The following is a 202,734-nucleotide window of genomic DNA, read 5'->3' on the forward strand; positions in this document are numbered from 1 at the left end:
CATGCTTCCTTATTTTAAAAAAGGAAATAAATCTAAGTTCTCATTACTCGGACCAGTCTGTCTTTCAACTGACAATAGAAGGAGAAATTACTTGAAAATGGAGAGGAAAAGAAACAGTGATTTCAACTTTTTCCAAAAAAAAAAAAAGAAGAAAGAAAAAGAAAAAAAAGAGTGGAAGTTACTTAGGAGGGAGACTTGCAGGTTGTATTCAAGCATCAATCATGCTGAGTCTTTCCCCTAGCTCTGCCTTTCCCTCTGTGCAGGGACAGACCTTTGTCTCCCACTTTTTCTCCTAAGTGCTGTTCCTAGTGTTCCCCAGCCAGAGCACTCTTCTTGTTCACCGATGTACAGAAAGAACCACAGACAGCTGGAGAGATGAGACCCTCACTCTCCAAAGCTCTTCAGAGCTGGTACACTGGCTTGCAGACAATCATTTGTCTATTGCATTAGTCTGACTACAAGCGTCTGTGATGCGAGAGGCCCCAGAGCACGGGTTTTACACTAACCAGCGTGCCTCTGCCGGCTCCTTTCTCTCTGTGTGTAGTTTTTGCAAGTAGAACAGCTTTTTGCTAGTGCAACAGAGAAACTAACTGTGGAGAAAGAGATTTAGAAAATTGTGAACCTGGAGTAGCCATTGTTAAGGTGACCTTTAAAACACCAGCTCATTCAAATCCATCATCGCTCAGGGCTTGTCTACACTGGCAATTTACAGCACTGCAATTTTCTCACTCGGGTGTGAAAAAACACTACCTGAGCTCAGCAAGTTTCAGCGCTGTAAAGCGCCAGTGTAGACAGTGCACCTAAGTGTGATGGATTTGAATGAGGCCATGGCTACACTTACAGCTGTGCAGCGCTGGGAGTTACAGCTGTCTTTGTACAGCTGTGCAGGGAAAGCGCTGCAGTGTGGCCACACTGACAGTTACCAGCGCTGCAGTATGGCCACATTTGCAGCATCTGCAGCGGCATTGGGGGTGGTGCATTGTGGGCAGCTATCCCAGTGTTCAAGTGGCTGCAACGTGCTTTTCAAAAGAGGGGAATGGGGTGGAGTGTGACAGGGAGCGTGGGGGAGAGAGAGTGAGTGGATTTTTGGAGCTGACACTGTGTCAGCTCCCTGCCTTGCAAGTTCTAAGGACTGGAGGATACACAGCACCAACCTTCAATCATTTTAAAAGTTTCGACCCCTTCCCCCACCCCTCTCTTATTCACTAAATGCAAATAGCCTTCAGACTAGATAAGCAGCTGCTCCAAAACAGACTCCGCCCTCCCCCTCCCCGCTGTGTTGCTTCTCTCCTCAAGCAAACACTATCAAGCTGTGACATTCCAAAGAAATTCCCCTGCCTGCCTCTGGTCGAGCAAACGAGCTGTGTTTGTTTTTTAGATAAGCAGCTCCTGGAGCCCGGAGTTCACAACAAAACAGCAGAGTGGCTGAACAGGCATTCTGGAATACCTCCTAATACCCTGGAGGCCAATTACAGTGCTTTTGGTGGCCACATCTGCGGAGCAGCGCTACATCACCAGCGCTGCAATCCTTATACCCGAGGCAGAGCAGGAGTACAGCCAGCGCTGCAGCCAGGGAGATGCATCGCTGTATGTGCCTTGCAAGTGTGGACGGTGAGTAAGTTGCAGCGCTGTAAACCCACCACCAGCGCTGCAACTCTCCAGTGTAGCCAAGGCCTAAGAGAGCTACCAGCGCTGGTAGCTATGCCCTCATGGAGGTGTAGACTAGCCCTCAGTCTGGTGAAAGGAATTAATATATTGCTTCCCTTTTTATTTAGTTAGTAGAACCGGAATTGCCACAAAACTCTGTGGTGCATTTGTAGTAGGAGGCAGAAATCAGATATGCCCTTAATAATCTCCCGGCAATTTAGGCTAATAAAGTGCTTCACTGCTAATAAAGTGAAGGGTTTAGAGTGTGATAACTAATACACAATAGCTATCTTGCTGCAAAATCCTAGTAGAGACAAGCTCCCTTTAGTTTTAACTGCAAGGTAGCTATAGCGTGTAAGGCCAGAAGAGACCATTAGATCATCTAGTCCAGGAGTGGGCAAACTTTCTGGCCCAGGGGCCACATTGGGGACTAGAAGTTGTATGGTGGGCCATGAATGCTCACAAAATTGGGGTTGGGGTGTAGGAGGGGGTACAGGCTCTGCGGTGGGGCTGGGGATGAGGAGTTTGGGCTGTAGGAGGGGGATCTGGACTGGGACCGAGCGGGGCAGGGCAGGAGGGGGATCATCGGGGCTGGGGTAGGGGTGCGGGAAGGGGTGCTGGTTCCGGCTGGGGGTGCAGGCTCTGGAGTGGGGCTGGGATGAGAGCTTTGGGGTGCAGGAGGGTGCTCCGAGCTGAGATCAAGGGGTTTGGAGAGTGGGCGGAGGGTTGGGGTTGGGGCATGGGGAGAGACTCAGGGGTGCAGGCTCCAAGCAGCACTTACCTCAAGCAGCTCCTGGAAGCAGTGGTATGTCCCTTCTCCGGCTCTGCACGCTGCCCCAGCCGCAGGAACTGCCCCTGCAGCTCCCATTGGAGCACTTAGGACCCAAAGTGAGGCCATGCCATGGCTTCCAGGAGCCACATGGTGCGGCCCCCGACCCAGCGCCCCAGCCAGAGTGGGGTCGAGCCGCATGGTGCTGGTGGAGAACAGGAGAAACCAAGCTGCCACCAGTGCCCATTGGGGAAAATCTTCCTCTGCAAGTGAGGACAATACTATAGCCACACTCGTGATTAGCTGTGGTTGGTGGGATTACATTTGGGGAATGTTTGAAAGTTTTTATTTTTTTAGTAGTCTAAAAAAAATTATAACATATTACTTTGTATTTCTTCTTCAGTCCTACTTCAGACTATGTGTCCAGAATGTGTCTGAATTTTCAGGACCTGTTTCAACTTCCCAGTTGGTTGTATTAATTAAAAAAAAAGTATCTTGTCTTCTTGTAAATCTTTTCAGACGCTGACCACTTGATGAAGTTGCTGGTGAAGTGGACAGTAAGTCAGATAAGCACAGGCCACTGTAGACAGTGCACCTGAGTGATGATGGATTTGAATGAGATGGTGTTTGTGACAAACTGCCTGCTTCTTCCACCCCAAATCCAGGAGGAAAGGAAGAAATGAAACAAGAAATAAGCGAGGTCTCTGAACAGGGATGATATCAGATCAGTTTTTTCAGATTTTTTTTCATAGTGGAAATTGAGAAATTTTGGCTTTCTGTTCCAATTCGAAACTTTTTTTTAAAAATTCAGAATTTCCCTCAGACAGAAATTCTGGTTTCTGACCTGCTGTGATTGTTACTTTGTGCTTCTCCTCCCTGCACCATCTGTTGTCTCTTATATTTTACTTAGATTGTAAACTCTTTGAAGCCGAGACCATCCTTTTGCTAGTTGTAGTTGTACAGACCCTATCACAGTGGAACCCTAGCTCTGATCAGAGGATCCGGCAGTAATGTAATACAAATAATATATAATACAATCTGCTTTTGGTTGAGGGTATTAAGCCTGAATTTTATTTGTATTGAGGTAACATTCAGAGGCCTCAAGTATGAGTTTGGGACCCCTTTGTGCTGAACATTGTAGTAAAGACTCTCCCTGCCCCAAAGAGCTTACAGTCTAAGCATATGAAAACATGTGGGGGAAGAAGGCAGGGCACTGTAACAGGCACAGCTGTGTTTGATATATTAGGTATGCTGAGACTGCTGCTTATGACCTTGCCATTGCTGAATGCTCTGTAGATGCATTAGCAGTAAAGCACAAATTGGATAAATTTTTAAATTGCTCTTCTGCTGTACAACCATTGCAAATCCTGCAGTGCTGTAAACTGAGCAAGATTAAATTCTGTGTACATCAAATGCCCACAAGATGGCACTTGTCATCTTTTTACCTTTGTGTTTCAAATGTACTTTTACACTTGCAGCAGCCATTTTTAAAAATGATTTTTAGAGATTTAGAAAACATGATATTCAAAAATAGTTGGACAGCTCTGTTTTTATGTGCAGTGTTTTCATTGCAGCTGCATAGCAGGGGGGGAGAGAGGACCCTAATCTCCATAAAATCCAGTTCGTACTAGACTGGAAATAAAATTAATTCTAATTTTTGTGGTACTGAGACTGTCAATATAATAAATATTTCAACCTTTTTTTCCACATATCAAATACTCCAGTAATCAGCTGTCATATATCTAGTGTTAGGAAGGGAAAGCATCATTATCTACAAAATAGTTCGTCATAGCTTGATTCTCTGTTCCCTTTGTCTTGCTGAAATCAAGAAATGAAAATCTGGAAATAAACGACTGCAATCTGGTCTATTAATGTACAAGGTGAATTCATTTCCTGCAGTGCTGATTGTGGTAAGTCAGAAAGTATTAGGGATTTCATCTCTCCGTTATTCACTGGACAAATAGTAATGTAGCCTGACCCTAGGAGGAGCTGTATGCCGCCTCTCCAGTTTTCTTTGGTGGGAGTTGAGCACATTCAACAGCCCACAGAATCAGGATCCACCTTAAACCCAGTGGAAGGCTTTCCATTGCAATCACTGGTCTTGGATCAGGCCTATATAGAAGCTGAGATTGGAGTAACGTTTTGTTTTTGATTTTTCCCCTAAAGCTTGATTCAATTACGTAATGCACAGCCTTCCTTAAGCCACCTCATTTCTGTCCTGTGTATGTAAAAGCTGTTTCTCTTCTCTTTCAATCAGTGCAACCCCTTGTGCATATTAGTGGGGAAATGGAACTAGCCCTTTTAGCCTTCATGCCTTTAGCTCACCGTTGCTTTTTGTTACTCATTTTTACTGCAGTATTCCATCATAGAAAGCTAACAACATTTGTTCAGAAAAGTAATAACTAGGGTACACTTGTGAAGATGTAAACTATGCCACTGAAGAAAAATAAGTGAGGTTTGATCCTTCTAAAAACATGTTAAGGTGCAGTATATATGATTTAGTGCCATGTTACAGCTGGAAGTCCACTTTTAATCTAAGATCCTGTTTTTACTGGCTCATAACTTTCCCCAAAATTGCATTATATCCTTATGCTCATCGCATATGTGAATTTCTCTGAGACATTTGACAAGAATCCATTCAGCTGGTTTTAGTTTGTTGCTCAGATAACTGCAACATGGTTTAATTGTAAAAGTTCATGTCTGGCATAGATGTACAGGTACAGTATTTATAAAAGATGCTGTACACGTGCAAAGTGTTGCTAACTAGGGCCAAGACTGGAGGCAAAAGCTATTTGAATGTGGAGAGTCATAGGTGACCATATCCTCCCCCTGCAGCTATGAGCAGGCGCTCAAATGTGTAAGAGATGCAGAACTACAGAACTGGAGATGAGGGCACGAATCTTTCCTTTCTCTCCCTCCTTCTCCTTCTCCTCCTCCCATCACTGCTGAGACGAGGTGCCTGCTATTGGACTTTCTGGAAAGACTTGAGCTCAGTAGCTTGACACGCTTCAGCCAAGGCTTTAGGGAAACGAACCATGCAGACTGCTAGTGACTGACGAGAGCTTGTCCTCTCCCCTACAATATGCGTGTGTATGTAGCAGTATGGTTGGTCGATCAGCACAGTCATATGCTTACTGGCTATACCGTATCATTTCCCAGCTTATACCAGAAATGCCCTCCCCACCTCCACGATCTGCTGTAGTGGTGTGTTTTGCAGGCACAGGAGTGAGAGGCCTTGGTTGTAGCCTCTCTGCATTCTGCCTCCCCCTGCTCTTTTACTGGAGCAGAACAATTTAGCCTTCCATGCATGTCTAAGATTGTATTCACATACTTACTCTTGCTCTTCGATATTTAGACATTAAAATGATTGCATGACTGGTTTCATACGCAGGACCGGCACTAGAGTTTTTCGCACCCTAGGCGCACGGCCATTTCACCACTCCTGCGTCTCCGGTGGAGCTGCCGCAGCCATTTCTGCAGAGGGTCCGTTGGTCCGTGGCTCCGGTGGAGCTGCTGCAGCCGTGCCTGCTGGAGGTCCACCGGAGCCATGTGGGATGAGCGGACCGTCCGCAGGCACAACTGCGGCAGCTCCACCGGAGCCGCAGACCAACGGACCCTCCACAGGCACGACTGCGGCAGCTCCACCGGAGCCGCCTGCCGCCCCTCGCCCCCCGCAGCAAAATGCCGCCCCCCGAAAATCCTGGCGCCCTAGGCGATTGCCTAGTTCGCCTCAATGCAAGCGCCGGCCCTGTTCATACATATGTGGGATGTTCAAACAAATATTTGCTTCTGTTTGGAGATGCACTGAGAAGCATGTTGCTTTGAGGCTCTTCTTGGTTTATCTAGGGGACTTGGATACTTGAGGAGTTGTGTTGATGCTTCAGCAAGCCTTTTAAATGTGTGATCCCCCTGCCTTTGTGCCTATTTTTTTTTAACACAAGGAAATTATGTTCAAAGAACTATGTTAAAGGAATGTTAAGAGTTAGCTACTAATTGAAGGAAATCCAGAAAAATTAGCTATGACTCCTGAGCAACTACAGCACTGTGACATTATACGTACTGGTTATACTCGTGGACGCCATTATAAACTCAACATTCACTGCCCTACATATCTGCAGAACCCAAGATACCTTCCTATAGAAAAGGAGATACCATGGTACCGCAGCCACTGTAGTGATAACAATTACTGCATGTGCCAACAGGGACCCCAATGATTAATATCCTTGCTTTCATGAATTAAAATACCAATGCTAATTTCATATTAAGAATGTGTTTAATGTATTTCAGATTCTAAATAAAATGGAAATGCCATAATTAACAAAGCCATATAGTAACTTCAGAGATAAATGGGAATATACAACGAATAATCTTAAGGTTCTTACCCTGTGTTTCTCACAGAATTAATTTGCCATATCTGTGCTATTGGAAGGCAAAGATCTGGTATTACTGAGTCAAAGGACCATTTCCCTCTTCATTTCATGTGCTCCTGTGAAGAGCAATGATGGTAGAGAGACCTAATGCCAGAGAGATCCTTGCTCCTTGGAAAAAATTGATGTCAGGAAAATTGAAAAATATTTTCACTTTTGTTAGCCAAGCATAAGCTACACTGAAATGAACTTCTTAAACCTCTTGATTCCAGAATTAGCTGGAGTATGATCAGCAGACTCCTGGAGAGCTGATGATCTTTCTTGGTTTAGGTGGGTCTTCATGCTAGGCTTATTACCCTTTGTGTCAAGACCCTGTCTCCATCTATCACCTCCTACAGACAGGATACCTTATTTTAACTTATCAGTTCTCCCAGAATTGCTAAGAGATCACATACTATTCACACAAGCCAGAGATAAACTTTTTCATGTCTGTCTGGAAAGTAGAGGTCATAGACCTCTTTGCTTTATTAATGTTTCCTGTGTACAGTCTTTAATTAACTTACTTTTTTTTGTCTGGGAATTTAGAGGCCCTGGCTGCTTATCTCTGCCTGGCTGCAATTGAAAATATTTTCTGGTGGGTTGAGTTTCATCTTTGAGATGCTGTTGGCACTCTTACTCTAAAAACAGAGAAGAAATAACATATCCTGTCTGACTTGGCTGTCTTGGTTTGAGAATGTCATCATTAAATAATTGCTTGCTGTGTAACAATAGATCAGGTAATTTCTTGAGAATATCCCATGAACATCTTGGAGATGCTAACCAACAGACCCTCAAGGCTGAAGAGGAGTGTTTTAGAGATTGTTTCTGAAGAAATGGCATACACCTAAACTGGCCATGGTGCTTTGTCATAATCCTTCTAGCCACTACTCTCCAATGAAGATTTGTTCTGTTCTACTTTTCAAAAGAGACTAGAGACTGTGTACTTCAATGATGGGGGTGCTCCCCCTCTGAAAAATCATGCCCCTTTAAGGTGTGTCAAGCTCATCAACCAAAAATTGAGGCACCCAAACTTACTAGTCAGTTTTGAAAATTTAGGTCTAAATACCCAATCATTGATGTGCTAATAGGAATGTTGCCAGAGTAAAGCCAATCTATAACCTGAAATGTTAATGCTGTTGAATTTCTGAAGCCCACCTTGAAACAAATGTGGTCTTCTAGTTAATGTGCCTCTTCCATATGCCTTCTGAAATAATAGTTAGTGATGCCTCAAATGCAAGGTCTTTCTCTTCTCAAGGGAGTACTTGTTCATGCAGAGGTTATCAGCATTAACGTAGAAGTGCCCCGTTAGCCTGTTGCATGGCTGTCCCTGGCTCTAGACAATAGTGTGTATACAAATAATAGGCAAGGAAAATCCTTTGCCCTTTTCTGCTTGTAAACCTAATATTTTTCTGAAGGCACATCGAGTTCCATGATAACCATTACATGGGTGAATAAATTAGACCAGCTTTATCTAAAGAGATAAAAAGAACATGCAACTAAAGGAAGAAAGAAGGAAAAGAACAAAGGAAATTCTACGCTTAAATGTCAGAATTAGCCATTTATGTGCCCAAGAACCTGAAATGTTCTTGTGCCGTTTTGTGATCTATATATGAATTTCTCATAAATAGCTGCCTCTAACTGAAGTCCATTCTCTCAGTTCTAGCATGTTTTTCAGATTTCACTGTCGGCCTATCATTTCTTGGCTACTATTTGACTTCTAATGACCTGTGATATTTTTGTTCGATGCCTTCCTCAGCTCTATCACATTATGAAATGAATTCTTCCTTATTAAGGAGGCAAAATTGTCCTCTGGCCCTGGAGAGAACACATCAAGTTTTCTTCACATACCCCTTTCCCCGTGTGAATATTCTGCCCTTGCCAATTATGTGCCTATCAGCCTACTATAGACTGGCAAATCTTCCACCCATATCTCCAAGTCAAAGAGTAAAAAGAGGACAGCTGGACCTCTGAGAGACTTGAGAATGAGTTCAGCTAGGTAATGAGGGATGGTTGAGGAGAGATGAGAAGGTGGGATTTACATGCTGAACATGTTGGGTATGGAGGTAGGCAGATTGCAGTGGAGCTGGGATGGGCTAAAATGGGGAGCAGAACCAGCAGTTAGCATGGGGTGAGGGTGGGCTTCTGCTTTGAGAGTGGAAACTGTTTTGCTCAGAAGAAAGCCAGAAGCTGGAGAAGAAGAGTACAGACTGTTGTTTGTGAGGAAACAAGTGAGTGCTAAGGAAGGATTGGGAATTGTCTGGAGGGCCCAACGTTTCCTTGCCCAGCAAAGGGAGATGAGTAGGCAAATGCTGGTGGCTTTGCCCCTGCCACTGAGAAGGCTAAGGTATGGTCTGTCACAGTGTTATGACTTCATGATGTGTGGGGTGGAGCCTGTGCTGCTGCTCTTCAGGGCACTGTGCTCCTCCAGTTCTGACTTGAGTTGTGGGTAGAAATTGCACTCACTTTTGAACTAGTGTGTGGAGCCAGGACCACTCCCCTCTCTCATGGCATATACACTTCTGCTGGTCTGTTCCAAAACACTCCTCTCAGGGACAGATCTGATTCTGCTCTTTGTCCAACATAGCAGAAATCCGCTGCAGGATATGACAACTGTGGACAGTAGCCTCCTCATGCTGTCCATGCTTTTAATATGTGGAAATATCCTGAACTGTTTTCCCCTTACTTTATAAATGTCTTTGAGTCTCAGTGGGAGGAAAAGTGCTATATCAACATAAAATGATGTTGATCATTTTACCTTATTAATATGTGTGACAGGGATCTTTAGGAGCTAAGAAGTTAGTGCAGGTTTTGAAAAAACAGCTGTTTCTTACTGTACTGTTCTAAATTATTTTTATTACTTAGTTTGTAAAAACCCTACCCAAATAAGTTACAGTGATTGGTATACATGTATATGCATATCTATTTTGTTTTTCTTAAAGTTAATTAAGTACTTTAGGAAAAAGTGTCAGCGCGGCCACCAGCAAGAGTTAGTGGCCGCAGTCTGAGGCCACCAAAAATTTTGTTGTGTGAACCCCTGCTTTAGGCTAGGATGCTTTCACAGATCCCAGTATTGTATTTCAATAGCCTTTCCTTCATACATCCCTTTTTCTTTTTCTTCCTTCCTTATCAGAGCAAGATGTTTGTAGACTTCAAAAATTGCCTGAGGGAGGGAAATTTATCCGTTTTTTCCTGATGCATTGCTATTTTAAAAAAAAGACTTCTTGCTCCTTATGTTACAGTAACTGTGCCTGTAAAGTTATCCTAGCTCTGGTTGAAGTGGCAAATTTACTAAAATGGGCTATGAGCATGATCCTAAAAACTCTTACTAATGAGTGTAGCACATTGAGTACTCAAATTGTCATCTGTAGGACTACATCCAGTAGTAAGCGTTTGCAGCACCAGGTTCAATATTCAGGTTAATTAAATATAAATTAACTAAAAAATACTGTAGAGGAAAAACATGATGCACAACTTGCAGAAAATGGTTTGATCTTATTATGAGAATTTCAGAGCAGAGCTCAGTCATTGCACTGGCAGGTGCTACAGAAAAACCTGAGAGAGATTGACAGAGTAGAGTTTATATCATTAATTAAACACTGTTGTGTTGGTGGGAACTTCATATTTTGGTTCAGTTTTGCAGCACATTGTATCTGTCTATCTCTGAATTGTGACTTAAAGAAACAGGCCGGTGACCTGGGTATCTTAATTTTTGGATGCCCAACTGGACACCTTAAAGAAAAAGCATCTACCCTCTGGAAATCAGGCCTTTTCACAAAGTATGCTCCCAAAAATACTGTTCATTTTTGAAAATTTGGTCCGTGTTGATAATTTTTTTTAAAACAGATTTTAATAGTTCCATGTGGTGTTTAGACTTGTTTTTTATCGGTGGGTAGCAGAGTAATGTTTATCGATTGCTAACAGCAACAGCACTCTGTTACAGACAGAAGTGGACACTATAAAGCCTCTCCTTCATTATTGTCGTGCTGTGCTTGCTGCTACATATTGTATATCGGAGAACATTTTTAAAAATTACAATAGAAATGACTTTTTGTTTTCATTCCCGAATGTGGAATGTTCTCTGGGAACTCTTAACAGTGTTAAGGTAGTAAAGTATGCTGACAGATTTCTAAACAAAATACTTGTGCACAGCTGCAGAACATAAATCATTCCTTCCAGTTCTGAATTTTATAAATTGTTACGTGAAAGTTACCTCTGTTCTTGTTTGACTTTAACGAGATTTTTTTTGTTCAGGCAGAAATATTGTTGCTTCTCAGTTTTGCAAATATAATGCCCTTAGTTGTAATGACATAGCTGTAGTTCCTTCAAAAATGGTTTAAACTGCCAAGATATTTGGGTTTTCGTAATAGTCAGCTCACATTGTACAAAATTTGGAGATGATGTCCTTTACCTATCATTTATTTGTAAATCAAATGGATGCAAATATTGTTTATAAAGTAGCAACAGTAGACCAAAAGCCAGCTAATAGTGTAGTCATATTCTCCTGAGAATAAGGGCCCATTATTTTTAGACACAGTGAAGCAGGGTGAGCACTGCTCCAGCCCTGAAGCTGGGGCTGGGGAAGAGAGCAAAACCCCAGCTGATTGGGGGAAGTGGCTGCAGCTGGGGCCACACCCCAAACAGACCAACTGGCCCTTGTAAGAAGGCTAGGGCAGCCAGAAGCTCAACAGTCTCTCTCTCTCTGCTTGTAGAGAGAGAATGGCCTGGCTGCTAGGGAACTGAGCAGGGTACTGGGAGTGGAGCAGGGCTAGGGGAAGGCTAGAAGGGCTGAGAGCTCTAGCCTGGAAAACCCCCAGGCTGTGGGCCTAGCTGAGGGCCTAAGAACAGTACTGGGGCTGCAGAGGGGCAGCCCAGCTAGAGAGAGAGGCAGCAGGTCCAACCCAACCTTGCCTGTGATGAGTGGTGTATACTGCAGTCTGCCCCAGGGAGTGGGGCTAGATGGTGACTGGTAGTAGCCTTACACTGAGGCGAGGTGGGGTTAGTGAGTGGGGGTTCCCCTGAGTGGGGAGACCCAGAGTGTGGGGGTAATGCCAGGGGGGCAGCAACCCGGAGAAAGGGGCACCGGGGTCCTGGGAGGGCCACAGAGGCCAGTGGTAAGGCAGATCACCAGCCTGCAGGGGGTGCTCCCAGATGCTGGAAGAGCTAATTCCCATGGACGACCAGCAGGAGGCGCCGCAGGAGTGAGTCCACATCCTTACACATAGGTTTTGCCTTTTTCCACATGATATACAGTACAGTGCTGAGGAATCTCATGTTCCAGTGCTCCTACCATGCACTTCCCAGAACTGCTTTAACTTGAAATAAAATAAAAATTAGAAATGGATAGTCCTTAATGTGTCTACTGATGATGATCTTTCAACGACAGAGCATAGAGTGGAAAGCTGAAAACCTCCATGCTGTTGTGAGACATTTGGCAGGCAACCATGAGATGGTAGCATGTCTGCATGATCTCTTGGGGATTTAGATAAATGGATTCCCAAAATTCCATTATCTGACCCAGATGTTCACTTATTAATAACAATATAATATTTATAAAAGGGCCTAATACCAAGGCACTTGAGGCACTCTATAAGCAATTAATATATGATAATCATATATAGTAGCTAAAATGTGTCACACAAGACAGATGATAAAAAGCTAGACAAAATGACAGCTATACAAATATGGTGGAAAGTGCAAGGTGAAGGAGTTACTATCCATAGCTGATAGCAATTCAGATAAAAAACATTCCTGAATTAGAAGTGTTTACAAATGTTTCTGAATGGGGAGGTGATGGGTTAAGGTAAATATCCACAGGAAGTAAGTTCCTTACCCTAAGGCAGGGGTGGGCAAACTTTTTGGCCTGAGGGCCACATTGGGGAATAGAAATTGTATGGCGAGCTATGAATGCTCACAAAATTGGGGTTGGCAGGTGGGAGGGGTTGGGGCTGGGAATGAGAGGTTTGGGGTGCACGAAGGTGCTCCGGGCTGGGATCAAGGGGTTTGGAGAGCAGGAGGGGGTCAGGGCTGGGGCAGGGAGTTGGGGCATGGGGAGAGGTTCAGGCTCTGAGCGGCGCTTACCTCAAGTGGCTCCCAGAAGCAGTAGCATGTTCCTTCTCCAGCTCCTTTGCGGAGACACGGCCGGGCGGCTCTGCACGCTGCCCCATCTGCAGGCACCGCCCCTGCAGCTCCATCCGACAGCATCAGTGCCAGCAGATATTTGCCTACCAAAAGCTGTGGTGTAGCAGAAGACACTGTCATCTGCTCTCAAATGTGATTGTTTCATAGATCCTGCAACATGTAGAGTGCCACTGACTCCCATCAACTGCAATGGGAGGTGAGAGAGCTCATCATCTTGTAGGATCAGTAGCTCATGGGATCAAAACCAAAGTTAGGGGGTATCTGATAGGAGTAGAGGAACCAGTGAACTGACACAAAGCAGCTGCAATGAGGGCCAGAATCTAGCCCAACTGGTAAATTGTCAGCAAGTCACAAGACAGACAGAACCTAGAAAACCAATTTATTTTTATGACAAACTCCAAAGTACATGACAATAATTAAAGTTTGAGGTTTGCAAGATTTGGAGAGACGCTCATGGTATTCTTACGGCATCTGGTAGTTTTTACTATGTGGAGCTTGTACTCAGTATAAAAGGAATGCAAGTTTTTTGAAACTTCTTCAGTATTATTTATATGCTGTGAAGTGTATCAGATTGCAAATCAAGGATTAGCTGGATCAGTGTAAATAGAAGATTTGAAAAAGGAGAGAGATCTCAGTGGAATAAAGTTGCAACATTGCTTCTTATACAGATTGATATCTTCCAGTTCTCTTGCGTTCACAAATCTAGGGCCTGATCCTGCAAGCATTGAAGTCTATAGGAGTTTGGCCTCTGATTTCAGTGGAAGAATGTAGTGTCCCTTTACATAATTTGTGAGCCCTCTTGTGACACTGTCTTCTAAAACAAACCCAGAATACAGTGAACTCCACTAGGGAGCTCACAAACTATGTAAAGGGATACACTCAATTCCAAAAAACTTTAGAGAAGGACTGGGTCATTAATAGGTGAAATGAAAGTTGATTGATTCGACCTTAAGTTAAATATCTTTAAGGAAACATTATTTTCTAATACAAACTTTTTTAAAAAGGCATATTTAAAGAAAGCATTATTCTTTTTCTTCCCAGTTTTGCACGTCTATTTATAGAAGCATTAGAGTTCCATGTAAATTGGCCATCTTGCCAATCTTGGTATTCTATTGCTCTTCTTCCACCTTGTTTTGAAAAATAACTTTACAAACTTCCAAGTAAAGAAGAGAAAACTCTTGTGTTCATTTTTTACACCTCCCTTTTTGTAGCTTTTAAAATGCCAATAATATTAGCATATACTCCAGCTAGATTTTTGTACAGTTATCTTGCTAAATTTAACAATGCTTCTGCCGGAATGTGTTTACCTTGTTTTTAATAGTGTATTTAGATAAGTGTCATTATTCTTTCAGATACTGATGAATACCAACCACCTGTTTGGAAATCTTACTGTAAGTATTCAAACAGATTTTTAAAAAATATTGTAACAAAAGACTTTCATTTCCAGTGCTTTTAAAACAATTGAAATACCATTTTTATCAAGATGTGAGTTCAAGAGACATTGTGCATTAATATGAAGAGTAGTAGGAAATGTCATTTGGAGACACTTGCCCTCCGTGATGCCAAAGGCCAAGTGCATCTGTACAGTCCCTGGAGTTGGATTCTGTAAACCTTGTTCACATGAGTGTTCTCATTAATGTCAATGAGACTACTTGCACAGGTATGGCCTGCTGGCATAGTGCCTAAGGGCGTTAGTGACCCGGTTCTTGCATGGGAGAAAGAATCAGCCTTTATTTAACAGCAGATTTTCAGTGTGTGTGTGTGTATTTGGCCACACAACTACTGTAAAATGCCTCTAACTCTACATGTTCTGACATATTTTTGAGGCTAGATGCCCTTCTGAGACAGGGGCGGGCAAACTTTTTGATCTGAGGGCTGCATTGGGTTTCTGAAGTTATTTGGAGGGCCGGTTACGGGAGGCTGTGCCTCCCGAAGCAGCCAGGCAGGGCTGGCCCCCGCCCGCTATCCGACCTGTCCTGCTTCTCACCCCCTGGGACTCCTGCACCATCCAACCCCTCCTGTTCCCTGACAGCCCCTGGAACCCCTGCCCCTGATTACTCCCCGCCACCCCCATCTAACTCCTCCTCATTTCTGACTGCCTCATCCGACCACCCCCGGAACCTCTGCCCCTGATTGCTCCCTGCCGCCCCATCCAACCCCCCCTCATTCCTGACGGTCTGCCCCTCAGCCCGTGTGACCTCTGCCCCATCCAAACACCCTTTCTCCCTGTCCTCTGACCGCGCCTAGAACTCCTGCCCTTGACTGCCTCCCACTGTGCCATCTAACCTTCCCTCTCCTTTCTAACTGCTCCCTGGGGATCCCTGCCTCCATTCAACCCCCTTGTTCCCCACCCTTTGACCACCCAGACCCCTATCCACACCCCCGCACCCGATCACCACCTGAGCTCCCCTGCCCTCTATCCAACCCCTCCCCTGCTCTCTGCCCCCTTACCACGCTGCCTGGAGCACCAGTGGCTGGCAGTGCTACAGCTGCGCCGCCCAGATCACCAGGAAAGGCAGCCGTGCCACCTGGCTGGAGCCAGTCACGCCACCGCGCAACACAGAGCACCAGGTCAGGCCCCAGCTCTGCAGCTGCGCTGTCCCAGGAGCTCGCAGCCCCACTGCCCAGAGCATTGCTCTGGCGGCGGGGTGAGCTGAAGCTGCAGAGTAGGGGGAACAGCAAGGAAGGGGCCAGGGGCGAGCCTCCTGGGGCAGGAGCTCAGGAGCCAGGCAGGAGGGTCCCACGGGCTGTAGTTTGCCCACCTCTGTTTTGAGACCATGTCCAAAGACTAGAGCAGGAGTAGGCAACCTGTGGCACACATGCTGAAGGTGGCACATAAGCTGATTTTCAGTGACACTCGCACTGCCCAGGTCCTGGCCACCGGTCCGGGGGGCTTTGCATTTTAATTTAATTTTAAATGTAGCTTCTTGAACATTTTAAAAACCTTGTTTACTTTACATGCAACAATAGTTTAGTTATATGTTATAGACTTATAGAAAGAGACATTCTAAAAACGTTAAACTCTAAAAATCACTTAGAAAAGTTAGATGCCTGCAAGTCACCAGGGCCTGATGAAATGCATCCAAGAATACTCAAGGAGTTAATAGAAGAGGTATCTGAGCCTCTAGCTATTATCTTTGGGAAATCATGGGAGACGGGGGAGATTCCAGAAGACTGGAAGGGGGCAAATATAGTGCCCATCTGTAAAAAGGGAAATAAAAACAACCCAGGAAACTACAGACCTGTTAGTTTAACTTCTGTGCCAGGGAAGATAATGGAGCAGGTAATCAAAGAAATCATCTGCAAACACTTGGAAGGTGGTAAGGTGATAGGGAATAGCCAGCATGGATTTGTAAAGAACAAATCGTGTCAAACTAATCTGATAGCGTTCTTTGATAGGATAACGAGCCTTGTGGATAAGGGAGAAGCAGTGGATGTGATATACCTAGACTTTAGTAAGGCATTTGATACGGTCTCGCATGATATTCTTATAGATAAACTAGGAAAGTACAATTTAGATGGGGCTACTATAAGGTGGGTGCATAACTGGCTGGATAACCGTACTCAGAGAGTAGTTGTTAATGGCTCCCAATCCTGCTGGAAAGGTATAACAAGTGGGGTTCCGCAGGGGTCTGTTTTGGGACCGGTTCTGTTCAATATCTTCATCAACGATTTAGATGTTGGCATAGAAAGTACGCTTATTAAGTTTGCGGACGATACCAAACTGGGAGGGATTGCAACTGCTTTGGAGGACAGGGTCAAAATTCAAAATGATCTGGACAAATTGGAGAAATGGTCTGAGGTAAACAGGATGAAGTTCAATAAAGATAAATGCAAAGTGCTCCACTTAGGAAGGAACAATCAGTTTCACACAGAATGGGAAGAGACTGTCTAGGAAGGAGTATGGCAGAAAGAGATCTAGGGGTCATAGTAGACCACAAGCTTAATATGAGTCAACGGTGTGATACTGTTGCAAAAAAAGCAAACATGATTCTGGGATGCATTAACAGGTGTGTTGTAAACAAGACACGAGAAGTCATTCTTCCGCTTTACTCTGCGCTGGTCAGGCCTCAGCTGGAGTATTGTGTCCAGTTCTGGGCACCGCATTTCAAGAAAGATGTGGAGAAATTGGAGAGGGTCCAGAGAAGAGCAACAAGAATGATTAAAGGTCTTGAGAACATGACCTATGAAGGAAGGCTGAAGGAATTGGGTTTGTTTAATTTGGAAAAGAGAAGACTGAGAGGGGACATGATAGCAGTTTTCAGGTATCTAAAAGGGTGTCATCAGGAGGAGGGAGAAAACTTGTTCACCTTAGCCTCCAATGATAGAACAAGAAGCAATGGGCTTAAACTGCAGCAAGGGAGATTTAGGTTGGACATTAGGAAAAAGTTCCTAATTGTCAGGGTAGTTAAACACTGGAATAGATTGCCTAGGGAAGTTGTGGAATCTCCATCTCTGGAGATATTTAAGAGTAGGTTAGATAAATGTCTATTAGGCATGGTCTAGACAATATTTGGTCCTGCCATGAGGGCAGGGGACTGGACTCGATGACCTCTCGAGGTCCCTTCCAGTCCTGGAGTCTATGAGTCTATTACTGGCACGCGAAACCTTAAATTAGAGGGAATAAATGAAGACTCGGCACACCACTTCTGAAAGGTTGCCAACCCCTGGACTAGAGCCAGCGCTAGGCATAAGCAGATTAAGCAATTGCTTAGGGCCCCAAGCAGCGCAGGGAGCCCCCTATTAATTATTGTATTTGTAGCTCCCCCCGCCCCGAAAATATTCCTGCTTCAGGCCCCGAATGGGCTAGTAACAGCACTGCCAAAGACACATGAAAGCAGCACTTAACATAATGAAAGAATTCACCTGTGTAAGCTGGGACTTATGATCCAGCGTCCCAAAAAATGGATTTATTTCCAAATGACAGCACATCATGGAATCTGTTCTACTGAGTTCAAGGTTTTAAGTTTGTTAAACCTTTGACAAAAAATGTATAAGCATATTTTTGAAGTGTAAGATTTTGTTAAAGTTTATAGAGAATGGATTACAATAATTTTTATCAACTGAAAATATATAATAGAAATGAGAGGGGAAAAAGACCTTTTGAATCATTTAGTTCATGCCTTTGCTAATGCAGGATTATTTTCTACAGCAGGGGTTCTCAAACTGGGGGTCGGGACTTCTCGGGGTTATTACATAGGGGGGCACGAGCTGTCAGCCTCCACCCCAAACCCTGCTTTGCCTCCAACATTTATAATGGTGTTAAATTAAAAACACTTGTTTATATATGTATATTGGGGGGGGGGTCGCACTCAGAGGCTTGCTATGTGAAAGGGGTCACCAGTACAATAGTTTGAGAACCGCTGCTCTACAGTATATATTCTAGGTCTAAATGCACAGAACTTCCAACTCTTCTGAAACATTCACTTTCAGTTTCCATGAGTCCTGCAGATATTGGATGTTTCTGTTCCAACAGGCACTTTGTACACAGCATTGCCAACCCCAAACATTCAAAAATCATGAGTCATGCCTCAAAAAACCCAAAACATTAGTGTTGGGGCTTTTTTTATTTGCCATCTGGTGTCTGAGCATTTAAGATGAACTCAAGTAATAGCTTCAAACTTTTCTCTGCTGCCACGAAGACTAGAAACAATCCCAAAAGCTGAGATTCTCATATAATCTCTAGTTTCCAGGCACTGGGCCTTTAACTAAAACACTTAATACTGTGAGACTCATGATAAATTCAAGAGAGTTGGCAACACTGCATAGGCCTTAAAATTTTAGCAACTCCAGAACCTTTTAAAACTTATTTTAAATTAATTGAAATGAATGAAAAATAAGCAGCGAGGATGGGGGAAAATGCTAAAGATTTTCCTCCAGCTGTCTTTGGTGTTCTCTTCAGATGGTTGAATGTAAAGGAACTGAATGCGCGTAACAGTCTCCAACCCATTCAACTGCTGTTGCATAACTGCGGTGGTTGGAACCTCAGTCTGCATGTGAACGTAGAAGCAATCTCTGTGTGGTTTTGAATCATAACTTATTACATCAGGGGCTTGCCCTATGTCAAGCCAGTCACTTAAAATAAAGGCACTTACACATGAAGTGACTTAAAGCAGGCTTTTGCCTTGTAGATGATGGTTAAAGAATAAAATTGGAGCACATTGTAACTTTATTATTAAACATCATTAATCATAACAGCCGTTCATCCAGTGTTTGTCACCAAGTTCTGTGTGTTTTGCTTTCAGTTGCAAATAATAATAAATCACAACACTCTACCTTCTGTGAACTCCGTGAACTCTGCCTTTTCGTTCATTTTATTTCACACCGTGATCTATAATGAGGTGTCCAACCTTTACCATGCCAAGCCTCACTGGCAGCTGGCCCAGTAGCTAAAGCAACACACATCATTTGTAGATGTAACTTATGTTTTTCATAATTTTCCAAAATTAGAAGTAAGTGCACACAGTCATATTATTTGCTTGTGTTGCTGTCTCTCTTGATGAATGAATAGGAATGTCTTATTCCAGTTCACTAGCAATAGTAGCAGCAAGGAAACAGCAGCTGATAGCTTGGTTCTCATGCAGCAGTAATAGGAAAAGGATAGAGAGCACATTTCACAGACCACACAGTGTATTCCTGACTAAAGAATAAAAGGCACAGTCTTTGAGCAGAAGGTCATCTTCAGAAAAGCTTTCTAATGTTGCTGTAAGGCAAGAAATGATTAGCTTAAATTTTTTTAGTGCTCTACAAAGCGTGTCACTTGCGACTATCCATCATCACATTTTCAGATCTAAAATTATCCATTTTCTCTGAATTGTTTCTTATATAACCTGAGCTAGTTCTCCACAAGTATCAGATTTGGATCAGGGAATAATTTCTTCATTTATGGCAGAAAAAATATTTTTATAGTGGAAACTGGGGAAAATAAATGTTCATGCTGTACTTCCAATGAAAAGTTGCAAATTTTACATTATTTTCCTATTTTTCATCACTTTCAAAATCACCCTTTTCATATCTGTGCAAAACAATTTTTAAAAGTGGTGAAGTAGGTTTTAAATAAAATTAAGATAAAGATAAAAATGTTGCTTTCCCCATCCCCTTTGGAACAAGGATCTCTATCTAGTGTGAATATTTACTTGTCATCTAACACTCTGCCATTTTCTCCTTTGTGATTCTTATATTCTTAGCATCTTAATGCAGCATGAGTGTCAAAAAATAGTTATGATCAAATGCCAAACATAATGAAATAAAATCTCATTGAATAAACTAATTTATGTTCTTGTTACATGAAAGAAGCGACAGCACATGTTATCAGAGTTGTTTGCTAGTAATATTGTTGGAAAGATAATTTAATTTTAAGGGATTACATCTCTCAGTGTCTATTTCAGAAAGAAATCTAATCAGAACCAAATTTTTGTAAAGATAAAAAAAAGTATTGACAGCTTCATTTTTAAGATGATTTGCCAAATCAAACTACTTTAGGAGGAGCTGAATGTCCCTCCTTTATAGCTTGTTACTATCATAAATTTACAACTTACTTTTGAAGATGCCTTGATCTCAATGAGGCTCAATTTTTAAAAGATAACAAAAATAGATATTTTGGTATTTGTACCCATTTTAAAATAGGTTATATTTTAGGCCTTAACTATGGAAAACTGCCCACTGAATGACCATAGGTGCACAGCCATAAATGACATTTTGTTTGCTCAGAAAGGTTAGTGAACAATCATAAAGACTGAGGGCCTGATTCTACAATGCTCTGAATTTCTTCTGCAAGGTCCTGAATAGCTTCAGTCCCTAGTGAAATCAATGGGAGTTGAAGGTGAGCAGTGCCTTGCAGGGCGTGGTCAGTGCCTTACAGCACTGACTGTGAATCCTGTTGCTGAAGAACAGAGTTGTAGAACCAACATGTTTTTGATGTATTGTAAAGTGAAGTTTGCATTGATCACAACGTCTGTTCTTTTCTGCCTGTGTCTAGCTTTTTTTCCCACCTTGCCCAGGTATCACACAGTAATTAATTAGATACATGAATTCTAATAGCGAGTGGTTTCTGATTAGTTGTGAATCAATTATATCTTGGCCTGTGTATCCCTCTGCACAAAATCTTGCAGCAAGTATTTTTTTAAATCAAAATTTAATGTTTTCAAATTCCTAATTTAACAAAAACAATGCTGTGTTAAGCAGAAAACTGAAATATATTTAACTTCTGCCTTCTCTCAGTGTATCAGTTGCAACAGGAAGCTCCCCATCCTAGAAGGATTACCTGCACTTTTGAGGTGGGTATCGTGATGATCCAAAGCTTTACATTCTCCACAAACTCCAGTTCCATCCACACACTGTACATTCAACAACTGCTACATGGGAGACATGGAAGTATTATGGAGAGGGCAACTTGAATACATTGCTTTTTCTGATGTTAAAGGGGCACCATCAAGTGGAAATCTGGTTAATTTAAAATAAGAGTTAAAAAGACTTTCAGGTACTACATCTGTCCCCTGCAATCACCTGGTAACTTTAGCAGTATTTTTTTCTTTACACTTACACTTTTTTGTTATTTTTAGAAAACATTTCTCTGTCCTCTCTTTTGTGTGAAAGATCCACACAAACAGGGGAAACTGACTGTACAGGGCAAATACCAAGACTGTCCCTACGTTATTAAATGCACACAATAAATGCAATGAAAGAACAGTGAATTCTTCTGCCCATCCCAATCTTTCAGTTATAGACAGAAAGTGTGGGCCCTGATGCTTCAGTTGTGGAATCCTGTTGAAGCATAGGGAATACCCATGTATGCAGAGGGTCAGCTCATATGGCTCGGATTGTAGGATCAGGACCTAAAGTGATACTGTCTTTTTTTAATGCTATTTGACAGGACTAGCACTCTTTCATATCTATTTTGAAATTGTAGATTAAAATATTGTTGTGTTTTAATTGATATTAAATATCCATGTCAGTAAGTTTTTATGAATAACTCTCTATCCCATCACTACCTCTAGGAACTTGGAAAACATCAGTGTCAATTTTAAGAATGCTGAAATGTTGAGTTTGACTCATTAAATGATATTACAAAACACTGCTCATACTAAACCATTGCAAGTTATTGAATTGTTCAAATTTTATTGCAACATTTTTATCATGCAACAAGAGAGAGGAAATTAATCTCTGGAATGTGTTTGGCCATGTTGACATAGCATTAAATATAGTGGAGCATAGTACTGTCAGGGGCATTAATAGCTTATAGCTTAGATCACAAAGAAGATTACTTTACTGACTTAAACAGGGATTTCTCTATTCTCTCTTTCAAATGCCCAATTGCAGTTCTTCCAAATAGTCTATCAACTTCTCGATAAAATATAGAGATTTAATGGGAGTCAAACGCTTCATTTTAATGGAAACACCCTGATCTTCCATGATTAACTTGGCAGGTTTGCATATTTGCAATAGGTAGGTGAGTAGCTATAGTTGATTGGTCTTTCATGTAGCTATATCTTGATCAAGCATGACAGACTAATTTTTTATGGAACATATCTCAGCAAGAAAAAATAGTTTTTAAATGTTTTGTGTTGTTAATGAGTTTGCTAATAAGGAAACAACATCTAAGCTGTTATTGTTTCTGTGCAAAAACCTTACACATTAATATTGAAGTTGAGATTTTAATCACATGTAATTATTTCCATTGACAGTTTTTGTTTCCACTTCAACCTTTCTATTTTTCCTTTCCATGTATTCAGCATAATAGGATTTTTTGTGATATCACTCAAAATGACACACATTTATTTGGGTATAGTGCTTTTTTACTCCCTGCCTGTGGGGGGGGGGGGACAGCTGCCCCACACAGGCAGGAGAAGGGTTAAGGCAGCCTTGGAGAGGCTTTGCAGAACCCAGCCAATCAGGAAAAGGCTCATGGGGAGAGCCAATCAAGAGAAGGCTTGCTGGAGCAGCCCATATATAAAGGGCTGCTCAACAGAGGAAAGACAGTTTCTTCCTGGAAGACAAAGGGGAAGAACTGTCTGCTGAGGAGCACCGGAGATATTGCAGTGCTGGGCAGGGTAGCGGAGCAATAGAGGAGCTCTTGGCTGACCATGGCCAGACTGAGGCCCTAAAGCGAGGGGAAGGGAAGATGCTAGGGCTACAGGGGAAGAGGCCCAGGGAATGTAGTCAGCAGGAATAGGAGGAGGGACAGTAAGTGGCTGCCAGCTATGTGGCTGGCCGGGACCTAGAGTAGTGGGTGGGCCGGGGTCTCTCCCACTGTTTACTCCTACTTGCCAATGAGGAGAGTGGCCTAAATACAGACTTCAGTTTGCCCCTGAAGCCAGGGATTAGACTAGAAACTTCACTTGGCCGTTGAGGCTAGTGGAAGGACCAAGGACTGCCTGTCCCCCAAAAGAGGGGAGACAGCGGGCTGGGGCACAGCTGGAGGACTGTCCTGAAGAGGACAGTGCGGTCCAGGAGTGACACGGGTCCACATGGTGGCGATGGAGGAGGAAGTGGAAGGGATAGTGCGTGAAGCACTGCTAGTAAAAGGTGCCTTGGTGGTCCGAGAGAGCAAATTCCCAGCACAACCAGCAGGAGGTGCCACGGTGGTGGGTCTGCACTGCTACACTGCCCTAAACTGTTGTGTACTGTTGCTAGGTGTCAAGAAATAACTGCTGCTTTCCGCCCCCAAAAGTTTCTGAGTTTCAGTGGTGGGTGAAATGCATCCAGTGTATATACATTTTAAGACTGTAACGCACTCTTGGCAGGCTAGTAGCCTAGACTGTTAACATTTATTTTTTTGATGAGCTGTATCTTACCTTTCCTGGCATTGTCTGTTGATGTAACAAAAGACCATATCGTAATGCATATAGATACTGTGGTAATGGGTGCCACTCAGGTACCTTGACAGTATGGGAACCTGATCTATACATGTCCTAATTTTTGTGAATTCAGAGTCTCAACTTTACTATTGATATGTATAGCTTTCAGGATAAGCTTTCCTTCTCAAATAAACAGAGAAATACAAAGTATGCAGGAATAGTGCAACCAGAACTGCATGGAGAGGCCTTATAGTAAATAAAATAATGACTGCAGTTTGGTGCACAACATGTATGCTTCATGGACTTTTTCCCCCCACAGTGGAGAGTTACCTATAATAATACAGAGGAGTCCTAGGCTTGTTTAGCTTAATAGATCTGTCAGGAGCACAGCCATGCCAATTTATCTGCAGGCTGGTGTTTGTGTTAATCATTAATGTCCTGGGAAATGAGAGATCATGAGCAGGAGTCATGCAAAGATCTCCTCCTTTATAATATTAGCAATACCACTAGACTGCCAAGGCAAGACATAAAAGATGTAAAGTCATATACTATAGATAAACATTTTGAGCATCTGTTTCAATTGCAGTAATGGAACAAGCCTACAACACCAGCTGGTCATTCATTCAAATTCAAATCAGATCCACACTTGCATTATTTTAAAAATTAGACAAGATCAGGCCAATTCATACTGGGGAGATCTTCAGGCATCCAGATGCTGCCACTTCAATTACAATTTACCTTTACTTAATTTTGTCATCCGAAGATGAATGTGTATCACCGCAGTATCATTGAGTTTACACATTAGTTTTAAATTTTTATAAGCTTTTGTACAGATGGCAAATTGCAATTCGTGATTATTTTAGGAAGAAATAGGCTGGAACTGAGCAGTACTCACCCTGAATTAGTGATCCAAGCTCTAGAGGGTATGTAGGTTTACTACATAGTACCTAGAAAGGTCTCCAGGTTTAATCCTGTCAGGCTCAACAGAGACGCGTGTTTGTACCTTCACTTGTGAACATTCATAACACCAAACTTGACTAAGTACTTCACTCAGGAGGGACAAAGAAGCTAGTGTAACTCTAGAATGGTTTTGTCCCAAAATGTAAACTGTAGAGTAGAACATGGTCTTGATTTTAATATGGGATAAGAAATGCATATCTGCAATTTTTAGGTATCATGAAAATTGAGAGTTGAACAAAGCAGATTTGTGCAGGATACAATTTGTTGCACATAGATAGCTGCTGAGTGTAAAGTTTAAGGTATTTTTAGGGCCCTTCATTTTTAGTTTTTATTTTATTTAATTTTTCCTGGGAATTTATCAGTATTTATTACCACAACAAAAACAGGTGAAAATCAGTGCAAAAAACTATTTAATAATTTTTCTGGGTGAATATCGGGGTTTATTTTGGTGGCTGGAAAGATGGAAATATTCAGTAGATTAATGCTCTGAATTCCGTTAATCAATGTGGTTTGGTGTAGAACGAAAGCAGAACTCAAAGCACAGTGCCAGCTCTGAGTTTAAGAAAACAATACATCTCTAATCCCCAAATAAAACTTTTCATTTGAAAAAAACAGTTCACTGTTGTACACTTAGAACTATTAGCCCATAAGCATTTATGTTTAATAATTGGGCCACACCATTTGCAGCGCATACACTCAAGTCTATCCTTTTCTCCTGTTCGTTTTTTTAAACTTTCGAATACTTCCTTATGATCTGAAACATATTCTGATACAGATTTTCATTTTCTTCCAATTTTAGTGTGTCAAATCTTTAATCCATCATCTGCTAACAGTTTGAAATGCGTGCATGGTGGGCGTGAGATTCATCAGTATGTTCCGAGGTGCAACGCACTTCAGAGCTTGCCTGCGTGCCTTTTGTTTATTGTGTATCTTCTAGACTAACACAGCCTTATTTCAGCAGGCAACTTTGCATATACACAGAGACAATAATGTATTATCGTAATACCTATTTCTCATGCAATGATTGTATTTTCCTAATAAAACAAGTTATTTTTATGTATTTGAATGATACAAAAGTAGGGGGAGAATTGGGGAAAAAAAAGGAATAATACTCTTTGTAAAACCTGGGAATTTTTCAGTAAAAATTGGTTTAAACTGAAAATGAAAGGGCTTAGGTATTTTTTAAAAATGGAAATTTTCCATTTTAAAAATCCTATTTCTCAAGGTCAAAACTATGACCATTTTGAAGGATATTTTTACATCATAAAAGTAAAATTGAAATAATTATAATGTAGCATCAATGTATATTATTTGCCTTTTTTGGAGGCGGGGGAGTTGATTTCAATGTCTTGCCCATAACAATGTTTTTCATTACAAGTACTGAACATACTGTGCAGCTGAAACAAAGTTGAAGTGAAAATATATTCAGTGAGTAGAAACGTGTTTAACCTTTCTCTGTGTTCTAAGCTCTTCCTGCTAGTGCTGAGCTTTGATCTGCTCTTTCTCAGCTGGGTTTCTGTTAGCAGCCATGAGTGAGGCAGTGAGGAGCAGAATCTTCTAAGTAATTGAATAGTTCTGCTGTATACCTAATTTTATAAGTATTAGGAAGAGAATCCCAGTCCAAAGAATATCAGAGGTTAGGGGGAGGGAGTAATACGTAATTTGGTATGGTATTAATTATGTTGTTCCTCTTGTTGAAATAAGCAGGACAATTAAAGAAAAAAGTACTTGGCAAAGAGTAATTGGAAATCACACCATAAATAATGTTTATTCGAGGTGCGAAGGCACATGCTGCTACAAGAGATAATGTGGAGAGACATTACCAGCAAATAACTCAATAACTTGAAAATGGTTCTAAAATACTTTGACTGTCCATTCTAACTCTGCTGAGGTCAATGGGGTTACACTGAGGTAATGCCAGGATAAAGAACTGGAGAATCAGCCTTTGTTTTTTGGTCACGTGATGGTGCAGCACAGCTGAGGTATTTTGAGTGAAAAATAGCATTGTGGGTTAGTGCTGTAAATACTTAAGGATCTTTGAATTCTACATCAGATTCATACCGTGATCATAATATGAAATGTGGGTGCATTGTCCAAAGCATATTGTGGTTGCCTCTCTGGGCTGTGTGTGCATGCATGTGTGTGTGCATGAATATATATGTATAGTTAGAATCTGTCTTCAGGGCACCCCTTGCTGTCACAGCAGGGCACCTCACAATGAATTTAAAATAATCATATGTGAAAGGATATCAGGCCAACCAAATGATTGAGTTAATTAAAATTATTACCCTTTTTTGCCTCATAACAAGACTCCATCCTAATCTTGTGCTAATTGCTCACAAGCCTGATTGAGCAGCATCTCTAAATACCCTTGTCAAAGCAGCCTCTGTGGGTAGCTACGGAGCATTTGATCACGCTCAATGGGGGTATTTAATGTAACTTGTTAAATTTGATCTCAAAGACGAGTTCATATGAACGAGATTCATCCTGGGTGACTTCCCTAGGCACCAAGGAGATTTCAGAATGACACAGTCAAGTGTGAGGCGCATGCCAAGTCTACACCATTTATCCATTCACCCACTTCAGTTTTATTAGCCATAAACCAAAGTTTAGGAGGGAAAATAGAAACAAAACCAAAGCAGGACTATAGTGACTTCTGTGTTCAGTGCCTAGCACAGTGGGGCCTGGATCCTTCCTGGGCTCTCTGGGCACTGCTACAGTACAAACAATAGTAACTGATGACAAATACCACATGGGTACCACTGTTATTTTCTATTGTAAGTACAGGGGAAAGTGAGCTATCTCTCATACCACAAAGTAGTAACTGTGGGTATATGCTAACTTTTTTTTTTAAGGTACTAATTAGAACTGTGTGAATAACTGATTTTCCAGATCACTGGCAGTTCTAAAAAATAAAATAAAATATGTTCTGTTTGGGTCAAACAAGGGGAAAAAAAAAGTCCAGAATTTCCAGCACATTGAAAAAGGCATTTCATTTCAGGCATAGAACCTATCATGTCATTCACATTCTCTTTCTGGCCCAATGACTATTTGAGTATTTTATAGAAAGTGGAACAGCTTCAGTAGGAGAGACTGGGAGAGATCTATCCCAGAATTCCCTGTAGCCTAGTGGTTAGGCCACTCACCTTGGTGGGGGACACCTAGATTCCAGTCCCTGCTTCAGTGAATATTTAATTAGTTATACAAAGTGGGACACCTTCAACAGAAGACATTGAGAAACCCCCAACCCTGGCATACCCCATCACCCAGGACATTCATCTCAGATGCAGGAGACCTTGGTTAAAGTCTCTGCTCCAGAGCATCCCCATCCCACCTCATTCTTGTGCATCATGCTGAAATCCTCTTGGTAATATAGTCTAAGACACTGAAATGTTTCTTTTTGATTGTATGATGCATTTAAACATTTCTGAAGTTTTCTTTTTTTTTCATTTTTTGACTAAAACAAATTGTCAAAATGGACATGTATTCGCAGAATGTTTGTCTTCCGAAAGCTGCATTTTTCGGAGGAAAACAAAAATTGGCTGGAAATTTTTGCATAGATATAGAACGGACATAAGTCTTTGCTAATACAAGAATCAACTTTTATGACCCCTGTACAGACCATCACTATGATTATTGAAATAATAAGGCAATTTACAAACTACTCTCAAAAATTTCTGAAACTCAAGGAAATTTACTGACATTTATTTGAATGCAAGAAAAAATGAAGCAGCTGGGGACACATCTTATGCCTCATGTTAAATAAAATTTTCGATTTTAGTGGCCCCCAAATACTGCAAAAAGCAAAAGACATTATGTGGAGATGGGGCACAGCTGAACTGACCTTTCCAGCAAGAATAGATTTAATTAAAATGATAATTCTCCCTCAGCTGCTTCATTTTATTATGGCAATATCCATATTTCATCTCAGACAGTAAGCGGCTCCAATCTTGGAAGGCATGATTTTGCTCCTTTACATGAGGGTTGAGAAGAGTGAGAATATGAAACTCCGTCATGGAAAGCAAAAAGGAGGGTTAAACTTACCAAATCTGTATAGTTATTTTGACAGCTAATTTTAGCTCTCTCTGGATCTGTATTGACCAGGATGACATATGTGGTGACTCAGAGAAAATAGTGTTACAGGAACTTTGTGGTATCAAAAGATCATGGCAAGGTCAAACAGTGCTTCCAGTTCTGATGCACTTAATGGCAATAAAAACAACTAAATTATGAAAAATGCTAGGTGCTGACTACAGAGAGATGCCTATGGGGAAACCTTTATGATAATACTCATAGAAAACATTGCAGAAAATAAGAGGCATATAATATCCTGATCTATGTTATATACTTGGCCTACAGTAATGCATACAAATCAACTCTATTCTAAAGGCACAATCCAGGTGCTGCTAAAGTCAATGGAAAGACTCCCTTTGATTTCAGTGGGAGCTGGGTCAGGCCCTATGTAAATACATTCAAAATAAACAACAAAAAATACAATAGAATGGGGTAATGAGGTAACATGGGAGGTTATAAAGAGACAGGCATGTAAATTAGGTGGGCTCAGTTTATCTCCAATCCTAAATAGGTTCTCATTGTGCTAGATGCTGTACAAACACACAGTAAAAGGTAGCCCCTGTCTGAAGAGCTTACAGTCTAATTGAAGAAAAGTGGATGTAACAGTCTGAAGGAGTGAGGACTGCCAGGTTCAGAGAAATGGTAATTTCTCCTTTTAATTTATCATCCAGAAAAGTTAAGTCCCACACCCATTGTGAGTGCCTGTAGTTACTTTCCAGCTGAGTTTTTCTTTGACAGTTTGCTCTAATCTTCTGCCACTTCACATTCTCATCTTGTTTGCACACTCAGATTTTATTGTGATTTGGACATTTTCTTGGAGTGCCATGTTGGCCATTAATACCGTGACAGGCATCTAAGTTTTTTGAAGTTACTTATACACAGTTTTTATGCACAGTATTGCAGTCTGTGTGTTTAATGCTTTCATCTTGTCTACTTTCATATTGTTTCTAATTTATAAAATGAAGTGGTTTGCTTGGCAGGAGGAGGGAAATTAGGACCCGAAACCTACAAAGTTTTATGCATGTGTTTGCCTTTAGGCATGTGAGTAGTCCAACTCAGAACAATGGGACTACTTGCATGATTAAAGTCAAGCATGTCTTTGCAGAGTAGGGGCTTAATTTTGCTTCTCTGGTAATATAGGCTTTCTGTTGTAATCTAGTCAGAAGTATAAAGCAAGTTGCAAGGGTGTGGTTACATAAGTCAACTCTTGTTTCTTCTATTATAAGTTGTATTCTACATCTAAATTAATAATATATACACCAATGATTGTAAAGGAAAATGCACACTTTAAAACATTATTGATCACTTCAATAATGGATACTGATTTTCTAAACTGATCAACCATCAGACTAGCTCTTTATTTCTTGTGACTATGGAAGGATTGTTGTTGCTAGACTCTGTATCATATTTAATTTTTGACATCTCGGACTTTTAAAGATCCCATTTAAATGCCATCTCAACAACAAGGGTGAAATATTTATTTTAGTTTGACGTTTTCCTGAAAAGATGTGAGGATGAAACTGAAGCAGAAATAAAGTGTGAATGTTTTACGCTTGATTATAGCTGGATCATCAATGACTGCAATGGTTAAGGTTGCATAACTGTTGAATTCAAAGCGCAAAAGATTTCCCAGTTCCATAGTCAGAGAAATGATGGAGATTAAGGCACTGCATTGGGATGGGAGAGAGCTGGATTCAATTTCCCAACTCTGCAATAGGCATCGCGGGTAAATTGCTTTTCTCAGTGCCCTATCTGTAAAATACTCCTTTTCTGCCACCCTTTGTCTGTGTGCACATTTAGATTGTCAACTGTTTGGGGCAGGGACTGTTTCGTACTATTTGCAACTAGTACAAAAGGGTCTTGATACTAGTGGGGTCTCTAGGTGCTATTTTAATACACAAATATGAAAGTTTTAGGTGCACAAGAAATGCAAGACTTGTATAATAACATTTCATTTACCACTGAAATGTAGCCACCTCTCAGATGAAATATGGCAGTGGTTTAACAGTACACAGCAACACTTCTAGCAACTTTAGCAGAGGAAGGTGACTTGTAAATTGAAGATTTTTTAAAAATGTGTTTCTAGATTATCACACATATTTGTACCAAGAAAAAAATGTCATGTATCATTTAAAAAAAAATCCAGTTTGGGCCTATAGTAGTTGGACAACATTACTAATGTGGCTTAGAAAAGCACCAACATGCACGTGATTTCAAGAGACACTCTCCATTTCAGCATTTAAATAGGCTGCTTCCTCAGCTTGTATTTAGATTGTTGGACCTTTCAGTGTGTCTTCTTACACTATACCCACTGGAAAAGTACTGTAGTGCTGAGTGATTCTTGTCCTTTCCCATCAGATATGCTGTATGTTCTCTCCTATTTTTTAAAAAGTTGTTATATACAAGATGTTTATTATGTGCCATCTTTTCTGAAAGTAAAATATTTAAAATGTTTGTTTTTTCAATAGGTAGAGAACAGACCCAAATATTATGGAAGAGAGTAAGTAATGTGCTGCTGTGAATCACTGAGTCTAATGTGAGTGGGTTCAGTTCAAGTTAAATGTTGAGTAAAGGTGCTGCAAGTGCACCTCATGGCCTTTTCATCGCCTCTGTGTGTTTAACCACAGAATGTGGGGCTGGCTGTGCTAACACTTTTAATTTGCAAAGTGGGGACACTGCAGTTGCCTGCCCTCTTGGCTGTTCAGCATGCTGTGTGTGAGACTTGTAAAGGTCATACATTACATTTTGATGGGTACATCTTGAGTGATCACTGTGAAATTGTGCTCTGCCCTGTTTCTGCCAGTCTGCTCATTGGGCATGTACAGCAAAGAACTTTCCTCCACTTAATCACACTACTTCCCTGCAAACTCTAATTTCGATATGGCATTTTACCCACCTCACATCACCCCTGCAGTTTCAGATGGATACAGTATTCTTCAGTTCTGCATTATCTAGGAAAATATAGTGCTGCTGTGCTTCATGTGGTTGGTTGGTTCACCCCAAAGGTGAAGGTGCTGCAATGAGTATATGTGTGTGTAAAAATCTCTTTGGAGCCATTTGAAATGTCACATGCTATAAAAATGCACATTATCATTTGTATTTACTTGTCCTCCATTTCATTGAATTAAGCAAAGATTGTTCTGTTTAGCACGGAGAATGAAAGCAAATTTTATGTTTGTGTTTATTTTGGTATCAGTGTCTGTAAATTTGCACTTTGTTATGCAGATTAATAGTCAGATTAAATGGATCCCTTGAGCCCCTGGCAAACTAGCAGACTGTCCCTCAGTATTGGCAAGTGTGAGTACCCCTAGCATAGAATATTAAGCTAATGGGTAACATGGGCACTTGTCTATTAAACTAATGTAAGATACCCATGTTATGAAAAGAATGCTCTTGTTCTGTAATGAGAGTGTTCTTCCCATGCTGTCTGCTAAGTGATTTTGACAGCTAAAACCTACCAGCCGCAAATAATCATGCTGGCCAAATGCCAAGCAGAGAGAGAAATTAACATAATAAATAGGTTCCTGCTAATTACTGTAGTTCTTATGGAAACTTCTTTTTAAAAGCCACTTTTTTGTTTTTCTTTTTCCTTAAAAACAAAGAAAGATGTGGTCTAAGATTGAAAAACAGTGTGTTTTGAAACAGCTTTGATTACTAATAAAAATGAGTTATGTTTGTTAGATTCCATGGTATGATCTCAAGAGAAGAAGCTGACCAGTTATTAAGTGTTGCAGAGGGAAGTTATCTCATTCGTGAGAGCCAACGGCAACCAGGAACCTACACATTGGCATTAAGGTTGGTAATTACTATTTTATTTAAAAAGTTATTGAATGTTTGTTAATATCTCATTATGGTGTTAAGATGAACTACTATTTAATTCCTTTATAGAATTTTTTGTAATAGTGACCATTTAATGACATTGTATTTTTGTGGCCTGGTTACTGTTCAGTATCTTCAGAGTACAGTACTTTAAATCTTTCAGTGAGAGATTAATGTCTTGGATTTGAAATACTGAGATAACTGTCTATGGACGATTGGTTTTATTTTACTATAGATTTTCCCTCCTCCTGTCTTTTCCCACCGCCCTTCAGTTGTGTTCGTAGATGCCACATCTGGATATTGAAAATGGAGATGGAGAAGAATTTGAAAGTTCCTCTGTGATCTCATGTGACTAAACCCAACCTTGTATCAAGGTTGGTGACCTGTTGTAGGAGAGGAACTGGCTGTCCTCCGGTGACTCATGATACTACTCATGCCACCTGTGTGCCAGCCTAATCTAGCCTGTGAACTAGTGTCTGTCCTTGAACAGTTATGTGCCAACTGGGTGTGAATGCATGCCACCACCTCTATATAGCTATGAAAACTCAATCGGATTGTTTCCTAACTGAAATAGTTACAGATTGACTTTATAGTATCTTTTACAATTTTTTAACTTTGTCATTTTATTGTTCTCAGAGATAGTATGTGAAATGAATTGACTCTTCAGTTCTACATAGTTTAACTGAGTATGGCCCAGATCCAGGAAAACGTTTAAGCATATGCTTAACTTTAAGCACACGAGTAATCCTTCAGTAAGACTGCTCATATTAAAAGCAGGCCTGTGCGTTCCCAGATCAGCACCAGCTTTTCCATATCAGTGGTCACACATGGTTTTTCTCATTATGACTGTACAGCTGAAAAGATTCTGAATTGGATAAGAGAAAGCAAATCTTGCAAATCTGAGTTTTAATTAATTTCACTCTAAGGTACTGTAAAGTATTCTCCCTTTATTTCTTTAGTAGCTTTGGATCCAGTACTGTAAACTGTAATCACACTGAGGCTGATAGTAAGCACTACTCAGTGGGACTGGTCATGTGAGCAAGCGCTATACAGTGTGAGGAAGGGTTGCAGAATTAGGCCCTTAGTTATGTTGATTCCTGCATCCCATGTTTCACAGAGGGGAATAGAGAGCAACACGGATTATGGGCTTACATTTTCCAGGATACTAGCTGTATTGATGGTAAATGGTCTGCCAGTCTGACCTGGAGGAACATGCCGTCCTCACCCCAAATATAGCAGTCAGATAAGAAGCATGTCAGTGAGACCCATCAGCCAGACCTGAATATTATTAGCAATGGAGCCTCTGTTTCTGCCCTTGCATTACTTCCAACCACTCTGAACAGACACAGTGTATAGGAAGCCTCGACAAAGCTAGGTTATGCATTTACCACATGGTCTTTCCAAACCTGACTCCTGTCACTCCATGGAGCCAAATGTCACTATTTCTATTGAAAAAGAGCCCTCCAAACCTACAAAGGAAGAGACAAGATTTCCCCTTAATTCTGACCTGTATATCTGATGATACACCTGACATGCAGATCTTCCAAGTACTGTACATATTTAAAGGGACACTGAGAGATTGTGAGAGTCCTAAAATTTGATCCTCTGTTGTTTTTTTAATCTGTCCCACTTCGTGTTGTGGATGTTTTTTTAGCATCACCATTCTATAACTAGAACTGTAACCATTTCATAATCTCAGCTCTTCAGTGAGACAAGCCAACAAATAATGCTGTTTGCTGCTGTGCATAAGCACGCATACAGCAAAAGCATACAATGTACAGGTTGCTCCATCCTTCCCTGTCCTTGTCATGTTTGTTCTTGCAAACAAACTGATAATAGATTCAAGTTGATGAGACTCCTGCTCTCTAAAGAACAGGATACTTTTGGATTGCAATCTCTGCCTACCCATGTTCTTATGAGCTCATAAGAATAAAATAATACACACAGTGGAAAACAGTATGATGTATGAGTTATCACATCACAAACAAACTCCTGGCCCAAAAAACTCTGTCTCTTTGGCTAGTCATTCTTGCATTGTACCCCTCCAAAAAGGAGGAATTTTAAGAGAGTTATTTGGACACGTTAACTAGTGAGTTGGTTAGTGGGTATTTAAAACAAACACACACAAAAACTGTTCTCCAGGCATTCCATCTTCTCATACCAGATTTCTAAATATTCTAACAAGAAACAGAGAGATACTTTGCTTCCAAAATTTGTAACCTACTGTTGTTCTCTACAAAAGTTAAACTGATGAATTGCAGTTCCTCTGGAGCAAATATAGGATACCAAACTGAAAAAAATATGATGAAATATCAGTAAATATCCGCAGGTCTCACAAAGAAACTTATCCAGCAAATATTTATCTTTAGGATGTGCTGGACATCTGGACGAACAATAGCAATTAATGAACGTATTGTACAACAAAAATAGAAATATGGCTGAAATATTGATATCTTGGAATAATACACGGGGGTGAATGCATTTTCTTAGAAAAAATTACTGTATTTATATTTAAAAAATAGACTGCAGTAAGATACTTGTCTTTGCAGTAATATTCTAACAGGAACATGAATTGACATTTATATTGATTCACATGTGTGAATACAGCGGTATTATTATTTTTCATGGTCTAATGACTCCTTCGAGCCACTGCTCTGTAATAAAAATAAATTCAAAACGGAACAAACTGATGCAGGCCTTGTTTGAATGGCTGATCTAAAGAGAGAGAGAGATTCTGTCACTGAATTTTGTTCCTGCTCCTGCAAAATGCACAGTGCCTTTGACCAGCAGGTGCTCAGGTTGTTGGGCACCTTGCATGATGATTCCTGGTGTGGCTTCTTTTATTTGAAAATGAGTAATTTTTTCCCAGGGTGACAGGTTGTACCTATATTTTAGAATGAGGGAAAAACATGATCCGGGTAATTACAGATCTGTTAGTCTGACGTCAGTAGTATGCAAGGTTTTAGCACAAATTGTGAAGGAAAGAATAATTAAATTCATAGAGGTAAAGGGGATGTAATGTAATATGGATTTACCAAAGGTAGATCATAACAGCCTAACATGTTTTTCTTCTTTGAGAAAATAACTGATTTTTGAGATAAGGGAAGTACAGTAGATCTAGTACACTTGAACTTCAGTAAAGCATCTGCTATGGAACCACATGGGAAATTATTGGTTAAATTAGGGAAGATGTGGATAAGGAATTGGCTGAAGTGGAGAAGGCAATGGGTTGGACTGAAAGCTGAATTATCAGACTTGGGGAGGTTACTAGTGAAGTTCCTCAAGGATTGGTCTCTGAACCAATCTTTGTCAACATTTTTGTTAATGACCTTGAGACAAAAAGTAGGAGTGTGCTAAAGAAGTTTCTTGATGATACCAAGTTGCGAGGCATCATCGATACAGAGGAGGATTGGATGACGTTGAAGACTGGAGTAATAGGAATGAGATGAAATTCAGTAGTATCAACTGCAAAGTCTTGCTCTTAGGAGTAACAATAAGAATTTCTGCTACAAACTGGGGGATCATCAGTTGGATGAGTCAGAGGAGGAGAGAGACCTGGGTGTGTGTCTCGATCACAGGATGACTATGAGCCACCAATGTGATGCGGCTGTGAAAAAAGGCAAAAGTGATCTTGGGAGGTATCAGGCAAGGCATTTCCAGTAAAGATAAAGAATTAATTCCATTGTACAAGGCACTGGGAAGACCTCGTCTGGAATACTGTGTACGATTCTGGTCACCTGTGTTCAAGAAAGATTTAATTTAAATTGTAACAGGTGCAAAGAAGAGCGACTAGGATGATGAGGGGAATGGAGTGTCTGTTTTATGAGTGAAGATGGAAGAGCTTAGCTTGCTTAATCTAGCAAAAAGAAGGCTGACCAAGATTGTGATTGCTGTCTGTAAATACCGTATGGGAAGTAAATACCAGGGAGCATGAAGAGCTATTTAAGCTAATGGATAATGTTGGCATAAGAACAAATGGATGTAAACTAACCATGAACAAATTCAAGGTGGAAATGAGAAGGTTTCTAACCATCACAGAGGTGAGGTTCTGGAACAGCCTCCCAAAAGCAGTTGTGGAGCGAACTACTTAACTGGTTTTAAGAAAGAGCTGGACAGAGTTATGGGTATGATTGTATGACAGGATTGCTTGTGATGGTAAGGGATAGTACTCAACAGTCTGGGGGCTCACTTCCAGTTTCTGTCTTATATTCCTAAAGCTCATGCCACAAGGTTTCAGCTGGTCACTGTCAGGGGTTAGGAGGGTTCCCCCCCGAATGTATTCGGTGAAGTTTTTTCAATTTCCTTCCTTTGAGGCATCAGGGATGGCCATGGCTGGAGATGGGATGTTGGGGGCGGTGGCAGGGCTGTGAGCGTTCTCTCTCGGGTGCTTGACTGGCTGGTTCTGGCTCACATTCTCAGGATCTAACTGCATACCATGTGAGGGTTGAAAATGAATTTTCCCCCAGGACAGATTGGCAGTGACCTTTGTAGTTTTTTGCATTTCTCTGCAGCATGTGGATGCAGGTCACTTGCCAGAATTATCTGAATATATCTCACTTAATCATTTGGATGTAGAATCATAGAATATCAGGGTTGGAAGGGACCTCAGGAGGTCATCTAGTCCAACCCCCTGCTCAAAGCAGGACCAATCCCAAAATGAGCCCCTCAAGGATTGAACTCACAACTCCGGGTTTAGCAGGCCAATGCTCAAACCACTGAACTATCCTTCCCTGCCATTATTGGAGTGCACCTCAGTCCCTCCTGTTCTCTGCCAGTGGCGCACAATAATCTAGACTCCTATGGACTGTAATACTTTGATCTCATTTTGGCTGTTGGATTTAGTGTGTGGGTGGTGTAGGTGACCTATGATACAGAGGAGGCCAGACTAGATGATCTAATGGTACCTTCTGTCCTTAAACTCTCTGACTCTAGGGGAAAGGTTAGTGTCTTCAAACTTCAACATTATCTTTTTCAAAGTAGAAAATCCCGTTGAAAGCAACTTTTGCGGACAGTAAAGTATACATAGTGATGGATTTTACTACAGAAAAGAGCATAAGGCAGCTCTCCCTCTGAAATTTCATTTTTCTGCTGTATTCGGAAAACGTTTAATATACCAGTTATAAAGAATGTTTTCAAATTATGGCCAGGCTATATTTATGTAAGAGGTAATGTCAGTTGGATATAACATGGCAGGAAAATGCTCTTAGACCTCTTTAAATGCAGTGTTTGTGCAGTTAACCTTAGTTTAATTTAAAGAAAATAGGATTTGAAATTATGCATTGAAATCTAAACATTGTACATGCAGATGTCATTTTACTGTGATTAAGCATTAGCTTGACCGTCCTGGTTTTATCAAGGAAAATAGCCTGTGATGTTGCTTTCCATTAGAGAAGCAAGTGATACCATATTATCCTGTTCGTTGCTCTCACTTTAAAATGTGTGAAAGTGAATGCGCACACTCTGCTATCTCATATGCCATAGCTGAATATGAGTGCTTCAGACCTTTTTGGCAGCACTGCGTTTCCTGCCCCTGGAGTTCCTAACACTGCCAACATTTATTTTCCTTCCTAGAAGGAAGGAAGCAGCAGGCATATTCTTTCCATCAGCTGCAGGCAAGAGTTTTGTTCATTGTTTCAGTTTTTTTCTGTCTCTGTTAGAAGATATTCAGAGTATACCCATGTCTCCACTAAGTGTGGTGTTGGCTTTGCTTACTAGTGTTTAACCCAGTCCTTACCCTGTCACTGTGGTTACTATTACTGTTACTACTGTATTCTACTCTTATTTCAGCTTTGGGAATTTTGCTGTGCATACCTTGGTAGGTAAAGATAATTTTGCCTGTAAACTGTCAGATTTTTTTATGGAACCACTTAATTTTTTGGCCATTGCTACAATGTGAGCATGAATGGTCAGTGTCATCTGCAGCCTGGAGGTGACTTTGATAGCTGTTGATCTATATTATGAATATTATTTCCCAGACCAGAAATGAGGAATGCCAGTGACATGTCTTTGCACAAAATCCTGCCCCCTTTGACAAGACTCCCATTGATTTCAGTGAACTAGGATTTCGCCTTCTATGTCTAACTCCATGATTCAGTTTGATCTTTTCCTACTAGTATCACAGGTGGACCTAATCCCTTTAAGGGCTGGTCCACACTAGGGGGGGGGAATCGATCTTAGATACGCAACTTCAGCTACGTGAATAACGTAGCTGAAGTAGAATATCTAAGATCGGATTACTCACCCGTCCACACCGCGCGGGATCAATGTTCGTGGCTCTCCGTGTCGATTCCGGAACTCCGTTGGGGTTGATGGAGTTCCGGAATCGATATAAGTGCGCTCGGGGATCGATATATCGCGTCTAGATTAGACACGATATATTGACCCTCGAGCAATCGATTTTAACCCGCCAATACGGCGGGTAGTCTGGACGTGGCCTAAGGGACAGTTGTCCAGCCCACCTGTAATTAATTAGGCAGTGTCCTCTTGAGCCTCATGAGCATGGATCCTCGAAATCTGTTTGCAATGAAAAAATGTGGAAAAACATGAAATTTGCATTTTTATAGAGAATCTTTAGTTTTTACATTTTGTGAAAAAATGAAAACATATATTAACTATTAAATACATTTTACTGAAAGTGCCAGTGTCATGTATTCAGTGCATGCAACCTTCCCCTCTTGTGGTTGATTTTTGAATGCGCTTAAAATTTACATAGCTAAACATACTCAAGTAAACTGCTTCCAGCGTATAGAGGTTACTCAAAGGCGTATAGTGCTTGGGTTTTAATGGATCTCAAATTTCACTTCAGCCTCCAGATGTGAGTAATTAAAGTTATGAAAAGACAGTGAAAACTTCCCTAAAGATGGTGTCACTGTGTTTGGCAAGGAAAAAATTCCTTGTTGATGGCAATGTGCTGTTTTGTACTGTATGCAGAGTGGCTTTAGATTATGTTCGAAGGCAGACAGTTGTAGAACACATGGAAAGCGCTGAACATAAACTGAATGAAAAGACATGAAAACAAGAGGCTGAATCAGCAGGGCCATCGACAATAATAAAGAAATAGTGCACTGTGACTGGATCATTCCAGTGCATTAGAAAAAAATTTTTTTCTGAAAATCTAGAAAACAAACAGAAGTAAGAAATACAAATTGCAATTCTATTAATTTTATTATAATGATTGATGGCACTGGTAGGCTTCGAACTTGCTTAAAAATAGTAAATATACCAATAAAACATTATGTTCAACTAATACCTATATATATTGTGGCTAGGGAAACTTAAGTTCAGTGTTTCATTTTAAACGTGGAAAAACACTTTGTTTTTTATCAGAGAATTTTGGTTTTTTAATCACAAAAAGCTAGGTCCCTGCCGATGAGCGATAGCTGACTCCTATAAAGATCAATGAACAAGTGAGGGAAAGCTGCTCAAGAGTCCAGAAAGGCTCTGAAAGGAACCCAGGATGGCTGGGCAGACGGCCTGGGAAGGAGAGTGAAGGCTTCCATGGGTTCCCTGGACAAGAACAATGCTGAAAAACTGATTCAGATAACGCTGGGTAACACCGTAGCAAGCTCTTAGAGAGGCAGATGTCAGCATTAAGACCCAGAGTTTAAGGAACTGGGAAGAGATGCAGCAATAATGCAGAAACTAACATGGAGTCAATGGGGACCTTGTTTGAAGGGAGGGACAATGTGGGGGGGTCGGCATGAGAGGAAAGATAGTACGTGGTTTAGGATATGGAACTCAGGAGACCTGAATTCAATTCCCTGTTTCAATTCACAAGTTTCTTTGTGACCTTGGGGAAGTCACTTAGTGTCTCTGTGCCTCAGTTCCATCTGTAAAATGGGGATCACAGCACTTTCCTACCTCACCAGGATGTTGTGAGGATAAACACGTTAAAAATTGTGAGATGCTCAGATACTATGATGGTGGGGAACCATTTTTTTTATTCATGGATGTGGGGTTTTTTTGGGGGGACAGACCTGAAGCCCCCAACATCCCTCACTGCACAGCTCTCACTCCCTTTTCACCCCACTCTTTTCTATACTGTTCCAACTCACACATTCCCTCCAACTGCTTAGACTCCCTTACTACTGCTCTGACCATGCTCCATCTCCTCCAAAATTCCTTCCATCAACCCCAATGCTTTGAGACTCCTGCAACATTCAGATCCCTATTGCTCCGAGCCCCACACCCACATCCTCTGCTTCTTGGAGCTCTCCTCCTTGCCGCAGGAATGCATGGAGGAGTAGTGGGGAGGTGGTGGGTCTGTAAGGCATGCATGTACCAGCTGGGTGCAGAGACGGTGAGGAGCGTGGAGATGCATAGTCCCTAGTCCAGATCTGGGCCTAATGTATGGAGGCTCTTCACATCTATCTGTAGCATAGGAGGCACAGGAAGGTGTGAAGTGACACAGTGATCTCAATAAAATGTTCTCAGCCAAACCAGAACAATCCGTGGGGATAGATTCAGCATGAAACAATAGCTCTGAGATGTGTGAATTGCTCTATTAATTTAGGTGACCCTTAAATATGGGAAAAAGATAATTATGACTTGCTGCTGCCACTTAGAGTGTTCTTTCCTCCCACAAATTCTAAAGATAAGAATAAAAGTGAATGAAAGAAAACAAGAATCATATAGAAACAATCCTGAAATCAAATCTGTTACATTTGAGTAATGTTACGGGGTTGTCTCCTGAGCACCTCCTCCTGGCTGCTGGCCCACTCCTTTCCCAAGCAGTGTACAATGCTTTCTTCCCTGTCTTCCCAACTTTGCCATTTTATTTTCTATGACAGAGTTATTAGATACAGAACGTTCTCTGCCCCAACCAGGCTTCGTAAAGCTTTATACCATGTTCTCACAGAGTCTTTTGCCTACCAGAGCTTGCTGCAGTGTTATCCAATGTTGTCTCAATCAGTTTTCCAGCATTGTTATTGTCCAGGGAACCCATGGGAGCCTCCATGAATTTATCTAGTTCTTTTTTGAACCTGGTTGTAGTCTTGGTCTTCACAACATTCTCTGGCAAGGAGTTCCACAGGTTGACTGTGCGTTGTGTGAAAAAAAAACTTCCTTTTGTTTGTTTTAAAGCTGCTCCTATTAATTTCATTTGGTGACCACTAGTTCTTGTGTTATGAGGAGTAAATAACACTTCCTTATTTACTTTTTCCATATCAGTCATGATTTTATAGACCTCTGTCATATCCCCCCCACCTTAGTCGTCTCTTTTCCAAACTGAAAAGTCCCAGTCTTATTAATCTCTCCTCATATGGCAGCCATTCCATACCCCTTTTGTTTCCTATCTTTTAACCAGTTACCAATCTAGGACCTTCCCTCTTATCCCCTAGTAGCTGACTTTGCTTAAGAGCCTTTGATGAGGGACCTTATCAAAGGCTTTCTGAAAATCTAACTACATCAATGGATGTTAACAAGGGGATGATGCAAAGGTAGTGAAGAGACTAACATTCAGCCAGTACATTTTGTGACTGATGTAATCATACCTAAGGAGCCCAAGGCAATGGAGCGGGAGAGCTGGGCTGTAGTACGTGGAGGTGCTAAGAAATTGGGTTTTGTTTGTTTGTTTTTGCCTGTTTTTTTTAAATAAATGCTTCAAAACTTTAAGGCAGCATGAAGGTTGCCCAGTCATGCCTCATGCTCTTCTACAATGCAGGGTGTGGTTAAACTCAAACCTCTGAAAACCAGGAAATTCATTAAGGTAACACCGCTTTAAACTGCTGAAAAACAGGCAATACAAAATTAAGGTGCATGCCACCCCCACAATGCAACATTAACACTGTCCTCTTTGGAGCCAGCAATAGTCACTGGGAATGGTTCAGTAAGGATAATGGAAAGGTTAACAAACTACCAAGGGAAGTGGTAGATTCTCCATCTCTTGAAGGCTTCAAGTCAAGACTTATTAAGCTCAATACATCAGTGTCTGGGGTAAATTCTATAGCCTGTGTTATATAGGTCAGACTGTATGATCTGGTTCCTTATAGACCTAAAATCTATGAATCTACAATAAGAACATATGAAGACGGACTAAGAGAACATGCCATTATTTGTCTTGTATTCCACAGATAAGAATTCCAGCATTTACCTGTGTCCACTCCAGCTGTGTTAACTGTACCCGCACTGAATGGAGGAGGGATTAGCAGGAGCAGCTTGGCAGAGCTGTGACTGTGATGTGAAGAGAAGTGCATGTGCGCTTTGAAGGATCAAATATGTCTCATTTTTGCACTGAATTTTGTAGCTTGTGGCAGTAGAGGTACACAAGGCTGTCGTCTTGCTATGAGGATTGTCAGCCATGTTGTGGCAGGGTGAGTGAAGACTGTCTCAGAAGGAGTGCTCAGGACAAGAGTGAAGGTGTGGAGTAAGCTCAGTGTTTGAGTGTAGGTGAGGTGTAGGTAGCTCCTGTTTGCTACGCTTGATCTGAACCTGTGGTTTGCCTTGGAAAAGAGACAATGTTAGACTTTATCCTGTAGTGCTCATGTGCTCTATTCCCAATGTGTTCTGTGGCACAGTGGTTCTCAACCAGGGGTCCATAAGCCCTTGGGGGAGGGGGAGGCATGGAGCCCCACGGCTGAAACCTGGTGCCCCAAACCCCAGTGCTGAAGCTGGGAGCGGCACAGCGCTAAAGCCGTCATTCCCCCCCTCGCCCCCCAGCTCAGCCAGGAGCAGTGCAGGGCTGAGGCTGGCACCCTCGCCCCGAAGCTGAGAGCAACGTGGGGCTAAAGTCAGTGCCCCTGCCCCAAAGCCATGAGCAGTGTGACCCTGATACCAACACCACCTCAAGCCCCAAAGCCAGGAGCGGTGTGGAACTGAAGCTAGCAAACCTCCCCTCTCCAAGCCTGGAGTCCCAGGGCCCCCCCAAAGCTGGGAGCTGCACTGAGAATCCCCCTTCACCCTAGCTACCCCTCTGCCTGCACCTTGAGCTACTCCCTGCCTGCAAACAGTCCCCTAGCTACCCACTTCCTGCACTCTGAGCAGCTTTCAGACTTTTTGAACTGAGTCCCCCTTTGAGTTATATGTTTGGTTGCATCCCCCCACAGGCTGGGTGGCCTCCTGAGTGAGTCAGGGACAGGGCCGGCTCCAGGCACCAGACGAGAAAGCACATACCTGGGGCGGCAGATTGTAAGGGGTGGCATTCCGGCCAATCTTGGGACAACACATTCTGGTCTCTCTGCTGGGGGCAGGAACTAACAATCCCCACCGCTCACCGTGCCGCCGGGCTCCCCGGGATGCGCCACTCCCCACCACCTGCACCAGCCTCCACCTCCCACGCTGCTCTGAGCCCAGCCCGGTCAAGCTGCCTTTAAAGGAGCGGCTGAGCCAGCACCTCCTGCAGCCCCCGGGGGCTCTGCCTGCCCGGCCAGGAGAAATACCCCAAGGTTGGAGAAGGGAGCCCCTCTCACCTGGCTGCAAGTGGCCTGCAGCGCCGCCCTTTACCCTCCTGCGAGCCACCTTGACTGCCCTACACGCGCTCCCTGCCTGTTTTTTTTTTTTTTTTTTTTTTTCCCCTTCGGCAATCCTGCAGGCGGAAGGAGGTGTTGTTTTTTTTCTTTCTTTTTTGCTTGGGGCAGCAAAAAAGCTAGAGCCGGCCCTGGTCAGGGATGGGATGGAGGTGATGCTCTCTCTCCGGACCCTGCTGTCCGGAGTTGGCTCGAGTCCCACCAGTTCTTCCCCCACCCCCCAATGGAAGTAAAATTATGCCTGTGCCCAAGGGTCCCCCCCCAGCCCAGAACCCCGAGTTCCCCCCTCCTAATCTCCTTGGGCCCTGGAGTTTTTATAGCATGTTGAGGGAGGCCTCAGCAAGAAAAACATTGAGAACCCCTGCTGTAGCATCTGTGAGGGTAGAGTCTTAATACATGTGTTATCGTCATGTGTTGCAGGTTTCGCGTTTATCTTCACGCTTTCTTTCTGGTTTTCAGAGGTTTAAAATTAACTACTCTCCACATTCTGGAAGGGCATAAAACACCATTGGGGCGTTTAATACATAATTACTCTTGTAGAGTTGGTCTAAAATTTTTAAAGATCATGATAAAAATTGAAAATTCAAAGTTGTTTCTGTTTCACAGGATTCAAAACACATTTTTATTTTTTAAAAAGTTTTCTGGGGAAATATTTTTAATCAGAATCAAAATTTTAACCGAAATAAAAGCCATGGCCTTGGCCCTCTCATGGCTGCTTTGTACCTCTCCCATGCTGCAAAGCTGCTAAAGCACCATAGAATCTAGCCAGTCAGAAAATTATTCTTGTGTACGGAGAATCCCAAGATGTCCCCTGGTGACATAGGCCCAGCATAAGTCAAATTCAAGGGGTGTTCCTATGGAGAAAGTGGACATCTGGTGATTCACAATTGTCAGTAGAGCAGCTGGATATAAATAAGAGCAGCTTGAAGGGCCTCAATCACATTAGTGTAAAATTTGGTGTAACATTCCCTGGCCCACTCCAGGGTTGGAGGAATGTGGAGAAGGCTCAACACCACATTGGCCACATTCTTTCCAGGATCCTGCACCAAGTGTCACTCAGGTGAACCAAAGAATCTCGCTCCTTGTATGTAGAAATTCTTCCAGTTTCTTTTAGCCTGACTGGTGGACACTTGACCATCTGTGTTAATCTGAGTCATTGCCTTCCTTCTAAATTTGTGAAGCAAGATTCCCCTAGAGAGAAAGAGAGAGAGAGTATGTAGGAACAAGAGACCACCCACATCCCTTCTCATTCTGTTTCTAACTCCTCTGCTTATTCACACCTTGTCAGACTCTCATGACATGAGATGTTCAGATTCACTTCACTTCACACTAAAGATTTTTATTCATGGAACCCAGTGTAAAGAAATGGAGTATACTGTAAGCATTACAAATCTAGAGCAACCTTCCAAATCACTAGATAAGTAGACTTAAGACACGGGACTGTGTCCTCGAGTCCCAGTCCACTACTATTGCAGGCAACATCCTTATATAACCCCATGCATACATTTATCAAGGCAGTTGAGTTACACCAGGAATCAGTTTACCCCCATGTAGCCCAAATAAATCCATGCCAGATTCACAGTGTAGCAAAGGTGTTTCTTTGGGAACAGAGTGAACAGTAATAGCCTTGTGTACGACCAAAATGCATAGAATGCCAACTGGGTGGTACGCAAAGGCTCTTCTTTGCACTGTCCTAATTCCAATGTTGCTTTCTTCTTGTTATTCCTTTTGAGCTCTCAGCATAGTCTGAGGAGTACTCTAACTTAGTCTGGCCTGTAACAATGTGGGCTAAAAATATTAGACAACGATCAGTATTGCATAGTCGCATCCTGGTATGTCCCCTTTTTCTCTTGTATGCCAGCAGCAGAGTGGGTGTTTGGTTTATGAGCCCCGTGTAGACATTCCAGTCAGGCTGGAGCTCAGGCTCTGAGACCCATACCTTCCCTGAGCGTCAGAGCCTTAGTTCCAGCCCTAGCTGGAATGTCTGCATGATGCTTTTTAGCACCATAGCACAAGACCAAGTCTGTAGACCTGGTCTCTGATACTCACTGCTGCAGGGTTTTGTAGTTTGTTGTGCACAAGTACCCTGTGTGAGCCTGTCATAAACAGATAGTTAAGGGTTAATGCCTCTTTTACCTGTAGAGGGTTAAGAAGTTCACCTAGCCTAGCTGACACCTGACCAGAGGAACCAATGGGAGAACAAGATGTTTCAAAAGGAAAAAGGAAGTTTCCTTTGTTTAGTCAGTTTTTCAGTTTCAGCCAGAGTGAAAAAGATCAAGGAACCAGCCTCTAGTGATCTCAGTAGTGTCTTTCAGCCAAGAACCACAGAGCCCATCATAGTTAATTAAACCTCACAACTCCTGTGAGATAAATAAAACAAGACAAGATGAAATATGGGATTTTAGGTTTTCTAACAAATATTTATTTCCTGTTCTAATAAGAGAGTGGACCAACAGTTTTCTCCCAAATAACCTTTACCCATGAAGTTTCTCAGTTAGCTAGGTTATCTATAGGCTGTACTGAAATATGCTTTCCATTTTCATGGGGAGCTGTGTTTTGATTAGTCTTGATGGTTACTTTCCTTCTTTGTTATTAGTTAGTTTGCATCTTTACTATTTTTGTTCCAGCTCAAGTACCCTTTTACATCCATACATGACGAAAATGCACGTCTGTTTAAAACCTTTACTAAGGAAAACAAATATGTCATAGTTTGTCTCAAGGGTAGAAATGAATTCACAGGACAGAAGAAAATGATTAAGTAAATGCGTTTTTGCCCATGTTTTACAAATATTACTATCAGGAGCAAATCGTTCCTGTATATTGGAGTCTGTATGCAAGAATAAAAGTGTTATAACAGACATTGTAATGGAAATAAGATATTCCTAATGGATGAAAAGACCTGGAAATTCCTAATTAATTCCTAGAGGCTTTAGATTTGCTTTTAAATGTCAGCAAACCAGTAGGTCCATGCTTAATGCCAAGACCTAGAGCAAACGATGATAACAATAAGACATCACTCACAATGTAGGTTTTTGTGATTGAAAGCTTGTTTAATAATTAGGATGAGGATAAAAGAAATGGGGAGAGAATGTACTTGTGGTAGGCGTTGAAGTGCGATCACACTGTATGTTCTTTTGCACTATCTGCTGCAGCAGGTTTAGTTGGTTACCATGGTTTCCTTTCCTGCAAATCCTATTGTTTCAATATTGTGAATAAATGGAAATAGGTTCTGCAGTCTGATTAAAAAAAGGTAATTCTCTTATTTGTGATTATTAATTGCAAGTTTTGTGTACAAATGGGTATATTCAGTGGAGGTGACATTGGGATATAATTCTTGAGAGAAGTTAAATGTCCAAAAACTTACTGATTCTTAGTTTATTTTGCCGATTTTATGTACTATGCAGTAATTAGAAGTATATTTTAATAGACTGCGCAGTAAAAAAACACTGAAATTTTGAGGTATATGTAAAGAAATTTGCAATTAATATTAATTATAGAATTAATTTTTACTTTAAAGATACATAATCGGGGTTCAGGCTCCAGGCGGCATTTATCTCAAGCAGCTCCTGAAAGAAGCAGCATGTTCCTCCTCCGGCTCCTTCATGGAGATGTGGCGTGGTGCCGGCCAGAGGGCTCTGCACACTGCCCGATCTGCAGACGCTGCCTCTGCAGCGCCCATTGGCTGTGGTTCCCGGACAATGGGAGCTGCAGGGCTGGTGCTTGGGGTGGGGGCAGTGTGTGAAGCCCCATGGCTGCCCCTCAGCGTAGGAGCTGGAGAGGGGACATGCTGCTGCTTCCAGGAGCCATGCAGAGCCAGGTAAGCCTCCAACCCCACTCCCCAGCTGGAACTCGAGGCTAGTTTAAAAGATCTGATGGGCCAGATGTGGCTCACAGGCCATGGTTTGCCCACCCTGAGGCAGAATATCTCTGGCCTAATCCATGGATATCCAGGAATTGCCTTAGATAGATACGCATGTGATTTCAAGCATCTCTATTTTTAATTCATGGCCTATTCTCTTCTCCTAGGCCATGATTGATTGTTCATTTCTCGTATGTGTGATTGAGGAGGGGTTTGAAGGATGGGATGGCTTCATGTTTCTCTCTGTTTAGTGACACATCTGCACTCAGCTGTGCCAAGCCAATCTGTGTGTTGCTGTGCTCAGCCTCCTTTTGGTGGTCTGTGGCATGGTAGAGTTCTCTCTGTTCCTGGTGCATGCCTATTTGAGTGCTTTATTACCTAACTGTGGTGCTTGTTTTCTCTATGGTTTTATAAACACTAACGTTGTGGGGACGTCATCCTGTTTGCGTCACCCTCCTCTTACTCCTATGGTATTGTCCTGTTCCCTAAAAGGCTCTTGCTACAGTGCATTTTACATTTTTACATTTTTCAGAGAAACTGGCCTAGAAATCTCTAGTCACTCCTGTATTTTCTTGGTTGTGATATGGGTGAGTTAAAATTACTGGAGGACTAAAATTAGGGTTTCATTTTATGTATTCGTCCAGGGTGCATAAATCCAGAGCTAGATGCTTGCTGTTATATTTGCATAAATATAAATAAATTAGGCCTGTCAATTAATCGCAGCTAACTCGTGCGATTAATTACAAAAATTAATCACACTTTGTATTGCACTGTTAAACAATAGAATATCAATTGAAATTTACTAAATATTTTTGGATTTTTTCTACTTTTTCAAATATATTGATTTCATTTACATCACAGAATACAAAGTGTACAGTGCTCACTTTATATTATTTTTATTACAAATATTTGCACTGTAAAAATGATAAAGAAATAGTATTTTTCAATTTGCCTCATACAAGTACTGAAGTGCAATCTCTTCATCATGAAAGTGTAACTTTCAAATGTACATTTTTTTCGTTCTATAACTGCACTTAAAAATGAGAACAATGTAGAAACTTTCTTGTCTACAAGTCCACTCAGCCCTACTTCTTGTTCAGCCAATTGCTAGGACAAACAAGATTATTTACATTTACATGACATAATGCCGCTCACTTCTTATTTATAATCTCATCTGAAAGTGAAAACAGGCGTTCCCATGGCACTTTTGTAGCCTACATTGCAGGGTGTTTACGTACCAGATATGCTAAACATTTGTATGCCCCTTCGTGCTTCGGCCACCATTCCAGAGGAAGTGCTTCCATGCTGATAGCACTCGTTAAAAAAAAAAGTGCTGTTTAAATTTGTGACTGAACTCTTTGGGGGAGAATTGTATGTCTCCTGTTCTGTTTTACCTCCATTCTGCCATTTATTTCATGTTACAGCAATCTCGGATGATGACCCAGCACATGTTCATTTTAAGAACTCTCACTGCAGTTTTGACAAAACACAAAGAAGGTACCAATGTGAGATTTCTAAAGATAGCTACAGCACTCAACCCAAGATTTAAGAATCTGAAGTGCCTTCAAAAATCTGAGCAGGATAAGTTATGGAACATGCTTTCAGAAGTCAGAAAAGAGCAACACTCTGATGCAGAAACTACAGAACTGAACCACCAAAAAAGAAAACCAGCCTTCTGCTGGTCTCATCTGACTCAGGTGATGAAAATAAATATGTCAGTCCACACTGCTTTGGATCGCTATCGAGCAGAACCCATCATCGGCATGGACGCATGTCCTCTGGAATGGTGGTTGAAAAATGAAGGGACATATGACTCTTTAGTGTATCTGGCACATAAATATCTTGCAGTGCTGGCTACAAAAGCACCATGCGAATATCTGTTCTTACTTTCAGGTGACATTGTAAACAGGAAGCGGGCAGCATTGTCTCCTGCACATGTAAACAAACGTATTTGTTTGAGTGATTGGCTGAACAAGAAGTAGGACTGAGTGGACTTGTAGGCTCTAAAGTTTTAACATCGTTTTATTTTTGAGTGCAGTTATTCTTTTTTGTACGTAACTCTACATTTGTAAGTTCAACTTTCATGATAAAGAGATTGCATTACATTATTTGTATTAGGTGAATTGAAAAATACTATTTCTTTTGTTTTTTACTGTTCAAATATATGTAATAATAATGTAAAAAAAGTGAGCACTGTACATTTTGTATTCTGTGTTGTAATTGAAATTAATATATTTGAAAATGTAGAAAACATCCAAAAATATTAAAATAAATGGTATTCTATTATTCTTTAATAGTGCGATTAATCACGATTAATTTTTTTTAATCGCTTGATAGCCCTAAAATAAATGCAGACTTCTGACAGATCCTGGATTCACTGACACTTGCAGTGACCAGAAACCTGCTTTCCACCTTCTGCTGGCTGCATGACTGCGTCATTACCTCTCAGATGGCGATATCGCCACACTCCTTTGTTGTCTCCATGAGACACTAATTTAGTGTACATTGCTACTTGGAATCTCCAACTGATGCAAATTGCAGCTGTCTGCCATTTAGATTGCTGAGAGTATGTTACACCTCCGCTTTGCTCTTTGCATATATTGCCAATTTTCTGCCAGATGAAATGCAATATGATTACTGTCTTCAGAACAGTTCTTTGCCTGGGTTCCAGTTATCTCAGAAAATGTCCTCCTCTCTCTCTCCTCTCCCCACTACCTATTTTCCACCCACTACTTGTATTGGTTGGCAGGAATGCTTTGGATGACTATCCCAAGGATGAGCTCATAGGAGCTGGCTGTTGTCTGGGTTAGGTTGTGTCCTCTGGAATTTGCTCCTATTAGAAATATTTCTGAGCTTAAACCTGGCCCATAGAAGAATGCTTTGTACAACTTATCTCTTTGTTCCAGGTTTCCATTAAATTCTGCTGTTGAACCCCCATTTCTGGCACTGTTATGGAAGTAAATTTGGGATTATTTGAGGGTTTTGGCCTGTATGTTCAAGATTTGGGGGAAATGGTTGTTTTGTACTTGATCTATCTTATGTAAATGCATCTGGGGACTACTGAGACGGACTAATTATAAGTGTATGGAATGATGATTATCCTTTCCTAACCTTAATGAGTAATTAACTGGCTACTTGTGGCCTCCCACAGGCTGGAATGCTTTTTTTCCTTATGGTTCATGTCTTCTTGCTGTGTTCCTGTTCTCCTTCCCTCCTCTTCCCATCTGTTGTTGTTGTCAGTTCTGTTTTTCTTTTGGCTAGAACTTCAAAGTTATCCTTGGCTGTTCTGTAAATTGCCGACTTTTTCCTACTATTATAACTTCAGCACTTTCTGGAGGTTTGTTCATTGCTTTAGTAGGTTTTGTTTTCTAGATAACCAATGTCCAAGACTGGGTTCAGTATGTCTAGCGTTTGTCAAAGCTTCTTGCTGAGCACATAGTTCATGTTTCACTACAGTCACTACTATACTATTATCTACTCATTCCACAGCAAGGGAGGATGATCTTGTGATCAAGGCACTGGACAGGAACTCGAGATCTTCCTTCATTTTCTGGCTCTGACAGACTTCCTGTCTTACTTTGGGCAAGTGAATTAATCTCTCTGTGCCTCAGTTCTGCAGCTGTAACATGGAGTAACAATACTTCCTTCCTAGGATGACCAGATATCCTGATTTTATAGGGACAGCCATGATTTTTGGGTCTTTTTCTTATATAGGTTCCTATTACCCCGCAACCCACATCCCGATTTTTCACACTTGCTGTCTGGTCACCCTATTCCTTTCTCTCACTATTTGTCTGTCTTGTCTATTTCATATGGAAGACTGGAATTTTGGAAAAGAGACCTAAAGGAGTCAGTAGGAGTTGGTCACCTAACTTTCTTAGGTCTCTTTCAAAATCCCATCCGAATCTCTTTGGGGCAGGACCTGTATTTCACTGTGTTTATACAGTGCCTTGCACAATGGGGCCCCGATCTTGGTGGAGGATTCTAGGCACTATTGTAATTAAAATAATAAATAAAAATAAAAATCCAGGAGCTCAAGTGTCAGAAGAAGTGTTACTCATATTCTATGTTGTGTTCTCTTCCTGAAGAAGGCCACGACTCTAATTCCTTTCTGGCTCCCACCAGTAATGTTGCTCCCTCCTCCACCTCGCATCTTGAGGGCTGCAATTTAAACACATATCTTCCAGCCAGTCCTTTAGTTGCCTTTCTTCTATTATCTGCCTTAGCAAATGGGCTGCTTTATAAATATGCATTTGAGGAACCATTTTAAAGCTTATTACTTATGCATAAAAAAAAGAAATCCTTCAGCGATAAATACCTTGGCCTTTTAAAGCTTCCTCCCCCCCAGAAAAGAGCAAGGTCCATAATGTTGTTTTATCTCATTGTTTTTATCAAAAACACTTTTTTAATTATTCAAGCACATAAAGCACTGTAAATAGTAAATGTATTAGTGCCAAATTTCTCCCTCAGTTATACTTGTTTTATACTTAAGGTAATTCGACTGAGTTAAATGGCAGTACTCCTGCTTTATGCCAGTGCTAGTGAGAGGAGAATCAGGGCCATTTCTTTTAACATTCGTAAACTACCAAATGGAGTTTAATACATTTGGTAACAAATATTTGTGTGTGTATATGTGCCACATATACAGTGCACACGTTTAGGGTGCCAGTTGGATGAAATGTTTTAAATTTACTCTGTTTCACTGAGTCCTACTAAAATGAAAATCACTCGTAGGATAGGTCATTTTAATGGGCGTATTACTTTATAATGAGTGTTTATCATCTGTTCTCTCCCATTTGTTAATGCAGCAAGCATTTTAATGGCAGATCAGACATCACACTAAGAGAATTAAATTTTTATAGATGATGGAGCACCACAGAACAGCAATTAAACTATTCCTCCACAATTTATTTATGTAACCATGATCAAGAGAACTTAAGGTGGAGGTACATAAAAACAGTAGTTTATCTGTTTTGATTATGAGCATAGCACCCATTTTGACCTACTCAAATACGTTTCCCTGAATATTATAATTATTACATTTAGTTAGTAATTTAAAGGAAAATTAATTCAAAAAGACTTCATAGTACAGAGCTTTTTCTTTGCTAACTCCTAGTAGGTTTTGCCAAGGGAACAGTGGGAAAGACTCTAGACTCTTTCAAACAGTAATGTTTTGCTAAATAACAGTTGACAGATGTATATAAAACATGGCACCTTTCATCCAAAGTGCTCACCAGTATAAACAAACTACTATGTGTAGCTTTCACCTCATAAATCACTGAAATGTGGCCATGTCTTGTAAGGAAAGCAGCAGCTTTCAAACAGCACACAGCAATATTAAACAACAGTTCAAGACAGAAAAATAAGAATTCCTTTTTCAGTTAAAACTACAGGATGGCTTTGGAATTTAGAATTAGAATTTAGCTAGAACATGAGGGCAAACACCTCATCTCTCATAAGTATCATCATAGGAGCTTTAATGATTACAGATAATTAGAACCTTTGTTTTAAATTTCGTCAAGACTACAGAACCAGAAGCATTTTACCACCTTTATTCAAAAGTAACTACAAGAATAGCAGCAGATGCTAGTGGTCTAATGGGGGCAGCGTACTACAGCTCATGGGACATTGGACTGGGAGTTGATTGCTACTCCCTGCTCTGAAACTGGCCTGCAGTGTAACCCTGGACAAATCACTTAACAATTCATTTTCTTCATCTGTAAAATGGAAGCAAAGCACTTTGAGATCTCCGAATGAAAAGTGCTACGTAAGTACTACTCTATCATTATTATTACTCTATTACTCAGACGTAGCCTAAACCCTTTTGAATTTTATCCTCTAGCCAAGCACTATAAGTCTTACTCACAAAGATTTTGGGCTTTGTGCACCATCAGTACTAAAGCAAATATCAGTAAAAGCACCTCAGGGCAGGTTTTGAATCTTAAAATGTTTGTTTGTTTGTCTTTTACCTGCCACACTACTTGACTCTCTGTTCACCTATATGTAACAGTAATTTGCCTTAGATATCCCCAGCATCCCCTGGTTAATATAAATACTAATATTTTGTTAATTCCATTATTTGTTGCAATAAGAAGTCTTTACTTGCTATTAATTCCCTTTTTTAAAAAATTGGTAATCAGTTTTAACAAATGTGTATTACTATTGTTTATTAAATGTTACGGTTGTCAGGCAATGAAACTTTATGGAGAACAAAATCAAGACAGCATGATCAGTAAATTGTATTGTGTGGTATACTGTTTACCAAAGAAATGAGTTCAGGCTGCAGGAATTTCAGAGGTCAAACTTGTATTGGAAAAAGTAACTGTAAAATGCAATCACAGCCTGTAATTGGTCTTTAGCGAAGCTGCAAACTCAATTTTGTCTTAACAGTTGAGTTTGGTAAAAACAACTTTAACAAAATTTAAGACTCATAGAAATCTTTCCATGATGATTTTTAATCCAATGGGAGCTTTTAACCAAGTATTTGACTGCAATGTTTGCAACTTAAATGCTGAGAACCTGAAAATGAAATAGCCTATTCAATAAAAACGTACTTAAACAATTTGTATTATCCTGGTAGGAAAAGAATAAGCGAATAACATTAATAGTGAAAAGCACATTGCACTTTTAAAATTCTTTCAATTTTAAATTATACAAAGGGTATTAGGTGAGGAAATTTCTTGACTTTTATAACTTAATACTGACCATCAAGCCATATGTTTTCTTACATTCACAATTTAAATATTTATGTGGGCATTGAGAACTAATTTAAGAACAAGCTGTTTTTAATATGAGAAAACTATGTAGGCAAAGATATGGATTATAAACATGGTATGAAAACTGCTTAAATGAAACCAGTGGGAATCACACTAGTATAAACGAAGGTGCAATGTGGACCATATTCTTACAGAATGTTATAGAATGGTGATCATCTCTCAGTGATAACGATTGCTATGAAGTTTCCATTTCAAGCCTGATTTTGCCCCCACCCTTCTACAGTTTACCAGGAAAAAATCAGTTCATAGAGGACTCAAAATTAGAAGTCTAAATCTGAGATTGAGGGCTGGTCTACACTACGGGGGAAAATCGATCTTAGATACGCAACTTCAGCTACGTGAATAACGTAGGTGAAGTCGAAGTATCTAAGATCGAATTACTCACCGTCCTCACGGCGCGGGATCGATGTCCACGGCTCCCCCTGTCGATTCTGCAACTCCGGGTTGGTGGAGTTACGGAATCGATATAAGCGCGTTCGGGGATCGATATATCGCGTCTAGATGAGACGCGATATATCGATCCCCGAGCAATTGATTGCTACCTGCCGATATGGCGGGTAGTGAAGACGTACCCTAAGGTTGACTCTTTATGCAAATATTGAAATTTGGTGGACACTAGGTTCCTAAATTATGACACTCTCACTATAGAAGTGTTAAAACATAATTCCAACTTTTTGACCCTTAGCAAAAAATCAGAAGGTAAAACAAGTTTTACTAGATATCCGCAGCTGAGATGTTTTTCTCAGACCCAAAGTTTTGTTGATTAATTTGAATTTTCAGAAATTATTGATATTGTATTTAGTAACATTTCTAGAAAATTTCTGCTCCAGGTATGTTACTATAGGACATCAGAGGCCTGCTGGAGACCTAAGCTTTCCTTTAAGAAAAAAGTAAGGCTTCTAGCCCTTTCCCCAGCGGCAATAGACCTCGGAGTGTAACCTGACCACTCGGGAGCTGCCAGGTCCAGGTGAGGCATTAGCCCTTCCTTTCCATGGGATATATTGAGGAGAGGGGAACTAGTGCTCCTTTACCTTCACCACCCAATCAGCCACATGAAGGTCAGCAAATAGAGAAAGTGGTGACTAGTTAGTGCATTCCCTGACTGCTCCTGAGTCAGAGCTAACCGTTCACCTAGACCCTCTGCTCCTGGCAGCTCCTACCCTAGCATTAGGTTTCTGGTGGGACTTTCCTGAGGGGGCATAGGAGTAAGCATCCCTCAATGACTATATATTAAAAACTGAGGAAGTTCAACCCAAATAACTTTGCTAAGATTTGCTTGAGAACAGCAATCTTAACTCTTGGTTTTCTGTGTTTTAACATTTGAGAGATTTTTAAAGTCTGCATCTCCTGAAAGGTAATTTACTCAGCTCGTTGATCTGCACCTACTACTTTAATTTCACCTTAACAAATCTCTCTGATATATATATATTATATATATAATATAAAGCACACTGGGACTTTCATGTTATTGTCTCTGATTCACCACTGTTACTCCTGTTAGTGTAAAGCCAATGAAATCAATGAAGTAACATGGACATAAAACAGGAGTAACATAGTGAAATTAGAGCCAGTGAACTTTTCATGTTCATAAAGTACTAAGCTAAATAAAAGCTAGTTATATTATTTTCATGGTATCTATTAGCAAACAGGAACAATGTTAGGGAAAATACTACTACACATTAATAACACAATTTTTGCCTAATAAATTGTTTCTAACATTTGTATAAGATGACAAGTGAGAAAAAAAAAAGAAACTCGGTTAAAGATAAAACAAAACATAATGTACTCCATTGTTTGTTATTTTATTACATGTATTTGTAAAGCACTCATCATATGTAGTATCAGCTAGGTACCGCCTCTGCTCTTGAGTCTTGCTACAGCAATTAAGATCAGCTGCTGACACGATGGAGTGTACAGTCTTCAGATTCAACTGGGAGGGGCTGCTGGGAGGCAGTGAATGGCCCCTTCATTTTCAGTGAATGGTCATCGCTAGCAGACTCTGTTGCCCATCCTGATGAGACTGAGTCCAAGTTTGCTAACCTTCAGGGCACGCTACAAATCCTGTATGTTTTCCCAGACGCTGTGAATGAGGAGGGTTAGAGATGTGAGAGGGATGGGTGGCAGTTGGTGGTGGCCCTAATTCTGAACGCAGGGTTGTCATTGTATATATTTTGTAAACACACAAGTGCATGTGCCTGGAGCAGTGCATAGGTACATATTTTAAAGAGCAAAATATATTAAGTAGGGGCAGTGAAGCATACTACAGAGGTGGATGACTGGTGATATGTTATACAATTGGTTTCACACTGTTGCATTCGTACTTTTAAAATCCATATTCATAGAATATTCTCAAATCTGGATGGTTTTGCAGTTATTAAACGTTCTCCCTATGTTTCATCAATGACTGCTGCATAAAGTGCAGATAGCTGAGAGTCTGCATTACATCTTTTTAGGACTAAGGGACCTAATTGGTCTCTCCACTCCTTTATTTCTGGCCACTATTGCCCCTACACTTCAATCCACTTTCCCAGATTGTGTTATCCTCTCTGCCCCACTGGCAGCCAAATGGGCTAGATAGAGCAGTCGCCTTTCAAACAACTTTGAATTAAAAAAACCCTTTATCTTTAGGTCAGCGACTTACAAACAAATGTGCAATAGATACACTAAGAATGTTTTGATGACATGTCATAGTTCTTGGCAAAGCTTCCGGTATTCCACTGTTAACTGAAAGAGAGCGTACATTGTATATATCTTGTTTTCTGTTTATTAAACAAAAAACAGCTGTTGCTGAAGGAGAATGTTAGGAAGTTCAAGCATAAAATCTGTAACCTACTTAGTTCAATAGCCATGTAGAAATGAACAAGGTGTAGTAATGTTATAGATATGGTAAAAATACCAAAAAACAAGTCCTGATGGAAAAATTGAAACCAACATATCGATGTAGGTAAAACAAGATCGAAAGGATTGAAACACAAGTTTTTTTAACAGAGAGCTTGCAGCTGCACCAATAAGATACATGTTGTAATTCATCAGGATAGTAATTATAATTATAGAGCAATAAAGAGATTAAAAAAGGGCACAGGGAAGCAAAACCTGGAATTGTTTGTTAGCCTCTAAGGCCCTTTATTCTCAGGGTCCTGAGTATATCTGAAACTTACTTAGTTCTGACATCCTTTCCTGGAAAATCCTGAAGCCATAAAGGATATGCTGTGTGTGTCATTTCCATTTACTTTAATGGGAGTGTGTGATGGTTACACACATGGGCTCCAATGTCCTAAGCGTCCTTACCCCCTGTTCACGTCACTGGGAAGTGATGGTATTCAGGATTTCACTTATGGAATTAATCTCATGATCAGGTGTAGGTTACTACCGCTGTGCTCAGCAATAATTTAACAAATAAGGTGCAGAGCATGTTTTCAGTGCAGGAGTCTGACTGTGTCTCTGTTATTTTGGTTTTCATAAAATCTTTCAAAACTCTTCATTCACACAGTAAAAACAAGTTTATGAAAAAGCTAGTGCGTTGCCCTAAATATATACATGTATAATGGAAAAACTGACCACATCACTTGCCAAAATGTGGTGAGATGCTGCAATTGCTTACTGTACTTTAACTTGCCTGTTATCTCATTGTATCCAGTTTGAATCATTCACTTGTTGCATTTTGTCACACCCTAGATTGTGAGCTCTCTGGGGTAGGAATTGTTTTTTACACTGAGTTTGTACAGTTCTTAGTACACTGTAGCTCTGATTGTAGAATGGTGCCCCTGTACTCTGTTGTAAAACAAATAACGATAAACAATTGAACATTGGAATTTCCAGATAAGTCCAATGGATGCTGTAGATCAGTATCCTGCCTCTGACAGTGAATACTATCAGTGCACTAGAGAAAGAAGGAAGAAACTCAGTAATGGAATAATCTTCCCACAGAAGAAGTTTCTTCCTAAAATCTGTCAGATATTGGTTGGCATATGCCATGAAGCCTGATGCTCTATATACCGAAACGTTTTTATATCCAATTTAATGTAACTGTGGCTGTTCTCATTATCTGTATAAATGGCTAAGCACTTGCCCTCAGTAATGCCTTGTAGCAATAAGTTCTGCAGGATAATCTTGTGTTGTCTAAAAATGTTTCCCTATATCATTTTTTAATTTGTTGCCTTTCAGTTTCGCTCTGTGAACTCTTCCTTTATTATACAAAAATGTAAATAGACACATCTTGTGTACACGTCACCCACTAATTTGTATACATGTTTCATATCCCATCTTATTAGTAAACAGGATGTGAACGCCCCTGAAAGCTACTTGAAAAGAACCTGAACTTTTATTTTTAAAGCAGTTCTTGAATTTACAGTTTGTGTTGGTTTATCTTTTTTTCCAGTTAAATTGAAAACCAGAATGCTTGATTTTAATTGAGAATCAATTATTTTACCTGTGTTCTGTTATTAAAATACATACCTTTTCAAGAACCTTAATTACTTCTTTTGAAAAATACGTATGTTTCAACCTAATACTAATCATACAATTTCGTGCTTTCATCTGTTTAGATAGGCTCCATTCAAAAGACATACTTATGGAAGAGCACCTCTGTTTTGTGTGTGTTTGTTTTTTAAACAGCAATATGCAGCTTTCATTTCAGAAATTAAATCGGAAGGAGGAGGTATTTTGGTTTTAGGATTGATTTGGCCAGTTAGATAGCATAAAGCAGTCTAATACCCCAAACAGCAGCACTTACTGCTGTCTGGCCAAGGAGTGACATTGGAGTCAGAGGTGAAAGCAGCTTCTTGTTTCCATCCTCTCTGCAGGACAAGCATTGGTAGTTCCCAGGTGCACACACTGATATCTGTTCATGCATGTGCAGATGGATTCAGAGAGCAAATTGTTACGGGCTTTCAGTAAGATTTTTGAAAAGGTGCTGGAAGTCAGGTGGAGTCAGTACACTCATTTATGGTTATTAAAAGGTTACATCAAAATGCTATTCAAACCATGCTGCAGAATTACTAGCATCAGATAGCCTATGGCTTAAATATCCTGTATATTACGAAGATTTGCTTGAAGCACAGCACAGAGGCCTTCTGTAAAAAGCTTGAAGAGTTAGTCCTTGGCATTTGGCCAGCGATAAAGAAAGCTTCCCCCTGTGCCATTCTGTCCTCCGCTGCTCAGATTCTGGCAGCAGTTTGACTACAGTGTAATTGTTGGCACTAAAGCTAAACTGTATCCTGAATGGCCTCTTCCTACAAAAAGACAGGAGTACAGAGGTCTAACACTGCATCAAATCTGTGTATTGGTCTACTGTAATAGAGAACTCTGTTATGAGAACTTTTCATATCAGAGAGGCAAGCAATAGACTATAGAGCAGAAATCCCTTAAACAGAGTGTGAAATATTTTTCATTTTTTCCACAGGATAATGAAGTGTCCAGACAGAATAAGAGAACAAATAGCTCGTTCTAGGACAGGCTTTAGTTTGGCTCTCTATCCACAGTTGTTGTTGTTCTACTCTTCTAATTGTGTATAGTAGTTTAATTTTATATTCCACATGCATAGTCACAGATTTAAATGATGGGGTATTTTTATTGTTTGCAAGGCTTCACTTGCTTAATCTCTCTTTAAAAATATATATATATATATACTTTCCCATTTCATTGAGGCAGATTTGGAAATCAAACCAGAAACTTCAGACTCTACTACGATGGAAAACACTTTGTTGGGGAGAAACGTTTTGAGTCCATCCATGACCTGGTGACAGATGGATTGATTACTCTTTATATTGAAACCAAGGCAGCAGAATATATTGCCAAGATGACAATAAATCCAATTTATGAACACATAGGATATACAACCTTAAACAGAGAGCCAGCACACAAAAAACATATGCCAACCCTGAGAGATACATATGATGGCAAAGAGTCTACAGGAGAAGATGAGGTAGCAGAGAAAAGGGTAAGCAACTGTTAAAACATGCTTTTTTTTATTAGACTTTTATTTTATACTCTTAACTCTACTCCACTGAAGAATATTAAATATGTTTATAGGTGTTTCATCTAAATGATTACATCAGATATTTTTGATGAATAGTAAGTTATATGTTAAGATGTTTTAATAATCTTTCCAAGTTTTTAAATGGAAATTTTTGCATATTGCAAGTACCTCTGATTCATAAACTTTTATCATAAGGATCTTTGTTTTTTTTAAAGAAATTATTGTTATTACAAATGTCAATCCTCTGATATTCCAGGTAGGCTAAAGATATTTAAACTTAGTAATTTACTGCGCAAAAAGACAATTGCCCTTTAATACAGAAATGTATTCTATAATCTATTCAGCATTCCCCATACAATGATAATAAAGTTGTCCACTTTATAAATAAGTCTGTTCATTAACAAGATAAAATGTTTTAACATTTCACATGACTAGGTTCAGCCTGTCAGAAACTGTCAGAACTATTTTTGGCCTCAGCCAGGCTTATGAAGAAGGATATCTCTCTTCAGAGAATTGCGTTATCAACTGAGAACTAACTGGATGGATAGTGGGGTTTAAAATAAATAAATTAGAACCAATGCAGGATACATTTCAGACTTTGTACTCTTGCAGAACATCTTTAATGTAATGTAGAAGACCCCCAAAACAGTTGCCATGTAGCTTTGTTAACATGACAGATATAAAACATGTTTTAAAAGTCACATTAATACATTTTTTAAATAATGATAGGTGTTAAAATAACTAGAGGAAAAATTGTTTGCGTCTGTTTATTTAAAAGCCCATAAATGGCAATCTTTTTAAGTGTATGTTTAAAAATATTACTTAAAATATCTTATATTCACACACATATGTGCTGTAGACTCTCCTGTTACAATGTAATTAAGAGGTTTTTGCAAATTACTGTAAATCACAAAAGAAAATACTACATTTAGGTTTGATTACACATTCATCTTCCCAGTCAGAGATCAGGAACACATTTGGTGTAATCCTTACATGTATTGACATTCTGTGTCTACGCTGCAGTGACTGAACCTTTTTTAATGTAGTAAATCATAGAACATTAGGGTTGGAAGAGACCTCAGGAGGCCATCAAGTCCGAATCCCTGCTCAAAACAGGACCAACCCCAACTAAATCATCCCAGCCAGGGCTCTGTCAAGCCAGGCCTTAAAAATCTCTAAGGATGGAGATTCCACCTCCTCCCTAGGTCACTGATTCCAGTGCTTCACCACTCTCCTAGTGAAATAGTGTTTCCTAATATCCAGCCTAGACCTCTCACTCTGCAACTTGAGACCATTGCTCCTTGTTCTGTCATCTGCCATCACTGAGAACAGCCTTGCTCCATCCTCTTTGGAACCCCCCCTTCAGGTTAGCTCAAAAGCTGCTATCAAATCCCCCTTCACTCTTCTCTTCTTCAGACTGAACAAGCCCAGTTCCTCAGCCTCTCCTCATAAGTCAGGTGTCCCAGGCCCCTGATCATTTTTGTTGCCCTCAATATATTCGAAAATATATTGATTCTAGCTGTCCATTTTAATCACCTGATTTCTTGCCTGAAACTAGCAGTGGTATAGGTCTGATTTACCTGGGTTCTGTTCCCTGGTGCCATTGACTGGCTGTGTGATGTTGAGCAAATCACTCAACCATTCTATGCCTCCGTTTCCCCATTTGTAAAATTGATACTAATTCTTATCTGCTTTTGTAAAGTGCTTGGCATGACCTACAGTTGAAAAGAACTGTGAAAGTAGTACTGTGTGACTACCTCTGACTGCCAAAGTTCACTCACCAATGTGAAAGAGAAACAATATGCATTAGAACTTGTCTCCAGAATCTATCTCTAGTGCCAAATGAAGCCTATTCCATTAAAAATAGGTTTATCTTATTTACAGACTTCATTTATTGGGAACAAGAAAACTGTTTCAAATCAATAGGTTGGATCAACATTCTGAAATATCAGTTTGCCCCTATAAATGACAGCTGTAAGTAAAATATCTTTTTTAAATAGCATAGACCAGAGGTTCTCAAACTGTGGTCCGCAAGCTCCATTCAGGTGGTCCGCAGATAGTTCCTGCTAAGGTGCGTGCCTGGGCAGCCACGCACAAGAGAATGAAGGGTCACCCACCTAATTAGTGGAGCCGCACAGGCGTGATTCCACTAATTAGGTTCTTGGACCCTGGAAAAGATGTACATGTAAGGTTAGGTGGTGGCCTTGTGAGGAGGGGGCAGTGGGGTGAGAAGACAGAGTGGTGGGAATTTGGGGCGTGCAGGGCTGCGGCGACCAGAGAAAGAGACAACTTTCCCTAGCTCCAGGGCTGTGGCAACTGGGGAAGAGATGGCCCTCCTTCCGAGTCTCAGTTCTGTGGCTGCTCTGGAGAGGGAGATACCCTCCTCCTTCCCAGCCCCAGTTCGAGGGCTGCCGTGGCAGGGGACAGAGGGCACATCCATTGCACTAGAAAGGTAAGACTGCTGATATTAAAATATGAGTTGTGTGCTTTTATTTGTAGAACAAAAAAACTTTTTCTTTTATATAGTGCTTTTATCCAAAGCGCTTTACAATAGTTAGCTAACAGTACAAACAACATTTGGAAAGATCATTAAGTGGTCCGCCAAGACCCTCAGCAATTTTCAAGTGGTCTGCGAAAAAAAAGTTTGAGAATCACTGGCACAGGTTGTCCAGATGGCCTTATATGCTTTTTCTTCAGTACTTAAGAGGCTTTCTCCACTCCCAATGAACTCAGAGGGACTCAAGGGGACTCAGAACCTCACAAATTGGTTGGTACTGAATTCTATAGATCCTAACAATGAGGGATGTAAAATATTAGTAGAAAATGTCACCTGTTAATTACAGGTAAAGTTCAATCCAGTGCAGAAGGCTGACACAAGGTCCTCCACACCACTTACACCACCTAATAAGGGTTTACATCCTGTTGGAGGGTCTTGAGTGGGCTTTCTGCATGAGGTTTCTTTCATTCTACAAGGGTTCGATTTAAGGCAAAACCTTGAACAGAAGTTCTGGAAATCACCAGATCATGTGGGTGGTGGTGATTGTGTGGTTTTTTGGTAAATTCCACTCTTATCGCATTTATCATACTTCACATACTCACCACTATTCAAAGCGAGTGCTATCATTGGAGTCATTCTGTGAAGAGATAATAGAATTTTGTTGTTCAGTGTTATAACATTTTCTGCACTGCTGGAAAAGTTTGTACAGTGTAAGGATTGCAAAGAAGGTTATTATGGAAGGACACAATTGTTGTTTTTTTCTTAGGTGGATGCTGTCAAATCAGACTTCTATCAGTAAAAATGTACATATCTTTTCTCATGGAATAGATCAAGAACTATTGAGTAGTTCTCCCAAATTGAAATTTTAGATGAAAAGCCTTAGAGACATTAGTCATGTAATTGCCACATCCCACACCCTTTGTTTGGAAGTTATAAGCAGCCAAACTTGCTTTGTCTCCAAAATGTATAACAGTCTGGATTGGCCCGAAGCCCAGTTTTTATGAGTCTGGTCTCATTATTTGGTTTGGAACCGTATTGATGTGGGCACAGAAACAATGAATCAGTCTAAACTGCCAAAAAAAAAAAAAGATCACAGCAGCGAGACTCAGAGCCAGGGTCAACTGACTTGGGCTTGCGCTACAAGACTAAAAATAACAGTGTAGATGTTCCCACTTACCCTCAGAGCCCAGACTCCAGTGCATGTCTACACTGCAATAAAATATCAATGGCTGGCCCATGTCAGCTGGCTGGAGCCTGGGTTCTGGGACCTTGTGAGGGAGAGGGGTCCTAGAGTCCAGCATCCCATTTGTGGGAAGCGTTCCAGAGCCTGGGCTCCAGCTCGACCCTGACATCTACACTACAGCATTATAGCCCTGCAGCCTGAGCCCCACAAGCATGAGTCGGCCAACACAGGTCATCTGTGGGTGTTTTATTGTAGGTAGATATACCCTGATATCCTTCCTCCTCACTGGTGTGAGCCCTAGTCAGTTGACCTGGGCTCTGAGACACTCTGCCATGGAGGTGAATTTTGCAGTGTAGATGTAACTAGTGAGACATACACACCATGGCATGGATAAATGCAGAGGCTGCAACTTCATTTAAAACTATTACCAAACTGGAGTAATGCCCCAAATTACCCAGCAGAGTTATTCTAGTGTGGACTTCAACTGGCACCCTTGGCCCCAGGTACTACAAACCTGAGGGTGGGTGTGTAGGCCATGTCCTCTCTATATCCTTAGGCCTGCTCCAGGACCCTCACTGGAAACTGAACCAGGAAACCCAAAATGGCTGTTCACCTATGCAGTTGTTCTGAGTTGGCTGAAACCTTGTTATAAGGTTTTTTAACTCGTCCTATGAGGTTGCTAGGTGTGAACACACCCTTCAATTAGCATAGATGTATGGCTAAATTAATCACAACCCCGCACCTAAGACAAAAGGGCTAAGATCTGGGTGAACTCACCCAGGAGTTCTATATAGGATGGGTAGAGGGACTTTTGCTGAGTATTATTTTAGGTAAATACGTGTGTTTGTGTGTATGTGAGGGAAAAGAGAAGAGCGAGAGACACAGAGAGCAGCAAAAAACGAGAAAGCCAAGTAGCAGCTTGTGAGTATGGTGTATGACCCTGGACAAAGCCAGAAAGAGAGTTTTGGGGGTCTGATGTTGGCTAAAGAGGCTCGTGGCTGTAAGATAAGAAACTATTCTTCTTCGAGTGCTTGCTCATATCCATTCCAGTTAGGTGTGCGCGTGCCGCATGCACGTTCGTCGGAAGATTTTTACCCTAGCAACACTCAGCGGGTCAGCTGGGCACAACCTGGAGTGGCGCCGCCATGGCGCCGGATATATACCCCTGCAAACCCAACCGCCCTTTCATTCCTTCTTACCACCCGTGTCGGTCGTTGGAACAGTGGAGTGCGGTTTTACTGACCTCCACCTGCCTAGCTACTCATAGTTCTCTAGTTATTTTTTGTGTATATAGCTCAAAGTTATATAGTTATAGTTAATTTTTATTGTTCATAGTTAGTGTATAGTCAAGAGGGGTTCAGGGATTAGCCCCTTCCCCGCACCAGGTGCTGGGGCCCATGCCCGGTTCACCGGGTTTCAAACCGTGCTCGGCCTGTCATAAGCTGATGCCAACAGGAGATCCACACGACTCCTGCCTTAAGTGCCTCGGAGAATCTCACCTGACAGATAAGTGTCACATTTGCAAGGCTTTTAAGCCGAGAACAAAAAAGGAGCGGGACTTTCGGCTAAAGCAACTCCTCATGGAGGCAGCTCTTACCCCTCCGTCTTCGGCACTGAGTGCTGGTCTGTCGGTGGGCAGAAGCACCTCCTTGGCTCCGGACTAACTGTTAAGGCCAAAAAGTGTCAAATAGGCCAAAACAGAGTGACTTACCTGGGGCACCAGGTTCGAGGAACCATAAACCCCCTACAGGCCAAGGTGGATGCTATCCAAAAGTGGCCTGTCCCACGGTCCAAGAAGCAGGTCCAATCCTTCTTAGGCTTGGCCGGATACTACAGGCGATTTGTACCACACTACAGCCAAATCGCTGCCCCATTGACCGACCTGACCAAAAAGACCCAGCCAAATGCCGTGACTCCCGTAGCCACTCCCAACGTCAAGCCTCAAAATCTCGGTCGACCTCCCGGCACCGCTCCGGTCGCAGGTCCCGATCTCGTTCCCAGTACCGGTATGCCTCCCGGTACCGGTCCCCGGTGCTGAGTAGGGCAAGGTCCGCTAGAGACAGAGACTCTGCCCAGGGCTTTTCAGCACCTCCATGGCCATCCAGACACGCATCAGTGTCGTCCCACGCGGACAGCTCTTACGCTCAGGACCGCGATTTTGATGGGCCCACCAGAGTCTTCCAAGAGACCCAGGACCAAAGACCCCATCAGTGGTCTTTCTGGACACCTTGGGCGTACCACCAGGCCCAATGCATACCAGTAGTTCCGTCCCGCTCTGTCTCATCAGAGCACCGAGTGCCAGAGGCGACCGTTAGCCGTCCCCTCCAACTGCTGCAGAGGAAGCCCCAGTTCACCCACCGGAGTCCCAGGTTCCTCTGGAGCAGGACGTCGCCGAAGAGCAAGAGGCCACCCAGGACCCGCTCGTCGCCGGCATCTCCTCTTCCTCTTCTCCAGATGAGGTGGTGGCAGGAACATCCTCCTCGGGCCCTCCTCCAATCGACCTGAGAGCCCATCAGGACCTCCTAAGGAGGGTAGCACTCAATATGAACCTCCAGGTAGAGGAGGTCCCGGAGGTAGAGGACCTGCTAGCGGACATTCTGTCGGCGGATGCCCCCACTAGAGTGGCCCTACCGTTTATTTGGACCATCCAGGCGAATGCCGATACTATATGGCAGTCCCCAGCCTCTATTCCTTCTGCCGCCAGGGGAGTCGAGCGTAAATATATGGTGCCCTCTAAAGGGTACGAGTACTTGTATGTCCATCTTCCTCCCTGCTCACTAGTCATCCAATCCGTTAATGAGAGGGAATGCCATGGCCAGCAGAGGCCAGCCCCAAAATCGAAGGAGGCTAGGCGAATGGACCTACTCAGCCGCAAGGTGTACACGGCAGGGACCCTACAGCTCCGGGTGGCAAATCAACAATCCTTGCTTAGCCACTATAATTATAACACCTGGGTGGTGGTGGGTAAGTTTATGGAGCTTCTCCCTCAAGACTCCCACCAAGAGTTCGCTGCCCTCTTGGAGGAAGGGAAGAAGGTGGCCAGAACTTCCCTCCAGGCCTCGTTGGATGCAACAGACAGCAGCTAGGACTCTGGCCTCGGGTGCTGCCATGAGGCGCATCTCAATGACTTCAGGTTTCAAACCTCCCACTGGAGCTGCAGTATACCATTCAGGACTTGCCATTTGATGGTAAAGGCCTCTTCTCGGAAAAGACTGACCCCAGGCTGCAAAACCTGAAGGACAACAGGGTCATAATGCGCTCTCTCGGCATGCATATGCCGGTGACCCAACGCAGGCCTTTCCGTCCCCAGCCTCACTGCCCATACTCTGTGCCTAGACAAAGACAGGACTTTGGCAGGCAGTGCGGCCGAGGTGGTCGCAGACGACCGTCAGGACCCCAAGGGGGCCAAAATCAAGGTCCCTCGCAACCACCACTGGGACCAAAGATGAACTTTTGAAGGTGCGCCCGAGGGCGGCATACCAGTTACAGGCCAGGACCCCTCTCCTCCCTTCTCCAACCGTCTCTCCTACTTCCTCCCGCCGTGGTCCCAGTTAACTTCAGATTGCTGGGTCCTATGCACGGTGGAGTATGGGTACCACCTCCAATTTATTTCAACCCCACCCTCCAACCCTGTCCCTCTTCAGGGACCCCTCTCACGAGCAATTCCTCTTACAAGAGGTGCAGACACTCCTCGCCATAGGAGCTGTAGAGGAGATACCAATGGACAAAAGGGGCAAGGGGTTTTACACTCGTTATTTCCTAATCTCCAAGTCGAAGGGAGGTCTCAGACCTATCCTAGACCTACGAGGACTCAACCAGTTTATGACAAAGTTGAAGTTCCGCATGGTATCCCTGGGGACCATTATCCCGTCCTTGGATCCTGGAGACTGGTATGCCACCCTCGATATGAAGGACGTGTACTTTCACATCGCCATCTTTCCTCCGCACAGGAGATACCTCCGCTTTGTAGCCAACCGTCAGCACTTCCAGTTTACGGTCCTGCCGTTCGGCCTTTCTACAGCCCCAAGGGTATTTACAAAGTGTATGGCCGTAGTCACCGCCTACCTCTGCCAACGTCTGATACACGTTTTTCCATATCTGGATGATTGGCTCATCCAAGGGGCCTCCTAGAGACAAGTCACTCAGCATGTGGACCTATTCACACCTATTCACACGTCTAGGCCTGATGATCAATATAGAAAAATCCACTCTGGTTCCCACGCAGAGGTTAGACTTCATAGGAGCTATCCTGGACTCCAGTCTAGCCAGAGCCTGCTTAGCACAGCCGTGGTTTCAGGCGATGGCAACAATCATCCGAGGTCTACAGAATTTCCTGACGACCTCGGCTCGCACTTGTCTCGGTCTCCTGGGTCACATGGCTGCCTGCACGTTGTGTCTCAGTGTTTACAGACAACACAACGGCCATGTACTACATAAACAAACAGGGAGGGACACAGTCATCCCCCCTTTGTCAGGAGGCCATCCAACTCTGGGACTTTTGCATAGCCCACTCGATAGGACACTACCAGATCTTTCTCCCAGGCGTTCGGAACACCCTGGCGGATCGACTCAGCAGGTCTTTCCTGTCTCACGAGTGGTCAATCCGCCCAGACGTTATGCATTCTGTTTTCCAGAAGTGGGGATTTCCCCACATAGACCTGTTCGCTTCCAGTGAGAACAGGAAATGCCAGATGTTGTGCTCCTTCCAAGGTCTCTCCCCGGGATCGATCTTGAACGCTTTCCTGATGCCGTGGAAGAGCCAGCTCCTTTATGCCTTCCCACCGTTCCTGCTGGTTCACAAGGTCCTGCTGAAACTCCACAGGGACAGAGCGCGCATTGTCATGATCATGCTCCAGCGTGGCCCAGGCAGCGCTGGTACACCACATTGCTCGACCTGTCGATAGCCAACCCAATTACCCTGCCACTCCACCCAGACCTCATAACTCAGGACCACGGCAGGCTTCGCCACCCGGACCTGCAGGCTCTTCACCTCACGGCATGGCTGCTGCGTGGCGAAACCAGTCAGAGTTACGTTGCTCTGAATCAGTACGACAAGTTCTCCTGGGTAGCAGGAAGCCTTCCACCCGGTCAATGTACCTTGCCAAGTGGAAGCGTTTCTCCTGCCGGTGCGAAACGCTTAATCTTACTCCCACTGAGGTCTCGATCCCCTCTATTCTGGAGTACCTCTGGTCTCTCAAACAGCAGGGCCTAGCAGTATCATCACTGAGGGTGCACTTGGCAGCCATCTCTATCTTCCACCCAGGCAAAGGTGGTCGTTCCGTGTTCTCACACCCTATGGTTTCGAGGTTCCTCAAGTGCTTGGAGCGCTTATACCCTCAAGTACGCCGCCCAGCCCCGACCTGGGACCTCAACCTGGTTTTAACCAGACTTATGTCTCCCCCATTCCAGCTGTTAGCAACCTGCTTGCTGCTATACCTATCTTGGAAGACAGCTTTCCTCATAGCCATTACATCAGCCAGACGAGTCTCTGAGCTTAGGGCTCTTACGGTGGATCCGCCGTACACTGTGTTCCACAAAGACAAGGTGCAGTTACGATCACACCCGGCTTTCCTCCCTAAGGTGGTTTCAGCCTTTCATGTTAACCAGGACATCTTTCTCCCAGTCTTCTTCCCGAAGCCACACTCAACGTGACGGGAGCAACAGTTGCACTCCCTGGACGTCCATAGAGCGCTCGCATTTTATATTGAGCGGACAAAACTGTTTCGTAAAACGCCCCAACTCTTTGTCGCGGTAGCAGACCGAAGGAAAGACCTACCTGTTTCCTCTCAGAGGACCTCATCTTGGGTGATGGCGTGCATCTGCACTTGTTATGATTTGGCTCATATTTCCCCAAGCCACATCACCGCGCATTCTACCAGGGCTCAGGCTCCATCTGCTGCCTTCCTGGCTCGTGTACCTATCCAGGAGATATGTCGCACAGCTACCTGGTCCTCAGTCCACACCTTTGCTTCGCATTATGCTCTGTTTCAACAGTCAAGAGATGATGCAGCCTTTGGCTCAGCAGTTTTGCATTCTGCCACATCTCAGTCCGACCCCACCGCCTAGGTAAGGCTTGGGAATCACCTAACTGGAATGGATATGAGCAAGCACTCGAAGAAGAAAAGACGGTTACTCACCTTTGTAACTGTTGTTCTTCGAGATGTGTTGCTCATATCCATTCCAAACCCGCCCTCCTTCCCCACTGTCAGAGTAGCCGGCAAGAAGGAACTGAGGGGCGGTTGGGTCGGCAGGGGTATATATCCGGTGGCACTCCAACCTACCGAGTGTTGCTAGGGTAAAAATCTTCCGACGACCGTGCACACAGTGCGTGCACACCTAACTGGAATGGATATGAGCAACACATCTCGAAGAACAACAGTTACAAAGGTGAGTAACCGTCTTTTACTTTGTTTCTGATTTCTCCTGTGTTTGGGGAAGCAGGACCTTGTACAGCCCTTCTAAATAAGCAAGATTAGATCAAGGAAAATACTGGATTCCTTCAATTACTACCCCCAGGTGGAACACGCCCATCTCCCCAAACTCTGACTAGCTGCTTGGGTCAGAAAGGGGCAACACAGCATATCCTGCCTTCCTCCCCATCCACTTCCTCCAGGGATGAGCCAATCAGCCACCCCCAGCACCCTATGGCAGCAGCTGTGGGAGGGACAGACTTCAGTGCCCAGATGTAGCATGCAATACTCTTCCTTCTTTCCTTCCTTCACGGCAGCACAAGGAAGTGAGGGAAGGGGAAAGAAAGAATCAACCCTCTCTCCCCGCCCCGCACATACACATGCTGAAGGCAAGTGAGAGAGGGAAGCCAAAAAAGGACACGGAGCACTGCCCTAGCTGCTCCTGGTTAAGATCCTTCACCCCCGCACCCAGATATCTACACTACTCCCAGCCCCATCAGAGTCACACCTCAGCTAACAAGGTGAGCATTTGAACGGTTTGTGGTTCATGTGGTCAATATAGACCACACTTGTGGCTTCATGCAACGCATTATGAGAATTTACCACTTTCAGCTAAGTTTTATAAAGAACATTAAAATTGTGTGATACACAATATGCATTTTTATATAAATGCTGTGTCACTTGTGTAAAATATAATGTGTGTTTCAGAAATGCTTAGTGGAGAGTGACCCAAAACACTAGATAATAGGAAATATTTCCTTGCCCTTTTAAAAAACTGCCTGCTATATAACGTATGCAGTGTTGTTATAGCCCTGTTGGTCCCAGGATATGAGAGAGACAAGGTTGGTGAGGTAATTGCTTTTATCGGACCAACTTCAGTATGGGAAAGGTACTGAAAGTGGTACAGCTAAATACAAGATTAAGCAGATAGTACCTTTTCCCGATCTGAAGAAGAGCTTGTGTAGCTCAGAAGCTTGTCTCTTTCACCAACAGAAGTTGGTCCAATAAAAGATAATGCCTCACCCACCTTGTCTCTGCTATATAAAGATATTTTATGGATAGTGATAGCACACAAGACAAAGTACCTGTTGTCACAGAGTCCCCGGGCTATGCTCTGGAACAGCTCCCCACAAAGCCAGTCAGGACTTTGTGGAGCCTCCTCTCCATTGGAGCAGACTTGTTCAGGGCAAGAAGCTCACACGTCTTCATCACCTGGGTCTCTCCTTGGAGCATTCAGCATCCTCTGCCCCTCTGTGCGCTTCCCACAGCGAGCCCACCCAGGCAGGGTCCTGGGGAAGCCACAGGGTCCTGCACACCCTGTCACAAACAGATAGTTAAGGGTTAATGTCTCTTTTACCTGTAAAGGGTTAACAAACCGGGAACCAAACAGCTGACCAGGGGACCAATCAGGGACAAGATACTTTCAAATCTCGGTGGAGGGAAGCCTTTGTTTGTGTTTTTTGGGTTTTGCTTTGTTCTCTCTGGGTCCTGGAAGGGACTAGACGGGCAACCAGTTTTCTTGCCAATCTCCCTGCTACAGTCTTTTATAGTGAGTATTTTAGTAAGAAAGGCGGTTATAGTCTTTTGTTTCTGTATTTGCAAATGTGTAGTTTGCTGGAAGTATTTTAAATTGTATTTCTGTTGGAGGAGGCTTTTTCTTCAGTTTCTAGAACTTACAGACCCTGTAATATTCCATCTTGAATTTACAGTGATTTTCTTTATTCTTTTTTTCTTTTATTAAAAGTTTTGCTTTTAAGACCTGTCTGATTTTTCCCCTTGTTGAGGCTCAAGGGAATTGAGTCTGTACTTAACAGGGAAGGAGAAGGGAGGGGGAGAGAAAGGGGGGGAACCCACCTGATTTCTCTGTGTTGTGATTCAAGGAGTTTGAATCACGGTGATCTCCTAGTGTACCCAGGGCGGGAAAGAGCTGGGAGGAAGAAAGGAGAAGGGGAAATCCCTTTGTTTAGATTCAGGGAGCTTGAATCTGTATATCTCTCCACGAGCCGAGGGAGGGAACACCTGGAAGGGAGGAGGGGGAAGGAAAATGGTTTATTCCCCTTTGTTGTGAGACTCAAGGAATTTGGGTCTTGGGGATCCCCAGGGAAGGTTTTGGGGGAGAGCAGAGTTTATCAGGCACTCTACTCTAAGTCCTGATTGGTGGCAGCACTACAGGATCTAAGCTGGTAATTAAGCTTAGAGGAATTCATACTAGTACCCATATTTTGGACGCTAAGGTTCAGAATTGGGAATTATACTATGACACCCCCACTTTGCAGTCAGACGTGACTCTCAGCCAGCCAGTAAAACAGAGGTTTATTCGATGACAGGAACAGGGTTTAAAACAGAGCTTGTAGATACAGCAAACCGGACCCCTCGGCCGGGTCCATTCTGGGGGCAGTGAGCCAGACCCCCATGTCTGCCCTCAGCCAGCTCCAGCCTAACAACTCCTTCCAGCCCCTCCTCTCTGCTCAGCTCCTCTCCCGGGCCAGGAGGTCACCTGATCCCTTTGTCTGCAGCACCTTCAATTGGTACCTTTGCAGAGGAGGGGCCCAGGCCATCAGTTGCTAGGAGACAGAGTGCCAGGCATTTAGGGCACTGGCCCTTTGCTCTGCAGCAATCACACACCCTTATCCCACCACCTAGATATTAAGAACTGCATGGGGGACTCTGAGGCACCAACACAGTATTCAGAGCAACATTAAGAACATTCCCAGTTCATCACACCTGTATCTGCTGTTAAGCTGCAGACCGTAGCCTTCTCCAGCAAACTAGACATTTATTGTCTGCAATAGAAACTTCCAGAGCCCCTTAAAAATATGTGCTGTACAAAAGTGAATACACTGTTTTATTTTTATGGTATACTGATACTCGTCGCTGTTTGTTTAAAGGCTGTATTTATAAAAAAAATAGGGATGTCAAGTGACTAAAAAAATTAATTGCGATTAATTGCATGATTAAACAATAATAGAACACCATTTATTTAAATATTTTGGATGTTTCCTATATTTTCAAATATATTGATTTCAGTTACAACACAGAATACGAAGTGTACAGTGCTCACTTACACTTACTTATTTATTTCTGATTAAAAATACTAGTGCTGTAAAAAACAAAAGAAATACTATTTTTCTGTTCACCTAATAAGTACTGTAGTGCAATCTCTTTATCATGAAAGTTGAACTTAGAAATGTAGAACTATGTACAAAAAATAACTGCATTCAAAAATAAAACAATGTAAAACTTTAGAGCCTACAAGTCCACTCAGTCCTATTTCAGCCAATTGCTCCGACAAACAAGTTTGTTTACATTTCCAGAAGATAATGCTGCCTGTGTCTTGTTCACTGTGTCACCTGAAAGTGAGAACAGGCGTTCACATGGCACTGTTGTAGCTGGCGTTGCAAGATATTTACATGCCAGATGCACTAAAGATTTATATGTCACTTCATGCTTCAACCACCATTCCTGAGGACATGTGTCCATGCTGAGGACGGGTTCTGCTCCATAACAATCTAAAGCAGTGCAGACTGAGGCATGTTCATTTTCATCATCTGAGTCAGATGCCACTAGCAGAAGGTTGATTTTCTTTTTTTATGGTTTGGGTTCTGTAGTTTCTGCTTCAGAGTGCTGCTCTTTTAAGATTTCTGAAAGCATGTTCAACGCCTCGTCCCTCTCAGATTTTGGAAGGCACTTCAGATTCTTAAACTGTGGGTCGAGTGCTGTAGCTATCTTTAGAAATCTCACATTGGTACCTTCTTTGCGTTTTGTCAAATCTGCAGCGAAAGTGTTCTTAAAATGAACAACATGTGCTGAGTCATCATGCAAGACTACTATAACATGAAATATATGGCAGAATGCAGGTAAAACAGAGCTGGAGACATACAGTCCTCTCAAATTTAATTAACGTATAATTTTTTTAATGAGCATCATCTGCATGGAAGCACGTCCTCTGGAATGGTGGCCAAAGCATGAAGGGTATACAAATCTTTAGCATATCTGGCATGTAAATACCCAATGCCAGCTACAAAAGTCCCATGTGAACACCTGTTTTCACTTTCAGATGACATTGTAAATAAGAAGCGGGCAGCATTATGTCCCGTAAATGTAAACAAACTTGTTTGTCTTGGCAATTGGCTGAACAAGAAGTAGAACTGAGTGGACTTGTAGGCTCTTTGCATTGTTTTGTTTTTTGAATGCAGTTATTTTTTATACATAATTCTACATTTGTAACTTTAACTTTCATGATAGAGTTTGCACTACAGTACTTGTATGAGGGGAATTGAAAAATACTATTTCTTTTGTTTATAATTTTTACAGTGGAAAGATTTGTAATAAAAATAATAATATAAAGTGAGCACTATAACTTTATATTCTGTGTTGTAATAGAAATCAATATATTTGAAAATGTAGAAAAACATCCAAAATATTTAATAAATTTCAATTGGTATTCTATTGTTTAACCATGCGATTAAAACTGATTAATAAACAGCCCTAATAAAAAACTGATATTTCTCCATTGTTTACATTAATATAAATAACTAGAATGATTTAACCTCCATATAAAGCAGCCCTATACACATTCTATAGTGTGTTTATACATAGATTGAGAGGTTTTTCTTTGTCTTCAATGATAAAAAGGGGAGTATTAAATCCCTGTTGCTCAGATTGAAATATATAAGCAAACTGGAATTGGACAAGTCTAACAGCAAATGCAAAGAAAATTGTAGAAAGTTAAACATGACAGAAGATGCTGTTTTATTATATGAATGGTACTCGTAATAATATTCACTAAAGGGAATTATTCCAGTAGATGGAGAAGAAAATAATTTCGCGGAGCTCTGTATTTTATGAATGTGCCTCTTCATAAGCCTTATCCTGCAGCTTCATAGCAACTCCTAGGTATAAAGTCTTATGTTTTCTCCAAGGCACCAGGGAGGAAAAAGCTTCTCTGTCTAAAGTAGGGATGAGCTTGTACCCAAACCACATGCTGCACACCTGCAGACCTGTGGACATTGTGATCAGGGTATAATACAGGCATTGTGATACAGGCCTGCCTGCCTGTCGTCATGAGTGAGACAAATGGTGATGTGTAAAAATAATTTCTGGAGAACAACAAACAGAGCACAAGGACACGCAGGGCTTGATTGGGGAATAGCCGCTGGGGTTGTAATTTCACATTCTGTCATCAAAGCACAGAGGAAATAGGGCAGCCACAAAGCACACTTCAAACATCAAAATAAAATATTAGAGTCCTAGGCCTAGTAGTAAATTTGACAAGTGCCAATGTCTGGGAATCCAAGGGTACATGAGATGTCTCTTTATGGAAATTAACTTTAATTTAGAGCAGTAGAAATATTTTGGGTGAATTTAAAAAAATTATTGTGGTTGATGGGAGAGCCTTACTAGCTGGCTTTAGCAAAGGAGAAAGATTTAAAGACCATGAAAGATGCAAAGTTGACAAACTATGCAATATTTGGATGAGGATTGCAAAACACAAACCGTCATGATGAGCAGAAGCATTGAGTCCTGTAAGGGGTGTACCAATATATTGTTGTGTGACTTAAGATAGTTTTTAATGGAAAAAACATGAGACTCTAATTGACCACTTGTTATGTGATTACCTGAAGGCCTTTGATTACCATATGATTACCTGAAGGCTTTTGACTGCTTGTCATATACAATACAATACAATGTAAATAGAAAATCAAAAATGTTTTAGTTTACTGATTTCTGACTTTCATGACCTCTGACAGAATTAAATAGTTAGAGAACTGGTGGGTTTGAGATTTGAAAAAGGGAGTGGATTTGACATGACTGAATGCCCTGAACATTGGGACTATAACAATATTTAAAAGGGAACTGGATAAATTCATAGTGGCTAAGTCCATAAATGGCTATTAGCCAGGAAGGGTAAAAATGGTGTCCCTAGCCTCTGTTCATCAGAGGATAGAAATGGATGGCAGGAGAGAGATCACTCGATCATTGCCTGTTAGCTTCACTCCCTCTGGGGCACCTGGCATTGGCTACTGTTGGTAGACAGATACTGGGCTAGAGGGACCTTTGGTCTGACCTGGTACGGCCGTTCTTATGTTCTTATGAACATATAATTCAGCACAGCAGCTAAAAATGTAATGATAGTTCCTCAAATAATCTGTGGGCTGTTCAGAAAGCAAAGTTATGCTGCCATTATGGTCCTTTGAGCTAGGGAGACAAGTCTAAAGACTCAATTGAAAGTGTATTCCACCTGAAGTGGCCTAATGCAGAAATGGTGATAGTTCCTAGTACCCCAGAGCCAGAGCTGCTTCTGTATTTCACTCCTTGAATAGTTGACAAATCATTTCAACTTCACCTCCTTCAGAAGGTAATTATCACAGTAGAGTTAGTGGCCCGCAAGCAGATCAATTGATTCAGTTAAATACTTCATGTAAGATGATAGCTCTATTGAATTAATAAATATATAGATACTTACCTCTTTGCCAAGGTTATTATCAATTATCTGGCACTGATTTAAATTACCATAATTTTTTTACTTCACTAAGATATTGGCATTTTAAAATATTACAAAAGTGAAGTCTATCCAAGGTTTAGCTGTGCTTCTACATATCCTCTGTCTCTAAGAATGAAGTGCCTAGTTTAAACAGTTGCAGATTAATTGTATGGTAAGATCAATGCAAGTTACATTTAATAGTCATTGTTATTTACATAAGAAATGACTGACACTTCTGCAAGAAAAGTTACAATAAAAGCAATTACACTGGCTATGAACAAGGACCTTCTAGTGCCTTGTGCCAACATATTGCCTGATGTGGAAAGAGTTAAGTAAAGTCTTGGAGAAGCAATCCTCCAACAACAATATTTTTGTAATATTGATAATAGTGACAGCCATTCTTACCTTTCCATGATAAATTGGATTCTGCATACAATGCTGATCAAAGAGATCTAGAACAGTAAATCTTTATAATGTTCCCAATATGCCTTAATTGAAAACAAGCTCTTCATGCCAGCTCCTGAGTCTAGTTAGTACTAAGAGCCTAGAGGTAGTGTAAATCTCTATATGCATTTCTAATACACCCATCACCATTGTATCCAGGAGCCATAAACAAGGTTAAAGTCACAGTTATATATGTCCAAAGGTAGACCTAGCTTCCTTCCCTAATTTAGGCTGCCATCTCAAGTGACGATATTGAGAAACATACCCGAGTCTTTATGCCCGCCCGGTGTTGAGGAAAAGTCTGCTTAAAGAGCTTCCAGTGGGCCTTAAATGACAAAGATCAGGCTCAGGCAGATCTGCAGTGGTAGTGTTTTATGTAATAGTCCTCTACAGGAAGAACATTCTGCCTCTGACCATTTCACCCTTTGGTCAAAATTTCTGTGACATAGTATGGGGGGAAGAGATGGACCCTGACAACATTTAACTCTTTATCATTGAGAGCTTTAAAGCTGAGGACCAAAAACTTGATTCTGATCTGGAATCTGAATTGGAATCAGTGAAGAGCATGATGTATCCTTGTTGTTCAGTCTTGCTTAGCAGACAAAGCATGTTGGACTAGTTGTAGTTTCCATGTGGCCTTCAAGTTGATCCCAGTTAGATTGTATTGCAGTCATTTGCCCTGGAGATTGTGAAAGCATAGATGGATGAAGACATTCTGGGGCACTTGTTTTTTGGGTGTCCAGAAGCAGTGATGCGCCCAGTAGGGGCTGAGACAGCACATCATTTTAACAATCAAGGGCAGAATGTGCCCTCAGGAGGTGGCAAAGTAATAGCTGTTGCAGATTGTTTGAAATACTTTTATCCTTGATAACTCAAAGTGGGTGCTCAGATGGCCACTGTTTATTCCTGTACTTTATTTAAGAGGATATGTACTAAAAGACCGTCACCCAGCTGATTCCAATTAACCCTTCAGGTCCTATGTAAGAGTTTGCATGTCCAACGAATGTTAATATAATGCTCACACAATAATGTCATTAAGGTGAAGTAAAAGTTGGTGGCACCTCTCAGGGGTTCACCTGCATTATTGCCTATCAAGAACATGAGTTAAAATACATACATACATTACACAAGATATTAAAAATCTAGGAAATGCCCAGTTACAGTTGTATTTCTAACACAAGGCACCTTTGCTTTATAATACTGTGCCCCTGTAGAGAAGCCAGTCTACCATCTTCCCTTCCTTGTAGGTATACTATTAAGAATGTGAACCACAGAGCAGTAATTTAATTATTTGTCTCCTAAATATATGTCTCTGACACTTAAGGAAATGATTTCTCACCACACAAACTTGCTCTTATCACATAAGTGCTCTAATACTGCAGGGCAAATTAGGTTAATCTACAGAGGCGCTTTAGCTCTCTGTCTAATTATACTTGGATAATTGACTGCCATTTGGAATCACAGGGCCCAACCTGTCAGGCCCTGAATGTTCTCCTTGGTTCACAGAATCAGACCCTCAGCAAAGACTGGAGAATGGTTGCTTTCAATATACCCTTTTTTTTTGGGGTCAGGAATTTGGAAAAGTTCTGTATGAGTACTGTGAATGACTGGTAAGACTGTAAAGCAGCCCCACTGATATAAAATTAAGATTGGAGAATTCTGTTTCTGTGGTCACTAATCAAATGAATCTGTTAGATGAAATAAGATATCATTCCTTTTTATGCTTGTCAGATAATTGGTATGGACACAGAACTAAGGTAGATTGAGTGCCTTATTTGTAAAGTACAGCCATTTCTAGAGTTCCTAATACTGTAGGTTTGGGATGGAAGGTTGTTTGTTTTTGTTTCTTAAACTTAAGCATTCAGACCATTGCAACCTAAACTTGACCTTTGAAATTTCCTTCATTTTTTAAGTAGTCATAGCATAGGATGGGAAATGAAGGAAGGTTGGTGGGGGGGGGGCTTCCCTCTTATTTCCTGATACCAGAAGAGGATCGCCTCACTAACGCACGTCTGCTAAGACCTTCGCAGAGGTGCATATCCCCTGTGGATTTCAGGCAGTGCACAGAAGTAGGGCTCCACTAAGGTAAGTGCATCAACCCCTAATGAGCATTAGGAGGGTTGTTGTGGCACCACAATCCTGACAAGCTGTAGGAACTTGTTGCTTCTCTTCCCTTGTGGGTCTTGGGGTAGGTGTGGGCCATAACAAGCCCTTGCAGCTATAGGGTGGGTACATTAGAGTAAACTTTTGGTGGAGGCCCCAAGGAGCTGCTCAAAGCAAAGAGGGTTTGGTGAGAGAGCTGAGGAACAGGTATTCACTGCAGAAAAAGGCAAGGAGGGAGGCATTAGCACTTTCCTGCCTTCTTCAGCAGACCAAATTCATGTGGCTCACACTAGCCTAATTGTCCTTCATCACAGAGGAGAAAGTTAATTGTCAGGTGGAGCAGGGAAGGAAGTGTTGCTTTTTTCTCCTGTCTTGTCCTGCTTTACCAGAGAGCTGCTCTTGAGGCCCTCCCAAATCATTGGGTCTGTGGAAAGAGAATGAGGGATCAGGAGAACAGCCCTATCCTGTGTCTTGCTCAGAGATATGAAGAGGCTGCCTGGAACAGAGGGGTACAGAGAACGATGCTTAAGATAAGCTCATGGTGCAGCAAGAGAAGGCAAGGAGAAGGATTAATTACCCCATATAATAGCTGATCTGGAAAATCAGCTCCAGTGTACAGTTTATAGGATAATATAGCAGTCTGCTCTGGAGAGATGGGCTTCCTGATACCCACGAAGAAATCTCCCATCCTGCAGACCCAAGCATGCCCAAAAAAAGGATCAGATCTCTCTTCCAAGCATAGTTCACCCTAACATCTCCACCAAAGGACAAACCTATTGTAGTCTATGAAGGAAATTTTTATCACTGCAAAAACGCAGAGAAGTGGAGGAGGGCACAGAGATGTCAGAATCAGTGAGAACTGTGCTGGTGGGTAAAGAGATCAGATCACTCCTGTGGATCTCCTGAGATGTGAAGGAGAGAAGGTCCTTCAGGAGGCTCATCACTCCATAATGCAATGTTGTGTTATCTTTATAAACTGTGCACAGGAGCTCATCTTCCATTTTAATCACTGGTTACAAAGAGGGATCTTCAGGGAAAATCATTTCAGCAGGCTCTCCTTGGTTATTTGAGGAAATGGTGAGGGGATTTTAAGAGAAGTATATTGTGATTTCCAATAGTCATACCTAGGATAAAGTGTGACTCTTGGTCATTGTTTCTAAAGGTGGCATTTAATGGTAATTTTTACTTGTGCAATAGGCCTGCTTACATAAAATACTCTCAAACTGTGGTGCTCTGTAGCTGGTTTGCTGACTGTCAATTCCATCACTTGTCAGGTTGTTTCCTGGGCTGTATATGTTGTTTTCGTTTTGCCCTCCTTCTTCCATCTGCCTTGTTCTAATTATTTTCTATTACTAATCACTTCTACAGGAAACAGGCTGGAATTTTTGAATTAGGAGAATTGTAAAGGGATAATTTTGTTATTTACAAGTTTTTCTTATCTTGCTTTGATTTTATATTGTAACATTATATAGCTGGTGATAATCACCTGGAGTTATGACTGTGTCTAATCTCATAAACTAAGCAGAGTCAGGTTGGGTCAGTACTTATGTATGAGACTCCCAAGGAAAACCCATGGACGGCAGGAAGTGATGGTGTTCATGGCTCTTTTCACTCTGAAACAGTTGTGAACCAAAGCCCAAAATTCTAATGCTTTGTATTTTAAGGATTAACATCAGACCCTTCTTCAGCTGTATAGTGAGAGATACCTCATACATATATTTTACCACCTTAATAGGCTATCCCTTTTTATACACAAAGCTCTCAGCCATTTTCTCCTTCCTACTTAAAGTAAGGAAATCTTTTCCCATTTAATGAATAACTAATTTTATACCAGTTATCTTTAGATCATCCTGCATAGGAATCCACATCATCAGGCTTTTATGTAGAGCTCAAATCGGTTGGTCATCCTACACCTTTCAATCCATGATAGGCAGACACATCCAGTGCAATTATCATTGTCCATTAATAAGTGGTTACCCCAACCTTGCAGACCTATGGAGAGTAAAATACTTGGGTAGAAGTGACAGAAGAAAGCAAATAAAGCTATCACATTTGTTAGAGATCTGGACAGAAATGGTTAAATGAATTTTTTAGCTGTATTGGGGTGTAAAAGAAAACTGGAGCTATGATGTACCCCATAGTTAAAGCTGTAATGGCCATCCTGTTCTGACCCCTATTTTTATTCTTTTTGAACTGTCACAACTGGTCCTTTTTAAATTAAATTCTCAATGCTTGGTATAAGCTCATAGTTGAAAATTTTCTTTTGAGTTTGAATAAAGTCAAGAGAGCAATTTAGTTACCTAGGTAGACAGAAATGCTTGCTTTTATTATTGCCCGCTTGTCACACTTAGTCCTCAGCAACTGCAGGGATACCAGACTTTTCAAAAATTTGAGTTAGAATTAGAAAGTTATAAACTCTTACAAACCTAGCTTCTTTTAAAAAATATTAGCACCAATTATTTAGAGCTGTGCAACTTTTAATGTTCTGCAATGTGCGTCTCCTAATGTTTGTGAGCCCTGTAGGAACCATCAGATTCACAAATCTGACACTTGCTGGCTGGCTTATTTTAGCATTGACCCCTCAGCATCAGTATTCTTGGCTTTTAGTGGGGCTAGTCATGTGCATAAAGTTAACCACAAGCTAACATTTTCAGGCCCAGATGATCAAATTATACTAGATATACTCAGGGCCGGGCCACAACATTTTGGCACCTGAGGCGGGGAGCTCAAATGTCACCCCCATGCCCCCTCACTTGGGCCAAAACTTTGAAAGGTCTCAATTCTGCCTTCTTCATCTTCTACTCCTCTCATGGTACTGCTCTGCTACCCAGGAGCGGCGTGAGGATTTTTGGCGCCCTAGGCGCAGGGCCGACTCCCCGGTCCCACGGCTCCGGTGGACCTGCCGCAGGCATGCCTGCGGATGCTCCACCGGAGCCGCAGGACCAGCGGACCGTCCGCAGGCATGCCTGCGGGAGGTCCACCAGAGCAGTCTGCCGCCCTCCCAAATCCTGGTGCCCTTCGCGGTCGCCTAAATGGAAGTGCCGGCCCTGCTGCTACCTACCCCAGTAAAGGAGAACTAACAATTTAAAATGCCTTGTTCAAAAATTTTAAGTAACATTTAACTTTCAAATGCCTGAACAGCAAATGTAACTTTTCTTGTCTGCATAGTAAACGCTGGCATTTTTATCTGTTCGAATAATCAAAAGTGGTGCTTTCCTTGGCTTCTTGGTTGCAAAGATTTGAACTGCTTCTGGATAAAGGTCCACAGTCTGGGCCAGCTCATGCTCTATTGAGATGGTTGCAAGGCCGGCCTACCTCCTCTGTGTTATTGTGGAGTGTAGATGTGTCTTTATTAACTTCAGCTTGGAGAAGCTATGTTCTCCACTGGCAACTGTTACAGGAAGTGTTAGAAGTATGCACAGAGCAACAAAAGGATTTGAAAAGAAGGTGGTCATCTTATTTGTGCACATATATTCCAGAACAGCCTTTGGAGTTGATCCTGCTAAAATGTATCTTGAGAGGGCTTTCAGTTCATCACCTAAATCACTTGCATCAATAGCGCACATGCCATCATGTGTCAACACTGTCTCTAGTGCCCTGCATTGCTGATGTAGGTCTTCTTCAGGTATGATATTCCAAAATTCCTCACTATACAACATCCCAAATATACTGCTGTGTTCCTTGGGGTCTCTTATGGGATTATCCCATGCCTTGTAATCAAAATGTCGTCTTCTTCAGTGACTCTTGTATTCTTGAATGGGTGGGAAAATAGCTTCAGTGTGAAATTCCTCTGCCAACTTCTGTGCACTCTGCAGAACGTTTTGAAATCCCTCATCTGACCAGTAAAACTGTAGGTATGACTTTACTTTGTCCAGTTGTTCCATTGCTCCAGATATATCAAGGTCAACACCTTGGAGTCTCTTGCTTACAACATTTCTTTCAAACAGTATGTCATGCCACAACATAAGCCACACAGAAATTTGAAGTTATGTATATTTCTGGAGATTCCATTTCTCTCTGCCACTGTTCTCCCATGAACAGTTCCTGTCATAGCATTATCCTCCATAATGGCAACTATGGCATCATCTGTCTTCCCAGTTTGGTGTTTGATAGGCTTTATCGCCTCCACTCAACTTTCCTATCATGTGGCACTCAGTGGTTTCAGTGTCAGAGAGAAGTTCCCAGATGTTGCTTCAAAATCTGCCATCGATGAGTTGATGTAGAGAAAAATAAATAGATGCATTGAATTACATTAAAAAATTCAGCAGCCTCACTAGAAGCTGATGCTGCATCACTAATCACCAAGTTCAATGAATGAGAACTGCATAGGACAAAAAAAGCTCGAGAGCTTAACTTTTGGATCCGTGTCTGCACTCCTCTGTTCTTTCCTCTCATGTTGGCACCATTATCATAGCCCTGACCTCTCATGTCAGCTATCACAATTACCATATCTTCCAGCTTTTTAAAAAGCATATTTGTCATACCAGCTCCTATAGTATCATCAATGTCAATAAATTCTAGAAAATGCTCTTTGACAGTCACCATTGCAGGGACATTTTCACTAGGTTCTGTTGTTGTTACAAAATGCATCATTAAAGTCATTTGTTCTGTATTGCTGATGTCAGGTGTACAGTCCAGAATAACCAAGTAATAGCTTGCTGACTTTAGATCTGCCACAATCTTCTGTTTTACTTTAGTTGCTGGTAACTGTATGATCTCATTTTGAATTGTTTTCCCAAGGAGGTGGTGTATGTACATTTCTTGGGTGGTGACTCTTCTTAGATGCTCCTGGAGTACAGCATCAGACTCAGCCATCAGCTCCACAATTTTAAGGAAGTTTCCATTGTTTGGCACATACAGCTGATCTGAAGTGCCACGCAGTGCTAGGTTTTTGGGTAGCAAGCATTATTACAATGGCAGTGAGCCTTTTCAGAACATTTTGCCAGTAAAGAAACTCTGGTACAATCTTCTCTTGATGCTGATCATCTATGGTGGCCTTTAACCTTAGTCTCACTTCAAGCTTTCCACCTATGAAATGCTCTCTGGTGATTTGCTGCCTTCTCACGGCATGCCAGATTTCTAGCCAGATTTTTCCAGTCCTTTGTTTCTGTAGAACCCAATGTATCTGGAACATTAGACTGGAAGAGTTTGCAACAAAAACAGTATGCAGCATTCTGGATTTTTGAGTACATAAGCCATGGCCTCTCCACTTTGTCACCGTTGGGGATTTCACGCCAGTAATGTGTTGGATGGAAACTTCTATTTTCATTTTGTTTGGGGGAAAATGAAGTTTTTTACTTGCTGTGGCCCATGCAGTACAAGGAAGTCCCTCAGGCTGCTGCTCAAGTGGGTCCACAGTCCTGGATCATCTAGACTTAAGGAACTAAACTCAACAGCAGCTGTTTCTTGCCCTTCCACCACAGTCTTCTGTGATCTACACTTTTCTTCAGGAATGTGCATGGTTACACCATTTGAGATGGAGGTATGGATGCTGCAGTAGCTGCCAGATCACCTGCACTCTAACTGGAAGTTCAGGCATCTCCTCACCACTCACATCCTCACGGGGGCTGGAAGACTCACCGTGAACATTTGTGTCTATGTATCTCAGGAGATCTCCTTCCTGCTTAGATAGAACAGCTTCCTTTGCTTGCTTTCTTTTTTTTTAATTCTGCCCCAGAGGTCGTTTTCTTCTTTCAGCCATAACTGCTGTTCTGTGCAAGCTATAGTGGCTCTCAACACTCAATTGAAGGGGACAAATAAGGAGGCTGGTAGCAGGGAGTGAGTGAGGGAAGATATCAGTATTTGAAGGGCCTAACTGGCTCCTACTACTTCAGTTGACTGCCTGTTCTCCTCAAGTGGGTTCAGGGAAGCAGCAGGAAACAGGAAGCTCCCTGAGAAGCTGGTGTTAATCAGTCCAGGCTCCTGGAGGTGCTAGAGAAGTATATAAGAGGCTCCTCCTCCTCTTCTCTCTCCCTGCAGCTCCTGCTGCTTTCTGTTATTCCCTCTCACCTTTTCTCCTACCTGCCTCTTATGTCTCTTGTGTCCTCCTTCCTCCAGCACAGCACTCCACCATCTCTGTGCATCTAGAACAGAGAGAATACATATGCCCCAGCAGCAGACACAATTTTCTATCCTCTGGGTTCTAGTGGCGCCCCCACTCCCGCTCCCTAGTCTGGCACCTGAGGCGGCCGCCTCAGTTCGCCTCATGGTAAGGCCAGCCCTGGATATACTTGTATACTGCATTCAGTTCATGATAGTTATATCAATTATTAGATGAATATTGTGTCAAAGTAAAAATAAGAAATTGGTGTGTCTATAGGATTTGGGTGTTTATTGCCAAGTATAATGTCCAACATTAAACCTTATTACTGGGTGTATGTCCTTAGTTTTCAGTGTGTGAATCGGGTAGTAGCATTTAAAGAGCAAGCAGCTTTGCCCTTTCCTAGGCAGGAGTAAATGAATATGGAGATGAAAGGTTATATTGTCTGTTTCTATACTAAACATGGTTGAGAGGTGTTTAATAAGTGTTATGCATTATATAACGTCTCCAGTGTTATTGGGTGAGGAGTATTTTGGGTGATTTTACAGTGCAGAAAAAGTTATCATGAAGCAGTTACCAAAGCCTATATGGAAGTGAGGTACATTTGCATTCAAACATTGCTGTGACTCACAGTCAGCTTAAAGTAGCAATATGTTTAATACAAATGCATGAAAATTGAAAGTAACATCATGTATATTTGTATTTTTCATAGAGCTGAAATTTTTCAAATCCCAAATGACAACTTTTCATTCAGTTCAAATTCCAAATGCTGTTAGCATTCAAACCTGCAGCTTGGTGCTTTGAAACTGACAAAAGACCTCTGAACTGACAGCCACCTTTGCAATAAACAGAAGGTTTTAAGACAGATGCATTGCTCAGCAGGTTGATATGCTAGCAGCTACTGAATAACTTATGTTGGGGCTATGGGTTAATTCTCTTAAGCTATTTTTATAGCTAAGAATCAAAACAATAATAAGCTTATCTATTTTATATGGTTTCAACCACTTAAAATGTTGATTGATATTAGTAGTATGAAAACAAGAGAAGAGTGGGGCTTTGTGGGGTTTTTTTTGTTTTTACAGCTAGTCTTTAAAAAGAGCCTGGATAAGCTAAAAAGGGGAAATAACTTGGCTGAATAAGCAGAAGAAAACACATCTGTTGGCTCAGTATTTAGTTTAATCCCAATGGATGAGTTGTAAAAATAAAATGATACTTTAAGCATGGATTTTTAACATCAATGTTTCTTGCTGTTCAGAAGAACAAAATATTCTTTCCAAAGGTGTTTTACCTCAAATTCCAAATGAAATGCCAGATATTTGTATTGGCAATAGGGGCTTAGGAGTGGTAGTTTCCTGGGCTTCATCTGAAAGTCATGTTTTAAGAAAGACTTGTGCCAATTAATTAAAAAATAAAAATAAAAAACATCATTGGGATAGAAACGATCTACTCTGGCTGCACACTGACTTTTTTTTCCTAAGCCAAATAGGTAATATAACAAAAACCTTTGATGGAGAAATGGGTTGGTGGCAGCCCGTTTTCAAAATGATACCATTTTAAAATGAAGAAGCTATTTAAATTTGTTTCAGAACTGTTGTTTTTCCCCTTTTGAGATGATAGTTTCTTCATCCCTGGAATTGCTGACTCTCAGAGTGAGAATTCCTCGTGGCAATCACTTCAACCAGCAACATAGGTGAGTTTGCTGCCCTCTCACATAAACTCTCACATGGCAGGAAAATTTAATAGAGTAACACAGGAGACAGAGGTAGTAAATGGGAAAGAAGACTAATATATACAGGGATGAAGAGGAATTGAACCATTCAAATAGGATATAGACTGACTGGTTTCTAGTCTAGGATATTAGTTGCTCTACTTTTAGACTCACTAGTGCCTGCTAATCTAGTTTGAAACCAAGAAACCACAAAGTAATGTCCAAAAGAACCCAGTTGTCCAAGTTACCAAAGCCAGCAAGATTGTTTTATGGGAGCAGCAACTAGAAGAGAACAAAAAGCATCTGAACAGCGTTATAAAACCTGACTCCCATTAGAAGTTACAGGCATGAGAAGGTTTTTCCATCTTTTCATTTATTTTCTAATTTTCTTTGTATGGGAGAAACTTTTTATTTTGTCTTTGCTTTATTTTCCATACTTTACAATTTTAACAATATGATAAATATTGTATTTCACTGTGGTGTTGTAGAAGCTCCCTGCAATTAGTAATTCTCTTCAATCCTCCTCCTCTTTTATCTTACCATTTTCTTCTTGTATCTCAGATAGGGCCTAAATTTAACAAGAGACCTAAGTACCTGCCTAATGTTCAGTACCTGAATAGTCTCTGGGCAGGTCTACACTACGTGGTTAAATCAACCTAAGTTACGCAACTCTAGCTATGTGAATAACGTAGCTGGAATCAACTGAGCTTAGGTTGACTTATTGTGGTTTCTACGCTGTGCTGGGTCGATGGGAGAAACTCTCTTGTCGACTTACCTTATGCTTCTCATTCCGGTGAAGTACCGGAGTTGATGGGAGAGCAATAAGTGGTCGATTTAGTGGGTCTTCACTAGACCCACTAAGTCGACCCCCTGTGGATCGATCGCTGCAGTGTCAATCCATGGTAAGTGTAGACACAGGAGCGGCGCCAGGGTTTTTGGCGCCCTAGGCGGGAGTCCTTCCGCGCTCCCGGTCGGCAGCAATTCAGCAGCGGGGGGGTCCTTCCGCACTCCCGGTCTTCGGGGCACTTCAGCGGCGGGTCCCGGAGCAAATGAAGGACCCGCCTCCGAATTGCGGCCGAAGACCAGAAGCGCGGAAGGACCCCCCGCCACCGAATTGCTGCCCCCGCCCCCCAATTCTGGCACCCTAGGCAACCGCCTCGGTCGCATAAATGGAAGCACCAGTCCTGTGTAGACATGCCTTCTCTGAGCTCAGTTTGGGCACATGTTTATACCTCTTGGTGAATTAGAGATTACAAGACTTTACTGGTGATAATAACCTAAGGGCTTTATTTCTGAGACTTTTTTAGAATGTAGTTCCACTGCTGGAGATCTTGGAATCAAGCTCTGATTTCATTTACTCTAGATTTAAATTAGAAGTAACATGGTTACAGTCAGTTGTTATTCCTGAGTTACATGAGTGTAACCGAGAGCATATGTAAGGCAAATAAGATTTGATGCTTGAGCGGAATCTAATCCATTTTTTTAATTCTGCACTCTAGCCTTGTCTGAAAGTCAATCTTGAGCCTGATCTAGCAGTTCACTGAATGTAGGTGCAGCTGCACCCTTGCAGAATCCTGCACTCAGGAAATGCAGGATCAGGGCCTGGGGAAGTGCTAGTAGACACTTTGGACCACCACAGTTCTGAGCTCTTTTCAGTGTTGAATGATCAACAAGGGACTTCAGAATGATGATGAAATCACATTATGATCTGCAGGAATGTTACCTGCAAATGTTACAACTCAAAAAAAAATTGTAATAAAATATTTTAAAATTATCAACTCATCTTGATTACTGGGGTTATATCCAGGATTATTTTAGCAAGGATTAGTGGGTTTAGCACTTTTCAGTCTTAATTATGCTAAACAAGTATGATCACGAACTGAAAGTATGTTGGAGGGGAAAACTGTGACAACACATGTATCTTAGCAACATAGCTTATTCTGAAGGATATGGATGAATTCAGAATACTGGCTGTGCCAAAAGAACAGGTGTAGTATGAAATACAAAGAATGTTTAGAAATTAATGAGCTGCAGTTTTCAATTACAAAGTGTATTGAATCATTCTAGATTGAATTATTACACAGAACAAAAAAAGGCTAATATAAGGGGCAGAGTGCAGACTGCCATGAGAAAACTGATGTGGATGTGAAATATTATGCATGAGGTAAGAAAATATTAACAAGAGATAAAAAGAAACGTACATAATGCCTGTATACATTATATCCAACTCTGAGCCTCCTATTCCTTGAATACTGCAGATTAACTCAAATCAAAGAGAGCTTTGTGGACCAAACAATTATTATCCTCAAATTTAATTTCTTTAATTAAAAAATATGTAGGGTTTTCATGCAAAAACTGCTTATGAGCACATGGCTCTGGAGTAGATCAGATAAAGAACTGTGTTATAAATTAATTTTTCCATAAAAATTTGTCACTATCAGAAATTTTACTTCCTGTAAATAGTTGAGAATTATTGGAGTTCTTAACAAAAGGAACTGTGTAAACTCTTTTAAGGTGCAGGAATTGTGACTTCTTTTATACTTGGAAAGTGTTCAGCATATTATGGGACACTCCAGAAATAAATCATAATTTTCCTCTAAGGTTTTTAGAAGTAAATATAATTAAGGTGGAATTTGAATATTTGTTTTATAGCCTTTATTTTCTTTGATTATCGAATGTGGTATATAACTGATAATGGACATTTGATGAGATTACTGTTAATCCAGTTTCTGCTTTTCATTATATTATGACTGTTATCCGTATGCTAGAGCATGTTTTGTTGTGGGGGTTGTAAATGGCTTAAAAGTACATTCTGGGATAAAATTTGCCATGAGGAATCACAGCTCAAGAAATTTTTATGTGAGGGGTAATACCTCACTGAAATGAATGTCAGTTGTCTGTTGGTCACAGTAATGCAGATCCCCACAGACAGGAGAAGGCAGGGGGTTAAGAGAAGGAAATAAAAGAAAAAGATAGATAAATGTAATGCCATTAGCTGAAAAAAAGAGAATAAGTTGACAAAATGGAAAGTGAGGGTAGAGGAGCTGCCAATATGCTCAGTCAAGGCAGTTAATTAGGGTCACGTGGCTACCATGACTCTCTTCAGGATGCTGTTGCCCAGGCAAGAACTTTCCAGAATAGTATCTGTAGGTGGTAGGTATTTACTGTTTGTATAATACTAGCACCTGTAAGCCTCAGTCAGGAGCCCATTGTGCTAGGAACTATGCAGGCATGAAGTAAAAAGACAGTCCCTGACCCAGACATCTCATAGTCCTGGTTTGTGATAAGGTGAATGACACGTGTGTGGGAATGGGAGGATGAGGTAATAGTGAAACAAGCAAATGTGTGCAGTAAGCAACAGTCCTAGCTCAGTGCCTGCTAGTCATGTTCTACTATGGGTGAAATCAACTCAGTAATACTCATCTGTGCTGGAGACAGAGCTTTCTTACAGACCATTCCAAGACTGAAATGAACCCTGTGCACCCTCCCCCCAAGCTAAGGCCATCACAAACATCACCACCTTCTGCTCCAAGTGCAAGGTGCAGTTCCTTGACCTTGCCTTTGCTAGCATTAAACGTGCAGGAGGAAGAGGATGAGAGAACAAACATTGCTTAATGCACTACTTACTGGAAGGTGCTCAGGTAATACGGTGGTCACCACAGTGTAAGAATCTGTATAATAGTCTTGGGCTCTGGCGAGCATTAAAATATGTGCTTCCTCCATATAGCAGCCATTCCAGATTATGAAGAATCAATATAGGACCCTTGGTTATTCACCCAATAAAAATTGCTCCATTTTGCAGGCTGTATATTTTTATTTGAGTGGTGTTTAAGGGAATGCTTATGTACCTATTTATAAAGACTGTTTAATTACTTATCAGAGGGGTAGCCGTGTAAGTCTGGATCTGTAAAAGCAGCAAAGAGTCCTGTGGCACCTTATAGACTAACAGACGTTTTGGAGCATGAGCTTTCGTGGGTGAATACCCACTTCGTCATGCATCCAACGAAGTGGGTATTCACCCACGAAAGCTCATGCTCCAAAACGTCTGTTAGTCTATAAGGTGCCACAGGACTCGTTGCTGCTTTTAATTACTTAGTTATTCAAGTGACTGGTGTCTCAGATCACTAGATTTGTGGAGTAGTGAAAAGTGTCATGCTTTGGGTGCAAATGGTTGTAAATTCACTGTCGCTTGATAAGCTGGGTTCAAGCAAACAATGTGTTTCAATACAGCCAAATGTAAGATCAGACATCCATGGGCAAACAATGGAGGCCATACTTAAAGGATATCACAATGTCATCTGTGAAGTAGTCACTCTGCAAAAAATTTGGGGGTTATACTGGATACATGTGATCCTAGTGCAACACTGTGGTCAAATAGGCTACTGCAATCATTGGATGTGTAAACGGGACTACTGAGTAGGAGTAAGGAGATTATATCACCTCTGTGTTTGGCATTTGTGCAACTGCTACAGGAATACTGTGTCCAGTTCTGGTGTCCCCATTCAAGAAGGATGTTGTTAAATTGGAGAAGGATCAAAGAAGAGCCATGAGAATGACTGAAGGATTGGAAAAGATGCCTTGTAGTGTGATTCCCAAACTTTTTACTGCAGCTACCCACCAACTGCATTTTGTCTTTTGGGTTTTGTTTTGGTTTTTTAGACCCACTATTACGTATACTGGGGTGTATGTGTGTAGAGAAACTACTATTTACTATTTTTTAAATTCTGTAACTATGCAACAACAATATTGATTTTGTATTATCTTCATAAAATCATGACTGTATTAAGGAAAAGTAGTCTGTGCTGTATTGAGTATTGCTATCATATCCTGGAACTCATTTTAAAAAAAATCCGGAGATGTGGCCGGAGCTGGATTAACACATAGACAAACCGGTCACATAGCTAAAGCCCAAATTCTTGGGAGGAGCCCAAAATCATAGACCAGCACTGCCGCTGCCTTGCTCTGTAGAGGGGGCACTGACCACCCATAGCACTACCCTCTGCCCTGACACTGCAACCCTGATGTTGGCCTGGTGGCCGAGAGGCCCAGGCAGAGTCATTATGTTTGGAGAGAGCCTGTCCCATTCTTTTTCCATCCATAGTGCCAAAGAGTATCTGTATGAACCAAAGACCCCCATGTACTCTGTCAATCTCTGGCTTGACTGCTGGCCATGCTGGCTCTGTCTGAACTAATTGGTGGTTGTACAATATCCTCTTCTAGGGCTCTGTCCTGCAAGGTGCTGAGTACCTTAGCCCTGATCCAGCAAAGCACATTAGCATGTGCTTAATTTTTGAAGTATATGAGTAGCCCCACTGAAGCATACGGTCCCTGTCACTCTAGTGCGGGAAGAAGGCCATAAGTGCTGTGTTGTGATGTGCTTCAGGCCCCATATTGCCTTAATATTCATCTTGTGCTCAGCATCTTCCGGGATCAAGCTCTTGATGGAGGCACTGTAGAAGTTATTGATAGAAAATGAATGTTGCAAGAGGCAGCATTAATTCTGGGGGGGTTTCCTCTGGAAAATCCCACCATTTTGCAGAGGACTGCACCCCCTTGATGCACCCCAAATGTGCTTCCCCAACAGCTGGCAACAGCGTGTCCCTCAAAAAAAAATCCACTGAGCCCTGGCTACATGTCTTTCACACAGAGTGGTTTTTGCTATCTGAAGGGAAGGAAGAGAGTATGTCTGTCATGCTCCATTTTCCTCTGCCCCTCCCGCCTGCAGTTATTTGCCATGTTTGGCTGGTATTTGCCCCCATTTGCTCTCCCTCTGTGCCCCTGAGTAAGTGATAGTGATTATATGAGCTGTCAGGAGTGAGGAAACTAAGTGTGCAGGCTGATGTTTTAGTTTTAACTCTCAGTGCTGCACTTCTCTCCTCACAGCAGTATGAGTTAAGAGTGAGGTGACAGTCTTAATTCTGACCTTCCTGACTATCCTTTTAATATGGTGAGTGTTTGTGATTTATCTTGTCTTACTCACATACAGCTTGGTAACAACTCTGCATTTGTTCTGCTGTCACAGCTTGCTTTGTGCCTCTTGATTGGTAGTCGTTGCCTATAAGGAAAGGATTGGAGTAGATGATTTAACTAATTAAATACACCCATAGTGGGGGAGGCATCCCATTACAAGAGTAACCTGTAAGTTAAGGCTATTTTCCAGGGACACAGGGGACATCAGTGGGTTAGACCAGTTTCATACAAGACAAAGAGGATCAGTCACACAGTGGAGGTGCCAGTCTCCTGGTGCATAGAACATGGTGTTTGAGAACACCAGGCCTTGGGTTCTCAATAGGGGAATGGGCCCGCAGTGCTGCCCCACTCAAGGGCATAGGAGTATTCTGTGTTGGGGTTCTGCAGAAGATATATTGACGGGATAGTGTCTAATGTTGCATGCCTAGTGTCTTGGTTATTCAGTATGAATAAAGTTGTGGTGATTACTTTCAAAATGAAGCCACTGCTGCATAAGGTGACCAGGTAGCAAATGTGAAAAATCGGGACGGGGGTGGGAAGTAATAGGTCCTATATAAGAGAAAGCCCTGAATATCGGGACTGCCCCCATATAATCAGGACATCTGGTCACCCTATTGCAGCATGGGATTTACCACTGAAATGGCAGCAACGTTCATTCTAAAACTTTATGGAAAAGTTCTTTGGAAATACTTACACTTGGAAAAAAAACTTTAGGGAAATCCCTAGAATTCCCCCTCCCTCTGTTTCTAAAGATTCAGTGGGACAGTTTCTGACTTCACTAAATGCTGAGTATCTCCATTGAAGTTAATGGGGTCATGCAGGTCCAGAACCATTGGCTTTATTGGAACTACTCTGGATTTACACCATTGTTGGACCCAAGCATCTATATCAACATAATTTAAAAAAAAAAAGAGCAAATGTATGGGTTTTTTTGTTTGGCAGTTGAAAAAGTATCTTGCTTTGATCAGTCATGTATTTGTACTTAAAAATAAAGCTGAATTTCTTCTAAATTGAAAATAATAGAGTCATAGGAATGTAGGACTAGAAGGGACCTTGAGAGGTCATCCTAGTCCAGTCCCCTGCACTCAAGGCAGGAGTAGTACTAACTAGACCATTCCTGAAAGACGTTTGGAGGTTTTTAAGAACAGGTTAGACAATGATGGAGATTCCATAACCTCCCTAGGCAATTTGTTCCAGTGCTTAACTACCCTGACAGAAGTTTTTCGTAAGGTCCAGCCCAAATCTCCTTTGCTACAATTTAAACCCATTGCTTATTCTCCTAATCTCAGATGTTAGCAAGAACAGTTTTCTCCCTCCTCCTTGTAACAACCTTTTATGTACTTGACAACTGTTATCTTGTGCCCCCTCCATCTTCTCTTCTGCAGACTAAACAAACCCAGTTCTAGATCTTAAATCATTTTTTTTGTTCTCCTCTGGACTTTCTCCAATTTGTCCACATCTTCCCTGAAATGTGGTGCCCAGAACTGGACACAGTACCATACTCCAGTTGAGGCCTTATCAGCACAGAGTAGAATGAAAAAATTACTTCTCGTGTCTTGCTTACAACATTCCTGCTAATATATCTCAGAATGATGTTCTTTTTTTTTTCAACAGCAGTATACTGTTGACTCATATTTAGTTTGTGGTCCACTATAACCCCCAAATCTCTTTCCGCAGTACTCCTTCCTAGGCATTTCCCATTTTGTATGTGTCATTGATTGTTCCTTCCTATGTGGAGTACTTTGCATTTGTCCTTATTGAATTTTATCCATTTTACTTCAGACCATTTCTCGAGTTTGTCCAGATCATTTTAAATTTTAATCTTATCTTCCAAAGCACTTGCAATCCTTCTCAGCTTGGTATTGTCTGCAGACTTTATAAGTGTACTCTATATGTCATTATCTAAATCATTGATGAAGATATTGAACAGAACTGGATCGAGGACCAGTCCCTGGACTCCACTCTATAGGCCCTTACAGCTTGTCTGTGAATCACTGATAACTACTTTCTGGGAACGATTTTTCAACCAGTTATGCACCTAGTTCCATCTAGGCTATATTTCCCTAGTTTGTTTATGAGAAAGTCATGCGAGACAGTATCAAAAGTCTTTCTAAAGTAAAGATATATCACATCTGCTTTCCCCCCATTCACTAGGCTTGTCACTCTGTCAAAGAAAGCTATTTGGTTGGTTTGACATGAGTTCATGACAAATCCATGCCGACTGTTACTTGTCATTTTATCTTCTAGGTGTTTGCAAATTGATTGCTTGATTATTTGTTCCATTGTCTTTCTGGAAACTGAAGTTAAGCTGAGTGGTCTGTAATTCCCCAGTTGTCCTTATTCCCCTTTTTATGGGTTGGCACTATGTTTGTCCTCTTCCAGTCCTTTGGAATCTCTCCTATCTTCCATGAATTTTTGAAGATAATCACTAATGGCTCAGATATCTCCTCAGTCAGCTTCTTGTGTATTCTAGGATGCATTTCATCAGGTCCTGCCGACTTGAAGACATCTAACTTGTCTAAGTAATTTTTAACTCATTATTTCCCTATTTTAGCCTCAGATCCTACCTCATTTTCACTGAGATTCACTATGTTAGACGTTCAATCACTACTACATTTTTTGGTGAAAACTGAAACAAAAACGTCATTTAGCACTTCTGCCATTTCCACATTTTCTGTTGTTATCTTTCCCCCCTCATTGAGTAAAGGGCCTATTCTGTGTTTAGTCGTCTTCTTGCCTCTAATGTATTTGTATTTCTTGCTTCTAATGTATCATGTAATCTAATGATGCATGAATGAAATTGTTTGCAGTATTGTGCTTAGGGGAATACTTCTCAGTATCATTTACTGTTCAGTATAGTATAAGGTGTACTTGGTCCTGCCTCAGTGTAGGGGGCTGGACTTGATGACTTCTTGACATCCCTTCCAGCCCTTCATTTCTATGATTCTGTTGTTCTCCAGCACAGAAAATATTAGCTGTTTTTAGCTTAGAGTTAGTAATAGAGAGAAACAGTCACGGTGGACTGTTTTTGACAGTCTGCATTTTCCACTTGTCATTTCCAAAAGGCCAGTTTTGATAACTGCATCTAAGTAAACTTAAAACAAACCATGTTTGTAGTAACAAAATAAACCAGACTTTCCCAAGACTGAAATCAGCGATAGTGATTGGAGAGTTAGTTTGTTTGCAGAATAACAACTTCAAGTTGACCGTGTGAAGATCTTTTTGATTTTAGAAGTGTGTTTATTTGTGTATGAGAACTGTGTTTAAGTAAAACTTATAGCATTATATTTAATATTTCTAATCTTACCATCTTTTATACTAGCATGAATCTAAAATTCTTACAAAAGTATAATATTAATATTCTCCAGCTGCAATGCATAAAATAGAAACACAAAACACAATTCATGCTTTATGCACAGGGACTACACAACAAATGTTAATAGCTTATCTCTTATTTTTATCTTAATTTGGGGTTTGTTTATTAATTTTTCAATTAAAGGATTACATGTGAAAGATATAATTAAGGTTGAATTTTACAGCACAAATAGAGCCGGATGAATGTTTTTAAGAACTTTTTTTTTATTTTAAAGGCCTATTTTTAAAAAAAAAAATTTTGTGGAAAAATATTGACATTGTCAAAACTTTCATGAAAAGTTGCATGTTTTTTGGATTTTGTCAGAATTTTTATGGAAAACATCAAAATGTACATGATTTATCTACATTTATGACATGAAAAATGTTAACCATTTCAATAACTTTTTTGATAGAAGTTTTACAAAAAAATTGAAAACAAATTTCACAATAAATCTTTTAAAAACTAACATTGGGTCCATTTTGATCATTTCAGAATGAAAATACCAGGCATTCCAAAATTTGTCTCACTGATAGGTTTTCATTTTTCAGCCAGCTGTAAAAGCAAATTCATCTCTGGGTAGCTGTTAACTCAAACTGAGTTACACACAGAATAAATATATTTCAGTATCTTCAGAGTATGGCTGCATCAGTTGCACAGTATAACTGGAAATATTTTATTTTTCTTGAAGATATCTTTCTGCAGAAATACATTGTATTTAGAGATATATTCCTTATTTATACGAGAGGTTGGGACTCTGTTTATTTTTATAAAGCAAAATTCTGTGTTGGAGCTGTGTTCAGATGTGATATTATAGCAGGATAAACGGCAACCACAATCTTAGTTGTTGAGATTGCATGATGCTTTCCATTCTAATCTCCTGTTTTCAGTTGCTTATAAGTTTCGAAATATTTTGCCTTCCAGGCTGAAATTTTCTATGCATCATCTCTATCTGTAGGTAAATTGTGTCTGGAAATCCTGAGCTTAAAAAAAAAAGAAATCGCATTCAAGGATGGTGGAAAAAAAAAACTGGTCACAGATTCCAAACACTCGAAACTGTGTGACCTTTTTGGAACAAGCCTATAGCTGAAATACCTGGGAAAATGAGATTTGAAATGGAGATAGCTTTCAGTAAGGAGAAATGCCTAGTATTGTACTAGAAAAAATTGGGGCTTGGTTTAGCAATTTGACCGATTTATTACCCTTTGAAAATTGTGTACTGAGCCATAAAATACACTCATAAAGTGTGCAGGCAAGGAAAGATTTTCTGCACATATGTGCATGTCTAACTTAGCTATTTAGTGAGAACACTAGAAGGTGGCTGAGTGCATAGCAAATCAGGTTTCTTTTAAAATCTCATTCCCTGACACACTGTCCCTGCTGATTGTAAAGAAAATGTATATAATATAGCTGCTATTATTAAAGTACATTCCTTAGAGTACAGAGAATTTATTATATACAAAGTCTAAATCAAGAAAAATATATTGAATTATTACAAGAGTAAAAATGCGAATGAGTGACAAAAACTGCAAGATATTACAAATGTGTATCTAAGGTTGAAAGAAATAGTATGATATTGTATTTGAAAAAGGACCCAGGTGGTCCTAATACTGAACACTCTATTATAATGAATATGCACAAGGAGCGAGAGGAAAGGTTGCCCACACAAGCTTAACTTTGGCATTTTCTGATTTTAGAGAGCTTATCTATGCATCTGGAACGGTCTATTATCATAATTTCCCACTGGGTAGTTTTGTTTTATTATTTAACACATACTGAATATGTTGGCTTACAATTTTAGAAAAATATCATGTATGATACCTATTTTATTATGTGGTGACTGAGTTAAGCTTTGTAACATGACTGTTGCTAGCTGCTCAGAAAGTGGCACATTAGAGTGCGTCGTAAGCCATGGAACACTGTACAAAACATTTCTGGAGATGATACATAGTAAAATAAGATCTCACTGGTTCTGAGACTGGCAAAAATAAGTGTATATCCTAATTAAATCTTATTTAGAAAAACCAGGTCACAAGAAAAACCAGAGTAGCAAATTCTGCAACAGTACAAAGGACTTCACAAATAAAAGAAAAAAGAGCACAACGGTCCTTTTTATTAGGTAGTGGTTATAGATGCTTGTATGTTGCTAAGTGATGCACTGTGATAAGAGGTCATGGTTGCAGGAGCAAAGAAGGGGCCACACTGGTGGACGGAGCCAAGAACCAGAGGATGGGAGTTAGGGTAGGAGCATTGCAGGAGCTGTGGGAGGTGGGAGAGGGGTGCAGGAGCTATGGGAGGAGAGGGAGGGCAAGGGCCAATGGGTGGAGGGGCTGAAAGGAGGAGAGGGAGGCAGGGTGCCGGGGGCAAGGGTTAGAGTAGGAACAGAAGGGAAGACAGAGCAGGAGCTGGGGTGGGGTGGCTAGGAGCCGAGGGGACAAACAGGCCAAGGGGACAGGAGCAGTAGGATTTGTAACCACTAAACCACATTTCCATACAGCAAATACCTGTGAAACCCACTGGCAAAGAGTGTATCTCATCTAGTCACTCTAGTGGCTGGTCCACAGAGAGGATAACAGCCTTGTCAAGGTTTATTCCCCACTTTGAACTTTAGGGTTCAAGAAGTGGTGACCTGCATGATCACTTTTAGGCTTAATTACCAGCTTAAATTTGGTACGCTGCCACCAGCCAGAAGTCTGTGTCTGGCACACTTTGTTCCCCCAAAACCTTCCCTGGGGAACGAACCCAAGACCCAAACCCCTTGGGTCTTAAAACAAGGAGAATTTAACCATCCCCCTCCTTTTCCCCCCACCAATCCCTGGTGAGTTTAGACTTAATCCCTTGGATTCTAAAACAAGGAAAAATCAATCAGGTTCTTAAAAAGAAAGCTTTTAATTAGAGAAAGAAAAGGTAAAAATTATCTCTGTAAAATCAGGATGGAAAATGCTTTACAGGGTACTCAGATTCATATAGACTAGAGGGACTCCCCACCCTCCCCCCCAGCCTGAGATTCAAAGTTACAGCAAACAGCAAACAGCTGTACAGAGGTACAGCAAAGTTACAGCAAACAGAGGTAAAAATCCTTCCAGCAAAAAGACACATTTACCAGTTGAGAAAACAAACATAAGACTAATCCACCTTGCCTGCTATTAATTACTATTTGGAAACATGAAAGACTGATTCAGAAAGATTGGAGAACCTGGAATGATGTCCCATTCCTCTCAGTCCCGAGAGCGAACAACGAACCAACCAAAAAGCACAAACAAAGACTTCCCTCCACCAAGATTTGAAAGTATCTTGTCCCCCAATTGGTCCTCTGGTCAGGTGTCAGTCAGGTTCACTGAGCTTCTTAACCCTTTACAGGTAAAAGAGACATTAACCCTTAACCATCTGTTTATGACAAGCCTACTAATAGTTACTCAGTCTTTTAACCCATATAGTAGAGAACTGTAGGTCTGAATCCTGCTAATGACCTAAGCTGTAGGTCAATATGGCTTCGCACAATAGAATTTTTGTTTTTTCAGTTTTCTTAAAAGTAGGAAATAACATACAAAAAACTGCAATAAAAGAACATTAAGGTTGCAAATCCAAGTACTCAGTTAGGAACTGCCAGAATGAAGGTTTCCTGTGCAATCTTAATTTTGACATCTTATGCGTATACATAGGAGTCTTTAATTGCATGATCACATACTATTTTTCCTAATTTTTTAATGCCTGATTTTGCAACTTTGTTTAACATAGTTTGATTGGATTACACCATATACAATATAAAAATACCTGTATAAGGTGTGTGCAGTATTTGTATCTATATATAGTGTGTATATATATGTGTGTAATCATCAGAAAATACCTTGTAATAAACAGTGTGAAGCTACTTTATGCAAGACTAATAACCAGTTGTAGGTAGATTTTTCTAACAATCCATTTTAATTCTAACACTACTTTATCTTAAAGCTACTTTTTAGATTACAAACCTTTTTCATAATTACAGCAGTGAGAGCGTGACCTTTCCCTGTTAGGTAGCTTTGTTTACCTTTTTATTGGTGTTCTCTAGATTTAATTTTCTAGAACCCAGAAATCATTTTCTACTAATGTGATTCTAAAGAGTAATTGAAAATAAATCAGTCTTTTAGAAATAGAAAAAAGGAAATTGACAACTAAGAAAAAAGTATGTCAGACTTTGCCAGAGGATGAAAAGGAAAAATCAGAATGATTTATATTACTTCTTAAGTAATATAATTTATTTATAATGTGGTAAGAACTAACAGTGGTATGTTCTGATAATTGTCTGAGTGCAAATTTACCATTAAAGAATGGCTGGCTTGTTTCTTCTAGTAATGGAACTGGAAAATATACTATTTTCTTGCTAGTTCAGTGCATCTTCAGAGCAGTGTCAGTGATTTTATTTTTTTTAAAGGGGTGAGTGAAGTGAAGAGGAAGTTGGGGGCTAGTTGGCTGGCCTACTGGCATTAGTATTCCACAATGTCATCTGAGACGGATCTTTGGTTCCCAGGACCAGTCTCTTCTTTGCTGAGCTGGCTGTCACTGGGAGCCTTTTGGAACAGATGTACTCCATGGTTGTGGATTTACCTGTACATTATTTAATAGTGAATGCTGCCAGATATGGTAGGCTAGGGGTGAAATTTTGATGTGTCATCTTAGCCAGAAATTTGTGGGTGGGATAAGCCCTAGAATTTCAGCACCCTGAAGAAGTGTATGAGTTGAATGGCCCATCCAGCTTCCACCTCACCTGTGTGAGCATCTCCTTCCCCACCTGCTTCCACATAGGTGCTATGGTAGCCTTTCCCAACCACTGCTACCTGCCTGGGACCATTCCCTCCCCACCACATCCATTCCGCTATGTGTGGCTCAACAAACCAGGACAGAGATAAGAGAGAACAATAAATGGACACTGATTCATATTAGGTATGTCAAAACTAAGGCCAGATACTTCTGCGGAGAGAAGTGGTTAAAACCGATAGATCCTGGCAGCAGTTGGACAGTTATTTTTCAATAGAGTAATGGCAGGAACAGATTCCCAACAAGAAATCTGGGCAACAGTATTCAGAGTTTGGCTAACCAGTCCCCTGTCTGAGTTGAATTGAACTGCTTATGTGGCCAGTCTAGGAACCACCACTGCATTTCAGCTGCAGCCTGCAGCCAACATGCTGGCTCGTGGCTATTCAGTAGCAATATCCTAGCAGTAGCATTGGGCAAAGCATCTGTATTGCATCTAAACCAACCTGGATTTGAGGTTCAGAATATTTTGCAAACCTGACGAAAGATATTGGCCAAGAAGGAAAATCAGCAAATCCTGCTCAAGCACCTTGATTCTCAAAGCTCACATCATTTGGCTCCACACAGCTTCTGCCCTTCAGCCTTCACATCCCTGTTTGTCTTAGGCATCACACATAGACTGGTGGGTATAAAAACTGGTCATCTCTCTCCCCTACTGCAGGGGGTGAGTGCTTGTGGTGTTGGAGTTTAGATGGAGGATGAAGAGTAGATGGGAATTGCACCCTGGCTAGTTGGTCAAGTCTGTGCATGCAGGGCCACAGCTGTAGCAACCAGCTCCTCCAGTGCCCTTAGCATTCTATAATTGTTTACACCAGTGCTAAATGGGTGTGAAACCCTACCCTTCTGACCTGGTAGCATTTTACACCCACTTTGCACTCATTTTGTGCTGATGTGCACAACTACGCAATGTGCAAGGGAACAGCGAATCTAATCCCAGATCTTTTGGTGGAAAAGGTGGTTTAAAGAGGTGAGATCTTGGTGGGATACATTTTAAGTGCTGAGATCTCCACTGGAGAGAAGAAAAAGCTGACACTTCCACTCAGTAGAATTAGTTTATTACACAGGTTTTTAAACACATGTAACAAACACAAGGATAGTGTTGTTATAAATGAAAAACAATCTGCACTGACTGCTATGCTCAGCATTAATACAGTTTGGTTCCAGTTGCCAGCATCACTTCGTAGTTAGCAAAAAAAATGGGGCTGTTTCCTTAGTCTCTCCTGGATTATCTTTTCACAGTATTTTTAAGCATGAAAATATATTACCATCTCCTCAGCTTTTAAATGGCAAAAGATGCCATTTTGTAATGATGTATGACTCATTCATTGCTCATTATCTTCCTGCTGATATTTTTCCTTGAGCCAGCAAGTAAGTCTTACATGGGAGGAGGGAGAGTGAGTGAGTTAAGGAATACAGTACTTAAATACTATTGCTGTTTTTTCATTGGCTATCTGCCTTTGTAATGTGACCAGTCTAATCCATCCCTCACTGCTAAACCCCCTCCTTGCTAGACTGAGGTTAGCAGAGTGTCTGTTGCTAGAAACTGATTATATGCAGTATGTGAGCATCTTTCATTCAAAATGGGCATCAGTGTATTGAGTAGGAATGAGAGCTTTTAGAAATGCATTATTTGACTAAATAACATGGTTTTTTAAATGGATGAAGAGACGCTGGGCTTTCTTACATTAATAGTAACTCCAATTTTATTGGTATCTAGACCTTTAAGTTTTTCAAGCTCATATTAGAGCCCTTTAAAAACAGAAGCAAGAAGAATCTGCCTAGTTACGTCAGCCTTTTTATAAGAAGTGCATCATTATCATCACTATGAACATGTCTTTCTCCAGAACAGTTTAGGTTTCTGAAATGTTTGTTTCTGTTTTTTGAATTCAGATTGAGCTACAGAGAGCACAGATCAATACAGCTTTTTATTTTTATTTCCTGTCAATTCTAAAATGCCATCCAAAGAGTCTTGGTCAGGGCAAAAAGCTAATAGATCTGCAGTTCACAACTCAAAACAAGAGAGCCGTCAACAAGATTTATTGATAACAGCCTTGGGAATGAAACTGGGTTCTCAGAAGTCATCTGTGACAATTTGGCAACCTCTTAAACTCTTTGCTTATTCACAGTTGACATCACTTGTCAGAAGAGCAACTCTGAAAGAAAATGAACATATTCCAAAATATGAAAAGGTTCACAATTTCAAGGTAAGAATTACCCTACTTTTTTCAACTTATAACTACAGAAAATGTTTTTTAGTTCTAGAATAGCTTCAAGACTGCAAGTAAATACATGCAATGTGGCTTTTTAAAAACTTAAACACTTCAGCTAAAATATTCTTGCTAGTTAAAGGAATTAGACATTTAAAAATATAAATTAGCAGCAAAAATATTGTGGAATGCTTAAATACATTTAATTGTTGTGATCCTACTTACTGTACCTGGGGTATCTATGTTAATTAAAATTGTTTCTATATATATAGAGAGAAAAAAGTTAACAGTGAAATGCAGTGAGAAAGTTATCTTTTAATTATAATTATTTTAGTTTAATTTTTATTTGTGAAACAGATGTCAAAAGACCTTTGTTCAATCTTTGATTAGAGGATTAAACAGATCTTATCTCTGTTTGTTGCTGGTAAATAGCATTGAATATCGAAGCATGTTCTATTGCATCTGGATTGAGCAGATGGTCTGCATTTCCCTTAGTTTCCGGCTTTTCTCCTGTGTTAATGAATTGACTCTGATGAAAGGAGTATGGTTTACCAGGAGACTATTGAAGCTGCTGACACTAGCACCTACTCTTCATTTTAATGTAATTTGCTTTTACTTTTATGTAGCTTCTAATTATTCTAATGTGTTTTTATAAATATATTCCTCTTTTATCCATTAAGAGATACGCATGACAGTATATCTGCTCTATGTACATGATTGTTGTAACTATCGTGTAAAGTCTTAGAAATTCAGCTTTTTGCAACCAAATTTATGATATAATAGGTAAGCTGTATATGCAAAACTGTATAAGTGAACTGAGTGATTATATCAACTTTACACTGAGTGCCTAGAACAGATTTTTGGTGGTGGTGGTTTTTTCCCTTACAGATTTTTTTTAAATGTTAGAGTGGGGGGGGAAATCCTGAATATTTTAGCAAGAAATCTGATAACATTCACTTACTTTCTGTTTCAATTTCCATCTGATATTTTACTTTTTCTCACAGTTCCAGTACTCAACACTCATTTGATTTTTTATTTTTTTTTAAATATGGCTTCTAGCTCTCAAGTTCATACCATCACTAGAATTGGAAACCTTTATTATCACAATGTTTTTCTGGACAGGACTCCTCCAATAAGTATAAATTTGAAAAATGTATACAAAATTATATAAAAATAGAAAATTAGCATTTAATATGAACATATGGCACAGAATAATCCTGCTGGCTGTTAATTAAATCCAGAGTATATTTTTACAAGAACCTGGGTTGTACAGGTGATTTAAAATGTTGCCTTGCAACTGAGACCTTTGCCTTAGATTTTGAGGATAATCGTAAGTGCTAATAGATACTGATTTCCCATGAACACCCATATATATAAAATACTTTTTATGTTTCATTTTGTATACCGCGTTCTTTCTTAGCTGCTGTATGAAATAGCATATATTTCTGTTCTGTTCTGGAAATACTCTGATGGTCTGATTCTTGTTAGTCTGCTTCTTTTCTGAAATAGATTTTCTATAGCACTGTCCTTTTACATTTGAATTTGTTATGCTAGCTGCTTAAACATACTGTCTGATCTTAAGAAGTAAATACTGCACAAACAATATTATTATTATTATTATTATCATCACTGTTGTACTGCTCTTCCCTTAAATGTATTCCTGTTAGAAAAATACACCTATTAAAAGTACACCATTTCTTCCACGAAGCCATTAAAATGAAGTCAGTGTAAACAGATTCCTTTTGTTAAATAATTTTTTTAAAATCTGCTAATTCTTCACAAGAACAGAAACTTGTGTGCCAGTGGGCATATGACAGTAAATTTACCTGTTAAAGGGATGTTGTCCTGAATGATAGGCTTAAAGTCTGGCCGTCACCTCCATTTACAATGGCTTTAAAAATCCTTATTTTTGTTTCTTTTTTTTTAAACTATAAACCCTCCAAATTTATTGTGCCATAGATCTGAAACCAACAGCAAGCAGCAGATTATGTGGCTCCCTGCATTGTTGCTCAGTATGACAGTCAGATTGTCATCCTAAAAGTATAGCTATACTCATTTTAAATCACCTAACTAAATATCTCAGGTCACTAGCAGGGTGCTGGACTGTTTTACCAGCTCAGTAAAGGAAGCAAACACCCTGTCCAAGTCATTGTGAAGGTCCTTGCCTCAGGACACAATTTATTGTTTGAACACAAAATAAAGCAACTCGATGGACCAACCTGGATGTAGTCCCCACAGGCCTTTTGCTTTGCATCCACCAACCAGAGGAAGAGAGGATACACGGTTCAGCTTCCTCTTCCTTGCCAGCTATGTGATAGGCAGGAATCTCTTAACTCTTTCCAGGCTGATGCTCTGCCTTACCCCATCACTTTTTGCAAGGATAGGGGTGGCCTGGGAGACTTTCAACCTGGGAATGTCCTGTTTTTTCCCTAGATTCCTTCTGCATCTTGCACTTGAAAATGGGAGGCTTCTTTACTTCCTGTCTGAACTGCTGCATAGCGTTGTGTATGTACATTCAATAACATGCTTTTGATTCCTTTGGGGTAAAAGGGAGGTATACATATATGAGGTGGTGTTAATTTATTTTATTAATTAGACTGTCTCACCAAGCACTTGAAGTAAGTGCCTCACTAGCACAGTTGGGGGAGAGGAAATGGAGAATTATTTTTGTTGCATGTGCTATTACAACCATGCCATCATCTTGGAAAGCAATGTGGAGGCTTGTTGCATTCTTCTGCTGGCTCCTGGGTGCATGCAAAATGGCAGAAGACTTGGCTGCTGCCTCTAGCAAACTTTAAAATATTTCTGCTACTGCATTACAATATTTCTAAGTAATCTTTTGTTGAATAATGAGGTGAAAAAATTGTAAATACCAGTGGTGATGGGACTATATCACAAACACAACAGCTGTCCCCTTCAAATCACCAATAAATCTGCTAACTCTGATTTTGTTTGATGTGGAATTAGAAAAAGGGGTTAAACTCTGTGTTGACATAATTGTTTTTAGACGCACAGTGTTGTTTAAGTCACCTGAAAGTCCAGTTATCATCCCAAAGCTATTTTCTGCCCTAAGTGGGCAGCCACTGTGGATGATTCTGAGCTCTGTAAGTAGGACCATGTTCGCACAGTTAATGATCACCATTTGCAAATACTATAGTATTTTCTAGATTGTGCAGTTATGATGTGATGTTTACACTTCTCAAATGCAAATTCATTGTGGCTGAATTCTGTTTAATTTCTCTCTATAAGTAAAAAAGAGGGATGACAACTTATAAATGGCAAGCCAGAGTGAGTTTTTAATATATAACCTCAAGGTAAGAGGTAACTGTTGAATATATTTATAATGATAAAATATAAGCACATCTACTTTTCTGTTTTTTTACATAAACTTTATTATTAAAAGCAAAATAAGTAATTCCAAACATAGCAATTACAAGGAATTTGCTTAAAATGACACTTTATTTAACAGTAATTAAACAGTGAGACTTGAGAGTGAACTGAGATGATAAATGTGGCTTAAAGTAGATCTGGCCATATTGATTATTTTGGTGTATTTTACTTTCAGTCACTTATCCTGCTTGTGTAGTCCAGCATACTGTATAATATTTCAATTGTCAAAACAAACCAGGGCCATCTGTTGAATCATCTTTATGATTCCAACCTGCCATCAACCATATCAAGGCCTCCCTATATTTAGATTTATTTCCCATTATGGACATGACCGAACAGGTACTGAAATCTTGCTATCAGTTTTGTGCTGCAACCCAATACTATAGAGTGAATGTCTTCCCTTTGGGGGCTAAAGACAGGCCTGGTCTGAGTGTTCGTTTTTTTCTTTGGTTTTTGAATCAGGGAAGAGAGGAATAGTTGAAGCTGCAGATGTTGTTCTGGTTATGGGGGGAAAGCTTTGCCAAACAGGAAGGTTTTGCAGCATTTCCTAAAGTGATCAGACTGGATTTGTCTAATCTCCTCCTGAGGTTCATTCCACAGTTGGGTACCTCAACTGCTACTTCTTTGTCTCTACCTGTTACGTGTTCTCTTCTAGTGTCTGTAAACTATGTTGTCTCAGGAGAGCTCAATTGTTTTGGTAGTTTGTAGCTGGAGATGACGTTTCTAATGTAGCTGAGACCTTATCAATTAAATAATGTTAAGATTAAGACCAAGGATTTGAACTGTCTGCAAAATCAGACTACCAACCAGTATTGGGACAGGGGCAGTAGAAATTGGATTATGCTCCTGGACAATATGATCTCGCAGCCACATACTTATTCCAAACAAATTTTGAAGACCAGATCAGACAAGTGATCTATAGAGCCATGCCCACAGTGAGGGACTTGAGGCTAGTCTTGGGTCCCTGAGCATGCACAATAAAGAAATGGGAAACATTCTTTTTCAAACTGAATGTATTAAGTTTGGGGGAATATGCAACTTCTTTCCATGGGAATGCCTGCTTGATTCCACAGCCCTGAGAATCCCTCCACATTTTCCTCAGTTGAACCACCCCCAGTCCTAAAATGCTACAGTGATACAGAGTTTTCCTTCTCTTTCTTCTCCCCACCCCATATCTTGTCATGGTAATATTTGTATCCCTCTGCCCTATCCCGCCGTCTCCCTGCTGCTGAGGCCGAACATGCTGTTTCTATTGAGGTTGGGGAAGAATGATAATTTATAATAATTGTTGAAGGACATAAACACCAAGGCAGGGGAAGGAGAGATTATTTAGGGTCATAGAAAGGGAATATAATCAGGAGGTATGAGAGGAAAGAAAGAGAAGAAAAATTTTAAGATGAACGTCAGGAAAACCTTCCTGTCAGGGAGATATATTAAGCCTGTGGAATACTCTCCCTATGGGGATGTAGTGGAAGGCCCATCACTCGGCAGATTTAAAACAAGACTGGACAAAACAGTAGCAAATATACTGTAGGGAACAATTTTACGGTGTTAGGGAGTTGGGCTAGATAATCTAGGAGGTCTTTTCCTTCTCTGGATTGTATGATTCACGGGCCTTGGGGAACTGATCATTTTGATCTCCCTTGACTTGTTTGTGGGTATACCACCAGTATCTTGATTCTTGCGGAATGTGAATCTTGCTAGGAGAAGAACTCTGCAGATATTTCATAAATGTCCGTATTTCAAGGTGCAAAAATACTTTTCTACCTAGATTAGTCCTGTACTGCTTCACTGAAGCAAGGAGATATTCACGTCTGTCGAAGCAGGGTTGGAATCGTATGTTACAATATATACATTTTCCTGTGTTTTTTCCCTAGGATGTCATCTTACTTACTTTGTGATGGATAAAAAGGAAATATGTTTCCAGAAGAACATTTATCTAACCTTTTTGTGCAGCATTTGCAATTGCCATGCTGTTGTCTTTGTTGCTGTGCTACTTAGTGTCTGTCAGAACATGACTGGTTAATTTAACACGCTTGTATTACTGGTTGCAAGACTACTATGGTAAATTACTGATGCACATGCTAACTTAATCTCTTTAAAACCAAAACTTGGTTCCATTGAGACGCATTTTTCCATTTAATTTGTCAGCAGAGATGCTGATAAACCCTTCTTTTTTGGTTCCCTAGCATGTATCTAATATTTATGGTTCATCATAACACAGAACTCAACAAAAGGGCAAAATACTGTTCTCTATTACACTGAAGGCAAAGGGCTTGCACCATGTCACTGAAGGCAGAATATAGCCTTAAAAGTGTTACACAAGTGGAGATTGAAGTGAGGGCAGTTCTGTGTTAGAAAGGATTTTGTCATATAGCTATACCAACAGACCCCCTCTAGTGAAGAGACAGCTTATACCAGCAAAAGAGAGCTTTTGCCAGGATAGTTTATATCCGTTCCCTGAGCAAAATAAGCTACACCAGCAAAAGCACTTGTTTGCCAGTATAACTGTATCCACGCTCAGGCTTTCTGTTGGTATAAGAATGTAGTGAAAAATCGCTGTCCTGACATTATCATCCTGGCAAAAATTTCCAGTGTAGACTTGATGTAAGACTTATTACAGTTGAAAGATGAAATACAGTGCATATGTTAGAGAAAAAAACCACCATGTGGCAAACCCTTCAAATGTTCATTGGATGCATTTTTTTCATAGCTTTTCATACTAATCTATATGGTTTCATATCTGATTGTTTGGAAACTATGGGCCAGATCCTAGTTGGTGTAATTTGGCCTGGTTCCATTGAAATAAATAGAGCTATACTAATTTACAACAACTTTGGATCCGGATCTACGCTTCTTAAATTATTTCAGAATATCTTTAAAGGAGTCACTACACACAAATTGACATTCCGATAACTGAGTGTCTCTCTAGTTTTTAAAAAACGTAGCCTGTCTCTTTACACGTTCTCAGAGATAAGAGAACCCTGAGAAATTTGAGGTTTCTTTTAGACATTTAGAACTTTAAAAATCATTCAAAGGTGAAAAAAGCTCTTCTTCACATAAATCCAGAGTGAAGAAAACTTTTTAAAAGTTCCTCAAGGCTTCAAGAAAGCTTTCAGAGATTCTGTATCTCTGCTTTTGAAACTAATAATAGACCATAAGATAACTTCATACCATGAAGGTTTAGGCTTTGGTGCATTCTCTCCAACAGAAGTATTCAATTACTGTTACATTTGCCCTAGCTGTTCCAAGGCAATGTCTTTATGCAGCACAAAACTAGTTTACCACTTCTTTTTACATGCCAGTCCTCAATTTCAAGCTTTCCTCCTTTGTTTAAAAAATAAAATAGCATTTTCTTCAAATCCTTGTTTTACTCAAACTACTGTGTACAGACACAAGGAGCTTTACACATCTCTATTTCTAGGTCTCATGCCCTTGCACGTGCATGGCCCTGAGAGCTGACTAGCTCACTTACATGGTGAAGTTTAGAAAGGCTGTAATGAGGCAGTCAAGGCATTTGCCTCAAGGAGCTTACATAATGTGTCATAGCTTCTTATCAGTTGCTTTTCTCCAAATTAGCGGCAGCACATAGCAAAGTGAAGTCCCTTTATCATCTGCCCTTTCAGAGGAATATTTTACATTTCTTTTGCTCAATAGCTTTAAATCTAAGAACTCTATTTGGTTTTCAACTCCAGTTTCTAACTGTTGTATTTTACATGGACATGGTATCAAGTGATGTAGACCCTCTGTTAAAATGGGGCATGTGATTCAGAGTCTAAATATCAATTTAAAGAAAAATCCATTATTCCATTGCTCAAAGAAATGTCGTCATTTTTATTAAATTTGCAAAAAATTATTCTCTCTCTCTCTCTCTTTTCTTCTGCTTCCTGCATTGGTCCTGCTATAGCATACTACTTCAGTATAATTCCCAGTTGTTCACATTCCTGCTGACATGATCAGCACAAAGCAGGAAGTAAAAAGACTTGACAGCGCTCCTGGCTTGGTATGAGTGAGGACCTGGAGGAATGTTTGCCTGCTCAACATTCAAGACAATGAGCTCTTTCCTGATAAAGGTCCTATTTATACTCGATTCTCTGAATGATGGTGCACTCCGTGCAGCGTGGCCCTTCCTCTCAAGATGTGCTGAACAAAGTTGTTGACACAATTCAAGACTAGCTCTGGGAAGTTGACACCATTGTTGATACAAATACAGTCAGCGCACTTTCAAGAGAGAGTGTACCATAGCCTTCATTTCTATTATATCTTCAAATAAAAGCAACTATACGGTATATTAATCACAGTTCTTCCATTGATTTGCTGTGTGGCCTTTTAACTTCTCTTTGCTTTTAACAACAAAGCATTTATTTTAAAGATTGTATAGGAATTTTGGCCAAATTGATATTTGAGTTGATTCATTTCTTGTTGGCATCTGTTTCCTTCACCCTTTGCATCTGTGTGACTTCATTGTCAGACCAGATATGGATATAGAGTACTTTTCTTATAGAAATTATGGCTGCTTGAGTGGCACGTTTATTCCAGTGCTTGGTAAAATCCATGGTGGCAGTGAGCATACTGCAGATTGAGTTAATCATTCAAGCTGACATACTTTAAAATGCCATAGAATAAATTTACATATAAAAAAATAGAAGAATGTTGTATTCACTATTAACTGCATGGGGAATTTAAACAGGCAGAATTTAGTTGCTGACACTGGAATTCAGCTAGGTCCTATGAGCTAATAACACCCTAGGGTTTGCCTTTGCAGGGCTTTAGTCAGCACCACAGGAGTGTAGATTTTAGCCTGCACTAGCATGTCGCACATTAACTGGTTGTGGTATCCCTTCTGGCACATACTAAACATTCCGTAGTGCATGTTAATGTAGTAGGACTTAATTGTATTAATCACACTAGGGAACTTTTAGTGCATATCAGCAGGGTCCTCGCAGGCCAGTTAGTGCACAATACACTAGTGTGGACTAAAATTTGCAGATGCAAACTAAAGCCCTGTGTAGACAAGCCCTTAGTCTTGTCTACATAAAAGTGGCATCAGACTACAAGTTATTAGAAACTCAGTTTTATGCCTTGCCTGAAAGACAGCATCTCCGTCAGCATCTCCTGAATACCACATTACATTATCAATTCAGTCTTGACACAAAAAGTATCACTTATTCAGCCCCCAACACTATTTCCTGCAACACTCTTCCCTTGCAGGTCTCCCCTCCAACCACTGGCCAGGCCTCAGTCTACTTAGCTTAACCCCAGGAGGTACCCTTGCAGTGTTGTTCTGTTATTTTTTTAGATTAATACATGACATATTTGCTAAATGTATGGATTTGTCAGAAACTGTTATTCTGACTGACACCTATATGAGATGTGCATAAAATAAGCTACATTGTAATATAAAAAGTATGGGTGTCGTCTGACACAGATGAAGAAAAAAGCTGATGCCCTCAGGGACTAGCATAGTGGATACTGGCTTTAGTTTATAAATTGTGAAGACCTTTTTTTGTCTCAAGGCACAGTCATTAGGACTATGGTTTGTATGCTTCAGTGGTAAACTATACATACCTCACATGTCACATCCAACCTTCCGTACTTTTCATTGCTGGCTTTGATGAGGCTTTCCAAATTAGTCTTTTTCTATCACATCACATTTCTGAAGCATTTTTATTGCATTCCTTCATAAACTCTAGTTTTTTCTAAATGTTCGTTAGAATAACTGCTAGGTAAAATAAGAAAACTAGAGTTTCTAAATTTGTTTAATTTTGAGTGTAACATAAGTCTACCTGTTTTATTCTATTAATGATTATGAATTTTATTTATTTGCTTGGTCATTCTTGTCTCTCATATTACAGTCAAGCTATCCTAAGAGCAGCCTAATAATTTCAAAAGGCCAAAGATAATATGCAGAAAGATGGACCCCAGAAAGATATAGATAGCTAACTCTTATGGCTGGTATGTCACTGACCTATTTTACCAAGGCCTCAAATATCACTGCGAGTGAGAACTGCTGGAGGATGTCATGCTTGTGGTATATGCTGTCATCAGAGCCCTCAGTGAAATTATTTATTGGGACTCTTTAAATGTCTGACCTTGGACATATAAGCACTACCTAATGCTCTAATTAAACACAGTACAAAAAGAGATATGATTATAAATCACTGGAGTGTAGCAGTTTTTTCTATGTGTAGAAAAATGGCTTTCAGTAAAAGAATTAAGAATTCTGCAAACCTCAGAGACAAGCTGTCTTTCCATATGCCATCCCAGTAGTTCTTTCGCTCTAATGTACCCCATTTATACTGTGGAGAATTCAGAATAAAAGTGCCTAGAGTTAAACATTTAAATACAAATGGAGGACACTCAACTCTGAAACTTGTTTTCCTGTTTGATCTGACAGAGATACTCTGTTGTACTTTAAGCCACAATATGAGACACTCCTATTTTCTCAGGCTTTGGGGAGGGAGCTGTGGTCGAATTCAGTGTGTTTTTGAGGCAGGTTTGTTCTTTTAAAACTGGTCAGTTAAGTCAAATTTTATATATTAGCATTAAATTTTATAAATTAAAAATAGATCTTGATAAATTGGTTGTTCCCTCTCTTCCAAGAACTTCCTGGATGAAAGATCATGGAAAAAGTATGACAAAAATAAGAATTTTTTTGGAGTGTGAAGCTACAAATTGGCAATTCCGCTTTCACATCTTTATAAGGAAGTAAAATTTGCATATGGCAGTTGCTTTTTGTACGGGAGAAAAAAGGTATAACTTAAATTAGGACTTCTGGTATACTACTATTTTTCAGCGGGTCAGGGAAGGTAAAGGTTAATAGATCACAGTATTCAACATTCACATTCAACTTTGTCGATAAAAAGAGCTCATTTTTTAGAATTGTTATACAAAAAGTGGTGACAGGATTTGGATACAGTCTGGATGTGTGGGATAAGAGAGTGTGAGGAGTCTAAGACAATCCCAAGGTATTGGGCCTGAGTAGCAAAGTAGATTTTGTTATTGTCAACAGTGACCAAGAATTGGGGGAAGTAGGAAGGGATTGAGAGGATGTATCCTGAGAAGTTCACTTTTAGCCATGTATGTTTGATTTGACAATGAGTAATGCAGGAGATGTCAGAAAGACAGCCCTCAGCCTGGATTGTGTGGCAGGAGAAAGGGCTGCAGTAGACAGGTAGATTTGAGAGTCATCAATAGAAGGATGGATATTGTGTAAAGGTAGAAAGGGAGGTGACGAGGCTGGGTTTTGTTCCATTCCCACATGGAGTGAGAGAGGAAAAGAGGAGGGCCCACCAAAAAAGATGTTGAAGGAGAACCAGAGTAAAATGCGGTCATGAAAGCAAGATGTCAAGAAGTAGGATATGATTGGCCGAAGCAGCAGACAGGTCAAGAGGGATTAGAATGGAGGAGAAGCCCAGGCATTTGGCCAGCATGAGGTTACTAGAGATATTGGTAAGGGCAGTTTCAATGGAGAGGAGAAAACAGAACAGAGTTATAGGAAGGGTTGTACGTGGCCCATTCAATGATTTTGCGGGTGAAGTGAGAGAGAGACCACTAACTGGAGGGGAACGTGGCATTAGATCCGTTTGGAAAACAAAATTTTCATCCTGTGTGGAATTTAGTTTCCACTCTGAATTGGAATGAAAAGTCAAAATATGAAACCATTTCAGGGAACAAAAAATTCTGAAAAGTTTATAACTGCTAATGCTAAAATGAATTTTTGAGGAAAAGGAAAAGGATCAGAATTTCAAAATACCATTTTTGTTTCATTTTTCAAAACCAGAAAATCAAAAACATTAATCAAAATCAACATTTTTCCCTGGAAAATTTTGATGTCAACAAAATCATATTTTCTGGTAGAAATTTTTTTCATGCAAAAAAATTCAGTTAGCTCTGTGTGGCATCAAGGTATAACATTTTGGATGGGCGATACCAGAGCATGCGTTTATTGTAAGGAAAAATAGATGCTCAGGAAGAAATCAAAGAGGTCATGATGGATTAGAGGAGGAGACCATATGAAAAATCTCAGTGATGATGGTCATGGGGAATGGTGATTACAGCTACTGATCATGTCATGCTTGGCTCTGCAGAAGTCAGCCAGATCCTATAGGGAGGCCATGGAGTATAATTCAGCGAGGTTGGCAAAGTACGGTTCCCTGGCAAATTACATAGTAGAGCTGAAGGAAAAGAGAGTGCATTTGTGCCAGTAGTGGAGAAAATCCAAAGGACTTCCTTCAGAGGTGTTTGACAGCAAAGGGCAGGAATAGAGGAAGCAGATGCTGAGGGTCAGCCAGGCAAGAGGTTAGTGGGATGGATTACACAGTGTAAACAATATTTTTTAGTTACATATCAAGGTTGGACAGTGATACTTCACAAGCAGCCCATTGACTTCAGTGGAACGACTCAAGGTGCAGGGTATTGCTAAATATGAGTACTGGTATCACAGTCTAATCCTAATATAGTTACAAATACTCTATGGTTAAAAATACCAAAGAAGGTACCACGAAAACCTGATTGTCATAGCATTAAAAGCCTGACTCTATATAAAAATCACAATGACATTCAGGAGTAAGTTTCCATACTGACTCTTAGATTTACCTTAATACCTGTCATATAGCAGTTACATCTTTCTCTTTATTGGTACCAATTTCTAGAGGACTTAATGATACCCAAATGTTTACCAAAATTTCCATGAACTGCTTTGAATACTCATTTTGTATGAGATAAGTGTCATTTTGACCTGTTCCTGCCCCACTGGAGTCAATGGCGCTGTGGATGCTCGACACCTCTGAAAATCAGGCCACTTCAGATCCATTACTTATATCTACTAAATACTGTATGAATTTAGATTCTTAACTTAAGGCACCCAATTTTTAAAAGGTTCACCTTTCTCTTTGCTACACCCACTTACGATTAGGTATTGCATATGTATGTGCAAGATGACCCTCTGTCAATATCTAACCAGAACTGAATGAGTTAAGGCGAAAATATTCTTAACTATGAATTTCATTACTTAATGAGCATCAGTTACTGATTTCATTTAAGTTCATCATCTATTACAAGTAACTACTCAAAGTCCTTTACATTGGTTAACAAAATAATGATTTTTTCTGCTAAGAATCTTGTGGTTTTCTAAACAGGAAACCTAAAACAAATCAGAGGCAGCTCATTGTGACTAAAGGACTGGAACAAGCAGGCAAGACTGGACTGAGACTAGCATTGGCTTCTTCCTTAGCTTTGAATTTGTTCTTGCTTAATTGGATTCCTATTCATTTTCCGCTTACTAAATTCACGCATATAGGTTTTCAATATGTAACGTTATTCTGAAAAAAAGGCTAATCCTTTATAGTAAACCAAGGAACCTCTGAGTGTGTATTCAGCATTGCTATGTAAACTCTTGGGGGAATTCTGTGCTACTGCACATGCACATAATTAATGAGCTGCACATATTTTTTGCTCAGAAAAAAAGCTTCTGCTGAAATTGTGCTGCGTTTCCACATGTTGCCCACCAGAGGGTGCTGTGGTGATAGAACACAGCAGCTGCTCCAAGACAGCAAAGGGAGAGAAAGAGCCTGCCTTCTTTGCAGCACCTGTCAGGCCAGGTCAGAAGACAGGGGCTATGGGGAGACAGACAGTGTTGGGTTGCTGGGGGTTCAGACTAGCTCAAAAGGGCTACTGGGAGAGGACAGATTGGGGCATGGGCTGAGTGGGAGTGGAGGCACGGGGCCATAGAGGGGAGAGAGGTGCAGGGCCACATGGTGATGGGGGAGGGAGTGCAGAGCTACATAAGGAAAGAGGAGTGGCTGAGTGCGGGAATAGAGACATGGGGACAAGAGAGGGGGTACAGAGCCACATAGAGACGGAGGGAGGGGTGCAGGGCCACATGGGGATGGGGCGGAGTGGGTGTCTGAGTGGGGTGAAATGACATGTGGACAGAGGGTGCAAGGACACATGGGGAGAGGGCAGATGTGCCTGACTGAATGGGAGAGGCTAAGGGTGAGCTAGGATCTGCATGGGGGAAGCACCCTAACAACCCCGCCCCGCTTCCCGAAAAAACCTGTTCCATACTTTTCCCATCCATATCCAACAACCCTCCAAGTTCACACCCAGGCTCCTTCCCAGCAATCTACTTCCCTCTCCCTCAGCATCTCCATTAGCCCTGCTTTCCTCCAAGCCTTTGCACTGCTTCTGATGGGTGCGGGAAATACGGTTACATATTGTAGTTTAAATGAATTACTCAGATTCCTTACTAGGCATATTAATACAGAACTCTATTTAGCAAAAAAAAATTGCTGAATTTTTTGTTGTCTGTATTGTTACAGACATACTTGCTGACAAGTATTTTGAAATAAATGACCAAAAATAATTAAAACTGGTGTGATTATATTGTGGTGTTTTGACAAATAAAATTTGCAGAATTTTAAAATATTGTGCACAGAATTTTTAATCTTTTGTTTCAGAATTCCCCCAGGAGTATATGTTGTACCAATACATTTGCCTAGCAGGGCTCTTTCTGATTTAGGCACAAGCCCTGCAGCGTCACTACATATATCATGCAAGACCGTTTGTAGGGGACAGGCAGCATAAATCCCAAATGTGGGGACCCTAGTTCCCTTACATACTCTTCTCTGTGTTGGAAAGCAGTTGCCGTTTAGTTCCATTTACAGCACTAATGCACAGTGCTGAAATCCCATCCCTGGTGGTGGTCAAGGGAGGAGAAGCATAGCAAACTGGCTGTCTGCTAGTTTACATATCCTGGCTTACTGAGCCTAGACCAGCTGCACCGATCTAGGTCAGGTGGGGCTGACAATTCCATCACTTCACCCTACAGATCTATTAGTGTGAAGCAAAGCCATTTCCTGAGGACTGGACTCCTTTGTTCAGGATGGCAAGCTCACCTTTTTCCATCAGGCTGTAAGAATCTTGGCAGTTAAATCTTTCTCTTAGATTGTGTCATCTTTTCCTTCAGTGGTAAGCCCCAAACCAGGATGAAAGGAAATGAATGCAGATATTACTGTAGTAAAAAGGGAACTGTGGCCCATTTATGCGCATGAATATTTTGCCTGTGAAATAATCTAGTCTGTCCTTTCTGTTACTGTTTTCTAGGTTCACACGTTCAGGGGTCCACACTGGTGTGAATACTGTGCCAACTTCATGTGGGGCCTCATTGCTCAGGGAGTAAAATGTGCAGGTAACTGGTTTATTCTTTGCTTCTTAAGACAACCCTGATGCTGTCAAGCCTTAGACATACTGTCTATTTCATAATAAATGGTGCACCTAGGCTCTGATCCTCCTGTTAAAATCACTGGAAAGATGCCCTTTAATTTCAGTGATAGTTATATCAGGTGCTTCTATTGACCGTTGAACCTTACATCTAAATGCCTTCCAAACATTCAGAGATGGAAATAATAATCTATCTTTCCTTTCTTTCAGTATGTGGGAGACGTAGCTTGAATGAGTTTTATTTATTTTATATGGATGAGTCTGTGTGTGGGCATGAAAAACTTATTGGGGATCTTAATGAAGCTTGTAGACAATAATCAAACCTCACAACACCTGTGTGAGGTAGATATTTACATTTATTTTACAGATGAATAAACTGAGTCAGAGCAGTAAAGTGCCAGAGTTAGAAAAGGAGCTGGGTACAGAACCCAGGAGTCCTGACTCTGTCTTATTTGTGTGTGTGCTCTAACCACTACACTACATTCTCTCTCTAATTTGAAAAAATAAATTAATGGATTGAGAAGAATTGACATAAAGATGATTAAAATGGGTGTATACATAAATTTATAAAAGCACTCAGAAGCTATGTTATAAATGCCTAGACAGACAGATACTGCATGCATTTGGGAATTTAGTCTCTCTGTTGTAGCTGAAGAACTTAGGTAAAATAATTCAGCAATATTATTGATAATCTCTGAAAAGAGAGAGAAACCAATTATTTTGTGTAGGAGAAAAATATCAAAGTAATTGGAAAAACAAGTTACTTTATTTAAAATGTGCCTTACGATTTTCCAGTAACTAATTTTATAAAGAATATGTTGATGCAGAGAACTGCATTTGTTGCCCTGGAAACTGAATTTTCAAGCTAATTTAAGAATTTTTTCCCTGTCTAAAGCTTTCTGAAATATTGTCTTAAGCAAATAATAAGATTTTTATAGCATCAATGCAAAATGGTAGAAATTTCAACATAAACAAATGAGTTTATAGAAAATCTATGACTGAAAAATCTTGAAAATATTCCACAAGAAATGTTTGATGTGTAATGTTTTTTATTGTGTCATTGATGCAATTTTTTTTGTCAGCATAGTCTCTAGTCTCCATAAAGTTTTAGCTTATTAGTTTTAGAAATAACTGAAAGAAATGAAAGAACATTCATGTGCAGTTATATTCTGTGAAAATGGCACTTCCTTACTTAGTAGTCCTACCCCATGTTTATTCAGAGTTCTAGCTACATACTGTATTCATTAATTTAATGTTTTACCACATTTTGCACTCGTTAAATCTGCACAGCCAATGTAGCTCTGGGAAAGGGAGCTTGATTTTATTCTGCTTCGTGCATCAGCAACAGAGATGTCAGCTTAATTTTCAGAGTAGACACTTTATAGTTGATGACACATGAGCCAGAAAATACACAGCTCTTTGTTTCTGATCTCATGTTGAATTTGCAATGCTGACAGTTAGGAAAAATAACAGGCTTTTTAGTTTACATTAAGTAGCTTTGATCTGGAAGTTCAATAAATAAATATGAAAGTCTACAGTTTCACTTTTCAGAGTAGTTGCATGCTTTTGTAGAATGAGCAAAAAAGATCAGTTTTATAATTAAACTGACAGTACTTTTCTTTTTACTATTTTTATTTATAACTACTCTAGACAACATTGTTGTCTTATTTTATATTTTAGTGCAGATTTTTCTCCAAAAGATCCTAATGGTTTCCTTTTCTTAGCTTGTATTATGGAAGTGAGAAATAACTAGTGCTTTCTCTTTTTCTCTCTTTGGCTCTGTACAAAGGTGATTGTAATAAGAAAGGAACAAAAAGGGGAAAAATGTAAACTAGATGGCTTTAGAATTTCAGACATAATTGGACTTTTCTGTTTGTCTAAGGTTGTCATACCCATGTCAATAACACCCAATAAATACAGCAATTTTTTAAAAAAATTTTCAATCCATTTCATACTACCAATAAAGTGTACTACAGGGTAAAGCCCACTAAGAGATTACTGCACTTCTTGAATGCTCAAGGCCACTTAGCCTGTGATCATAATCTTTATGATGGCTGTCATACCTTATCTGAGGAATGACAGGATGTGCGATGGTAAGATACTCACAGGCTTCACATAACTCTCTTTGCTTCCTCAACCCCCTGGCAAGCCACTTGTACTCACCCCCTGGTGGATGGAGGAGAGAAAGTGCCACATGTTAATAAACAGCAAACCCTCTCACCAGGAGAAATGAGTTCTGAATGGAGAAATTAGTTCTGTCATTTTCAGCAAAATGGATGGTGGCCAGGAAATGGACCCTCAAGGACAGAGGTGTTATGTGGAGGGAATGGGAACCATTAAGGGCTCTGGCAGTGATGTTGAACGTGTCTGGTGGATGGGTAGGGAAAGATTACTTAACATTCCATGAAAAAGTTCAATTCAGTAAATGTGGTTCTCCTCTGAAAATTGGCTATGTAAAAAATGTCATCTTCTAAACTCAGAAGATCTGCTCCCCATGTGTGTTCAAAGTTGCATCTTGCTTACTTGCTTGCTTCGTGTGCATCATCAAAAGATTTGTTTACTTCTTCCAGTGAGCTAGAACTGTGCAGTTGAGAGGCTGCACTGGTGTAACTGAGGGCATAAACGAAAGAAAGTGTGGGTACAACAAGTGTAAACGGGGGCTTAATTTTCCCTGTGAAATTGTTTGTTCTTCTAACCTGAACACCTTTCATATGGAAATTGAGAGTCAATAAATGATGAACCCTGGGACTCCCGTCACTTTTCTGAGTAGACAGGGCCAGCTCCAGGGGTTTTGCCGCCCCAAGCAGCCAAAAAAAAAAAGCCGCAATCGCGATCTGCGGCAATTCACCAGGAGGTCCTTTGCTCCGAGCGGGAGTGAGGGACCCTCTACCGAATTGCCACCAAATAGCTGGACGTGCCGCCCCTCTCCGGAGTGGCCGCCCAAAGCACGTGCTTGCTAAGCTGATGCTTGGAGCTGGCCTTGCGAGTAGAAATCCACATTAAAAATTACAGGATTGAGCAGGATGCAGCCTGCTAACACTCAAACTGGGCTCTGCATCACTCTGGGAAACTCCAGAAAGTCTGACTTGTGATCTGTGTGATAAGTTTATTGAAAATGCTTTAGGAACAAAACTGTGCTGATTATAATATTCTGTACTTTTTACTCAGTTTACTTTTTTAAAGCAAACAATTACAGATCATAAGATGAATCTATTAGCTGTACAAAAGCATTATTTATTACAACTGTAAATGAATACTGCAGGGAACACTCAATCATTTTGAGTCCTGCTCTTAGCAAGATACATTGGAATAAAAATGCAGAGCATTCTTGGATTCCCTTTAGAAGGATAAAAGTCACCCATTTCAGAAAGTAGGAGGAGGAATGGAAAGAAAAAGTAACTTAAGGAGATTGTTACCATTGGCATATAGATTAATTTATGGCACAAGAGTACAAGTATTACTTAAAAAAAATAAACTAGAACCAGGAGAGTCCCAACAACACATATTATGCCATATCAGCTAACTCGTGTGTCATAGCAACTAAAACTGTACTTATTCATTCTTTATTACAACTCAGCATCTCCAGCCAGAACAGAGCCTGGGTAACTTCTGTGTTCTATGCCCCAAATACAATATAATTATCTCTCCAAGGCAGTTTGTTCCTACCCCTTGTGTTGATTGCCGGGGAAAGAAGAGTGATTGTAGGCATCCTCCTGCATGAGCTCCAGGGATAATCACAGAGTCAGTACCTCTCTGCTGAGATTGCCAAATGGGGAGGGTGGTGGTGCTGGTGGTTTTTGTGATGTGAACAATAGTCCAGTAGGAACTTGTCTCACATAGACCAAAAAACCTGTGAGAGAGAATTGTGAAGAGCAGATGGCTGCCATTTTGACTGATAAGGTTTCATGATTAATCTGTTGCTCCTCTGCACTTCTTGAAACAAGATGATTTTTTATTTCCAAAGTTAAGACTCAGTTTTATGTCCAGTTAAGCCTCCATTCCTCCACTAACTCAGAACTGTGCCTTAAAGATACAGTCAATCCCCTCTTCTTTCTCCGTCTACTTTCCCCTGGATGCACAAGCAACTTCTGTCTGTCTTTGTTTTGTTTTTCCCTCTCTACCTTCCCCCTCTCCCACAACCCTATAATATGTGAAATCAAGGGTACATTCATCTTGCAGCACATTGCTTTTGCTCCTGCACTGTACACTTAACATTTAAAAGCACAGGCTATCAGCATTAAAGGACAGCATGCGGAAGGAACGTGAGCAAAGACAGGCTCATGCAGATACCATTTGTGGTCTGAAGCCATCACAGGTGGGAGGTGGTTTTCTGACAGACAGTCTGCTCAGAGAACCATGGAGTAGGGAAGGCAGTTTGGGAGCATATCATGTATGCTTGAGACCTCTTTTTGTCCTGGGGCCACTTAGAAGAGCAGCCCAGATCCATAGTTGCACTAAGGCTCCTGTCAGATCAATACAGTATGTCAACAAATGGTGTTTGTTATGGGTATCATGGCACTTACAAGTAATGCTAGTTGTCAATGCCCGTAAAACTAAAGAACAGTAAATGATTACGTGCACTGCAGAGAGAGTAAACTTTAATTTTTATATTAAAGAAAAGAGAATTCAACTACCATAAAAGGAAAGCTACTATTTGATGAATGATTTATTGGAGCAAATTCCTTTATATCTGTTTACCCTCATTAAAGCAATACCAATAGTTAGCTCTTACGTAGCATTCATCACCTGCAGATCTCAAAGTGCTTTACAAAGGTGGGTAGTGGTTTTATTCCCTTGTGTCAAATGGGGAAACTGAGGAACAAGTCTTAAGTGACTTTCCCAAGGTAACACAGTGATTTAATGCCAGGCTCAAGAATAGAACCCAGGCCTCCTGCCCCTTTCCCACACCACTCTGCCATTACACTGCTCTACAGTCAAAATGCTTCTGAAATAAATGTAGTCCAACTTTACTAATTCTGGGTCACTGAGAACGAAAATGATGCTTAAAATTGTTGATTGGCTCTAGTTTTCAAAATATGCTATTGGGTCAGTATATACGACCCTTGACTTGGGAATGGTGGAGGATAAGTGAGTTATAAAGGGAAGGGATCTCAATTTAAACCAGAAATGACTAAAATACATCTTTGACTGGATCTATGAATAAATCTATGACTGGGTTTGGACAGTACTTGCTTTTGAGGCAAAACAATGAATGATGCAATCTGAAGCTGGTATTGCGTCATACATGATATGAATTGCATCATGTTATTCCTCTACGTCATGGATGATGCAATCATAACGAAGCTTACATCACTCTGTTGAACAAATTGCCCTATATCAGCTCTAGAAACCATACAATGTCGTGCTCCCTTATTTGTCAGTGTTTGATTTTGCAAAGGGACACATTTCTGTTTAGCCAAAATGAGCAGAGATGCCTCGTACTTGTGTGAACAGTGCAGATAACTTCTGCTATGTTTGTGGTGAAGTGACTTTTGCATCACAAAAGCGCATTATAACCACTATGGTTAAGAAAGCCTATCACCTTTCTTTTGGCTGCAAAATTGGAGATCAGGACAAGAGGTGGGCCCCACACATATGCTGCAACACTTGTGCAACAAATCTTGGTCCGTGGTTAAACAGGAAAAGGAAATCTATGCCTTTTGCAGTGCCAATGATTTGGAGAGAGCCAACAGATCATACCAGCAATTGTTACTTCTGCATGGTGCCTCCAGTTGGGAAAGGTGTGTCAAAGAAGAAAAAGTGGACTGTGCATTATCCAAACATTCCATCAGCTATACGCCCAGTACCCCATGGAGAAGGACTGCCGGTTCCTGATGCACCAGAATCATTCTCACTTGAGTCAGACGAGGAAAAGGAAGAGGATGAAACTTCTGGTCCTGAACCATCAATGTCACAGGACCCAGATTTTCTCCCATCCTCCTCCTCTGAACCACACCTCATAACACAAGGTGAACTGAATGACCTTGTCAGGGATTTGGAACTACCCAAGAGTAAGGCAGAGCTGTTGGGCTCCAGACTACAGCAGTGGAATCTCCTGGCAGGCTGTCAGGGCAAATGGAGCCCATCAATGCTTGCAGATTATTGCTGGACAGTGACAAGAGATGCCCCATTTAATGAATACAAGAGACAAGCCAAGAAGCGCCAAGTAGACACTGAATAGGACTAAACTATGTACAGAATAGTTTTTTGCCTTTTGTTTCATAATAAATTTTAGTTATATAACCCTTTTGCTGATTTTTAAAGTGTTACATAAACAGGACAGGTGAAATATTATCATGTAAAGCAACCATAAACACATGAAAAGACCTAGGTTTACAATTTATGATTAAAACTCTACTATCTACACAATATACATAGACATAAAATGTAAAAACTGAAATATCTTAGAAACAGTAGCCAATCAGTTGTTTTAATTGTCATATTTGAATTCAGCACATCAAAATACATAATAAATATCACATTTTATCTCTGAAGCAGACGACTTCTCAAAAATTGTAGACCAGTGTTATCATAAGTCTATGGAGAATCTCTTAGAACTCTTAGAGGAAAATGTAAATCTATCTTTCAGTACCTTAAACCGTCCCCTCAGAAAGACAAAATACATAAATGTCTTTCAGCTTAATTTATAAATATAATTACAAAGTATATTACATGTGATATAATTTCAATAGAGCATGCTCAGCAGCCACATTTACGAGTAAATCATAAGCAAAAGGAAATCTAAAACTGACAAATCAAATCAACAGTATAGCTATGCGTATTTTATTCTCAGCAAATATTTGTAATGTGTACTCATAGGGCAGTATTAATATGCATATATTTTTTGGGCTCTGCTCATGCATTAATATGATCACATTATTTCTTCTTTCAGCTCAATGGACTAAAGTCAATATTCGTTGCTTCAGAAAAGTTGTGAAATCTTTTTCTGAGCTTCCTAGAAAAGCATTGGCTATGTCAGGCTCTTTTTCTAAAGGCAATATCCCTCATAAAAGTAATACCACAGCCTATCCAAACTCCTAGAGTAAGATCAATATGCTATTAAAAATAGTATAGCTTACCTGAAACTTTTTCTAAAACATCGATAAAGGCTGCTTTATTTTGAAATTTGTAAACTTGTCTATCTGCTCATGAATTTCTAAATGTACATTTTGGTGAAGGATAACTGCAGCTTGATGATAACATACAAAAGAAACCTATACTCAACTACAAATCCAGCCAATGAAATGATCCACTTGTATGATGACCTTATTGAAGTCAATGGGAGTTTTGCCATTGACCTCTGTGGGGCCTTGATTTCACCCATGGTCTTTTAAATCTTTCCTTTATTCTGGACTTTATTGGACAATATGATACTTTATGTAATTTGTGTGGTTTTAACAAATAAGGGTCAAATTTTTCTTTTAGGGCCTGACCCAACTCCCATGGAAGTCAAAGGAAAGACACTGATGGACCTCCACAGGAGTTGGATGAGACCCTTTGGTGTAAATCAGCATTAAATCCGCTGAAGTAAACTGAGTTACTCAGAATTTACTTCATTGTAACTGAAAGTAGAAATCGGCCGTAAGCATGAAATAAAACAAACTCTTGGGTCTAAACCCTGCTAATCTTATTCACGCAAGTAGCCCAACTGAAATCAGAGGGACTACTTGAATGAGTATGGAAATGGGTTTTAGAGCCTGATCCCTAGAGGTGCTGAGCATTTGAAGCCAGTGGAAGTAGTGAGTGCTCGATACAACTCAGGATTCGGTTCTCTTGGCCCTCCTAAAAATGCAGGACTCTAAGATGTTGCAAAGCAGATGTGCTGCACTCTGGGATTTAAAAAAAAAAGACAATTTGTTTTAATTGTTTGTAATTTGTCTTACAATACGCTGTGTTCCAGCCTCCCAAATTTAGGCTGAATATCACTACTGTAGAAAATTTGAACAATGGATTGCTCTGGGATTTTGCAGTACTCTGTTGGAAAGCAGCCTATCATGTTACTCATGCACTTTTTATCTTGCTTGAATAAGCAAACAGTCATTCTTATATTGGTGTGTAACAATCACCAACTTAAATTCTCATCAAGTCCTGAAAATGAAAGTCTACTGACTAAAACAATACCATTCTGCTTCCACTGAGTATTGTGAACTCAGAGAAAGGACCCTCCTTATGACAAAAGCATAACAAAATGGCTATGTTTCAATGTCTTTATTTAAAAAGCAACATTATTCTTGTTTTAAATGATGCAATTAAATCTTACAAAAATATTAATTTTGACTTGTCAAAGGCCTTCAGTCTCAAATAAGGACCAAAAATGTAGCTTTTGTTATTTTTTTAATTAAAAAAAAAGCCTGCAAAGCATAATAATAATGGTAATAAAAATGTGCTCTGCCTTTTATAAACTTCTGTTAAAGCATGGTATATTCCTCGGGAGTGTTTATAATCCTTGTAGCAGTGTTTTGGTGTATGAGAACCAATGAAGTATAAAAAATGAGCATAAAGATGGAAAAGCAATGTTGATTTTTAAAACGTTTCTGGTGTTAGTGAGACCTGATCCAAAGCCCCTTCAAATCAATGGGAATCTTTTCATGGACTTAATTGGACTTTGAAGTGGGCATCAAAAGGATTAGCAGTAACACAGGTAATTAAATTTGTTTTTTTAGAAATATGAATTTCAGCTTGAAAATGTCCCTGCAAGCTAAACATTTTAATAAAATAGCATTATGCTGTATGCAAATATTCTTAAGATGACCATGGGAAATGTAAATATTGTTTTAATTCAAGCATAGGACATTTGTAAATACATGTTTTTCATTCTTATATACTTTAAAATGAATTATCCTTGTTGTCACAATACTGTAGCTCTAAGATATCTCTTCTCCCATCAGCGTGGGTAGATGTGTGCTCACAAGACCAACCCAATTCCATAAATGAGGGTTAGCCTTTCGGCTTCCTCACACATCAGTTGAGACAGACCTTTAAGAATATAAACGTTGTTTCTGTAAAATGGTTTGCTCCCTTTTTAATATTTAAATCTTTAAAGATAAACGACTTGTAGTAGGCTGTATTGAGTGGCTCTTGCAGCAATTTTAGTACATGTGATAATTACGCATAGAAAAACAGCATTAAAAACATTTATGAAGTGTAAAGTCAATCACTCAAAAGTTAGGAAATGCCAGAATTAAGGTTGCTTGTGCACTCTTAGTTCAGCCCCCTTGTGTGTTTGCATTATCATTGTTTTTAATTACACACTCACCTACTGTTTTTCCCCAAGACCCAGGCCTCATTCTGGGCATAGAATGGATGGTGCTCACTTAGCAAACGGCTGTTCTGTATTTTGTTTTCTCCTAGTTACTCATTGTTGTGGCCCCAGGCCTTACTTACTACACATTATTCATGTCTGCTCGGAAGACTGAATTTTTAATTTCTTCATGGGCTTTTCCACTGCGATTTTCACTATAGTATCTGAATGCTTCACAAACATTTAATGAATTTATTTTTAAATACCCCTGTGAGATGGGGCAGTGATATTATCCCCATTGTACAGATAAGGAGCCAAGGCACAAAGAGATTAAGGTCAAAAGTGTTCACTAAATTTGGGTACCCAATTTGAAACACCTAGGATCTGATTTTTTTCAGAGTATTTAGCAATATATAGCACTTCATATTTTCAAAGCAAAATTCCCAGTTTCTCTCAGATGCAACTGAAATCAGTTGCATATGAGAGCACAGCACTTCTGGAAATCAGCCCAGAGTCTCAAGTTGGGCAACTATCAGATAAGGAGCATGCAACTTTCCTGCCACCACACAGGAACTCTGTAGCAGAGGCAGGGATAGAATCCAGTTCTTCAGGCAGCATTCAACTGCCTTAATCAGGAGACTGTCCTTTCTCTTTCTGCAATCCCCTCCCTCACTACGCACCTTCCATCTTCTGCAACAAATGAAGCTGAGGTCCTACAAACAACAGCCTTCACTAGACAACCCTGATGATTCAGCCTCAGAGCAGATCCATCATGTGCACTGAATGAGACAGTGGAAAAAACAGTATGTGGTCATGTAATTGAAGACTGTTGTCATAATGCTAATGCACAAGGGTACATCCAGACTTGATCCCTTGTGCCCTATCCACTCCAACTTGTGCTGCCCTAGTCTTTTCCTCACCCTCGTCTCCTTGTCCCAGTCCCATTCTCCTCACCTAGCCATTTCCTATCTCCATTCCTTAAACTTCTCATCTCAGTCCCAATACTCTTGCCCAGACAATCTACTACCCTCCCTCACAGCTCCTCGTCCAGTCAGTCTCTTGTCCCTCTCTGCCCAAATTCCTTGCCCCTCCATTTTACAGAGGGAGAAACTGAAACACAGGATGATTAAGGACCAAATCCTAAAAGCATGCAAGGGACCAGGCTGTGCTCTGGAGTTCTTCACAACCTGAATGAAGAAGGAGTAGGCCCCTAACCTCCTGCCATAGAGTGGTCCTGTGCCACAAACACTGTGAAGTCTCAGAAGCACAACACTTTCTGTATAGGTTCTATTCCCCTCCAGGAAAGAGAGTGGCTGGTGGATCTGTCCTCACCCTCAATAATTTTTCCAACCCCCACCACGTGTTGGGGTGGAGGGAAGCCAACAGAACAGAACTCTGCAGTGTGCAGGGGGCCATCCTCCTTGCACTGGGCCAGTTCTGCTAGCTCAGGGTCTTCTGTGTAGGAGGAGGCTGTCCTCTACATTATTTGCCTAGGGCCACACAGGAAGTTTATGGCATTAGTAGGCGCAGAACCCAGAATTCCTGGGTCCTCATCCTGTGCCTGAATCACAAGACCACTTTCTTTTCTTCATGGAAGGGAGCTATTCTTACACTAAGTGAAATAGAATTGTAAACAGTCATTTTGTCTGGAACAGGGTTTATAAATTTTGACTTATTGAATGTGACACGTTGAACTTTTATTGTTACCAAGAGATTGAGCACTTTACAATAAATTCTAAGTGACAAAACTCATTAGCTTTACAAACCTATTAAGAAAACAAAGTGCTTTTTGTAATAGCATGTGAATGACTGAGCTGGAATTAAACTAAGATACAAACATTGGCTTTTGCTGTTGTATAAAGGAGAACCACACCATCTGTGAACTATTTACTGTAAATTAAAATATCAACAAAACCAATGATAATCAGATACGAAGGTGACTCCTCTATAGACACTAGATATTTGGCGGGGGGGGGGGGGGCAGAGGGAAGGGAAGGGATACTGTAAATCTTCACCAAGGCTCCAAACTCTAACATGTTAACTTTAATCCTATGAGTAGTCCCCTTGAGATCAATTAATAATTGAAATCAATGGGACTACTCATGGTAGGAAGGTTAAGTACACTGGAAATCTTTGCTGGATCAAGGCCTAAGCGAGTGAACACTGTAGGCTCTGTGCTGTTATGGCAATTCAGCATGTCACTTTGTAGGTTTGGGCTCTGGGTGACATTTGCATTGCCAGTTACCAATGAAAGTTCAAGATACTCAGCATCTTGCAAGACAAGAGACCCTACTGCAAGACAGCAGAGACCTGATAAAACTCCCAGTGAGGTCAAAAGGAACTAGATTGGGCTTTAGACAAGGCAAAATGCTGCTCATCCATTATCGCACAAGACTTACAGACTCAAATCATGGATCTGAACATTCCGTTAACCTAGAAGGAACTACATTGCTCAGCCTGTCTTCACTATGCTTTCTTGTAGTATTATTGCTGATTTCCCTACTTTTCCCTATGGATGGAGCATTAGTGTTGATAGATATGCTTGCCCATTTTTGTACAGAATGAATGTTCTTTCTGCATATCTGATTTCAGTTGAATTGTACTCTAAAATGAACCAAACCTTCATTTGTAAAATGTTTATAATGAAACTATGGAACTGTTCTTTAAGTAAATTCTTCCCAAATTCATTTTAATTTAAATTTAAATAGAATTATTTGGAATTGCCAGCTTTCTGGGCTTTCTCTTTCAGAAACCCAGTCTATGAAACAGCATTGGGAGTAATACCTCCTCCCCTACCCTGCTCAGGGTTAAGAGTAAATGTCACAATCTAACCCTAAGGGTGTATCTGCGCTGCAGGATTCTTTTGGCAGTGTGTAGTGTACATACATGCATAGCCCTCATAGTACATGTATAAACAGCAGCATAGATAGTGAAACATGGATTAAGCCAGTCAAGATACTCTGGGTTTACACCCACATCCTTCAGGTGTATGTACCTAGACCTCCTCTACTGGCCCAATCCATGCCTTCTCTATTTTTAGCTGTGTAGTGTCCTGTTGCCTCTCACTGCTGGTCCCCTTCTCCTTTGCAGGGAAAGACTCCAACAGTGGACGGGGGGGTCAGGGGTGGGAGGGGAAGGCTGCCAGATCCCAACAGCTGGAGCCTTTCTCCTATGCAGGGGAAGACTCCAGCAACTCCCCACTGGTGGAGCCATTCCCTGCCACAAGCAAAGGCTCCAGCAGCTGTGAAAGGCTCTGCCAGCTCCCCCACTGTTGAAGCCCTTCCTCTGGAAGGGAGTAAGCAGCAGGGAAAGAAAGGCTCTGGAAGTGGGGAGATAGCAGGCAAAGGCTCTGGCAGCGGGGAAACAGCTGAAGCCTTTGCCTGCTGCATCCCATCTGCCAGAGCCTTTCACTGCCACGTGTAGCTATGCACCACAGTGTGGATGCAGTGTGCGTTTGACTGCAGTACGTAGCTATACATATACTGCATGCCGCCGAAAGTGGTTTGTAGTGTAAACTTAGCCTAATATAAATATAAAGACCAGACGAAGAGAAATAGTCACATATAAAATATAAGAAGAGAAAAACATTACAGAGTAATAGATCTCTTCCCCTATGGAAAAGTCCTACAGAATGTAATGGGGATTAAACCAATAGGGTTCTGTTGAAATTACTGTAAAAACCTATGCGATTTGATGGAGAATTATAGACTTCGACAATTTGATTTTCTATTGGTTGATTTCTGTTAAATCCTGTAGTAGAGGAAATGTCTGGTTTTGCATCTTAGAATGGAATGTATTCAGCTACTAAGTGTTCTTTAAAATCTGCACCAGTCCTTTTCAGCTTACTCACATAAGCGGTCCTTACAGGAATGAAGTCTGCGGGGTCAGACTCTGTAGAAGTAATACATACTTTATTATATTAATATTACAGCACATTTTCACCCAACATTGGGTTAATTGTCTTTTCATTTTTTCTCCCAGATTGTGGTTTAAATGTTCACAAGCAGTGTTCCAAGATGGTCCCAAATGACTGCAAGCCAGATCTGAAGCATGTCAAAAAAGTGTACAGCTGTGACCTTACAACGCTAGTAAAAGCACACATCACTAAAAGGCCAATGGTAGTAGACATGTGTATTAGAGAAATTGAATCTAGAGGTAAGACATCGTTAATGGGCTTTGGTTACTTTAATGATAATCCCTTTAGATTGATCTGGGTCATCTGGGTTTTCGCTGAATTCATGATTGCTCAAAACAGTTTCAAACGGGGCATTTTATGACTGCCAATTATCCTACACAGTTCGTATCATACTTGGTGTTGGTTCACAAATATCTGTGATTTTTTTAAAAAGCTCTGCTGAAATTACTTAATGTCTTACAAGGACTTCTCTAATTAATATACAAGAGATGGACAGATGCATGTTTTATATAGTACTGTTTTGACATAGATACATGCTTGCTAAACTCCAGTCTTGGATGATCTCCTATCTTATTGATGTACATGTGCATCTTCCTCTTCTTTATACTTCCCATGGTATTTTAATCAGAAAGATTAACACAGTAAAAATTAGACTAGTCGGTATTTACATATTTCATCTTCCTTGTTCTCCCAGCCCACATTTAATATTCTTTACTAGAATATATGGTTTGCATCTAAAATATTTACTGTACATCTAATATGTTAATCTCAATTAGCTGGTTAAAAAGAATTAGCTTGTAATTGGTCTAATCTGTTTGTTCACCCCGGGAATCATTATCATAAACATGATTACACAAAATGTTTGGGAGCTGAGCTGAACAATGTGGTTGATGCAAGGGTCAGAGTTAAAGGGATGGGGGTGAAATTATATTCCAAATGAAAAACCTGGTAAAGCTTTTAAAGCCTAACTAACCTTGTTGCCTCGTTGCCTTAAGTGAAGAACCTGACCAGGGACAAGCCAGTTTTAAGGGAGATGCAAAGTTAATACTAATTTTAAAAATGTTCTCTCCTAACAGGTCTTAATTCTGAAGGACTATACAGAGTTTCAGGCTTTAGTGACCTAATTGAAGACGTCAAAATGGCATTTGACAGAGGTATCTGCTGCAACTTTTATGCTAGCACATTGTGAAGGATTCTGTTCAGCCCAGGGATTCCTCAACACAGGCTCCATCTGCCTGTTGGGCTCTGCAGATGCAGAGGCTGGTCATTATGCTGAGTGGAGGGGTACTCTCCCCTTGGAAAGACACATAAATCCCATTTTGGCCTGGGTTGCTAAAAGCTGCCCTTTTCCCTTCGGCAGAGTTTGTGTCGCCACAGTGCCTGACTATGAGAGTCAGGCTCTTGGCAATGATGTCATTGGGTCAGAAAGTACTGAACGTTCTCAGTTATTGCCCTGATTTACTAGGGAACCCCCAAGCTCCTCTTTTAGTGGGACCATGAGTCAGCTGGAGAAGAATCTTAAAGGAGCAATGCAACTCGAAGCCCTCTCCCTGGATGATAGCTCCAAAATAATAAGGAACCCCTGGGCTAAACATCCTTCCTCTTCCACCAAAGGCAATGAGAGAAGTAAGGAGTTCCCACCCTCAGTACCCCATGGTAGCAGTCGGTGGTGGAGAGGTGTGCTCCCTCCTCATATGTTTTTTTTTACTGAGCCAAAAATTCCATCCCTCTTTGCCTCTCCAGGCTACTGGGGCTACACAAAGAAAGCTCAAATAATACCTGCCTTCTGTATGGTCCTAGCTGGGCTTGAGGTGCTGAACAAATTCAGGCCCTTACCCAGTGCCCACTGAACTCAAGAATAAATAGCACCACTGCTCTGAGAGGGTGAGTGCATGCCTGGCCTAGCACCGAGTACTAAAAACATTTTCATTTTTGCAAACGTTCCTCATTTCCCATTCAGTGCCGACAGATGTGTTTTTGGCAAAGTGATATGTTCAGATTAGTTGATCTGCAACACATTTTTACAACACAGCCAGTCACCATTAAAACAGTCACACAGGTTTCTGCATAAAATTTTTTTCTTAACCTGAGATTGAAAAAAGAACTGGTATCTGTATAAAAGGCATTAGGCTTTATCCTGAAAAAGTAAAATTCCCAGTCAAGCAACAGTTTTTATTGGTTAGTTTACATACTCCAGAATCAGTGGCTGTGCTGATCTTAATAATTGCTAAACAGTATAGATTTTTTCATTGAATATTAGTCTAGATCTATTTATATTTTTAAAACATTAATGTCAGCTGTTTTCTGTACACAGATGGGGAAAAAGCAGATATTTCTGTGAATATGTATGAAGATATCAATATTATCACGGGTGCACTTAAATTGTACTTCAGGGATTTGCCAATTCCGCTTATCACATATGATGCCTACCCAAAATTTATAGATTCTGCAAGTAAGTGTAAAATAACATTTTTCCTGTTTTTCTTTCTGCGCCTTTTTCTCTCTTTTTTTTGTTTTTTAACATGTGTTATTAATTAAGTACTACTTATGCTCTTCACATGGGTGCTATAAATTGAGATGAAAGCAGGACTAAGTATGTGTCATAGATTATAAGAATGTGGTACTAAGTGATCTTTGTTTCAGTTTCTCCTCCATTTTTCTCAAATGTTTCCTTTTCACTACACATACTGGAAAGATATGTTCTTCTTCAAGTAGTGTCCCGATGAGTGCTCTACCCTTGGTGTGCATGCATGCCACTCTCAATAGGAGATTTTCATTAACAGTGTCCGTTCAGCCCACACACGTGCTGTTGATGTTCTTGTACTCTGTACCAAGGCTATATCAGACTGCGCAAGCAAACCACCCTCTCGGTTCCTTCTCAACTGCCTGAGCTGGAGACGGAGCTAGTGTGTCCGCTTCTTGTCTACCACGGTAGTTTTGGAGCGTCTTGTTAGTTAGTGTAGTTAGTTCAGTATTTGTTTAGCATTTGTGTAAAAAATTAAATTAAAAAAAAAACTTTTCTGGTTATAGAGACTCCCTCTGGGGAAATTCTCCTTGAGATGGACATGCCCAGTTCACCAGAGTATGTATATATATATATTTCTTACTATATATTCCATTCTGTGCATCTGATGGAGTGGGCTGTAGCCCACAAAAGCTTATGCTCAAATAAATTTGTTAGTCTCTAAGGTGTCACAAGTAATCCTGTTCTTCCTAGGAAGATAAATCCTTAGAACCCTCCTCCAAAGCCTCTCCAAAAAGGAAATACAGTTCCTCTCTCAGCCAGTCCCCCTCATAAAGGCCTCTGTCCCCAGCTAGATATATGGCCTCCGAGAGGTCTTCCTCAGGGCTAGGTACCATAGGTGGGAAAGGCTTCTCCATTATGGGGGATGCGGGAAAATACCACAGCTCTAAAACTAAACAGGGATCCATGAAGACACTGGTATTGTCATCTGGGGACGGTACCAAACATATAAGATCATTACCGTCACCTCAGACGCCACTCTGTGTGTCCTTCCCACATGGTACAATATAAGTCTTCAACCTCATCAGGGCCAACCTCAAAGCATTCTACAGCTCTGGTACCGTCGGATAAGGACAAACACTCAACACCACAGGATTTCAGATACCAGAAGGAACTGGCGAAGACTGCTGAACCAGAATCTTCATTGTTAGCATGTACTGAGCGTCTCCCGGTACTGGAAACTTCTTAGTCTCCAGATCCCTTTACCGCTCTGGTGCCTTCGCCTCACCCCGCCCCATTCTCTGAGAGCTCCTCCATTCAAAGAAGAAGAGAATGATGATGATGATGACTCGTCCTCCGTTTCTTCCATTTCAGTGCAGGGTTCTCTGGTACACACTTACACTAACCCTGTCTCCTGAAGGGGTATGAAAGGTGCTCCGGAAGCTCATCACTCCTGGTTTTAATAATCCTGGATGCCACCCCTTCCCCTGTATGCACCTCAAAGGCAATATTAGGATCCCCGGGAAGCCTATTGTTGGCAGTTTTCTAGGGCCCTGACCCTATTCCATCGGAATGATAGGGAGACCCAAGCTTCCCCACCCCAGCATCAGGAAGAAACATTTGAGGAGCAGGAGTCCAGGGCAACTAAAGAAGCCACAAGTCAGACCACCATCTCAGCCTCTTTGCCAGATGAGGCCCTGATACTTCTCCCCTGCCCCCCATGTGCAGCCAATTATTTTTGCCAGTTCCAGGACCTTGTTAAGTGGGTGACAGACTCTCTGCAGATACCCTGAGGAGGTCAGGGAACCCCAGCACGAGCTATTGGACATTCTGCACTCTGCCTTCCCCATTATCAAGTTGCCTTCCCCATTATCAAGGCTCTACTGGAACACATAGGAAATGCCAGCTACAGTGACATCCACTTGTAAAAGGGCTGACAAAAAATATTATGTCCCCTCCAAGGACTCTGAATTCCTTGTGACAAAATTCCTTATCTATCTTAGTGGCTCCTGCACTTATTGGTGGATTTGTTCGCCTCAGAGATTCACCATGTGGGTCAAGGAACAGCCCAGAGACCACCTCCTCTGGTAGAACCCACAATCCAAGTCAATTCCTCCTGTGTCTGATCAAGAGTTGGGAGGTTTGAGGGGAACCCGGGCCCGCTCTCTACTCCGGGTTCCAGCCCAGAGCCCTCTGGACTACAGCTATCTAGAGTGCCTCCTGGAACAGCTGCGTGACAGCTACAACTTCCTGGGCTACTTCCCCATGGCCTCCTCCTAACACCTTTATCCTTACCACAGGACCTTTCTCCTGGTGTCTGATAATGCTTGTACTCTTCAATCCTCCAGCAATACGCCTTCCCACTCTTATCTCCTAGTGCCTCTTGCTCCCAGCATCTCGCATGCACGCTACAAACAGAAGTGAGGTTCTTTTTAAACTCGGGTGCCCTGATTAGTCAGCCTGTCCTAATTTATTCTAGCAGTTTCTTTTTAATTGGCTCCCAGTGTCCTAATTAGCCTGCCAGCCTTAATTGGTTCCAGCAAGTTCCTGCTTGTTCTGGAACTGCCCCTGTTGCTTTACCCAGGGAAAAGGGATCTATTTAATCTGGGACTAATATATCTGCCTCTAACACTCTCCTGTAGCCATCTTGCCTGACCCTGTCACATCCTGTTCTCCCACCTACCTCCCAATTCTCTGGTCATTGATGCAGTGAATGAGTGGGGCAAACAACACCGAAATAAGTCCACCCCATAAAATAGAAACCAAAATCATCTGGACCTCTGACTATGCAGCAGTTTTGTATTGCAAATTACCAAGCATTGATGGCCAAGTACAACTTGACAAAATTTGAGTTGTTTATTGAGTACCTTCCCCCCGATCAAAGAGAACTCTATTGCTGAGGGACAATTGCTGGCAAGAACATCTTTGCAGGCAGCACTCGATGCTACAGACACTGCAGCCCATTCCATCTCTATGGTGGTGGTGATGCATAGTGCTTCCTGGCTGCAGTTGTCTGGCTTCCCCAGCAATTTCAAAATATGGCCAAGGATTTCCCATTTAATGGATGGAAGTTGTTTGCAGCGAATGCTGATGAATTGTTACATACTCTTAAAGATTCCAGGGCCACATTACACTCATTGGGCACTATACTCCTGCAAATAAATAGAAGTTCAGCAGATTGCAAATGCAGTTCAGAGATCCTGCCCTATAAAATTCTCTGGATTTCAGAGACCCATGGAATCCACCAGGAAGAGACACAGGCTCCAGAGAAGGCGATCATTTCTAAACCCATCTGATGTGGCTCCACAACAGGCATCATCAAAGCGCCAGTTTTTGATGGAACAGTCAAGGGTCTGAATTTCCAATCTTCATTAGTCTGCCAGCTTCAGTGTTTTACCTACCTTCTCCCATTTGGCAACAGGCTCTTCCACTTCCAGAATGCAGGGGAGTGTATCATCTCAGACAAATGGGTCCTGGGAGTAATATCATCGGGCTACGCCATCCACTGTACCTCCCTCCCTCCTCATTCCTCTTCCCCGCCCCTCTTCAGAGATCCCTCTCACGGAGTCCCTAATAAGGTACAAAGTAAACACCTTTCTTCGTTTAGGAGCAATAGAACCAGTACCTCCTCAGTACAAGGGAAAGGGCTTCTATTATAATTATTTCCTCATACCAAAGAAGAACAGAGGGTGGAGACCAATTCTAGAATAAGACTCCTAAACAGATTCATGAGTCCCCAGAAATTCAGGGTGGTGACCCTAGCAACCATAATTCCTTGTCTAGATTCAGGGGATTAGTTTCAGCTCTCAACCTCCAGGATGTGTACTTCTATGTAGCGGTGCACCTGTCTCACAAGAGATTCCTCTGATCTATGTTAGGCTAGAATCATTTCCAGTATCAAGTGCTCCCCTTCAGCCTCTCTGCTCCGAGAGTATTCTCAAAGGTTCTGTCAATATTGGCTGCTTACCTGCTTCACCAGACTATAGTGGTATTTCCCTGGCATCCAGGGCACTTCTTCCCGTGGACAGGTTCCAGATATTATCAAGCCTTGTCAAAACAATTCTTGACAGTCTCCAGACCTCAGTCAGAAACTGCCTTCAACTTCTGGGTCATGTGGCCACTTGCACTTTTGTGACAAAGCATGCAAAATTACACCTCCGCTGTTTTCAGGGGTGGCTCAGAATGGTTTACTCACCAAACAGATACAGTCTAGGCAAGCAGGCATCAGTATCCCAGTGGGTGAAGCATTCCCTAGACTGGTTGAAGATTCATCACTATGTAGGGGGTCTCCTTCCTCCAAATTGCACCAACAGTGACTAACCACAGACACATCTCTCTTGGGTTGGGGGGTGCACTTGGGCTCCCTGACAGCACAGGGCCAATGGTCACCTCAAGAGACCACCCTCCATATCAACCTCCTAGAGCTCAGAACGATAAGAAATGCCTGTATGCATTTCCTACCTGTCATCAGACACAGACACATGACTATCAAAGCCATGACAGACAATGTAGCCTGCATGTTTTATATCAATCAACTAGGAGGGACAAGATCCCCTTCCCTCTGCACCAAAGCCATGAAGTTGTGGAACTGGTGCATAAAGCATCACATAAGGATTTCAGCAATGTATCTGCCTGATGTACAGAATGTCACTGCTGACACACTCAGCACGTGCTTCTCCCAAGAATACAAATGGGAGTTGGATTATGAGGTTCTACACAGAAGCTTTCAGACTTGGGAGTTTCCAGAAGACGACCTTTTCGGCACAACCACAAACAAAAAATTCCACCTATTTTGCCCAAGGGAGGTGGGAGGGTTAGGTCACAACTGACTGGGAGACGTCTCCTCTTGCCTTGGACAGACAGACTGTTTTATGCCTTCCAGCGCCTCTCATCCTCAAGATGATAAATAAGATCAAGCAGGAAAAGGCCAGAGCCACAGTGTGGTTGAGGCAACCGTGGTTCTCTTACCCATTTCACCTCACTCTCTATCCTCCAGAAGATCTTCCAGCTATCCTTCAACTCCTCTCTCAGGACACCAGACACCTGATGCATCACAACCTGGGCATTCTTCACCTTAAGGCATGGTTCCAGGATGGTTTGTGGGGCTAGAATCATGCTGCTCTACAGAGGCAAAACACATATTGTTAAATAGTAGAAAAGTTTCCACCAGAGCTACTTACCTCCAGAAGTGAACAAGATTCAGCCACTGTTGAAACTCCACAATGCTGCTCCTGATTCTGCCCCACATCCTCTCATTCTGGAGTACCTGCTACAGCTTAAGAAATAGAGATTGTTCCTCAGTTCCATCAAAGTTCACCTGGCGGCCCTAACAGCTTTCATATTACCATTGAAGGTTTCTCTGGTTGCTCATTTCACAACCACAAGATTTATGAAAGGCTTGGGGAATCTCTTCCCAGAGATAAAGGTTCCTGCGCTGGCTTGGGATCTGAATTTGGTTCTCAAAAGCCTCACAGACCCCCTGTTGGAACCAATGGCCACCTGCTCCTTATTGAATTTATCAAGGAAAACTGTCTTCCTAGTGGCAGCTACCTCAGCCTATAGTCGGAGAGATTGGGGCTTTAATGGCAGACTTCTCCTTACACAACATTTCACAAGGATAAGGTGTCCTTGTGGCCCCAGGTTTCTCCCTCAAGTAATTTCCAAATTTCACCTAAATCAGACCATATATCTGCCCGTTTTCTTCCCAAAACCACATACTTCAAGTGGGAGATTGTTCTCCACACTCTAGATATCAGGAGGGTGTTATCCTTCTATCTGGAAAGAACTAAATCGTTTTGTAAATCCAACAGACTATTTCTTTTGATTGCAAACAGATGTAAGGGTTTCCCCATTTCTACCCAGGGACTCTCTAAATGGATTTCTGAGTATATTATAACTTGCTACCAGGCTGTCAACGTTCCACCCCCTATCAGCATTTCAGCACACTCAACTAGATCACATTACATCTATGGCTTTCCTTGAAAATGTTTCCATTCCGGAAATGTGCAAAGCCAGTACATGGTCTTTGGTACATACCTTCCCTAGATACTATGCCTTGGTTGATGCCTCCAGGTCTGGTGTTGCAGTTGGCAATGCAGTTCTCTCTCCTGTGCAGGACTCCATTCTGAAGCCCGTTTCTCCTATTGGGGATACTGCTCAGGAGTCACCAAGAGTGGAGCACCTATAGGGACACTACTCAGAGATGAAGAGGAGGTTACTCACCTTGTGCAGTAAGTGTGGTTCTTTGAGATGTGTCCCCCATGGGTGCTCCACTCTCCTTCACCTCTGCTTCAGAGTTTCTCCTGAGACTCGGCGATGCAGAAATAACCGAGGGGGCAGTTCATCCAGGCAGCCTGATATAGCCTGGGTACAGGGCCTGAGGATACCAACAGCACATCTGAGGGCTGAATGGACAGTACTAATAAAAATCTCAGATTGAGGGTGCCTGAGGCACGCACACACCAAGAGAGCGCTCATAGTATCTCAAAGAACCACAGTTACTGCGCAGGATGAGTACCTCTTCTCCTGTCACCATGTAGTGAATGATCCTGTTTACCTGACAATGTCATCATTCAAAGTAGCCTTAATTTTATTTTACTGGAAATGAGGTAATCAGTTAGAGTGATTGGTAATGAGATAAAGGACCCCTAGGGATGACGTCTCAGACCCATTGAAGTCAATGACAAAACTCGAATAGACTTGAGTAGGCCCAGAATTTCACCTCTTGGTCACTTGTGCAAAACAAGTCCAAGTACCTATGAGGAATATCTTGGTGGACTCAGTCCAGTTACTAGTGGACAGGAATTCACATGTCACAACTTATCACAGCTCTTCTCCTCTAACATTGTTCTTGACAGTGCATTGGGGAGCCATGGAAACTGTTGTGAGAGAGTCATTCCAGAAGAGACCTTTCAGAAAAAGAGGAAGGCACATTGATTAAAGCAAAACCGAAGCTCGTTGACATAATCTGGAGATAAACAGTTAGATTTAATCATGAGGGCTCCTTTCAGACCTGTCACTCCCCAAACCTACTGTGTCTCTACTTCTCTGCTTAAAGTCTAGCATTGTCTGCACTGATATTCAGGGCCGCCCAGAGGATTCCGGGGGCCTGGGGCCATTGGCGGCAGGTGGCTCCGGTGGACCTCCCGCAGGCGTGCCTGCGGAGGGTCCGCTGGTCCAGCGGCTCCGGTGGAGCAGCCACAGGCACGCCTGCAGGAGGTCCACCAGAGCCGCGGGACTGGCAAGCAGCAGGGCGCCACCCGCGCAGCAGAATGTCTAGAGTCGGCCCTGTTCGGCGGCGGGGGGCCCTTCCGTTCCGGGACCCACTGCCGAAGTGCCCCAAAGGCCTGCGGCGGGGGCCCCCTGCCGGCAATTTACTGCCGAAGCAGAACCCGCCGCCGAAGTACAGCCCGCTCTTCGGCGGTAATTTAGTGGCAGAGGGCCCCTGCTGTGGGTCTTTGGGGCACTTCGGCGGCGGGTCCCGGAACGGAAGGGCCCCCCGCTGCCGAATTACCGCCGAAGACCAGGTTGCACTTTGGTGGCAGGTCGCGCTTCGGCGGTAATTCGCTGGAGGAAGGACCCCCTCCACCGGCGAAGACCGGGAGCGGAAGAAGCTCCAGGGCCCAGCCCCGCAAGAGTTTTCCGGGCCCCCCGGAGCAAGTGAAGGACCCCGCTGCAGGGACCCTGAAAAACTCTCGTGGGGGCCCCTGCGGAGCCCGGGGCCTGGGGCAAATTGCCCCTCTTGCCCCCCCCCCCCGGGCGGCCCTGCTGATATTTAAATGTTTCTTTTCAGAAACCATGGATCCTGATGAACAGTTGGAAACACTTCATGAAGCATTGAAACTACTGCCACCTGCTCACTGTGAAACCTTAAGGTATCTCATGGCACATTTAAAGAGGTATGTGGTTTATTTTAAAATAAATTAGATGAATTCATCTGAAACAAAGGCCAATCTGTAGCCTCTACACGAGTCTGTGTAAGCCCCACAGATGTATTTGGGGCCTTGTACAAGCTTTTATAAAGCAAATTCTGAGTTGTTTTTGTAAATTTAACACAGCACTACAATCTCTCCAGTGTCATTTGTTATAGCAGAATGAACAAACAAACTTAAATACAGTAATTCCTCACTTAAAGTCCTCCCATTTAATGTTGTTTCATTGTTATGTTGCTGATCAGTTAGAGAACATGCTCCCTTACAATGTCCTTTGGCAGCTGCCTGCTTTGTCCACTGCTTGCAGGAAGAACAGCCCATTGCAGTTAGCTGGTGGGGGCTTAGAACCATGGCTGGTGGGGGCTTGGAACCAAGGTGGACCAGCAGCCCCCCTATCAGCTCCCTGCTCCTAAGTTCTCTGTGTGGCAGCTGCCCAGCAGGCCATCAATTGCTGGCAGTTCAGCTGTCCCTCCTCCCACTGCCATGTGCTGATTCTGCCCTCTGTCTTGGAGCTGCTCCCCGGAGGGGGGCTGTCAGGGTGTCCCCCTTCCCTCCTGCTCCTGCACCCCGCTTATCCCATCTTCCATAGAGCAGGGGGGACACACGACAGGGCTCAGGATGAAGGGAGCTTGCTGATCTACTTAACAAAGCAGTGTACTTAGAGTGGGGTCAGCATACTTAAAGGGGCAGTGTGCATCTCTCTGTGAGAGTCTCTGTCTCTGTCTGCTATGCTGTCTCCCCTCCCTGTATTTGTGCTGCCTTGTAGAGTGTGAGGCTACATTAACAACGAGTTAACCCTTGAGGGCTCAGCCAATTGCTAGTTCATCATTTAGCAGTAAGGCATTCCCTGGGAAATATCCCACCCTCTGACTTCACCACCTCAACCAAGCTTCACAATCATCATCGCTGTGTACAGTATTAAATTGTTTAAAACTTTAAACTCGGGGTGTGTGTGTGTATAGATATATATACACACACCTCTACCTCAATATAATGTGGTCCTCGGGAGCCAAAAAATCGTACCACATTATAGGTGAAAGCGCATTATATCGGGTAGGGAAGACTGTGCCTCCCCAAACAGCCTGGCCTCGCCCCCATCCAACCCCCACCTACTTCCCGCACCCTGACTGACTCCTCAGAACTTCCGACCCATCAAACACCCCTCCCACACTCCTTGTCTCCTAACCACCCCCCGAGACCCTCTGCCCCTTATCCAACCCCTCGGCGTGTTGGAGTCATCCCTAGATGGGTGCGGGGCCCGAGACAAATCAGCCTCCCCGCTAGTCTCCTCACTGTCCACCCAGCGCTCCTGCCCGCACAGCTGCCATTCGCCTCCTCACCCCATCTACCTGCCCACGGCTCGCCTTCCCACTTGTCTGCCCAGCACTCCTGCCCGCCCAGCCGCCACTCACCGCTTGTCTTCCCACTAGTCTCCTCACTGTCTGTCCAGTGCGCCTCTCCCTGTCTGCCCAACCGCTGCTCTCCTGCTTGTTATCTGCCCGCCTGCCTCCTCACCCCCACTCCTGCCTGCCGCTCACCTCCCCATTTGCCTCCTCACCCTGCTTGCCCTCCTGCCTGCCTCTCACCCTTAACATGCCACTCAGAGCAGTGTTGGAGACTGATGCACTGATCCACCGGTGTGCACAGCCCCACCCCCGAGAGCTTTAGTGCGTTGTATGTGAACCTGAGTTATATCGGGTTACGTTACATTGGGGTAGAGGTGTAATGGTCTTTTGTCTGGTGAAAAAAATTCCCTGCAACCTAATTCTTATGGGAAAATTGGATTCGCTTAACATCGTTTCGCTTAAAGTCACATTTTTCAGGAACTAACTACTATGTTAAGCGAGGAGTTACTGTGTGTCTTAAAAGAACAGAGTATTAAAATACACTAAAACAGATACACAGACATTGTGCTTTCTCCTACCGTCTGCACTCTCCATAAGCCTTAAGGACTTATACCAGTAAAAAACCCACAATTTGGATGCAAATAATAATAATATGCCTGTCATAAACAGATAGCTAAGGGTTAATGTTCTTTTACCTGTAAAGGGGTAACACCAGTAACCTGAAACACCTGACCAGAGGACCAATCAGGAAACAAGACTTTTTCAAATCTGGGTGGAGGGAAGTTTTGGGTGTGAGTTCTTTGTTCTTTGTCTTGTGTCTGACCCTCTCGGCTACGAGAGTGATTTTTCTATCTCCAGCTTTCTAATCTTCTGTTTCCAAGTTGTAAGTACAAAGATAGGAAGACCATAGGTTTATATTGTTTTCTTTTGTATTTACATGTGTGTAGTTGCTGGAATGTGTTAAATTGTATTCTTTTTGGATAAGGCTGTTTATTCATTTTTTTCTTTTAAGCAAATGACCCTGTATTTGTCACCTTAATACAGAGAGACCATTTTTATGTCTTTTCTTTCTTTTTTATATAAAGCCTTCTTTTTAAGACTTGTTGGAGTTTTTTCTTTAGTGGGGACTCCAAGGAATTGAGTCTGCAGCTCACCAGGGAATTGGTGGGAGGAAGAAGTCAGGGGGAAAATCTCTTTGTGTTAAATTTACTAAGCCTGACTTTGCATACCCTCTGGGTGAGGGGGGGAAGTACTTGTGTTTTCCAGGACTGGAAACAGGGAGGGTGGAGTCCCTCTGTTTAGATTCACGGAGCTTGCTTCTGTATATCTCTCCAGGAACCCAGAGAGGGAACACCTGGAGGGGGGAAGGGAAATGGTTTATTCCCCTTTGTTGTGAGACTCAAGGAATCTGAGTCTGGGGGTCCCGCAGGGAAGGTTTTGGGGAGACCACAGTGCGCCCAGGCACTGTATAGATTCCTGGCTGGTGGCAGCTTTACCAGGTCCAAGCTGGTAACTAAGCTTGGAGGTTTTCATGCTAACACCCATATTTTGGACGCTAAGGTCCAGATCTGGGAAAAATGTTATGACAATGCCTAACCAATTTTTACTCTATTTGTAGGTACTATAAATATCTACATGGCAAGAAACTATTCCCCTTCTGTTGTCAAAGTATATACAAAACCATAGAGTAAAAAATAGAATTGGCATATTAGCTACTGTGCCCATTTTAATTTGTGACGTACCTATTGTTAACATGTACCTATTGTCATGAATAATCATTTCTTGCCATATAAATAGCTTCATTTTATGTCTTTTTAGTGAAAACACAGTTGCACTGTAGGATTTGTTGAGTCTGCTGAGTATGTCCAGCAAAATGCAACCCCAGGGTTGCTGCATGTTCTGGACCAGATATGTCAGTGTCCACTTATTTCAATGGAACTTCAAATGAATGTATTAGTATAGCCTGAGGAATGGAAGACCAGTAGCAAAGACTACTTGTAAAGCTGATTTTTCATATCCTATTGTTCAAGGGTTGTTGCTGATCTGTTGATTAGCAGGTCAGTTTATAAATTCTTAACACTGCTGGCATTTGCTAAGTATGAGGAGGAACGGGCAACACAATTTATAATATTTCAATTATTTTTAGTTTCTGTTGTTTAATATACTTACTGAAAAGAGTTGTAGTGAGGGAACAGCTAGCTCACTGGCTTGTTGCAAAATTTAGCTAATTAGCCATTGGTCCTTTATTTGGAATCATAAACTAGGAAGCAGAGTTTTGGAAATACCAGAATAATATGTCAAAAAAAGAGGACACTAAATTCTGACAACTATTGTATATGCCTGAAGGGCTTTTATTCAGCATAGGAGATCAGATAGTTCAGCATTGTGAAAGAACTGAAGTGTTTTTATAACCCACAAACTTCCTATGAATGGATATTTAGTCCTCTACAAGAATCCTTCTGGAGATTTGTTTTATGATAAAGCAGCAGTGTATATTAAGTCCTTTGTTTAGTCTGTGAACAAACTCATTTACAAATCTGAATTTGTTTTATTGAGAGAGGCAATTAACTGCCATAAACCAAAGCAGAAGTTTAGTGTCTCTAGACGGCATTTTGTTTACTCTTGTTATGCCAGTAACCAGAATTTGGGAGACGTTTATTCTGTGTCTCCACACTTCTTAACCATATACTGTCTGAGAAGACTCTCTATATTCTGCTCTGTGTGCATACGTGGTAAATTATACTCTGTGGTCCACCCAAAGATAAGATCGTGAGCTTTGGAACAGGCACTGGTGGATAACCAGATAACCAGCAGTAGGAAGTTGCTGCAAGTGGTGGCAAAGCTGCATTAGCAGTTTATAACCCTATGCTATTAGGAACCCAAGAGCTGTGTGATGCAGCCAAGGAGGGGTGTGGAGTAAGCCTGCCAAAGCACTCAGTTAGCATCTTTGTTAGAGTTGGTCTTTGTGCACCCTGTCATCAACCAATATTTGGTATGACGTGCCTTGTGTTTAACATTGTCCTCCTTTACAGGGTAACCCTTCATGAAAAGGAGAATCTCATGAATGCAGAAAATCTTGGCATTGTTTTTGGACCAACCCTTATGCGAGCACCAGAACTAGATGCAATGGCTGCACTGAATGATATCCGTTACCAGAGACTTGTGGTGGAGATGCTTATAAAAAATGAAGACATTTTATTTTGAATATTTTGTTTTGTTCTTTCTAAAAAAGGAAACAACAATATTCTGTGGAGGAAGGAATATTTTAATGTAATTTAACTGGCTCTTGTAGCTGAATTCCATATTTGCTAGAGCTTTTGATGTATACAGGATAAAAATGAAGGAACTCTGTGTCGCTTCTGTAGTGCCATTCAGCTGATATTGAAAAAAGGTTAACACATTTTCCAGTACTAGTAATCCTGGGTGTTTATCATGTTTAAAACAAAAATCTAAAGCTCTATTGCATGATTGGCTTCCTGTTCTCCCTGTTTTGATGAAGCTCTTTCTGCAAAAGAAACGAGACCTGGTGCAGCATCTTTTATAAGCATCTTTGTTCTGGATAGTTTGTGCTTGTAATTTAGCATGTTTCTCAGTGTAAACCTATTGTGAATTTGCTTTTATGTTCTATGTAATTGGTTTCTGATACTAAAAAAGAATGATTTCTGTGAAATGGGGCTTCTGGCTGTATGTTGACATTTCCTATCATTCTTTTCCCACTTTCTTGGGTGATTTCTTCCTGGTTTCTCTCAGTTCTTTTATCATGTAGTAATTTGTTTTGAACAGAAACAAAATGTGTACTTTGTCACTTTAATTCTTCATGTCGTTTATCGTGGTTGCAGTAAAATCTGCAACACTGTACAATATTTCCTTTATTGTTATTTCAGTTGTAATTTTGTGTTTTTATCTGGCATGCATATATTAATTTATTAAATTTTGCTGTTAGAAATCTCACATTGTGCTGGTTTTTAATTAATGAAAATATTTTCAATGCCTTTGTTTTCACATTTATGTTCACAAAATAAAATCTCGACTCATTTCTTGTTGAGCTATTTGAATGATGTGTGGTATTTTGGCACTCGAATATATTGAATGGCCTTTGACTGAAAAGAGAGAATTTATATTTGTTATTTTTTTGGTAGGACATTCCCAATCTAAATAGCTTGGAGTCTGACACTTCTTAAGGTTCCCAGCAAATTCTCATGATTATTTTATTTGCAAAATTCTTTAATCATCATCCAGAACATTTTTCAAGAGCTCCTCAGCACCTCTTAAAAAACAAAACCAAAAACTAATGGAAGTACTGCAAAGGCTCCAGTACTATTAACAACTAACTTTCTATGAATTTTTCAAAAAACATGTAGTTATTTGCCTGTATATAGACCAGTATTGCAATTTACAGTTACACAAATATAGGTGGCCAGAATAGGTGAATCCACTACTTATTTACAAACATACCAAACTATATTTGCTTCAGGCTTCAATTGTTCAACACTGACCCCGACACTTCTGTCCTCCTCTCCCCATCCCCCCCATATGAAGGTTAATGACCAAAAATGATAAATAATGCATCAATCTAAGGCAGAGCAATGCATACAAATGGCTCCTTATCAGCCTTTCGGCAATGATACAGCCACTCCATGTATTCACATTTTATTCTCTAGAAATGCTCCTGAGTGTGACAAAGCAATATTATTCCATCCAACAGTGTAGAGTCTGACTGCATATCTCTAAGCAGGTTAACACCAAGAGTCATACCAGTAAGTTTTAGTAAACCTACAAGCACTATTTTCTCAGCTTTCACAATTTCTATAAGACTGGTACTCCAATGAATTTTGTTTGGCATTGTTGGAATTTTCTGTACCATTGTAATCACAGCCCTAAAAACCAAACAAACACACCAGATTTTTTCATGTTAAGCTTTCTGACTCACTCATCACCAAAAATGGCAGACCAGATTTGTCCAAGTGCAATATGTGACTATATCAGGTCTTCACCTCCTAAAATATATTAGACCCGATTCTCCATTGCCTTGCATGTGTGTAATCATTTACACAAGTGCAAAGTGAGTGCACACTGGATGACAAATGTTACCATTCTGATTTGCATTTATGGAGCAGCAAAGCAAGGTCTGATGCTCAACTCAGTGGCATTTCTCAGTCTGTAAAAAGATCACTTTGGAACACTGCAACAATCCATTTAGAAATGGCAGGGAATGGTCTAGGCATCAGCGGGCACAATACTATTTATTTTGGTACAAACCAGAACACCAGAAAAGCCAGATTCACAGGAAAAGCAGGAGGCCCAAACTGCCTGGTGCTGCAGACAGAACAATCTCTGTGTTGCCCCATGCTCCTGCCTCCATGTATCAGGGATAGCAGCTGCATCTGCTGCCTAGAGACATTATCTGTAGCCTGGAATCTAACAAAAAGAGAAGAAATAAAAAGGAGAGCTCTTTACAGGGAATATTTATAGCGAGAGAAGAGGGGATTTGGGGGAGGGGAATGGGGACGAAGAGGGGTAAGGGGGGGTAGGAGGGTTAGGAACTAAAGGGTTGAGCAGTGGTGGTGGAAGAAGCAGGGACCGGGGGAGTGGAGGAGGAAGAAGGAACTCAGAGGATTGGGGTCTAAGTGATGGTGATGGGGGAGGTAGGGGATCAATGGGGAGTGTGTGGGGGAAAGTGGACGGCGGGTGGGGCGATGAGGGAAGCAGGGACCCAGGGAGTGTGGTGGGCGGAACCCGTGTTGCCAATTCATGGGATTTTTTTCTCTTGTGACAGATGTTCGTCGGTTGGGGCTGGAGCCAGTCTGGCAACAACAGCAAGAAGCTCCAGTTAGCTAAGAGATGTGAGCCTTCTGATTGGCTGCCTACCCTCCTTGCCCGCCTCCTAGGACAGAGCAACCAACCACGGGTGCTGTAGGAAGCAGGAAGCGCTCGTCTCCCATCCCCTCTGCAAGCTGAAGCCCTTCTCACAAGGGGGGCAAGGGGACAGAAAGAGCCCAGCAGCCTAGGGCAGCTCCGCTCTCCCTCCCCCCATGAGCAATAGAGGGGGCACTCCTCCCCCCTCCCTCACTGCAGCACCCAGCCAGGGGAGGGATGGAAGGGGTGAAAACCCCTGGAGCTGCCTCCCTGGCCTGGTAGGGGGAGAGGAGGCCCCACTGCAGCCCTGGGGTGTGTGAAGAACCCAGCAGAGGCAGAGGTGAGGCTGGGACACTGAACGGATGGCAAAGGTTGGGTAGGGTGGATGCAGCAGGTTGATGAGGGGACAGGTGTGGTTTGGAGATGGGGATGCAGGATTAATTGCTGAGCAGAGAACAAGCAGATGTCGAGGTGAGAGCTCCTGCAGTGGGGGTCAAAATCACCTTACCCAATGAATCTGGGAGAGTGAACACACATGGGATCTCAAAAGACAGACCAAACACCACAGTATAGTCTGTTTTTAAAAAATCATGGATTTTAGGCCCATCACAATTTTGGGGCGGGGGTCGGTCATGACTTTTGTTGTCTTGAAATTGGCACTGCTGGAAACTGGGTGGGCAGAGGTGGAAGCAGAGATCCAGAGTGGGGGAATGGAAATGGAGAGGAAGAAAGTGGGCCCCATGGAGTGATGGAGCTGGAGTGGGAGGAAAGGAGGGCACACAGAGACCGTGCCATGAGGAAGAAGGTGGGAAGAGAGGGGGAACCCTGAGGCCCTGGCCTGAAAGGACAGCTCATGCTGAAGGCTGGTTGCTGGTGGGGGAATTGAAATGGTGGTGCACACACTGCCCATGGTTGCAGAGAGTCTCTGAAATACATGGGGATGGGAGGGTTCCATATGGGGAGCCTGTTGGTAGCAGCTGGAGAATGCAAGGAGTCCCTGAGGCATGCAACTCACTTGGCCTACTGGAGCTACACAGCAAATTTTACACTGATTTGCACAGCTGTAAGTGAAGAGAGACAGTATGGCAAACCTGTTACAGCTGAAAGGTCTCTGCTTGCTCCTCATCTTGGATTGGGTGGAAGGCTGTGGTTGAGTTACTTGTTCCTGCAGCTGACTGCTCTGGGAAAGGGGTGGGGCTGGACTGCTGGTCCATAGCTGGGTGCCTAATGTGGCTACTCATGCCCCTTGCTCCCAGGATGCCTGGGGCTCTAGCTGCTCGTCCAGGGCATGGCATGAGGACTAGAGCACCACGTAGCAGGACCCCAGCCTTGGCTCCAAGCCTTGGGGTAAGCTGGGGGAACCAAGCTGTAAGCTACATCTCATTGGTCAGAGACCCCAGCCAAGTCATGGAAGGGAGACCTGGCGGCCTCCAACCACAGAGATAAAGCCTAGAGTGGCCCTAACCAGAGAAACACACCTAGAGCATCTCCTCAGCCACCCATCACCAGGGCTAGGCAGGAGAGAGAAGGGCCGGGTGCCTTAGGGCAGGCTCAAGTGAACTCCTGCACCGGTGGGGTCTGAGGAATAGCCAGCCAGGTTCCTGGCCCATGTGCCCCTCGACGGGCTGCAAGTGCCCAACACAGTATCAGGTGATTGCATTGCTGATTCGGCCCCCATCAGGGACCTGCCCCCTCCTCATCTAGCCCAGGGGATGGGGCTTAACTCCAGTGATTATGCAGAGGGTCTGGCCTAACCAGAACACCCCCATCCTCCATGTGGAGATCCTGGCAGGCTCCAGCCCTTCAGCTGGGTTTGCTCCCCATGGGCAAAGATTCATCTCAGCTGGATCAGAACAAGGGCCCTCACTCACTTTAGCTTGGCTCTTTCTGCCACAAGCTCTGTCTTTGTCTCTTGAACCAGTATATGCAGTTCACCAGGAGTGGGGCCTTCTCTTGTCCCAGGGTCTGCAGTAATTATCCCTTCCCTGATCTTAGTTCCCGGATAGGGTTGAGCAACCCTCTCCAGCCAGCCAGCATACAATCCCTGGCTCACAAACAAACAGCACTCAAGTCATGCAGCAACGCGCTGGGCCACTGCTCCAGTATTCCTTTTTTAGGAAGGACTTGAGCACTGCTAGTGCTCCCAGCCCTGTGAGGCTGTGTTCGGTGGTAGAGAAGTGTGACCACTTGCCTCCCCCTGCCCCCATCAGTGGTCAGTCTCCTCTGTGCTGTGGGAGCTGGGCCATGGCAAAGTGAGGAATGAGCAGCCACCCCTGCCCAGAGGCTTCAGGAAGTGGGGACTGGCCTGGTGTGGTGGCTAGGGTGACCAGATGTCCCGATTTTATAGGAACAGTCCCAATTTTGGGGGCTTTTTCTTATATAGGCTCCTATTACTCCCCACCCCCGTCCTGATTTTTCACACTTGCTGTCTGGTCACCCTAGTGGTGGCTCACTCCCTGCTCAGTGGAGTGTGCTGCTGGGTTAGAGCCGGCTGGGCCCAGCAGGCTCAGGATGTGGCACTCTGGAAGCACTGGGCTCCAGCTCTTCTCCTGGGCAATCACATACTCAGCTGCTTAGTGGGCCAGACAGGACCTTATCCACTGGCAGAGTAGTGGGAGGGGGAGAACCAGCAGACTGCATCCCAGCAGAGACTGGTGGGCTCCCATTTAGGCCATGCCAAGTGCAGAATAGGCTGCTGCACTCAGAGCTATTGCTGTGCCAGCTGCCCAAGACAGTGTGGATCCTGGGATACCCAAGGCCAGGACCTGGGCCTATTGCTGCCTGTTGGGCACCTACTGTTGCAAAAGAGCTTTCTGAGCATGTGTGTCCTGGTGGTGGTGTGGTTTGCCTAACTGAGCCTGGTGTGCCACTACCAGTGGGACCTGCTGCTTTGGACTGAGAGCCTGGCCAGGATGCTGCTCTTCACCATGAGTTTCATCATGGTCTCCTTCCCTTACGGCTCAGACTACTGGTATGCAATAAACAGTATGCACCATTCCAGCACTTTTTTGGGAAGCCAGAACAGCTATCCAATACTTTTATTTTTAGGACTGAAGCACTGCAGATAACATTGCTAAAGTTAATACAAAAGGCTCAAAGATATGCCTCTGCCAATCTTATCTGTCACAGCACTCACTGCTGGATTTATACGGCGCTGCCGTAACAGCTTCATGTGCCCTCTGCCATGTTCATATCCGGCTGCTCTAATGGCCCCTTATCGGCTCTGCCTTTTTTCTAATGCACTGCTCTAAGAGCTCCATACGCCCTCTGCTGGATGTGTACTGTGCTACTCTAATGGTCTCATGGGCTCTCTCCCCTGTGTGAATGACCTAATACACACACTGCTGATATACCACATTGCTCTAACATCCCCAATTCTCAGGTCTTTGGTGCAATGCCCTCCCAGTGTTGTATTCCTAAATCATCTTTAGGTCCATGATCTTTTTATAAAAATGTTTGTTGGCTTTTATGAGTTCTTGACTTGTTTGAACTGCTGCACCTGTAGATGTGTTATCTCAGATGCTTCCCTGCATTTGGATTGCTTTTCACCATGCTGCCTGTGCGTAACACACTCAGAGCCAGCATAGATAGCCATGTGAGCATTGACCTTTTGTAGGGACATCCTCCAATGTGCTTGAGCTGGTATAGAGTCCCATACAACCAATTCTCAGCAGCCAGCATAGTGTGGCCAGAGAAGAGGTCATCACAGGACTTCCTTGTGCACTGGCAATCCTGTTGTAATGACACTTTGGGTATGTTGACACTGCATATAAAGGTGTGACTGTAGCATGGATCAGTATATCCATGCGAGCTTTAATCTAGCCAACGCAAGTAGTGTACATGGTACAGACTAGCATCTGAGACCCTGGTTCCACAACAGACTGTACTTGAGTGGCTAGCCTGTGCTGAAGCCCATGCCACTATGTCTACATCATTACTATCGTAACTCACATTAGCTAGACTAAAGCTAGCACACATATGCCTACCCATGCTACAATCACACTTTCATGTGCAGTGTAGATATATCCTTTGGCAGAGTAGGTTTCAATGGATTGCCAAAGGGGACACAGTGAAAACTTTTGTTCTGAATTTCTGTCTGTGCAATATCCATCTGTTCAAGGCGTATTGCAGGAAGTGCATGGTAAACAGGAGTAATTCAGATAATTTTATCAGCCTTTGTCTATCCATGCTTTCTCCAATATGAAGTGCACCACTCATCCGGTCCAAGTGGGCTAACAGATTGATGCTGTTGACAGTAATGACTGTATGCCTCACTTTTCAGAACAGCCTTTAGAAGCACTGGCACATCTAGAGCAACATTGTCAGTTGCTCAGAAGAAAACTGGATTGGATCCAAACTGAGTTGGAGAAAAAAACCCAAAATATCAGACATTGATTGGACTCTCAGTAAGCAACAGCCAATGAGCAAGGGGGGGTTAATGTAAGCTGCTATTGAACTTGCCCTGGGCACATTCCTGTTTGCTGCTGGTGCTGGAAATGCCATCCCTCCTTGGGATGGTAGGAATTATCTAGCCTGGGAAGTGTTCAGTCTTTAGAAACTGATGCATATTGCCTCAAAAAGCCACATGCAACTGTAAAATTAGCCCAACATACCACAATCTAAGGGCCCACAACCAACTTTAGAAAGGCACCCATAGTCATGGGCAACCTCGGGAAGGCTGGCCCAGGAACGGAAAGAAGCTAAACTCCCATCAGCTTCTAAGAGGAGGGCACTCTGCTTAATTTCCTTTGTTTACACATCCCTCTTTAGAGCTAGATAATGAGTAATTAAGATTTTTCTCTGCAACTTCTATACATATGGACTTCTGGTTCATGTGTCTGTTCTCTTCTGTAATAAGCACACGCTATTTTCCCTAGATCACAAAACGTGACTATAGATAGATGAAAATATACACCAAATATTGATGATAAAACCTCTGAATGTGTTAAGCAACAAATAATCTCAGGGCTGTGGAGTCTGCATAATTAAGACTGTCAGAATGTTTCTGATAAAGATGTACTTACCCAAACACCGGAGTGGAAAGCACATTCTGGAATGTACAGTCATCTACAGTAAAATATGTGAATTTATTCTATTTAATTTTACATGCTTCATCCATTAATGTGAAATGATTTTCCTCTTTTAAATAATAAAGCTAATTAAAGTCATTTCAGTAAGGTGATTATTTTTCATTAAGTTTTGTCACAATGTATTAAATGTACATTAGGTGGTTACTGACTTGCTTTTCAGTGCTTGAAATATACTTGTAGCATTTCATTTACAAAGCTGTACCTTACATTCAGACGGTTGGGCCCTAATTTGCATTAGTAATAGGGAAAGGGGCTTTGAGGGACTAGCACAACTATTAAAATATTTGATTGACTTTTAATCCCTGGAGACCTGTTTGGATTTCAAACCCCGCAAGTAAAGTGATTGTCCACATCCCAAAACCACTACATTAACATGACATAATTCAGCATGACTGCCTGTGCCTGCCTAAGAGAAGTACAATCCTGGAAAAATGTGTGGGACTGCAGGTCAGGTTTTAAAATACATGGGCTTAATGAGGGATTGCTTAAAGATCTGAGTTTTAAAAAGAAGCCAGTTCTGGAGATGGGAAAGGAAAAACCAAGCAAGACTGCTCAGTTCAATTTGTGGGGAAAATATAAGGGAAAAGAAGCCGAATAAGTTCATTGTAACCAAAGGGGCATGTAGGAATAGTACTAGGGGAAAGTAAGTCCATTAATAGGGGCAAAGAAAGAGGACGAAATTAATGACTCAAAAATAGCTAAGGCACTGCATGACTTTTTAAAATTTGTCTCTAACAGGGAAAAATAAAGATAAAATAGAAAAGTTTAAGGAGGAATTGTTTAGGGGAAATTTTGGGTGCATAATTAGTAGTGATAACTTAAAATTTCCCTTTTTTTCATTTCATGCTACCAGAAAAAACTTCTTGGCTGTGAGGTATAACAAACTGCAAAATAATGTCTCAAAGGATTGCTTGAGCCATTTAGATCTAGACTGGTCCAAATACTAGAATATGTACAGAGAGCAATGTCAGGACTGGCCTTACCATGAGGCAAACTGAGGTGACCGTCTCAGGTGCCAGGCTATGTTGGGGGGCAACAGTAGGACCCAGTGTGTAGAAAATTGTGTCTGCTGCTGATGTATATGTATTCTCTCTGCTCTAGATGCACAGAGGTGGTGGAATGCTGTGCTGGAGGAAGGAGGACACAAGAGACATAACAGTCAGGCAGGAGAAAAGGTGAGAGGGAATAACAGAAAGCAGCAGGAGCTGCAGGAAGAGGGAGAAGGAGGAGCCTCTTATATACCTCTCTAGCACCCCCAGGAGCCTGGACTGATTAACACCAGCTTCTCAGGGAGCTTTCTGTTTCCTGCTGCTTCCCAGAACCCACTTGAGGAGAACAGGCAGTCAACTGAAGTAGTAGCAGCCAGTTAGGCCCTTAAGATGCTGATATCTTCCCTCACTCAGCCCCTGCTACCTGCCTGCTTTTTTGTCGCCTTCAATTGAGTGTTGAGAGCCACTATAGCTGGCACAGAACAGCAGTCAATGGGGCAGCATTCAGAAAAAGAAAGCAAGCAAAGGAAGCTTTTCTATCTAAGCAGGAAGGAGCTCTCCTGAGATACACAGACACAAATGTTCACGGTGAGCCTTCCAGGCCCAGTGAGGATGTGAGTGGTGAGGAGATGCCTGAACTTCCAGTTAGTCAGAGTGCAGGTGACCTGACAGCTACTGCAGCATCCATATCTCCATCTCAAATGGTGTAACCATGCACATTCCTGAAGAAAAGTGTAGATCAGAGAAGAGGATGGAGGAGGCGCAAGGAACAGCTGCTGCTGAGTTTAGTTCCTTAAGTCTAGATGATCCAGGACTGTGGATCCATTTGAGCAGTAGCCTGATGGACTTCCTTGTACTGCATGGGCCACAGCAAGTGAAAAACTTCATGTTCCTCAAAGACAATGAAAATAGAAGTTTCCATCCAACACATTACTGGCGTGAAATCCCCAATGGTGACAAAGTGGAGAGGCCATGGCTTATGCTGCATACTGTTTTTGTTGCAAACTCTTCCAGTCTAATGTTCTAGACACATTGAGTTCTACAGGAACAAAGGACTGGAAAAATCTGGCTAGAAATCTGGCATGCTATGAGAAGGCAGCAGAGAGCATTCCATAGACGGAAAGGGCTTGAGATGAGACTAAGGCTAAAGGCCACCCTAGATGATCAGCATCAAGAGAAGCTTGCATCAAAGTCTCTTTACTGGCAAAATGTTCTGAAAAGGCTCATTGCCATTGTGCGAATGCTTGCTACCCAAAACCTAGCACTGTGTGGCACTTCAGATCAGCTGTATGTGCCAAACAATGGAAACTTCCTTAAAATTGTGGAGCTGATGGCTGAGTTTGATGCTGTCTTCTCTCCAGGAGCATCTAAGAAGAGTCACCACTGTACAGACACCCCTACCTTGGAGAAACAATTCAAAATGAGATCATACAGTTACTGGCAACAAAAGTCAAACAGAAGATTGTGGCAGATCTGAAGTCAGCAAGATATTACTTGGTCATTCTGGACTGCACACCTGACATCAGCCATACGGAACAAATGACTTTAATGGTGCCTTTTGTAGGAACAACAGAACCTAGTGAAAATGTCCCTGCAATGGTGACTTGCAGAGAGCATTTTCTAGAATTTATTGCCATTGATGATACTACAGGAGCTGGTATTACAAATGTGCTTCTTAAAAAGCTAGCAGATACGGGAATTGTGATTGCTGACATGAGAGGTCTGGGCTACGATAATGGTGCCAACATGAGAGGAAAGAACAGAGGAGTGCAGACACAGATCCAGGAGTTAAACCCTCGAGCTTTTATTGTCCCAAGCAGTTCCAATTCATTGAACTTGGTGGTCAGTGATGCAGCATCAGCTTTTAGTGAGGCAGCTGAATTTTTTACTGTAATTCAAAGCATCTATGTATTTTTCTCTGCATCAACTCATCAATGGCAAATTTTGAAGCAACATCTGGGAACATCCTCTCTGACACTGAAACCACTGAGTGCCACATGATGGGAAAGTTGAGTGGAGGCGATAAAGCCTATCAAACACCAAATTGAAAAGATAGATAATGCCATAGTTGCCATTATGGAGGATAATGCTATGACAAGAACTGTTTGTGCAAGAACAGTGGCAGAGGGAAATGGAATCACGAGAAACATACATAACTTCATATTTCTGTGTGGCTTAGTGTTGCGGCATGACATACTGTTTGAAAGAAATGCTGTAAGCAAGAGACTCCAAGGTGTTGACCTTGATATATCTGGAGCAATGAAACAACTGGACAAAGCAAAGTCATACCTACAGTCTTACTGGTCAGATGAGGGATTTCAAAACGTTCTGAAGAGTGCACAGAAGTTGGCAGAGGAACTTCACACTGAAGCTATTTTCCCACCCATTCAAGAATACAAGAGTCATCTAAGAAGACGACATTTTCATTACGAGGCACAGGATAATCCCATAAGAGACTCCAAACAACAGTTCAAAGTTATTTCTTTAACCAGGTGCTAGATTGTGCAATACAGTCAGTTGAAGAACATTTCATGCAGCTCAAGGAACACGCAGTATATTTGGGATGTTGTACGATATTCCAAAATTCCTCACTATACCTGAAGTAGACCTACACTAGCAATGCAGGGCACTAGAGACAGTGTTGACACATGATGGCATGTGCGATATTGATGCAAGTGATTTAGGTGATGAAATGAAAGATCTTTCAAGATACTTTTCAGCAGGATCATCTCCAAAAGCTGTTCCGGAATATATGTGCACATATAAGATGACCACCCTCTTTCCAAATGCTTTTGTTGCTCTGCGCATACTACTAACACTTCCTGTAACGGTTGCCTGTGGAGAACGTAGCTTCTCCAAGCTGAAGTTAATAAAGACACAACTACTCTCCACAATGACACAAGAGAGGCTGGTCGGCCTTGCAACCATCTCAATAGAGCATGAGCTGGCCCAGACTATGGACCTTCAGGAAGCAGTTCAAATCTTTGCAACCAAGAAGGCACGGAAAGCACCACTTCGATTATTCAAACAGATAAAAATGCCTGTGTTTACTATGCAGGCAAGAAAAGTTACATTTGCTGTTCAGGCATTTGAAAGTTAAGTGTTACTTAAAATTTTTGAACAAGGCATTTTAAGTTATTAGTTCTCCCTTATTGGAGTAGGTAGCAGAGCAGTACCATGAGAGGAGTAGAAGAGGAAGAAGGCAGAACTGAGACCTTTCAAAGTTTTGGCCCAAGCAAGAGGGCATGGGGACGTCATTTAAGCTCCCTGCCTCAGGTGCCAAAATGTTGTGGGCTGGCCCTGAGCCATGTGCCTGAATTTTCAGGCGGATAGCCTGGATGAGCTAATATTCTGTTCCATTTAGGTTCCTATGACACATGTATGTGAGTACCTTTCCTGTTTTATCATCTATGATCTTGTGACTCTGTATGTTGGCAGCATTAATGATATCAGTGATACTAGTAAATATATATATTCTGGTATGAAGTTAGTACTGTTTAGCTCTGTAGATACTGATATGCCCACATCACCAGCGTTTCTCAGTACAACCTATTTATCCTCACAACACCTCTGTGGTAAGGATATTATCTCCATTTTATAGATGGGAGAACTGAGGCACAAGAAAATTGTTACTTCCCAAGGTCTAGTAGGAAACTTATGACAGAACTGAGATGTCAACCTAGATTTCCTGTATCCTAATCCAGTGCCTTCACCGCAAGACAATCATTCCTCTATCAATTTATTTGAATGATGAGTATATCTGCTATCTGGGAAGGTGGAGACAGAATCTTCTAAAGCCACTGTAGTTCTTGTGGATCAGCTGTTAAATAGTGCTGGAGAGGAATGCAATCAAACCCCTCTTCCCTAGAGATTAAGAAAATTGCTTCAATATTGCACCACATCTCCCCCCGCCTGCAGATCAAAAGAGTCATGATTTGTGTTGTCTTGAAGTTGTGGTGGTTGTGCTGTCAAACCAAGCTAGCGGCAGTCATCTTAAGTGCAAATGTGCATTGTGAAAACTGAAGGCTGCAACAAACAGATAGTTCAATCAGAGGGAAAAAAGCCAACCACCCTTCTGAGGCAATAAAGTGAACTTCTGCTTACCCCTGCAATACATTGGTAGGAAGGAACCCTATTATTAACGTTTTAGTGTTATACCAAATTTTTTGGGTTTTTTTTGCCTTTTTAAATGGCAGAAGACCAAGTAAAAGCTCCTAAAAGGCATATATTCTCTGAGGTGCTGACCCAGTTTTTGCACACTAATGAACATTCTGAAATGTTTTTATTATAGATATATTGTAACAAGAAAAATCATCTAGTGAGCCGTGCAATATTTGCGTTTTTTTAAGTCATGCAAAATTACTGCTTAGCAACTGCACATCAGACCTGGAAAGCTTATGTAATTCAAGAGAATGAGGGTAGGAAATATGTAGCGGATTACAATTGCGAAGCAAACAGGTATAAGGAGGAGTTCGTTATGCTTAGGTAATATGCTATAGTTGCAGGAATGTAACAACCACCACCACAAAAAGGAAAATTTGTGTATGACCAGGCTAGCAGTAAGCTTCTCACGGTGCTTTCTGTTGTAATGAAAGCAAACTTCCAAATGATCTCCATTGTACGCACACTGAGTGCTCCAGGGTTTGTTTGTTTAATGTTTAATCAAACTCAAGTCTTTAACGTGTGTTTATTGTCAGAAAAGTGATAATGTAAAATTAGCACCTTCATACTCACCCGATCTGCACCTTGTGGGGCAAATCCTGACTTGTCTTCCATGGCCACAACAGTGCCAGCCTGCAGCAGAATGAGGGCAGGATTTGGGAGGTTCATACCCAAGGAAGTCTGTGCACCATGGATCCTAGCTATGTCGCATATTTAAGATCTCTAGTCCCTCTTCTGTAAATATTGGAGATCTTTGTAACAGGAGGAACTGAGCTTGTTTTGCTATGTACCACTCTCACATATAACATACTTGGATATGTTTCTTGGCATTATGTAAGATTCTAATTACTAGATTCACTTTGGTTTATGATTAAAGTTAGAATTAGAACAAGATTTTAACTGTTAAGCAGTTAACTCTGCTGCTCAATAAGCACAAACCAAGTCTCAGTTTGCTTCCAGTCATGGAAGAACTCAAATTAGACTGCTCTCCAGAGCTCTTATAAAGTCTGCTTTATTTCCTACCTGTGGCATCTCAAACCCTCCCTTGTTTTATATAGATAACATTGACAGAGAACCCATACTGTAACTCACTCTTCTTGATACCAGGACATCCGTTAATTGCTCAGATCAATATTACTGGTTCTACTTTTACAGTACTGAATCTACTAATTTGTTTCTCTCAGGAGAGATACCAGTACACTGCTCAAGGAATTTGTTTAAGGACTCTGTTTAATTTCTCTATCCTTTCTGTTTTACCTGCATTCTGCCATATATTTCATGTTGTAGCAGTCTTGGATGATGACCCAGCGCATGTTGTTTGTTTTAAGAACACTGTCACTGCAGATCTGACAAAACACAAAGAAGATACCCATGTGAGATTTCTAAAGATAGCTACAGCACTCAACTCAAGTGTAGTGGAGTGGTCACCCCACTCATGCCCTGAAGGGCTTAAAACAGCCTTGGGAGAGGGTTGGGGAGGGGGAAAAGCTAGGCTGATTGAGGGAGAGCAGCCACAGGTGGGGCCACACCCCAATTAGGTCACAGGTGGCCCTATAAGAGGGCTGAGGGCCAGACACACGCTCTCTAGCTTCTTGAGGGAGAAGGACCTAGCTGCCCAGGAGCTGAGAAGGGTACCTGAGATAGAGCAGTGCTGGGGAAGGGCAGAGGGAGCTGGGGAGATCCAGCCTAGAAAAATCCCAGGTTGCGGGCCTTAAATGGGGCCAAATAGGTAGTAGGGCTGCAGAGGGGCAGCCCAGAGATAGGCAAAGGCAGCAGGTCTTAACCCCCTTGCCGATGATGAGTGGTTTACAGACTGCAGTCTGCCCCAGTGAGCGGGGGCTAGATGATGACTGGCAGTAGCCACTGAGGCAAGGTGGATTTAGAGCAGTGGTCCCCAATGCAGTGCCCATGGGTGCCATAGCACCTGCTGTGGCATCTATGTGTGCCCGCCTACTGACAAAGGAGCACCCCTCCACCGAGGAGCGCGGCCGCCAGACAAGCAGCCGCCGAAATGCCACCGAGAAGCGGCAATGCCAAGAAGCATCGCCGCCAAAATGCCACTGCTTCTTGGCGGCATTTCGGCGGCAACGCCTCTTGATGATGATGCTTCTCGGTGGCATTTCAGCGGCAATGCTTCTTGGCATTACCACTTCTCGGTGGCATTTTGGCAGCTGCTTGTCCAGTGGCCGTGCTCCTCGGCAGGGGCCCACCACACTGAAATGTTGGGGACTACTGGTTTAGGGGGTTGGGGTTCCTAGGGAGGGGAAACCCAGACTGGGGTTTACTGCTAGGGCAGAACCCCAGAGCAAAGGACCCCAGGTCCAGGAGGGACACAGGGCCAGCGGCAAGCAAGACAGCGGTCTGCAAAGGGCACTCCGGGCTGGAAAGAGCTAATTCCTGGGACAACCAGCAGGAGATGCCGCACCAGTGAGTCATCGCCCCACCACACAAAGGTTTAAGATTTTGAAGTGCCTTCCAAAATCTGAGAGGGATGAGGTAGGGAGCATGCTTTCAGAAGTCTTAAAAGAGCAACACTCCAATGCAGAAACTACAGAACCTGAACCACCAAAATAGAAAATCAGCCTTCTGCTGGTGGCATCTGACTCAGATAATGAAAATGAACAGGCTTTGGTCTGCACTGCTTTGGATTGTTATCAAGCAGAACCTGTCATCAGCATGGACGCATGTCCTTGGAATGGTGGTTGAAGCATGAAGAGACATATGCATCTTTAGCACATCTGGCACATAAATATCTTGTGACGCCAGCTACAGCTGTGCCATGAGAATGCTTGCTCTCTGCAGCTGCTCTGCACCTTAGAAAATCAGTCCACTTTTTAAAAGACATATGTTTATTGAGACATGCAACTTTACAGTCAGATACACATATTGGACCAAATGCTGCCCATAAGTCTACTCAGTCCACTCGATGACTACAAGGTAGCAGAATTTGGCCATTACAGGAAAAGGTATATTGGTAAGACAATGCACGTCACTGGCCAACATTTCCAAAAGTAAGGCAATGCGAAGTTCTTCCCACAGGTGCAATCACTCTGCCACGTTGCACATTTCTATGAAGGCAGATTTTAAGCAGTATATACAAATTGCAGTACAATACAATAAGTCAAAATAATGCTATCCCCATGAGGCAGCTATTTTTTTTATAGCATTGAGGCATCAGAGAAGTTGAAATGACTTTTCCAAGTCCACTCAGTAAGGCTGTGGAACCTACATGGCCAGATTTCCAGCTTTAACCACTTAGCCCATACTGTGTGGGACATTTAATTTTCTATGGCCATACTTTTGTGCCTTGCAAATCTCATCCATCTAGGTAAAGAGGAACATATTGTCTGTCTGTTATACAAAAATCTCAAAACAAGCTGCTCTAGCAATTCTACTGATGCTGAAAGGGCCTGGGCAGTGGATCTAGCCAAAACCAATGGGGAAATGTTTAGACACATGCTAGGCCTGGCACCGGGTCATCATAGTGGCCAAAGTATCCTTAAAATTCCAGAGCAGTTTGGATGCCTTTTACAGTGAATTAGCCAGGACTGTGTGATCCAGCATGGTGCACTTGTCTGTTAAAATGAGCATCTATTGGGCAGCCCTCCCATGAGTGCAGTGCTGAAGGCTTTCTGGTTTCAAATCTGGAGCTTCATGAATGCCAGCTAGGATTGGATTTACCTTTCTCAGTCATAAATGCTCTGCCTGCTACACCTCTTACCACAGAAAAATCAGTAGCTGTCTGTGTCAAGCTGGCAGCTGAAACAATGAACTCTGTTTTCATGGATTGACCTGCCGAGAAAGTATTAAGTGTGTTTTACTAACTCTCTGATGCAGGTGGCTTTTTAGTCCGTGCATATATAAAGGAGATGGACCTACTACCTTGAGAGAGAAGACTGGATCCAATAGTGCAATGCAGGTTACCTGAGGAGTCCCTCAATGAAGGAGAATTTCCAAGAGGGAAAAGCACTGTTGTAGCTAGCTGTGATCCCTTTTCACTCTTCAAAGTGGGAAGCATGGCCGAGGAAACAGTTGGAGTACTGCCGTTCCAGAATTCTCCCTTCGGAAACTGGAGGTAGGTGCAAGCTAGAGCAACCCTTACAAACTGGGGTTTTGCCAACTTTCCCCCCGAACCCAACCAGGGTCTAACCCTGGGTGCAACTCAGCTAGCACCAGGTTTAAACCATAGCCCTGAAATAGGAGCCCTAGAAGCAGCCAAGTCTAAGAAGATGGCTTGAGATGAATTTGGTATCTTTGTTAATTTCTTTATTAATAAGCAAAACTCCAGAAAGGGGGCAGACTTTTGATTCAACATAGTTTTAAACAAGAGGGCTGAGCCGTGTCTGATGTGAAAACTCTAACTTTGAATTTCCTGATGTTGGCTAATTGAATTAGCCCATAATATTGCACTAAAATAGGTATTTGCATGAATTAATACAGTCTTCCCCAAACATTTTTGTCTGCACCCCCCCCACACACCTTACCTGGTCTGTACTCCCCCAGGAACCATGCTCTGGAGCCAGGGCTGGGAGTGGGGCCATGGTCAGGATTGGAGCCAGTGCTGCAGTTGGGGCCTCCGCTGGGAGCAGGGCTGGGAGCTGGGGGCCATGGCTAGAAGCTGGGCCAAAGCTGGGCCTGGTGCAGGAGGTGAGGCCCAAGTGGAGCTGGGGCGGGGCAGAGCAGGGCTGGATGGTTCTCCCTCCCTGCCCCCCATGGGGACTGGTCCAGGCCCTGCTGGGCCTCCCTAAACATACCTTTGCAGCCCCGTAGGGGACCTGCCCCAAAGTTTGGGGACCACTGAATTAATGTTCAGTCCTTGTGCTGTTCTTAAAAATACACTGGAAGAAATGTGAAAAGTGCATTCTGATGGGATCTCAAGGCAGTTAATTCTTTGACTGCGTCTCTTGTTGAAAATATTTATTTCCTCTGTTTTGCTTTTCCTCTTGATTGTTTGTGATAGTTATCTCTTAAATGCTGTTGATGTGCCCACTGCATCTTTTCTAACCATCTGTTGCCACCTGCTGGTGATAGTATTGAGTTGCCAGACTAGTGTGTGATGGTTTCCAGTAGAAAATGTATGCCATACTGTATGTAACTAGGGGCAATCTGGTAACAAACACATGGCAAATGTACAAATTACTTTTCAAACAATCTGCCTTCTGTTATCAGATAGCACCATAATCTACTGTCACCAACAATGCCATTTTTCACATATTAAACTGAATTAAACACTGTTAAGGTGTTCTTGGTTTACAATTATATATGAAGTAAACAAGCTTCTATTATTTATTTCTCAACTCTTATCCCCCTTCATTTTCCTGACAATATAGCCCGTTACACTGGCTTAATGCTTTTATACACAAACACACGCACTCAACCCCCCCACCTCTTAAATGATGGATTGCACTGGTGATCCATGTGAATTAAATAGCCTGAATTAAACCACATAATAGAAGTGGTTTGGAGACAAAGAAATCTACCCACCCTTTTTCCCTGCCCTGTTTGAAATTATCTTTATTCCTTTTTTTAATTTCATTTCTGGTTCTCATGTCAACCAATGACATAGATGAAGCTACTACCATTATAGCCTCATCTTTCTATACCATTTCTTCTCCTCCGTCTCCCACTATAGTTCAGGAAGTGACTAGATGCAAGTATGTGTATATGAATTCTTAATGTTAATCAGGCTGAAACCAGTTAACTTTTAAACTGATTGATTACATTATGCTGGTGCCCGTATGCAGAGATTTAACTTCAGTACCATCAGTTCATTGTTGGGGTTTTAAACTTGGGCCTGGTATTATTAACAAATTCAGATAAAAATGTAAAATCCTAAATTCAGACAATGTTGAATTAAAATTCTTCTTTATAGACTGCCTGGCTGGGACCCATCACTCCATTCTATTCACTTGCATGGTTAAAGCATATGTTGCTGTGACACTTTCAGCACCTTAGGCCATGGCTTCATCTGAGATTGGCGAGGCAGTGCTGAGAGACCAATATCTCAAAGACCAAAAGGCTGAGGTTAAGAAGGTGTTGGAATAAGTCAGAGCAGGATTTATCTATCTTCTATTAGCAAATGATTTTTGTAAAGGATCTTGAGGCTTTGAAGCTGAAAACAGTTTTCTTAGCAAAGTATGGAAACCAAGTGTTGTATTGTTCTCTCTGTGAATCCAGATAAATTCCCACTACTGCTCATTTCACTCCTGTCTCTTTAGTTTCACCAAGACAATGAACTAGTCATACTACATTGTTAACAACTTTAATTTCTGTCAGTGCATATTTAAAATTCAGAGTTCAGCTGGCCTGAGCTTTAGGAGGGGAATTTTTTGAATCCAGGCTCTCTGCCAGCTAAACTCCTTCCTCACCTGCTCACCCCTCTTCCATTCAGGCTATGGATTACTATAGGTCTTTTTCGAGAAAACTACTTTTGCAACATCCTTCAAATGTGGACCTCTGATTTTCAGCCAGTACGTTGCAGCTAGCTACCCCACGTACAGCAGTTTGCTCCAGAAATAAGGACTCTGTTTTCAGGTCTACACAGCTACATGAAAAGTAAGCCATGCTGAGTGCCCACATTTTCTGGGCCACTTACAAATTCCATGTCTGGCTGATTCCAAACAGAACACAATAGTATAGCTAGGCTTGTTGGAATGATTGAACCTTATGTTATCCCAGACATAAGACAATGGTAACTTTTTGACTGCCTCTGCTTGGGACTGAACCTGCCATTCCTAGCTTGGATATGCAAGGAATGCTTGGACAGACAAAATGTGCACATCTGAAGCTTCATGGTTAACATTCCAGTGATATCATCATGAATTTGTATCTTTGTGCAGTGTTACGCTGCGGGTTGGGTGGAACCTGGCTGAAGCTGGTGGGTATAACAGCCACCCTTCATTGGGAGAAGCAGTCAATAGTCATAGAGGCATAGAGTTTAAGACCAAAAGGGACCACAAGATCATCAGGTTTGACCTCCTGTATGTCACAGGCCACCAATACCACCTAGCACCCACACATTAAATCCAGCAATGGAAATGAGACCAAAGGAAATGAGACCACTAGGAGACTAGACTACTGTGTGCCACAGGCAGATAATAGGAGGGACTGGAGTATCTGAGGGTCTTGCAATGGCAGGGAAATGATTAAGTGAGATATACACAAATAATCCTGGCAAGTGACCCACATCCACACACTTCCAATCTGAGTTAGGGGAAAATTCCTTCCTGAACCAACTTATGGCCATTTGCATGTGAACATGTGAGCCACAGCAGCCAGCCAAGCACCTGAGAGCGAGAATGCTCTGTGCTACCTCAGAGCTCTGGCCTGCCCTGCCCAGTGTCCCATCTCAGGTCATGATCACCCCAATGCTTCAGAGGAGAGAAATAAAAAAAACCCTTCCATTGGAGAAAAAATCCCCAGTTAAGCTTCTTTTGGAGTAAGAGACCTAAAACAATAGGAGCCACCAGCCAAAACACAGGTCGAACACAAGGCCAGTCAGCACCTGAGCTATGTGGGCAGAGGGCTTTCACTGAGGCTGAATGCAAACACATAGAGTACTGTTTTGGTGGAGCTCTCTGTGTGTGAGATCAGATGCAGTGAGAAAGAAACAGGAAGGCAAAAGTAAGCGCCAGAGACAGCCAGAGATGCGCTTGTAGCCTAACCCTGAGTGAAAGCTAAGTGAGAGAACATTTTGGTAGAATGCTGCCTGGAAAAAGAGTCTTGAAATACTGAGCAAGGAAACCGTCTCCTGTTGTTTGATTCCTACTTTGTTCAAGGACACAGGATTTTGTACATTCTTTGTAAATAAACAGGATTGCATCAAAGAATATCTGACTGCATCACCAATTTCTTCTCCCAGCTGAAACTGACAAGACTCCAAATTCAGCTAATCACTCAGGTCAAAGAAGATTATGTGCAGCTGAGGGTGTTTTGGGGTTGGGAGTATTCTAGTTAAGCCTTACTTGGATGCTAAGTTACTCTACAAACAATCTTCCTTTTACCATGGAATGGGTTACGCTTAGAAAAAAATATCCCACTGCAAATCAGAGAAGATGTTTGACTGGGCAAATATAGAGTGTTAGTGTTCCTGCACTGGTGCAGTGGCTCTCAGCTGTCATTCCCATAAGCAGGTGGTGTAAAACAATAGCTCAGCAGTCACATTTTCCAAGCTGTCTATCAGGAAGCTGCAGAACCCTCCTCAGTGAGGGACCGTGAAGACTTTGAAATCCCTGCTAGTCTGTGTGTCTAGCTGAGACAAAAGGCCACACAATGAAGATCCACTACACCCACCTCCTCTTCTTTTGCTCAGGTAAGATCATTTCAACAGCTGGTTCATTTTTGGTTTGGTTCATTGCTTAATATGTTGCCCGCTGCTCTTTGTATATAACGTGAATTGTGTTAATAAAGCTTTATGAACTTGCAAGGATGACGTACAAAATGAATAAAATAGTGGCTTCTAAGTGCAATGAGACCAGCTTATTCACATTTGAAGATTAAACAATTGCAGAAATATTCAGATGATTTAATCCCAGTATGCACTGAGTTCAAAAGTTGAGCTGCTTTCTCCCTTCTACATTTGTTGCCTTTTTTCTGCCATGTGCCATGTTTTAGCACAGAACAAAAAAAGACTTTGAAATCTATGGGGATTTTTAGCAAATATGGCTTGAAATGCAATATACTGTAACAAACATTTTCATTTATTTGTGAGGAATACTGATAAGGAAGCTGAATTGATTGGCAGCTGCATGTGTTGTGCTGGGACCTATTAATAATTCCAATTAAACTGTCCCCTAAGAGATTAAGTATTTTGTAATCTTAAATATTTTTCACCAAATTTAAAAAAATGGCTATATTCCTACCAAGCCCTATTAGAATAGAACTGTAGGAAGGATTTTGTTAATTGGATTAATAGAAACCAGTGTAACTCTTGACCTAAATATTACTCTGGGATCATAACATACCATCTAAAACATGACACCCAATACTGCCCTTCCTGTCAGTGGAAACAGGAGCTGTTTGTCTGCATGTAAACTTCCGTGTTTTGCCATCCTAGCATCTTAATAGCAAGAGTTGTGTCATTTCAGTAAATCTGATCCATTTGGAGAAAAGTATTTCATATAGTACAAAGCAGCTGAGACCCAGGAGCAGATTAAGGCTGGATCCTCAGATTCCCAGCTCAACTGTCTTAAAGTAAATCATTTAGAAACTAAGGCCTGGTCTACACTACGCATTTAAACCAATTTTAGCAGCTTTAAACCGATTTAATGCTGCACCAGTCCACACTACGAGGCCCTTTATATCGCTATAAAGGGCTCTTTAAACCGGTTTCTGTACTTCTCCCCGATGAGAGGAGCAGCGCTGAAATTGGTATTACCATATCAGATTAGGGTTAGTGTGGCCACAAATCGACGGTATTGGCCTCCGGGCGGTATCCCACAGTGCACCATTGTGACCACTCTGGACAGCAATCTGAACTCAGATGCAGTGGCCAGGTAGACAGCAAAAGCCCTGCAAACTTTTGAATTTCATTTCCTGTTTGCCCAGAGTGGAGCTCTGATCAGCCCGGGGACGATGCAGTCCCAAATCCAAAAAGAGCTCCAGCATGGACCATATGGGAGATGCTGGATCTGACCGCTGTATGGGGAGACAAATCTGTTCTATCAGAGCTCCATTACAGAAGACGAAATGCCAAAGCATTTGAAAAAAATCTCCAGGCTATGATACAGAGTCCACAGCACAGTGCTGCATGACAAGCGTAACGGAAAGCCAAAGAATCAAATGGACGGTCATGGAGGAAGGGAGGGGGTACTGAGGACTCCAGCTATCCCACAGTCCCCAGCAGTCTCTGAAAAGTATTTGCATTCTTGGCTGAGCTCCCAATGCTTGTAGGGTCAAACACATTGTTCGGGGTGGTTCAGGGAATAGCTCGTCAATTTACTCCTCCTTCCCCCCCCGTGAAAGAAAAGGGAAAAAAATCGTTTGTTGACTTTTTTCAATGTCACCGTATGTCTACTGCATGCTGCTGGTAGACACAGTGCTGGGGCAATGAACAGCAGCATCCTCTCTCCTCCCTTCCCCGGTGGCAGACGGTACAGTGCAGTAGGACTGGTAACCGTCCTTGTCATCAGCCCGTGAGTGCTCCTGGCTGGCCTCAGGTGAGGTTGGCTGGGGGCGCCTGGGTAAAAATAGGAATGACTCCCGGTCATTCCCAGTAGATGGTACAGAACGGCTGGTAACCGTCTTCATCATAGCAACTGGGGGCTGAGCTCCATCAGCCCCCTCCCTTTCATGTGTAAAGAAAAGATTCTGTACTGCCTGGACTATCATAGCAGCGGGATGCTGGGCTCCTCTCCCCCCCCACCACCGTTTAATGTCCTGCCTGGACTCATACTGCTCCCCCTCATTTTATCTCACTAACAAGTCAGTGTTTCTTATTCTTGCATTCTTTATTACTTCATCACACAAATGGGGGGATACTGCAATGGTAGCCCAGGAGGGTTGGGGGAGCAGGGAAGCAACAGGTGGGGTTGTTGCAGGGGCACCCCCTAGAATGGCATGCAGCTCATCATTTCTGCGGGATCTGACACGGAGTGGCTGTGCTCTCTGGTTCTCTGGTACACTGGTTCTCTAGTACACTTGCCCCATATTCTAGGCAGGACTGACTCTATTTTTAGATACCATAAAGAAGGGATTGACTCGGGGAGTCACTCCCATTTTTGTCTTTGCACTCCCGGCCGATCTCAGCCAGGGGCACCCATGACAGCAGCAGACGGTACAGAATGACTGATAACCGTCATCTCATCACCAATTTACAATGGCACAGCAGACGGTACAGAATGACTGATAACCATCTCTACTATCTTGCAAAGGCAAATGAATGCTGCTGCGTAGCGCTGCAGTACCGCGTCTGTTAGCAACATCCAGTAGACATACGGTGACAGTAAAAAAAAGCTGAACAGGCTCCATGGTTGCCGTGCTATGGCGTCTGCCAGGGCAATCCAGGGAGAAAGAGCGCAAAATGATTGTCTGCCGTTGCTTTCACATAGGAAGGAATGAGTGACGACATTTACCCAGAATCACCCGCGACACTGTTTTTGCACCATCATGCATTGGGGTCTCAATCCAAAATTCCAATGGGCGGGGGAGACTGCAGGAACTATGGGATAGCTATGGGATAGCTACCCACAGTGCAACGCTCCAGAAATCGACGCTAGCCTCGGACCATGGACGCACACCACCGAATTAATGTGCTTAGTGTGGCCGTGTGCACTCGACCTTATACAATCTGTTTTACAAAACCGGTTTATGTAAAATCGGAATAATCCTGTATGTAGACATACCCTCAAAGTGAAATCCTGGCCCCACTGAAGTCAGTTGCAACACTCCAATGGACTTCAATGGGCCAAGATTTTGCCCTAAGAACCTGTCCAAGGGTCTGAGCTCAGAAAAAGGATTTTCAGAAGTGCTGACCTCTAACCTAAATCTGCTCCCACCAGCCTCCATTCCTGTTGCTGGATGAAAAGATCACTGGGAGCAAGACAAGCAGCTCTGTGATACTGAGTACAAGGAAACGTGTTGTGCCCTTCTAACACTGCATTAGCCAGGCTGCAGTTTGGTCCCTTGTAGGCAATAGAATTTAGTTTAATACTTTCTCAACCACATGACACACCCCACCTATTTTCACAAGTGGTTTTATTATGTGCTCTCTGCCAGTGTGAAGAGAATGAACTGACTCATAAAAATACGCTGTTACTGAAAATGTCAAGTTGATCACAGCTTCTAGAATATATGCAATATAGCAAAGGGCTTTAGCATTGTACGTTATCCATTTCCCAACCGGTGAGGGCTTGGGTTTCCATATTATGCAAAATGTACAAGGGCCATTTTTACATACCAACTATTAGCTTTCTCTGTGACCTGAAGCAGATGTACACAATCACTTTCTGGAGAAAAGATGAAAGTATGTAGGAATAAGACTGCAAGATGACTGTTCCCTTGTGGCTCTCTCAAAATGACATAGGAACTCATCATGAGGGTACGCGACTGATCAAACTAATTTCTAAAGCAGATTTTTTTCTGTATGTGTCTGCTCAGTGAAAGAGTGAGTGAGCAAGATATGGGAAGAGGAAATGGAATGAACATTAAATAAAGATAGTGTTAGGTCTGTCTTGTCTGAAGTCATGCAAGTCTTTTAATTAAGAGGGAAAGCCTGTTTTCATTTTCCATGTGGATTTGAAGTGACTGACTTGCATGCTGTTGCACTTGAAATTCAGATATAAAATAAGATGAAGCTGAATCAGTCAACAGATGTACACAGTGAGCAGATTGCAGGAACATAGCGTTAATGTCTTAACCACACAGCCATGCTGAGAATCACTTCCAACAACCCCCAGAATGCAAAGCTTAGGATAAGCTTACATAAATAAAATACAACAAGCAGCCACAAGGTGGCACTTTTAGCTAAACATACTAATATTATTTGTGCATGTTCTTTAAACCTCCAGTGTTATGGGCAAGGACAAGGATGTGGAGCCAAGAAAAAAGATGCAAGAAATGCCTGGCAATGAGTCTTCGGTTTGCTTAACTACCCAAAATGCAGGGTGAGATAGGATTTAGGAGTTCCATGAAGCCTGATTCCAACTTTGATGGTGGGAGTTCTTGATGTTTGTTGGTCTCCTGAATGGAACTGTATGTGTTTTGAATGATACTTACTCTTGCAAGCAAGTATTACTCAGAATCAGAATGGGTTATCATCCCTGATGACTATGAAGCAGCCTAAGACATGGTCTGCAAATAAAAAGAAGCAGTAAAATAGTAAATAAGCTTAGTAAATAATGGTTAGATTCCCTCACTAAAATGGCACATGACCTTATATCAGTAATATTTGCAGGATATCGTTACCAAGATCGTAATATATTTTATCACTGTCTTACTGATGACATATTTGCTGTTCTGTAGCTGGGCTGATCCTGTGCTCTGAACATGAAACTCGGCTAGTTGAAGATTTATTCAAGAACTATAACAGAGTAGTGCGCCCGGTGGACGATCATCGTGAGGCTGTTGTAGTCACAGTCGGGCTGCAGCTTATTCAGCTTATTAATGTGGTATAGTATGAATAATGATGTTTAACTGTGTTTGTTTATATGAGCTCATCAAACATTTCTTCTGAATAAACTTTTTCCCTAAACTTCCTGTTTGTTGTTTGAAGGATGAAGTAAATCAGATTGTAACAACCAATGTACGCCTGAAACAGGTAACCTCTGAATCTCATTATTCTTGCTATTCCAAAGCAAACTATTGCCCTGCACCTAATCAGGAATGTGCTACTCTCCAGACATAAATATTACAAACACAACATTTTCTGTTATGGTTTCCTGAAGCAGCTTAGGCAGATGGCAGAGCTGACTAATGATTTCTTTATACAGTCCTAGAACCTTGAAGTTCCATTAAACAACGTGGAGCTCCTGACAAAAGACACTTTGCATTTGACAAGATGCCCTTCTCTGATATTGTTTCAAACAGCAGATTTGTGTTACGGTTATTTTAGATTATTGAGGTCATCATCATGTATTGTTTGAACATATATAAGAAGGCGGGATTGGTAGAGGGACACATTCAGTACTTTTGTGCGTATCTACGTCTATCAATGGCATGACCATCAGTAGATCTTGGGAATATTAGATTTAGTTCCAGCAATACTGTTAACATGTTTCCCCTGGATAAAATTCTTTTTTAGCAATGGACAGATGTCAACCTAAAATGGAATCCAGAAGACTATGGTGGGTTGAAAAAAATTCGTATCCCATCTGAGATAATCTGGCGCCCCGATCTTGTTCTTTATAACAAGTAAGTAGTGCTAATAGTACAAAAACTCTGCACAGAGCCTCATATAACTAAAAATTACAGAGTCTGAAGTAGAGGAAGGGGACCAATGATCAACCTGGTGTTTTTTCAATACCTATTTGAACACTTCATATGTGTCTGAATGACTAGATGAGATGAGCATCATTTGGATTAGTAAATGGAAAAGATTGTGAGAGAGAGAACATCTAAAATAGGGTCTGAGACAGTTATAGCAAGTCCAGTGCAGGACAGAAAACCTGTCTATCCTTAGAAGATCAAGACCGAATTCTTGGCACTCACCCTCCTTATAACCTAGTGACAGGGGAGTTACACCCTGGTACTTCAGGTCTGAATTTGATCTATAGGTTTTATATTCAATGAGCCAAATTCTCCACCCAGTTACCTCAGAGCAACCCCTTTACCAAGTATATACCCTTTCCAAGTCTCCTTCAGATAGATACTGTATTATGTGTATGTCAGTTACGCTGTCCATGTCACTGTTAATTTCCTCTTTCTTTTGCAGTGCAGATGGTGAATTTGCTATTGATCAATTCACCAAAGTTCTTTTAGAACATACAGGCAAGATCACGTGGACGCCACCAGCAATTTTTAAAAGTTACTGTGAAATTATAGTCACACACTTTCCATTTGACCAGCAGAACTGCAGTATGAAGTTGGGGACTTGGACGTATGATGGTACAGTGGTTGTTATAAATCCGGTATGAAACAACTTTTTAAATGAGAGTACCAGTAGACACTGACTATTTTAACCTGAATTCTTTATTCCCATGCCTTTTTTATTGATTTATTTATTTATTTAAAGTCTCTGGTTTAAATGTCAATTGTAAACTGCTCTGATTGAAAAATAAACAGGTACTGAATTACTGAAGTTATTAATGACTGATGCCAAAATATAGAGTGTACTACCAGCAGTATTCAGCACTACAGGTTTCCTACAGCTATTCTGCACACATTTAGTGCATAGACTTCATGGTCAACAGCTTGGCTAAAGCTTAGAGAGCCAGTTCCTCAAATTGGCTCAGCTCCATTGACTTCAGTACAGCTATAGCAACTCTTTGTTAGCTGTAGTAGTATTAGGGCTTAGTATTAGGATACAGCCACTAGATTGCACATGTATCAGTAGAGGGTTGACATTCTCACTCCTGGACACACAAAAGAGTCCCTTAGTCATATACATTGTCTGTCTGTCTGTCTGTCTGTCTGTCTGTCTGTCTGTCTCTCTCTCTCTCTCTCTCTCTCTCTCTCTATAACCTTTACCACTGTGGCAGCCAAGTGCCATTTCTAGATCCACTTTATAACTACCCTCTATAACTACCCTCTTGGTTTTTAAAATTCTGTGCCAACTTGCTTCACTGACTTCCTAACTGCCTATTCTCCAGCCAATTAACTCCACTTCTTCTCTTTGATTCCCTTCAGTCTCTCTGCTTGTTTATTTCTAGAGGTTGATTTTTACCTGTGATTTCCTACCTGTCCCACTTGGAACCACTTCCTTTCTCTTTAGATATTTCACTGAAGACTCCCTTTTCTCTTTAACTTGATTGTAGTGGATGCTTTCTGTAAAGCATTTAGTTGAAATGTGTGTAAAAGGCACAATATTAAAATAAAAGTAACATAGAAAGGAATAGCTGGTTGGTTGGTTGGTTTGCTTACAAAGCCAGAAGCACAGGATTATACTGAAGTTGGTTTCACTAGGAATCAATGCCAAGTTTTAATTTATTGGTCAGTAGCTCTAATATTGAGATTTACTATTTATCCTGTCAGGAGAGTGATCGCCCAGATATGAGCAACTTTATGGAGAGCGGCGAGTGGGTGATGAAAGATTACCGGAGCTGGAAGCACTTTGTTTACTATGCCTGTTGCCCTGACACTCCATATCTGGATATTACGTACCACTTCCTCATGCAGCGTTTGCCTCTCTACTTCATTGTCAATGTCATCATTCCCTGTCTGCTCTTCTCATTTTTAACTGGGTTAGTGTTTTATCTGCCCACCGATTCAGGTACGTGCATTTATCACGTTACTGTCATAAGTGCCTGATTCTCAAAGGAAAGAGGAATAACTAACAATTAAGTCAATGGGACCTGTCAGGATCAGGCCCTAAAGTGATGGACACTATAAATCTAGCTGAGGAACAGTTTAAACTCTAAAACTGCTATTATGTAGTCCTGACTCAGCTCCCTTGGAAATCAGTGGTAAATCATCCATTCAGTTTTACTGGGAGCAAGGTTCAGCTGATTGGTTTTGTGTCTTTGAAATTAATATATTGAATATGTTAATAAACAGTCAAATGGTGACACTGGAAACCCTGATATAGCATGTTTGAGTTAGGGGAGTTAGTTAAAGTTAGTTTGTTTCGCTCATTAGCTTTCTGATGGCACGAATAAATATATTAAGCAACCCTGGTCTCTTTCTGGCCTGTTGTGTGCTCTCTAATCTGAGAAAAGCACCTGTTCACTGCAATCATTTCTGGTGCTTAATTTGTTTTTAATCCATGCCAGGATTTTGCCCCTTATCTTTGGCTGTTTTTTTTTTTCTTCAATTTCCTCTTATGACAGGTCTTAGTAGCTTTTAAAAAAAAAATAGCATGCCACTGGACTGAACAGAACAAAATGAAAGTTCATTGTGCTTTGTGGTTCAGTTTTGTCACCCTTAGTGCTAAATAGCATTGCCAACCCTTCAGGATTGTCCTGGAGCCTCCAGGAATTAAAGATTAATCTTTAATTAAAGATTATGTCATGTGATGAAACCTCCAGGAATACATCCAACCTTAGTCCTAAAGGAAGTCTCAAATACTGCCTGAGCTCTAAGGCCATGTGCTCTCTTGTGCATTCAATCAGCCCACGGTGAGGCTGCCATTTATCCAGAGCAAAAAACAAAGCCACCTGTAGGAGCAAGCCCTGATTAGAGGCTGGGTTTACTCACTTAACTCCTGCAGCACATACTCATGCTCATAGCAAGTGGGTTGTCAGTGCCTTCAGCCTGTCCCCAGTCCCAGTTGTGTCCTGGCAAACTCCAGCTTGATGCTGGATGGCGTTGATCCTAATTTGGTTCCTCCACAGTGGCACAAGAACATGAATGACCAGCCAGATTTGCTGCTTCTTGTAATGCAGAGAGATAAAAGTAGTCCAGATGTATAGGCATACATTCAAATATCCAAAATGTACCAGGAACCAGTCACCCACGAAATCACGCTTTGTTTCTCTCCCTGATTAACACCCTCTGCACTGTATCACATTAATGGCAGTGTTGTTGTTTTGTTCTGCGTGGCAGGTGAGAAGATGACTTTGAGCATTTCTATTTTGCTGTCTTTGACTGTGTTCCTTCTGGTCATTGTGGAGCTGATTCCTTCTACTTCAAGTGCAGTGCCTTTGATAGGCAAATACATGTTATTTACCATGGTGTTTGTCATAACATCAATCATCATTACCGTCATTGTAATCAACACCCACCATCGCTCCCCAAGTACCCATATAATGCCACAGTGGGTGAGGAAGGTGAGGAAGGTTATTTGTGAATTTCTCTACTTGAGCAGGGCCTTAAATATTTCACTCTGAGGTTTATGCAATAAAAATCTCAAGGTGTTGGGGGGAATTTCCCAATCCAGATAAATCTCAGGGCTCCCTGGCTGGGCAGCAAAATCACTCCTTTAAGTAGCAAAATTGCCTATTGTTGGGTAGACTACCAGAGGGAAAACCCAACACCTGGGAGGCATAAGAGACAAAACCAAGTGGCAGCTGTGGACACAGAGAAGGAATTAGGTAGGTTGCTTATATAGCTTTTTGTGGGAACCGACAGATTATCAGGCTGCATGACTCCTGGCCCAGCCAGTGGCCAACTCCATCAGCCAGCTGCCTGCCCAAGTGTTCATTGTGGATCCACAGAGTGGAGCTCAACTGGATCTCCCATGACAACTCCTCAGCCCATTCCCTACTCTCCTGTGAAACAGCATTACTCCAAAGTTATTGGGAAGGAAGGGAAATCTCCCTCTCCAGCTTAAATGATGGTCACGAGACCTTACCAAGACTCATGGCAGAGTTGCGGGTATGTCTCCACCTGGGGAACCCAGACCATCCGTGGCCACTCCTGCTAGTCTTTCCATCACACAGCTTGCATGAACTGGCATTAAACTATGTAGGCCAGACCTACCACATACAGACGTATACCTTTAAAATTGCTCCTGTCTTGCAGTGGAAATTCTTTTTTTTTAATGGAACTTTTACAAATATTCTATCAAATCCCTGCAAGGGTTAGGGAATTTTAAAAGGCCAAGTCTGTACATGCTGTGTGATCAGGAAGAAAAACCTCCACCGATTTAAAGAAGGTTGTGAAAATGTGTGTGTATGTAAGTGAAACAACAGGATAGCCGACAAGAAAAATGGACAAGCAAAAGCAGGCCAAAGGGATTTCTCTGCAACGTTTCTAGACACTGTGGGTCAGATCCTCATTTAGTGTGTCTCAGAATAGCTCTATTGAAGTCAGTCGGGTTACACCAGCTGAGGTTCTGGTCCTGGGTGTTATACTCCAGTTATGTTTGGATCCTGTTAAATCAGTATACATTTTATATGGCAGCAAGAAATTGTTTCCTGAAAATGTGTGAGAGGCTTGTGTATGATTCAGTAAGCCCCAGGGCATCAGATTTATACAAGACAAGTAAAGTGTGACTAAGGCTTGTGCAGTGACATACTTTCAAATGGAATTTCTAGCAAATCCTGTACGGGAGATTATTTGCTAGTTACGAATGTTGCACCTGCTTTTGTCTGTTGTAATGTCACATCAGTAAGACAATCTCCCTAAACTAATACAATTTATTTTTTCAGATTTTTATTGACACAATCCCAAATGTTATGTTTTTTTCAACAATGAAACGACCATCCAGGGATAAACAAGAAAAAAGGATTTTTACAGAAGACATTGATATTTCGGAAATCTCTGGAAAACCATGTCCTGCTGCCATCAACTTCCACTCCCCACTTACCAGAAACCCAGATGTGAAAAGTGCTATAGAGGGAATCAAATACATTGCTGAAACGATGAAATCAGACCAAGAATCCAGTAATGTAAGGCATTTTTTATGTGTGATTCATCCCTCGCTTTTAAAATAAGACACTTTGTTTTCTGGGAATAATAAATCTTTCCATTTCTCACAAATACACCCCAAACATAGTTTCTGCTGTATCAAAGAGCCCTGTTCTTCCCTTGATGCAATGTGTAAAGAATGATAAATAAAAGTTACAGATGACAACTGAGTCTTTGAAAAAAGTTATGCGCTAAGATTTTCCACGTGTAGTACATGAACTCAGAGAGAAGTGAGCACGGGTAGTTAGAATAGTTTCAAGGAAATTAACAATATTCCAAAACAGATTCCTAATGCAGGACATTTTCCTAATATAATAGGCAGTTTGCAGTACACTCAAAGCTGCGAAATAAACCTTAACAAAACTCCATGCTAACAGAAACATTCTTATTTCACCCCTTCAGATCTTAAATGTGATCTGCAAATGTTAATTCCAATTTTGATAAGCTTTGATTTTGTGGATTCAATGCTCCAAATAATTCCTATAGGAGGGGCACATAATAAGCATCTTTTTGCACACTCTGGCCTTTTGTACAGTACCACCTAAATGAAGGCATTTCCCAGGAAAAACTAGCTTTTCCCCTTTTCTGTGCTAAAACCCTTATTTATAACCCCTGGTTATATACTTCTGTCCTGAGTTGTTTCTAATATTTGGTGGTTAACTTTAATAACTAATACAGCACTTATCGTTTTGAAGGCTCCCAGAGACTTCTCAATTATATGCAAAGAGCACCATTGAGATGCAGATGTTTTTGGATGGGTGGCAGCAGCAGCTTGAGCTTGGGGCTTGTTGGTGAGAGAATTATTTTGGGCACCTGCAATTTAACTAATTCATTTTGGGCCACAGTATGAAAAAAAGTGCAAAATTCTCCCCTGAATGTTTGACTGCAACGGAAATGCTGGCTCAGATGAGATAGTTAGAGGTTCAGTCAAATACTCCAGTTTGCATCTGAGTTCATTTTGTGGGTGAAAACTGCACCTGAAAAAAGAGAGGCCTGACCTCAGCTCTTTTGAAGATTTGCACCTCATTTGTAAAGGAGGCTCTTTGAGTCACTGGCAGCCTCTTGAAGTGAAGCTCAGCTGTCTGTGTGATCTGTGCATCATTTCTAACATTTACAAAAGGTTTCCAAAGGCAAATTCCAAAACTAAGCTGGGAGTTTTAGCCATTCTGGCGAAATGTAGCACTTATGAAGTACTTGAAAATAGTAAGTGATTATCACAGTCCCAGTGAGAACTAGGTAAATCTAATAGTCAGTTTTACAGATGGGGAAACTCAGGCAGAAAGGTTGGAAAAGCCTCAGGTTACAGAGAGTCATTGTCACAGGCAGGATTAGATAATTCCTATGTGCCCACTCCCATGCTTGGCACACTACTCTATGCTCAGCGCACGTCCAGACTAACCCGCGGCATCGGCGGGTTAAAATCGATTGCTCGGGGATCGATATATCGCGTCTAGTCTGGACGCGATGTATCGATCCCCGAGCGCGCTTACATCGATTCCGGAACTCCATCAATCCGAACGGAGTTCCGGAATCGACACGGAGAGCCGCGGACATCGATGCCGCGCCGTCCAGACGGGTGAGTACCTCGATTTTAGAAATTCGACTTCAGCTACGTTATTCCCGTAGCTGAAGTTGCATATCTAAAATCGATTTTAATACCTAGTCTGGACATGGCCTCACACTGCTTGTCTCCCCACAGACATTGCTTAGCAAAAGAGCCAGTTCAGAACAACTAGCTTGGAGGTCCTTGTACCGGCAAAGCCAGCTCAGGCACCATTGTCCCCCAAAACTCTGATCTGAGTTTGGCTCCCCACAAAAATCCAGGGGTCTATAGAAAAGGGTGTAGTGTCCTGAAGGTTGCTGGGTGGACAAAATAGGGACCATGAATAACCTAAAACCTTTAAGTTAAAATGGTGACTGGTTTTGAACACTCACAATTGGCATATACTTACTTTCAAGGCTCACTTTGCAGTCTAAAGGGTACTCAGATTGAGTTTCAAAAGAGCCTAAGAGATTTAGGAGCACACGTTCCATTAAAAGCCAATTGGAAGGCACTTTGAAAATCTTCTTTATTTAAATTAAAACCCAGGCTAGCGTTGATATTTATAAGTCCCCAAAATGTGACCAAATGTTTCTAGTGTTCTGAAATGCCCACTTTGGCAGCTGTCAGCACACTGCACAGTGGTGTGTGGGAAGGGGGTAAGTGTTCAAGAGTCTTGGCCGGAAACACCACAGCAAATCTCTGCTCTTACGAAACGAGCAATATGATCTTTTAACCACTATAGAACACACACAGAATCTCTGTTCTTAAGGCTGCCGTGAAAAGGAAGGTTGAATCATCCCTTAATTTGAACTTGTGGGTCCGGGTAGCGTAGGCATTGCAGACCACTTGTCACTTCAAAGAAAGTGAGTATTTTTCCATTATAATATTAGAAGCCAGAGAGACGCTTTCCTTTGCACAAATCAGTAATTGCCCACACTTCCATATGCTGCCTTGTGAGGAATATAACTCTCAGGAGGTTCTAACTGTCTCCTCTTTCTTTCATGCCCAGGCTGCAGAAGAATGGAAGTTTGTTGCAATGGTAATTGATCACCTTCTCCTTGGTATCTTCATGTTTGTTTGCATTATTGGAACATTGGCCGTGTTTGCTGGTCGTCTTATTGAATTAAATCAAGAAGGATGAACATTAAATCTAAAACGTGTACTACCCCTGGCCAGGGGTAGCACATTTTTATTTACTTCATTGGCTTTTATTGAATACAATTCATTGTTCTACCTGTTGTGTTCTTCCCCGCTGTCTGAAGGTTGCACAGCTGAGAATCACTTCCCACGGGGAACAAATAAAGGAAAAATTAAAATGATGTTTTCCACACTTGGCATTTCTGAGCCACCTTCTAGTGATGTCTCTTTTGTCAAAAGAAAAGGATCTGTGCCACTGACCATGTGAAAATGGCTGTAAACCGGGTTCTGACCCATTTTAATAATCTTAAAAAACATTAATGTATAAATAGAAGGTTTAACTTTGAAACACATTACGGGCCAGATTGTGGGGCCAGCTGCAGCCCATGTCAATAAGGTATAACTGATGATAGGATTCTTCACTTCATGCTTTATCTATGCTTTAGATCAGTATCTAAACTTACCTTTCAAGCTGGCTTTAAATCTCTGATGTGCGGTTTCTGTATTGGCCATGTCACAAATGACCCATCCATTAGCAAGAGACATGCCACCAGCAGAGGACTTTAAAATTCCATTGTGATTTTCAACTACAGGTGACTGTGAAAAGTGCTTCTGCCCATGGAAACTCTGCTTGGCTCAGCAAGAAGGGGGCAACTTTCCTTTCAGGTGTTGTAGCTGGAATCCAGCTCAGTACAGGTGATCCACACAAGAACTCCTTGCTGCCAAGTCCTCAAGGAGCCACGTTAAGGAAGTTTCACAGGTAGAGCAACTGTGCAGAGGGAATGTGCACCAAGTGTTCATAGAGCAGGTCTCTGTGCCTGTCCCAAATAGCCTGTACAAAGGGAAGCTGTTGGAAGCAGGCCAGGAGCCGGATCAGTGTTTAAAGTGGTAATTCTAAACCCCTCATGGGGTGGCAGGCAGGCTGTGGCCACTTTTGGCTGAAATAATGGGTGTGGTGAGACTGGTCATGGGCAGGTGTCATGGATTTGCCCCACCACAGAGTTTTCTGAGAGATTAGATGCAGTAAGACCTATTCCTCGGTCCCACATCTCCTGTCCCCCTGCATGCTCATTCCCCTCTTCCAACCTCAGCATTCTTTCTAAGGCCTGGTCCACACTACACAGTTAAATCGATTTAAACAGCGTTAAATCGATTTAACTCTGTACCCGTCCACACTACAAGGCACTTTAAATCGATTTTAAGGGCTCTTAAAATCGATTTCTGTACTCCTCCCCAACGAAAGGAGTAACCCTAAAATCGATATTACTATATCGATTTAGGGTTAGTGTGGACGGAAATTGAAGTTATTGGTCTCATTCCTTTAATGTAGCTACCCAGAGTGCACCGCTCCGGAAATCGATGGTAGCCTAGGACCATGGACGCACACCACCAAATTAATGTGCCCTAGTGTGGATGCATAAAATCGATTTTATAATATCGGTTTTATAAAAACGGTTTTAGTAATTTCAATTTTATGCTGTAGTGTAGACGTAGCCTAAGTGTGTATCTCTACTGCAAGCTGCAGGTGTGATTCCCAGCTCATGGCAACATACCCGCACTACCACTGATTGACCGAATATATTAAAAATACAGCGTAGCTGGAGCAGTGGGAGGGAAGTATGTACCTGTCCAAGGCCACAGGCACATACTCAAGGTGGGTAGCCCCTCCCACCAAATGTACTGCTATGGCTATGTGCTGCTTTTAGCACACTATCTCGATCAGCGCTAGCATATATTTCCTCTAGCTGGGAATCATCCCCCTAGCTGCAAGTATCAACGCACTCCAAGATGTAGTTATGTTGAGGGATGACTTATTTGAATTTAGCCTCCTTGTGTCTGCGATTTCTCCAGTTAATTCTTGACCTGTAGATTGTTCCCCATATTCAAAATGCCAGCTGTGTTGACAAACACACAGGTAACATGGAATTGTTTCTGTTCCTTTACTGAAAGAGACCCCTTCTTAGAAGCAGTTTGTGGATGCTCGTTTTTCTGAAATGAACATTTGCTCTCTATGAATATGCTCTAATGTTGGCCTAAAATGTTGTACCATTCCTGCCTTCAATACATTAACTGGGATGTTATCTGAAAACTAACACAAAAGGAGAGTGCGCACAGGGGAAGGAAATCCAGTTTCTTTTTTGATCAAATAGTCACAGCATGTGTTTTGATGTTTCCACCCAGCTGTGTTACTGAAATCAGAAGTCAGAGCAATACTGCACCACAGAGAATGGGTGCAGGTTAGGCCAGGGCACTGGGCTACAGAACCTCTCAGCTTTAGGTCGCTGGTTGAAATATAGACCAATTGAGTAGTAACTTATTCATTACCATATAGGGGCTGTTGTTTGGCCTGTGTACAGGCCCGGCTTTGTAATTTGAGGGGTGAGCATGCTCCTGGGAGGGGAATCAGGTCATGATTTTGCTTCCTTTTGTCATCCTGGTGCCAAAAAAGGAGATAGGGCCAGCCAGTGAATTGCAGAGCTGCAGCAGGATGTCAAGGTGCCATGCAGCCTCCTTTTTTAACTCATGCTTAATGCCAGCATTGTATTCTTATGAAATGTTATTCTCCATTAAATATGTTTTCTAAGGTAAAAACACGCAAGCCAGCAGTTTACAAAGTTAATGTTAAAGAAGGAAGGCGTGTGTGTGATGTACTACTAAAATCACCAATGCTGTCATTATTGGTTCATTTCTTCAAGGCTTGTGCTATGGGTAAAACCTTGGACTGAATTATCATTCTACCCTGGTTCCTACTAGGTCAGGAATAAGGCAAATTGGCATGGGAGCATGGGGACTTGCTTTGCCACTATACTGATTGTACTTGGTCTATGGATAGACAGAGGACTCAGTCTCCAGTGCTCTCAAGCTCTCGATTCAGTGAGGAGCATGTCACATTAGACTGCTCAATATCTCTATATACATCCTGAAGATGTTTCTTTGTAAAATATATCTCAGAGGAGACTTTAATATAACATTATGTGACAAAATGGTGAAATAAAAATACACCATTTTGAATAACAATGATAAACCAGAGCAAATGTGCTATTTCTCATATAAGTTAGACAGCAGCTCCGCCCTGTGGTAAGATGGAGTACTGCTGCTTTTGTGAGTGTGAGCCATTTCTGAAATATTTGCTATTGGGGGGATTTTTTTAGTCAGCATTGAACTAATGTAGGTAACACATATATGTTAATTAGTTTTCCAGTATTAGGCTTGAAATTCTCCCTTTTCAGCCTATTTTTCCTGAATCGTGAATAGAAATGAAGGGGAAAGGATTGAAATTAATTACTACTCATTCAAGATAGCAGGCAAGTAGTATTGCTGTCTTAATGGTGCTGAAGAATTTGCTGCAACTTTAACAAAACAGCTTTGAATGTACTATTGTTCCTCGAGAATTATATTGTGTGTTTGCATGGTATAGACATTTGCAATATACTATGGACTAAATTCTTCCCTGTTTTAATATGGTGGAAACTCAACTTGAATGGGGAGGGCGAGGTTTGGGCATGGGGATGTGAGCGGAAGAGGCTGGTGTGCAGAGGGAGCTTGGGCTATGGCTGTAGGGGTGGTGGGTGAAGAGAAAGGGGTCAGTACTCACCTTAACCTTGGAGATGCACAGCAGGCTTGGAAGAAGCACACTCAGGGCACCTGCAGCAGAATGGTATCCACATGCCCTGTCCCAGGCACCCAGAGTGACCACCCATCGAGCTCCCTGCTCCCCATGCTGGCTGCTTCTTTTATACAACTGGCAGAGGCTTCTGCCCTGGAGGGGAAGCAGCCTTCCCCCATTCCCAAAATAACTCAGCTCACCCTAGCTGTCCCTTCCAAGCCCAGCCCAGCTGCACCCCCACCTCCAGGGACTACCTCTCCCTGGCAGTGAGCAGGCTGGGCCAGAGGAAGAGCAGGGCCCAGGCTACCCTGTCTTGTGCCCTCTCAAGTACAGAGGAAATATTGTGTGGGCAGAAACACAGATCACCCCCCACAATGTTTCCTTCACTAGCCCCCACTGTCCAGTTGGTTCTGCTGCCCCAGTGCCAAACTATATGCTCAGCATTTTCTGGCGGATGGTTGTTTTGGTGAGCTACAGCTCCAAAACACAACTAAATAAGTTCGGTGTCTGGACTAGAGTCCTGCTATTTGCAATACTCCACCAAGTGTTTTCACTACCTGCTTTGCCCTATTGAAATTATTTGAGAAAGAAGGGAAACTCCCAAGTCACATCTTGCCATTCTCTGGTACCTTTGAGTCTCTTAGCCCTATAAACCACCACTGAGAGTTAAGTGTCAAGGCGAGGTCTCTGGTGGCGTGCTAATAGGGCTAGCTGTATTTCTGACCTCACTGTGGTCTCTGACTATGTCTTCACAGGCCTCAGGCCTTGTGCCTTTACCTGTCCTCAGGTAAAGTACACAGGGTACTGTAGTCGAGCAGCCAGTCTATCTAGTCCAGTGCTTATCCAGCAGGTCTGACTAGATTGGGTACCCTCAGCATTCTTCCCTTCGCAAGCTTGTGACCAGCAGTGAAAACAGTGACCCGACAACTTTCTTAAAACATTGCTTGTTCTTAGCAGTAGGAACAAAGCATTAAACCTAAGAAAAGGAGGACTTTAAAATAGCAAAAGGTCTACACATCTATATGACCTTGAATCAAGCCATCCTCTTGATGGGAACCTGACATGTCTAACTTCTCCCAGACTCTCCCACAGCAGGCTGTAGGGTCTCAGTCTAAAAAGGCTGGCTCTAGCTTTGAGGGAGTGTGTGTCTCTTTAAACCCTCTTGAGTCTTTTGACCCCTTCACAGAGACTGATTTATTCCTGGGGGAAACCTGTCTGGCAAACCAGCAGGAGGTTGTGCCAGAGCGTCAAAACAAATGGCTTTTGCATTGTCTCTCAAATGTGTGCTGATAAATGTACATCAGGGTCCACCTCCCCCTTCCTGGGTGCATTTCCTGACAATCCTTTTACTGAATTACCACAATATGTGCATGCAGCAAACATCACAAGGACCCCACACAATATTCATAAATTATGACCAGCAGTGCCAAATCATCACAGCTGATATTAGTAATTCCACATCCTCCCTTGGTGGCTTGTACCACTGCCCAAGGGTTTGCTTCTGTTGGCAGACGCAGGACACAGAGCTCAGATCATAGTGACAGACTAACCCAGGGTAGGGTGTGGCAATGCAAAGCTGCCACAGCCAACTAGACCTGTCTCAGAAGCGAGCAGTGCTAGTCATTGGATACACGCCTCTTGGGGGAATCTATTCTTTTTCCACTTTAGATTAAATTCTTTCTCCTAACTAACCAAAGAAGGGGGCACCTCAATTCTCTTAAGATGTGCCTTGGTAGGAATGATTTATATTTTGTTCCCCAAAAAGTCTCTAGAGGATATTGAGGCTATAGGAAAGTGTCCAGTTTGTGCCACCTAAAGAGGCAGATTGGGCTGGAGACCCTCTAACAATGGGTTTCCTCTCTAAGGAAATCAGTTTGAAAATATTTGGTGCAATCTGGTCTATCCTAAAGGCATGATATTTGCTCTTCTACTTTTAGGTCATCCTTGGCAGGGACGAGTTAGCTGTATCCAAAGAAGGAGTGAATCCCATCAGAGGCAGGGAAATCAGCTGATCAGCCCTTGCTAACACTGAACTCAAATCGTGACAGACAGCTCAGTTCTTCAGAGTGGATTTTACCTGGGCCTTTTGGTTTGAATATTCATTGTTTTCTATAATCTCACCCTTCCTGATTTACCTTAAATACTGTTACATCAAGCCCTTTGTCATTAGTATCTGTAGACCAAAACAATGTACTGTGCTATCTGTTCTATCTGTTACTTGTCCTCCCCACCCTCTTTGTTAAAGTCAGTTCTACTCTGAACAGTGTGCCTGTAAAAACAGCTTTGGGGAGGATCTAACCTGCTCTGTTTACATGTAATGAGAGGTCTACAGATTATTTCTAATGCCCAACCCTGCAAGCTCTACCTGGAATCTTAACACTTAACTCTCTTCTCGCTAATTGGTGTATCATCCGCAGTAAGAGATGCTGCCCTGGGTTCCACCTGTACAACCTCATTTTCTTCAGATTCTGCCATCAAATGAATTGTGCAACTTTATGGCCTTCAATAGGCAGAATTTGGCCCTGCCAACTTTGAATGTAATACTGTGCTATTGTTCTGCAAGAATTATATTGCGTGTTTGCATTTTATACACATTTGCAATATGCTATGGACTAAATTCATCCCTGCACTCATTGCTGTTTCCTCTGCATTAACATCAAGAGTAAAAAGTTGTGAAAGCCTAATGTTGGTGCTAAAGTGAACAGTGGTTTGAATGATTGCACGTCCATCCACTGTAGACGTGTGCATGCCTCAGCAGTATCCATCGGGGCAGTGTGAGCACCTGCTGGTGCCTTGTACTGCTGCATGTAGATATAAAGGGCTGCACTGCCGCCACCCCCCTCAGTTTCTTCCTTCTGCTAGTGAGGGTTGTTGAAGCCCCGATCTTTGTATCTGCAAGTCTTCCCTCTTTTAGTGTATATAGTACCTGTGGGATTCATTTTTAGTCTAGTGTGTTTGTACATATTTAAATATAAGAATAAGTTTAGGACAGTTATTTTCTAGAGTAGGGTTCCCGGTTCCCAGTTGGGTACCAGGCTCAGTACCGGACCAATGCCTTCAAGGCCTGTCACTCATGTAAAAGTCTCTGCCAATAAGCAATCCACCTCCCCAGCTGCCATAAGTGTCTGGGAGAGGCCAAGGTGAGTTGGCAAACATCACATTTACTGAGCATTCAAACCCTGATCAGAAAAAGGACAGGGCTGCCAGACTCCAGCACCTGCTTCTGGAGTCTGTGCTTTGCCCACTATTGGCATCTCCCCACTTGGAATGAGTACCAAGCACGTCCGAGTCAGTGAGGAGTGCTCCCCCTGATCTGACTGAGTACAGAGGCAGATCTTCACCACCAGGACCTACCAAGAGACAACATAAGTCTCCCACAGACTCGGTACTGAGGCCTTTGAAGACTACAATAAAGGTATTGAGCAGAGGCAAAGACTTGGAGGTGGCCCAAACAAGAGGCACCACCAGACACACTCTGTAAGCCAGCAAGGATTGCTGACTGGAGCCCAGGGTGTACAGGTGGGCTCCGTTCCAAAGGGAAGCCAGTGATGATCTTGCTTGTACCCCATATCCAGGCTCTGCATTGCATTGCCACACCCTACCCTGGGTTAGTCTGTCACTATGATCTGAGCTCTAGAGGGAAGCCAGTGATGATCTTGCTTGTACCCCATATCCAGGCTCTGAGCCAGTCTCCCTGGTACAAAGGGGCCATCTTCACCGTAGTCTGAGGAAGCAGACTGCTCATCAGACTCTGAGGCTGGATGATATGTATCCTGACCTAGCATGCCCAGCAGCCCAGCAGGGTGCCTGCCCATTGCCTCCCGCTGCTAAAAGGTGGAGAGAAGATATTATGTCCCTTCACAGGGATTTGAGCACTTCTATAACCACTATCCTCCAGGCTCCCAGGTAGTCACTGTCGCTAATGAAAAAAAGAGACAGGGGTACCAGGTCTCTAACCCCAAAAGAAAAAGAAGCAAAAAAAAGCAGACTTGTTTGGCAGGAAGGTTTATTCCACAGGAAGTTTACAGCTTGGGATCATGAACCTGAGGATTTATACACCAGTGGCAAAAAGAAAACTGTTCTACACATAGCAGTCCCAACAGTTTCAGCCATTCCTGCTGCATACCCTGGACTTGTCCGAAAACAGGAGAAGAAGTTACAAGAGTGTCATCCTCCTCTCCTGCAGCTGTCAGTTTTTCTAGGCAAACTGGGTCCTTCAAACTAGCATTTTGACCTGTTGGTTGAGCAGTTTGCCATTCACCAAAGTACCATATCACCCACTCCAATTTTTGCCAACTGCCTATCCTGCTTCCTGAGTGCTTGGACCTCCATCAGCGTGGATCTGTGGGTAATAAGCACAGTGGAGTTGGGACATACCCTTCAATTCACTTCTATCCCCCCATTTCCCCATCCCTCTACAGAGACCCTTCACTTGGGAGCTGCTGTTTCAGGAGCTCCAGTCTCTTCTCATGGGGTCCATACAGGAAGTTCCCATGTCGTTCAGAGGGAAGGGATTTTATTCCCGTTACTTTCTAATCCTAATCCTGAATACAAAGGAAGAGTAGTAGTGTGAGGCACCCGAAGGTGCTCATTCTGCCCCAGCGGGTACTGCTGAGGGGAAACTCCAACAACTGTGCACAAGGTGCACACACCCCTACAATGCAACACGTCTCAAACAGGTAAAGAAAAGTCGGTAACTGTTTTATCTGACTCTTCAAACTAACAGTGTGCTGATCTGCTGCGTAAGAAGGTGCCATTTGCACAGTAAGGAGTACTGTAAGTAACTGACGTGCGCATTTATTGTCATCCTCTTGCTTATTAAACTGTTATTGTTTAATCCTTTGCTTGTAGTACCCCTTCATGTGCTTTTGACGTTACTATTCCATGTCCTTAATTCAGCAGCCCCCTCTCACTTTTCTAGTCTAACTTATTTTTGGTATGATTCTTTTTCTACTTTCAAAGGGTATGGCTACACTTGAAACTTCAAAGCGGTGCCACGGCAGCGCTTTGAAGTGCGAGTGTGGTTGCAGCGCCAGTGCTGGGAGAGAGCTCTCTCAGCGCTGCATGTACTCCACATCCTGATGGGGTTTAGCTTGCAGCGCTGGGAGCCGCGCTCCCAGCACTGCGGCACTGTTTACACTGGCGCTTTACAGCGCTGTATCTTGCAGTGCTCAGGGGGGTGTTTTTTTCACACTCCTGAGCAAGAAAGTTGCAGCACTGTAAAGCACCAATGTAGCCAAGGCCAAAGGCTCTTTTAATCACATTGGCCACTAACTCTTTTCCCTATGCACTTAGATTGTGTTCTAATGGGGCTTGGATATTTCACTCTCAGAAATGTCCAGCCATCCTGAATCTGTCGTCGTCTTCTTCAGCAATTACTCTGTCCAAGGGACCTGACCCACTAACTTGAGGGGGTTTTTGAAGTCTGCATTTAAAAAACCCATTAAAGAGTTCCAGAGGACCGTTTTCCACTGCTGCATGTGCCTGGAAGCAACAGTCAGAATGGGCTGCTGCTCTTAATATTCGCAGTGCAGATAAGCTAAATTTGATGGCCTTATTTAACTTCCTCAGCTAGTTGTACCTCAGCCATGTGACATGCAGCTGAGATGAAGTGGATATGGCAGAATGAGCAGAGAAACGACAGCAGCCTACTCTAAAAGCCTGATCATGAGCTCAGATATGCCAAAGGTTGGAAATATTTCCTTCTGATCACTCACCCGGGACCAGTGATTGGAAAAGCTTACTGGTCCTGAAAGCATTTGTCCAGGTCCTGCCAAAGTGGTTCTGACTCTGTCAGGTCATGAGCTATTAAACATTAGACATTAAAAGACAGGTGTCACTTGATAATCTGAACACATTGCAATATGTTGTTTTTGAATATTAGTATCATAAACATTCTCAGCATTCCCCCAAAGCTTAAGATTCTATTTGTCCCTTTGCTGTGGTTGCCTGAGAGGCAATCTGAGTCTCATGATGCTGCTGACTAAGCAGTTCCTGTTTCCACATTTAAGAGAAGCCACAGAGGCATACTGAAATTAAATGGAGAAAATACTGGGTTTAAGGACGGGGGTGGGAAGTGAAGGGAGATAATTGGACTTTAAGAGGGACATATGTGGTGCATAAGCATTGTGCTGGTTCTCTGCCGGGGGGAGAAATTTCACCACTAAAGAAATTGTTTTCAGATGTGGTAATCTTTACAATATCAGACTTCACAGCTGTCACTGGTCTCTCACATTATCACTGATTTTGATATTGATCCAGAATTTAAGATAGCAAGGCCTAGGCCAGAGTAATTTTTGATCACCAGATAGCCACACACATATCATCGACACATAGAGTTGTGTAGGAACCTGAGCAGTGCTCGGTAAGTCACTGGAATCCTGACACCCTAAATATATGCTTTGAGACACCTAGCCATCCTCCACATTTGTGCCTGGTGTTACAACCCTGGAGGAGCTCCCCATGGTGGACACTCACCAGGTTGCTGAACTTGGATTCAGTCACTGGACCCATGTGCTCTTAGGCAGGTTGGGGCTGGATAGAGTCTAGGAACAGTTTCTGGCTCTGGGCCTCTAGATACCTTCCTGGGAGGCAGATATTCTGGCTAGTACTCATTTCTGAGAGATAAGGACTCCACAGTCCAACTAGCCAGACTCCATAATTAGAGCCAGCTCTTCCAAGCCTTCCCACCAAAGCTGTGGACCCTCTGGGTTACTGTTTCTCCCTTTGGGACTACATGACAGTGAAAGCAAGGAACACATAGTTTCTGCAAAGGAATTTCTAAACCAATCACAACAGACAAAGCACAGGAGATATACTGATCTATGGCAAAATAACAAACACCTGCACACAAAGCCTTCTAGTGTCGTCACTACTTCTAAAGCCCTTTGGGTTTTGGTCAGTACATTCAAGATTCCAGGACCACCTGCTGCTGTTGCTGCTGCTTCTTGCCTCACCTTGCCTTGCAGTTCTAGTCTCCTCTCAAAACAGCCAGGCAGAGAGCCTTCTTTTTATACATTTTCAGTCCCCCCACACCACTCCAGATGATTCTCCTCAGTGGCTTCAAATCCCTCATTAGCTGCTCCAGTGCTTGGTTACAAGTCTATCTCTGGTTCCTTTGGGCAGCAGCTATCTTATTGTCCTAAAATGCCTTAATTTGAATGGGAGACCCTCTAGGTTAATGATGCTTGATTGCTCTGCATTGTTAGTCACCTGCTAACACCTTCTGGAATCCTAGTCTAAAATGGAGGTAAAAAGGCAACAGAGCAGAGTACACTCAAAAGGACATTCACAAAACAAAATGGAGTTTGTAATAAAATGGACAGACATAATCTGTCACATCATGTGACTGAATAGAGAAGATTTTAGTCTTACACCCATTATTCATGTAGCCTTCTTTCCTGCTCCCTTTCATAGGTATGGAGGGCACTGCATGCATCCGAATCAGTGCAGATCTGCTGATGGTAGGGGGAAGATTTGTGAAGCCCACTTAGAGCCCAGGTTTGTGGATGAGGCTATCTTCAGAGGTACACGCAGTGTGTCTGAGGGGTGGGCATAGGAGCGGTGCCAGGGTTTTTGGCGCCCTAGGCTGGGGTTCTTCCGCGCTTCCGGTCTTTGGTGGCAATTCTGCGGCGGGGGGGTCCTTCCGCACTCCCAGTCATCAGGACACTTCGGCGGCGAGTCCTGGAGCGAGTGAAGGACCCACCGCAGAATTGCCGCCAAAGACTCGGAGCGCGGAAGGACCCCCCACCGCCGAATTGCCGCCGAGGGCAGCAAATTGCCGCCTCCCCCAAATCCTGGTGCCCTAGGTGTCCACCTAGGTCTTCTAAATGGAAGCGCTGGCCCTGGGTGGGCATACAGTGAAACGGGGACAGGCCAATAAAATTTGCTGCTCTTTGGATTGACCAGACACTGACCATGCAAGGAAGTGCACAAGGGATGTCTATGTCGACTACTCAAGCCTTGTGAAACTGGGATAGTGGCTGCAGAGCTGCATAAGAGGGAGAATTCTTCCTCATTCTCTCTCCCTGTGGAGATTCACATTTCCTCCAGCTCAAGTACTCAGGCTGGGTGCTGGGAACAAGATTTTCACCAGAGTCTCAAATGAGTTGATCTGAAAAAAAGTATCTTGATGTAATTTACTCCATACACATTGTGGAATAAACATCTCATGAGTTCCCTCCCATGGACAGTCCATAGGGAACAATTTACCTACATCAGTTTTAAACTGCTTTTAGCTAACTCAGTGACCCAAATGCAAAATCTGGTGCTCAGGAGCTTCATGTGGATTTGTGACCCTCTTTAGAGGTCCTTGTGTCTGTGAACCCAGAATGGCAGTAAACACACAGCTGCTTTTTCTACCTATGAGCTTTGTAATGTGGATAATATTCTTCATGTGTGAACAAATCCAACTATAAATGGGGAAAATAGTCTTTTCTCTGTTTAAATGTTGCAGGGCATTATGTGTGTAATGATACAACAGCATAGAAATGGCTTATAAACATGTCTGAGGGCTTTGCAACATTATATAGCAATAGCATGCTACTCAGTGAGGTGATACTGCTTTGGTTTGATAGGAATGCAGCATGCCACATGATAGTGCAACCCTCAGTGCTGTCTTGGGATAACTACTAATCTCTTGGTGAAAGCATGAGAGTAAGACATAACTGGTTTGTTCAGCAAACAGAATACACAATCTTTGGCCTTGTAGCACTGTGAACTTTTGGGCATACATAGCCCTGAGGAATCTAGAATGTATTCAGATTTCTGATTTCCCTGTATGTCTTTCAGCAGAAGCCATGGCTATGCCTTTGTGATGAGGTGTCCACACCACACAAGCCTAAAGGGGTTTAGGTGGCTAGAAGGGACAATTAACTGCCCAGGCTGCACCTGGAGGAGGATCCAGGGAGAAGGGATTAATTAGAGAGGAGGCTCAGCTGGTCAGGAACAGGAGTGGCCTGTATGAAGCCCAGGAGCTAAGAGCAGAAAGGGGACCACAGGGAATTAGTCTACATCTACAATTACTTCTTGGGAGGAGAGAATTTGGGCTGACAAACCCAGGGAAGGGAAAAGGCAGTTCCCCAAACAGCCACTGGGGAAGCAGCACAGACCAGGCAGTGGAGAGCAGACTGCCTGGGACAGTTTGCCCTGAAAGACTTTGATAGCCTGAAAGGAGAGGACCTGGCCAGAGGGCTAAGTCATGAAGAGGACGCTTTAGCTCCTGGCGAAAGAGGGGCTGCAGGATGAGAGAGGATGATGGGTAGAGAGACTGCCAGAGAAGGGCATAGCACCTGGAAGGAGCTAACCTGCAGACCGGTTGGGAGGAGGTGTCACTAGAGATGGGTAGACCTGTGACAGCCTCACATAGTATCACTTGCAGTTGCTGAGATGGTCAGGGTTTGTAAAGGGAGCAAATGAGACAGGTCAGTTAGAAGCAAGGAAGGATATGGCTTGTTATACATGGAATGTGCATAAATGGGAAATCATTCTAGGAGCAAAAGTGCGTGGGAACAAGCATAGAATCATAGAAGATTAGGGTTCAAAGAGACCTCAGGAGGTCATCTAGTCCAACTCCTGGCTCAAAGGAGGACCAATCTCCAAATAAATCATCCCAGTCAGAGCTTTGTCAAGCCGGGCCTAAAAAACCACTAAGGATGGAGATTCCACCACCTCCCTAGGTAACCCATTCCAGTGCTTCACCACCCTCCTATTGAAATCGTTTTTCCTAATCACCACCCTAGACCTCCCTCACGGCAACTTGAGACCATTACTCCTTGTTCTGTCATCTGGAACCACTGAGAACAGCCGCGCTCCATCTTCTTTGGAACCCTCCTTCAAGTAGTTGAAGGCTACTATCACCCCCTCCTCCCCCACACACACACAGTCTTCTTTTCTGCAGACTAAATAAACCCAGTTCTCTCAGCCTCTCCTCATAAGTCATGTGCCCCAGCCCTCTAATCATTTTTGTTGTCCTCCGCTGGACTCTCTCCAATTTGTCCACATCCTTTCTGTAGTGGGGCCCCCCCCACCCCAAAACTGGACACAATACTCCAGATGTGGCCTCACCAGTGCTGAATAGAGGGGAATAATCACTTCCCTCGATCTGCTGGCAATGCTTCTGCTAATGCAGCCCAATATGCCGTTAGCCTTCTTGGCAACAAGGGCACACTGTTGGATCATATCCAGTTTCTCATCCACTGTAATCCCCAGGTCCTTTTCTGCAGAACTGCTGCTTAGCCAGTTGGTCCCCAGCCTGTAGCAGTGCATGGGATTCTTCCATCCAAAGTGCAGGACTCTGCACTTGTCCTTGTTGAACCTCATCGGATTTCTTTTAGCCCAATTCTCCGATTTGTCTAGGTCACTCTGGACCCTATCCCTTCCCTCCAGCATATCTACCTCTCCCCCCAGCTTAGTGTCATCTGCAAACTTGCTGAGGGTGCAATCCATCCCATTATCCAGAACATTAATGAAGATGTTGAAAAAACCCAGCCCCAGGACAGACCCCTGGGGCACTCTGCTTGATACCAGCTGCCAACTAGACATCAAGCCGTTGATCACTACCCATTGAGCCCGACGATCTAGCCAGCTTTCTATCCACCTTATTGTCCATTCATCCAATCCATGCTTTTTAACTTGCTAGCAAGAATACTGTGGGAGACTGTATCAAAAGCTTTGCTAAAGTCAAGATATATTACATCCATCACTTTCCCCATATCCACAGAGCCAGTTATCTCATCATAGAAGGTAATCAGATTGGTCAGGCATCACTTGCCCTGGGTGAATCCATGTTGACTGTTCCTGATAACCTTCCTCTCCTCCAAGTACTTCAAAATGAATTCCTTGAGAATCTGCTGCATGATTTTTCCGGAGACTGTAGTTCCCTGGATTCTCCTTCTTCCTTTTTTAAAAGATGGGCATTATATTTGCCTTTTTCCAGTCATCCAGGACCTCCCCCAATAGCTATGAGTTTTCAAAGATAATAGCCAATGACGCTGCAATCACATCAGCCAACTCCCTCAGCACCCTCGGATGCACTAGATCCGGCTCCATGGACTTGTGCATGTCCAGCTTTTTAAAATAGTCTTTAACCTGTTCTTTCCCCACTGAGGGCTGTTGGTCTCCTCCCCATACTGTGCTGCCCAGTGCAGCAGTCTGGCAGCTGACCTTGTCTGTGAAGACTGAAGCAAAAAAAGTATGGCATACTTCAGCTTTTTCCATATCATCTTGCCTGAGGAGATTGTGAAGGTTAGGACTATAACAGGGTTTAAAAGAGAACTAGATAAATTCATGGAGATTAAGTCCATTAATGGCTATTAGCCAGGATGGGTAAGGAATGGTGTCCCTAGCCTCTGTTTGTCAGAGGGTAGAGATGGATGGCAGGAGAGAGATCACTTGATCATTACCTGTTAGGTTTACACCCTCTGGGTCACCTGGCATTGGCCGCTGTCAGCAGACAGGCTACTGGGCTGGATAGACCTTTAGTTTGACCCAGTATGGCGGTTCTTATGTTCTTATTTGTCACTAGATTGCCTCCCCCATTCAGTTAAAGTCCCACACTTTCCCTGACCTTCTTGTTGTAGAAACCCTTCTTGTTACCCTTCACATCCCTTGCTAGCTACAACTCCAGTTGTGCTTTGGCCTTCCTGATTACACCCCTGCATGCTCAAGCAATATATTTATACTCCTCCTCTAGTCATCTGTCCAAGTTTCCACTTCTTGTAAGCTTCCTTTTTGTGTTTAAGCTCGCTGAAGATTTCACTGTTAAATCAAGCTGGTCACCTGCCATATTTGCTATTCTTTCTGCACATCAGTATGGTTTGTTCCTGAGACCTCAATAAGACTTCTTTGAAATACAGCCAGCTCTATATTGGGCTGTGATGGACAGTAGTACAGAATGGAGAGTCCCTTCCATCCTTCTACCCACGGCAGCTAAAAAGCAATGCCCAGGATATTCCCTGCTAAGCTACTATGTCACCAGCACTTTTATTTGGAGCACTATTTCATTCAGGTGCACAGCACTGGGCTATGGGGCATTAACAGAAGTTTTCTTTGTAGAAAACTGGGTGAAGCCAAGGTTAAAGGAAGAAGAATCTGTTGCTTGCCCGTTAAAGCAATTTCTATATGAACAAGTTAATTGAGGTAAGACAACAAATTCTGCTCAGAGGCCTCATGTGGAGAGGGGTAATTGACCTCCCCACATATCTCCTTCCCACTGTTAAATTATGTTTGTTTTCTGCTGCCTGCCTCTCTGCCTGCAGCATCATGTCTCTAGAGCTGCACTACTCTCCCCCTGCTGCCTGGTCTCAAAGCTGTCAGAGGCAAGCTAGGAAAATACCTGTTTCAGGAGCAATGTGGACACAAATAGAAAGAATATCTGTACTGGGGTTGAAAGACAGTTCTGTCTGGAGGGATGGAACTATCTTTCAACCCGAATCCAGATATGCCATTATTCTACCTGCAATGCTAAACTGGCTAAGATAGCATGTAGCACTTTCACTTAGCCAGTGGAACTAATTGCCACATAATAGCATTGAGGCCAAGAACCAGTCAGGATTCACAAATGATCATTCGTTTGTTTAGATAAGAAGTACTTCCTAAGTTTGAGGGGGGGAATCTGAAAAATAACAGAAATTTGAAAGGGATATAAGCCCTCATGCTTCAGGCCATAACCCTCCTCTAACAATTGGGGGTTAGGAATAAACTTTCTCTGGGAGTAGGCTACCCTGTAACACTTACTGGAAAGTTTTTTTGTACCTGCCTCTGAAGTATCTGGTATGGGCCACTCCTGGAGACAACAGGTCTGATCCAGTCTGGCAATTACAATGCATTTATGATGGCAGGAAATAAGTTGGAAGAACAGGAGTACTTGTGGCACCTTAGAGACTAACAAATTTATTTGAGCATAAGCTTTCGTGGGCTACAGCCTACTTCATCGGATGCATAGAATGGAACATATAAGAAGAGTGTGTGTGTGTGTGTCTGTGTATATATATATATACACTCCCGTATCAAAGGGCGGCGCTCTTAACCACTACGCTATGTCACCTAGACCAACTCCACATTACAGCCCAGACTCAAGAAGGCCTGGAAGAACAAGTGGATGTGCAGCCCACTCCTGAAGCTGAAACTTCATTGCCATCCCCTCCATTACAGAGCACAGCAGCTGATATGAGGCATAAGATCATGGAGAAACTAGCTACAGTCAATCCTCGAGACCAATTACCAAGGCTCAGTGGAGAAGTACCATCAGATAGTATGTTAGAAGATGCCAATAGAGCCCTCATGACAATCCCTACTACCACCATAACTCAAACCAATGAACTGGTATACGCTACAGCCTCAGTAATCCTGGAGATGCTTGGCTATACGATCAAGAAGAACAACAGTATGTACCCACCCTGGAAAATGAGGTTGGAGGATAAGACCAAGGCGACTCGGAGAGAAGTTAGTCAGCTGGTGGAACTACAGAAGGGTGTAGAGATTAAGGATAAGACTCAGCTACTGAAAAAATACAAGGGCCTGACTCCATCTGAAGCCCTCGAGACTGCTAAACAAAGGCTCACAGCACTGGCTACCAGGCTAAGGAGATACACTAGAGAAGCAGAGGCCAAAAAAGTAAATGCCCTGTTCTCTAAAGAACCATCTAAGGTGTACTCCCAATTACAGTGCAACAACACAATAACAGCAGAGCCACTAGCAGCAGAAACTGAACAGTACTGGAAGAACATATGGGAGAAAGAGAAGACTCATAACACCAGTGCAAAGTGGCTGCAGGACCTGAGAACAGAGCACAGCAATCTCCCAGAACAGAAACCAGTTACCATCACAGTAGAAGACATCCAGCAGCGGGTCAAGAACATGAAGAGCTGGACAGCACCTGGACCAGACATGATACACACCTACTGGCTAAAGAAACTAACAGCAGTGCATGAACGCCTAGCAGCACAGATGAACCAGCTGCTGGCAGCAGGCTCCCACCCAAACTGGCTAACACAAGGAAGGACAGTGCTGATCATGAAAGACCCCTGCAAGGGAATAGAACCATCCAACTACCGGCCAATAACCTGCCTCCCCACAACATGGAAAATCCTATCAGGTATCATAGCCGCCAAGCTACAGGACGCTATGGGCCAGTACATGAGCACAGCTCAGAAGGGCATTGGGAACAACACCAGAGGCTCAAAACACCAGTTGCTCATAGATAGAGCAGTCACCCAAGACTCAAGCTCTAGACAGACCAATCTGAGCACAGCCTGGATTGACTACAGGAAAGCCTACGACTCAATGCCGCACATATGGATCTGTGAATGTCTGCTGCTATATAAAGTCAATAGGATACTAAGGACCTTCCTCAAGAACTCAATGGGACTATGGAAGACAACACTGGAAATCAACTCAAGGCAGCTTGCACAAGTGGCCCAAGTGCGGCATATACCAAGGTGATACACTGTCTCCACTGCTGTTCTGCATAGGCTTAAACCCCCTCAGCCAGATAATTACAAGGACTGGATATGGGTTTGGGTTTAGGAGTGGAACTACCATCAGCCACCTCCTCTACATAGATGACATCAAGCCGTATGCTAAGAATGAACGAGACATCGACTCGCTAATCCACCTGACGCGGATTTACAGTGAGGATAGCGGGATGTCATTCGGACTGGAGAAGTGTGGCCGGATGGTAGTGAAGAGAGGGAAGGTAGTCAAGACTGATGGGGTGGAACTACCAGCGGGCCACATAGCAGACATACAGACCAGCTAAAAGTACCTTGGCGTCCCACAGTCACATGGAAACCATGATGAGGAGGCAAGGAAGACAGCAACATCCAAGTATCATCAAAGGATAAGACAGGTCCTGAAGAGCCAGCTCACTGGGAAAAACAAGATCCACGCCATTAACAGATACGCCCTGCCGGTTATCAGATACCCTGCCGGTATAGTGAGCTGGCCAAAGGAGGACATGGAGGCTGCCGATGTGAAGACCCGGAAGCTCCTCACAATGCACGGAGGTTTCCACCCCAAGTCCAACACCCAGAGACTGTATACCAGCCGGAAAGAAGGCGGGCAGGGCTTGGTGAGCATCAAAGCCACTGTCCTGGACGAAACCCGAAGCATCCAGGAGTACATCAGTAAGATGGCCCCCAAAGATGAGCTGCTGAAAGAATGCCTGAGGCAGCAGCAGACATGGGAGGAAGACCAAACAGAAGAAGTGCCATGGCAAGACAAGATCCTGCATGGGATGTACCATCGACAGATAGCTGAGGTGGCTGACATTGGGAAATCCTACCAGTGGCTGGAAAGGGCTGGACTAAAAGACAGCACTGAGGCACTGATCATAGCAGCACAGGAACAGGCACTGAGCACCAGATCCACTGAAGCAGGGGTCTACCACACTAGAGAGGACTCAAGGTGCAGACTGTGCAGAGAGGCCTCAGAGACAGTCCAACACATAGTGGCAGGATATAAGATGCAGGCAGGAACAGCATACACTGAACGGCACAACCAAGTGGCTGGCATTGTGTACAGGAACATCTGCACAGCGTATGGGCTAGATCCTCCCAAGACCAGATGGGAGATTCCACAGAAGGTTGTGGAGAATAGCAGGGCTAAGATTCTGTGAGACTTCCAGATCCAGACGGACAAGCAGGTACTGGCCAATCAACCAGACATCGTAGTAATAGATAAGGACCAGAAGACAGCGATGGTGATAGATATAGCAGTGCCAAGTGACAGCAACATCAGGAAGAAGGAATATGAGAAGCTGGAGAAGTACCAGGGCCTGAAAGAGGAACTAGAGAGGATGTGGAAAGTGAAGGCCAAAGTGGTCCCAGTGGTGGTAGGAGCACTCGGGGCTGTGACTTCTAAGCTGGGTGAGTGGCTCCAACAGATCCCAGGAACAACATCAGAGCTCTCTGTCCAGAAGAGTGCAGTGCTAGGAACAGCTAAGATACTGCGCAGAACCCTCAAACTCCCGGGTCTCTGGTAGAGGACTCGAGTTTGAAGAAGACACATACCACCCATAGGGGTAAGGGGGGGATCTTTATATATACACACACACACAGACAAGATGCCATACCAGCTCTAAGAGGCTAATTAATTAAGATGACCTTTTATCAGCAGGAAAAAAACTTTTGTAGTGATAATCAAGATGGTCAATTACAGACAGTTGACAAGAGGTGTAAGGATAGTTATCATAAGGAAATAGCTTCAAGTAGTGTAATGACTCAGCCAGTCCCAGTCTCTATTCAAGCCAGAATTAATGGTATCTAATTTGCAAATCAATTCAAGCTCAGTAGTTTCTCCTTGGAGTCTGTTTTTGAAGTCTTTCTGTTGCAAAATTGCCACCTTCAGGTCTGTTACTGGGTGGTCAGAGAGGTTGAAGTGTTCTCCTACTGGTTTTTTGAGTTTCATGATTCCTGATGTCAGATTTGTGTCCATTTATTCTTTTGCATAGTAACTGTCTGGTTTGGCCAATGTATATGGCAGAGGGGCATTGCTGGCACATGATGGCATATATCACATTAGTAGATGTGCAGATGAACAAGCCCCTGGCTTATTGGCTTGTTCTTGTGACCTGGTTAAAGCTGGCTTTCTCCTTTTGATTCTCATGCTCTATTTGACTCCCATGCATGGTGTCACTGGGGGTGGAGTCATGAGTGTTGCTGGAAAGTGTACTGAATGCTACTCTTCACCTGATAAGCTTTTTCATTCTTTTTTTATCTGCCTGCCCACTCTCTAATTACTTCTAAGATATATCAGATTTTCCCAAACTTTTGTCCCCCTATCGCTACCCAAATCCCCTATTTACCCATGAAAGGACACTTTATAAATAAAGAGGATATAAGATTATGTAGGTTGCCTCAAAAAGGGCCTGCTATCCCTCTTAACTTCTGATAATTAAATATATGGCTGCAGATTTTTATATGCCTCAGAAAATGCCTTATATACAATGTGTGGCTGTAAATTCTATGGAATTTTAATATAACCCCTGGAGTTTGTGGATGCTGACCCCTGTCATAGGACAAACGTAATCACTTTTGAACACTGGCCGGATCGTGTGATGGGGGTCAGGAAGAAAGTTCACTTTTATATTGGCATTTCTGTGTCACCTTTATTTAACAAGATCATTTAGAAAATGCCTACTCTCCTGTTTGCATCCCTGGAATATATGAGTGCGCACTCTGAGATATATGCTGTGCATGTAATGCCTTTCCTTCAAACTTCTGACCCTGATCCATTGCAGGGCACAAGAGGTGCAGGTGCAGTACAGCCTTCGGCAGGTGCCCGACCACCTAAGCTCATACAGGCTCTAGCAGAGAACTCATCTGAGGGGTGTGGTTAGATGTTAATAGGGTGTGTGTGTGATGCCCCAGCCCTGCGGCAGACAGCTGGCACGGCACACCTCAAGGTAACCGCCCATATCTTAGGTCTTAGGCTCTCTTGATACTACATTCCCCGCTTTTTGTCTTTTTACCCTTCTTCCCAGAAAGGTACAATGTATCGACTAAAGATGGATACTCTTCCGAAAATAATTAACTAACCACTTTTTCCCTTAGTCTATAGCATCTAATTTCTTCTTTGTCCAGTTTGTAGACAGTCTTTGGAATGAGACCAGCCACTCATCTGCAAGCAGATTAAGAGTGACGGGCAGGAAGAGTGAACTGCATCTATTTATTATCAATGGGGGATATCTTGTGATGGTGCATGGGTGGCTAGGGGGCTGAGAGTCACCTGGGGATAGCCCCTGCCTCCAGTGAGAGACAGTTGCTTGCGTTTAACTGGGTGTTAGCTCCTGGACACCACTAGCCTATTAGAGCCCAGAGAAGAGAAATTGGGTAACTACCAGCCCCTCTACGCTGCCAGCCAGGTTTTGTTTTGTTTTTTTAAATATAGCAATAAAACATTGTATGTTCAACTGAAACCTCTAGAAAGTGTGGTTAGGCAAACTGAAGTTCAGTGTTTCGTTTTAATTGTGGGGAATGTGGATTTTTATGGAGTTTTTGTGGGAGAAGTTTGTTTTTAATCAC

At 42.2% G+C, this 202,734-nt stretch overlaps 2 protein-coding genes across 4 annotated transcripts; both read left to right on the forward strand.

Moving 5' to 3' along the window:
* The first annotated feature begins 14,311 nt into the window (after window positions 1-14,311).
* Window positions 14,312-147,337, forward strand: CHN1 (chimerin 1). Of its 2 annotated transcripts, XM_050969038.1 has the most exons (11): window positions 14,312-14,351; window positions 31,259-31,290; window positions 32,472-32,585; window positions 60,356-60,644; window positions 103,795-103,872; window positions 118,372-118,456; window positions 131,711-131,884; window positions 132,722-132,799; window positions 133,960-134,097; window positions 141,902-142,007; window positions 146,419-147,337. In XM_050969038.1, the coding sequence occupies exons 1-11, from the start codon at window positions 14,319-14,321 to the stop codon at window positions 146,588-146,590; spliced, it is 1,299 nt and encodes a 432-aa protein (XP_050824995.1). In that variant the 5' UTR covers window positions 14,312-14,318; the 3' UTR covers window positions 146,591-147,337. The 2 variants fall into 2 exon arrangements, with proteins under 2 accessions (XP_050824995.1, XP_050824996.1); XM_050969039.1 differs by lacking the exons at window positions 14,312-14,351; window positions 31,259-31,290; window positions 32,472-32,585; window positions 60,356-60,644 and adding an exon at window positions 89,636-89,716.
* Window positions 147,338-167,637: 20,300 nt separating this feature from the next.
* Window positions 167,638-181,286, forward strand: CHRNA1 (cholinergic receptor nicotinic alpha 1 subunit). 2 transcript variants are annotated; one of them, XM_050969037.1, is made up of 10 exons: window positions 167,638-167,793; window positions 171,989-172,084; window positions 172,443-172,588; window positions 172,693-172,737; window positions 173,221-173,330; window positions 173,851-174,046; window positions 175,110-175,347; window positions 176,619-176,842; window positions 178,166-178,405; window positions 180,977-181,286. In XM_050969037.1, exons 2-10 carry the CDS (start codon window positions 172,078-172,080, stop codon window positions 181,106-181,108), a joined length of 1,338 nt encoding a protein of 445 aa, XP_050824994.1. In that variant the 5' UTR covers window positions 167,638-167,793; window positions 171,989-172,077; the 3' UTR covers window positions 181,109-181,286. The 2 variants fall into 2 exon arrangements, with proteins under 2 accessions (XP_050824994.1, XP_050824993.1); XM_050969036.1 differs by lacking the exon at window positions 171,989-172,084.
* The last annotated feature ends 21,448 nt before the right edge of the window (window positions 181,287-202,734 follow it).

This window comes from Gopherus flavomarginatus, chromosome 10 (assembly GCF_025201925.1).
Source record: "Gopherus flavomarginatus isolate rGopFla2 chromosome 10, rGopFla2.mat.asm, whole genome shotgun sequence".
Classification (NCBI taxonomy): domain Eukaryota; kingdom Metazoa; phylum Chordata; order Testudines; family Testudinidae; genus Gopherus; species Gopherus flavomarginatus.

Coding starts and splice junctions, on each gene's coding strand:
- CHRNA1 (XM_050969036.1), top strand. CDS start 167,754: ATGAAGATCCACTACACCCACCTCCTCTTCTTTTGCTCAG. Junction 167,794..172,442: donor CCTCCTCTTCTTTTGCTCAG/GTAAGATCATTT, acceptor GCTGTTCTGTAG/CTGGGCTGATCCTGTGCTCT. Junction 178,406..180,976: donor CAGACCAAGAATCCAGTAAT/GTAAGGCATTTT, acceptor TTTCATGCCCAG/GCTGCAGAAGAATGGAAGTT.
- CHN1 (XM_050969038.1), top strand. CDS start 14,319: ATGAATACCAACCACCTGTTTGGAAATCTTACT. Junction 103,873..118,371: donor AAAAGGTTCACAATTTCAAG/GTAAGAATTACC, acceptor ACTGTTTTCTAG/GTTCACACGTTCAGGGGTCC. Junction 132,800..133,959: donor CAAAATGGCATTTGACAGAG/GTATCTGCTGCA, acceptor TTCTGTACACAG/ATGGGGAAAAAGCAGATATT.